At 46.8% G+C, this 251,320-nt stretch overlaps 2 protein-coding genes across 3 annotated transcripts; both read left to right on the plus strand.

The window, feature by feature from the left end:
• Positions 1–712: 712 nt before the first annotated feature.
• LOC129386967 (zinc finger BED domain-containing protein 5-like) lies at positions 713–2,289 on the plus strand. Its single transcript, XM_055075545.2, has 2 exons — positions 713–947; positions 1,029–2,289. The coding sequence occupies exons 1-2, from the start codon at positions 881–883 to the stop codon at positions 2,258–2,260; spliced, it is 1,299 nt and encodes a 432-aa protein (XP_054931520.1). The 5' UTR covers positions 713–880; the 3' UTR covers positions 2,261–2,289.
• A 2,571-nt stretch (positions 2,290–4,860) lies between these two features.
• On the plus strand, positions 4,861–233,884 carry LOC126539320 (snRNA-activating protein complex subunit 4-like). Of its 2 annotated transcripts, XM_050186115.3 has the most exons (12): positions 4,861–5,307; positions 10,018–10,135; positions 62,125–62,359; positions 78,196–78,342; positions 107,535–107,768; positions 113,939–114,106; positions 124,655–124,810; positions 147,572–147,727; positions 150,055–150,309; positions 178,210–178,420; positions 208,864–209,033; positions 225,204–233,884. In XM_050186115.3, the coding sequence occupies exons 1-12, from the start codon at positions 5,103–5,105 to the stop codon at positions 225,762–225,764; spliced, it is 2,616 nt and encodes an 871-aa protein (XP_050042072.1). In that variant the 5' UTR covers positions 4,861–5,102; the 3' UTR covers positions 225,765–233,884. The 2 variants fall into 2 exon arrangements, with proteins under 2 accessions (XP_050042072.1, XP_054931509.1); XM_055075534.2 differs by lacking the exons at positions 208,864–209,033; positions 225,204–233,884 and adding an exon at positions 184,474–189,230.
• Positions 233,885–251,320: the final 17,436 nt, after the last annotated feature.

Consider the following 251,320-nt stretch of genomic DNA (forward strand, 5'->3'; position numbering starts at 1 on the left):
TAAGCAAATTCCGCACAGCTGGAAACAGAGTAAAATGAATTTGATTTATAAAGGAAAAGGTGATAAGAAGAACATAAAATCTTTCCGACCAATTACGATAACATCAGTTATATATAGGCTGGCGATGCAGGCGGTGAAATTAAAAATGCAGTCATGGGTAGAAAGTAATATAATACTTGGAGAACTTCAGAACGGGTTCAGAAGTGGTAGGCGCTTAGATGATAGCCTGTTCGTGCTTACCCAGTGCAGGGTTGCCGTTGGTGGCTACTTTGCGCCAAATTGGCTATTTTTCGACCCCGTCTGGCGATGAAAATTTCACGTTGGCTCCTTGGCTACTTTCTGGCTACTTTGAACTTCTATTTTGGCGCATTCACTAGCCATTTTTTTTGCAATTGCATATACAATAGCAAGCAAGAACAAAGAAGAACAATTATTTTTAAAGCTTTGCTCTCCTCATGGCTGTTCCGGTCGCCTTGACGCGTGCGCGTCCTGTACGCATATATTCTCTCCGCCGGCGGTGCGCACATAGAGACCAACTAGCAGACGCGGGTGCGCAGACGCACGGACTCTGGGTGATGGGCGCACGTCGAAGCAAAGCCCGTGAGGACGTTGCGCGCCATCTGGAGAAAATAACGCTAATTCTAGCGCACGGCGAAGCAAAGGCCGCAAGGACGCTGCGCTCCATCTGGAGAAAATAACACAAATCTAGAGTACTTTCTCCGTTAGGGTCATGCATCCGAAACCATGCGTTTAGGTGCAGCCGTGTGCACGGCATGACACCAGAGAGGAACGAGCAGTACAGGTGAAATAACACTTGTGTACCCCAAGGCGACAAAGCTTCTGTTTTTGTGCCTTCGGCTTGCCGACACCGGCGTCTACCATGGGAAAAGACGCAAGAGCAAAGCGCACGTTTCGAGAAGAATGGAGAAAGGACAAGAAACTGAGCGGTAAGCAAAACGGAAACTATTCTTTAGGCGTTTAGTCGCATGCCGCTTAGTATCTAATATGCATATTACCATGCGTTACAGGATGGATTTCGTCACGTGACGGCGGAACGACTGCTCACTGCAAGTACTGCAATTGCAACATTCGACCCCACTACAGTGATCTGTTGAAGCACGCAGAAACCAAAAAGCACCGCGAGTGCGCAGTAATCCCAAGTTCGCAACAAAAACTGCCGCAGCTTCTAGCGTCTTCGAGTCGAACTTACTATGAAAAGGCTCGCCGAGAGTTAAGGATCGCCTTGTACACTGCAGTGCACACTTCCATAAATGCTGTCGACGAACTTGGTGAGATTCTGCATTCCGAATTCAATGATTTTGATCTGCACAGAACGAAGTGCACGGCTATAATTACGAATGTTCTCTTCCCGTACTTCACGGAAAACATGGACAAACAACTGAACGGCTCCAGCTATTCTCTAATGGTGGATGAATCAACCGATGTATCCACGACAAAGCAACTTTGCATGGTTGTGCGGTTTCTGAGTTTAGAAGAAAACAGGATTGCAACCACCCTTCTTGATCTCGTAGAGCTGTCTGATGGAACGGCAGAAACGCTTCACGACACGGTATTGAAGACGTTGGACAAGCACGGCCTATCGATCAAGAACTGTCTCGGACTCTGCACCGATGGTGCAAATGCCATGTGCGGCAAACACAATTCTCTGTTCAGTCGTCTTAGTGAGGACAACAAAGACTTGATTCTGATCAAATGCTCTTGCCACAGCCTGGACCTTGTGGCATCCAAGTCGATGGAGGCGATTCCTTCTGCGGTTGAGCACTTAGTGCGAGAAACCTACAACTACTTTGCACACAGCAGCTGCCGGCAAGATGCTTATAAGAGACTGTATGCCAGTATGACAGTGGAAGATGAAAGTGCAAATCCACCGCCCAAGATTCTGTCGCTTTCGCAGACGAGATGGCTTGCTATTGCAGACTCTATAGAAAGAATTTTGGCGCAGTACCAGTCTCTCGAAGAGTTTTTTGAGAAAGCAGAAGATCGCAGCTACAACGTGCGCATTTTACGAGAGATGTATCGAGACAGAAAAAATTATGTTTACCTCGTGTTTCTTGCCTCAGTTCTCCGTAACGTTAGGCGAGTGAACAAAATGTTCCAAACAAACACAACTCACCCACTGGTTGTCTTCCAAGAGCTAGAAAATTTGTATTTGGAAATTCTTAGGCGGATTTTGAATCCATCAGTTTTGAGGCACAACACAACGGCAAGTCTGCTGTCGCTAGACCTGGCAAAAATGTAGTCGATTTTCCTGCAACCAGTAGTAGTGGACCTAGGTGACGTCTTCAGAGAGAAGATTTCACTAGTCCCTATTGAAGACCAACGGGCCGTGAGGGAGCGCTGTTTCCAATTCTTGAGGCAAATGGCGATGGGACTGCAGCAGCGACTTCCAAATGCCTCCTCTGCACTTCGAAGACTGTGTGCCATAAATCCCGATGGCATAGAAAGTGCTAAGAGCCGTGAATGCATAATGAAGCTACCGCTGCATTTTTTTGGATGTTCCTCAATCGAACTGGAGTCTGAAATACGCCAGCTGCAGAGTGTTAGCGGTGCACTTGATCGCGCATCATGTTTGACTTTCTGGCACGCAGCGGCATCGTACAAGGACCCTTGCGGCGAATGCCCTTTTCAACACCTGGCGCAAGGAGCACTGAAAATTTTGACCCTTCCAATTTCTAACGCTGATGCAGAGCGCGTGTTCTCTTGCGTGAACTTGACGAAAACAGAGATCCGTAACAAAATGAAGCTGGACTTGCTCATGGCGATTCTGCGAATCAAATTTGGGCTACGACTTCAAGAAAAAACAGCATCATCGTTTGACGTTCCTGCTGAGTTGTTGAATAGAATGTGCCAAAATTACTCCGGCATGAACACTATCTACTCTAGATAAACTACGCGGACTGAACTTTTATTTATTTGCAACGTACCTGATGCTTGAAGGCCAAGCAAGAGAACCAAATTTCCTTGCTCTTTATTTACTCTGTGTTCTTGTGTTGATTCAAAATGATATTATTTATTGTTCATTAATAAAAGTTGCTTATAATAATGGTACTTTTCTACTTGGCTACAAATTTGGCGCCAAGACCAGGTGGCGTGGCTACTTTTGGCTACTTTTAGCCTCAGTTCTGGCTCTTTTTGAAAAATTCCCAACGGCAACCCTGACCCAGTGCATAGAAATAGCTAAGGCGGAAAATAGACCTCTGTATTTAGCCTTCCTGGACATAAGTGGTGCATACGACAATGTGAACAGGGAACTCCTGTGGAACATATTAAAAGCTGAAGGTATCGGTAATGAGGTAATTGATTTTCTACAGGAACTATATCGAGAAAATAATGTTGAAATAACATGGGAAGGAATCAAGAGTACGACAACTGTCGAGGTTCACAAAGGATTAAGGCAAGCTAGGTTGTCCTCTATCACCGCTGCTGTTCATGCTTTATATGATAAGCATGGAAAGAAGGTTACAACGAAGCAATCTAGGGTATAATCTGTCGTACAGATTAGGCGAAAAAGTTCTTGAGCAACGACTACCGGGTTTAATGTATGCGGACGATATTGTACTGTTCGCAGATAGCCAGGAAGATTTGCAAACTCTGGTTAATTACTGTGGGGACGAAGGAGACAGTTTAGGTTTCAGTTTTAGTGCAGCTAAGTCCGGTGGGATGTTTTTCAACGATACAACTGATCAGGAGCTTACAATACAAGGCCACGAAATACCCCGAGTGGCCGAATACAAGTATCTCGGGGTATGGATAAACAAAGGGCAGATGTATACGGAAAAGCACGAACAGTCTCTAATAGCAAAAGGGCGAAGAGATGCCGGGATAATGAAACATAAGGCATTGTGGGGTTACAACAGGTATGAGGTACTGAGAGGCATTTGGAAGGGAGTAATGGTGCCGGGGCTTACTTTCGGGAATGCGGTCCTGTGTTTAAGGGCAGAGGTTCAGTCGAGACGAGGTAAATCAGAGAGCTGTGGGAAGGTTAGCACTAGGTGCCCACGGGAAAACCACAAACGAAGCAGTACAGGGAGATATGGGCTGGGCATCATTCGAAGCACGGGAAGCTCAGAGTAAAATCCTATACGACAAACGTCTGAGGAAATTGGATGATAACAGGTGGGCAGCTAAGCTGTTTAAATACCTATACAGAAAGAGCGTTGACTCACAATGGCGGAAAAGAACTAGGAAGCTAACCAGTAAGTATGCCAGACACGAGGACAAAAAAGGACAGAGCATTAAACGACAAGTTAAAAATGCGGAAGGTAAAAATTGGATAAATTCAATGGAAAAGAAGCATAGTGTAGAACTATATCGATACTGGAAACAGCAGATCAGGAAGGAAGCGTTTTATGATAACTCAAGAGGCAGTGCCCTACTCTTTGAAGCTAGATCAGGATGTCTTAGAACGCGGAGCTATAAAAAGAAATTTAACGAAGAAGAAGACACACGTACTGTGTGTGGTAAATATGTAGAAACTACAATGGAACACCTCATACTAAAATGTGATGGTATCAACCCCGATGTCGATGCGGCCACAGTCACCCTTCCTGAGGCCCTAGGGTTCAGAGATAATGATAGTCATGTAAATAAAGGTGCGGTGGAAATTAGCAAAAGGCGATTGGAGGATTGGTGGCTCAAAAGAAGAGAGGTGACAAAAGGTTAAAAGGGTAGGAAGACGTATTTAAAGAAAATCGATAAATTCAATAACACACAACACAGATAAAAATAAAAGGCAAAATAAAAAATCTGAGCATGGTGGCAACTGCCATCGCCCCGTTTCAAAGGGGACGCTCCTACCTTCCATCCATCCATCCTACGGAGCCGGTCATGAGCCAGTCTATGAGCCAGTCATAGGTGCTCTGTGAGCCGGTCATATGAGCCGGTGTTCTGTGGGTAAGCGCCACAAAATGCCACAAATGAGTAGTAAGCAAGCAAGAGCGTGTAGACGCTAGCAAATGCATCGTTCTGTATTTTGTGGTGCAGCCACAACCGTCCAGCTGCTGTATGTCGGTGCGGAAGGAGACGGTTATTGAATGATTGAACAGCCAGTTGTGCCAGAGTAGGGCTTGTGCGAAAGCGCTATGGAAAGCGGTAGTGAACGGACGCTTACCGATCTTCTTCCGGACGATTTACGTCCTCTTGTCGTGGCCGAGGACTTCGCATCCGACGATGGCGTCTCTGATGACGACGAGGATGAAAACTGCGACTACGCGGAAGATGCCTGTAACGCCACTTCACCGGACCAATGCGGCCCTTCAGGCACTGCCGAAGAGGAGTCGCTTGTTGGTGCGTGAAAGCGTTGCAGACAGTGAGTTACGAGGAACGCCGTAGTGGAGGGCTCTGCATTAATTTTGGCCAACTCAGGCCAACGTATTTTTTAATGATTGATTTCATTACGCAATCTTTTTTTTTTTTTTTGCGTTTTCTCAGTGGCACGGCGCCGTCATCGGTGGTATCGGGCGCGTGGCGTCCGAGCAGCGTCGTAGCCATTGAGAAAACGCTGAAGTAATGGATAATGAAATTGTCAGTTTCGCCCGGAGGTGAAGCATTGAGTTTAACGTTTCGCTCGAGCTCTTCGCACAGTGTACGCTGAGGCTGCACGGAGCGACGCAGCACGCAATACAACTGTCAGCGTCACAATGACAATTAACATAGTGACATCCTATGGTTATGCACATCCGCTGCCAGTACATAGATATTCTCGGGATGTGTCGGATACGTCCTACGGACGGCCCTCACATGACCGTTGGCGGCATTTTCCGTGTCCTGCGGTCATCCCTTGCATGTCCGCGAGTGAAATCATGGGCACATACTGCGTACGTTTTACGGACGTGTCAGGGCCTTTTGCACAGTGTTCGCCATTACGTCTATTTACGGTCGCAGGACACGCTGTGTGACAGATGCAACAGGCAGAGCGCCCACGAATGAAGAGCACATACGGTCGAGCGTCTCTAAATGAACGCGTCTCCAACGAAATAACCTCTGTAACGAAGGGAATATTGTTTCCCGGTCGTATTATGAGCGGTGCGCTGCACGACCTTTATAATAAAGTGACCTGTGTATTGCGAACGATTTCGGAGGTCCCAGTCTCTTCGTTATCAAGGCGTTTGGCTCTATATAAGGCAGCGAATTCACCCTTCTTCTAGGCCTTCTGCAGAGTGCAAGTGACTTACTGAACAAACATAAGTTTTCCGAGTAAATTACTCCAGAAAATTGGCAAACTAGGATGTACACATGAGCTGCAGACATGATAGCTTCGTATTATAATTTGAACATGCGAGAAAACATTTCTCTTACTGGGAAACTCAGTCATCGCCTCTTGTAGGGCAAATATTCAGCTGTATGCCAAAAAATTATGAAGATCCCGTACACTGTGGGAATGGTGTAAGCAAGGCTTTCTGTACTGTTTGTTTTCATTGACAATATTTGGCAGCGATTTTGATGGCAGACAACAGCCATGATGTGGTGTTAATTGTTACCTTGTGTGCACCGCTTGCATTTCTCTATGTGGCACACAGAGCACATAGTGAGACGTGTTTGCTTGAGGTGTTGTGTGCCATTGTCCGTAGCCTGTGAGAATGTTAGCACTGTCATTCCCTCGCATGGCTCGTCACACCATGGCTGAGAGAGAGAAATCTCTTTATTGAGCCATAGAAAAAATAGCTGCCATGCCCCGTGCCCTGGCAGACCAGCGCCCACTGGCTACCAGGTCTTTCGTAATGCAGGATGGCCTCACAGTTTTGCAAGGTTGGGCCATCGTGGCTGAAGTGTTGATTTGTTGGACCGCCACTTGGCATAATGTCGTCTTGCTTCAACTTCGTCTTGCTTCAACTTTGCATCCGCACGCCCTGTGTTAGTTGTCGGCATGGGCAAACCTGCACATTATTTATTTTTTAGAAATGGCAGAACTCTGCCGTACCATAATTTGAATTATTATTATTATTCTTTTACTGTTTGTCCACTACTTTTGCCATGCCTAGTAGTAGCGTTTCTTTTATTGAATAGATCCCAAATGAAGCATGCTTTCTGACAGGGCCTTTCCCTTCTCCTGTGATCCTTCCATCTATGCAAGCTGCCACTAGCAAAGCACATTTACCTATTCACCCTTTCTGTCATGGCGCTGGCTTTGTTATTCCCTTGTGTCCTCTTTCTACCACTCTATCTCCCCTCTGCGCTATTGTGCATGAGTACAAAGGTATGTGCTGCAGCTTCTGCAGTGCTTTTGCTGGGGTCTTACATGTAATTAAAGGCTTTCAGAGAGCATTGTGTTAATGGCCAGGGAATTCCAGAGGGTATTGTGGAAACGGCCAGGGAGCTCCAGAGGGCATTGTTGTGAGAACCTCGGAGTTCATTGGAAAGGTCTGATTCACACCTCCCCCATGCCCCTGCCATGTACATACATTACACACGTTCTCAACCACCCCCCAACACTGTGTGCAAGACAGCAATAGCAGCAGCAGCAGTGGAAACGTTGAAGGAAGAGGAAAAGAAAGCTTCACTTCAGTAAGGTCCTTGTGCGATATCCTTAGGACATCCATGGTAGGATGTATGAAACATGTACATGTGTGATATTCTTTGGATTTAACTGTTCAGTCTGCTTTGACTAGTGTAAACACCAGGGTGTGGTGTGCATCCACTTGGCTTTGTAACTGTTGTAGCAAAACACGCTGCGCATCTCGGGAGACCACCTAAAGCCTCTTTCAAAAGGTGCGAATTTGCTTGCATTTTCACAGTTGTGGTAAATTGGCCGTTGGACCCTTCATGCATGCGATTTTTCAATGTTTGGTGTGCTGAACTCTGCAAAAACGCACACGGGCAAGGACAGGGAACCAATCGTAATGTGGATCTTGCAGACATGTCACTGCCTGCCTACTTCATTTTTGTTTTGATAAAGTAAGGCACTCAAACATAAAAAAACGTTCACGAATACAGTTTCCAAGTTTTACTTTGTTTTCACTAAAGCCAACTGATGTCAAGAATAATTCAGTCCTCTGCTAGGTGCTCGCATATGCAAAAATAGCAGCTGCTACACTTGGTGCATGTGAAACTGCAATGTGCAGTTCGCATTTGCGAAAATCATTGCTTTGAGAAATGCAGTGTAAAATCGCACCATATTAAACAGTTCATAGTAAATATTGTTTGCACATCACTTGAAACAAGGACGAGAAAATGACAGACACAAGTGCAAACTTTGAACTGGCCTTAATTGTAGGGAGTCGAGTGGTTTTATACCATAATTTCTGGTCTGCAAGTCGAATTTTTTTTCTGTATTTGTTGCCGGTGCGGCTTATACACCAGTGCGACTTATGCAAGTCATGTTTTTTTTTTTCCGAGAAAACTGCCATCAAAATCGGATCGGATGCTATGGTCATGCGAAGCATGCTGGGTTGACCTCCTCTGGCAGTTGCTACGGGTTGTGTGCGTGTTATAGAGGTGCCGGGTTCTCCTCATGATCGAGTTGCCGAGCGCTGTGTGACAAGGACGATGCAGTAACGCAAGTTACGGCAGGTCGACCGCGAGTCGACGGACTCCAAAGTCATCGCATGTGCAGATGGCTTTCAAGATATGGCATGCGCCGATGCAAAAACTATGCAGTTGCTACCTTAATGCAAGCACCCACCCCCCCTTCCTCTCCTCAATCCCGCTCTGCCTTCCCGCTTTCCTCCCTTGTGCGTGATTTGGCTCACCGTTGCACGCTTTCACTTGCACATACCGCACACAGCACGCGGAGACAATGTTATCACCCTTGGATTTTATATAGAATATTGTGGCGACCACGACAGCAGAAATGTGCCTGGAGTGTCCATATTATTGCTTGCGTGTGACTCGCATTCACGAAGTGAAAAGTCACTTTATATTCTTAAATCGCGTACTGAATGAACAGATGCGTCATATACAATGGCGCAACTTATGTACGTTTTTTTTTCAGGAAAGACTGCCGTTTTGAGGGGGGTGTGACTCATACAAAGGTGCAAATTATAGACTGGAAAATATGGTACATACAGAAGTGTGACAAAAAAGAAGTTTGACCATTAAAACCAGTTGAAAGTTCGCGCTTGTGTCTATTGTTTCCTAGTCCTCACTTCAAGTGGTGTGCTAATAACATTTATCATTTCCTAGGTATACTTGATTGTGGCGTGAAATAAGCACCAACTGCCTTCTTTATTCTGTCCCTTTTCATAAGATGTATTTCGCGCCACAATCAAGTATACCTAGAAAAGCTAAGCACCAACTTGCCCAAGAAGCCCTTTTGGAACATTTATCATAAATTCTTACCAGCTAGCCCAAACCAGTAGCCTTCTAAGATATGAAACAAGCTTACCCTCCAAGCGCTGGTGACTGCTGTATATTTGCCATCACAATAAGATGCATCGCTAGACAATAATGCACGTGTGGCAAGGATGCATGTTGAAGAACCCCTCAGGTTCTTTAATGTGCATACATATCACAGTAACCCACTGTGGTTGCTTAGTGGCTCTGGTGTTGGGCTGCTAAGCACGAGGTCGCGGGACCGAATCCCGTCCACAGCGGCCGCATCTCGATGGGGGTGAAATGCAAAGACACCCGCATACTTAGATTTAGGTGCACAGTAAAGAACCCCAGGTAGTCCAAATTTGCGGGGAGTCCCCTTTACAGCATGCCTCATAATCAGATTGTGGTTTTGGCACGTAAAACCCCATAATTTTTAAAAATCACAGTACACCAACATTTTTGCACTATGCCCTCTATTGGGGTACGACTGTTGTGGCCTACAGAGGTTTTGAGTCATCGTTAGTGATAGAATAAGCACTAGTCAGCACATCATTGTAACAATTCTTTGTAAATTGTAGCTTAGGTGCTTTGCTGACACAGTCATGGATGCTTGAGTGCAGGAATGAGCAGTATGGTCGACACAAGAGGCAAGCAAGATAATGCTAGTGATGTTTTTGTGGAGACGCTGCTGGGCCAGCTCTGCTTGTGTTCCTCACCAGCAGCATACCTTTCTGCTTTTCCTAGGATCGAGCCTTGCTGAGATGCCAACTGACCTGGAAAACTGCTTGGCCCTTAATCGTGCCTACCGGGCATTGCTGGAGAGTGCCATCGGCGAGTTGGCAGAAAGGCTTGAGAAGAACAGGTACAGTTTGGGCACCAGTCTGGTCATAGTGGAGAGCTGTATGCTTAGTTGTGTGTGTAAGCCACAACATAGTGCATAACGTCTTAATGCTTTGCACCGACGTCATCGTATCCGCTGTGTTTAGGTACTAGCACGAGAAAAATGTGGGTCTGTGACTGCATCTGAAACAGTCACTAAAGCTCTACTGAGCCTTTATATGTTCCCGATATGTATATTGCATGGCTGAAGAAAAAAAAAAAAAGCCACTGTATCATGGTTTGACAAAGCTCCCTAAAGTATATTGGGCAGTGGCATACATATGGATAATTAACAAGTATATCGCAAACTGTACTTTCAGCCAATATGACTACATGAATTCCCAAAATAAACATAAAATTAAGAAAATACTGAACTTGTGGTGCTGTAAAAAGGCATCACTAAAATTTTTCTTGAAGGTTTTTAATGAACGAGTTATAATGATTTTTTAGAGTTGAAGAAAGAGTGTATTTCAATGCCCATAATTAGTATGCAGCCATGGGACATACCAGAATTCATGATGTGATATGTAATTGGCTGGATTTCTATGGAATACCCCTGTCGCACAGCAAATGTACTGTCATTTACAATGAATTACGTTCACTCATAATGCCATTTGTTTGCTGTCACACGGTAAAACGTAATGAGATTAGTTGAACACAGCATTTCCAAGCTAATAAGTTCGCCCCATCTTAGAGCGTAATTACGGAAAGCTACTCTCAATCTAGTGACCAGATGGCTGTTTCCGGCTGTGGCAGTCATGTTTGTTTACACTGGAGCATTGGTCACACCACTTCAATTGATTAAACGTAAATACACAAGTGTAATTTGCTATGGCATGCCCCGTCAATGTGGATATTAGGAGCCCACATGCACGCCAGAGCAGTGATGGCATGCAACTGCCATTCTCGTTCTTTTTCAACAAAGGTAGCAGACGTGCCTGTTATAGTGCCTAGAATATACTTGATAGTGTGGTGTAAGAGTTTGGAGGACAATCCCATCGCTGGCAACCAGTTGTAAGGTTTAGATGTTGAAGAGAGGGACTTCCCATCGCTGGCTACCAGTTGTACGGGTTGTAGTCGGGCATGAAATAAGGGTTAGCTGGCCCATGCCATCGTCCAACTCACTCACGCTTGTGACGTGGTTGTAGGGAGGAACTTGCTCTCATTGAGAACTAGGAGTACGGGATTTATTTACAATATTTGCATTAAAACATGAGATACGTTTCAACAGTCTAGCATGACTCCCAAATGGAGTGTGCAAGACGAAGCACACAGCACACGACCTCCAAGCAACAAGCACATCGCTTGTCGAGCACACAGCTGCTTAAAAACACTCTGTCCTCCCTAGATCCCTAGGTGAGGGAAAACTGCTGTCCAACCTTCGCCCAATCGGACTGTTCACAGTTGTTGGAGGCGTAGTCGACCCGCCTTTGAGGGGGAGGGCTCACACACTCACATATGCACTTTGGATTCCCAGAACCCACCAAGTTGAGTGGGTCCTCGTAGCCAGGTTGTCATGCTTGATCCCAGCTGGCGCCTCTTAATTCCAGAGCTGACTTCCCAGGTAGCCGTCACGAGTGTCAGCAGACTGTGACGAATCCTGGGGCCTGAGGTAAACTGCACCGCAAAACACCTTTTTCCGAGAAGCTCTCTTGCTGCAAATAGACCATGAAGACGACAGCAAACCAGGTAACAATACACGGTCCGCCAAACATGGCTTGACTTGCAGGCTCCGTCGACTCGACGAAGGAGGCGCATGGTTGATTAACTTTGCTGTGGTCTCCAGTTCTCCAAAGCAAGTGCATGGTCGGTTAACGTCGCTGGCGTCGCCAGTTCTCTGAAGGAGGTGCATGGTCGGTTAACCTAGCTGGCGTTGCGGGTTCTCTGAAGGACGCCACGCCCACAGAACGATCGAAACTACTGCAGCGGGCCGAGAAATGTTCGCAGGTCAGTACCCCTGCAGGCCGATCATAACATTGGCGAGCGGCGGGTTCTTCCAATAGGAGAAGGCAACCATGCTAGTGCTGCCTTCTAACTTTGGCCATCGGGGGCGCTTTGTGTCATTGTGGTATACAGGGCATTGTGAATACAGGGCCTAAGTGTGAAGGGCAGATCCCGTGGGAAGTGAGAAACCGGCAATCAACCATTGATAACTGCCTGATGACAGAAGGAATTCATGATAAGTTGAGAGAAATGGTCATTGACAAGGAAGGGTATAGCAGCATAGGGAGTGACCATAAACGCATCATTTTGTAGATGGGATATGTAGTTGAGAAAGAGAAAAAGGAATGCAATATGGCCAGTCCGAATTTGAACTCTGAACAAATAACAAATATAGTCACACGAGCCAAGGAAGAACTTTGCAAATGGCCAAGTAAAGAGTGGGAATATAGTGAGCTTTTAAGTGTAATAACGACGGAAATACGGAAAGATAAACAATATGTTCGTTGGAAAGGAAAAAATAAACCGAAAAGCTGGTGGAACAGGGAGGTGGCCAGTAAATGGGAAATATACCGGGAGAATAAGTCTATGGTTCAAATACTGGTGCAGGCAAAGATAAAAGGTGAAAGTGAACGTTGGTTGTCAGAAATACGTGAAAAAAAAGTTGGCGGCACGTAGAATATTTTGGAACCACGTAAAATTATTATGCAGGAAGTCAACAATACAACATATCCTAGACAAAGATGGAAACAAACTGGAAGAGGAAGCGACATTAAATTACATCCGAAAAGTAACGGGCGTATCTTTCCAAGGCAACGACGTGGTTGTATTTGAAGAAGAAAAGAGCATGAAAGAGAGCCAGATGGAAAAGGAGCGGGTGCTGACAAATTTCAACTGGAAGAAAGCCGAAGAGAAAATTCCTAAGCACACCGCCAAAGGGCTAGACAAGGTTCCCGTCAGGCTGATTGATGAAGTAGGACCAAAAAGTAAGGAAGCTCTGGTAAAAGCCGTGGAAAAAACCAGACATTTGGCAATAAAGTAGAATGAACTTAATTTATAAAGGTAAGGGGGAGAAAGATAGAATTCCCTAGTATAGACCGTTGACCATTACACTGGTAATATACAGGCTAGCAATGCAGGCAATCAAATTAACCCTTTGAGACGCTGTCTACACAATTGTGCACAGCAGGAGAGTGCATCAATAGCAAAAGCACTGATGAAAGTAATGATATTTAATATGTGTTTCATACATCTTGAAACACTTATTATTGGAACTGTGCTGCAATTTTGAATAACGTGCAGAATGTTTTAGCAAAATGAGTGGGAAAGTAGATGGTTGGGTGTTTTTACTCTGTGTCAGTATGTGGTATGTAGCGGGTTCACTTCTTTCATAGTTTGTTACAATGTCGTGCACCAGGCATACTTTTGAAGTGGCTGGATAGGTGCTTTTCAAGCTTTTCAAAACATGAAATAATACGTGTTCTCATATTTTGTGTTCCTGCAGTGAGTTTTCGCATGGAGTAGAAATTTCATAAACTTGATAAAACTCGCTAATCAATTGAAAATTCTTAATATATTCTGCAGCTGTACACTTTCTACGATTCTGAAGATGCAAGAGATGTGGTGAAAGCAACTTTTCAATCAACGGGATGAAGTGGCGTCTGAAAGGGTTAAAGCAGAAGCATGGGCAGAGAATAATGGCATTGTGGGAGAACTTGAGAATGGCTTCAGAATAGGTAGGTGTTTGGATGATAACTTATTTGTCCTTACTCAGTGTATTGAAATATCCAGAGTAGAAAGTAGACCATTATATCTGGCCTTATTAGACATTACAGGAGCGTATGACAACGTAGACCGCAACATCTTGTGGGATATTCTGGAAAGGGAAGTCTTGGGTGACGATTGTATACAGCTTTTGAGAGAGATTTACCTAGAAAATACCATTCGCGTTAAATGGGAAGAGAGGAGGAGCAAGGAGAAAGTTGATATCAACAAGGAACTGAGACAGGGGTGCCCTTTACCCCCACTGCTGTTTATGATGTACATGTTGAGGACAGAAATAGCGCTAGAGGAAAGTAATATTGGGTGTAGTTTCTCATACAAACAGACGGGTACATTAGTTCAGCAGCAGCTTCCAGGTTTGTTTTATGCAGATGACATTGTGTTGCTAGCTAACAAGCAAAGTGATATACGTCTGGCTAATATCTGTGGACATTAAGGCAACAATTTAGGTCTGAAATTTAGCATTTAAAAAATGAAGTGTTATGGTAATCAGTGAAAACAGTGAACAGACGGTGTCAATTCAGAGCTGGTACATACCTTAGTATATGGATAAACGAAGGCAGTAGATATATGGTAACAGAGGAAAAAATAACAGGAACGGGGAAGAGAAATGCGGCCATAATGAAACACGCATGCTATGGGGACTACCGGTCAAACTCGGAAAAAGTATCTCTGTGCAGCGTGCTGTTGGACCTTGCTCAGCTTACAGTATGGGAGGGGCTAATCAAAAGGGGGAGGGGGGGACTGAAAGTTGACTCCGACATGTGTTGTCTGCGAGAAGCACTTTAAGGAGATTTTCATTGACCAAACTTTCAGAGTTACGGTGGACGGCGTCGTCAATGAGCTCACCCAAGAGAGACTGTTTATTGTTATTGCTTTGGCTTTTTGGACAGTTCTTGTGCTGTATTGTAGATTTTGTAGATGAAAGTTCGCCATATATATGATCAGCATTTTCTTTTCGTTGATGCTTTTTTTCTTACAAAAGGAAATGCAAGGTCACAGTTTTCATAAGAAGTATTTGTATGTATAGTGAGTTGTCTTCTAAATAAATAAAATGTGAAAAGGTTGTTGCGTCAGCATCGCACTGGCAACGGGAGCCATAGAGGTTCGGTCGAGCCTGTAAAGCTGGCGATCCAGGGTGTGGCCGTCGACCTCGGCAACATTTGAGTAAGGCTCCTTGGACCTGCTGGAACCTCTCATGGCAGTGCCGGGCACTGCCATGAGAGGCAGACCAGCATGTACGATAGTCTCCGGGGCATCTCGTCAGCACTCAAAGAAGATGTAGCAGTGGAACCCGGAGTTATGCCTAACCAGTGAGGCTGGGGTGCCATGTCACCGACGGAGTTTGGGACACAGGCATCAGGGATGGACGAGTTGACTGGCCAACACCAAAGGAGCAATGTTTACGGAGTCGGCGAGAGCACCGACTATGATGAAGATCCGAGGCGCATCGGACACAGAAGTGCCACGACAAAAGTCTATAAGAACGCTCCTTTCTGATAGCGTCGCAACCATAGGCTAGGGTTGCTTGACTTTCACATAGAAAATGCCAAGGACTATCGTAGGCGGGGATAAAGACATGTTTGTGTTACATAAGGGTTACCATTATTCCTTCATTGAGTTCTTCTTTAGTCAATCGAGTTTTGAGTGAAAAAAAATCTGTTTGCTGTGCTGCCCTGCGCCTCCGAGCCTCATCTCTCGTAACATTCGCATGCCTGCGAGATTGGTGACACACGACGAGGCTTTAGTCCGGATGGTGAAAATGCGTCAAACTGCTTCGGATGTCAGCAGGCATCCACCGGTAATTTTTGCTTTCATCTTGGACCGTTTCATCGCTGTCACGCATTGATTTAAGTATATCCAGCGTGTTCTAAAGGTCAGAGTTCTATCTCCAAGGGGACGAAAATTAATGACCAGCAGCCATGTAGAGAGTGGACTTTTGTGCACAAAGATGGCCGGTAGTGGATTTTGGCATCGCGCTCCGGAATGCCGCATGGTGATTCACTAGGGCTAAAGCTTTCCTATGTATCTAAAAAAGTTTTGTATACATATATATTTGGCAGGATTATTGCATGTGGCCCTTGTATTCAAAATGTGCATTTTGAATTTTTTTTAGTTTTATTTTGTGCAAAGCAGCATTGATGTTTTTATCAACCTTTTTCATAACCTTTTTCATTTCAGTTACAATTGTTTTGTATTCAAAATTTTGTCATACTATCTTTAATAAATGTGCTGTTTGAAATTAATACCATTGGAAAGGTAATTGCTTCCTCTACACTTTGATACCATACACTTTAATATCAAGTATCTCCTGTGGCAAGAAATTTTTCCTAGACCACCCGAAAACTACCGATTTTCCCGTGGCCACGACAGTGTAAACATCCACATATCAGCATTTCAGTTAGCACAGTGTTATATCGCCAATAACATCAATGGACATTATCCAAAATATGAGACCCATATTGATATCTCCATCACTGGACTGCAGCACTGAGATCCGTTGGGGTTAATCAAGAAAGCAAACAAAGAACAAAGCTGGTGTAATTTGGAGAGGCTTGGTTAAGAAAGGAGGAGAGGAGGTCAAGAGAGGTTAAGAAATGATGGAGAATCTTCGCATGCTGCCAAGACAACCAGAAGTAGATGACACGAGTTCACGTCATGACGCAGAGCCACTGAAGGCAGAGCTTATCCCCTATCACTCGGTGAACAAGTTGAGAGGAAAAAGCATGGCTATGGTGGAGGGTAACTTGTAATCATCTGTAGCTCTCTTAACATAAGATGCTTAACTTAAATTGTGGCACGAATGTTTTACTGTAGCTGTACCTTGCGCATCTACAAAATTTGGCCGAAACGTTTCAGGGACCTTTTAACTTCAACAAATGTCATTCCTTTGAAATGGCATTAGATTTGCTGTCTGACAGGGGAATAGATTAGCAGTTTCATCTAAAAAGGTAATTTTTTGTTGATTGGCAACTTATAAAAGCAAAGAATAACAGATTTGACACACAGATTTGAGTATAGCAGTACTGAGGGAGTAAAAGAAGGTACTACATTGCCAGTAGCCCTTAGCACACGTTGTTGCAACATTATTAATTTGAGAATATCGTTTCCCAGACCAAGTGACAATGTGTTATGTGCGATTTGAACAGAGGAAAATTAATCGGCAGCTTAGTCTTCTGAGGCGGTGTGTTTTTAAACCTTAAATTACCTACAGACTTTCTTAAAGTTTGAGAGGACGACAGGATGCATTCTTAGTGAGGCAACAACATTGAGAGGCCTCTAGCGCACACACTTGTGGTGTTCCCACCATGTCTTTTATCGCACTGAATGCATGACACTTTATATTTTTCACACAGTTTGTCAACTACAGCACTTCACCTGGTCAGAACAGCCTCTCCTGGTTGGAATGTGGCCACATTTTTAATTCTGAAGGGCATGATATTGCCATGGGGATGAGAGTAGCCGAAAGGGATAGGAAATTATATTTACAAAATTTATATAGAAAGAGATGGCTGCAGACTAGATGGCAGAACAACAACACGAGCGCTACTCGGATCATCGTCTTCACTGTCTTTCTGGCGCATTCTTCCATGCTCGGCAGTATGCGTGCTTCAGTGCACGAGGTGCAGCGGTGGTGTAGAGGTGAACACCCGCCTCGCGTGCAAGAGGTCCGTGGTTCGAATCCCGGTGCCGGCAATTTTCCACTGGAATAAAATAAAAAAAAAGAACCGCGTGTTGATAAAATTGCACAAACAGGCCTGGAGTGTGGCCTGATCCCGGTGACCAGAACCGGTAACGCACTCCCTCACCAGAGCAGGATTGGCCACCCTGGTGCAGTACTTGGCCACAACCTCCTATATGAACACAACAATCAAACCCCGGCCCTCAGTCCCCAGCAGCTGCGAAGCAACTGACCACGGCGGCGGTCAGACCTGCGACGCTGCAGAGGGTGCTAAAATCACTGGCTCCGGACAGGCCGCCATTGGAATATGAACCTGGCAACGTTTAACGCTAGAACGTTATCTAGTGAGGCAAGTCTAGCAGTGCTATTAGAGGAATTAGAGGGCAGTAAATGGGATATAATAGGGCTCAGTGAACTTAGGAGGCCAAAAGAAGCATATACAGTGCTAAAAAGCGGGCACGTCTTGTGCTACCGGGGCTTAGCAGAGAGAAGAGAACTAGGAGTCGGATTCCTGATTAATAAGAACATAGCTGGTAACATACAGGAATTCTATAGCATTAACGAGAGGGTGGCAGGTCTTGTTGTTAAACTTAATAAGAGGTACAAAATGAAGATTGTACAGGTCTACGCCCCTACATCCAGTCATGATGACCAGGAAGTCGAAAGCTTCTATGAAGACGTGGAATCGGCGATGGGCAGAGTGAAAACGAAATACACTATACTAATGGGCGACTTTAATGCCAAGGTAGGCAAGAAGCAGGCTGGAGAAAAGGCAGTGGGGGAATATGGCATAGGCACTAGGAATAGCAGGGGGGAGTTAATAGAGTTTGCGGAACAGAATAATATGAGGATAATGAATACTTTCTTCCGCAAGCGGGATAGCCGAAAGTGGACATGGAGGAGCCCGAACGGCGAGACTAGAAATGAAATAGACTTCATACTCTGCGCTAACCCTGGCATCATACAATATGTGGACGTGCTCGGCAAGGTGTGCTGCAGTGACCACAGGATGGTAAGAACTCGAATTAGCCTAGACCTGAGGAGGGAATGGAAGAAACTGGTACATAAGAAGCCGATCAATGAGTTAGCGGTAAGAGGGAAAATAGAGGAATTCTAGATCAAGCTACAGAACGGGTATTTGGCTTTAACTCAGGAAGAGGACCTTAGTGTTGAAGCAACGAACGACAATCTTGTGGGCATCATTAAGGAGTGCGCAATGGAAGTCGGTGGTAACTCCGTTAGGCAGGATATTAGTAAACTATCGCAGGAGACGAAAGATCTGATCAAGAAACGCCAATGTATGAAAGCCTCTAACCCTACAGCTAGAATAGAACTGGCAGAACTTTCTAAGTTAATCAACAAGCGTAAGACAGCTGACATAAGGAAGTATAATATGGATAGAATTGAACATGCTCTCAGGAACGGCGGAAGCCTAAAAACAGTGAAGAAGAAACTAGGAATTGGCAAGAATCAGATGTATGCGTTAAGAGACAAAGCCGGCAATATCATTACTAATATGGATGAGATAGTTCAAGTGGCTGAGGAGTTCTATAGAGTTTTATACAGTACCAGTGGCGCCCACGACGATAATGGAAGAGAAAATAGTCTAGGGGAATTCGAAGTCCCAAAGGTAACGCCGGAAGAAGTAAAGAAAGCCTTGAGAGATATGCAAAGGGGGAAGGCAGCTGGGGAGGATCAGGTAACAGCAGATTTGTTGATGGATGGTGGGCAGATTGTTCTAGAGAAACTGGCCACCCTGTATACGCAAGGCCTCATGACCTCGAGCGTACCGGAATCTTGGAAGAACGCTAACATAATCCTAATAGATAAGAAAGGGGACGCCAATGACTTGAAAAATTATAGACCGATCAGCTTACTGTCCGTTGCCTACACAATATTTACTAAGGTAATGGCACATAGAATCAGGAACACCTTAGACTTCTCTCAAGCAAAGGACCAGGCAGGATTCCGTAAAGGCTACTAAACAATAGATCATATTCACACTATCAATCAGGTGATAGAGAAATGTGCTAAATATAACCAACCCTTATATATAGCTTTCATTGATTACGAGAAAGCGTTTGATTCTGTCGAAACCTCAGCAGTCATGGAGGCATTACGGAATCAGGGTGTAGACGAGCCGTATGTAAAAATACTGAAAGATATATATAGTGGCTCCACAACCACCGTAGTCCTCCATAAAGAAAGCAACAAAATCCCAATAAAGAAAGGTGTCAGGCAGGGAGATACGATCTCTCCAATGCTATTCACAGCGTGTTTACAGGAGGTATTCAGAGACCTGGATTGGGAAGAAATTGGGGATAAAAATTAATGGAGAATACCTTAGTAACTTGCGATTCGCTGATGATATTGCCTTGCTTAGTAACTCGGGGGACCAATTGCAATGCATGCTCACTGACCTGGAGAGGCAAAGCAGAAGAGTGGGTCTAAAAATTATTCTGCAGAAAACTAAAGTAATGTTTAACAGTCTCGGAAGAGAACAGCAATTTACAATAGGCAGCGAGGCACTGGAAGTCGTAAGGGAATACATCTACTTAGGGCAGGTAGTGACGGCGGATCCGGATCATGAGACGGAAATAATCAGAAGAATAAGAATGGGCTGGGGTGCGTTTGGCAGGCATTCTCAGATCATGAACAGCAGGTTGCCATTATCCCTCAAGAGAAAAATGTATAATAGCTGTGTCTTACCAGTACTCACCTACGGGGCAGAAACCTGGAGGCTTTACGAATGGCAGTCGTAGATACAAAGGGAACGATCCGAGTCACGGCATCAGCGAGGCTGCTGTCGGCCGATGCAGCGGAAGAGATGGTCATAGCCCTCGCGGTACTCCACGGAGGTGCGGAGGATAACTTATTATCAGCGACTCCAAATCAGCGATTCGGAATTACATCAAAGGTTGGGTGTCCGCGGATGTGGCGCGCATGCTCAACGCCCGGGCCGGGGACTTCGGATCCGGCACCATTACAAACAAGTTCCTCAAGTGGTTCCCCGCGCACGTCGAGGAGCTTGGCAGTAACAGCAACAACAGCCACGACAATAATGACACCAATATTGCTAACGGCCGAAGACGCAACGTCACTCCACCCAACCACAACGAGCGCGTCCACCTCGTCGCGAGGCAGCTTACCTGCCGCGACGTGGTCGCCCAGAGGGCAGCCGCTGCCGTTGTTATGCGGAACCCCAGCGGAGGAGTGACGGCGACGGCGGCTGCCACCCCGTCTGACGCGGCCGCCGTCGTTACCAATACAACACAAATCGCGGCGGTCGGAGCTGGGGATCACGTGAACGCCGACTGCGATGTCAAGGAGTTTCCGGCAACGTACAGAGAGGTGCTTGGTCATTATAGAAAACAACGAAGAAAATATCCACAACCCCACGGGCGTCTAGACAGGTCCCAGGCATTCGACCTTAGACGGTTGCAGACGGGCACTTTCACAAACCTCTACCACCTGCACCGCCTGTGGCCCGCGCTGCACCCGTCGCCCGGCTGCCCGTGGTGCGAGCACGAACAGGCCGATATGGCCCATGTGCTTTGGGAATGCCAACGCCACGTGGAACAAGGACAAAGAGGAAGGAGGAATACAACAGCAGAACCCTCTGAAGCGGGGCGCCTCGCTGAGAGATGGCAAGCCGCCCTCCTCAGCGAGGCACCCGAAGACGAGGAGTGGGCCGTCCAGCGGGCCAGGGCCGTTGCCGAGGATCTCGAAAGATCTTCCTCGGGCGATGGACCCCTGGCAGCCTGGCCCCGGGCACCTACATCAACAACCGTTGGACAAATAAAGTTTATTCCTATCCTATCCTACGAAAAGGGTTCTATTCAAATTGAGGACGACGCAACGAGCTATGGAAAGAAGAATGATAGGTGTAACATTAAGGGATAAGAAAAGAGCAGATTGGGTGAGAGAACAAACGCGAGTTAATGACATCTTAGTTGAAATCAAGAAAAAGAAATGGGCATGGGCAGGACATGTAATGAGGAGGGAAGATAACCGATGGTCATTAAGGGTTATGGACTGGATTCCAAAAGAAGGGAAGCGTAGCAGGGGCCGGCAGAAAGTTAGGTGGGCGGGTGAGATTAAGAAGTTTGCAGGGACAACATGGCCGCAATTAGTACATGACCGGGGTTGTTGGAGAAGTATGGGAGAGGCCTTTCTCTGCAGTGGGCGTAACCAGGCTGATGATGATGATGAGTGCGTGAGAATATTGCGTAACATTGAACCCCGCCGGCAAGAGTGCTGTCCCAGCGCTTAAGGAGCAGCAGGATCGTGTCCGGCAACATAAGGCTTAAGCCGGGAGATGTGCACGAAATCTGTCGTGGACGCGGCAGATGATCGACTGTCCAATGGAGCGATCTCGTACGTGATGTCAGTGATCTGGGTAGGACCTTGTAAGGCGCATAGTAGCGGGAAAGAAGCTTAGACGACAAGCCAACATGGCAGCACGGCTTCAGAGGAGGACCAAAGAGCCAGGAGAGTAATTGACTCTGTGATGGCGATCGTAGCGGGCCTTCTGGGACAGTTTGGAGGCACAAAGACGATTCCTTGCAATCTGGCGAGCCGTTGTAGCCCGAGAACCTGCATCGTGGGCGTAGTCTGTAACAGGGTGCACAGGTGATAATAAAAGAGTCTCGAAGGGCAATGTTTGGATGGCGGACATACAAGAGATAAAAGGGGGAAAAGCCAGCGGTGTCATGGCGCCACGAGTTGTAGGCAAATGTCACATAAGATAAGGTGCCGTCCTAGTCACGCTGGTCTGAGGAAATGTACATGGAGACCATTGTGGTCAGCGTGCGGTTGAGACGCTTGGTAAGCCCATTGGTTTGCTGATTGTAGGCAGTAGTTAGCTTGTGACGTATGGAACACTAACGAAGAATGTCGTTGACGACTTGGGACAGAAATGAGCGACCACGGTTGGTCAGCAGCTGTCGAGGAGCGCCGTGGTGAAGAGTAACGTCATAAAGTAGAAATTCTGCAATGTCAGTGGCACAACTTGTCAGCAGTGTTTGCGTGATAGCGTATTTTGTCGCGTAGTCCATAGCTACGGCAATCCACCTGTTTTCAGTCAGAGATGTTGGAAATGACCCGATGAGAACAAGGCCGACGTGGTAGAACAGGACACTGGGAATGTCTATGGGCTGAAGATGACTGACTGGCGACAAGGATGGATGCTTGTGGCGCTGGCAGGACTCGCAAGCAGCGACATATCGGTGCACAGAGCGCTGGAGGCCTGGCCAGAAAAACCGATGCCGAACGCGATCATACGTGCGAGTTGCTCCGATATGTGCAGTGGTTGGGGTGCCATGGAGCTGTTTGAGAACAGTGGAACGGAGTGTTTCGGGAACAACCAGTAGAAGCTCTGGGCCATCGGAGCTGGCATTGCATCTGTATAAGATTCCGTCACGAAGCACGAATAATTGCAGGGACGACACAGAGTGATGAGAGCGTAGACGGTGGATAATTGACCGCAAATTGGCATCGCGGAATTGTTCGCTGCGTATGTCGGTTAAATTGGATATCGCGAAGACACAGGCGTCCGAATCGTGCGCTGACAAGTGTGGAGGATCTACGGAATGACGGGATAGGCAGTCCGCATCCTGATGCAGTCTGCCAGACTTGTAAGTGACGCCAAAGCTGTATTCTTGCACTTTCATTCCCAGCGTCCAAGTCCAGTGGGATCTTTCAGGGAAGACAACCAGCAAAGTCCATGGTGGTCTGTGATGACCAAAAACATGCGGTTGAACAAGTATGGTCGAAACTTGCCGACAGCCCAAACTAGTGCGAGGCACTCGCACTCACTGATAGAAAATTTGCACTCTGAAGAGGAAAGAAGGTGAATGGCATAGGCGATGACGTGGTCTCGTCCTTGTTGCTGCTGCGCGAGAACAGCGCTGATGCCATGTCCACTGGCATAGGTGCGAAGTTCAGTGGGGGCTGATGGGTCAAAATGGGCCAAGATGGGTGGTGACGTAAGTAAAGTCGTGAGCGTGTGAAACGCAGTGGCCTGTTCAGGACCCCAAGAAAAAGACATTTCGTTCTTCAAAAGTTGCATGAGTGGACGGGCAACGTCGGCGAAGTTCTTGACAAAATGTCGAAAATAGGAGCACAAGCCAACAAAGCTCCGTATGTCTTTAGTGGAATGTGGCATAGGGAAGTCTTTTGACAACGCACATTTTTTCTGGGTCAGGTTGCACGCCTTTAGCACTCACAAGGAGGCAAAGCACAGTGATTTCACGGCAGCCAACACGGCATTTGGCAGAGTTGAAGTGAAGGCCTGCTTGCCGGAAAACTTCAAGAACTGCCGACAAGCAGCTAAGGTGGCTTTCAAATGTCGGTGAGAAGACGATGACATCGTCAAGATAACCAAGACATTTTGATCATTTGTATCCACGAAGGAGGGAGTCCATCATCCTTTCAAATGTGACTGGGGTCTGACACAGTCCAAAGGGCATTACCTTAAACTGGTAAAGCCCATTGGGCATAACAAGTGCCATCTTTTCTTGGTCTTGATCATCGACTGATATCTGCCAGTATCCTGACCTCAGGTCGATAGAACTAGGCAAAGCTGTGTAGACAGTCGAGAGTGTCATCGATCCGCGGCAGGGGGCAGACGTCCTTGCGCGTTAATTTGTTTAAGTGGCGGTATTCTACACAGAAGTGCCAGCTGCCATCTTCTTGACTAGGACAACCGATGATGCCCATGGTCTGCATAAAGGTTCAATGACGTCTTTGGTGAGCATCTTGTCGACTTCACGCTGTATCACTTCTCGCTTGGCATAGGACACTCAATAAGGACGTTGTCTGATTGGGATGACGTCGCCCAGCATTGATCTTATGAGTGACCACAGATGTCTGTCCCAAGGGACGGTCATTAAAGTCAAAGAAGTCACGGTAGGACTTCAATATGCATCGCATATCGGCTGTCTGAGCAGGAAGGAGGTCAAGCGCTATCATCTTGTCAATATTGCTGTCGACAAGATTATGCGAGGAAGTGGAAGGGGCAGAGGACAAAGAAGCGTTGGTGACGAATGCAGGAACGGCACACTCACCGATAGAAGAGATGTGGGCTAGATTCATGCCACCTGGGATAAGTTGCATGCACCAGCTAAAGCTCAATATGGTTTGAGACGTTCGATTATCCATAACTCTAATAAAGGTGTAAGGAAGAGCTACGTTTTTGGTGAACTAGATGTCAACGATCGGGGTCAAGATGTAATTGCCATTGGGAATGGGAGAAAAAGACTGTAACTTCACATATATAACGGCTTGAGGAGGTAAACGAACGTAATCCACGGAGCAGAATCGTGGTTGGCGTGCAATAGGAGTGTCATGGTAGCACCGTAGGTCTAGCTGAAGCAAGCCGGTTCCACAATAAATAAGGGCAGAATGGGCTGACAGAAAATCCATACCGAGGGTGAGTTCAATGGAGCATTTCTCGAGCATGGCAAGTAGTATGCCTGTGGATCGGTCAGCAACACTTATTCGAGCAGAGCACATCCCTAGTTCAGGAAACGTTCCGCCAACGGTGACGCGAATGAACGGTACTGTGGGTGGTGTTAGAACCTTGTTCAGGCGGCGACGAAGCTTCGAATTCATCACTTATATCTGAGCCCCTGTATCCACTAGAGCAACAACATTTGTGTCATCCAGTTTAACATCTGTCAGGTTCCTTCTGGTTTGTAGTGTGGTTTGAGAATTTGGCAGGTGAGTTGTCGATGCAGCATCACCTCTGGGAGCTGCATCGTCTAGTTTTCCCGAGGGAGTCGTTCAATCGGCGACGTAGGGCAGTGGAATTGGGGCGAGTGAGATGATTGGCGACGAGACAACGGCGAACGGGACTGGTGACCATGTGGGGATGGTGAACGATGATACAGCATGGAGGGAGCGTCGTCGCCACTGGTTTGAGGAGGTCCGCGGTAGGGCTGAAATCGGCCATGATCCATGTCGGGGTGGCGGTTGTATCCATAGGGCGCCTGATACCAATACCACCAGCTTTGACAATGGCGGGCCACGTGTCCAATATGACTGCAGTTGAAGCAAATGGGACGGTCATCAGCAGTCCTCCACTCCGCTGGATTGTGAGTACGGAATGGCAGCCTTTGACCTTGGGCGTGCGAAAGTTAAGGACGGCGGTCGATTCACTGGTAAGAAGCTGCAGCGCACGCAGAGTCCACGCCAGCATTGGAGAGCTCCTGATGAATGACAGCTTGGGCTAGTGGCACCATCTGGGAGCTATGGTCACAGGTACGGCCGCACGTAGACGCAGGAGACACAGAATCAAGTTCATGTCGGATGATCTTCTTGACGTGTTCTATGGTGAGCAGCTCCGATGGCTCAGGTACGTCTTCGCACGACCACGTTGCTGCCGTGTTCGGAAGTCGAGCGAAATGATGGGCAATGCGTTGACTTTTCGCGGCCTCAAAGCGCTTGCACTCTTGGATGATAGCAGTGACGGTGTCGCAGTCCTTGCAAATTAGCAGATAGAAGGCATCATCTGCTATGCCCTGTAATACGTGGCCCACTTTCTCAGACTCCGTGATCGGGGTAGTTGGAGAAGTATGGGAGAGGCCTTTGTCCTGAGTGGGCGTAACCAGGCTGCTGATGATGATGATGACGACGACGACAGGGGTAGCTAGTCCTCGATTGTCAGTCCCACAGAATGTGCCTGGGTCTTCTAGCTGAACCAGGACGACCGTTATCATTGCAGTCGCCTCGGTGGGCACCGACCCCTCTTCCGCATCGTGGAGAAAGCCAAGCGTCGGCCATTGCGGAGTTCCGTTGTTCCGTGTGGGTACCCCGCACCTTCCACCAAAATGCCTCGGGGATGAGAGTAGCCGAAAGGGATAGGAAATTATATTTACAATATATATAGAGGGAGAGACGGCTGCAGGCTAGATGGCAGAACAGCAACACGAGCGCTACTCTGATCATCGTCTTGACCGTCTTTCTGGCGCATTCTTCCATGCTCGGCAGGATGCTTGCTTCAGTGCGCGGGAATAGCGCATAACAATATACCTTCAAAGCTAGCAGTTACACACTGCTTCTGACGTGCACTGCCAAGAGTTCACACCATATCCTTGCATGCCATATGAGGTGGAACTAACCCGTCTTGATCGAGCCAGAAGGAGAGCATTTTAGTGGAGTACATGTGCCTGGTCCGGCAATCTGTAGATGATGCAAGTACATACAGCCTGAGCAGATGGAGAAAGCAAAGAATAAGACAGAGTGGCACACTGACTAACAGCTGATAATTTATGGCTGAATGCGGAGAGAGAGAGAGAGAGAGAGAGAGCATTTATTTCTCATGAGATTGGGTGACTTCCTCATAGGGTGGAGCCCTTAGTTCAGGGCCCCATTGGCTTGCGCCACTTCACGTGCCCGCCGGATCAGCCGTCGCTGCTCTGGTCAGCGGTCAGCGCAGTCTCCCAGGAGGAAGGTGAAGGTGAAGGAATAGGGGAGTAATCAGGAGGGTGTGGGCACTCCCAGGTGCAATGATATACTGTGGGCTTTGCTCCAGAATAGGGACAGTATGAGGGATATTGTGTGGGTGGAAAAGGGGAAGATAAAAGAGGCAGGGAAATTAATTAGTTTGAAGCTGTCGCCACGCGATGGCATCTTCTCGGTTAAGGGAATTATGTGGCGGAGGGAAGTGTCTCCTGGTATCTCCGTAATATTGTAGAGTTTCAGTGTAGTTCAGTGGTTGTGTCGGTGTGTCGTCTGGGTTGGACAGCTCTTGCAATGGCGCTCGGTTAGTGAACTCTAGGCTTACCACATTACGCATTCATTACCATGGAGAGAGGCGTGCCCAGGTATCCAGCCGATACGCACCCTGTGTAGCACTGTGGGGTGTAATGATGTAATGATGCGGTGTGTGTAGAGTGTCACGCTCCCTTGTGCCAAAGTCCTGCAGGCGGTCTGTGAATCAGTGACCACTGTGATGGGTCCATCCGGTGCCGGCATGGTTGAAGCGTGTACGATGGCTAGGGTGATAGCAGCCTCTTCCGCCGTGCCATTGTCCACAGTGTTGAGCGTGGCCGAAGCCCTCAGAATGTCTGCACTATCTAGTACAACTAGACATAGGGCACGTTTCTGTGGGTAGCGGAGCTCCGAGAAGCAGGAGCTCCGACTTCTCAGCTGCGCAGATGAGCCCTCCGGCTCTTGCATACTCTTGTACTATATTTACTGCTTCCTGCAGTGCGTCTTGAATGGCGCCATCTGACCCTGTGGTCACCCAGATTCTAACATCATCGGCGTATGGGGTGTGCTGCACGTTCGGAAGTTTGTCGAGGAGCGGTGGTAGCTTTGTCATCGCCACGTTGTACAGGGTGGGTGAGAGAACTGAATCCTGGGGAGTCCCTTTGCCGGAAAGTTTTATGATATCCGACTGAATATCACCTAGGCAGATGGTGGCGGTGCGGTCAGATAAAAAGGCTCGGACATAATCACAGATACGTTTTCCACATCGGGAGAATGCAAGATTGTTTCGAATGAGGTCATGTGAGACGTTATTTGAAGGCCCCCTTGAGGTCCAATACCAGAATGGCTCTTGTTTGAGCTTTACTTGGACTATCCACAACATCCTCCTTAAGTTGTAGGAGTATGTCCTGCGTAGACAGACCTGGAGGGACAGCGGTTTCCGGGGTTTTGGAATTAAGGTAATATCGGTGTGTCGCCATTCCTGTGGAAGTGTTCCGTTTTTCCAATTGTTGTTTTAGCATGCAGTGAGTTGCTGTATGGGGGGGGGGGGGTACTGATCGTCGAGGTTGCATAGCAGTGCATAGTGAATGCCATCTGCTCCGGGCGCCATGTTACGTTTTATGCCATGTAGGGCTGCCCTCACTTCAGTCTCTGTAATATTGCCGTCCAATTGGGTTTCTTTGTACTCTGGTCGGTGACCTGTAGCAATGTATCTCTGTTGCAGTGTTTGGAGGAGAGCGTCATCATCCATTTGTTCTTTGTGGATGATAGTGCAGACGGTGTTGGTTGTGTGCGTTTTTGTGTGCATTGGGTTGAGTAGTGCTCTGAGGAGGGACCACGTTTTGGAAGTACTTAGTGTGCCATTAAGGAGGTCGCAGAGGTTGTGCCAATTGCTATTAGTGAGGCTGGTGGCGTATTCTTCAGCTTCTGCTGTGATCCGGGCGATTCTTTGCTTCAGCCTATGGTTGTGCCGCTGCCTCTTCCATCGTTTGGTCAGGCCTCTTCAAGCATCCCAGAGATGGAGCAGATGTCTGTCCACATCTGGTGTCTCCGTTGTTGCAGTAAGTTGCTTAGTCGTCGTAGTCGTCGTCATCATCATCATCATCAGCCTGGCTACACCCGCTGCAGGGCAAAGGCCTCTCCCATACTTCTCCAACTACCCCGGTCATGTGCTAATTGTGGCCATGTTGTCCCTGCAAACTTCTTTATCTTATCCGCCTACCTAACTTTCTGCCACCCCCTGCTACACTTCCCTTCTCTTGGAATCCAGTCCGTAACCCTTAATGACCATCGGTTATCTTCTCTCTTCATTACATGTCCTACCCATGCCCATTTCTATTTCTTTTTTTTCTTTTTTTGATTTCAACTAAGATGTCATTAACTCGCGTTTGTTCCCACCCCAATCTGTTCTTTTCTTATTTCTTAATGTTACACCCATCATTCTTCTTTCCATAGCTCGTTGCGTCGTCCTCAATTTAAGTAGAACTCTTCGCCCTACAAATCATCGAAAAGCGCCAGTGGGATGCGTAGAAGCTGTTGTATATGAGCTTCCGCTGTCCTGTGGGAAAAAATACATCGGACAGACGGAGATGTCTTAATGACCGATTACGGGAACATAGCCTAAATGTGAAAAATAAGCAATACGGTCATCTGTCAACCCACTGTCAGGAATGCGGCTGTGCGTTGGTGTATGGATCCTGCCGGGTTCTTGCAAAACATAAAGATAAAAGACGTGCGAGAGATTATTGAGGCTCGGGCTATCTGGCGGAATAGTGATACGTGTGTTAGTGCCCCTTCAGTCGACTTTTTAGATAAGGAGACGGCTTTTTTGGATGGGTAAGATTTGGATGAGGTGGCGCCACTGTGGATGGGTTATACTGTATAGGTGTATTTCCTGAAAATCAAGTTGTTGAAGTTAGTGCATTGTGGTGTTGTTTCCCTTCCATCCTTGTTTGCTGGTGCTAAATATGCTTTCAGTTTACCAACACGCCCAACAAATGGCAATGCAGAGAGAATCACGGTTTGCACGAGAAGTTAGCTCCGGCGCGTTATCCATGTCTGCAATGCTGCCACTGGGATAGCGGTTCCCCTAGATCGAGCTAAGCACAACGCGTGAGCTCGGGGGCAAGGTGCAGGAAGGCATCTCGATCTCTACAAGGCCATATTTATGATGTACTGCTATTACTGTCTTAAAAGGACAAAGGCTCAAATGCATTGTGAGACGACAATGGAAATGAAATGACTATGATTTATGATGATTGGGGTTGGGGGGAATCCAGCACACTGATCGTGATTTATAGGGCCCCTCACTAGGCCACATAGAAAATTTTGGTTACATGTTGGAAGTTGTTATGTGCCCTCTAGGGAGCGTTCTACCGCAAGAAATTTTCAAATTGCTTCATTAAATATAAATGTTTCGTAGATAGAAATATTTCAATGCCGCAAACCCATGATTTCAGGAGGTGAGCGTCACCGCCAACATAACACTTTCTACAGTTGCCCCGTGTAGCCTCCGCTAGCGAAATTCTTCCCTGTGTTCTGCAATGCCAGAGCTCAAGGATCGCATGATGCATATGTCACGTCTTTTCTCTCTGTCCTTTTTTGCTGTGCGGCGCATTTCCACTGACAGTGTCCTGCGTGAGGTGTTGCGTTTGTTTTGTGCAGTGCACTGCACAATTTTGCGTGCTGTGCATGAGAACACCTCACTAGTGGTATAAGTCAATGCTACACGAACACTGAGGCAGACATAAGCGGATTGCAGAATATGAACGTGCACTGGAGCAATGTAGAAAATGACGTGGATTTGTTGTCTGCGCGTGTGACTGAACAACGCGGAAACAAGCAGACAAAACAGAAGTACATCTCTCTTGCTACGGCACGAAGTAAAACAAACAAGCAGACATTCGGTTTGTAGGTTGTATTATTTCTCTAAACATTAATTTGTCTTTTTAAGCAACAGATCAAACAAATAACTGCTGATTGTCGAAGTCACTTGTCACTATGAGCAACGTCACTGCACAACCATGTATGTAGGCACACTTGCATGATGCATGTTGACTCTCCGGCTGGGAGCATGGCGCCTGCGAGGAGAAGGGAAAACAGCATTTGTTTTGAAGTTTAAGCTCTTTCTGAGACGCATAGGGATGTAGTACTTAGCAGACACGATCATTAGCATGCATTGTATGCACCGTGCTTGTTAGCTCGAAATGACCAGACCTGGTGAGGGGCCCCTTAAGGAGGAATTATGATTTTAGATTGGCAAAGAAAACCTCAAAATCCAGTAAATGGTGCAGTCTGTTGGTGAAGCCTTGATACTTCGGATGTAGTATACAAGAATACTGTTCATAAGTCAATAAAACTTCGGTTGGGTCTAGTTGGTACATAGTACAGTCGATTCTCGTTACAACAGACCCTGATAAAGAAATGTCCGTTTCATCCGAAGTCTATAAAATCCGAGAAGCCTCAATTCTTAAATTTTTGTCGCGATGCCTAACAACTTTATTGTAAACAGTGAGTGACGAACGTCCAAAGTAAAAAACGAATAAAAAGAAAGATCGGTTTTGCCCAAAAGGCGAAGCATTGATTGCGATAGCAAATTAAGCAAGATAAGCGCGGTAGCAGCAGCGAGCGAATGGACCCTCGTTCTGTCTCTCGCTTCAACGTGAACTAAACGTCAAAAGCACAGCACATACGAAGGTACCGCCACTGGGCACCCTTTGTCTACATTGCAGACCGCTTTGCAGATGTGGCCCGCGTGGGCGCGCACTTTGTCTACATCATAGATCGCTTTTAAGATACTGACACAAGGTAAGCTGCCCACTACGAGTCCCGATCGCCAGAAGTCAGCTGCCCACTACAGGCACCGATCGCCAGAGAGAAGACGACGAAGAGCGCAGTTGTGCCCCGGGGATTTTGGGTGTTGGCCATCATTAAAAGAAGGCTGTTCTGTTTTGGCGAGCCCGTCTTAGTTATCTTCGTGACATTTTACTGGTGGAGGTGCGGGGTATATGCTACCATTGTTGGAGACTCAGTGTACCCCCTGACACGTCTCCTGTGAGTATTCTGGGAGAGGCTACCCCTGTGCACGCATGTACCAGCCGCCGTCTGCAAGGGCTCCAACCTGAGCACGGTCTTTTGCCCGAGCATATTCGGACGATGAACCCGAGCACACCACCTTGTGCTGTGGCTGTTGTGCCGGCGCAGTTCATCATCAACCAGCCGCAGGCGCTGATTGTATTCCGTGGAGATGCTACTGAAGACGTGTAAGATTGGCTAGACCATTTAGAGTGGGTCGCCGAATGGAACGGATGGAACGAAGACCGTAAGCTGTGTAATGTGCGCGACGTGTGTCTGATAAAGATCGAGGCAACTACACAATGGCAGGAACAAGAAGCAGCAAAGAGTTTATTGGCATGCTCTTAAATAGTCAAACGCACGCGTGATATCAGTGCTGTCCTGATAAGGTAGCGCAGACAGTGCATGCCCGATACATCCTCTGATGGGTAACGAAGAAGCACAACAGTTCAGGTTACTTGAATAAAGGCCGCGTCGTACCAAAGCTGCTGCGGTGGCCTGCTGGTACAACCCGACCTTCTTGGGACTAGCGTCGGCCTAGGAGGAGATAGCACGTGGTGCGCTACAGCGCTCGGCACCAACTACAGTTGGTGCCGAGCCATCGGCGGACGACGCTTGAGGATGCGGGTGTGTAGGCTGGCACGGTGTTACATCAACGGAGCTACTTGCACTAGAGTCAGAGCACAAGCTGTAAGACGAACCGCAGTCATCATCATCACTCTTGTCTGCTGTCCACTGTTCGCGAGTCTGAAGGAGATGCCGTCTGTTACGTCTAAATACCCGACCACCTTCTGTTTCCATGTTGTAGGACCTCGGAGACGTTCTACCCATCACAATACCTTTTGAGGACCATGTTGTGTCCCTGAGCCTTATGATGGACCCTTTGTCCAAGGGTGATAAATGCTTTCCGCTGTTGTTCTGACGATGTTTTTTGACTGGCGTAGGCTGCACGTCGCCAAAATCGGGTACATTCAACCTGAGACGCCTGCCTTGAAAAAGTTCTCCAGGTAATCGGCCGTCCACAAGTGGTGTAGAGTGGTAGGCCAACAAGCCTTGCCAAAAGTCTTCGCGTGAGTCTTCACTTTTCTTCAAGAGGCGTTTCGCTATCTGTACCCCTTTCTCTGCCAGACCGTTGGACGGTGGGAAGCACGGACTGGATGTGACATGAGCGAAGTCATATTTTCTTGCGAATTCTGCAAATTCATAACTCGAAAACTGCGGCCCGTTGTCGGTGGACACCTCCAAAGGTACACCATACTTGGCAAACATTGCACTAAGTGCGGAAATTGTTGCTCTTGCAGTAGTGTCCTGGAGCTTCTGGACTTCTGGGAAGTTTGAAAGCGCATCGAACGCTATGACGTACAAACTTCCTAGTCCCGTGTTTCCTCGAGATGCTCGTAGGCGTCGTTCGCCCAGCCCTACAAACCTGGAAAACAGTGAAGCGACCTCCGGAGGTGAAGCCGCTGATGCTGAGCGCATCAAATATCCCCCATCATGACGACAACGACGGCAATGAAATGATGTTCAAGCGCATTCCGGTGATCAACGACAAGTTGTAATGTTGGACAAACTGGTTACTATAAATGACGAAGAAGTCGTCGCTTTAATTGACACTGGTGCTGACAGCTTGGTTATGAGCAGAGAACATGCGTCAAAGTTAAAGAAAGTTTTTGCACAGTGGACGTGGTCACAGATCCGTACTGCTGGAATACATATAATAATTCCCGTTGGCAGATGCACTGCTCGAGTAAATATTCACGGATTTACGTATGTCGAGGTCGTCATTATTCTGCCCAGTTGCTCGAGGGACTTGATACTCGGCATGGACTTTTTACAGGTGAATGGAGCCATAATCAACCTGAAAAAATCGAATGTAATGTTCTCTACGGCGAAACCCATAGCAAGTGATGCTGGCAATGAGAACCACACCGAAAACGCCTTGCGCATCATCGATGACAGCATAACGGTACCACCAAGAAGCAGCCTACTGACCTTGGTAACATGCGACGCATTCGACGGTTGTGAGGGCATCGCCGAGGCAAACATTCCGTTAATGCTTGAGTGGAACGTCTGCATTGCATGGGGCCTCCTCCAGCTTCAGAACAGACACTCATTAGTCCTGCTGACCAACTTCAGCAGCGAATATCAGCACTTACTGCAAGGCACAGCTGTCGCTTTCCTCCATGAAATTGCTGCCTTCGCGGATGTTGCCTCGCTCGGAACTGCTTCGTCTAATTAATTGGAATCGGTCAACCTGAGTGATTACATTCAGATTAACTTTGGCTTATTGGACCGACAGAAACAACAACTACTCGACCTTGTCAATGACTTCTCCGCCTGCTTCTCTACTGAGTCTAAAGTATGGCGCACCTCCGTTGCGAAATATCGTATTTCTATGGATGAGTCAGCACGCCCTGTTCGTCAACATCCGTATCGCATTTCGTCTACTGAAAGGGAGGTGATAAAGTGCCAGGTTCAAGAGATGATCAATGATGACATGATTCAGCCGTCCATAAGTCCATGGGCATCCCCCATTATGTTGCTTAAAAAGAAGGGCAATACACTACGCTTCTCTGTAGACTACTGATGTCTTAACCGTGTCACCAAACGAGATGTTTATCCCCTGCCATGGATCGATGACGCTCTGGATTGTCTACGCCACGCTCAATTTTTCACCTCCTTGGATCTTAAGTCAGGGTACTGGCAGATAGAAGTAGATGAGCAATACTGTGGAAAAACAGAATTTGTGATGCCTGATGGGCTATATTAATTTAAAGTCCTCCCATTCGGCCTGTGTTCCACACCTGCCACTTGGCAGACATGCTTAGTCTACTTAGACGACGTTGTGGTGTTTTTGAGGACATTTTATGAACATCTAGAAAGATTTAAGGACGTACTCATAGCCATTAGCAAAACAAATCTGACTATCAAGCCTGAGAAACGTAATTTTGGCTTTCAGGAGCTCAAGTTTCTCGGACACATAGTCAGCCCCCGTGGTGTTTGGTCAGACCCTGAGAAGCTAGCTGCCATCGCAGAGTTCCCACATCCAACTGACAAGAAGGCAGTTCAACACTTATTAGGTCTCTGTGCTTACTATCATTTTGTCAAAGGATTTTCAAGGATCGCTGAACCATTAACGAGATTAACACGCCAAGATGTACACTTCGAGTGGATCGACAAGCAACAAGCAGCATTTACAGAATTGCAGAAGCGACTGCAAACAGTCCCCGTACTTGCGCATATCGATGACAAGGCTGACATAGAAATTCAAACAGACGCCAGCAGGGTGGGACTCAGTGCCATACTCGTCCAGTGGCAAGACGGCGCTGAACGAGTACTAGCCTACGTGAGCCGTAGTCTGACAAAGGCGGAGGTCAACTATTCCACGACTGAAAAGAGTGTCTCGCCGTCATTTGGGCCATCGGCAAGTTCCGACCCTACCTGTATGGCCAACCTTTTAAAGTAGTAAGTGACCACCACTCACTGTGCTGGCTTGCGAGTCGGGGACTCTTCAGGCCGCCTCGCTCTTTGGAGCCTCTGTTTTCAGGAGTACGATGTCACAGTGGTTTATTGATCCGGACAAAAGCACCGCGACGTCGACAGCCTCTCAGGTGCACCTATACCTTTGAAGCCAAGTGATTTAGAGCAAGACTTCCTGTTGGTGTAGTAGACACTGTCAAGATGGCTAACCTCCAACGAGCAGACAGCACAATGCTTCCCCTCATCCTATACCTCCAGGGAGCCGACATTGTCCCCGACTTGTTACTGCCTCCGCAACAACATTCTCTACAAAAAGAATTTCGAAAACAGCCAATAAACGTTCTTTCTCATCATCCAGTTTCACTGCGCGAAGAAGTGTTGCAAGCGTGTCATGACGACCCGTGTGCCGGACACTTAGGCGTCGCCAAGACGTTAGCGCACATATGCCAGTAGTATTACTGGCTGCGGCTGTTCTCGTCCGTTCAGCGCTACGTGAGGAGCTGCCATGATTGTCAGCGGTGCTTGGTTCCACCTTTGAAACCTGCTGGTCTTCTATAACTCCTGGACCCTCCTCCAGTACCGTTTCAACAGGGTGGAGTAGATCTTCTCTGTCCATTTCTTACGTCGTCTGTAGGCAACAAATAGATAGTCGTCGCAATAAACTACCGAACACGGTACGCAGAAACAAAAGCTATATCCTGCGGAACATCTACAGAAGTGCGCCATGTTCTTTGTCCATGACATCGTATTACATCATGGAGCCCTTTCCCTCTTAATAACCGATCGAGGGAGTGCATTTACTGCTGACTTAATACAGGAGATCATCACACTGACTCGCACCAATCATGGGAAAAGGACTGCCTATCACACACAAATAAATGGATTTACGGAGCGCGTCAATAGAACTATTGTCGATATGATCTCGATGTACGTTGACATAGAGCACAACTTATGGGAGCAAATTCTCCTGTACGTGACATTCACATACAATACGGCTGTTCGGGAAACCACCCGATTCACACCATTTGAACTATTTATGGGCGCTGTATAACAACTCCTTTAGACGCCACGCTCCCGGTCGAGAACGAAAAAGGAAGCAGCAATGCTGACGACAGCGTCCAGATGGCCAAAGAAGTTCGACAGCTTGCTCGCAACTGCGTCTGCCTCGAGCAGAGTACTGACGCTCGCCATTACAACAGTGGCCGAAGGAACATCCAGTACAAACCCAGCGACTATGTTTTGGTCTGGGCACCCATTTGTCATCAGGGGCTGTCGGAAAAATTACTACGTGGATGCTTTGGCCCGTACAAGATTGTCATGCTATTCAGCGATGTGAACTACAAAGTAGTCCCTCAGAGTACTGCTATGAGCTTCAGCCGAGATTGTCCACGTAGTGAAGATCAAATCGTACTACACCTGCAAAGACGTGTCCGTCTCATAGACTTTCTCCCATGCCCTCTGTCGCCCTCCTGTCAGCGATCGGGACGGTCGCTTTTCATGTGGGGAGCAATGACGCGAAGTAAGCTGCCCACTACGACTCCCGATCACCGGAAGTCACCTGCCCACTACAGGCACCAATCGCCAGAGAGAAGACGACAAAGGGCGCAGTGGTGCCCCAGGTTTTTTTTGGGTGTCGGCCATCATTAAAAGAAGGCTGTTCTGTTTCGGTGAGCCCGTCTTAGTTATCTTTGTGACAATACGGTGCCTACGCCGTTAACAGCAGCCACCGGTGTATAACCTACCCCCTCTTCCGGCATAGGTTCAAGCACCTCTTAATTGTAAAAATATTACAGTGCATCATTAAACATGAGCCACGGGAACATCATTTTGATAAACAAAATATTACTTTCGTTCAGCTAAAGCTGTGCTTGTCTACTTTCTATCGATGCCCTTTATAATCACTATTGCACTCTCCTATGACTGTTTCCAGCATGTTTCTTCAGCGTGACTACATATCCACTGCACATCGGAGAATTCCGATAAAATGTGTTCCACGGCATTTTCTGCATTACCACTGTATGATTGAGCACTCAGACTAGTAAGCTTGCCGTTGCACTAAAGAAAAAAAAGAAAAAAAGAAAAACGGGCTCCATAGAAATTACTTGTCAGCCCCTTTAAGTTTCTGCCACATGTGCCATTGCTGGTAGCATTCTGCTATCTTGTTTATCTGTCATGTTTTCTGGTGGAAGGCACCGCGCAAGAACCTTTAAATTATGAGAAGCCTTTATGTGGGAACAGGGTTCAAGGTATTATATAGAAAAACGCAAACATGCTATAAGTTACAGGCTACAGACGTTTTAAACTGCAAGGTAAAAATAATAGAAAGAACAAGAAAGTGCTGTGGTATTTACTACAAGTTCATTGACGCCGTAGTGCTAAGCGGGTGCTGTTGATTTCGATGTCGCATTGCATGGCTTGACTTTGTGGCTTGATGTTCCTGCCCACAACAGCTGGGGAGGAACATCCTCTGACAGCTCCAAGCTACAAGGCTGGCATGTACAGCAGCCCAACTGCTGCTCCCGCCATCCCAGACTGTAGCTGGATTACGGATGCAAAATTTCAAAAAATTTTGACAAAAATTGAAATTGCAGTAAAAATAGCTTATGTTTATTATTGCAGCAATACAAAATAATTGTTGTTAAATACATGTAATAATTATGCATAGAACACGAAGACAGTGGAATGAACACCTTTTTCAAATCTGATAACTGTCCAAGTTTGCTGGACAGACTTGCATTACAATTGATTGTGGCTGCATCCACATTCAAATTTGATTGTATGTAGACTAGCTTTTGAGCCTGTTGCAAAGCTTGTTATTTCCAGACAAAGTCCAATTTCGTTCACAACTGGCAAATGGCGAAAGTATCTGCAGCAGCCTAGTAGCTCTTAAGTGTCAGCGGCTGATTAATTCAAAGGCCTTGATGACAACCAGGTAGGCAGTGCCACTTGCTTCAGCGGAGTCGCAGACGCTGCAGCAAAACTCAGAGGGCATCCTGTATTCTGCTATGTTTGAAAGCTTTGCTATGTTTTCAAAATGAAACTTAAAAGCACGAAATGAAAGCACCTAAAAACTTAGTTGCACTTTTCTTATCATCATCACTTCTAGAATCATATGCTGCACAGCAGAAAATGTAAAGTATAACTGTGTGTGGAAATTTTAATGCTTTTCTTTCACTTTCACTGTGCAGCAAAAAAACATTTTTCAATATGGCTTCTTTCCTCAATATTTCAGATTTTTTTCCCAGCCCTTTTATCTCCAAGGTGGTCCCCCTTATTTTGTTTGCTACATGTCTGTCTCTCCTACTCCACGTGATGAGCAAAATGAGAACAAGGTGAAAGCAGGATAAACTATTTCGACAAGTGGACTTGTCTTCTTCAAGGCGACGTATGCTTTCCTTGCCACAGTATATATAGGTGGGGTTCTTCTAAAGGGGAGAGGGTGTAATGCGGGTGGGTGTGGCAACGAGGGAAGGTGTGTTAGCGGCAAGGGTGTCGAATTGAGAATACATAAAGGAGTGCTGTGCACAAGGCCAGGGACACGGCCATCTGTCAATCGCATGTCAACGGTTGTGTATCAGCCGGCGTGTCAATGGTGTGCACAGCAGCCCTTTATTACCTATTTCGCTGGCGGTCGTGGGCTATCGTGTCTCTGAAAGAGATAATAGAAGGAGCGGCAGAAAATGGTGCTCGTGCAAATATTAATAATAAAAGAAAATACTGAAATGGAATAAATAAATAAATATAAGGAAAAAAAATTGAAAGAAGAAAAAGAAAGAAAAAAGGAAAATGCTAAGAAACCAAGCTAAGTGTTGTTGCCTATGGCTTGAAATTTAGCATAGCGAATAGATTCTAAAGCTCCCTTTGAAATGTTTATGCCTAGTGGTTGCAATGTCTTGAACTTATGGATAAGGTATGATTCTCTATATTTTCTTTCTCGTTCAGAATGGAAATTTTACTGTAAGATGTAGAGTTTAAGTTTATCAAAGTTATGACCTGCTTGGTTGAAATGCTCGGCGACGGCATTGGGAAGATTTTTAGCTGTGTCCACGCAATGTCTGTTTAATCTGGCGTTCATTGATTGTCCCGTTTAACTGATATATTGTTTCTTACAGAAGGAACACTCAAGCATATATATCGCATCTGAACTTGTACAAGTGAAGCTAGATTTGAGTTCGTGTGTATAACTATTTGCGGTGCTTTTAATTTTAATGTCACTTTAAGGTGCCTGCAGGTCTTGCACCTGGGGCGACAACATGCTTTTATTATGGGGGAATGATGTTGGCTGACTTTTGCATGTGCTAACATGTCTTTAAAGTTCTGTTGCGACAATAGGCAACCCTTAATACATCCAGGAATGCTTTTCTCAGACGCTCGTTACTTGATAATACTGGGTGATATTTTCGTAGGATGTTGTTTATATTTGGGAGTGCATTAGAATAATTTGTTATAAAGACTGACGGTCTGTCGGATTCTGGTGTAGGCTGTTTCTTCGCTGAATCTTGACATGCCATCATAAGCTCTATTGAGAGCAACTTGTGGATAGTTTCTTTCTGTTAGTGTTGTTTTAAGGTCATTTAGGTGGTGGATATAACCGTGGTATTCGCTGCAGATTCCTCTAATTCGTTTCGCTTGTCTGATAAAAATTCCTTGCTTGCAGTGTCGCAGGTGATGACTATTGTAGGCTAAATATTGCTGGCTATCTGTAGGCTTCCAGTGAAGTGTTGTTCTCAGTTTTCCGTTTTCTATGTAGACCGTCATGTCGAAGAAGTTGATCTGACTAGGAGAGTGGTGAGCAGGAAATTTAATACCTGGGTGAAAGTGATTGAAATGGCTAATTAAGTCGGTTAACATGCTTGTGCCATGTTCATATGTTATAAATATGTCGTCAATGTAATGAAGATAGGTGTGGAGTTTTAAAGGGTAGGATTTCAATAGGTCTACTTCAAGCTGTCCCATGAAAAGGGACGCATAGGAGGGAGCGAATGGTGTTCCCATGCTAGTGTCGAAAGTTTGCAGGTAGTGAATAGAATAGAATTCGAAATAGTTGAGCGTGAGAACTAACCTAAAGAGCGACAGGTAAACTTCAAGATTGTGCGCTTGGGGATTTATTGTGAGGGATTTCGAAACGGCTTCAATTCCTTCACTCATCGGTATATTAGTGTAAAGGGCAGAAACATCCAAACTGACTAGAATAGCATGGTCAGAAAGGATTTGGTTGGCATTGATGCTGTCGATAATTCGAAGGAAGTGCGGTGTGCCTTGAACAAAAGGTGGAAGGGTGGTGGGGATGTTTGACAGGTGGTGATTTAAGAACTTAGATAGTGACTCGGTAGGTGTATTGTTGTTAGACACAATAGGCCAACCTGGGATTTCTGCTTTAAATATTTCGACGGGAAGTTTATGTATTTTAGGAAGAAGATAAAAGCAGCCTGCTTTTTTGTTCTTGGGCATCATGAAGCGATATTCAGATTGCGTGATTAGTTCCCTGGAGAGGAGCTCCGCTGTTGTGTTTTTCACAGTATTGCTGTAGTCTTAAGTTGGGTTAGAGTCGAGTTTTCTGTAATGGGTGTGGTTGCTCAGTTGTTTGGAGGCATCACGCTTCTACTTTTCTATAGGTGAGATTACGATACTGCCGCCTTTGTCTGCTGGTTTATTACAATATCATTCCTTTCTGTGAGTTCTTTAAGGATTTGGTGCTGAGCAGGGGACAAATTTTTTAGTTTCTGGCAATGCCGCGCTGGCTCTAGAATTTCCTTTGAAATAAGCTTTATGTATAAATCCAGGTCTGGGCACTGTTTAGTTTCCGGTGTCGACGTTTTAGGTGGTCTAAGAGAGTCTCTATCTTGTTTTCCTAAGTCTGGCCTATAGAAAAAGAACTCCTTGATGCACATGTGTCTTGAAAACTGTTATATCTTTGTGGCGTTCGTATTCATTTACTGCATTGTTCGTGGGACAAAACGTTAGACCACGTTTCAGGAGATCAACTTCCTCAGGGCTTAGACTCTGGGATATGTCTACTACGTTGCTGCAGTGCTCTGGGGTGCGAACGGAGATGGTTGTTAGGCGCGTTTGTTCGGTTACCGGCGCGCGCGATTGGCCTACTCCGCGCCGACGTCGCCAGCCGCGGGGCGCCGCCCCGTTTTTGGTGACGTCAAAATGACGACACGCTCCTGTCAATCATCCGCCCACCGAGCATTTCGTCCGAACGCGACGGGAGTTGAGAAGTTTGGAGCGATCATACGGCTTCGCATGGCGCGTCTGGTGGATTGGATTGGATCCAACAGGCGGCCTTTTTGGCTGCGGAATAGCACGTTTGAATCCAATCCATAGTTTAATTCGAGAAAATGGCACTTCCGTTGGGAACTTAGGTTGTTGCGCTGGCGTTTCTAGAGGAAGGAGGAGAGCGGGTGGCGGTGCGAAACGCGTTTGAAGAAATGGCAGAAAGTGAATTCCGGCGTCGTTTTTGTTTCTCGAAACAAATAATTCGTTGGTTGTACAGATAAATCGGCAACATCATTGGTGCCAGCGAGCCACTGGAATGTTGTCGCTGCCCCTTGAAAAGTGCGCCACTCCTCCCGTCGTTTTCTTTTTTCTTCTCGCTGTGCGCGACACCACCTAGGGACGACGCAAAGAACCTAATAGTTATAAATTGCAGTAGTCACACGTACTACTATTTGAAAACGTGTTTGGGCTTGAGAAGATAAAATACGTTTTTTTAGGTAACAATTTCATTCATTTGGAAGATGAGAAACATTTCGTTTTGTAGTATACTGTCTGCAAGCAGACGACAAACGACGGAAGTAAACTTCCGGGGAGGTCACCGCTTCCTGATTGGCTGCTCTCTCCACCCCGCTGTCACAAATTTTGCATACTGCAACTTTGTGACGTTGCAGCAACTGAACAGAACGCGTATCGAACAAAATATCTCCGATCGCGCCCCTGGATGCTTGCCTGTAGGACTATCAGTGGAGCTATGTGCTGTAGGGGTTACATTAGTTTTCTTGGGTGGATCTGCAGCTATAATGCCTTTTTGCTAGTATTTGTCTAGTAATTTTTTTTCCCTAGTTTGGATGAATTGATTCAAGTTCTTATTCCGGTTCAGATAAATTTATGCTGTTGAGTTGATTAGTAATTATCGTAAGTTCCTTGCAGTGTTCTTTGAGAATATCAATTAAAGAGGGCAAGGCGTTTTCTAGGATAGCATTCCACTTCAATAATAACCTGGAGGGTGAGGAGCTTAGGGCACATCGTAACCTTAATTCTGAGACCTTTTGGGATTTTCCTCTGTTTAATGCAGCTAGTGTAAGTTTTTAGGTGAAATCTGTAATTTGTTTGTTGAGCGGCGAGTTTGCGGGACTGGAGGAGAGGGCGAGATTTGTTGTTGCGTGTGTTATCCATAGTGCGTGGTAGTCATTTCTGTTTGGTTCGGGCAGTCACATGGTATTGTTACGGGGATGTTGCGAGTATAGAAAGACTATATTTACAAGATATGTACAGGCTGAGTCAGAGCAATGCAAAGCTCACCGTTGGTAGTGTTTATACCTGCAGTGGTTACTTCCAAAAGCGCTTGGATATTATGTAAACAGAATTTTTTGATTTCGTCAGCCTCCAAAAAAAGTAAGAGTTCCTCCTCTAGCAGCACTGAGAAGTGAGAGTCACGTCGATAGCCTGCCTCGCAAATTGTGAAAGCCACCCATCATTCTGTTTTCCCAGGAGTGAGTGTAACTGTGGTTAACCACGTACATTTTTACCTTTTCAACTACTTTTGAAAATAAGCTGGCACAATAAGTTTGCATTGTTTTGCAGACCCTTTTTTTTCTTTTTCTTCTTTTCTTTCTTTCATTATTTTATTCAAAGCAAATTCGGTACAAAATTGCCTTGGGAAACATGGCTAAAGGCTGAGGAAATGCCTGACTTGGCCGTGCCACCCTGGCAGCAGAGCAGCTACAGGATACTGTATGTTTGGCGGGAAAAAAAAATACAAGAAGCACATACTTGTGCTGCACAGGTCAAAACAGAAAAGAGAGTTGATTGTACATATATGTAATTGGTGTCCACATGACGGTAGAGTCAGTACTAAGCAAAATTGTGAAAAGCACGTTTGGGACTATTACACGGTGATAAAGGTACATCATGTCAAAGAAAAAAAATGTATGTCAAGAATTTTAGGCATTGTGAGAGCTTTGTACTCTTTAGCTAGCAGTTCTCTTGTTACTTTTTTCATTGCTTTAGGTGAAGCTCCAGACTCCAGTAAATTTAGTATGGTTGGGTATTGATTTAGCATGTCTGGCATTTGTGAAGTTAATTGTTGGTCTTTGTAGTTGCTGCGTGATCGACATTCGTATATTAATCTCCTGCATAGTTCGTATTGGGTTTGTTTTACTTAATATGTATCCAATATAAGTGATGTTATCTGCCCGATACTGGCATAGTATCTCCAAACATAGTTTGTGTCTGTATAACTGCTTGATAGGCAATATTTTGTAGCTTTTAAAATATGGTTGTGTGCTTTCGTAGAGAGAACTGTTAGAAATTGCACATATTGCACGCTTTTGAAGAATTAGGAGGGAATTAAGGTTTGTGTCCGTCATTGTTAGCCGCACTAAGGAACAGTATGTTAGAAGTAAATGCACTAAAACATAGTAAATTTGAAGGTTAACATTTGATGGAATGTAATACCTTAGTCTATTTAAAATGCCTATTATTCTGGAAATATTTTTTTTTATCGTGTCAGTGTGGGGTAACCAAGAAAGATGTTTGTGAAAATGGACTCCCAAGAATTTTATTGTTGTCGATTGCTGAATCTCACTGTCCTGAAAGTAAATTTGTCTGTATGGAATGTTTGTTAACCCTGTAGGTTTGAAAAGCAGGTACTTCATTTGAGTGATGTTTACCTGAAGTTTGTTTGCGTTTACCCACATATTTAACTTACTCATCCACATGTTAGCTTCTTTATACAGTTCACAGATTTTTGAACCTGAGAGAAATATGTTTGTGTCATCAGCATACAATATTATTTTCTTATGTCCCTCAGTATTTACAATATCATTAATGAACAGCAGGAATAAAACAGGTACAAGGAGGGATCCCTGGGGCACACCATACTTAATGAATTCATCTTGAAATTGTATACTGTTTACTGTGGTGTATTGCTTTCTGAAAGCTAGATAACTTTGTATCAGTTGCAACAGGGTACTGCGAATACCGTAGTACGGAAGTCTCTGTAAAAGCCGGACGTGTTGTATGCTGTCAAATGCCTTCCTGAAATCTAGAAATATCCCTAGTGTATATATTTCATTTTCAATGTTGTCTAGAACGTTTTCTTTAATGATAAGTAAAGCGGTCTCTGTAGATTTGTTTTTGCATAATCCATGCTGCTCTTTTGCAATTATGCTGTTTGTCGTTAAAAAAACCTGTAGTCCTCTCATTTATAAAGTGTTTGGCTATTTTTGCAAATACAGAAAGGGCAGATATTGGTCAGTAGTTGCCCGCAGGGGCGTCTGCGTCAGCAGGCGTTTGGTGCATAGCGACACCACATACCCGAGCACACGAGGGTTGGACCCTCCCGCGTCTAACCGTGTGTGGCTTAGCCGTGTCCGGGGAAAGGGGGATCCTGGGGATTGAGCCAATGCTGCGTGTTCGGACCTTTAAGGCCCCCTGGCGGAGGCAACACACCTCTTTGGCATCTGCTTCACGTAGACGGCACCCCCGGACTGACCCACCCGGGGGAAATCGGTAGTTGCCTTTTCCTGCTTCTCTCTCTCTCCCTCCAATCTTCGTCTTTCGCTTACTTTTCATCTTTCCTGTCTTCTCCTAGCTTCCGCTTACTTCCAATTTTTCCAGGCAGCAAGAGTTAACATTGTGTGAATAACCAGCCTAGGTTATCTCATATTTGGTTATGGTGATAACGTACAGCTGGCGTTTGCAGGACCTGTTTTTACAGTCCCTAACGTCCCCTTGTAGGGCTCCACGGTGGGTGGCTGGCGCTATTGCCGAAAATTCGATTCCTTTATGGCAACCTCCTTCCCTCCGCTTCCTGATCGCCCTCAGAAAAGAGGGTGCATCGATAAGTATTTCAGTTTTTTGGTCAGCTAAAAAAATCTTTCCTTCGTTTTCACGTGATCCACTCTGAAAAACCAGCTAAACCAGTGCGAACAATCTCACCATTCCTTGTTTCTAAGACACTGACCGAAGTCATTGGCCCAGGTTATAAGGCATCGAGGATGGCAAGCGGTGATCTCCTCTTGGAGCTCCGCGATCAGAAACATTATGAGAAATTGACAAAACTAGTGTGATTTGGGGAAACCCAAGTAATTGTAACCCCGCACCGTACGATGAACACAAGCCGCGGTGTTGTCTCGGATGACTTGCTGGAGGTCACTGAGGATGAACTCTTGGAGGGCTTCAGTGACCAGAATGTTATCAATGCTATAGAAATAAAGCTCAGGCGTGACAGCAAAGAAATCAAGACCAAACACCTTATACTGACTTTCGGCTCAAGTATTCTGCCCGAGTCTGTAGAAGCCGGGTACATCAAGCTCCGTGTTAGGCCATATGTGCCAAATCCCCTCAGATGTTTCAAATGCCAACGTTTCGGCCACAGTTCGCAGAGCTGCCGAGGCCGTCAAACCTGTGCGAAGTGCAGTGCCCACGAACATACTTCTGAAGCTTGCGAGAACACTCTCCATTGTGTAAACTGTGAAGGGGAGCACACCGCATACTTGCGGCCATGCCCATCCTGGATAAAAGAGAAAGAAATTGTAACGATCAAAGTAAAGGAAAACATAACTTTCAAGGAGGCATGCAGTTGGGTGTCCTACCTGCCCAAAAACACATTTGCCGAAGTGGCACGTCAGGGGGCAGTGCCACAACGCTCTTCGGCGGCTGTCCGACCCACACCCAGTGAGGCGGCAGTGACGCCATCCGCCCCCCCGGCGGCTGCAGCTAGTGCTGCTACGCCAACCCAACGGAAGGGGCCATCTACCTCCGGGCAGGTGACCTCAAAGGCCTCGTCCAACGTGCCGAGGCCTTCACGCCAAACAAACGCTCGGAAGAGCGCGTGTCCAGTGCCTCGCAAAAGGCGATGGACACAACCACCAGCAAGACGGCGCCACCAGTGCCTAAGGAGCAGCGAGGCACTCTCGATCGCTCCAAAAGAGACAAAACTCCCGTCACGGGGCCTGCAAAGGGCCCATGAGCTAATCCTTGTCTTTTAAAAACACAGCACACAACACATTTTTATAATGGAGACACAAATACTACAATGGAATGTGCGAGGACTTCTACATAACCTCAATGACATTAAAGAGCTCCTACATGAATATAGACCAAATGTGCTGTGTGTTCAAGAAACGCACCTCAAACATGCGCAAACTAATTTTCTACGACAGTACGCTATTTTTCTTAAAGAACGTGATGACAATGTCGTGTCGTCCGGGGGTGTGGCTATTATAGTTGCCGAAAGTGTTGCTTGCCCGGAATTAAGACTTCGTACGCCCCTAGAGGCAGTTGCTGTCTGTGGAGTGTCGCTTAACAAACTAGTCACGTTTAGTTCCATATACATTCCTCCGAATTACCAACTTCAAAAAACAGAATTTCAAAACTATGTAGGTGAACTCCCGGCACCTTACATAGTTGTCGGCGACTTAAACGCACATAACACTCTGTGGGGAGACTCTCGTTGCGATGAAAGAGGTCGCCTAATTGAAAACTTTCTCTCCTCCTCAGGAGCATGTATAATTAACAAGAAAGAGCCGACGTACTACAGTATGGCACATAACACGTACTCATCAATAGACTTAAGTATAGTATAGAGTACACTAATTCCGTATATTGAGTGGAGTGTTCTGAAGAACTGCTGTGGGAGCGACAACTTTCAAATTATTCTAAACCTAACCAAACAGGATGGATGCTCGCCACATTTTCCGCAATGGAACATGAACTCAGCCAACTGGAAACTGTTCCAAGAGTTGACGTATTTAGGCGATGATAACATTGCTGGTTTTAATGTAGACGACGCTGTGGCATATCTAACGGGTTTTATTATTGACGCTGCAACTAAATGTATCAAGCAAACTAACGGTTTGGCAAGTAAACGACGCATCCCATAATGGAACGACGAATGTCGGAAAGCACGACAAAATCAAAATAAGGCCTGGAGATTGCTTCGAAATTGTCCAACCGCCGAAAACGTTGTTAATTTCAAACAAGTCAAGTCACAAGGTCGGAGAACACGTCGACGAGCAAAGAGAGAAAGCTGGGATAGGTACATCTATAGTATAAATTCATACACTGATGAAACAAGAGTATGGAATAGGGTAAATAAGTTAATAGGCCGGGAGTCACGTACCCTACCGTTAGTAAGTAGCCAAGGTGATAGCCTGGAAAATCAGGCGAATTCTCTAGGCGACCACTTTCAATATATCTCGAGTGCATCGCACTATACAGAAACATTTCAAAGACCCAAAGAACGCGAGGAGCGGCATCCCCTAAACCGCAAAGCCTCATTGAGTGACGCTTACAATTGTCCATTTACTTTGGCGGAACTTAAGGCGTCTCTGGCTTCTTGCAACCACTCGGCGCCAGGTGGCGATCGTATCATGTACGAAATGATTAGGCACCTACACCCTGAAGCACTGAAAACACTTCTATCTCTTTTCAATACCATGTGGGCGGCAGGGTATATTCCATCGTCCTGGAAAGAAGCTATAGTTATTCCCATACTTACACAAGGGAAAGATCCGGCCTTAACCAGCAGCTACAGGCCAATAGCGCTAACAAGCTGTCTGTGCAAAGCTTTTGAAAAAATGGTAAACCGGCGCTTAATCAGCTTCCTAGAAAGCAACAATAAACTAGACCCCCTTCAATGCAGTTTCCGAGAGGGAAGGTCGACAATAGACCACCTTGTCCACATTGAGGCAAACATTAGAGACGCGTTCATTCATAAGCAGTTTTTACTTTCAGTGTTTCTAGACCTAGAGAAAGCGCACGACACGATGTGGCGATACGGGATCCTCCGCGATCTTTCCGCGATGGGCGTCCGTGGGAACATGTTAAACACAATTGAAAGCTATGTCTAACCGCACTTTTCGCGTAAATGTTGGTAATGTCTTATCTAAATCATTCACCCAAGAAACTGATGTTCCGCAAGGGGGCGTACTTAGTTGCACACTGCTTATTGTAAAAATGAACAGCCTACATACAGTTGTTCCACGGGCAATGTTTTATTCTGTTTATGTTGATGATGTACAAGTAAGTTTCAAATCTTGCAATATTGCTGTCTGCGAACGACAAGTGCAGCTTGGGATAAACAAATTGTCTAAATGGGCGGATGAGAACGGCTTCAAAATAAACACCCAAAAAAGTACCTACATGCTCTTCTCAAACAAGAGAGGGGTAGCACCACTGCCTAGTATTACGATCAAGGGAGACCACCTCTCTGTGAGCAGCCAACATAAATTCCTGGGAATCACTTTAGATTCAAAGCTCACGTTTATTCCCCATATTCAATATCTGAAAATAAAATGTTTGAGAACAATGAACCTTCTGAAGCTATTGTCACACACTACATGGGGTAGTGATCGAAAGTGTCTTTTGAACTTATATAACAGTCTTGTCCGCTCCCACCTTGATTATGGAGCAATAATTTATAATTCTGCAACACCAAGTACATTAAAAATCCTAGACCCCGTCCACCATCTAGGTATTTGTCTCACGACCGGTGCTTTCAGGACAAGTCCAATCCAGAGCCTCTACATTGAGTCAAATCAGTGGTCACTTCATCTGCAACGGTCATATAGCAGTTTCACATACAGAAAAAGAGTACAAGCGAACATTGAACATCCTTGTTATTCAACCACAAATGATATCGCCGCTGCTACGCTCTTCCATAACCGGCCTGCAATGAGAAAGCTGTTTGCTTTGCGTGTGAGGAACCTAATTGAGGAAATGGGTGTTCCCCTCCTTGAACATTGTCCTATGACTCAAGCGAAACTGTTACCGCCATGGCAGTGGCAGATCATAGACTGTGATATGTCGTTTGTAGATGTCGGGAAACATGCACCAGAGGCACATATTAAAATGCATTTTTTAGAACTCCAGTATAAGTACTCTTGCACTGAGTTTTACACGGACGCTTCCAAGTCGGATGCAGGGGTTTCTTACGCAACCACCAACCCATCTTTTTCAGAATCCGGTGCACTGCACCTGGAAACTAGTATATTTACGGCAGAAGCCCATGCACTATTGTCGACAGTGAAGCATATAATGAAATCAAAACTTCGAAAAACAGTCATATATACGGACTCTCTAAGTGCGGAAAAGCCCTGAATTCACTCTCTAAACACAAGAACCCTGTACTTGTTGAGCTCTACTCTGTTCTGTGTAGAGCATACATACCTAACCAGCATATCATTATATGCTGGGTACCTGGCCATAGAGGCATTGAGGGAAATGTTCTAGCAGACCAAATGGCCAGATCAATTACATCGCAAGCTACTCTTATTGCTGTAGTCCCTGCTACTGATCTGAAGCCTCTCTTACGAAGAAATCTACGGACCCACTGGCAACGCCTGTGAGACGCGCAAACAAATAATAAACTGCACGTGATAACGCCACAGTTAGGATTCTGGCCCTCTGTAACAAAATCACGCCGAACAGATGTCCAATTCTGTCGTCTCAGAATAGGACACACATTTGGCACCCATAATTTTCTACTCGCCGGAAGTGACCCTCCAACCTGTGGTAGATGCGGGGAGAGGCTTACTGTCCCCCACGTCCTCCAGTGCTGGAAAGCCGAAGTGGAGAGAAAGAAACATTTTCCTCTTGCATACTGTTATTACATTCCTCTTCACCCGGCTATGTTTCTTGGCAGAGAACCGCTCTTTAACATCAAGGCAGTTCTCAATTTCTTAAATGGTGTTGTCCTACATGTTATAAGCCCATTAAACTCGTAGAGCATCCTTGTTCCAGAGGATGCTGCTGCAATAATTGTGTTGCATAGCACATGCCTCCAGACCCTTGTGTTTCAAGGGCTCTAAGGAGGCTCTAGCCAATCTTATAACCTGATATATTTTGCACATCGTATCATCCTTTTTAAATGCATCTTAATGTTCATAGTGCACGTCATACGCCATCGCCTTAATCTTATGATACAGATTTTACGTACTTTAGAGCGACTATTTTTTAAGGCACTTTACAGCCACATCACTCTAACTCACAGAACTCATTAAGTATACTGCGAACTCATTACCATGGACATGGCGCTCTCTGGCCATACTTGGCCCTTGCGCCATTAAAAATCAAACATTCATTCATTCATTGGTCAGTAGTTGCTGAGTTCGTCAAACGACTCACTTTTATGAATTGCAGACACTCTAGCAAGTTTTAGTTGATTGGGAAAGGTGCCTAAAATTAATATCAAATTATAAATGGGCATCAGAGGTACAGTGATAATGACTAATAGCTTATAACTGTGTCAGCTTGATGTTATCAGGGCCGCATGCACAGTCATCCTTTAATGACAAAATTATATTTTACACTTCATGCTGGTCAATAGGAAACAGGAAAACACTGCATGGACAGTATGTGACTATATATTTCTCGCTATGTGTTTTCACGTTGTCACTTGTAAACCCACCTACAGTTAGAAAGTGTTTATTGAAAGTGCCGGCGATTTCTACATCCCTCATACCTGGTTTTCGAAACTTGATTCTTGTCACTGCCTTTTTTGTTGATTAGTTCAATAATTGTGTCCCACAATAGGCATTCATCTGCTGAATGAGCAAAAAATTTGCTGATATAGTATTGAATTTGCTATTTTCAGGTTTCTTTCACTTCATTATGGAATTTCTTGTAGTTATGTAGATCATATTCATCTTAATTTAATTCTATTGTATTGTTCAGCTGTTATTCACGGCTTGCGGCCTTTTCTGTTTTTTGCGGGGCTTAAAAGTGGAACACTTTTCATAGATGGTTGCAAAGTAGTCTAAGACTACTTTAGACTACGTTCTCCTCCTGCTTGTGTTCGAGTTTGTATTTTATTTTTATACCATGCCAACTAATGCTGAACTCAAAAAAAAATATCGAGGATCTAGAGGCTAAAATTAACAGTTTAGCTAAAGACACCTCTGATAAGGTGTTCGGCAGATTCTTGCTAAAAATGAAAGATTCCGGCATTGATGTTGCGAAGTTAAAGAAGGAAGTTGAGTCCCTTCAATCAAGTGCACAACACTTGAATCAACTTGTCGAGGACTTACGTGGCCAAAATACCTCATTGGTAAATGAGAATAAAGAACTAAAATCTCAAAACTCTTCACTCACTCGCAAGGTAGAAGAACTTGAGCAATATTCACGCCTCAGCAATGTTGAGATCAAGGGCGTTCCCTGTTCCCAAGGAGAGGACTGCGTCGCAATCATGGAAATGCTAGGGGAGAAGGCTGGATGTTCCATATCGCCTCATGATCTAGACATTGTTCATCGCGTGCCCACACGGTCCACTGACAAAAAAACATCATTGCTCGTTTCTGCTCTCGAACTAAAAAATCTGACTTCATCAGTGGAGCACGTAAGGCCAAGCTTTGTGTCAGTGATCTGGGCTTCTCTAGCATTTCTAACGCACCTATCTTCGTAAACGATCATCTGACCCCATGTAACAAGACCCTGTTTTCCAAAGCCCTAACATTGAAGAAAGAAAAGAAGTGGATGTTTCTTTGGACTGACAACTGTCAAATCAAGGCTAGAAAGACTACTAACAGCAGAGTTCTGCGAATCCGTGATCATTCCGACTTGACTAGAATAGACTAATACTATAGCAACCTGTGTTCATTGTCTCACAGCTTATCATGGCCTCTTTCCTGGAACCTAGTCAAGTTAACTCTTTCATAAGTGGATTTCATTCCGTCATTCATTTTAATGCTAGAAGTCTTCGCAAACACTTTGAGGAGATTAATCATTTCCTTTTTTCATCTTCTAGCTCATTCTCATTAATTGCCTTGACTGAAACTTGGTTGTCAGACGATGACAAAAATCTTTATTGCTTCCTTAAATACAATTCAGAATATTGTAACAGATTAACTAGCAGTCATGGTGGTGCGGCAATATATATCTCTCCTGATCTTACTTATCGCAGACGACATGATCTACATTTACCCATCACTAATTGTGAATCTGTCTGGATTGAAATAGTTAATTGTTCTCCCTCTAATGATAACAGAGATTTCATATTTGGATGCATTTATCGTTCGCCTTCATCATCAGTCGACGACTTTTTTTATAATCTTGATCATACTTTACATACCCTTTCACTAGAAAATAAAAATGTCATTATAATGGGTGATATCAACATTAACCTACTCAATGACACATCACCAACAGTTATTTCTTACACCAGTCTACTACAAAGCTATGGATATGAATGCTTAATTGATGTTCCTACACGACAGGTTTCTAGTGGCACAGGGACGCTAATTGATCATGTCCTATCTAACTTAATAACTTCACCAGAGGCAAAAGTTCTTGATATGGACATAACAGATCATTACCCAGTGCTTCTACGTTTTAAACATAACTCGAGTCCTTGCCCACTTCCACACTTCAAATATGTTCTGGACAAAGAGAGCTTCATAACTGCCATTGCTAATATAGACTGGTCTGAAACAAAAACTTTTAATGATCCTCAGAAAGCATTTTCTAAATTTCTTACTATAATTATATCACTTATTCATAAATTCACTTGTAAAAGGAAATGTAAAAAAACCATTGCATTCTCTCACAATCCATGGATGTCTAAAAAGTTATTAGCAGCTTTGCGTAAACGCGATAACCTGTACAAAAAAACTAAAAACCAGCCTTTTAATACCAAAAAAATTGCCCGATATAAAAGGTTACGTAACTCTATAAACAACCAGTTAAAAGTGGCAAAACGATTATATCTTGAACAAGAAATCTTACAAGCCGGCAATAACAGCAAATTGAAATGGAACATCGTCAACTCCTTTCTAAACAGGAATTCTAAACCAGAACAGCTATCAAAAAATTATATACAATAACTCAGAGTATAACTCCCCTAACCAAATAGCCAACGCCTTCAGCTCCTATTTTTTTGATAATGACACACCCTCTCCTTCACAAGTAACTCAACTTAATCGTCTCCCTCACACATTTTTTCTTTTCCCCACAACGCCAGAAGAAATATATAACGTTATATGTCACCTAAAACCCACCAGTGCTGGAATAGATGAAGTTCTACCTACTACCATTAAAATGATTGCCCACCTAATTTCTGATATCATGTCTCATATTACTAATTCGATATTCAAGACTGGTGTGTTTCCTAACGAGCTTAAGCGCGGTAAAGTCATTCCAGTTCTAAAAAAAGGTGACAGTACATTAATACATAACTACCGCCCTATTTGTATTTTACTCTTTTTCGGCAAAGTTCTAGAGAAATTAATCGCATCGCGTCTAACCAAATATCTCACTAAATTTAATATTCTCTCTTCATGCCAATTTGGCTTTCGTAATGGATACTCCACAGATTTGGCACTCATACATCTAACTGACCAATTAAAAAAAATAGTTGACGATGGTCTATTTGCAGGTTCAGTTTTCATTGATCTAACAAAAGCATTCGACTGCTTAAACCATATTATCCTTTTTGCTAAGCTTGAGGCTATCGGTGTTGGTGGTCCTGTGCTCTCATTATTCAAAAGTTACTTATCAAACAGGGTTTAAATAGTGTCTGTGTCTAATGTCTACTCCAGAGAACAAACCACTAACATTGGCGTCCCTCAAGGATCCATCTTAGGACCACTACTGTTTTTGATTTATATCAATGACCTACCTACTGTTTGTCCTCTACTAAGTGCATTCTGTACGCTGATGATACTACCATATTTTCCTCTGATAAACACATGTCACTTCTTAATAACAAGCTAAATACTGATCTACAAAATGTTTTAAGTTGGTGTAATGCCAACCTGTTATCTATTATTCCACCAAGACTAAATTTGTTGTATTTTCCTCACATCAACAACATTCGGCATTCTCCCCTTTAACTTTCGGCTCACACTCCATCTCTCCCAGTCCATGCTCATCTTTTCTTGGGATTTCTCTTGACTGCAGCTTGAAATATAAAGATCACATTTCTCACATCAAAAAGAAAATAGCATACGGTATTCGCGTTCTAATTAAAACTCGTCCCTTCTTTACACATAATACATTAATCTCGCTATACCACTCATTCATTCACTCATATTAACTACGGCATACTATGCTGGGGTAACACTTATAACACCCATTTGGCATCCCTCCAGGTAATCCAGAGCCAATCCATAAGAATAATTACAAGGAGTTCACGCTTTGCTAATGGAAAATCCCTACTACATGAAAACAACATCCTAACCATTTCAGAACTCACCAAATATAATCTAGGAATTTTATTCTACAAATATATGACCAGCCCTTTCGCTGTCACGGACGTACCGGTACGTCATCGCGCTTCCCCCCCACAGTGTCACTGACGTACCGGTACGTTCTCTATGGCGCGTTCAAAATTTCGCGCCTGAGCGCAAAGCTGGCGCTCCCGGACTTGGCCACGCCGTCTGTTGACTTTTCCTACAAGTTCATATTTTCGCTCCGACCTGTGTTAGTACATGTATTGAAGAGTACGGTGCGACTGCCACGCCCCCCTCTCTTTTTGCTGAGTGGCGCGGTGGCTCCGCGTTTGCTGGATCATGCGTCGCGCGCGTGTGGTTATGGGTACAAGGGTTGTTCTGCCATCTCCGCCGGTTTGAAGGTTTTTATTTTTCTTGTGTTGGTGCGTCTGCTACGGCGCGTCAAGTTCAGGCGCACGCGTCGCTGTTGCCTCTCCGAAAAGGGTGACTCGATTGCTGCTTTAGCTCTCTCGCCACACCCTCGCTTCCGACTTGCAGCAGTAAATGTAAAGCCCTTCGAACTTTGTTTTAGCCTTTTTCCATCTCCCTCTTCTTGATCACACAACGTCCAATTTATCTCCGTTGCGCGGGCGACTGAAAGCGCATCCTCCCTGCGCGCGGTTACTTTCGGATAGCTGAGCGGCGCGAGACCTTCGCCTGTTCATTGGAGCGGTGGCTCTTACGATTCAGAATACGAGCCGAGCTCGGATTTGGACTCGGACAGCGTCTAACGCGACGAAGAGATGAGTTCCGCATCGTCAGATTCGGATGTTGAACGGATGTTATAGTCAGGCTAATGATGATGATGATGTTTACTAATAGCTGCAGAACATTGAAATGTGCATATTGCATTGACTATGTTATTTGTATACCAATCATAGTCAAAAATAAATTGCTATGTTCATTCCCTGTTATGCTCGTTCCCTGAAACCAAGCCGACACTGGGGGTGCGTCACGGCCAGAATGGTCCGACAGCGAAAGGGCTAAGGAACTACCATCAATCTGCTTCTCACCTTGTGACCTAATAGTTCATAGTCACACTAGATTTGCACTCAATAATAATTTTCTTCTACCTAAAGTGCGAACTAACTATGGTAAACAGACTGCGGAATTTTCCGCAATATCGCTTTGGAATACTCTACCACCTATCATCAAAAATGCAAAAAATTTATACCAATTTAAAAGTGAACTAAAATCATTCATAATAAATACTTACTGAAACTCTCCTTGTTTTTTTTTTCTTTTAGTTTTTTTTTAATTTTTTAATTTTATTCCGTTTTTTTATACTGTCTTGCTGTTAACAAGTGTTCTTATTACTCATATGCTATAAACATGTTTTGATATTACTCTTAGCTCTCATCTGTACTACTGTTGCTTTAAACATTGTATAACATCATAAGTGTCTTTAGCAGGAGGTCCCGATACAGTCTGACTATGGGACCTCCTTATGTATGCTACGCACATGCAATTATCTGTATTTTTACTAAGAAATAAATTATGAAATTATGAAAATATGTTGTAGGACTTATTGGGATCGGTTTCTTTGATAATAGTGCTCCAACTAACACCAGTGATAAGGTTCTTGAAAAGTACTTTATTATGCTCCGAGTAACTCCTAAATAATACTTCATCATTATTTTTGGTGACACGATTGCCTGGTAGGAAGTAATATATTTGGAAGTGGTCACTAATATGACAAAATGATGCCTTTATTCAGATCATCAGGATGGAAGCTTGTGATACACAAGTCTAACATTGTTTCAGATGTAGCTGTTACTCTTTTTGGTGTGTTAATTACATTTATACAGCCATATGCTTCAATTAGTTCATTTAGACGTACATAGCAGGAGTTGTCTAGTGACACATTGATATTAAAATCATCAACTGAGACAGTTTGCAAGCGAGATCCTACAATACTTTGCGGCAGTTTCTCAGTGAAGTTTTTGTACTATATTTACTATGATATGTACCACATTGCATACCATATTGTACTATGAAATATTTGTACCACGTTTTCCCCAAATACACACCTACATCATGTCTGTCTGGTCCTTGTCGTCATCCTGTCGATTGACGAGCCAAGCCAACTCATTGAAAACAAAGGCAGCGCCACTTTTCTATTTACAACAAGTGAAGGCCATCTGCTTATTGTAAGTTATAAAAATCTTATAACAGAAAAAAGTGTACTGCATTTCAATTATAATAAAACGGCCAGGAACCGCCTACACTAATTGTTGTACTGACACAAATATTTCACGAAATTTCATTTATGCTTACTTTAGGGCAAAAGCAGCAAAATAAAAGACAAATACAGTTGCTGAGTGACTTCATTATGGCCCAATTTTTTAGAGTGCAGTTCTTAGGCGCCCGCTCCTACGGCGAGTGTCGGCAACGTAACCGAGCGAATGAGCACAGTGAAAGATGAAAGAGTGAATGCGGAGCGGGAGATAAAAAATGCGAGCTGCGAACGGCAGACATGAATGAAAATGGCCCCTTCAGTGACATGCCTGCGGGAAACTGGTGTAATGTGGACCTGTGCGACTGCTCAATGCACACTCGTATGTCGTCTCAGCTGGTTTGCCCATTTCGTATTATCATCTGCTCATGTCAGCTCTCGCTCACGCTTGTTTGGTTAGCTTGGTTTGGTCTCGTTCACTCTTGTTTCGATTGTCATGGTTTTCGATTGTTTTCTATTCTGATTGCATGTGCGACATGAATTGTGTAGTACTTTCTGGAAGCCACGTGGCACCAGCGCTTACACTTAAACCTTTGATGAGTCGCATAAAAGTAGACGCACTTGACCCACAGATCAGATTTTCAATGCTTGCCGACTCTGCCACATGTCTCTCTCAAATTATTTGCCTCAATTTATCCTGAAATGAAAACACGTATAGTATTGTGCTCAAATTTCGCATTATGGAGTATCGTAATTGTCGGTGAATTTTTGACCCATTGATTATACATTTGAACCCAATTATAACAATATGTCGGTTATAATATTTTAACAATATGTCGGTTATAAACGTGAGAAACTGCTGCACCGTCAACTTTTGTATGTTTTTCATGGTGAAATAACCTGCTTACTACATTCCCCCAATGCCACATTATCGTTTATAACGATGAAGTCTGGCTTCTAGGTGTCCGAGCCAAGAGGTAGTGAAATGCGAAATCCTGGAAAAAAAAATAGAAAACAAGAAATTCGAGCTGCTGCACGATGGGCTGCTGCTTCAACAGCTGCCACGCGTTCATTTTCCAGCCATCTCCACGCACCGCTCTCCCGTCACCCTTCCACCCCTCCGAACACGAATGGGCTGTGCCCATAGCTCTAAGCTGCCCCACCCTCCGAAACACGAATGGACTGGGCCAACTGTTCTGCTCGCAGATTGCTTACATGTTGCTTGCTGGCTTTTCATTCAGCGCAGTTCTGCTAACAGCTTATTCGTTTGCATTCGTCTTTGTTGGTTGCGTTGAAATCATTCCAGGCTACACGGTTTCTCAGCCTCATTTGACCAACAGTTGGTTTGACTCGCCACCGAAGTGGGATATGGTTGATGCGCCCGCTGATCATCGGCAATGATCGATGTCGCCTGTGAAAAGAAAGAATACAGCTATAGATTTGGAAACTAAGGGCTTCTAACCGATGAGGCGATCGTCGCAAACATGCTTGCGTCGGATAGCAACAGCGACGATGGCAGCGATGACATGGTAGGGCAAGCTGCCTCAACATTGTCCTCACAGGAGGCCCGGCAGATGATTCAGTTCCTCCGGGGTTTCCTTTTCACGAGAAACCCTCCGCTGCACTACGTGGAGCACCTAGATGCCTTGGAGAAGGATTTCGGCAAGCATTGCATAAAGCATGCAAAGCTGATGGACATAGGGGTTTGCTCATGCAAGCCAGTCAGAACTACATGGCGAGATGCTTGTGGCAATCTCGCCTCAGCGTTTCTTCTGGATTTCTCATGCTGACAGGCTGCCGCAGCAGCCTTCTCGCAATTTTGAAAAGGCCCTTTTAGGGCCACCAAAGCGATGCCTTGGCGGTGCTCGTATATCGCTTGCCACCTGTGACCCCTCTTTGCAGTTGTTTTAGTAGTGCCATTCTTTAACGCCGACAGCCACGGCTTGTTACACGCGATCGGAGTGCCCAGGAAGCAGTTAAATGAGTGAACACAATCAGCAGCTGGGCGGAGGAAGGTGGTGGGGAGGGGCACTGGCCTCCCTGCCTATATAATTTCTCATATCAGGTCTGTCATCCCCCTATTTTGATTTTTTCATGCCAACCTGGTAATAAAGATTATCTGTTGTAACAATGGAATTTTCATGGCACTTGAATATTGTTATAAGTGGGTTTGACTATGGGTGTACAGTAGAACTCACTTATAACAACATTCAAGTGTCACGAAAATTCCATTGTTACGACCGATAATTGTTATAGCCAGGTTGAATGACAAAAAAAATCAAAATGGGGGATGGTGTAGCTGTTACGAGAAAACTATAATGGCGGGGAGGTCAGTTCTCTCCACTACCTTCCTCCATCCGGCTTCTGATTATGTTGACTTGTCTAACTGTCTAACTCTGTTTCATGCGCGCTCCAATTGCATGTTGTTAACAAGCCGCGGCTGTTGGCGTTCAAGAATGGCACTGCTATCACTGCAAAGAAGGGTCACGGGTGGCAAGTGACATACGAGCTCTGCCCAGGCATTGCTTTGGTGGCCCCAAAAGGCGCCTTTTAAAAAATGCAAAAAGGTTGTTGCAGCAGCATCTCAGCTTGAGAAATCCAGAAGAAACACTGGGACGAGATTGCCACAAGCATCTTGCCACGTGCTTTTCACTGGCTTGCATGAAAAACCGCATGTCCCTCAGCTTTGCTTGCTTTATGCGAAGCTTGCCGCTATCCTTCTCCAAGGCATCCAGGTGCTCCACGTAGTAAAGCGGAAGTTCCTTTGCGAAAACAAGCCCATGAGGGTCTGAATCATCTACAGGACCTCCCGCAGGGACAATGTTGAGGCAGCCTGCCCTACCGTGTCAGCGCTACAGTCATGACTCTTACTGTTGCTATCCGATGTAAGCGCGTTTACGACAGTCGCCTCATCGGTTAGAAGCCCTTCGTTTCCAAATCTATAGCACTGCGCTTTCATTTCACTGGCAACGTCGTGGATTGCCGATGATCAGTGGGCGGATCAGCCATGTTCCGTTTCGGCGGCTAGTCGAACGAGGCTGAGAAACGATGTGGCCAGGAACGATTTCGACGCAACGAATAAAGACAAGCACGAGAGAATTGTGCAGAATATGGGGCAGAGAATAAAGAATCAACTATTAGGGTTGAGCATGGCCAAGCAAGCAATCTGGGAGCAGCGCCGGCAGCGTTGTCAGCGCATTTGGCGCTGTCTATTCGTGTTTCGGAGAGTGGCGCGGCGCAGAGCTATGGGCGCAGCCCATTCATGTTCGGAGGGGTGGAAGGGCGACGAGAGAGATGCGCGCGAGGCTGGCGTTCATCCCTCATAGAGAGAAGCACACGGCAGCAATTGAGGTGGCAGGTGATCGTGCAGTGGCTTACATTTCACTTCTTTTTTTCTTTTCAAGGAGTTCGCATTCCATTACTTTTTGGCACGGACACCCAGCAGCCAGACTTCATCCTTATAATCGATAACGTGACATGGAGACATTATATTAAGCGGCTTATTACCCCATAGAAAACATACAAAACTTGACGGTGCAGCAGCTTGTCATTGTTGTAACCGATATATTGTTAAAACTGGTATCATTATAAGTGGGTTCGACTGTATATATGTCATGAGTCAATAAAGAAAGAAAGAAGAAGAAGAAGAAAAAGCAGAAGATAATAAGAGCACAAGAAAGCACGAGGAGTCGGTGGAAAATAAAAGAAGTTAGAAAATAAAAGCGTCCGAATAAAAAGTATACAATATATGAAAGAAGTGCAAAAGTGCACGCGGAGCTACCGGGCCAATGGGAAAAAACGTAGCCGAAGAGAGCAGCCCAGCTATGCTATGAAATGATGAGGGGCAGAAGGAGCTGGAGGCCGGACAGGGCAGGCGGAGCGCGGAGACAGTGGCAACCCAGTGGAAGCTGCTGTTCAGCTGCGACGGCCACGACTCGCGAGCTGAGCAGGCGCTCCACCAGAGACCGCACAGCTACAGGCTGATGGAGCCGTTTCCTGGACTACCTGTGGCTACAATCCGCAGGCTAAGAGGAGTCGACCGGGTGATCCAGGCGCATTGGTCGCCCTACTGCCCTGACTCCTACACCCAGTCAACTGTGGACTGAACGTCAGACGCAGTGACGTCGAGTCCACGACGCACCGGTGGGCCCAACGATGTGTCGTCGGAAGCAGCGACAACTAAGCAATGCGGCTATGTCGATGGACTTGATGTAAATAATTTAACTTCATAACATGTCCTGTGTAAAGACATTAGACAACATTCTCAATTAACTCACGTTGTGGATAGTTTGTCATGTGTTAGATTTTTTGCTATTGAGTTTGTAACACGTGATTTCTTGATATATCTATTTTTCTTATGTACACGCCCCATAAAGGGTTTTCTAAACTCAAATGTTCCTTGCGTTGTGTTTCGCAACATGAACTGATAGAACGAACATATAATGGAGACCGAATCTTCTATAGCCATTACATGATTATTGCCTTAATAAACTTCACAAACATTTCTGCTTGTCTGCGGCACAGATCATCGTTGCTGCGACTATATAGAACAGAATGCCTTTTCACAGCATCCCTACAGAACAAAGTCTGCATATCATTAAGAAACAGTAAACACATTGAAGAATCAGTAATTTCTAGTATTTTTCAACAAATGTTTTTTGCCTTACACTGCAGTGTTTTTTCAAATTTTAAGGTTGGCAAGTATGGAAAAGTGTTATCAGTTGGGCACTTCAGTGGCATGTCTTCATGATGTGTTGCCTGATCTTGGATCACGGTGCCACGGTGTTATTATTTGGTGCAGTCGTATCGGTCAGTGCCACTGCCATGTGTGGATCGCTTTCTTTTATTCTATGGATGCAATATCTGGTTCTGATGTTTAAACTAAATTGGTCGATGGCCACGTGTTAAATGCATGAAAAGTGGTGAAGGTTTTTCTTTCAACAAAACTGGAGGGTCTTTGCTGGTGTGTCTGATAGTGCAGGAATAATGTTTGGCCCAGAATTTCATGGTAGCATTGTCTAAGCAGTTTTGTTGAATTTGCTTAAAAAGTGTTATACGAACCTTTTAAAGATTCTATTGATATTATTTAGCTGTATGCATGTACATATACCAGTGTTAAGCAAATAAGTTTTTAGCTTGTCATCAGCACCAAGGTTGTTACTGAATGCATGCTTGTGTGTAAAATGCAGGCAGCTGCAGAGGGAGCTTCCAGCACAGCTTTCTCAGCGTGCGCAGCGACCCCCAAAGCCACGAGTTCGTAAGAACTGGTACCACTCGCTAGTGTTTCACCACCCATACTTCAGGGACATTAATGGCATGCGGGCTCCCATGAATGAGGACGAACGTGCTAAGCGGGCCAACAAGGAGATGGACCCGTACCTGGCCCCATCTATGCCTTGGACCACTGACGAGAATCGCATGCTGGTAGGTGCTCACTTGCAGTATCTGTGGAAGACTGGTTGTAAGTATGATATGGTGCTTCCTGAACTCGCATCACAGCAGTGGCATTAAGCATTTAATTCTTCAAGCAGGAATAGTTCTGAGGAAGAAAATAAAAGTTAAAGGCACATCAAAAACAAAAGACAATACACTCTTTTAGCTGATTAGCGATTTACTTTTAGGACAGGCAAACCTAACTTGCTTGAAAAATTTGCCAAACCCTTTTTTAAAAACACACAGGGCAGTTGGTTACACATCATTAGCTTGCACTACATTTGAAGTACTGTTTGATTTTCCAAGCTGTCAAACATCTCTCTGTGATTACTGGCTGTGTTGTGTTTATGCAAACGCAGCGTTTCCTTCTCTACTTAAGTATTGACTCACGGGAGCGGTTGTCTTGATTACACTTGATCTGAAGAGTGTTGCCTAATCTATTCAGCAATCAGTTGAATCATTGCCAGATATCAGACTTTAATAAAGTAAATAGTATAACCTTTTTGTAATATAACTTTCAGCGAAGATTGACTGCTTCAGCTGGCAGGCCTTTCAATAGCGTTTATTTCCAGCATGCCTATGATCTTGAATCATGTATAGTCTGCACTTATGGGTAGTCCACACTATGTGAAATTTCAACTTCTAAACATGTACAGCCACAGGCTGTAGTCCAGAGTATACAGTCGAACCCACTTATAACAATATTCAAGCACACACTATGTGAAATTTCAACTTCTAAACATGTGCAGCCACAGGCTGTAGTCCAGAGTATACAGTCGAACCCACTTATAACAATATTCAAGTGTCACGAAAATTCCGTCATTATAACTGATAATTGCTGTAACCGGATTGCATGAAAAAATCAAAACAGGGGGATGGCAGAGCTGATGTGAAAAAACTATAATGGCTGGGAGGCCATAGCCCCTCCCCACCACCTTTCTCCATCTGGCTGCTGATTGTGTTCACTTGTTTAACTGCTTTCTAGCCGCTCCGATCGCGTGTAACAAGCCGTGGCTGTTGGCGTTAAAGAATGGCACTGCTGTAACAACTGTAAAGAGGGGTCACAGGCGGCAAGCAATATGTGAGCTCTGCCAAGGCATCACTCCAGTGAGCCCAACAAGGGCCTTTTAAAAAAATGCGAGAAGGTCTCCGCAGCAGCCTGTCGTCTTGAGAAATCCGGAAGAAACGCTGAGGCGAGACCGCCTCAAGCATGTCGCCACCTTCTTCTCACTGGCTTGAACAAGAAAACCCGATGTCCGTTAACCTTGCATGCTTTACGTGAAGCTTGCCGACATCCACCTCCAGGGCATCCAGGTGCTTCACATAATGCAGCAGAAGGTTCCTCGCAAAAACGAAGCCCCGAGGGGCCTGAATCATATGCCAGACCTTGTGTAAAGACAACGTTGAGGCAGCCTGCCCTACCGTGTCATCGCTGCCGTCATCGCCATCGTTGTCTGATGCAAGCATATTCGCGACGATTGCCTCATCAGTTAGAAGCACTTAGTTTCCAAATCTATAGCCGTGCGCTTTCTTTTCACCGGCAACGTCATCCATTGCCAATGATAGCGGACAGATCAGCTATCTTCTGTTTCAGCGGGAGTCAAACGAGACTAAGGTACCATGTGGCCAGGAACGATTTCGACGCAACCAACAAAGACAAATGCAAGCAATTAAACTGTTTGCAGAACTGTGCTGAATGAGGAGCCAGTGAGCAATCTGGGTGCACCGCAGTTGGTATGGTCCATTCGTCTTTCGGAAGGTGGCACGGCGTAGAGCTATGGGCGCAGCTCATTTATGTTGGGAGGGGTGGAATGACGACAGGAGAGAGGCGTGTAGAGAAGGCTGTAAAATGAGTGTGTGGCGGCTGTTGGGGCATCGGGCCACCATGCAGTGGCTCGAATTTCTTGTTTTCTTTTCTTTTCAAGGATTTTGCATTTCACTACCTTTCGGCATGGACAACCAGCAGTTAGACTTCATCATGATAACCGATAATGTGGCATGGGGGCATTGTAGTAAGCGGGTTATTTCGCCATGGAAAACATACAAAAGTTGACGGTGCAGCAGCTTCTCATTGTTTTAACCAATATATATTGTTAAAACCGGTATCGTTATAAGTGGGTTCAACTGTATAGTTATGGCTCCAATTGCTCTTTAGGTGTTGTGGGTATAGTATCCCGCAGAAGAACTGACCACTGTAGGTTTGGGCTTCGAGCCAGAGGGCCGTCTCGCCTAATCGAGCATGGTAAAAAAGTATAGTATTGCCCTAAGTTAATGGAAACAGGATTATTTGTCTCTCGCGACAACCAACACTGCACAACACCCAGTGGGAAGCAACAATGCTCCTGTGCCAGGAGTGAAAATACAAAAAATTGACCGCCCTTACACTACTGTGAAGAGGAATGCAATCGAAGCTCGGGATCCACAGCTCTTCGTCGTTGTAACACCTCGGCTTAGTGCTCCCTCAGAGTGAGGTCAGTACGTTGACGACGAGCCCCGTCTTGAATGAGTTCCTGACAGCGTTCATGAAACGCTGCCTGTTCTTCAGCCAGACGCACTACACACGGCCCACTCCTGCTGCTGTTCCTTCAATGCAGCTTGCTCTTTGGCACAACAAACCAAACGCGGCTTCCCCATCTGACTGCTTGGCCTAGACTGGCAGGAAATGGCGGGCGCAAGGTGAGCCAATGGGATCACACCCTTTCCCTCCTCTGGAGGGAGGGGATGCCTGTGATTGGCTCGCGCCTTGCGTTGCGTCTGCTTCTTAATTCATATAAATCACCACTTTAAAGGGCGTGCGTGCATGATGAACCGACAGTGGCTAAATCGGTTGGCGTGGTGGTCTCACAACCTGGAAGTCGGTGGTTCGAATCCGCAGCCTAACAAGCAATTTTTATTGTCTCGTGGCTTGAGTTTTTTCATATAGGAACACCAACGCCAACACGAGTGAGGCAATACAAGCTTCACTTGAAAAAGGGGTGCTGCTAGCACGTCGCTGAGAGAGGATCGCTCTCCATGGCTATGCTGCATACTTTCACAATGATCAATAGGCCTGCTTGTGAGAGCTAGGGCAATCTCCATCGGCATGGGCCTCTTATAAGTGCGTCTAGGCGTAATACGACCATGCTCTAGCACTAGGCACCGCTCCTTAGCTTAGCTCTTGGAAAAAAGAAACACAAGGTATGCATTCACCATAGGCATGAGATACCGCAGATGAATCGGGAGCTGGCGGATGAAAGGAAAAATGTGTATTTACTTTGTGCTGTGCCGTAGAGGTCTCCCCTGTGCTCGCTCTGCCGATTGCGTTGGTTGCGCCACTGCAACAAACCAATCTGTGGAAAAGGCTACCCCAGACGATTGTTGCAAGTGGAAATAGAGACGTTGGGGGGGGCAACAGAATAGGCAGATGCCTGCGCAGAGGCGCGAGAGCACACCTCACTCCCCACAAGGTAGGTATGGCTTTGTGCTCGGATTGTGCATATACTATTCAAATCAGAATGAACATTGCAGCTTTATTTATTCTGGAATACCTGTAGTCCACCCTGTAGTCACAATTTTTAATAGATTGGGTTTACAGCAGTAAATGAGGCTTTTCAGGCATCAAATTCTGCGTATAAAAATGATACGATTGGCTTTGTGGGGTTAATAATTGCATGTATACAATAATTATCTTGCATGCCACTTTGTGGCCAAGATTATTGAATGGCGACTATTTGATATTCGATTCGAAAATATTCGGCCAAAATCACTATTCGCTTCAAATTCACTTAGAAATCGAAATGTACTATTCGCACAATCCTAATATTCTTCAATACTTTAATAATTTCAAATGTGAAAAATGCCTATTTGAAGCTTACCTGAGAACTCCACATGTTTTGTGGACAGTCTCCCAAGAACGTGAAAAGCAGGAATTTTCCAAACCTATGTCCAGAGCCATTCAGTGAAAACATCGAGGGCCATTCACTTATTGTGGACCGTGTCTATTCTAGTGGACTGGGAGGCCTTTTTGCATTCTTGTAGCAGAATGGCAATTTTCATTTCGATAACCAACGCCCACGGCTAGTATGCTTCATTGCACTATGGTTAGTTCTTTCCACTATTAGTATGCTTCACTGCATTACATGGTTATGATGCTTCAGCATTATGGAGCACAAGTAAGACCCTTGGTGCATGAGTCCTTCGTATATTGAAACACATACCTTGCTCATTTTTCTTTTGCGATCAGAACTTTGTCTTTTTGTCAGCATGAATAGGTGTTACCTATGATGCAAGAAGTGATCGCAGTCTCACTAGAAAAAGTGCACTTGCATGGGCACAGTGTGGTGGGGGCAGCATTTGATAAATCGAATTTGGCGGTGAGCAGGAGTTCGATATATGAAATATATGAAAATATATTGTTACGGGGAGGAAAAGACTTATAATACATTTACAGGTTATATACAGAAGGACACTTCGAATGCCATTCAAAATGGCTACTGAACCACACGAACATCATCGAGCGTCGTAGTTTCCTTTCTCTTCATCTTCATCGCTGACAGCGCCTTGTAGCATGACCCCCGACGACGAAGGTACCGTCCCGGTGCCTGGTGGGTCCAAGTGATATGAATTTAGTCTTGTGACGTTGACGATGTCAGAGGCAGACCGCGCCATGGTGACATCGAGAAGCCCAATTTCATATGTCACGTCAGTTATTTTGTGCAAAACACAACACAGGCCAGAATATGGCAAAATCAACTTCTCACAAAGACCAACATGTTGTGATAGTGCCCGGAGCAGGACCATGCCACCAGGGTTGAAATGGGCATCGTTGTGGTGGGCGTCATAGACACATCGTTGCTTTTCCTGCGAAGTGTTGAGACGCCAGCAGGCAATTTCACGTGTCTCTGCAGCTCTAGAGATGACATCATGGGCGTATTCTGACGTTGTGTGAAGAGCAGTGGGAAGGAGCGTGTTGAAAGGAGGTGCAGGGTCTCGACCGTATAAAAGAAAAAGGGAGAGTAACCTGTGGAATCATGCCGGGATGTGTTGTAGGCAAATGTTACAAAAGGGAGGGTGGCGTCCTCGTCCCTATGGTCAGCGGACACGCACAGTCAACCGCAAATGTTTACGGGACGCAGGATCTGCCATGAAGCTGAATTCTGTCGAAGCGTGGTCACACATCCCCGAATTAAATGTTTAAGCTGCCATTAAATACGAAGTGTCATGCCTTAAAGTGCAGGAATTCACATTTGAAGGGGAAACCACATCCCGTTAACTTTTGCTGTTGACTGTACATGGCGAGCATGTCTGTGATAATACTATTGAGATGCTCTATCAGCCCGTTCGTCTGGGGGTGATACATCGTTGTAAACTTGTGCTATGTAGCGCAGGAGTGCAAGATGTCCTCAACAACTTGCGATAGAAAGTACCGTCCTCTATCAATAAGCACTTGTCAAGGAGGGCCGTGGTGAAGTATTACATCTTTGAGGAGGAAGTCGGCCACGTCGGTTGCACAGCTTCTAGGAGAGTGCATGTAATTTTATAACGGGTGGTGTAGCCTATAGCAACTGCAATCGATTTCTTTCTACTGACCGAGAAAGGAAAGGGCAGTATATATATGATATATGATAAATATATCATATATAAATATAAATGTATGATATATGAAAAATATGGTACTACAGTATCATATTTTTGAGTGTATACCCCACACCAAAAATTAAAGAAGTATCTAACTGTAAAGTCTGGGTGCGGGTTATATGCGAATTTTGCCTTGAGGTCTGGCTTTGCAGCAGTGCACTGCCGCGAAGCCCCACCAATGTTACCCACTATTGAAAGTTTTGTTATCTCCTAGGGAACCCCACCCTTGCTGTATCTCTCCATGTTGAAGTTCTCTTATCCCCACCTCTCTCCGCCTACTTACGGGTCAAAATTTTGCACTTGGGTAATGAATAGTGCACATGGTGCAGTCATACTCGTACTTGAAATGGTTATGATTTGGGCTAGTTGGTATTCTATGAGGCTGTGTGGTGCAGTGCAAAGGGGCACAAGGGACAAAGAAAAAATTGAGGGCAAACATTACTGCCAACTGAAATTTTATTGTCTGATACAAGGTTTTAAATAGAATACAACGGAGGGAAAAAAACAACATAAAAAACAAAGATGCCATCACCGCTCACTGGTCGCGTTGGTGTTCTCTAAGAATGCCAACTCCCTTCGTGATAAGGCCAGAGATGGCTTACCTATGCATGGGCATCCTTCACGTGCCATGCTAGCTGATTCAACAATGATGCGCGTGCAATTCTCCATGTGCATAATGATTACTTTTGTTTTCCTGAACAATGGGGTACATCTGCATGCTCTGCAATGCAGGATTAAGAAAACCTTCCTTTCCGTTCTTAACGTTTGCATGTTCATGCAGACAATCATTCAAACACCTGCCTGCCTGGCCCATGTAGCATGCGCCGCATTTCAAGGGGATTCCGTTTACAAACCCCTGCGCACAATCCACAGTATGCTTGCGGTGCTCAATTTTATACTGGGCTTTTTCTTTCCTAATGGGGGTGCATCTCTTTGATATTGTTCTTTACATTGTTTTTTTCTTGTTTTCTTTTAAATTTAAAATCTTGTATCAGACAAAATTTCAGTTGGCAGTAAGTGCTTGTCCTCGTTTCTCTGTGTCCCTCGTCCTGCTTCGCGCTGCACCACACAGCAAACTCATATGTCACCTGTATCTGCGGTGCTCCTTAGGTTGTGACATGGCTGAGAGCCAAATCATTATTGGGATTTTCAAGTCGGCCGCGTTTGCTCCGTCACCCTTCCCTATGCGAGGGCTGCTTCATCCATGCTGTCATCCTCTGTCGTGTGAATGCTCGCTACAAAGTGTCACACAATATGTGACTGATTCATCTGTGATCACGCTGTCTTGTGAATCCAGCTTTATCAGCATCGGCACAGAGGCGGGAACAGAACCGCTGGCCAAAGATACAACGCAGATGAGTTATGCATCTGCGAATGGAGACTGTTTTTGTAAAGATTTGAGCTTTGGATGCAATTATTTTTCCACATTATATGTCTGATTATTTTTTTCTTTCCGAACTGTTCTAATTGAGGGTGTAGGTTGTATGCGGTGGCGGGTTATAGGCAGAAAAATACGGTACGCTTAGTACAGTGCTATAGACCGTTTTATTGGTGAGGAGGAATGTAGCCTAGAACCACTGCCCTGTGCCGCTCTCCCCCTCACACTGGTATGTGCAGATTCCGTTTTCGCCCAGCGTCAGCTTGGAAAAGTAGCAGTTTAATTGCGAATTAGTGCGATTTTAACGTGTTCTGACTAGCATTTCTGCGATGTCGGATGACTCAAAGTCGGCGGACTACCACTCTGCTGTATTCAGCTGCAAAAGTAACTTTCGGAAGCAAGCGTGAAATGCATCTTCAGCCACGGCAACTTTGTGGACACCGCCACTGCGATAGCGGAGAAGTGCCCGCTTTGTATTGCCAGCATAAACAGAAAGGACTTGATGGCATCGCGTGTATGTATGGAAGGTTTTGTTCCCAGTGAGCGCTCAGCGACGAACTTGGAACTCGGCACCCATAATCAAACTGGCATATGAAAGAAAGGTGTGTATTTGAGTCGGTCAACCATGTGAATGTTATAAAAACTATTTCTTCGTGCATGCACATTAAACTCATTCTGTACAAACGTGTTCTAAGATTATCATGATTGGCAAGCAACATTCTGGCAGAAGCTGTCCGAGGATGTATTATAAAACAGTACGTGCCGACTAAGAAATGAAGGTGTGTTCTTTTCCATTCTATAACCAAAGCCATGCCTTGTGTGTGCCGGTTGGCTCTAGTTCACATGGGCTCTCCCTTGCTTCCAAATCTCACCGGCAATCTGTCGACGCCGCTCATCGCGCGCTGTATTACTGCAGAAAATAAAGTTGCTGTTGCAAAGAGTAGTTGTTCATTTTTCATCTCTCTTGAGTAAGCGAGGTGCCCTTGCACACACAGGCACCATTCGAGACCTAAGATTTCACATAATCTTTCAGTGCATTGCGTGCCTCTGGTTGATCGTGGCATATTCACGGCCACTATCATAAGCTCATTTATTCATGTTAGCCGGCTGTTAACATGGATAAAATGAGCTTATCGAAAGGGCCCTTTCGATCGAGTTATTTTACAGTTCTTTATTTTGTAAAGCTTGATGCCCGGGTGCCAGATAAACAATGTTTAGAAAATCGTACCGAAAAAAATTTTAGGAGCAGGAAAGCTAACAAAACGTGTTTCCTCGCAGCCTCGCGGTTACCTGGATTGGGATGTATGCTGGTGTGGCACACCACATGACACATAGACACACCTCTGATTGTTGTCGCCTAAGGGATACCTTGATAGAGCTCAAGACTACACATACAGCAATAACAGGTTACATGTAAATGTTACATGTCGACAATATTCAGACTTGACTCGCCTCCTATTTCAATTGTGGGCAGAGCTGCGGGAGCGCCTCTAGGCCTATCGTCATTCGATATTGCAGCTATATCGAAGCTAAAAGCTTAGTGAAGACATGCTAAGAAGTTTACCAATCCAAACAACTTGTGGACACCTCTCGGGAAAGCTCGAAAACTTGTCACTCATCATCAACAGCACATTCGCAGTGCACCTTCCAGTGCGATCCTACATAGCTGCATGGCACCAAACGATAGACGGCGCTGTCGTCGCAAAATGGCGGCGCCCTCATTAAAACGGTGTATACTTTTGCACGAGATTTCAAAGGGGATGTAACAACTGTTCGACATAGACAGTATAATTATATATGAGCCCGGGTTCGATATATTTGAGTTCAGCTGTATGCGAAGCCTAAAGTTGCCCCCCCCCCCCCCCCCCCCCCCCCGCTAAATTCTTTTAGTGGATGAGGTAATTTTGACCTGAAGGTCTCCTTATGTTTGCATATTTTCATTTAACCGAAGGGAACGTAATTGAGAGAAGTGGGGTTGAAGGATGAGCTTGTTATTTCTGCTTTCATGTTGTCTTTTTTTGTGTTGGAACTTGTTCTTTGTGTTGGAACTTGTTCACATAGCCTGCACCTCCATACTGAGCGATCACTATTGCACAGTCATTATGCCAATAGGCATGTTTTTGAAGTTTATTTCAAGTTATCTTTACTTATTGTAGGAAAACAGGGAACTGAAACAGAAGCATCACTACAAACTGGCCTAGTTGGAATTGATTCATGAAACTTTGCGCTACACAAACGGGGACAAAGATGCACATGGACGAGCGCTTTCTAACAAGTGCTTATATTATTTGGAAAGATCAGATTTTAGAGCTTATTCATATACATGTAAAATGTAGAAATGCTTTTCTGAGATAATCCCTGGGTTGATTTTAATGACATTTGCGGCATTTGAGAGAAAAAGTGAACTTCTAATGACTGTTGGTAGCGAAATTTTAATTTATGGCCTGAAATTTTTTACAAGGATATTTATATAACTGTCTGCTGTTGCGTACCCCAGGGTAGCATATCGTACTGCTGCCGAGTTGTAGCGACGCCTGCCTATTGAAGCTCGACCGACGTTACTATTGGGTAACGTGGCGTTGTCGGCGGGCTGCAGGCATCCGATAGACCATGGTGACCAAGCACGGACGAGACGATTTCTGGTGCTTAACTTGCACGGTTTATTCAAAGGTTGGTGAAAAATGAAGAGAAGAGAATGAAGTGTTCAAAAAAGGTACATTTCGGAGCCCCTTAAGTAGGCTCTCTACAATCGTGGGAGGGATCTTGCTTCCATCGACGTCACATGACTAGCACAGAGTCTGATTCCCTCTGGTTATACATCCTCCAGATTCCCTCCTCCGATTATACCAAGCCTCCGGTTATACCGAGTCTCTGGTTATACCGAGCCTCCAGGAATTGTAGACGCTTCTCCTTCTCTTTTGTGCATTGCTAGTTCGTGGAAGTTCTCCTGTAGAGTTTGACAGTTCGAGGAAAGGGTCCCTCTAAAGTAGCACACACACACACAAAAGAGGCCCGTAAACACTGCGGGGCTTCCGCCAGACCGGCAGACACTCGAGATGTCCATGGTGAATTAGGAAGTCATGCTTCGTTTTGACGAGGCATGGTGGGTGAAAGTCCTTTCTGCACGAGGTGCTAGACGCCAACCGTAACAGGAGAAGTCACGCTCGTTTCGACGAGGCATGGTGGGTGAAAGTCCTGTCTGCACGAGGTGCTAGAGGCCAACCGTAACACTGCTTTAAAAAAAATGCAAGGCCAAAGTTTACAAATGCTTCCCTCAGCATCAAAAGCAGATACAAACGAACCTCGATATATCGAACAGTGTCGTCATTGCGAAATAACTCGATATAGCCAAAATTCGATACATAAAATCACATAAAACATGCGTAAGGACCTTGTACAAATCAATCAATGAACCCATCATGGCGCAATAAATACTTGATGTTTCACACAAAGTACTTATTTCTTTGGCTAGCACTGCAGCAGTGTAGCCTGCTTCTTATTGGCAGCCACGTGCTTAACCATGCTGTCCTTTACGTAGTCCAAACGATCCACAAGCATTAGGCTAGTGCTTTCTATTGCGGCGCAGAAGGGCGAAAGCAGCTACAGCCTCAGTTGAAGTTGGGAGTAAGGCAAAATCAGCACTTGCGGGATCAACCTCAGCAGTGTCTTCGTTTGGCAGCTACTTCCACTGCCATCTCCATGTCCCGAATGACGAGCCCCCTCTACACCGCGCGACATCCTCAAACAACAAAGAGAGCAGCGGAGGCCATATGGACGCCCACACCCAAATTTAAACAGTCAACTGGCAAGGAGTTGGCAAGGATTTAAAACACACACGTACCCAAACCTACATTCACTTAGCCATATTCACTGCACATGATACACTAACGAATGCCCGTGGTGCGGTGACATCCCAATGTTGCTGCATATCACGTGGATGTGCCCAAACAGACCAACAAATATTAACTCTACAGAACTAAAAACACAAGATTTTAATAGGCAGTGGGAGGTGCGGCTAACAGACGAAGATCAGGATAGCCAACTGGCTCTCCTAGACTAAGCCCAGCGAGCCACTCGCGCCAGTGGTGCCCTGTACTTGGGGCCCCAACCACGGGACCTAAAATTTTGTTTTATTCTATAAGTTTTCTCTCTCCTCTCTCCATGTCCGTCAACCAAACATTTTGAAACACTGTCAAACACTATTGAGTGCTGTCTGCCATGCGGTCTATGACTTAGGCAAGTGAACGTGCGCTGTCTCGTGTCTTTCTGGACGCAAACTGCCATTCTTCATGAGGCACGGCAGGCGCAGAGCGCGATACCCATGAGTAGTCAGTGCAGCAAATGCAATGCGTCATTGATGTTGTCGAACTAGCCAAGCTGCCACTTGCGTATGCCGCTACGTTCAAATAGCGCCCGTGGCGCCATCGAAACGCCCATCACGCCACCGCTATCTTCAAGGGTGTTGCGGGAAAGCTTGCCGCCTGTCAACAGAGCACATGTGGTCTGGTGTGGCAGAGTTCAATATATCCATTTTACGTGTGACCCCGTTCTAAATAAAAAAATTTTAAATACAAGCGCTTTTCCAAGTGATATAGAAAGCAATAATAAGCCATAATTCGATATGTTCGTGTTCTATATATTGAGGTTGGACATTACCGCCATTCTTAAATTGTGTCCATCAGAACATCCAAAGCGTAGAAATTTGATCTATTAATTTATACCTTTGTGAATTGTTACAATGTTTACAGAGGTTTTGCAAAAGTGCCACTCACATATTAGTGGTGGATGTGAGAACCATGTACAATGCATCAAATGTGTCTTCTTTAGATGTGCTATTAGATCAAATTTACAGAATTATGATATCGTTTTTCATTGCCGAGTTCGAGTTGTAAACTTGATAGCTCCGTATTCTGAAAATTTTTGATTTCCAGCAACCTTTACTAAAAAAACAACGGCTACATAAAAAATCCACTTCCAACAGTCACCAGATTTAAAATATTTCTTTTAAATGCAATAAATGTAATCAAATTTGGTGCAGTGGTTGCTGAGGAAAACGATTTCTCTTTTTCTGTGTATTCAATAGGAGCCCCTGAGCTAAGTCATCCTTCTTAACCCTTTCGCTGTCACGGACGTACCGGTACATCTTCACGCTTCCCCCCCACAGTGTCACTGACGTACTGCTACGTTCTCTAGTGTGCATTCAAAATTTCGCGCCTGAGCGCAAAGCTGGCACTCCTAGACTGGCTGCACCATCTGTTGAATCTTTCTACAAGTTCGTATTTTCGCCCTGCACTGTGTTGTACATGTATTGAAGAGTATGGTGCGACTGCCACTCCCCCTTCTCTCTTTGCTGAGTGGCGCGGTCACTCCACGTTCGCTGGATCATGAGTCGTGCGCGTGTGGTTATGTGTTCAAGGGTTGTTCTGCCATCTCCGCTGGTTTGAAGGTTTTTATTATTCTTCTGTTGGTGTGTCTGCTATGGTGCGTCAAGTTCAGGAGCACGCGCCTTTGCCTCTCCCAAAAGAGACAGACACATGACTTGATTGCTGCTTTTGCTCTCTTGCCGCACCCTCGCTTCCAGCTTGCAGCATAAACTTAAAGCCCCTCGAACTTTGCTTTATCCTTTTCCCATCTCCCTCTGTCTTCTTGATCACACAACGTCCCATTTCTCTCCGTTGTGCGGGCGACTGAAAGTGCATTATCCCTGCGCGCGGTTACTTTCGGATGGCTGAGCACGCGGGACCTTCATCGGCTCATAGGAGCGGTGGTTCTTCCGATTCAGAATAAGAGCCGAGCTCGGATTTGGACTCAGACAGCGTCTCATGCGAGGAAGAGGTGAGTTTCGCATCGTCAGATTCGGATGTTGAACGGATATTATAGTCTGGCTGATGATGATGATGTTTCCTAACAAAATCTGCAGAACACTGAAATGTGCATATTCCATTGACTGTGTTATTTGTGTACCAATCATAATCAAAAATAAATTGCTACGTTCATTCCCTGTTATGCTCATTCCCTGAATCCAAGCCGACACTGGGGGTGCGTCACAGCCAGAAAGGTCCGACAGTGAAAGGGTTAAAGGGCCCCTCACCAGGCCCCATAGCAAATTTCGGTTACACGCTGGAAGTTGGTACATGAACTCTAAGGAGCGTTCAGCTGCAAGAATTTTTCAAATTGGTTCCTTAATAGCCGAGATAAATATATTTCAGTGCCTCGAACCCATGATTTCAGGAGGCAAGCGCCACTGCCAAGAGGGACACTCTCTCTGCTGTGGGGATCGAGGTGCCCTCCCATGCCTCGTCCCCCAGCTTTCGCGTTGTGCTTAGCTCGATCTCCGGGAACCACCACCATAACGGCAACATGGCGGACACGGCTAGCGCGCTGGAGCTGATTTTCCACGCAAACCGTGCTTCTCTCTCCCCGGCTCGAATCACTGCATGAGCAAGTGTAACGGTGACGCATCCTGGTTGGCCTCTTCAGTGGCGGCCCCCGGGCGCCCTCTCCACCTTAGCTTTCTTCCGCTGAGCGCTTTGTCACCACGGCAGATGCTCACAGGCCCGCAATGAGTGTGTTACATGGGACCTTTGCTCCCCCGACTTCTCGTTCTCGCACTTGGTGAACCGCTTCCCAGTTAGCCCTAACGCAGCGGGCGAGCATACTCGATTGGTCTTGCGGTGAGCCTTTGCCTGTAAGCGCTGTGACTGTTGCACTGTGCTGTATCTTAGGTGAATCAACCTGTGTTTGTTGGCGATCGGACTCTGGAGCCTTCTCTGCACCATATAGGAGAGTCGATGAACCCTACCATAGTGCTTTTGTGCGTGGCGGATTGTAGGAGCGCCGTGCCCTTTCCTAACCACCACTTATAGGGTGTGCCTTGGGCAAACCCATCTCCGCACTGCTTGCTCTCTCTAGCCTATGCAAGTGAAATTTCTTCCCTGCGTTCTCCCATACCGGACCTTAAGGATCGCGTGACGCATGTGTCATGGGCCCCGCCTTAATTTTTTTTCCTCGCTTTTTTGCCTGCGAGGCGCGCTGCCGCAGTGCACTTCTATCCACGAGCTGTTGCATTTGTCTCGTTTCGTGCAGCACACGATTGTGTGCACTGTGCACGAGAACACCTGACTAGTGGTATAAGTCAGTGCTACACCAACACTGAGGCAGCAATACACACGTCTATTGTGGACCGAATAAAGTTGTTTCACTCACTCACTCACTGAGGCAGACACAAGCGGATCACAGAGCATGATCGCGCACTGGGACATGGTCGAAAATGGCACAGTTTTGGTGTCAGCACATGCGACTACATGATGTGGGAACAAGCAGACAAAATGGAAGTACATCTCTTGCTGCGGTGTGAAAAAGACAAACAAATACGCACAGACATTCGGTTTATGTGTTTTATTATTTCTCTAAACCTCAATTCATCTAGCGATGCAACAGGTTACACAAATAAACAGCTGTTACCTTCAGTAATTCTTGAAGTTATGAGTCACTAAGAGCAATGTCACAGCAGACACATGTACATAGGTGCAGTAGCACGTATACGTCATCCTTCTGGCTTGGAGTGCTGCACCCGTGAGGAGAAGCGCAAATGGCATTCGGTTTGAAATTTCAGCTGTTTGCGGGATGTGTAGCGATGTAATACCTAGCAGACACGATTGTTAGCGTGCATTGTATGCGCATAGCTTGTCAGCTCAAAATGGCTAGACCTGGTGAGGGGCCCTTTAAGTACCTTACAGATCTGCGCAAAACATCTCAAGATTCCATATGGGGCACACATTGCAATCATATAGATTTTCTGGAAATTTATAGATACGAGGAAAGTAGCAACATTTCTTTACCTAACTTAGCAATGGACGGGTGACTCACAATCTTCTTTTTGCACTGAAATGTTAAAAGCTTCCACGATTTCGCTTGACATTTTATTATAATGCTTTACTGAAATGGCAGTGTTGTGAAAGCAGGGTTTACATGCACACTTGTTGCAAAGCAAGGCCAAATATGTGCTACGGCATCCTTTTAAAATAGACTAGTGTTTGCTTAATCTTGTGTTCACACATCTTGTGATTTGTCCGATGTTACCTGTGTCCGCACTTCACAGGGATCCTATAAACCACATTCTTTATGCATTCAACAAACTGATACTTGTGCCTTATAGTACAATCATTCTTAACATCATTCTTGCCTTCAAAGTAAGTATCATGTACTGTTGTAACTAAATTGACTCTAATGTGAGCATTTGATTGAATTTGTCGTGCTTCATCAGTAAGGGTGACATAATGCGCTGGTCTCCCTTCCTAAACTCGACACTGGCTGCTCCCTTCCCAGAAATGCTGCTGCTACAGAAGTCTGCATAGTACTATGTTACACAGGCTGCCATCCATCTTGCATCAATTAATAGTTCAAAATTCTCTTTGGCTTGCGCCTAATTTTCATCATATTTGAGTCACTGGCAGTTGTCATGGCATAAGAGCAGTGATCACTCGCAGAATGTATAACCAGATTTTACTGTATGGCTAAAGAGTTGTGGTAGGGCTGAATGCAAAAGAGGGAGCGCAAGACAGATTTTCCCGAGTTGAGTCTTTAACATTGGGGGCCTTTTGCCCACCTCTGGCCAGGGTGGGGCAGCAGGGCTGCTCTTCTTTTCTTTAACCTAGGGGAAGCAACTGGCAGGCACCCTGCTGTGCCAGCAGTAGAATACAGGGTGCATGTCACATCTAGCCACTGAGGACAGCATTTTTTGCATCAGTTACATCATTGGGTCATTTGTATCATATATGGTGTATAAGTGGCACCCCATATCCATTCTTCGCGATGGTTGTGCCTCCCCCAGGTTGATGCAGTGAAGACTAACCTGCTGCAGCAGAGCCTCGAGTCCCTGATGGACCGCAAGGAGGCCCTGGCCCAGAGGCTCCTGCTGACCGAGGACTCCGAGCAGAGTGCAGAGCTTACGGAGCGCATAGACCAGCTGGACAAGCAGGTGGGAACTATAGCTTGTTTGCGGAAAACATCACGAAAAGATGAGCTTTAAACATGAAGGCCACCACCCAGTATGTTGTTTGCACAAGGTCAAGACTGTGGGGACCCCTTTTGGGACCCCTGTCTCCTGTTCACGCGCGACTTGGGCCATTCGGCCGCGCGATCGCTGGGGACGCGCAGTTCCAAGCCTTATTTTGGATAGCGTACATTCCCCGCGGCCGCTGGCGCCGGCGCGACGCGGAGCCTGCTGCTTGCGCGCGCGGCTCACGTTACACCGTGCGCCGCGCGTAAGAACAGTGCCTGAGGAGCGGGCCCCTCTCGCCCTCTCTTCGGTTTCTCTCTCCTTCAGCATCGGAGGTGCGCGGGCGCTTTCGCCCGGACAGATTGACTTTCGGTGCTCATGGCTGTCGGACGTGCGGACCCCCTTGGTCCCGCGCCCCTCTGAGCAAGGCGGCCCCCTTTTGTGTGGCGAACCTGCTCGGAAGAGCCAGCGTGGCGGAGCAGACTTCCCGGGAGCTTTCACCCGTAGTCTGCGACTGCCACCCCAGTGCCGTATTCCTGTATTGTACTCGCATTTTGTACATAGCAGGAAATAAACCCCCATTCGTTGGTGCCACGGCTGGAGTCGTCTCTACGCCTTGCCGGTGAGTCAGCGAACCCGCCGCGGCGCCCCTTTGCGTGCGCTGCGGAGTGGGGACGAGCTACGTGTCTCCTTAGACCTTAGCTATCCGGGTCCGGGCACGTTAGCCCGAAGCCCCACAAGACATAGCACATGGTGTCAGTCAAAAGGGAGCAGATTGATTGGTGTAGGCAGAGATGTTGGCTGTGCTCCTACAGCCAGCTATTCTGCTTTGGAATAGAAGGGGGAAAACAAAATCGATATGCATACATTAGACTTCCATAGCCTTCTCTCAGTGCCGCAGCAGCAGCTAGCTGGTTTTCCCAAAGTATTATCTGTTGTCTTCTTCTTTTCATTGCCAATCGAAAGTAACCTTTCTTGTATCCTTGTTCTGAGAGTCCATTACAGCATGTCATATGATATCATAATCTTCCATTAGGTAGCATGAATGCGGGGGGAGTCTGGCATCTCACAAGTCTACCGACCACTGCTAGTGACCCTCAGAGCAGCGTCTGTCGTCACCTCACGTTAATCTAATGCACTGCTGTGCGCATGTTCAGGCTGCAAAAGGTGGAGCACTGAGCACTGCACACACAAGAAAACACAGTAGTACCCCAAGTTAAAGGAAAAGTTTGCCTCCAACAACACCCAGCACTGCACAACCGCCTAAGGCCTAAGGCAACACAGGAATCAAAGGGGCTCCTGGGCCAATGGGGGGGGGGGGGGGGAGGCATCGCTAGCAAGTCGCTGTGGGAGGATGTCCCCCTGTGACATGCAGCTAGGGAAAAGTGTTCCTGTGGCTATGCATCGTGCCCTCACGATAACCAATGAGCCCACTCACAAAAGCTAGGGTAACCTCCTTTGGCTTGGGTCTCCGATAAATGTGACTCAGTGTAGCATGTTTACGTGCTAGCACTACGCACCATGCTTTGGCTTAGCGTATTGAAAAGGCGGAACGCAGTGTATGCGCTTTTTGTAGGGGCAAGACACTGCGCATAAACTCAAGTCTGAACGATGCCCAAACAAAGGGGCCGGCGGACGAGAGGAAAAAATATGTGGATCCCACACACTGTGGGAATCGATGCAAGCAAAGCTTTCTGTGCTGTTTGCTTTGATTGACGACAATGAGTGGTGGTGTTTGTTGTACATGCTGCCATCGTGTGGAAGCGGGGACACACAGTTTCCCGTGACTGCCTGTGGTCGGTAATCTGGCAGTGCGTGCTCTTCTTCTTGAGATAGAACACATCTGAGGGGCCATTAAACGCGTGCGTATGTGACTCCTCGTCTGGCCCTCTTACTCTTCCTTCCTGGCTACTACGTGGTGTCAGAAGAACAGGTTCTACCAGCGGACATCGGCTCCTAGTCCTCCTCCGTGGAAAGGATGATGCCGGCAATGTAACGCTGGTGAGCTGCTCATTATACGCTCGAGGCCATGGCGTCATTCGTAATTAAACCGCTGGATGCCTTCAACTTTTCGTCGCTGAACGAGTGGCCGAACGAGTGGCCAAAGTGGGAACAAAGATTTGAACATTTCCGAACCTCTTCAGGGTTGTGCGTTGTGGGGTTGCGCGACACTCATGTGTCCCCTGATATGTTGTTTACCCGCATAGCTCCTGTCTCCTGTAATCAGGCTTCACCACGTGGCTCGGTGCCAACGGCAGTTCGACTGGTTGAAGCGCATTGCGAGAGATGGCGTGAGTGTGGCTCTGCTAAAGCCACCTAACGGCAGGGTTACTTGGGTGCAAAAAGGAGAAGGCTCTTCCTCTTTGGCTCGGGGTCGGCAAGCGATGCAGACATTCTGCGCGTGCACCGATCCATGCTTCTGTGAGACCGTCTCCTGAGGCCTACTCCGGAATGGACGAACACGATCATTCGAATGTGCCACCGTTCGCGTGACCGTACGCGCGAACGACCAGGCGTTGGTGTCCAGCATGGGATGAACATATTTGCTCGTTATCCAGTCGCGGTGAGTCAGACTTCCGCGATTTGTCATGCGCCCATCGGTATGTTTTGTGGATAGCAACTCGGCTAATAGGCATTGATCTATGAAAAGTGCAATAAATCCCCTTGTGATTGTTTCTCCTACTCTGTTGTCCTTCCTTTGTCCCAAGATCACGGGTGAGAACGCCACATCTGACGCCCAGTGTGGGGCCTCTTGGGGCATCGGACGATATTTTTAAGTTTTGCTTCCTTCTAGACTTTTGTTTGAACTGGAGCATAAGGCTAGCGTGAATTTTGATCACTAGCATCAGTGGCGTGGTTTCTCAAGCGAGGTGATGGTGACTGTAGTGTGTTTGAACTTTTCAACATGCTAAGCCTTTTCGCAAATGATTTTTTAAAACGACATTCGTCGGGACGAGAGCCACATGGCCTACATCCTGGTAGAGCAAGGCTTAGCGCCTGCGGAGCATTGCCAAGCCTGAAGCGAGTGAGCACGGAAGCCTCGTGGGTGGTCCGAATTTCTTATGTAAATAGCTTCTTCTACCTCATCTGACTCTGATGACGTCGCGGCTCTGGGAGCCGGGTGGCCGCGGGCCACGGGTGCCGCTACGGGCTGACTGGTATTGCGGCACCAGGCACTCCGACACGTCTGGGACGGTGGGCGCCGTCAACTCGGATGCTGTGTGCACCAAGTGGGGTAGGACCACCTAACAGAGTTGACGTCTCCTTGCGGCTGCCTGTATTGCGCTCATTTTGGGTGTTTCTTTTTTTTTTTGGATGCCGGTTGTTGTCAGGGTAGCGACGCTTTAGGCCGAAGGCTTTATGACGCTGCCTGTCGCACATGGAGGGACACAACCTAGTGGACCATGGTGTTGGGGTGTTGTACGTTGCTTCCCTCATTTTAGTTAGCCTCGCACGAACTGAAATTACTCATTCGACTCAAGGAAGTGAGCTTCGTTCACGTGAACTTAGCATCTGAGTAGCTGTCCGATCTTTTGCGAGCCGAGTTGAACATCGTACCACGTGGGCGATGCGCATGCAGAATTCCTCTCCCTTGCACTACTATAGTGTTTGCCGAGTGTGTTGAGTGTACGCAGCGTGAGCGGAGTCACCCCTGGTTTGCTGTCACCTGCACATCGTCTGCGCTGCTGCCCTGGACTATGGTCGAGCCACCCCGGGCAGTGGTGACGCTGTGGCCAGTTCGGCGCAGCGACTTTGGCGGCCGCCTGTATCCAGCTCGCAACCCTCGGCGGCAGAGGAAAGAGCCGGTGGTCACCAACAGCTACTGCGGCTCTCACCAGCAGGGAGCGTCGACACGAGCAACGCTTGCTCGTACTGACAACTGCAGCGCCATTTCCTGAGTCCTGGCCTGGAATCGTGCAGTCGAGTCTGCAGAGCTGCTGCTGTGACCAGTGGACGCTAGTGGTGTACCCAAGGACAATGTCGACTTGCATGTTATGGACAGCGTGTGGATATTACCTCGGTGCTGCCACTGTTGCATGTGCTACCTTGTTCGTGAAGCACGTGTTGATGTTATACCGTGTGACAATGTTTTGCCCTAATATGTAGAGATATAAGGTTGGGGGGATGTGGGGATGCGTGACTCTCATGCGTGCCCTGATATGTTGTTTTCCCGCATAGCTCCTGTCTCCTGTGATCAGGCTTCACCGCGTGGCTCGGTGCCAGCGGCAGTTCGTCTGGTTGAAGTGCATTGCGAGAGATGGCGCGAGTGTGGCTCTGCTAACGCCACCTAGCGGTGGGGTTACTTGGACACAAAAAGGAGAAGGCTCTTCCTCTTTGGCTCGGGGTCGACAAGCGGCGCGGACATTCTGCGCATGCTCCGATCCATGCTTCCGCGAGACCGTCTCGTGAGGCCTACTCCAGAATGGACAGACACGATCGTTCGAACGCGCCACCATTCACGTGACCGTATGCACAAATGACCAGGCGTTGGTGTCCAGCATGGGGCAAACATATTCGCTTGTTATCCGGTCGCGGTGAGTCGGACTTCCACAATTTGTCGCGCGCCCATCGGCATGTTTCGTGGATAGCAACTCGGCTAGCAGGCATTGATCTATGAATGGTGCAATAAGTGCCCTTGCGATTGTTTACCCTACTGTGTTGTCGTTCCTTTGTCCCAAGAGCACGGGTGAGAACCCCACAGCGTTCAGCCCGAGAAGCATCAAATAGACGCGCTACTCTACATCATAGGCGAGCGAGCTGAGGAAATATACGCCACTTTTGCTCTCTCTGAGGAGAACTCCACGAAATTCGACGCTGTCATAGAGCAGTTCGACAAATACGTTGTCCCACGAGGCAAGGTAATCTTTGAACGAGCCAGATTCAACACCAGAGTGCAACAAGATGGTGAGTCGGCCGAAGATTTCGTTACTGTGCTTCACACACTTTCGAAAGACTGCGAGTTCGGCACTCTTCGAGAAGAGTTCGTGTGCGACCGCCTCACAGTTGGGATAAAAGATAAGCAGCTATCTGCCAGGCTACAGCTCGACGCGGACCTCACTCTTCAGAAGGCTCTTGAGTCCGTCCGCCAGATCGAGAGCGTCCGTCAGCAACAAGTCGAGCTCAGCCAGGAAGTGCCATGTGTGAACAAAGTTGCATCCGCTCCCCAATCCACTTGGGGTACTTCAAAACAGGACAAAAGCGGCAGCTATTCACGTGGGGCAAACAAGACATCTTCATCCTCTGGTAAAAACAGCATGCAGAAACCATGTCGTTGGTACGGTAAAGAGTGTCACCCTCATACTCTGTGCCTAGCACACTTGGAAGTCTGCAGGAATTGCCGGAAAAAGGGTCATTACGCCTCCGTATACATGTTGCGGTGCCTCGATTGTGTCGAAACACAACAAGTCCGTTTAAAAGCAGGATTCCTTGGAGTAATCAAGACGTCGGATGCTGGAACGTGGGAGGCGACAGTCTTGGTTCAAGGTCAGCCAGTAGATTTCAAGATTGACACTGGCGCCGACGAAACAGTCCTCCCGAAGCAAGTATTCCAGATGCTCAAGGGCAGACCTTTTCTCTCAACTCCTCCTCGCCAGCTACATGGTCCAGACGGAAAGCTTCTTTCAGCCGCAGGAGTGGCACAACTCGAACTGATCTACCGCGACCGTACGACTACTCAGGATGTCTACGTCTTAGATGAGGTCTGCACTCCATTGTTAGGCAAACCGGTGATCACAGAACTCCGGATGTTGTAAATGCCATTGCTGAGAAACTGAATCCGAAAGAAGAATTTCCAGCCGCAGGAGTGGCAGAACTCGAGCTCATCTACCGTGACCGTATGACTACTCAGGATGTCTACATCTTAAATGAGGTCCGCACTCCATTGCTAGGCAAGCCAGTGATCAAAGAACTCCATATGTTGACATTTGTAAACACCATGGCTATCGTATCCCTTCCGAGGAGTACACTCTTGGACTTCTTCATGGAGCTAAAGTGTTCTCCAAACTGGACGCCAACTCTGGATATTGGCAAATTCCACTTTGTGAAAGTTCTAAAAAGCTCACCACGTTCATCTCACCTTTTGGATACTTCTATTTCAACCGGTTACCGTTTGGAATTGCGTCTGCTCCTGAACACTTCCAGAAACAGATGTCATGCATATTACAAGGCGTCAGTAGGGTTGTCTCACATTGACGACATCCTTATCTGGGGTTCGAATGAACATGAGCACAACGAAACACTCAGAAATGTGCTGCAGCTACTCGTCAAGGCTGGACTGACATTGAATGAAACCAAATGCTTGTTTAATGTCCAGCGCCTCACGCTCCTTAGAAAATGGCTAGACCAAGACAGAATATGACCCAACGAAAAGAAAGTTGAAGCCATTATGAAGATGGAGAGCCCAAGAAACAGGACCGAGTTGGAGAGAATTCTCGGAATGGCAACGTACCTCGCCAGATTCGTTCCCAATCTCTCTGAAGTCCTGCAACCACTTACTCTTTTGCTGTCAAAGAAGCAATAGTTTGCTTGGGATGCTCCACAACAGCAGGCGTTCAACAGATGGAAGTCGGGGCTCTCGTCTCGCTCTGTCCTCGGAGTGTGCGATCCATCGAGAGAAACGATAGTCACTGCAGATGCATCGTCCTTCGGACTTGGTGCATTAATCCGGCAGAAGCAAACAAATGACAAGTTTTCCATCATCGCTGATGCTTCACGATTACTCTCAGAGACTGAGAAGCGTTACGCTCAAATCGAGAAAGAGGCTCTTCCTTTTGTCTGGGCATGTGACAAGTTCGGCAAGCTGTTCAAGCTGGAGACGGACTATAAGCCGTTGGTTCCCATCTTCACTTCGAAGAGCCTTGACGACCTGGCACCCAGATTACAGAGGCTAAAGATGAGACTGATGCGATACCAGTACGAGATTGCATACATTGCAGGCAAGGACCTTCTAGCCGCAGACACCCTTTCCAGAACGCCTCTCCAAAAAATAGAAGACTCTGAGCTCGAAGAAAACGTGGAAGCTTTGATATGCTCTTTGAAAACCTCTTTACCCATAAAGGAGCACTGCCTTCAATGGTTAAAGGCATCCCAACGAACAGACCCTGTTTGTGCACAACTTCGCCGGTGTAGCAAGAAAAAAGAGTAGCTCTCCAGGCGAGATTTAGCAGTGGACCTAAAACCCTTCTATGAGCATCGACACCAGCTCACTCTGGAGAATGATTTATTCCTTTATGCTGCTCGAGTTGTCGTCCCTGCGTCTTGCCAAACAAAGTCCTACGACTCTTACGTGGGCACTTCGGCCTAACAAAGACACTTGCTCGAGCCAGAGATTGTGTCTGGTGGCCCACTATAGGAGCTGATGTCACGTCCCTGGTGAAGCAATGTCAGCAATGCATTGAAACAACAAGTAACAGGAAAATGCCACTAAAAAGTTCTGAATTTCCAGAAAGATCCTGGCAATGCATTGCAATGGACTTGTTTCACTATAAGAGCCAGTGGTGGTTGATAGCAACAGATTATTATTCAAGATACCCTGAACTGGCTCGGCTCGAGAAGCTTACGTCCACAGCTGTAGTCAACCACTGCAAGTCATTTTTTGCACGCCACAGGATTCTTGAGAAAGTGGTTTTCGACAACGGTCCGCAGTTTTCATCGACTGAGTTTTCATTCTTCGCTCAGGACTACGCCTTCAAGCACACTACCTCTAGCCCTCACTATCCTCAGAGCAATGGACTTGCTGAGGCTGCAGTAAAAATCATCAAGACTTCCATGACAAAGACGAAAAACCGTTACTTGATGCTTGCAGCTTACAGGTTGACTCCTTTGAAGAATGGGTATAGCCCTGCGGAACTACTGCTGGGGCATTGGCTAAGAACCAAGCTTCCTCTTAGTTCCACCAAGCTGACATCCCAACTGCCGGATCAAGAGAGCCTTTGGAAGTTTGAGGAACAGTATCGGAAATGTCAAAGGAAAGACTTCAACAGACGTCACGGAGTTTGCGACCTGCTGAAGCCATTCTACAGAGACGACGTCTGGTTGACAGACCTCAAGTGCAAAACGACAGTACAAGCCCCAGCCGATGAGCCTCGGTCCTACTGGGTTAACACCAACACTGGTGCTGTATGCAGGAACAGGACCCAGCTAGTTCGCTATTCCCCTGCTAAAACCAACGCAGAAAGTGTTGTGTAGCAGTGACAGTGTAGCAGATGCCTGCTTATGTTGCCAAGACACTTCCCACATGTATACTAGAAGTGGGAGGTACATGAAGCTGCCTGCTGCAGTGAACTTCGCTTGCTCTGTTGGGGAGATGTTGTACATGCTGCCATCTAGTGAAAGCGGGGAGACATAGTTCCCCGTGACTGCGCGTGATCGGTGATCTGGCAGCGCGTGCTCTCCTTCTCGAGATGGAACACATCTGAAAGACCATTAAATGTGTGCATATGTGACTCCTCGTCTGGCCATCCCGCTCTTCCTTCCTGGCTACAACAGTGTTGATTGCGAATGTTTAATTTCTACAGCCTTTAGTGCAATACGAGAGTAGTGAGTTGTTGGTAAATGTTACCGAGCGTTGTGGGGATCGAGGTGCCTTCCCGCGCCTCGTCTCCCAGCTTGCGCATTTTGCTTAGCTTGATCTCCGGGTACTGCCACCGTAACGGCAACATGGCGAACACAGCTAGCATGCCAGAGCTAATTTCCTGTGCAGACCGTGCTTCTCCCTCCTGGGGTCAAATCACAGCACGAGCAAGTGTCATCGGGACACGCCCTGATTGGCCTCCTAAGGGGTGGCCCCCGGGTGCCTTCTCCACCCGAGCTCTCTTCAGCTGAGCGCTTCATCGTAACTGCAGATGCTCACAGTCCTGCAACGAGTTGGTTACATGGGACCTTTGCTCTCACAACTACTCGTTCTCGCGCTTGGTGGACCGCTTCCTGGTTAGTCCTAGTGCAGCGGGTGCGTGTGCTTGATCGGTCTTGCTGTGAGCCTTTGCCCGTAAGTACCGTGACTGTCGCACTCTGCTGTATCTTTTGGGATTAAACCCGTATTTGTTGAAGATCTGACTTTAAAGCCTTCTCTGTGCCGTGTCAGAGAGTTGAGGAACCCTGCCGTAGCACCTTTGTGCGTTGTGGAGTGGAGGAGTGTCTTGTCCTTTCCTGACCGTCGCTTGTAGATGAGCCTTGTGCAAACCCATCTCCACAGCATGCACCACTGCTGCTTGCGCAGTACACAGAACACCCAAGGAGACGTGTTTGCTTTAACTGTTGTTGTGCGCTATTTATAATCTATGAGAAGGTTGAGCATTGTCACTGCCTCACATGGCACATCGCATCGCGGCAGAAATGTTGGCAGAATGTTGGGTCTGTACGTGCTAAAACCACAATTGGATTGTGGGGCATGCCGTAGTGGGAGACTTGGGATTAATTTTGATGCCCTGGTGTTCCTTAACGTGCATATAGATCTAAGTTAATGGCCGTTTTCCTATTTCGTTCCCATCTAAATCCGACTGCTGTCATGGATATCGAACCTGCATCATCAAGCAGTGCTATAGCTGCATAACTACCGCAGCGGGCACAAAAGTGTTGGTTTGACACCCAACCACTTCTGTAGTGTTGCCTAGACCCTACAGTGATTTAAAACGGCTTTGCGTTTGCACGCTCTGCATCAGTTCTCCACTTGACAAATTTGCACGGTGTTTATTTTTCAGAAATAGCAGAAGCGTACAGTACCATAGCATCACTTTTTCCACAACAGTTGTCATGGCTATAGTAGTAGTGTTCCCTTATCTTATCATGTCGCATTTTCTCAGTCCTGCCGTTCCCTTCTGTATGGGAACTGCGAGCGATGAGTGGCAGGGCTGTTATTCACCCGTTTTGCGACTGCGCCGGTTCTACCCATTCATTGCCTCCTTCTTCCTGCCTATTCTCCATCATTCTATCCATCTCTCCTCAGGACTTGCACATTAGTAGAAGTGTAAGCGCTGTAGTTTCTGCAATGCTTTTGCGGGGTGTCATGCATAATCACAGCTGTCAAGATGCTAATGTGATGACACCCAGGGAGCTCCAGAGGGCATTGTGCGCATGCAACGCGATGGGAAGGTTCAAATGAGTTTCTCACGTTGCCATTTCTCTCAGTTATGCTCCTTCCATGTATATGCATGGACTAAACGTGGTGTGCAAGACAGCAGCAGCAGCAGCAGTGGAAATGTTGAAGGAAGAGGCAAAAAGAGCTTTGCTTTAAAACGTGTACATATGCAGAGATGTCTTGAAGAGGCCTCCCTCGTTCCTACTCTGCTGGTCACGTCGTTGGGCTGGCAGCGTGAGTCGCACTGCCACAAATCGGTCTCTCGTAAGGTCACCCCCAACAACTTTTGCGAGGGGAAAGGGAGAAGTGCAGGGACGACAAAATACTTTATTTAAACAATTGTAAGTCGACTCGCACGTAAGATGACCCCCCTCCCCCTCCCCATATCACCTGTGTCAGAGAATAAAAGGGCATATCTGTGGGTGCATTCCGTAATGAAAATTTATTATTAGCTGGTCTCATCACTGGGCTACTTGCCTTCACTTGTGCCATCATCCGCACTAGTGGTGCGATCGTCATCGCTGCTGCTGTCCCACAGCCAGTCATCGTCCAGCGAAGTTCCGCACTTCGCATACAACTGCATCATGCACCCAACCACACACAGTCGTCAGGGAGAGGCTCTTTTCCCACTGATGGTTGGCGTAAGTTTGCGGTCTTTTGCCACCAGCCACTCATACTCACTGTGGGGCAGGTCGTTAAAAGGCTTGTTCATGTCAGCATCGAGTGGCTGCAGCTGCTTTATCAAGCTGCCGGGAACCATGAGCATTTCTGTATATTATTTCCGCAGCTGCACTTTTAACTTTGGTAGGTGGTGGCCTCGAGAGGAATTCAACACAAGAAAGTTGGGAACGTGACATTCGAAGGACATCCCTGGCCTCAGGAGCCACGCCAGGTGGTACCATTCGTCCACCATGTCATCCATCATTTAGCCCTTCTCGTTGACTCTCACAAAAACACTTTTGGGGAACACTTTTGATGGCATCTTTTTTTTCGCTTGAAGACAATGTAGGGGCAGGGTTTGCTACGCATGGCAGTAAAAGCATGGAAGTAAACCTAATCTTTTCATTTCTGGTTGTAAATTTCACCTCTCGAGCTTGAGGAAGTCTGATCGGCCGAGCAAATACTGCCACGAGTCACACAGCCTGAGAAAGTACCTATAGAACGCGAGGAATTTCTCCTTGTATGCAGCAGGCATCTTCTGGCACACGCTGATACACCGCCGCAGAGAGAAACCAGCCCTCTTCATAAACTTCTGTACCCAAGCAATGCTGGCTTGGGTATCGAAGTTTGCCCTGTTCTTTATTCCTGCTTCCGAAGCAAAGACCTGGGCTTGTTTCATGACCATGTCGCATATGGCTGGCAGGGACCGATCACATATTTCAGTGACGCATGCTGTAAGGTGGTCCCACAGCTTCTAGGTGGTCTTAATGATGCCCTGATCCATCGGTTGCAGTACTGCGATTGTGTTTGCAGGCGAAAATTCCACAGTTATCGCCTTGATGTTGCCGATCTTCCCGTGGCTCGGACAATTGTCAATTATGAAAAGAAGTTGCCGATTCCTTGCGTAGAATCGTCTATCCAGAAAGCGCATGTAGTCTTCAAAAATAGCAGCAGTCATCTGTGCTCGCTTGTTACTTTTGTAGATGCATTCCTTGGGAATAGTTTCATTTCTGAAGCACCATGGCTTCTCCGCCTTCCCGAGTATCAATAAGGGAAGCTTGTCTTTGCTTGTTGCGTTGGCACCAAACAGCACCGTGACATGCTGTTTGCTCTGTTTTCTTCGGGATGAGAATCCGCAGTGGTATTAAATGTGCGATTTGGTGGCATCTTGTAGAAAAATGCAGCCTCATCCAGGTTGTAGATGTCTTAGTCTTCATACTTTTCACATAGAGCTTGGAGCCAACGTTGGCACCATACGTCTAAAGTGTCACTGTTCATGGCTACGCTTTCGCCAATAATCGACTTCGAGGTCATGGCATGTCGTTTCTTGAACCGCTCAAGCCAGCCATTGCTGCGCTTGAAATCTTTATGGCCCATTCGGAGGGCGAGAGCTTTAGCTTTTGCAGTAAGCGCAGGTCCATGTATGGGGAGATTTGCACTCTTTGCGTTCTTCAGCCACTGTAGAAGTACACCTTCCACTTTGGGGTATTTCGAATCGCAATTCCTCTTCTCTTCGCCAAGAGGCTCATTTTAAAGCCATCCAGCACAGCTTCGTTGTTTTTCAACACAATTGATAAAGTAGACGGCAGTATGCCTAATTCCTTCGCAATGTCAGTTTCCTGCCAGCCGTCTTTTTCCACTTCTTTTATCAGCAGAACTTTCTGCTCCAAAGTCAGACACTTTTGCCTGGAGACTGACAGAACCATTTATCACTGTAGACTACAAAAGCACATGCGAAGCATTCCTAACGAAGCACTCCGAATAACGCACAATCACATGGCCTGCAGCACAGATCCAAATGCACAGGTGGTCGGTGTCAAAGTGACTGAACACGGTGGGTGACGCAGAAGGCACAAGCTGCAATATGTCATCAGGGCATCTTGCTCTTCTCATCAGTGTGCGCTGGTGATGGCGACAGTTGCAATGGCGGGCTTGGCATCTGCTTAACGTGTAGCGGAGGGAAGGCGATTGAAGTTGTGGAGACCAAGAAGCAGGAACAGTGGAAGCGCACCCTTTGGTGGAAGATTGTGCTCGGAAGCGCAGGCCGGAAGAGGGCAGCTTTGGAGGAGCAGTAACATCGAAGCTGGCAAAGAGGAAGCGAGGAGTTGACATGAAGATGAGTGAGAGGAGTCATTGGCATCCAAACGGCTTGCAGACTGGAGAGCGAATGAGGAGGGGAAGGCAGTGGCCACTTTTATAGGGTGGATGCAGAGGTCATGGAAAAATACGAGAGTATCACACTGGAAAACGCTGCAGATGCCGTGGCTCGAGTCTGTGGTTGTGTTTGTTGTGCCTTAAGAATGATTACCTGCTCATTGCAGGTGCGCAGCGCGATCGTGAAAACTGAACAGTTTTGCAGTAGGGGCATTGCATGATCGCTGGGTAATTTTGTCTCAAGGTGTGCAGCTGTGAAGTCGCCATAGGCATCAGCTGAAATCATACGTGAATGACAGAATGACTTTGTGCCTTTATAGTCTTTATTCTTGTGTTAGACACAGGCAGCCACCCACCAGTTAGATGCAAGCTGCGCCTGGTTAACAGCCAAAAAAGAGAAGTTCTTTATGGGTGTATCCAAGATTTGCTGGACCAAGAACTCATTGAGCCCTGCTCCAGTTCCTAGGCCAATGCCCCTGTATTCATCACCATCATCAGCCTGGTTATGCCCACTGCAGGGCAAAGGCCTCTCCCATACTTCTCCAACTACCTCGGTCATGTACTAATTGTGGCCATGTTGTCCCTGCAAACTTCTTAATCTCCTCCGCCCACCTAACTTTGTGCCGCCTCCTGCTACGCTTCCCTTCCCTTGGAATCCAGTCCGTAACCCTTAATGACCATCGGTTATCTTCCCTCCTCATTACATGTCCTGCCCATGCCCATTTCTTTTTCTTGATTTCAACTAAGATGTCATTAACTCGCGTTTGTTCCCTCACCCAATATCCTCTTTTCTTATCCCTTAATGTTACACCTATCATTCTTCTTTCCATAGGTCGTTGCGTTGTCCTCAATTTAAGTAGAACCCTTTGCGTAACCCTCCAGGTTTCTGCCCCGTAGGTGAGTACTGGTAAGACACAGCTGTTATACACTTTTCTCTTGAGGGTAACGGCAACCTGCTGTTCATGATCTGAGAATGCATGCCAAACGCACCCCAGCCCATTATTCTTCTGATTATTTCAGTCTCGTGATCCGGATCCACAGTCACTACCTGTCCTAAGTAGATGTATTCCCTTACCACTTCCAGTGCCTCGCTACCAATTGTAAATTGCTGTTCTCTTCCGAGACTGTTAAACATTACTTTAGTTTTCTGCAGAATAATTTTTAGACCCACCCTTCTGCTTTGCCTCTCCAGGTCAGTAAGCATGCATTGAAATTGGTCCCCTGAGTTACTAAGCAAGGCAATATCATCAGCGAATCGCAAGTTACTAAGGTATTCTCAATTAACTTTTATCCCCAATTCTTCCCAATCCAGGTCTTTGAATACCTGCTGTAAACACGCTGTGAATAGCATTGGAGAGATCGTATCTCCCTGCCTGACGCCTTTCTTTATTGGGATTTTGTTGCTCTCTTTATGGAAGACTACGTTGGCTGTGGAGTCGCAATAGATATCTTTCAGTGTTTTTACATATGGCTCATCTACACCCTGATTCCGTAATGCCTCCATGACTGCTGAGGTTTCGACTGAATCAAATGCTTTCTCATAATCAATGAAAGCTATATATAAGGGTTGGTTATATTCCGGACATTTCTCTATCACCTGATTGATAATGTGAATATGGTCTATTGTTGAGTAGCCTTTACAAAATCCTGCCTGGTCCTTTGGTTTACATAAGTCCAAAGTGTTCCTGATTCTATTTGCGATTACCTTAGTAAATACTTTGTAGTGTTACGTTTCGCCTACAACGCGCGGTAATGCCGGCGCGGATGCAACGGACGCCGGGGCTTCGCTCAAAGCGGCGGACATTTTGGCCCGTTCGACGCCGCCGCAACGCCTCCCCGCCAAGCGTGTCCAGGCGTGTTTCAGTGCCACGTGTCTTCGTGTGTGCGTGTGTGTGTGTGTGCCCACGCTTGTCAAAGCGCGGCAGCCGGGGAGCGGAGCTCCCCAAGTGAGGAGCCAAGAGGTCTGTCCGTCGGCGGGTTGGCGATGCGTCACTACACTCGTCTCAACATGTCTCTCGGCTCGACCGTGCTCCGCCGTCGCGTGGGCTCCGTGCTCCGCCGTCGCGTGGGCTCCATGCTCCGCCGTCGCGTGGGCTCCGTGCTCCGCCGTCGCGTGGGCTCCGTGCTCCGCCGTCGCGTGGGCTCATCCCGTGACCTTCCTTCTTGCCCACGACGCCGAGAGTATAAGAGCAGCTGCCCCCGGACGCCGAGAGAGAGGCTCCGATTTGTACTGTTGAGTTACGTGCTCTCCCGTCTCTCCACTTCGGTCGACCTGACCGGCCGCTCTTTTGCTATGTTAGAATAAACAAGTTGTTCTGTTACCAGTCTACTCTTGCTTTGCCGGGACCTTCGGATGCTTCCAGTGCCCCTGGCCGCCAGGCCAACGCTACCCTTGGGGCTTGCGACCCATTCGCAATAACGGGCGCCAGCACCGAGACCCCAACAGCTGGTTGCCAGCGGTGAGATCGCGACAACGGAGGCCAGCAGCGAAGAGATGCGGTTGACTGTATGCTGAGCAGCACAACGACCATCCGGGAGCAGTGCAACGAGCCCTGTGTGATGACTGGTTGCCTGCAGCGGAACGACTGCGCTGAATTCTTGGCTGCGAGGTTTGGTGAGTGCGGGACTTTCTTCTTCTGAGTTTTGCCAGGCTTTTGTTAGTGTCAGAAACAGAGCTGGTAATTGTGGTTGTCGTTGCTGCCGGGTTAGTTTGCGGCAAGACAATAGTAGGCAGTAGAGAAAGCAGAATTCAGAGCAGCCATGGATTTGAAGGCGTTGCGCAAACCGAAATTGCTGGAGCTTGCAAGAGAGTTGGGTCTGGATGTCTCAGACAAACTCAGAAAACCAGAACTGCTAAGGGCTATTCTTGAGTTAGAAGCTGAGGATGACGAGCTGTCTGAATGCCTTGAGACCATTGAGGAGAGGGAGACGGCAAAAAGACAGGAGCGCGAACTTAAAGAACAGAAAGAGAGACAGGAGCGTGAACTTAAAGAACAGAAAGAAAAAGAAGAGCGCGAACACGCTTTGGAAATGAAGCGTCTCGAGTTAGAGATGGAACGCGCTCGTAATGGAAGTCAGGCACACGGTGCAGGAGAACGAGTATTGTTCAAAATGACTGACCTGATGCGGCCGTTTAAGCTTGGAGAGGACATTGGTTTGTTCCTGGTTAACTTTGAGCGAACGTGCGAGAAGCAGGGGTTCTCTCGGGAAACGTGGCCACAGCGCTTGCTCACTTTGTTACCCGGCGAGGCGGCCGACGTAGTCGCTCGCTTGGAGAGAGAGGAGGCAGAGGATTTCGACAAAGTGAAATCGAGTCTGCTAAAAAAGTACAGGCTGTCGGCGGAGGCGTTCCGTCGGAAGTTTCGGGAAAATGAGATAGGCAGAAGTGAGTCGTATACAGAGTTTGCCTACAGGCTAATGTCAAACATGCAGGAGTGGCTCAAAGAAGAGAAAGCGTTTGGTGACCACGAGAAAGTTCTGCAGTGTTTCGGGCTAGAACAGTTTTATAGTCGGTTACCTGAGAACGTGCGGTACTGGGTCTTGGATAGGCCAGACGTTAGTACGGTGGCTCGAGCCGCTGAGCTAGCCGAGGAGTTTGTGACGCGTCGGGCTCGTGGAGCTAAGGACGGTCAAAAGGGTGAATTTGGCTCCAAGTTTGAGAGGCCAAAGTTCACACCCATGAGAAAGCGGTTCGAGACGAGGCGAGCGCGCGTGTGTTATACGTGCCAGAAGCCGGGTCACTTTTCGGCGCAGTGTCCGACCGAACGTGAGGAGACGGCGGCAGCCGAAGCCGAACGCAGAAAGCGGTTCGAGATGAGGCAAGTGCGCGTGTGTTATACGTGTCAGAAGCCGGGTCACTTTTCGGCGCAGTGTCCAGAAACAAAACCAAAAGTCGTGTTTTTGTCATTATGCAGCACTGACGAGAACATCAAGCTTCTCGAGCCTTCCATGCGAGACCTCCTCGTGAACGGGAAAGAGTGCCGAGTGCTTCGCGATTCCGCAGCTACAATGGATGTAGTTCACCCCTCTTACGTAGAACCCGATATGTTCACGGGCGAGTGCGCCTGGATCAAGCAAGCAGTGGAAGCTCATAGCGTGTGTCTGCCGGTAGCAAAAGTGCTTATTGAAGGACCTTTCGGAGCACTTGAGACGGAGGCCGCAGTGTCATCTATGCTGCCCCCCCAGTACCCGTACCTATTTTCGAACAGGTCCGATCACCTCCTGCGCGAGAAGGGGCTTTTGTTTGGTGAGGCTAGCGTTCAGGCCTTAACCAGATCGAAGGTTCGGGAGCTCGCTGCAAAGGCGGTAGTTGCGGGGCCGACGTTGTTGAACGATGAAAAAGGGTCAGAGGCGCGGCAAGCTGATATTCAGAGCACGCCTGAACTGAATAAAATTGAGCCTGTAGCGTTAAAGGCACCAGATACTGGAGAGGAAAATCCCGACACGGGAAGGTTAGAAGAGCTGTCTCCAGATTTGCTCATCGCGCCTACGTCAGACGGACTTAACAGGTTGCTAAAAGTCAGCCGGTCGGCTTTGATAGCCGAGCAAAAGAAGGATGGCAGCCTAGAAAACATACGCTGCATTGTCAAGGAAGGTATCGCCAAGAAAAATGCTCGCTTTGTGGAACGAGGTGGGGTCCTGTACCGGAAGTATCTAGACCGCAGGGGAGTGGAGTTCGATCAGCTGATCGTGCCTCAATGCTATCGTCAGGATCTGTTGCGCTTGTCGCATGGGGGTTCGTGGTCCGGACACCTAGGAGTTAAGAAAACTAAGGACCGTCTCTTGCAAGAGTACTATTGGCCAGGGTGTTTTCGGGACGCAGACCACTTTGTGAAGACATGCGACACCTGTCAGCGGGTGGGCAAGCCAGGGGACAAATCGAGGGCGCCGTTGAAGTTGGTACCTATCATTACGGAGCCTTTTAGACGGCTCGTTATTGATACAGTGGGACCTCTGCCGGTAACAGCCACGGGGTACCGACACATTTTGACTGTGATCTGCCCAGCGACAAAGTTCCCTGAAGCAGTGCCGCTTAAAGAACTCAGCTCAGTTGAGATAGTCAATGCACTACTGTCCATATTTGCGCGAGTTGGTTTTCCTGCAGAAATCCAGTCAGATCAGGGCACAGTGTTTACTAGCGCTTTGACGACAGCCTTTCTCGAAAGGTGCGGGGTAAAACTGTTACACAGCTCAGTGCACCACCCCCAGTCGAATTCCGTTGAGAAGCTCCACTCCGTCATGAAGCGCGTGTTGAGAGCATTGTGTTTTGAACATCAAACTGACTGGGAGCTGTGTCTGCCTGGAGTGATGTTTGCATTAAGGACCGCGCCGCATGCGGCTACGGGGTTTTCGCCAGCTGAGCTGGTGTACGGTCGCTCGCTGCGATCTCCGCTTCGCATGCTTCGAGAATCATGGGAAGGCAGGGGCGACGACCCAGTCGTGGTAGAGTATGTGCTTAAGCTCCTCGAACGCTTAAGAAGGGCACAGGAGTTGTCAGGTGAAGCAATGGCAAAGGCCCAACAGAGGGCCAAGGTTTATTATGATCGGACAGCCAGGGCCCGTCGTTTTGAGGTGGGCGATGAGGTCATGATATTGCGCACATCGCTAAAGAACAAACTCGACGTGCAGTGGGAGGGCCCAGCACGGATTGTTCAAAAACTGTCGGACGTTAACTACGTGGTGAGTCTGCCAGGAAAGCGGAAAGCACAGCAAGTTTACCACTGTAATCTGCTCAAACCCTATAAGCAACGGGAAGCAGTGGTGTGCATGATGGTAAACGTTCCCGAAGAGCTTCCGGTCGAGCTTCCGGGACTAGGCTCAGTGACGAACAGGAAAGAGCTTTTAGCGCCCTAAAGAGCGCCCTAACAAGCCAGCCTGTGCTACGATCGCCCGACTACACAAAAGGGTTCGTTGTTCAGTGCGATGCTAGTGAGCGAGGCATGGGCGTTGTACTGTGCCAACGGGAAAATGGAGAAGTAGAACACCCCGTCCTGTATGCTAGTCGTAAGCTGACGAGTCGTGAGCAGGCGTATAGCGCCACCGAGAAAGAGTGTGCGTGTATCGTGTGGGCCGTTCAGAAATTGTCATGTTACCTAGCTGGCTCGAGGTTTATCATTGAGACGGATCACTGCCCTCTCCAATGGCTGCAGACCATCTCTCCCAAAAATGGCCGCCTCCTGCGCTGGAGCCTCGCTTTGCAACAATATTCCTTTGAGGTGCGTTACAAAAAGGGGAGTCTCAACGGTAACGCCGATGGCTTAAGTTGAAGCGCCTAACGTGGGAATCAGCCTCAAAATTGCTTGTTACGGATGTTTTTTTTCCTGAGGCAGGATTTTTAACCTATTGCTTTTGTGTAGTGTTTCAAAGTGATGATGTGCTTTCTAGTGCAATTTTCCGATTTGTGGACGCGTTCTGAGTGCTGCTAAACTACTGTAAGGAACTAGGCAGCAGTATAAAAGGGGGAAGAGCCTGGCAGGGCTTAGTGAGGGTTGTGCCGTGCTTGCTGACTGAGCGGCTGACTTTCGGCGTAGTTCTAACGCTTGCCGGAAACGAGAACAAAAATGTCAACTCTCCCGAAGTCACTTTGCAGTGTCCTGTGTGAACCTGAACGTGAGAACGAGGCCTTCTCTGTGCGCTGCGCTCAAGAAACGCCAAAGGACGCCCGACTTCGGTTATGAGCATCATCGAGCGACATCCCTCCGGACAGCGGATGCAGTCCCCTGACCATCGGGATCTCCTTCCCCCGGCGGGGCGGTCTGTTACGTTTCGCCTACAACGCGCGGTAATGCCGGCGCGGATGCAACGGACGCCGGGGCTTCGCTCAAAGCGGCGGACATTTTGGCCCGTTCGACGCCGCCGCAACGCCTCCCCGCCAAGCGTGTCCAGGCGTGTTTCAGTGCCACGTGTCTTCGTGTGTGCGTGTGTGTGTGTGTGCCCACGCTTGTCAAAGCGCGGCAGCCGGGGAGCGGAGCTCCCCAAGTGAGGAGCCAAGAGGTCTGTCCGTCGGCGGGTTGGCGATGCGTCACTACACTCGTCTCAACATGTCTCTCGGCTCGACCGTGCTCCGCCGTCGCGTGGGCTCATCCCGTGACCTTCCTTCTTGCTCACGACGCCGAGAGTATAAGAGCAGCTGCCCCCGGACGCCGAGAGAGAGGCTCCGATTTGTACTGTTGAGTTACGTGCTCTCCCGTCTCTCCACTTCGGTCGACCTGACCGGCCGCTCTTTTGCTATGTTAGAATAAACAAGTTGTTCTGTTACCAGTCTACTCTTGCTTTGCCGGGACCTTCGGATGCTTCCAGTGCCCCAGGCCGCCAGGCCAACGCTACCCTTGGGGCTTGCGACCCATTCGCAATAACGGGTGCCAGCACCGAGACCCCAACAGTAGCCAACGGATAGTAAGCTGATCGGTCTATAATTTTTCAAGTCTTTGGCATCCCCTTTCTTATGGATTAGGATTATGTTAGCATTCTTCCAGGATTCCGGTATGCTCAATGTCATGAGGCATTGCATATACAGGGTGGTCAGTTCTTCTAGAACAATCTGCCCACCATCCTTCAACAAATCTGCTGTTCCTGATCCTCCCCAGCTGCCTTCCCCCTTTGCACAGCTCCCAAGGCTTTCTTTACTTCTTCTGGCGTTACTTGTGGGATTTCAAATTCCTCTAGGCTATTCTCTCTTCCATTATCGTCGTGGGTGCCACTAGTACTGTATAAATCTCTATAGAACTCCTCAGCCACTTGAACTATCTCATCCATATTAGTAATGATATTGCTGGCTTTGTCTCTTAACGAATACATCTGATTCTTTTCTATTCCTAGTTTCTTCATCACTGCCTTTAGGCTTCCTCCATTCGTGAGAGCATGTTCAATTCTATCCATATTATACTTCCTTATGTCAGCTGTCTTATGCTTGTTGATTAACTTGGAAAGTTCTGCCAGTTCTACTTTAGCTGTAGGGTTAGAGGCTTTCATACATTGGCGTTTCTTGATCAGATCTTTCGTCTCCTGCGGTAGCTTACTGGCATCCTATCTAATGGCGTTACCACCGACTTCTATTGCACATTCCTTAATAATGCCCATAAGATTGTCGTTCATATCTTCAACACTAAAGTCCTCTTCCTGAGTTAAGGCCGAACACGTGTTCTGTAGCTAGGTCCCGAATTTCTCAATTTTCCCTCTTACCACTAACTCATTGATTGGCTTCTTATGTACCAGTTTCTTCCGTTGCCTCCTCAAGTCTTGGCTAATTCGAGTTCTTACCATCCTATGGTCACTGCAGGGCACCTTGCCGAGCACGTCCACATCTTGTATGATGCCAGGGTTAGCGCAGAGTATAAAGTCTATTTCATTTCTAGTCTCGCCATTCGGGCTCCTCCACGTCCACTTTCGGTTATCCCGCTTGCGGAACAAGGTATTCATTATCCGCATATTATTCTGTGCTGCAAACTCTACTAATAACTCTCCCCTGCTATTCCTAGAGCCTATGCCATATTCCCCCACTGACTTGTCTCCAGCCTGCTTCTTGCCTACCCTGGCATTGAAGTCGCCCATCAGCATAGTGTATTTTGTTTTGACTTTACCCATCACCGATTCCACGTCTTCATAGAAGCTTTCGACTTTCTAGTCATCATGACTGGATGTAGGGGGCTTAGACCTGTACGACCTTCAATTGGTACCTCTTATTAAGTTTCACAACAAGACCTGCCACCCTCTTGTTAATGCTATAGGATTCCTGTATGTTACCAGCTATATCCTTATTAATCAGGAATCCAACTCTTAGTTCTCGTCTCTCCGCTAAGCCCCAGTAACACAGGACGTCCCCGCTTTTCAGCACTGTATATGCTTCTTTCATCCTCCGAACTTCACTGAGCCCTATTATATCCCATTTACTGCCCTCTAATTCCTCCAATAGCACTGCTAGACTCACCTCACTAGATAACGTTCTAACGTTAAACGTTACCAGGTTCAGATGCCAGGTTCAGCCCCTGTATTAGTAAAGAAGAAAACTGGAGGATATCACCTTGTAGTTGACTACAGACCCTTAAATGCAATCACAACTGTGCCAGTATATCCCATGCCTGGCAGAGACTGGGTACTGGCTCAGCTAGGCCGCGCTAGGTGGTTCACGAGCCTCGACCTTTGTCAGGGCTTCTTTCAAGTGTCGATTGCTCCTGAAGATGTACCGTAGACTGCATTCCTGTACCATAGAGGAGTGTTTCAATTTATGCGAATGGCCATTTGGGGTAGTTGGTGGGCTGTCAACATTTCAGTCTCTCATGGAAAAAATGTTAGAAGGCATAAAACACAACTACTGCATGGCATTTCTTGATGATGTGCTCATTTATTCAGAAACTTTTGAGGACCACCTACAACATATTGATGAGGTATTGCAAAGAATTGGCTCTGCAGGTCTGACAATCAATCCCAGCAAAGTTATATGCTGTGAACAGGCATTAAAGTTCCTTGGACATGTAATCTCTCCAGGTAAATGTCAACCTGACCCGGACAAGGTGCAAACAGTTGCAGAGTTCCCATGCCCTAAAACAGTCAAGGAGCTCCATATGTTTTTGTACCTTGTGGGATACTACAGAAATTTTATCCCCTTGGTTTTCTGACAAAGCCAGACCCCTGACAGCTCTCTTCAAAAAAGGAGCCCATTGAGTTTGGAGTGCTTAGCAACAGACAGTATTCGGGACTCTGAGGCTAACACTGGCAGGAGAGGTGGCTGTGGTATTGCCTAACCTGAACAGGCCCTTTGTGATTGAAACAGATGCCAGTAGCATTGGCATATTGGAAGTATTGTTGCAGGAAGTCGAAGGTGAACTCAGGCCTTTATCATTTATAAGCAAGACCCTCAGCACTGCTGAAAAGAACTATACTGTCCAAGATTGGGAATGCCTCGTTATGGTGGAAGCTGTCGATAGATTCTAATCGTATGTAGAATTCGCATCATTGGCTTGGATGTTTACAACTGAGCAGACATCGCGTAAAGTACGACATTGGGTGTTGAGATTACAAGGGTTTAAGTATACCATAAGGCATTGTAAAGGACGGGCCAACATCCCTGTGGATGCACTTAGCAGGTGCCCCATCCCAGATTCTGAATCTGCTCAGCTCTGTTTGGCGGAGGCCTGCCTTCCAATCGAAATGCAAGGGCCACAACAAAGCATTTTTTTTTTGAACTAGCAACCCCTATTGACGTGACTGATGTGTCCCCACTCACTGACACTGCAAAGTTCCAGTTGGAATAATGCAAGGATCCACTGCTGCTACAACTGCTGCAATACTTAAAGTCTGGCCTGCCACCTGGTGACACTAAAGAGTCCAAGAGGGTACAGGACCTCGCTGATGACAACGAAATCTCGGAACAGTTGTATCCTTATGTACATGATCGGTAAATGTAAAGTCGCCTGGCCTCCCCAACACTTACGAGACATGGCACTGAAAGTGAAGCATGACCACCCACTAAATGGACATTTAGGCTTTTTTTTAAACTTAGAAACGTGTGACGAGCCAGTTCACATGGCTCGGTATCCGCTCCGATATCTGCTCCACAAGTACATCCTGGTGGTGCTGGACAAGTTCACGAAGTTTGTGGAGCTTTTCCCATTACGTGCGCCTACCTCTAAATTGATCATCGATAAAATGATTAATGTTTTTTGCTGGCATGGTGTGCCTAGCTCCATCTCTAGCGACAATGCAGACCATTCCTAAGCAAACTGTGGAAAGGCGTTCTCCAGCACTGGGAAATCAAGGAGAGCCACACAGTCCCATACAGACCAGCAGGACAAACTGTGGAACGCCATAACACAACGGTTAAACAATGCCTGGTGGGCTACTGCACTTCCCACAGGGACTGGGACAAAAGGCTGCCCGAAGTGGCGTTTGCAATGCATACGTCTTAAAGTGTAGTTACTGGCTTTATGCCTGCCTTCTTGTGCTATCGGTGGGAACTACGGAACCCGTGGAGCCATCACAATCAGGCAGCTGGCACCGAGGTGCCCTCTTCTGCGCCTCATGCCCTAGCTGCTGAACTGGATATGTACCTTCGAGATGCCTGGGCCTTTGCACAGGACTACCAAACTTTGGCAAAAGCCAGCCAGGCAAGTACTACAACAAAAGGCGCACTCCATCTTCCCTCCAGGTTGGAGACTTGGTTCTCTGGGACGCGCACTCACTAAGTAAGGCAGCCATTGGATTCACAACCAAGTTTGCCCATCGACGCACAGGGCCAGTTAGAATGACTGCACACATTGGACGCAATACCTACAGACTCGAACACCCGGCTACAGGGAAACAGAAAGGCCTCACTAATGCAGCTGAGCCCTTATCATGTGCCTTGGAAGCCCTCTTCACCGGATAAAGGGGGGGGGATCTGTGAGGGTACCGGGCCGACATCAGGTGGTGTAGAGTCGCAGGCACGAGATGGTAGGCAACTATGTGAAGTAGCAGGCACGGGACGGCAGACCGGTGTATGGCGGGGAGGGAGAACATGGAAGGTGTGTGTGCACGGTTACCATGCGGGGAGCGTGCGACAACGAACTGAGTCAGTGAAGTAATCAGCGGAGCAAGCCGCATGCAGTGCGGCAGGACGGAACGCAGACTGCGTTTGTGTGCGTGCACCGAGGATGTTCCAAAATAAAGAACGTGCTTGACAACTGCGAGGGTTTATTTAAGGCCATGCTGGCGCCATGTTAATCAGAACCGCTCGAGACTCGGATAAGTGTCACATCCATGTACCGATGAAGTGAATGCAATTTTTTCTACTTTTTTCCATCATCACGATGCCTGACTTCGTCGTCTTTTCCTGATTCTTGCGGTGAAGGCCCACCTCACCTGGTCGAGATCATATCAAGGCTCATGAGGCACGGCCTCATTATGTCACAAGCGTCAATCTGTCCTCATGATGTGCTCTGGATTGACTTCATGATGCCGTACAGAAGCCAGCCATGTGACTTACTTATCTGGCAGACTGGACATGAACGAGCATAGCGTAGTACGTCTTGCAGACAAGCGTACCTTGACTCTTGCGTGTCATCTGTTCATGTGGAGCTAGAACAACTTCTAGCAGCACTGTATTTTGGAAGTCAGTAGAATAGCGCATTTAAATTTACATTTCCGGCAATTTTATTAGCTTAATTTTTAGCATTGTGCGTTCCCTCAATAGGTCTGGCCACATTGAGCTGACAAGCGCAAAGCATACGTTGCGCGATAATGATTGTGTCTGCAAATTATTACATTGCTACGTGCTGCAGAAAGATCTGAAATTTCAAACCGAATGCCGTTTTCCCTTCTCCTCGCGGCCACCATGTTCCAGGCCGGAGGATGATGTACACATGCTAGTGCGCCTACATACACGTTTGCACTGTGATGTCGCTCGTGCCGACACGTGACTTCGAGAATTATTCAAGGCAACATCTGTTATTTGTGTAATATGTTGCCTGAATAGACAAATTAAAGCTTAGGGAAATAATAAAACACAAACTGAACGTCTGCATGTTTTTGTTTTACTTTGAACTGCAGCAAGAAATTTCATTTTGTCTGCTTGTTCCCGTGTCATGCAGTTGCACGTGCAGACACCGAAACTATGTCATTTTCTACCATGTTCTAGTGTGGGATCATGGTCTGTGATCCGCTTGTGTCTGCCTCAGTATTCGTGTAGCAATGGCTTATACTGCTGGTCAGGTGTTTCCATGCACAGCACGCAAAATCGTGCACTGTGTGAAACGAGACGTTCACAATAGCTTGCGCGCGACGCCCTTAGTGGAAGTGCGTTGTGCCGCAATAAAGCGAAGAGAGAAAAAAAAAAGAAAGCGAGGCCCGTGATGTGCGCATCACGCGGTCTTCGAGGTCTGGTATGGGAGAACACAGTGAAGGAATTTCGCTTGCGGAGGCTAGACAGGGCAAGTAGAAAGAGTGTCTCGCTTGGCAGTGGAGCTCACCTCCTGAAGTCATGAGTTTGCGGCATTAAAATATTTCTATCTCGGCTATTATTGAGCCGAATTGAAAAATTTCATGGCAGAACACTCCCCAGAGGACACATAACAACTTCCAGCATATGACCAACATTTGCTATGGGGTTTCGTGAAAGGCCCTCTAAGATTGAAGACGAAGATGAAATGGATAGTGGTGCACACAAGACTAGTCGCATTTTTTTTTCACTGTACCGGTTGAACCTACTTATAACAACACTGACTTTAAAGGGACACTGAAACAATTGTGACTATTTCGTAAAAACATACCGAGTCGTTAGGGTAGGTCCTTCTGATGCATTTAAGTGCATTTAAGCGCAGTTATGCATTTAAGCGGTCCACATGCATTTAAGCGCTCCACATAAAGCGTGTAATTTATTATAAAGTCTTAAATATTTCATTGCTACTAATTGTGGGCCTCTTTGTCATGCCCCCCTTCATGCCCCCCTTCATGCCATGCCCACTCACCTCTCCGTGCTTGTGCCCATTGCCTTAAAAAAATATTTTAAAAATACAGGTGCTGCTTTGACCACACCCTTCTTTGTGTGTCTCTCGCCCTGCACCACATGCCTTTGTCGCACCCCTCTCCAGTCTCTCTTCCACGCCTTTCGCCAGCGCCCTAGAGGTGGAAAACCAGAGAGGGGCGACTAAAGCGTGCCGCGTGGGGCGCATGACAAAGGTGGGAGTGGCAAATTGGCATGTTTTGTTTCTTCCTTTTCCTGTATTTCGCATTTCTTTTCTTTGCGGCGCAGACACTCAGTAGTCAAATTTATTTGTTATTGCCAATTATGTGGGATGGAAACATTTTAGTAAGCAGTTTATCTTACCAAACAATGCACACAAAAGTTCAGGTGAGCAGCTCGTAATTGTTACATTCGAGTATTGTTAAAACCAGTAATGCTATAAGTGGTTTCTTTCAGTCTGTGCTTCTTTCTGTCTAAGTAAAATGTTTAAATGTTTGTCCCTTCAGCTTTTTTCATGCAGCCCAGTCATAACAATGAAATTTCCTTGGCACTAGAATATTGTTATAAGTGAATCCGACTGTATACTGCTGCACAACTATTTCTCAAATGTAGTATGGGTGTTCTGATTGATATCTTACAGTGTAATGCACTAGGATAATAAACAAAGTGGTGTAGCTTATTTCTTTTTTGTTAACTTATTAATTCCCAGTAAGTTATTTAGTGGAAACCTGATACAATCAAATCTGCCACTAGCAAAGAATCTCTGTGCAGCTGGTGTCTTTAATATAACCGAGAACTGAACCATGCTGCGTTTAGGCTTAAGGGCTAATTGGCCAAGCCATGTACAGGCCAGGTTTGAAGTCATGGGGCCCCGCTTGGGCAGGCCAGCGCGTGGAACTTGCAGGTTCTGGCCAAGCCCAGGCCAGACAATCATTTACCACTGAGCACATCCTCACTGCTGGTAAAATGTTACCTGGTCAGCATTGCACAGTGGTCGTATGTGCCCAAGTTATAGTGACAGCGCTGGTTCATAAGTCGTTTGTCACCCTTTGATGTATCATTGTTAATAAAGCTTGCCGCGTTTTATTGCGATATCAATTATATGGACACTCTAGTTACATTTCTGTGGCCGGCGTCACTGTGAAGTTGGCGTGGGTGATAAAATCGTCCCTGCATGCCGTATGCTGTGTGTGCAAGGGATAGCATGCGAGGGTGAGCCAGTGATCATGGCTCAATCTTGCGCATGCAGTGGCAGAATGTGGGGAGGGCACCGCCTTCCGTTGTGTGCAAAGCTTCTGGATGAGGGAAGGGAGGGGAGGTGCATTCTAGTCTGGGCAGCTCGGGTGCCCGCACACGCCGGGCCGGGCCGTTGTATCTTGAAAGCCATCTGCAATGGGTAGAGAGTCGATGCTGTGCTGTGTTTTCAAGGCGTAGTTTGCGTTTTTGCGAGTGCCTGCACAAAGGTCAATTTGCTCGCTTCTGCTGCCACATTTCTTCACTGCAGCATTTTGACAGCTGGTTTCTGTGATCATCGAGTGAGATGTGTTCATGTTGGCTTGTGGGCGCATGACACCCTGCTTGTTAATTTAGTTATACTCGCGGACAGCTTTCTTTGGCTGTGAAGGAAAAAGCTACGGAGGCAAAGCGCGCACAAGTTAGAGCACTTCTGAAGATAGTACTGTGTTTTAATCCAGGTTAGTTTAGGCTGGGGAAGAGAAAACATAGACACCTTATTAGGAACAGTTAAATAAGACAGGACACGCCGCTGAGTTAAAGGATTACTTATTTTGCGGCTTTTCCATTCCACATCTGGGGAAACGCAAAACCGTTGCAAGTGGAAGCTGCGTTGATTCAGCGTCTGTTCCGAGCAACCGAAAGCATTGTCAAATGCTGCCAAACTACTTGGCGCGCTAACACATGTGCAGCAGCTGCACGAATTGTCTGCAACTATAGTATGCCTTTGTTTACAAGTACAGCTGATAAAATTACTATCCTTATCGTAATCGATGCTTTGCCTTTCAGGTGAAACTGATACTTTCTTTTGCCATTATGATTCTGGAGCCTTCTGTGTGCTGTGTCAGAGAGCTGTCAAACTCTGCTGCAGTGCATCTTACCATGGCAGTTGCTAGTTGCAAGCTTAGTGTGCCTTGTGCTAAGCCGATCTACTCAAAACTGAGTTATGACCTGGGACACAGTGAAAGCAGGCGTCTTTTTCAGACATTGAACATCAAATAAAAATTGAATGAAGCTTGAATGCACTAAGAAAGAAACTGAAACTTTTTCTTTTTCCCAGTAAGAGCATAACTCAATGTGCTAGCTGTGGCTCATGCAACCCAGCCAACTTTGTCACTTGATGTTAATGGTGGTGCAGCACAGTCTGTTCGACTGCAGTGCAATAGGCCTATACAGATGTATTCTTGGATTGAATGTCCTTTGTCATTCCTGAGCTGCTGCTTCTCTAGCTCCCTCATATGCCCCACCATTCTTTTCACTTCACTGCGATATAAACACTGAGTCCTAGGTATAGAAGCAGCAACACCTCCAGAAGGCTTCCTCTAACACAACCGGCAGAGACACAGGACATTCGACATTTCAGTTGACTCTCTTTTAAGGGAAAGGCCCTGGAAGCCTGTCTTATCAGAAGCTCGTCTTAGTAGGTGTGGACTGCTTCTATGAGAAACTTTGCAGATTCCCAAAGTGTTCAGCTGCTCAGGAGATTAAATTTAATGGGATTAATGTCAAGGGGAAGCCACTTTGATATCATGGTCAGAATTACAAGCTTTCCTTGTGCACAGAAAAGTTATGGCTAAAAGAGGCAGCCAAATTAGCTTAATCTGCTGACTGCAGGTGGCTGAGACACGCAACCTGAGCCTGGAGCAGCTGCTGGAGCAGTCGTCACGGCCCATCGACTGGCTACGCATTGCCGCTGTGGACATGCGCTCACATCGGACCGCATTTGGTTGTGAGATGAGGTGGCGCCACCTGCTTGATGTGCGCTTAAACCAGGGCCCCTGGACCAACGCGGAGGACGAGCGCCTGCGAGCCCTGGCCACTAAGTGGGGAGAGCGCAATTGGGACCAGGTGGGTCTTCACATTTTGAAAGTATTGTGTCCATGCCAGAGCAATGAGTGTGCCACCACTTGCAAGCATGTTGCTGTGATTTCCTGAATGTTGGGCACAAGGGCCACTACTGGAAGCGCTGGTGCTGCAACCATCGAGTCACACTACATTGCTTCGCTGTGACATGGCATCGCCTCCTCTATTTTTTCAATACCAGCGGAATTACTCGCTCCCCAATGGCAGTTATTGGTGCACCTTAGTTCATTGAGTTGCCGCAATGCGACGCTACCCAAATGGTATGACTGCTTGTGTCATGCATGCGCCTGAGCGCGCACCGCTGCCGTTCTGTTGGCGAAGCGGTAGACACTCCATCCCTGCGTCTGTCAGTTTTCCTCCAATTTTTCTCCCCCACGACTGTAAAGCAGGCGTGAACTCCAGCAGACGGGAGAGAGTAACAAAGGACGATATGAGAGGGTAGTGAATGGTTGGATCTGCTGCATCTGGCTGGCATTGAAAAAAAAATAGAGGCAATGGGCTTGGTCATGGTGCATAGTGGAAGCATGCACTGATTTTATCCTACAATATAGTAAGTTTATTTTATTTTATTTTTATTTTTATTCGTAATACTGTATTTACTCGAATGTAGGCCATCCCCGATTCTAAGCCAACCCCCAAATGTCTGAAGTTGGGGGGGGGGGGGGAATCTGAGGACACTGTTCACAAATGAAAACAGCATTTATTAAATGTGGACATGCCAAGCTCACTCTACTTATCATCGTAGCTAGCTGTGTCGCTGTCTTTCTTATCGCTGTCATCTCCTCATTGCGGCACACGCAAAAAGCATCTCCTGTTGCCCCCTCCAACAACGGATGTTTTTCTCATCGATGCTGAAGTCCCGCTCGGCTTGAATGTTTGACGATGCCTCTGCGGCTAGCACAACTTCTTGTTTGAAAAAGGCACTACAGTTGAACCCACTTACAACAATATTCAAGTGCCACGAAAATTCCATTGTTATAACCGATAATTGTTGGAACCGGGTTGCATGAAAAAATCAAAATATGGGGATGGCAGAGCTGATATGAGAAAGCTATAGACCACCTTCCTCCACATGGCTACTGATTGTGTACGCTCATTTAACTACTTCCTGGGCGCTCCGATCGCATGTAACAAGCCGCGGCTGTTGGTGTTAAAGAATGGCTCTGCTATATCAACTGCAAAGAGGTGTCACGGGTGGCAAGCGATATATGAGCACCGCTGAGGCATCACTTTAGTGGTCCCAAAAGGGGCCTTTTAAAAATTTTGAGAATGCTGCCACGACAGCCTGTCAGCTTGAGAAATCCAGAAGAAACGCTGAGGAGAGATCGCCACAAGCATCTCGCCACGTACTTCATGTCTTGCACGAGAAAAGCCTATATCCCTCAGCCATGCATGCTTTATGCGAAGCTTGCCGACATCCTTCTCCAAGGCATCCAAGCGCTCCACCCAGTGCAGCGGAAGGTTCCTCGTGAAAACGAAGCCGGGAGGGACTGAATCATCTGCAGGGCCTCCTGTAAGGACAACATACGTTCCGCGTCATCGCTGCCGTCGTTGCCGTTGCTATCCAAAGCAACCACATTCGCGACAATCGTCTCATCGGTTAGAAGCACTTAATTTCCAAATCTATAGCCATGCACTTTCTTTTCACCAGCAACGGCGTGCCTTGCCGATGATCAGCGGGCGGATCAACCATCTTCCATTTCGACGGTGAGTCAAACGAAGTTGAGAAATGGGGGAAAGGGGGGCCAGGAACATCTTCGACATAACCAACAAAAACGAACGTGAGCGATTAAGCTGATTGCAGAAGTGTGCTGATTGAGAAGCCAGCGCACAACATGCGAGCAATCTGCTTGCGGCGCAGTTGATGCGGTCCACTTGTGTTTCGGAGAGTGGGGCGGTGTAGAGCTATGGGCACAGCCCATTCGTGTTTGCAGGGGTGGAAGGTCGATGGAAGAGAGCCGTACGAAGATGGCTGGAAAATGAGTGCACGGCGGCTGTTGGAGCAGTGGCCCATCGTGCAGCAACTCTAATTTCTTGTTTTGTTTTTTTCTTTTCAAGGATTTCGCATTTCACTACCTTTCGGCTCGGACACCCAGCAGCCAGACTTCATAGTTATAAATGATAATGCGGCATCAGGGCATTGTAGTAAAGGGGGCTATTTCACTATGGAAAACATACAAAAGTCAACGGTGCAGCAGCTTCTCATTGTTATAAGCAATATAAGTTAAAACTGGTATCGTTATAAGTGGTTTCGACTATATAGTGGCATTGTATGTTTGGTGCCATTGAGATAACGCCACACTGCACGCCGACACGACACAAGTCAAAATGGCAACGTCACTTGTCTACTTCAGTTGGCTACTGGTGTGACTAGTAACAGCTGTGAAACTGACTTTTCTAGATGGTGGTATCTATGCACCATATTGTTACTATGGGATGCGTTTATTTAAAGATGAATTGATGAAAGGGGCCATGCCGACACCGACCCGCTGCAAAGACAAGCGCACTTCGTTCTCCTCTTCCTGCGTTCTTCCTGTAGCTTTAGCATAACACTCCTCTATTCACAGACGAAGCTCGCTGGGCGAGTAACTGTTACGTCCACTCGGAGTCACGGGGATGACAGCGTCTTCCCCATGACTCCGAAGTGCAACAAGGTGCATCTTCTTAGACCGGTAGTCATTAGAAACGAGACGAGCAATCGAGTAGGTCACATCACTTAGGCGATTGGTGATGACGAAAGGCCCAGTGTAACGAGCTAGAAACTTCTGGCACAGGCCGCGCTTGTGGAGTGGTGTCCAAAGCCATACTGTGTCCCCTTTGTCATACAACACATTCTTGTAGTGTGAATTGTAGCTGATCTTGGAGCGGTCCTGGGATGCCAACATACGGAGCTGAGCTATCGGGTGTGCTACCTCAGTACAGCAGAGAGTCTGGGTAATAGAAGAGCCCGCATGAAGAGTAAAAGGTAGAATGGTGTCAAGGAAGCTGCGGGGTGTTCTGACATAAAGAAGATAGAAAGGACAGTAGCCGGTAGTTTCATGCTTTGCAGTGTTGTAGGCGTGTGTGATAAAAGGCAAGATATTGTTACTCGAACGAAGGGTCTGTAAGACGAGCAACTATTTACAGGTTATATTTACAACAGCTGTTCCAGCCCTGACTCGTTGGATTCTTAGCACGAGCCCACTTCATTCTTCCTCCTCTTTTCTCAAGTGACGGCGCCCACATGCCTCGTTTAAACAATCAAATACCACATACTTTTTGCATAATCCCCCAGCGGCAGAAGCGACGTCCCAGAGCATCTAAATGTCATCACTGGGAGGGTGATACTGCTTCAGTCGTGTAACGTGCACAATAGCACTGAACTGGGAAGCACATGGGGCATCAGGGGCGATCTTGTAGGTGACGAGAGTCGCAGCACGAAGCACTTGGTATGGGCCTGTGTAACGAGACAGCAGTTTTTCTGACAGGTCGACCTGACGCGACGGAGATCATGGAAGCACCAAAGAACCAGGCAGGAAGCGCACGTCTCGATGTCGCTATTCGTACAAATGCCTTTGACACTCTTGGAGTTTCAGAAGGCAGTCACGGGCAATTTTCCTTGCATGGGCACAGCGGGCAATGGCGTCAAGTGCATATTCACTGGTCGGTGCTGCGTGAACAGGGAGGGTTGTGTCGAGGGGCAGTGCTGGTTCTTGGCCAAACAGAAGGAAAAATGGGGAATAACTGGCTGTGTTGTGGCACGAGGAATAATAAGCAAATGTGACAAATGGTAGAGCGAGGTCCCAGTCGATGTGGTCTGAAGAGATATATTTCGCGAGCATGTCTGTGAGAGTGCGATTGAAATGCTCCGTGAGGCCATTTGTTTGCTGATGGTATGACATGAATACCTTGTGCCTCGTGGCACAGGACTGGAGGATGTCCGCGATAACTTTTGATAAGAATGTCCAGCCATGGTCTGTAAGAAGTTGTCGTGGAGCTCCATGTAATAAAACCACGTCGCGTAGAAGAAAATCGGCGACATCTGGGGCGTAGCTTGTAGGCGACATCTGTGGCCACAGCCCAGCGGTAGAAAGAGGAAAAGTGCCAAGTAAGTCCAAACCAACCCGAAAGAATGGTTCCGCTGGAATGTTGAGTGGTTGAAGGTGCGCAGGGAGCGTCGATGGTGTCTTGCATCGCTGGCATTTCTCACACGCAGCTACGTATCTTCGAACGGAGCGAGCAAGCCCTGGCCAAAAGAAGCGTCAATGGATCCGGTCGTAGGTACGTGACGCACCCAGGTGGACCAGCAGTGGGGAGATCGTGAAGTTCGTGGAGAACAGCTGAGCTAGGTGTTTAGGGATCACAAGGAGTAGTGCAGGGCCGTCGGGGTGAACGTTGTGGCGGTAGAGTACGCCATCTTGAAGTGTGAACAAGCAAAGAGAACTGTCAGCAAGTGACGATTCCAGGCGGTCAATGATAATACACAAGGACGGGTCACGGTTCTGCTCGTCAGCAACATCAAGCAGTGGAAAAACAGAGAGAACACAGGTGTCGGTGTCAGTATCAGACGTAAAGGTCGCATCTTCGACTGGGTAGTGAGAGAGGCAATCTGCGTCCTGGTGTTGGCGTCCCGACTTGTAAGTCAATGTGTAGGGATATTCTTGTAGTTGGAGGGCCCAACGACCGAGCCGGCCAATAGAATCCTTGAGCAACGAAATCCAACAGAGCACATTATGGTCTGGGATTTCTGAGAAGGGCTTGCCATATAAATATGGGCAGAACTTTGAAACAGCCCAGACGAGAGCAAGACATTCGCGCTCGGTAATCGAATAGATGCGCTCTGCAGTTGTCAGGAGCCGGCTAGCGTAGGCTATAACGCAGTCGTGTCCGTGTTGGCGTTACGATAAGATAGCGTCGATCCCATAATCACTGGCATCGGTTCGGACCTCTGTAGGTGCAGATAGGTCAAAGTGGGCCAAGACCAGTGGATTGGTGAGAATTGTGATAAGGCATGAAAATGTGGCAGCCTGAGGGGAATCCCACGTAAAAGGACCGTCTTTCTTGAGAAGTTCAGTGTGTGGTCGAGCGATTGCTGCGAAATCTTTCACGAACCGTCGGAAATAAGAACAGAGCCCCACAAAACTCCAAACGTCTTTGACAGACCGAGGTACAGGAAAAGCTGTTACTGCTTGAACCTTCTCCGGGTCGGGTTGTACTCCGGTAGCATCGACGAGATGGCCTAGCACTCTAATCTGTCGGAGCAAGAGGATGTGGCGGGGGTGTTTGGGAGCCGGGAAAACTGTCGGACGACACAGCGGCTTTTGGCTACCTCGAAGCTGCGGCATTCTTTGATGTTGTCATCGACGGTAGAAACATCATTAAAGACGAGCAAATTGAAGGTGTCGCCCCCGATGCCTTTTAGGATATGGCCCACCTTGTCAACCTCGGTCATGTGCTCGTCGACTTTCCGGCAAAGCGCAAGCACTTCCTGTATGTAGGAGACATACGATTTGGTCGACGACTGGACACGGGTGGCAAGATCTTTTTACGCATTGCCAGAAGGGTCGTGAAGTCGCTCTTTGAAAATGTCCCAGCTGAAGAGCTCAATCTCATGGGTGCGAAACCAGACACTCGTTGTACTGTCCAGATAAAAGATTGCATTGGCAAGCATGATGGTGAGGTTACAGTGGTGGCTTTGGCTAACGTGCTCATACACGCTGAGCCAGTCATTGATGTCAACGTCATTTTGGGCGGAGAAAGTCCCAGGATCACGGAGACTACGAACTGTAACGTACATTGGGGTTGACGCTGCCGGTCGACGCAGACTACTTTGGACACATAGAAAGCGGGTGTGCATTTCATTCGAAAATGTGTTAAAATTGGGCATATACTGCCAAAAGAATCAGCGGTGTGTTTTGCCCTTTTTTTGCATCTTGTTTAATTCGACCTCCCCACCCCACACCCCCCCACCCTGAGATAATTTAATCAATTTTGTTAGTCTCGTCAGTGTCAAATTAACGGAAGTCAACTGTATTGAAGTTCATTATATTGAGGTTTAACTGTATCCCTATTTAATTTTATGTGCCATATTCCTAGAATTTAAGTCTTCACTTCAATTGTCAAGCCAACTAGTTAGTCATTTGCTGTGGTCTGTTAGTGAGGCCCTGTGTGTGCAGGTGGCACAGGAGCTGAAGACTGGCCGCAGTGCGTTTCAATGTGCAACACGCTACTCGACCCGACTCGTCACGCGCCACAACATGGGCGCATTTTCAGAGGAAGAAAACCACCGACTGCAACAGCTCATCGCCGTGTGCACTGAGGGAGACGACATCTCCTGGTCACAGGTGTGTCTCATAGAATGCATGAGTGTGCCTTGGCCTAAAAATGCCCTGCAGCCTCTACAGATGTAGTTTCTAGGTCATGTATACATTGTGGCTCAAGGAGCAAATTGGCAAAAGTTTCAAACCATGCCTTTTTAAAGTACTTAATTCACAAGGCACTTATGTCTAGTGCCATAGCTGGTGGGATGTCTCAAAGTTCGAACTATCTCTCTAAATTTGGTTAAATTCAGTGAGAAGGAGAAACAGGTTTCAAGCAGGCAGTAAACTTCCCCTGAAATTAGGTCCTTACTAAGGTGTGGTGGGACTTGGTTATAAATTCATTTCAGGTGGACTGCTCACGGGGGTTGGCAGGAGAGCAATTGCTGGCGTCACAGGAGAGCAAGTATATGACCCTGATACCTGAGAGGCAAATTTCCTGCTTGGAGCACTCTCCTATGGTTGCACTGTGGCCTGACTTTTATGAGAGGGTGCCTTTAGTCCCCTGAGTCCCTATAGGTCCTTGCTGGACCTATAGAAATCAATCAATTTGATACACAGTTTCCTACTTGTTAAACATATTCGTTGGAATTTTACTGCTAGAAATGCAAAGCCACATCTGAATTGACAACTGAACTTGAACTATTGGTCAGCTTTGACAATTTTTGGCAGGTTGGCGAGTCTGGAAAAGTAAAGCTTTGACTGGTGGTATCGTTGAAACTAGCCTCCAGTGCTCCTAACACTTCTCAGGGGAAAAAAATATGCAAAATAGAGCTTTGGTCTACTCAGCAACACAGGTTTTAAGTGATGGCAGCACTGAAGACACAGAAGTTTCTTTCGGGCTGGCTGATTTTCCTATCCAACGTCTAGGCTGTTTTAACAATGTCTCAAACAATGGTAGAGGCTCATGAGTGTTTGCTATTTTCATAATCGTGTTTGTCTAATGTCAAATGCAACTTTATTTTTCCCACCGTGGGTTGGTTTTATCCATCAGCGTTTCAGCACCATATGTACAATTTAGTATGAACAATCATTCCTGTTGAGTAGGATTTTCACTCGCACAAGAACATGCATTCAATTTCAGACGCTCCTTCATTCTAATATTTTACATATTGAACAGCGCCTGTTCAAGTACCATTATTTATTACTGAAAAATAGTGTGCAACACTCCACATTACTGTACAGCACTGTACAGGAACTGAACAAAGCATGTGTATGACTCCAGCACCAGTTGAATGCACACTAGACTAGCTTAAATGATATTGCGCGACATAAAAACGACACGGACGTGAAAGAAGACGACACACCAACGTCCGTGTCGTTTTTATGTCGCGCAATATCATTTAAGCAATGGATTGCCAACTTGCCCGGAATGCTGCTCTCATTAGACTAGCTTGCCTGCACAGGAAAGCTGGTTCAGTGCAATAATAAAGTACGAGGATGCATGCTCCCTGATCTGACGACTATTGCTTTCGAGCTTAAAGTGTGCTGTAAAAAGTTCACCAGCTGCATGCGGCAATCATTAAAAACACATGCTTTCTGCACAATAGGAACTTACCTGTTTTCCATATTTGCGAAGCTACTGCTTTCTTGCATTGCATGTTCATCGCTGTGGCTTGCATTGATGCCAACAAATTTCCATAATAATTTTTTTGTGTGGTCTGACTAAAATTTGGGAAGTATGAGGCAGGCGCATATTTTGTATATATTGAGTTATATATATTTTTTTTACTCCCAGTACTTATACTAAAAATAGCAAATTATTATTTTCATTCATGTTCTTTGAGGGGCTTTTTGAAGGTTCACATAAGAATTTAGGGGTGTGCGAATAGTCTAAGTTTTCGAATATTACTCAAATATTACATTCCTAATATTTGTATTCACTTTGAAAACTGTGTATTCAAATATTTCGGATATTCAAAAGGTTTTGAATATTCTAAGGTATTCGATTATGCGATTATGTGAAACTTACTGAATAAGCCGACAATCAAATTTTTTTTTTCCTGGACAGCGAACGACCTGCACTTGAGCGTGCACACTGTACTTGCTTTCGTTGCTGTATGGCGGCCACCATGGTGTATGTGAGGCCTGCAGGAGACACCTGGGTAGGGTGCAACAGAAAGGGGAAAGACCGCAGAGGAGGAGGCCTTGAGGCGCTAGTGAAGGGACAGGACTGGGAAAGGGTAAGGGAGAGCTGCAGTGAGCACATGTGGCTCAAGGGCACCATAGGGAGTGTAGAGACAATCCTGGGAGTTGTGTATCTGAAAACGGGGAATGAGTCGAAAGAGGAGAATGCAAAACATTTCAAATGTATGGCCAAGGACATCAGGGAGTTAGCTATGAAACAAGAGATACTCATCCTAGGGGACATGAATGCACATTTGGAATACTTTGACGGGGCGACAGATGCAACAGGGCAGATGTTAGTAGATTTTTGTGAGGCTCATGATTTTGTGATAGTTAATACTGAAATTAAATGCAACGGGAAAATAACATGGGAAAGAAATAACACCCACTCGACAATCGACTACTGCCTAATGTCCCACAAGCTGTATGAACGGTTGGGATGGATGGAAATCGATGAGAAAGGTACAAAAAGCCTGGGGAGTGATCACAAACGAATCAAAATCAGTTTTGGAAGGACAGTACCACTGGTAGAAACTAAAGAAAGGAAAGGTATGAGAAAATTGAATGACAGGCAGCTACAAGTGGCGAAAAACATTGAAAGCATGGTATCCAAGCAACCGCAAAGGGCATGGACATACGACGAGTTAATAGGTATTTTTAAACGAGAGCTAGAGAAGGGACAGATTAGGAAACTAGGAAGTAAGCAGGGAAAATATAAACTGAAAAGCTGGTGGGACCGAGAAGTTAAGGAGGCCATAGAGCAACGCAAAGAAGCGTGCAGAAAACACAGAACAGCGAAGAAAAGGGGAGCCACACCAGAAGAGGTGGAGACAAAATGGGAGGATTACCTTGCAATGAAAAGAGAAGCATTGGCATTAATTCAAGCCAAGATAGCAAAAGTTGGGGTACAGTGGATGTTAGAGATACGAAAAAAAGACAGAAATGCCTCTAAGAAATTTTGGGAACACATAAGGCAACAGAGTAAGAAGACAGAGGTGGTTCAGCACTCACTGACCACCTCAGAAGGAACAAAGGTAGAGGGAGAGGAAGCTCAGGAATATGTTAGGTTAACAATAGAGACAGCATTTGCAGAGCCAGTGGGTAGCGAAATGGAGAACAATGACAACAGCAGGACAGAATTAGAGGAGCAGTACAGAAGGATGACAAGTAAGGAATGGGACAGAATTGAACACAAGGTCCCAGTGGGAACAGCGACAGGACCTGATAGCATACCTATGAAATTGATAAGCATATTAGGCCAGAAAAGTAAATTAAAATTACGACAACTTATTGAACAAATAGTAGTAGGGGGAGGTGTTCCACAGGACTGGAAATCAAGCAGAATGATATTAGTTTACAAAGGTAAGGGAAGCAAGGACAACATTAAATCCTACAGGCCAATAACTATCACATCAGTCATATACAGAGTAGCAATGCAGATGGTGAAAAAGAGAATGGAGGAATGGGCAGAACGTGAAGAGATCTTGGGAGAACTGCAGAATGGATTTAGAAGGAACAGAAGGCTAGATGATAATTTATTTGTTATAACACAGTGCATAGAGATAGCGACAGCCAGGCAGAAACCGCTATGGATAGCTTTTTTAGACATTAGAGGAGCTTATGATAATGTAAACCGAGAAAAGTTATGGAGCCAGTTGAGGGAATATGGTCTAGATAGAAAGATGATTGAGTTCCTACAACAAGCTTATACAGATAATGAGGTAGAGATAACATGGGAGGGGGAAACTACAAAGCCAGCTAAAATAAGAAGAGGTCTCAGGCAGGGCTGTCCATTGTCACCTCTGCTTTTTATGATTTACATGAGCCAAATGGAAAAGAGACTAGAACAGAGCACAATAGGAACTTACATAAGCTATATGCTGGAAGGGCAGAAGGTAGCTCAAGTACTAGCCGGACTGATGTATGCAGATGATATTGTACTGCTTGCTGACACCCGAGTAGGGCTACAGGAACTAATGAGCATATGTGGAGAGGAGGGAGAAAAATTGGGACTGCAATTCAGTAGAGAGAAGTCTGGGATAATAATATACAATGAAGAAAGGGGGGAACCATTGGAAATACAAGGCACTAAGATTGATCATGTTGAAAAATACATTTGGGCATATGGCTAAACGAGGGCAAAAAGTACTTGGAAGAACATGAAAAACAGCTCGGACAACCTGTCCGATGGAGGAGGAACCTGGATTGGAGGAGCTCGGTACCTGGCCTCACATTCGGAAATTCAGTACTGTGCATGAAATCGGAAGTTCAGGCATCCATGGAAACAAGACAAAGAAGTGTAGGCAGGTTGGCCTTAGGAGCGCACGGGAACACCCCTAATGAGGGAGTGCAGGGGGACATGGGATGGACGTCATTCGAAGGTAGAGAGGCAATGAGTAAGCTAAAATATGAACAGAGACTCGCAGCACTGGGGGAAGAAAGGTGGGCGGGAAAAGTGTACAAATACCTATACATGAAAAGTTTGAACACAAAGTGGACACTCAGAACTAGGAAGCTGAGGATTAGATACCTACAGCCGAGGGAGGGGGTCCAACGTGGTTCTAGTGTGGGAAAGGAGGTGAAGGAGATGGAAAGAAAAAGGTGGAAAGAAAGAATGCTCGAAAAGCCAACGCTAGCTATGTATAGGACACAAAAACAGGAGATAAAGAGAGAACTCTTATTTGATAACTCGCGGGGCAGCTCACTATTATTCGAAGCTAGGACAAAGGTTTTGAGAACGAAAACATACAGGGCTAAATTTGAAGACGTGGACCTTTTATGCACAGCTTGCAGAGCCGAAACTGAGATCACAGAGCATATAATGCTGAGATGTACAGACCTTCGCCCGACTCTGGCTGAGGGAACAGTGACAGACATGGAAGGAGCATTAGGTTTGCCCGGGGAACGAGGGCAAATAGACGGGAAAAGAGTGGCAGTGACGAAGGGGAGGCTAGAGCATTGGTGGAGAAAGTCAAGGGAGAGATAATACCATAAATCGGGGAGCTCATGTTTTCTATACTATTTTAGATATTTATTTTGGGGGGAGGAGCGGAGTGAAAACTAGTTTAAGGAGAAGGGGATATAAAGAAGAAAAAAATAGGAGGGGGAGCAAAAGGCTAGGTGGCGCCAGCCGCCGCCCGTTACAAAAGGGTGTAGCTGCCATCCAACCATCCATCCATCCATCCATCCATCCATCCATGGTAAGGCTCATCGACATTCACATAGCCGTATGGCGGCGGCATAGGCTTCTTTGCGTGTTGCGTCCATAGAGGAAGGAAAATATTTGGAGGGAGCGTCACGTGACAATTTTGAAGCCTAGTCATAAAAATTTAAAGGAAGGGGATGATGAGAAATAGGCCCTCACGTGATAGGTAAGCAGTAACTTTAGTCGGCTCACTTTGGTTGCGTCTGCTGCGGGGGCTTTGGAATACATGCACATAGTCGGTGTGGCAAACGCATGCAGAGGTTAACTGAAGGAATTCAAGTGTGTGAAGCTGTCGAATCTCTGTTAAGAACGTACTTGACAAGGTAAAGCACCAAACCACCACGCGGGTCGCTGCTTTTAAGCAAGCAGCAGACAGGTGCCAATGCAGTAGCGAACAAAGGTGTCAGCATTATGCCCAACAACCCGCAACGACCACCTCAAGAATGGCTGGTCGCATTTTGGGGTGGTTTCAAGTAAACGAGGAAACCTTTCGCTCTGCAAACGTGTGAAGGCAGCCAAGCTGCTCTTCTGACAGCGATTCGGCGCAGTTGGGGGCATCTACTGGGAAACAATATGATAGCTTTTGCCCCTGCAAACAGATGCAGGTGCTCAAGCAAGCATCCATGGTCTGCAGCGACGGCTTTTTCATGTGAAAAAAAAAAAATTCATCCCATCTTGTGCCCAACAATGGACTGGTGAGCCAGGGACACCGACCATATTTGAGGCCATGCCAGCCCACTTTTGGGGTAGACGGTCCCAGTCGATGCTGCTGTTCTGCTCAATGCCTTCTGCCTCTCAACAGACTGGCGAGAACTCAATAGGAACATCTCAACAGCATAAGGATGTTGCACCACACCATCTTACAAAATTGTGCACGTAAATCTCAAGGAAAGGTGATGACTTCGGTGTTTAGAGTGCAGGGTAATGCTATTTATTTATTTCACAATGAAAGATGCACAGCAGAACCTTTTACTAAGCAAACACACAACAAATAACCATCCCACAAAAGATCTTGTCTCACGCTATATGTGTGCTAGACAGCAGAACAAAAATTAGCAAGAAAATACGCACTGGAGTTTAATGTACATGACAGCTGATTTGACGAAACAATAGACCATGCTCGAACATACTCTGGACGCGTTTCAAGGTGAGAGCACCGACTAACTGTGGTGGTAAGCACAAGTGATGCTTTGAAAATTATGTCGCCATAGGTTTGGCTCCCCAGTCTTTCTCCATGTTTCAAGGCAACGCATTTGAAGCGAAGAACTATGCTCATGGTAGCAGATACCCACTCGTTGTACTTTCTATGTGCCTCCGTGCCTTTGATGGCAGGCACCACTAAGCCACTAATCGTTACCTTGACCAAACAAACATGAATGGTCTAGCAACAATGTGGGCCCATTCCTACCCAAAAGGCACCATGCACAAGGCCCCGGTGTGTGGGAGGAGTGGCTTCAGAGGAGGTTGGTTTGCTGAGGCTAGCAGGATCACGTGATGCTCCCTCCCCATTTTTCCTTCCTTCATGGTTGTGCCAAATAGACGCGATCGTATGACACGCGATCGTTTAACTTTCTTTGTGACTAGCTTATGATACGAGGACCTGATTTTTTGCACTTTTGCTGACGCATGCCATTGCAGAAGAAGGGGATTATGGCAAGCCATCCGTAAAACAGAGGAAGAATCTGGAGACTACGCTGAAACAGAGAAAAAAAGTGATAATTTGGAAATACTTCATGAAGACACCATCGACGGCACAGTGCAAGACATGCAGCGCAAATCTTCAAACACCGACAGGCATAGCAACTACGCTTGCCAACCATCTGAAGCAGCATCCTGCCACTGTTAAAGAGTACCGGAAGATTGCTGCGAGTGCGCCTGGGAAACATCAGTCAATGATAAATGACTGTGTGCCGCACTGAGCCAGTGTCAGAAAAGAAGACTCAAGCTCTACATAATAAGGTGCCTGCCATGGTAGCGCTTGATTTACAGCCTTACAGTGTTGTTGAAGACTGCATGTTCAAAGAACTTACGGCTGAGGTTGTTTCGAACTATTGCTTACCATCACGCACGCTTGTTCCGTGCTTGTATGACGACATACGGAAAAAGGTGAAGGCCGAGCTCAGCAGTGCTTTTGGAGGAAGAACAACAGCTGTTGCCTTTACCAGCGACATGTGGACATCACATGCCAACGAAAGCTGTGGGAGCTTCACTTGCCACCTTTTGACACCAATTTTTCAAATGCAACGATTCACACTCAACGCTGTCACATGGCTGCCAGTCATAGTACTGGGAACATAGCAAAATTTCTTGACGAGATGTGCACTGAATGGGAGATAACCAATGACTGCCAAAAGTACACCGTGACAGATAATGGACGTAACATCCATGCCGCAGTCAGGAGGCTTTGAGCGTTTGTGCCTCGCTCACGCCCTGCAGCTTGCTATCAATGACGTAATATTCTGTATTCCGTCTATTGATCATTTGTGCAAGAAGGCTAGGCACATTGTTGGTCATAATAAGCGGAGTTCATTGGCACAAAGGCGGCTAGAGGAATACCAAAAAAGAATAGGGAAGGATCTGCTTTGTCTGGTGCAAGATGTGGAAACCAGATAGAACAGCCAATACTTGATGCTGTCCTGCCTCTTAGACTTGAAGGAAGCAGTCACTGTTGAGCTAGCCATATCGAACAACAACATTGAGCCACATCGAACAACAGCATTAAGCTACACCAAACAACAGCATTGGTGGCCTAAGCTCACTAGAATGGAAGGAGGCTTCTGAATACATCAAAGTACTGAAGCCGTTCTATGGTACTACTGTGATTGCTAGTGCAGATACATGTGCGTCACTTTCGGCTCAACTTCAGTGGCATAGCTGAATTCCCTAGAGAACTAGCTAGTTCCATCAAAGCAAGCAGAAGACAAGCAAGCATGCTTCGATATGTTTTTGGACGCATGTTTCAAGTCCACAATATTCAAAACCAACAAACAGAAGATGGTGTGTGTGATGTGTTAAAAGATCTGGTGCTTCAAGATCTGGCTTTATGTCCTACTGGGGATACGACTAACCCAGAAGCTATAGAGCAAGAACCAAAACAGTCTGCACAGCCCTCCTGTGATGTTTGGAATGCTTTTGATGATCTTGCAAGTAGCCAAGCTGGAAATAGAAAACTTTCTTCGTTAGAATAGGAAATTGCTCCATATTCCGAGAAGGCATTACTAAGAAAAGACAGTGGCAGACTGTGGACTTCTTCAGGTACCCCAGTCTAGCCAAGCTTTGCCTTAAATACCTGGCAATACCAGCCACTTTAGTCCCAAGTGAAAGAGTTTTCTGTGGCAGGGGATGTTGTGTCTGCTGAAAGGGAGCACCTGCTTCTTAACCACATAGAACAACTCATCTTTCTACATGACAACTTTTAATGTTTGTTGCCACTTGTACTAAACTGCAAAATTTTGTGTGCAATACCATTGTGATTTGAAAAGCTAGTCTCAGTAGTTTGTCATAACAGTAACTGTTTTGCAGATATTGATATATTTGTGCAATCACACATTTTGTTCTAATAATACATTGTTCTCAACATAAATATATGGTGAAATAAAAGTTTATTAGTGAAAAAAGCTTCTGTCTTTGATTATTCGATATTCAATTCGATATCCGAATTTTGATATTCGTATATTAAAAATTTGATATTCGCACACCTCTAATAAGAATTTATGAAAGCTGTCTGAGGAATTATTACTGCTTGACATCCATTTAAAACATCACTGATCGGGGTATAATCTTATGTATCATGGTACCCGCTGCGACTATTACATTGTGAAATAGAACAGAACATGAAATCACCGAAAATGGGCATTTTGCTAACACTTAGGCAAGAGTTAACTGCCACGACAAATTTCTAAAAAAGAAAATTTAAAGTGCAGAATTGTTTTTAGACCTGCAAATATTGCACCAGTCTTTTCTAAAATATATATACCCGGAATGCCTATTGCATTTTTACAAGTTACGAATGATGACAGGCCGACACGTTCATAGCAGACATTCCCTTTATTACTGTGCTCTGCGACTTTTCTTCATGCTGTCCATGTGTTGTTCCACCACGTACACCGCACACAACAGACACTGTGCGCCACCTGGTTCTTCCCCTGGAAGCTACAGTCAAATGCGTGCGCGGCCTCCGAGCACCGCCCCTGGCCTCACCTCACCTGGACCTCTCGATCTGCTTTCACCACCACTTTCTCCTCACATGATATTGTTGAAAAAAATAGCAAAAGTCATTGTGTATTATTTATTCATCAAAATTATAAGAAACTGCACATGGTCACATGTTCAAAAATTGCTGAAAGTTCACGACAAAGTAACTCGTTATTCGCACCAAAAAACGCTCATTGTGATGACAAGTTACCTTCTCATTGGCAGATAAGGGGTTAAGAAAATACACATGGCATTTGCACATCGCCTTTTAATAACCACTGTTTATATACAAAACACAAATGGTATTTTGCATTTGCATGTAGTACACTACTTTTCAGATATAGTGTGACCACTTACTTTATTGTCAGCAATCATGGCAGTGCCCATCGAAGGGGTTGCTCTCACAGTGAACCACACGCAGTGAGATTCCTAAGGAACTCGTAATGCTTGTAAGTCTTGAATGTGGATTTAGGCTACTGCTTTCTGTTATCCTGCATAAAGCACTAAAACTAAATGATAAATCTTGCTTTTGAGATTGTACATCAATTTTGAAAGCTGATAAGCCTGAAATTACAGTTTGCTTTGGAGTGAATGCAATTGGCCGTTCCTGCTTTGAAAGTACAGTAGGAGAGACGTGCATTAGAACAAGAGGTAATGTTGTTGCTCTGTGTGTTTTTGTAGCTTTGGCTTTTAGTTGCAGTAGCACTATAAGCACCAGCGCAACTCTCTGTTCCAAAAGTTTTGCTTCCCTGTTCTGGCATGCAGAAAGGTCACTGAGATCCCAAACTTTCTGTTGTATGCCCACAAAGCCAAGTGCATGTCAGCAAACCTGCTTTGGGTAACGCACATGAAAACTTGTCTTCTTTCCATTGTTGCTATGTGTATTAGTGATGCTTGCTTACTTTCGTGTATTGCATTACTCGCCATCTGCCACGTTTGATTATGTTCGACTGCTCTTGGATCCAGCTTTGTCAGTGGCATCTTTTCTCTGTTGGGCAAGCCTTCATAGTGGATATTTCCCCACATATATCTTGTTTTTTTATTTGCAGGTGTCGCACTTTATGGGCAGCCGGTCCAAGAAACAGGTGATGAACCGCTACAACCGGTCCCTGCACCCTAGCATGCAACATGGGCGCTGGACAGCACAGGAAGATGTCATGCTGCTCATTGCTGTGAAACTCTATGGAGATTGCAGCTGGACAAAGGTAAGTTACACTGAAAGGGTAATGCTGCATCCTTTGCTGTGTGTCACCAGGGGTTTGCTGCAGCTTGGTATGCACTGTCTCCCAGTCGCACAGCAATGCTGTGCTCAATAACTTCTTCCAGGCGGCTCCATGTGAAATTACCATTGCTCGGTGTTTGTCCCGCCAGAGATGCTATTTTACAGGTAAAGGTACAGAAGCAGAAAACGCGTTTCCTGCAGTAGCCAACAAATTTTTTGGGCTTCAATTTTTCGGATTCAGTTGTTAGGACATTCCTGCATACACTGCAGGGCCAGTGTGTTTTGGACAAGGTCTGCACGTCTCATTCTGCAAATATAGCTGTTTTAATGCAATAGCGTTCAAGGGCCCCTCACCAGGCCTGGCCATTTTGAGCTGACAAATGCAGAGCACACAGTGCGCGATAACGATCGTGTTCGCAAAGTATTACATCGCTATGCACCGCAGAAAGATCTGAAAATTCAAACTGAACGCCATTTTTCCTTCTCCTCGCGACGGCGCGCTCCAAGCCGGACGGTGATGTAGTTGTGCCCCTGCGCCTACGTAGGCTTGTCCGCAGTGTGATGTCACTCGTGGTGACACGTGACTTCAAGAATTATTCAAAACAACATCTGTTATCTGTGCGATCTGTTGCTTGAATTGACAAATTGAAGTTTAGAGAAATAATCAAACACACAAATGGAATGTCTGCGTGTTTTTTGTTTTACTTTGCACCGAAGCAAGAGAGATGGTACTTCCGCTTCGTCTGGTTGTTCCCATGGTTGTGCGGTCACGTGCGCAGGTACTGAAGCTATGCCGTTTTCTACCATGCTCTAGCACCTCATCATGCTCTGCAATCTGCTTGTTCTGCCTCAGTATTCGCGTATCACTAAATTATACCACTAGTCATGTTTCCTTGTCCACAGCAAGCAAAATCGTTCGCTGCACGAACGGGACAACAGCTCGCGCGCAACGCCGTCGGCGAGGAGGAAAAAGAAAAAGTGAGGAGAAAAGAAAATGAAGGCAGGGCCTGTGACGTATGAGCCACGCGGTCCTCGAGGTCTGGTATGGGAGAACGCAGGGAAGGAATTTCGCTTGCGTAGGCTAGACGGGACGAGCGGAGAGAGTGTCTTGCTTGGCAGTGGAGCTCGCCTGCTGAAATCATAGGTTTGCTGCACTGAAATATTTCTGTCTCGGCTATTAACCCTTTGAAGGTTTTTGCCGTGTATGTACGGCGGCAGTTTTCTGTCCTGCAAGGTCTTTGCTGTACAGGTATGGTTTCGACCCTCCGTTTGAAATTTCACGCCATGATGACGATGCGTGCTCACTGGGAGGTGCTGCCATCTCTTAGGACTTACAAGAAGCGTTTGAAATTTGCGCTACCTACTTGCGGAGATAAACAGAACTTATTTCTAGCTTCAGTGCGTCGCGCAGACCCCTTTTGCGATTTCGGTTTCGCTGCATGATCGCAACGGAGGCCTGCGAAACATGACCTTTCTCTTTGTCGGCACTCTCTTGCAGGGGTTGCGGAAGTTGATATCTATCTTGATTGGCGCTGCTCTTAGCTTGTTTATCATCACCGCACGCGAGGTATTCTCGCTCTAAGCGGCAGTGCGGTTTCGGTTACGCCGCGTGATCGCAACGGAGGCGCGCGAAACGTGATTTTTCTCTCTGTCAGTACTCTCTTGCAGGGGCGATGGAAGTTGATTTCTATCTTGATTGGTGCTGCTCTTAGCTTGTGTATCACTACCGTTCACGAGGTATTCTCGCTCTCTGTGGCAACACGCTTACGTGAGAGGGTGCCTCGGACCTCTGCCCAAGACAGCCGCACTCAGAGAAGATGTCATGTGCGTGCCAACACAACTCGTCGCTCCAAGAGGAGAACAGACATGCATTTTAGGTGTGCAGACTGCGATAAGGCGCTGTGCGTAGACCCGTGTTTGAAGGAGTACCACACTCTGAAATACTATTGAACATTTTGCTGTTCTGAGTGATGCCGACACCAAAATACTGTTCCTAATTTTTTTTACTATTTATTCCCGGCTTTATACATTTTATACATTCAAGATCCGCAATAAAGTAATTTGACCGCCTGGGAAAGCTTTTTTTCAAAATAATTCGACCCTCAAAGGCTTAATGAGCCGTTTTGAAAATGTTTTGTGGCAGAAAGCTCCCTAGAGGACACGTAACAACTTCCAGCGTATAACCAAAATTTTCTATGAGGTACGGTGAGGGGCCCTTTAAGGGCCCCGTGTCACCGAAAATCTGGTGTCTGTATCCAGCATCAACCGTCTTTTCACGAAAAGTCATTCCGAACCACGCATACCCAACCACTATTCTATCACCAAAGTTGCTAATACGTTGTCTTTTATTCTTTACAAAGTTATTCCTCGGAATTTTGAGAATGACAGCCCACAAACAAATCTTATGAAAGGAAATATCACTGATTGCAGATACCTTTAACGTTAGATCTTCTCAGACTGAAACATAAAAGTGCGAAAGAATAACAGAAGATTGGCCCACGAGAGAGGCCGCATTTCTACCAGAAAGCTTCCCTTTGTACATAGCATTTGCCGCCAGCGTTTTCCGGTAAACATTATGGTTACATAAGCTGTATTTGCCAAGAAGCATGAAAAGCAGTCAAGGATCTTTGAACATTATCATGTTCCACTCTTAAAGGCGAAGCTTAAGCGTCCTCCAAACTTTTACTCAGTGAGGGCAGCCACGTTTTTAAAGGTTGAATGATTGTTTAGCTTTCAAAGGGCCGTAAATTTTAAAGGGCCTTCTTGGGCCAAAGGGCCCAAGAAGAGCTCCCTGGACGTCACTGTATCTAATCGAGTCAAGAAAAATGTTCAATATCAAATCAAAAGTCAGAAATTTAAATACCAAGCTTTATGCTTCATTTTGAGCAAGAAAGATACATAGGCCTGATCATGCTCAGGGGTCTACTTATATTTTCACGCATGCAGCAGCGTACATAAACATGACACAATGAAGCAGAATAAATGGGTAGGACAACAGCTGTGACGCAAATTGACAGGGGCTCACTAGAAAAAAGGGGGAAAAAAGAAAGCAGCTGTTATTCTGTTCATTTAGTCTTCTGCTTCTTTATGTCGTGTTTTTGTGCACTGCTTCATATGTCACAGTGATTGGTCACCAACTTGCCCTATTCTCAATGTTGCTGAAATTCATTTCTACTTACATTATGCAACAAGAATGTTGCTAGCTATGAGTAACTTAGGTGCCTAGGATTCGAGATGTATAGCATGGTCTACTCTTCTAGCCTTTTAATGATGGCACATGTAAATACCTGGAAATTTTTTAAAATTTTCTTTCTAAATGTGCAAAACACATCAAGAATATTATATTAGGTTCGCGTTGGAATATGCATGTACTGTATGGGACCTGCCGACAAAGACCGACAGACAAAAATGAGAAAGAATCCAGAACTTAGTGGCCCGCTATGTTTCTGGGAATTATAGTAGATACATTAGTGTGTATGGCATAAAAGAGGAATTAGAATGGGAACCCCTTGAAGTAAGAAGAAGAAAGCTAAGGCTTAAAATTTTTCATAACATATATTACGCTAAGATTGCTATTCCTAGGGAGAAGTACATTTTTCATCCACACTACAGATCCGAGCGGGTTGATCATAACCATAAAGTGCGTGAATTCACGTCAAGAACCGGTATGTTCAAGATGTCGGTTTTTTTTTTTCACACTGTTTGAGAATGGAATGCTTTATCTTCATTTCTTGTTAATATTACTGACAGTGAAGTGCTTGCATTGTCATTGTGACTGCCCATGTAATGTTTTTTTTTGTAAACCCCCTGGGCCCACTGTAATGCCACTGTGGCGCTGTGGGTAAATAAATAAATAAATAAATAAGCATAAGCAACAAAAAGAAAGAAAAATATTTTGTTTACATTTTTTCACCAATAGAGGACAAACACCAAGCAGAAAACTGGAATTAGGCTTCATCTCAAACCACCTATAGCTTCGTTTGGAATTTGTACAGACAACTATCACCGCGTGTGTAATGCCACTGCAGCTAGAGATCTTGCATCATTGGTCTGTCTCCTCCTCTGACCGTGTTTTCAAAAGAAAACGTGTCACGTCCCACACTATGTTCCTGCTCTATGCACTATGTTCCTGCTCTATGCACTATGTTCCTGCTCTAAAAAACAAGTGACGCTTTCTGCTTGTCATTCAATGTTGGCCAAAGACATTTACCTAGGAGCTCTGTAATCAGCAGCAAACTCTGCAAGAAAAAAAAAATTTTTTCTGGTGTGTTGCTGTATGCAACAGTCATCAATAAATAGTTAAGAGGAACACCATATTATTATGCCAGCACGGATAGCTCAGTATGTATATGAAGGTCCAGAAGATATTTTTTTATCGATAAAGTGTCTGTTGAATAGAACCAAGTGCTTTTTTCCCTCTGAAGCTGAAGAAATAGTGAAGTTATGTTGCCCTGGATACTGTGGGGAGCACACGCGCCCATCTTCCCCCGCGCCGTCGCGTCGAGAGCCGGCATAGACGGGGGAGAGGCACACTATGCCCTCTCCCGATTCTCCCTCGCTCTCGCGACGCGCACGCGCCCTTCCTCCGCGACTCGCGGGCAGGCAGCTGACGGGCGAGGAGGACATTCCCCTCGCCCAGCTAAAAAGGGACAAAACAGCGCGACCGGGGGAGACGCTCTCTCTCTTGGGACGCGACCCCTTGGACTGCCGGACTGGAGTACCTGCTGCTACCCGTGAGTGACCACGTTGCCTGACTATCCCGGGCAACGAGGCGAGACTATTTATTACTATTACGGAGAGGACGTCCCTCTGCGAGTGTTCGCGATTGCTAATAGCAATAAACGTTGTTACCGTTGACACCGCTGGTTGCCTTATTCGTCCGAACCCGGCGTAGCCGCGATTTCCGCGCTACGGGTTGGGAGTACCACGAAGCGACTGCGTGGGGCTAGATCCGGAGCTCGCCTTCAGCCCTAGCCGCACGCAGAGTGGAACCCCCACATTTGGCGCTACCAACGTGGATCGAATTCGGCAACACGGCGAGTCTTCTGGTGTGTGTTGGCGCTAGGACTACCCACGTTTCAGCGAACAATGGCGGCTGGCTTGTCTGACCTCTCAGATTTGTTCATGCTGTCAAATGTAGCGACGCAAAGTCAGCAGCCTATTGCTAACGCGGCGGCAGCTGCTGAACAAACCAGCAGCTTTGGTTTTGAGTGTTTCACGCGGAACAGTCAGACTGGCGCAAATGCCACGTGGGCCGAGGTTAACCCCAATACGAGGCGTACCCCGTCGGGCCCCTCGCCGCATCGCGACGCGGACACAGAGGCACACATGCCACTAAATAACTCAACCCCGACGGCGGAGGCATCCGGCTCTTTGGGCGAGAGTTTACCGTCTAGCGAGGCAATGCTGCAAAATGCGTTGCAAATCATGCAGAGCTTAGCCGGCGCCCTGCAAGGCACAATGCAGGCCTCGTCGCAGAGCGAGCGACCACGGATTAAGGTAGACATGCCTACCTACAGTGGGTACCACGATCGCACGAGCGCGAGTGAGTACCTCGACCGTCTACTGTATTACCAGCAGGCAACCGGGCTTTCAGACGCCGAACTAGTCGCGCGCGTGATCCCGGTTTCACTGACCGACCAGGCGGCTCGATGGTTCCGACTGACCGGACACCGATGCCGCACAGTAGAGGAGTTCCGCGCGAACTTCCGCGAAGAATTTCTTCCGGCCAATTACGAGTGGCGTTTGAGGAGAGAGCTGGAGCTTCGTACCCAGCATCCGGACGAGTCCCTGCTGGAATATGTTCGAGCGATGGACGAACTGCATCGTCTCGCGAACCCTCTCGCCACCGATGAAGAGAAAGTTGAGCGCGTCACACGGCAAGCGCACCCCACTTTCGCGGCCTATTTCAGAGGGCGCAAATTTAGAGACCTAGACGAACTCGCCGCCGAGGCGAAGCGCATCCAGGGAGACATTCTCGCGGCGCGAGCATACCGCCCGCCTCCACCCGCGGCGCTGTCACTCGAGCCTCGCTGCGCGTGGAACGGCGGCGCGATCACTTCCCACTCGTCTAGAGTCGGCTCGTCGGCATCGTTCGCAGAGGAGCAGGTCCAGCGTAGTTGGGAGTTATCAGACCGCGCTTTGGACCCGTACGCCTACGCGCTGAGAACAGCACCGACTAATGCCGCACTCAGCGCGCCGCGACAGGAACAAGAGGCCGATGCGAGACTGGAGGAGCGGCACACGCCGAACGCAGTTCAAGGAAGCTACGGCGGGCCGGAGTGGAGCGACGGCCGCCCAGGCCACCGAGGCTTCAGCGGCCGCTGCTACCAATGCGGCCGACCAGGGCACATCGCCCGTGACTGCGGCCGCACGCCGGGCCGAGGCCGAGCACGTGGCTCGGGAAACGGGCGAGGCCGCCGGTGATCCACCTTGGGTCCCGTGCGGCGATATCGAACATAGCCGGTGGTATCGAATTACTTGCGCCTTCGGCTTGTCGCGTAGGAGGTGTTGCGGACTCGCAGGCGCCGTTCATCGAGCTAACGATAGCCCGAAAGAAATTCGCTGCATTATTGGATACCGGAGCAAGCGCTTCATTATTTGGTGACGAGGTGTTGCATCATCTCCGCGAGAACAACATCCGCTTGAGAGATAATGGCACCACCTTCCGACTTGCTTCCGGCACAGCGCAATCTAGCGGTGCAGCTAGGCTAGTGATCCGTTGGGAGAAACGCGTGAGGCGACAACGCCTCGTACATCTCCCGGGTTTATCAGTGCCTGTTATTTTGGGTCGAGACTTTCTCGTCAAGTCGGGCATTGTAATAGACATCGGCAACGGAGGTTACCGAGAGAACGGAACGGGTGCTTTAAAGCTTTTCGCAAAAGCGCCCGTGGCAGCGGAGACACGCCAGTCTCCGGGCGCGGCGCGAGCGGGCCACACCCGGCCACAGCCAAGCGAGCGAACAGTAATCGGCGCAGGCGAGGAGAGCGACACGGTGGCACAACAGTGCGCCACTGTTCTGCGAGGAGTTACGCACCCGCTTTTGTCAGAGGTCAATATGCCGGAGAGAGAACGGGCACGACTGTCGTCGCTGTTGTACGAATACGACGCGATTTTCACTGACCGTCCGGGCCGCACTACGCTAGTCAGACACAGGATATACACGGGTGACGCGGCACCATGGAAATGTAATCCTCGGCCGATTAGCTTGACTAAGCGGAAAGCACTTGATAGCGCCTTAGACGAACTCATCGACACAGGCGTGGTGGAAAGGTCGAACAGCCCATGGGGATTCCCGGTAGTTCTAGTCCCGAAGAAGGACGATACCTATCGCCTTTGTGTAGACTACCGCAGGCTGAATGAGGTTACGAAGAAGGATGCGTACCCTCTACCCTCCATTTCCTCATTAGTGTCTAACCTAGGCGGGGCGAAGTACTTTACGACGCTCGACGCTAGTCGTGGATACTTTCAGGTCGAAATGGACGAGCGTGACAAAGAGAAAACGGCTTTCACTTGTCACCGGGGGCTCTTTCAATTTAAGAGAATGTCTTTTGGTTTGGTCGGAGCTCCCGCTACATATCAAAGGTTGATGGACCGAGTGCTAGGAGACGCGAAGTGGCAACATGCCCTCGCATATCTGGACGACATAGTGGTTTATTCGAAAACATTCGAGGAGCACTTGCGCCACTTGAGAGACGTCCTAGACAGGCTGAGGTCCGCGGGTATCACGTTGAACCCGAACAAAGCTCAGATAGCTGCGAGTAGAATAGCGCTGTTGGGATTCACGCTGGACAACGGCCGCATCCTGCCGAGTGAGGATAAGCTCGAGGCTATACTGAGGTACCCGTCGCCGAAAGATATCGGCGAACTAAGGCGCTTTCTGGGATTGGTGAACTTTTATCGCCAATTCATTCCAGACTGCGCGGCAGTGCAAGCGCCTTTGACGAAGCTCTTGAGGAAAGACGAACGGTGGACTTGGGGCCAAGAGCAGGAGGCGGCACTGCGTGGCCTCACGAAGGTGCTCGCTGACACGGCCGAATTGCAGCTGCCCGATTTGAATAGGGAGTTTGTGATTCAAACAGACGCAAGCGACCTAGGCTTAGGGGCAATTTTGCTTCAGGAGCACGGAGGCACTCACCGACCGGTTGCGTTCGCGAGTCGTTCGTTGACGCCGGCCGAAAGGAACTATTCGGTGACAGAGAAGGAGTGCCTCGCGATAGTTTTCGCTCTGCGAAAGTTCGACTATTACGTCGATGGAGTGGCATTCAAGATTGAGACTGACCACATGGCTCTCACTTGGTTGAGGCGCTTGAGCGAGCCGAGTGGCCGCCTGGCGCGTTGGGCACTGCTGCTGCAGCGTTACGACTTCACCGTGCGCTACCGCAAAGGAAAAAGCAATGCCGCAGCTGACGCACTTTCGCGAGCGCCAGTCCGAGGCGATGGAGAGGCCCAAGTAAGGGACGCGGAACAACCGTCGATCCTGGGCGAGAGCGTGAACCACGTAGATGTTGTCGGTTCCGCAGGAGTCGTCTTCAGCAGAGAGGAGCTGTTCGAGGCTCAGCAGAAGGACCCGTTTTGTCGAAAAGTGCTCGACGAGCTCCGGGAGCAGGGTGGCGCGGCCGCCGCACACATGGAGGCAGCTGGTATTGCTGTCGGTGCTAAGCGCTCGGGATCAGCTGGTAATGCTGTGAGTGCGCTGGATTCTTATCTGCTAAATTCCGACGGCCTCCTGCTGAGGTATATTCCCACCGAGGACGACACAAGTGAGCCGTTTAAGGTGGTGATACCGCGCGCGTTGCGAGGAGCACTGCTACGCTACTTTCACGACTCGTGTATCGCTGGGCACGCGAGCGGCCCCAAGACTTACGTTAAGTTGTGTCGCCTCGCTACCTGGCCAGGCATGAAACGGGACGTGATGCGCTACGCCCGCTCATGTCATGTGTGCCAAAGCGTGAAGCCCCGAGGTGGACGACCGCCCGGCCTCATGCAGCCTATCGACAGCCAGACTCCCTGGCAAATCGCGGCGTGTGACGTCATGGGACCGTATCCCACCACACCGAGCAGGAACAAATTCTTGCTTGTAGTCACAGATCACTTCAGTAAATGGGTCGAACTTTTCCCCTTGCGAAAACTGACGGCACGAGTGATCATGGATAAGTTGATAGAGGTTTTCACTAGATTTGGCTTTCCGGAGCAGTTGATAACGGACAATGCGTCCTACTTCACCGCGAAGGTTTTCGTCGACTCGTGCGCTGCACTTGGCATTAAGCACAAGAAAACGACAACTTACCATGCTCAGTCGAACCCCACTGAACGGGTCAATCGCAACATTAAGCACATGCTTGTCGCGTTCTCTGAAAGACATAAGGACTGGGATACCTACCTTCCAGAGATCGGGTTTGCATTGCGATCGACAGTGAACCGCTCGACTGGGTACGCGCCTTCTTCTCTCAACCTGGGGAGAGAGCTGCCGAATCCGATGGATAGAGTTCTCGCGGATCGCAGCGGAATGTCGGTCGCGCCGGCAGCACGAGCTGAATACGCGACGCACCTACGTGACAAGCTGACGGAAGCTTTACACAAAGCACGCCGTAATCTTCGCACTGCTAGGGCGCAACAGAAGGCGCAGTACGACCGCTCGCATCGGAACGTCCGCTACGAAGTGGGCGATCTGGTGCTTCGACGCCAGCACGTTCTCAGCGATTCTAGCAAACAGTTCGCTGGCGCCGAAGTGGACCGGGCCGTATCAAGTGCGAGAGAAGGTTTCCTCGCTTGTTTACCGGCTCGAGAGCATGAAAGGGAAGCCGATCGGCGGGCCGGTACACGTATGCGACCTGAAACGCTACGTGCCGCGTGATGAGCAGTGGGATGAAGATCAGACCCTCCCTCAACCGCGGTCGGTGAGTGAGAGCAGCCAGAATCGAACGGCGAGCCCACAGCCGCGCTACAACTTGCGTAGCAGGCGGAAGTGATCCGACGGCTATATTTGCGTAGCCCGATGACTGCGAGGACTATTCGTAAGTCCGGGCCGTGCTGGCACCTTGTTAGTTCCTGCCGGGAAGCGAACGTCTAGCGACAGCAGAGCGCAGAGTATTGACGACGAGCCGTCGTTCCAGTCTTCAAGCAACCACACAGACTACGACGGGGATGTGGCGTGAACGATTCAACGTGTTTGCATGCGGTGTGTGCATTGACTAAAGACTTGCGAGGGCCAGTGCGGTGTGCTGTGAGCCGATGATGCGGACGACCATTCCCTTTGTAACGGGCGTTGACGGTGTTCCCGGAACCGGCCAGTCATGCTGCTTATCACAATTTCGTTCCGTGCAGTGGACTAATCCAATTTTCTGAAGCAGGAAACAAGACACGGCCGTGCGAACTGCCTGCAGTACTCGCGGGTACAACTGACGCACCGGCAGCGCTACGCTGTCCTTGCAGCCGCATGAACCACTACCCGGCGCCCAGCAAGCGACCGCCCGGCTTGTGCAGCCGACACCTGGGGCGCGGCACGGAGAGTCGCCTTCGAGCCGGGACTACGATCCGCCTCGCAAGCCCGAGCAGTGCCGCTGACTGGACACCTTCGAGTCGGCATCAAGTATCTGCCACCTGAGGGCTACAGCAACGCAAGCCCGACGCTCAAAGCCGGCGTGTGCAACGCTGCCTTGATCGTCAACCTTGGCGGGAACTTTAGCAAACGGGCGCCCGAACCCTTCGGGCGTACCTAGGTGCCAGCATCAACGTACGGGGGGCTTCTTAAGGGGAGGAGGATGTGGGGAGCACACGCGCCCATCTTCCCCCGCGCCGTCGCGTCGAGAGCCGGCATAGACGGGGGAGAGGCACACTATGCCCTCTCCCGATTCTCCCTCGCTCTCGCGACGCGCACGCGCCCTTCCTCCGCGACTCGCGGGCAGGCAGCTGACGGGCGAGGAGGACATTCCCCTCGCCCAGCTAAAAAGGGACAAAACAGCGCGACCGGGGGAGACGCTCTCTCTCTTGGGACGCGACCCCTTGGACTGCCGGACTGGAGTACCTGCTGCTACCCGTGAGTGACCACGTTGCCTGACTATCCCGGGCAACGAGGCGAGACTATTTATTACTATTACGGAGAGGACGTCCCTCTGCGAGTGTTCGCGATTGCTAATAGCAATAAACGTTGTTACCGTTGACACCGCTGGTTGCCTTATTCGTCCGAACCCGGCGTAGCCGCGATTTCCGCGCTACGGGTTGGGAGTACCACGAAGCGACTGCGTGGGGCTAGATCCGGAGCTCGCCTTCAGCCCTAGCCGCACGCAGAGTGGAACCCCCACAATACCAATTAAGGTTGTAGTTTAACAGTGGGCCATAGTGTGCTTAATGACGTTCTTCTATTGTGAGCCATGACAATGCAGTGCACATCAAGGCACCCACCATGGCTAGCTCTTTCACCAGATATATCAAATTTTCAAAAAAACTGAACCATAGATAATGATTAGCAAATTGAATTATTCGAGTACTATTTGCGTACCCTACTGAAAGTTGTTATGCTGCCCAGTGTCTGGAAACTGAAACTGAGGGTGCCGATTTAATCTGTAACAAAAATTTTCGAATTGTGTAGTATTCCTTATTTTAAAAGCTAATATTTGTTTTAACATGATATTAAGTAATAACAGCTTAAAGTGGATTTGCAACATGTTTTTGTCAGTGATAAACATGAGCTCTCACATGGGGGATGCACTATGCATAAAACATGTTTGCAATCCCCAGGCTTCTTGCTCATTAAATAAATGAGAAAACTACAGAGTACAAGTAAAACAACAAAAAGCAGTCAAAGGTAAACATTCAACAGATATCTGCTTGGTTAGGGATACACAGTAATCCATGACCTTGGGATGAACGTTTATACAAGGGCATTTATTCACTGAGCACTCCGCCGACGAAACTACAATGAAAGGAAGACGGTGGCTGTCTAACCACCCCAGCAATGTTGCCATGCCTCAATACCATGCATTCAAGGCACCAGCGAGACATTAGCCCGCATGCTGCAAGGGGCAGTGGTTGACATTGCTCACAAGCCTCTCTCTACAGTCGATAGCCTCCTCCCTTACCCAAAAGACCGTGTTTCTGTTGAGAAGATGCAGGGCATTTTGTGCAACATTACCTGCACTGAGTGCCTCATGTTGCATATTGCCAAAACTAAAAACTTCCTGGAAAGAGTTCGTCAACACTAGAATGACTTTCGCCGCCTAAACTGAGAATGCAGTGCTGTGGCAGAACACTGCGAGCTTTTTCGTCACCAGATTAGCCCCAACGGCGCTGTTGTCTTGGAGAGAGAGAATACAACCACCAGCGGTGGCGCCTTTGGTAAGCCTGGCACATCCAGAATATGCCAGGTAACGTCAATTGTTCATCAGGAACACTTCCCACTGTTTACTCTCAAGGTCTACGAAAAGTGTCTGTGTACCTGTCAAAGTGCCAAAAATGCATATAAGCACTGCTAAGCCTCAAGCCAAGAAGGAGCCGATCGGACTCCAAAACATCCAGCTTTTAAAATAAATCTTGGTTGGAGTTTTTCTTCTCATTAATTCAGTTGTCCCCAATCAAGCAGATATCGGTGGTATGTTTACCTTTGACTGCTTTTTGTTGTTTTGCTTATACACTGTAGTTGTCTCATTTCTACTAGTGGCTACAGTAAAGTGTAGTTCAGAATGCAAAGAAGTAACGAAAGTTTGCCAGGAATCAATACACTGTGGCGATGACCGACCACGTAGACTGGTGATGTCTCGGGCTCTCGTGGGAGAGGAAAAACCGACACTCCTTCTCTTAGCGTAGCATTCTTTTTTTAATCCCTTTCAGAACGCTAGCCCGTGCCGGAGCGTGCCAGCCGCTCGTGCCTCGTGTAGACGCGAGCGTCTGCGTAATTCTCATGCGACGCCGATGCTGCTAACACTACAGAGGGCTCCCCCCCCCCTAGAGAGGAGGAAAATTCGATGAAAAGTCCACGTGACGTGGCGTGTCTTGGCGTTGGTCTTGGGTGTCATGTACAGAGGCGTCGTCGAAGGATGCAGCAGGGTTGCGTTGCACATTGATGGGGCCGATGGCGTAGGTGCTTTGATGTAGGCGGGTTTGAAACGTTCCAGGGCAATTGTGTCTGATCGGCCGTTGACATTCACGACAAAAGTCGTTGGACGATGCTCAAGAACACAATATGGCCCAGAGTAGTGTGGCTGCAAAGACTTCTGCATGGCACAGTTATGCACGAAAACGTGGGTAGCTGGGGTGAGTGCTGGAGAAACGTACGGAGACCTTGCTTCTTGCGAACATGTAGGCATGGGGTGTATCTGGCTGCCGAAAGCTTGCAGTTTGGCAAGGTAGTCGGCAATTGATGGCATAGGCATTTTAGTGCTGGTGACAAAAAAAATGCACGGAAGGCCTAGCTGAGTGTCATAGACTAGCTCAGCACAGGAGCAACCCAGGTCGCTCTTGAGTGCTGCTCTGATGCCAAGTAAGACGAGGGGCAAATGCAGGACCCACTTCTGCGGCGATTCATGCACCATAAGGGAGGCCTTGAGATGCTGGTGAAAACGTTCAACTAGTCCATAGGACTGCAGGTGGTAAGCAGACGTGCGAAAATATGTCGTTCCGAGTAGTTTGAGTAGCTAGTTGAAGAGCGCTGATTCAAACTGCCAACCGCGATCAGTGATTATTGTGGATGGGCAGCCGAACCCTGCGATCCATGTAGACACGAAAGCTGCTGCAGCAGTGGGCACTGAGATGTCAGATATATGTGTAGCTTCTGGTCACCGTGTATAGCGGTCGATGCATGTCAGTATGTAGCTGTAACCTTTCGAAGGGGGGAGTGGGCCAACGAGGTCCAGCTGTACGGTATCAAAACGAGCATCCGGTGGAAGAAAAGACTTGGCAGGCGGAATGTGGTGACGCTGGATCTTAGAGCATTGACACGACAAATAGCAGCAAACCCAATCGCGAACTTGCGCGTTTAGCCGAGGCCAAACGAAACGACTGGAAAGAAGCTTCTGTGTTGCGCGTATGCCTGGATGTGACGGGTTGTGCACGGTTTCGAATAGATGGCTGCAAAGGGATGCTGGAATGTACGGTCTAGGTGTGTCGGTAGAAGTGTCGCAGACAACGGACGTACCATCTGCGGTCACAACGACATCCTCCAATTTCAGGGACGTTGACAAATTCCGGAGCGTATGAAGTTCAGTGTCGTCACACTGTTGACTGGCAAGTAAGTCGACCTCGATGATGAAAGGTTCCGACGTCAATGTGGAAACGGCATTGACGCGACTCAGAACGTCGGCTGTAACGTTGTCGGTGCCCTTGATGTGGTAGAACGTTGTTGTAAACTTGGAGATGTAGGGGTGCCGAATCTCGTGGGGCGAGTAACAGGATGCCAAACGATTCATTACATGCACAAGGGGCTTGTGGTCAGTCAAGACGGTGAATGCACGGCCTTCTAGGAAATGGTGAAAATGTTTGATAGCCAGGTAAACAGCGAGTAATTCATGGCTGAATACGCTGTAGCGGGACTGCGCAGGCTTCAGTTTCTTGGAGAAAAAGGCGATTGGATGCCACGCATTGTTGATAAATTGCGGCAGAATGGCACCAACGGCGGTGTTTGAAGCGTCGGTCATGATGGCAGTGGGCGCATCTGGCTTTGGGTGTCTAAGCAGCATGGCGTTGGTGAGGGCAGACTTGACTCTTGTGAAAGCGTCGGTAGCCTCTTCTGTCCACTGAAGCACTTGTTTAGGTTTGTTTACCAGTAGAGCGTCTAGCGAAGCCATAAGTCGTGCGTAATCGGGCATGAATCGGCGGTAGAAATCGACGAATCTGAGAAATCGGCGAAGCTTGGTGTGTGTGGTCAATCAGGGAAGGTTTTTGATGACGCGAATCTTGGACGGCAGTGGTCGAATGCCGTTAGCGTCGACGATATGACCGAGGAACTCTAGTTCGGGTTGACCGAATTCGCTGTTGGCAGTGTTGATGACAATTCCTTTACTGGCAAGGTGTGAAAGCAACAACCGCAAGTGGTGAGGATGTTCTTCTGCGGAAGAGCTTGCGACGAGAAGGTCGTCAATGGATACAAAAACCAAAGGAAAGCCTCAGGTGACGGAATCAATGAAACGCTGAAAGGATTGGCCCGCGTTCCGTAAACGGAAAGGCATACGGAGAAATTCAAAAAGACCGAAGGGTGTGGTGATAGTGGTCTTGGCGCTGCTGAAGAGCAGGGAAGTGTCTGCAAAGCGGGTGTATTTTCACCCGGAGACAATGCCATGGCTGCGATGGTTGGGATGGCTATTTCCATGACTTTGTCGGCCAAAGTGGCAAGTCCAGTAAGGTACATGGTAGAAGCTGTCGCCAGGACCATCTGCATGTTAGCCAGGAGTCGTTGCAAAAACAATTCGCGCAACAGCGCGTCATCGATGGATCTCACATTGTTTCCGAGCAGCTGGCTCATTCGGCGAAGTTGACTAGGGCGTCGGTCACCGAGTTCTTCAGCGGATAGAAGCTGCTGGATGCGAGAACGCTGTGAAGCTGTAGGAGGGCTGCCTTGAGATCGTCATAGGCAATGGTAGACAATGGGGAGTTCAACAAATTTGCTACGTCGTCGGTGACGGCAGGCGAGAGCGCTGCGACGGCGTAATGAAACTTTGAGACTTGAGAGCGGATACCAGTGACTTGAAATTGTTGTTTGGCCTGAATAAACCACGCTGAAGATTGCTGGTCCCAGTACTGTGGAAGGTGGACAGCGACAGCCGAACAGGAGGGCTCACCGCGTTCCTCGGAAGGGTTCTGGCCTTGAGCTCTCGTGGCTTTGGTCTGGTCCATGGTTGTCTCTACCACAGGAGCATATGGCAGTATCACGTCTGAGTCACCAAACTGTGGCGACGAGCGACCACGTAGACCTGTGATGTCTCGGGCTCTCGCAGGAGAGGAAAAACCGACACTCGTTCTCTTAGTGTAGCATTCTTTTTTTAGTCCCTTTCAGAATGCTAGCCCGTGCTGGAGCGTGCCAGCCGCTCATGCCTCGTGTAGACGTGAGCGTCTGCGTAATTCTCATGCAACGCCGATGATGCTGGCGCTACAACACAAAAGTCTTAGTGTGTGAAGGACCTGGTGAGAGGAGGGCTTCAGGGAGTATGTTGAAACTTAGTAATTACTGCGGAGAATTACTGCACTATTCTGGAGTCAAGCTTTGCACTGAAAGAAAACTATCATAAACCTTGGCATTCTATAAAATAATGTTTTGTCCTGATTGAGGGATTCAGTGATATGAATTGGCAAAGAGACACCTATGTGAGCCTTCTGACTATCAAGTTTGCTGTATCTGATGTTCTCTTTCAATTCAGCATTGTCAACAGAGGCACACTTGATATGCTCAAATTAGAATAGAACCTTGCCTTTACACATTCAAAACTTGTCTCACAATTCACTGTTCACTGGCCACTCAATGTGAAGGACTCTCATTACAGTACTGATGCTGCAAAGTTAGCCAGAAAAAAAACAAAAAAAAACACGAGGTGTCTCATAAGCAAGATTTAAAATATCAAATTTTCAATTTCAAAGCAAGATCAAATAATGAAAACCAATTGTGAATCGAGTTGAATATCTTTGGATATGATCAGTCTCCTTCCGTGAATTCTGCCCTGACGGGACCGGCGAAATTGATCTAAGTATCTGGCGGGTCGACTTAAACAAGGTGCAGAAAAGACGTCGCAACAAATAGCTGATTCAATTGGCACTATTTGCTCGGTTCTAACGTGCCCCCAAATCAAACGCGCACCCGCTTTCTGTGTCCAGAGTAGAAAGCTAATGTAGAGATAACATTAAAGCTCTGAAATAAAGTAGAAATCTAATGTGCACCTGATTTTTTAGCATGAAAAATCGACGAGGCTCTAATATGCGTTACACTTAGGCGACCGGGTTTCTAATGTCAGCTTCGCCGCAACACAGACCTGTCATGCGGCAAAGCATACGAACGTTGAGAAGGCGGTTTTTGGTTCAACATTATTTGTGGGGAAAAGAAAGGCGCACTTTGGAATCGGGTAAATACCGTGATCATACAGTGTGACCTACCATTATTGCTTAACAATATACCTAGGACAGGCCAAGAATAGGCGTTTGCGATGGGAGATGGTGTGTGTTCAACACATTAACTGCCCTCCTGAGCTCTGCCGGGATGCATGCTCTTTATGGGGCTGCTATTGGTATCGTCATAGGGGTGAGGTGCTTGCAAGCTGGCTGGTCACGTTCTAATTATCTGGCAAAAGTTAGTTTCAGGATCGAAATAATGAATGTTTCGGATTCCTGATTAAAAAGGATACAGCTGGTAACATACAGGAATTCTGTAGCATTAACGAGAGGGTGGCAGGTCTTGTTGGGAAAATTAATAAGAAGTACAAATTGAAGGTCGTACAGGTCTACGCCGTTACATCCAGTCATGATGACCAGGAAGTCGAAAGCTACTATGAAGACGTGGCATCGGTGATGGGTAAAGTCAAAACAAAATACACTTTACTGATGGGCGACTTCAGTGCCAGGGTAGGCAAGAAGCTGGCTGGAGACAAGTCAGTGGGGGAATATGGCATAGGCTCTAGGAATAGTGGGGGAGAGTTATTAGTAGAGTTTACAGAGCAGAATAATATGCGGATAATTAATACCTTCTTCCGCAAGCGGGATAGCCGAAAGTGGACATGGAGGAGCCCGAATGGCGAGACTAGAAATGAAATAGACTTTATACTCTGCGCTAACCCTGGCATCATACAAGATGTGGACGTGCTCGGCAAGGTGCCCTGCAGTGACCATAGGATGGTAAGAACTCGAATTAGCCAAGACTTGAGGAGGGAACGGAAGAAACTGGTACATAAGAAGCTGATCAATGAGTTAGCGGTAAGAGGGAAAATAGAGGAATTCCAGATCAAGCTACAGAACAGGTATTTGGCTTTAACTCAGGAAGAGGACCTTAGTGTTGAAGCAACGAACGACAATCTTATGGGCATTATTAAGGAATGTGCAATAGAAGTCGGTGGTAACGCCATTAGACAGGATGCCAGTAAGCTACCGCAGGAGACGAAAGATCTGATCAAGAAACGCCAATGTATGAAAGCCTCTAACCCTACAGCTAGAATAGAACTGGCAGAACTTTCGAAGTTAATCAACAAGCGTAAGACAGCTGACATAAGGAGGTATAATATGGATAGAATTGAACATGCTCTCAGTAACGGCGGAAGCTCAAAGCAGTGAAGAAGAAACTAGGAATTGGCAAAAATCAGATGTATGCGTTAAGACACAAAGCCGGCAATATCATTACTAATACGGATGAGATAGTTCAAGTGGCTGAGGAGTTCTATAGAGATGTATATAGTACCGGTGGTACCCACGACGATAATGGAAGAGAGAATAGTCTAGAGGAATTCGAAATCCCACAGGTAACGCCGGAAGAAGTAAAGAAAGCCTTGGGAGCTATGCAAGGGGGGAAAGCAGCTGGGGAGGATCAGGTAACAGCAGATTTGTTGAAGGATGGTGGGCAGATTGTTCTAGAGAAACTGGCCACCCTGTATACACAATGCCTCATGACCTCGAGCGTACCGGAATCTTGGAAGAAGGCTAACATAATCCTAATCCATAAGAAAGGGGACGCCAAAGACTTGAAAAATTATAGACCGATCAGCTTACTGTCAGTTGCCTACAAAGTATTTACTAAGGTAATTGCAAATAAAATCAGAAACACCTTAGACTTCTGTCAACCAAAGGACCAGGCAGGATTCCGTAAAGGCTACTCAACAATAGACCACATTCACACTATCAATCAGGTGGTAGAGAAATGTGCGGAATATAACCAACCCTTATATATAGCTTTCATTGATTACGAAAAAGGGTTTGATTCAGTCGAAACCTCAGCAGTCATGGAGGCATTAGGGAATCGGGGTGTAGACGAGCCGTATGTAAAAATGCTGAAAGATATCTATAGCGGCTCCACAGCCACCGTAGTCCTCCATAAAAAAAGCAACAAAATTCCAATAAAGAAAGGCGTCAGGCAGGGAGATACGATCTCTCCAATGCTATTCCCAGCGTGTTTACAGGAGGTATTCAGAGACCTGGATTGGGAAGAATTGGGGATAAAAGTTAATGTAGAATATCTTAGTAACTTGCGATTCGCTGATGATATTGCCTTGCTTAGTAACTCTGGCGACCAATTGCAATGCATGCTCACTGACCTGGACAGGCAAAGCAGAAGGGTGGGTCTAGAAATTAACCTGCAGGAAACTATAGTAAAGTTTAACAGCCTCGAAAGAGAACAGCAGTTTACGATAGGTAGCGAGGCACTGGAAGTGGTAAGTGAATACATCTACTTGGGGCAGGTAGTGACCGCGGATCCGGATCATGAGACTGAAATAATCAGAAGAATAATGGGCTGGGGTTTGTTTGGCATGCATTCTCATATCATGAACAGCAGGTTGCCATTATCCCTCAAGAGAAAAGTGTAGGAGGTCTGTTAGAGAAGTATCCGACCGTTTTTTTTTTTTTTTTGTGTGTGTGTGTGTGTGAACACCTGATGGATAGGAAACAAGTACGCTTGCATCACCCACCCTTGAACCTTCGTGCGCATGCATGAATTTTCTCTCGCCAGCCGATAGCGTCAGTCGCTGGGATGCAGCGTTTGAGTGAGGTAGTGTGCAGTGGTCTCGTCGGTCTTTTATTGCAAGGAAAATGGCGGAGCGACTGGAGCAGCGCTAGTGCATCAAATTTTGCCAGAAACTGGGCGGCAGCCAAGTGGAAACCATTCAGAGAGAGAGAGAAAAAACATTTATTCGAACCATCGAGGTGGTTGCTATGAGGTCGAGTGGGTGGGAAGATTCAGACGGTTTTCGGTGACGATGCTCTGAGCAGCATACAGATTAAGGAGTGTTACAACCGGTTTAAAGACGGCCGCACATCAGTGGAGAGCGAGCCACGCTTCGGTCAGCGATCAACATGCCGAAATGACCAGGTCATTGCTAAAGTGAACGCTGTGGTGATGTGGGACCGTCATGGGACTATCTGAGAAATTGCGGAGGAGGTGGGCATCAGCAGTTTTTCTGCACATTCCATTATGACCGAAGATTTGGCTATGAAGAGAGTTGCGGCGAAATTGGTGCCAAAGCTGCTCACGATGGAGCAAAAGCAACTTGTGTAGAAGTCTCACGGGACATAATGGATTCCACAAACAGTGACCCCGACTTCATGAACACCATAATCACTGATGATGAGTCTTCGGTGTACGGATACGACCCAGAAACCAAATCCCAGTTGTCACAGTGGAAGCATTCCACGTTACCAAGACCAGAGAAGGCCCGCCAAGTGCGCAGGAACATCAAAGTGATGCTGACTGCTTTTGTTGACTCCCACGGTGTGGTACACCACGAGTACACACCACAGTGTCAAACAATCACCAAAGAGTACTACAGGGATGTCCTCCATCGCCTATGTGATGCTGTGCAGCGCAAGAGACCGGAGTTGTGGTCAACAGGAAATTGGCACATCCATCATGACAATGCACCTGCACATTCCTCGCACTTCATTCAGACTTTTTTGGCGAAGAACCAGACTCCTGCAGTTCAACAGGCTCCTTACTGCCCTGATATGGCCCCCTGCGACATCTGGCTTTTTCCCAAAATCAAGAGGCCATTGAAAGGAAAGCGATTTCAGCCAAGAGAGGACATTATGGCTGCAACGACAGCTGAGCTAAACTCCATTCCGAAAGAGGCCTTCTTGTAATGCTTCCAACAATGGCAGCACCGCTGGGAGAAGTGTGTGGAGTCCCAAGGAGACTACTTTGAGAGTGATTAGGTTTGCAACGCTCCAGTTATACCAGTTTTCTTTCTTTGGCCAAAGGTGGGATACTTTTCTAACAGACCTCGTATAACAGCTGTGTCTTACCAGTACTCACCTACGGTGCAGAAACCTTGAGGCTTACGAAAAGGGTTCTACTTAAATTGAGGACAACTTGACGAGCTATGGAAAGAAGAATGATGGGTGTAACCTTAAGGGATAAGAAGAGAGCAGATTGGGTGAGAGAACAAACGCGAGTTAATGACATCTTAGTTGAAATCAAGAAAAAGAAATTGGCATGGGCAGGGCATGTGATGAGGAGGGAAGATAACCGATGGTCATTGAGGGTTACGGACTGGATTCCAAGAGAAGGGAAGCATAACAGGGGGCGGCAGAAAGTTAGGTGGGCGGATGAGATTGAGAAGTTTGCAGGGACAACATGACCACAACGAAGCCACTAGTGTCACGATCCTCCCAAGTTCGTGAACTAGGGGGCGCTCGAGGCACTCGCTGTCAGAGGGACGCTCCACAATGGGGTGCTGGTGAACGATAACTGACCGCCAAGCAGCTGTGCTCGTCAGTGTTTATTTAGTGCGGTGACCAATGTTGCCCACTGAGTCTGGCGGGCGAATGAAGATTATGCCCGAGGGGGCGTCACGGGGTCGTCACATGCATGTTTTCATTTCCCATTTCATGGTTTGTGCATTCACAGATGAGCCTTAGTGAAAGCCCACAGCAATGTTTAGGGAATTTATATACAAGAATAATTGGAGAAACTATGCAGAGTTCTTCCTGAAGAGCAAGCATTACCTTAGGAACTTCTATTACAACTGTTGGAATGGAGAAATGGTTTGGTCCGGCATCCATTGAATCACTTCTGAAGTTTGTTGCATTTAAAAGACTAAGCTTTAATATGCAATCCAATAGGATATGGTTTTTCATATAGGTCATCACTTACTTTCTTTTTCAAGAATAATCAGGAAATTAAAATATTAGATGAAAAATGAAATGTCACGTTTCCAATCTAGCAGTAAAAAACAATATCATAATTCTGGAAACTATGAAATTAAATCAACAAAATTGATTCCTTATACAGGCAAATGCTTCTACCACAAAGTGTCCATTGTAGTGAATGCATAATTCTGTCCCGGTTCCTTTGTGAGTGGTGCAGTGCGCGCAATCTTTATAACGAAGTGACTTGTACAGAGAATGATTTTGGAGGCCCCACACACTTGTTATAAAGGTGGTCAACTGTACACTATTTTGATTTGTACCAGTAAGTACTGAATTGGACTTTTCTAAAAGTTGCTTGAACAATATAATGATTTTAGGTGAGCTGTAAACAAATAGTATTGTATTTCTCTGCTTTGGACTAAATTTAACAGGTGTAGATTTTCAGACTTGCAAGATATATCCATTTTTGGTGCATGGTTCAGGAGTTGTACAGATTGTGCTAGAATTTTATTTATTTATTACCACATCTGGGCAGTTGTATTTGAATGTATTTGTATGTACTTGAATTTGTATGTATTTGAACATGAATATGTATTTGAACATGTATTTGAATGGTGCTGATTTGACAACTGTAACAGCGCTAACACATGCAACCACAAAGGAACAAGGACGAGACACAAGTGCTGTGACACGCGTTGTGTGAGCTTGTCATCAGCAGTCTGTCTTCTGCTGCAACCTGCTGTGGCACTATTTTGTTTTGGTGGCATACAGGAAAGCTGCCTACCCACAAAAAAGTAATGAATGAGACACAGCACTTGTGTCTCATCCTTGTTCCTTATGGTTGCATGTGTTAGCGCTGTTACATTTGTCAAATCAAGTATGCACCAACTCGCCGAGAAGGAAGGTTTATTGAATGGTGTTGTAAAGCTCGATGTTTGAGTGTACTTTCCCAGTGGCTGACCAGCATGGCCATGCCTGCAGGTGGCAAGCATGCTGCCTGGCCGCACAGGTGGCCAGTGCAGGGATCGCTACAAGGATAATTTTGCCCAAAGGTTTGTCTCGGGGCCCTATACTCCGGACGAGGACTACAGCCTCTTGGAGCTGGTGCAGAAGCATGGACCTGGCCACTGGTCCAAGGTGAGCGGGCTAGGGAGTACAGCAGGAATGGGAAACGACCACCCCTGACTTCACTATACCTTCATGTCCATTTCTTGTCATCAGCAGTCTGTCTTTGGCTGCAACCTGCTGCAGCACTAGTTTGTTTTGATTGCAGAAAGGAAAGCTGCCTACCCACAAGAAAGTACCTACTAACTCAGGTACAAGCTCCTGTGTTAAGCATCTGCAGCTGCTGCTTTAGTGTGCTGTGCTGAAGTGGTTTCAAGTTAATGATGACTGCCACATGCTGTGTGGATCAAGAGGTAGCCTGCAGCACTTCTTAGAAGAAATAGTTTCTTTTTTAAAGTAAATGCAAGCGGCGTAACTAAATTCTAATTGCCTTGAAAGCATGACAGCTGAAAGAAAAGGTTTCGGGATGAATACAATAAAAAAAAAAGGAGCGCATGCTTCAATAAACAAATAGTCATATGCACTAGAAGAACCTCTATACATTTCATGCAGAAAGCACATTCACAGCACTAAACTGTCGCCCTACCCTAGTTGCTCCACATAGCAAAGGCAGTTGACTTCTTGAGGTAAACAGCTGAATTCGTAGCTTGTTCTTAAATTATTTCCTGGCCTGTCCTTTATTTCTAAATGGTGCAGGTTGATTGTAGGCAATGTGCAAGGTGCATATATTTCAGTTTTCAGACACTGCTTATGTCCACTTTGAATGGTTTGCAGTGTAGTTGGGCACAACATTCTTTTTGTTTGGCTTGTGGTAGCCTCTTCTTCACTGGGCATCTTCGATTTTCGGAGCTCTGGCAGCCAGCTAGTTCTGCCCTGATAGGAAGTCATGTGGGTTGGCATTCCAAGACAACCCAAAGGTGCCCAACGTTTGCAGAATCGAAAACCAGGACTGCTGGCCACAACTGCAAGGCTATCCATAAATCTGCATTGTCGAAGCGGTCTGAGACTAAGCAAAATCCGTTGACGCAGTCATTTGTTATGAACGAAGTGAATTATACAAAAGCAACGCCAAATTCAGTGTGAAGTGGGTGGCTGGGACTGCCATCATATTTTACATAAACTACGGAAACAACGAAATGACAGTAACGTTGTGGGTCATTTAGCATTCTGTGCATGCACATTTCAATTCCGTTATTACGCTAAACACGCAGAACTAAAGCTGTTTAGTGGTGCTAACAGTGAGACGACGTTATCAGCAGACCGATCTCCACACTGTCCTACCATTACAGCATCAAAACTCACCAGATGCCGAAAAGAACAGTTAACTTTAATATCGCATGAAGGCGATGCAATAGGTGGCAACTCAATTTTCATGACTGCCATGTTTGTTGTAAATTTGGTACATTGCATGCATGTGTCATGCCTGAGAAATCAAGCAAAATCCACTGTCGTGATTGAAATTTCGCTAGCCGTTATGCTTTGTTTATATTATTAATTCTCTGAGTAAAAAAGTCACAGATGCACCCAAAATGCAAATCATTTATAACGATAGTACTGTTGGACAACTAACTAAGTTTCGTATTTTTATCGACCGTATAAGTTACTGTAAACATTTGCTTACTAATTACACAAACTACCATGGTGGCACACGCATTCAGGCAAACATGAACAGACCTCACTGGATCATCGTGAGCCCTTGCTACCAGAATGCTGGCGTGATGAAGAGCGCAGGCCAAGGGGCGCGGACGTTCCGTCTGCCTCTCATTTCAGCATATCTCCGAACTTTGACATTACGCAATCTCCAGTACTAAATATGTTAGAAGACATCGCATTACCTTCACAATAGGACGCACAGTCTGCGCCAGCTCAAAGATTTCATTATGACAAACACTAAAAATTAAAAAATAGAAGCCTGGCATTTGAAGTGTTTTCTCTCGAAAGTTTCGTTTGAACTAGTTCCTAGAGTATATGCTCTGGAGAAGTGGAGCCCCATTGGTGGCTGAAACAAATCGAATAGTCGCCATTCGAAAATGACGATATTTTTTCTTACTATTTATTGTGATACCAATTATATAAACACTCCAAGCAAATCTTTGCTGTCGTTGTCATCGCTATGAGCAGGTTTCGTATATATTTAGGTACATGTATGCTATATATGCCATGCCTTGCTATGTGACATGCGGTATATGCTAGTTATATTGCTCCATTTAAAAACTATTTGGTATTCAATTTGCTTCTGGTACTCTCCGATTTGTATTCAATTTGGTCTTAAAAGAGAGAGAGAGAGATTAAAGGAAAGACAGAGAGTTGGTCTCAAGAACTGCTACTAACTCGCCCTTATTGGTGGCCGCCATCCTTTGTTTCATTGCTTCTCTACAGAGTGCATGGCTCTTTCACAGGTGGCACAGGAGATGCCTTGGCGGACAGCCAACTCAGCACTGATGCGTTACCGACGGCTGACTGAGACCCTCGGCAACCAGCAACCAACCGTGGCTGATCTGATGGAGCGCTTCCTGCCAGCACCTGCAGCTCCCGTGAATGCAGCGCGACGCGCACGCCTGACGGGCCTTGACAAGCGCCTGGACCTGTACCGGCGCGTCTGCCGCCAGCTCACCACCCAAAGGCTGAAGCGTGCTGCCCTGCTACTGGTCAAGGTAGCCACAGCACTTTTGACCATTGCCACACAGAGACTGACCAAGATGGAGCATTCTTGCGACTGTCTGAAAGGAGCTGTTTGTGATCACTTACTGATAAAATACTGCTCACAGTGTCCTTGTGGTCTTAAAATGCAAGCCAGAAACCACATATAGTACTATTGACCACCTGCTCCAGTTTCCTCAGCTTCCAGTTGCTGGCATCACAGTGCTGCTGCCACTGCTTTTGAAGCCACTAGTCAGAAGAAACTGGCTGGCAGTTGTAGCCAAGGCCTTTGTCTGGCCATGTATAAGAGGACAAAAATACATGCCATTCGTATCTCCATAAAGGCCTGCATAGGCTTGGTATGAGTGAAAGCATAAAGGGGACAGCATGGAGCAATATTTTGCTGTTTTTAATGTCTGCAGCCCTCTCAGGAAAATGTGCCCTCTGGCCAGTGGGTGAACAGGGAATGCAGTAGAACCTCATTCATACGTTTAGGGAAAGAATGCAAGAAAGAACACACTAACCAGGAAAACTTACGATCCAAAATGTCTAAACAATTTGAGACCCAAATGTACTGGACATCTACATAATGAAAAGTGTTGCGCGAATCATTGCAGCACGAGACACCAACATGGGCCAAGCTGGTGGAGCCCAAACGGCCCAAAACATGCGTTGTTGTTTTTGCTATTTCTGCAAGCTTACGTTTGCACCCCTCGAATTCGGCCTTGGTCGGCAGCTTCTTCGAGCAGGGCATCTTCACATGCCCACTCGGCGTGAATCGGTGCAGCATTAGTCAAGCTGGTGGAGTCCAAGCGACCCGAGACACATTTTGTTCTTTTCCTATTGCGTAGTGTTTTAAGATAGCCGCATGAAACTGAAAGAAAATTGAGCTGGTTGGTGACACTGAAATACAATACCACCAGAGCGAAACGTGGAGCTCACTTCGTGCCGCCTGCAGCAGGAAATAATGGTGCATTTGGGTTATCGCGTATTAAAAGCTTGCAGTACACTTCCAACACTATTACGCTACACACATGGTGAAGCAGATAAGTGAAGATGCATATCTAGATTTGCTGGTACCGGAATAGGAAACTGAGTGCCCGTCGGCGTTTTCACATGAGATGGGCAGGTGAGCATTGCGGGGAATGCTGCTGTGGCGGGCGGCTACTGTTCTCGTTGCAAGGCTGGCGCCCTATTCTTGTTTACATGGGATATAACGGCTGGAAAAGTTATCATCTGATCGCAGTTTGGTGATATTATGTACGTTGGTGTCAAAAGATTGTGTTTTCTAGGAACATACGAACCAGTAAATAAAAGCAGAAGAACCCATTTCACAATGACTATCAATGGTAATGCATTAGCGTTGTATCAATATCGCCACACAATGCATTGCCACCGCGAAATGAGTTATGTACGAGATGTCTACTGCAGTGGGACTCCTCTTTCGCGCTTCCATAAGAGAACTCAGAGCCATCTAGTACCACCGTCATAAAGCCTGGGGTGGCATCCAAAATGCATGGCACACCGGTGCATTCGAATGCTGAGAAACGCATCTTGCAGCTTTCGGGCTTCCCTCTCGCGCTTCTTTCTGGACATGCTGCACCATCTAGTGCCTCTGCCAAGAAACTCACATGTGGCCTCTGACGTGAGAAGCGTTGCGCACCAGTTCCTATGAACGTTGATAATTGGTCCCCTGCTTGCCGCACACTCAGTAGCACATAATCAGTGGTCCAAGTTCGCAAGACGTTCGTTCATAGGCCAGCTCGGTAAAGCCTTCGCAGAAAAGGCATTTGTAGTGGCGCGACTATCGCCTCGAGAGCCGGTGGAGAAGTTTGCTCACGTGCATGTAGTGCGAGATTAGAACACGCAGGCGCTCTCAACCTGAGTGGCTATGGTAGCAGCCTCTCCAGAGATCCGGCGGCACCATTGCTGGCTGACCTAAATAAACAGTGGCTACAGCAGCTACCTCTTCAAGCTGCCTCCCACACATCATTTGAAAAGTAGCACCTACCTTGTGCATTTGTGGCACAACCTGCTAATGCTTCAGGTTGCTGTCGTTGATGAACCTTTGCGACTTTAGTTCATTTCCTCTCAGCATCGAAGAAATTCAGGGAGCTTTCTCGTCATTGTAGAGCGGCACATTCTGGAGATGCAAATGGCTGGTTACCTAAATTGACATCAAAGACGTTCATTGAAGAGTAGTAGCACACACCTCCTGGCACAAACTCGGTGAGACAAGTTGGCATCAAAGAGTTTCTTCGAACAGCACTGTCCCGCATCTACTGTAACCCATGTGAGCGTGAAAGAGCTTTGTAGAAAAAGGGGTGTCACAGTAGAGCGCCCAACCAAGACGCCTTGCTTGCGCATCAAGCACGTGCCGGCCAACTTTATTTTCGTCGTCTTTCACAGCGAGCACCAAGGCGCAGGCCAAGAGCGCCGACCTTAGTGTCCCAATGTTGCTGTGACGCTGTGCGCTACAGGGCCGCCCCGCCCAGACAGAACGGCAGAATGGCCAATTAGTATGAGTGTGTTACAAAAGTGTCCATCGTCAGTCTGAGTCGTCAGCGTGAAGGGCATAGAGCCATTGCCACAGAGCTCAGCCGGGCAGAACTGGGCATTAGGTAATGGGCGAGGGACTCGAGGGACAGATGCTGTTGGGAGGAACGTACCAACTTGACAAGATGACGGTCGGCACATGTGTCTTGAGGACAGAGAAACTGCAAACCTTGTGAGGCGTATGATGTGTCACCGGTGCTTCTGCAAGCATTGTCGGTGGTGCATCACTTACGCACCTTTGCATGGCATTCAGGGTACGCACATGAGCAATTCAGTTGCACCGCTGGATGTGCCATAACACGTGCATAGCAGGTGAACATGGTGCATCCTGTTCGGAGGCGAAAACCATAGAGTTTCACACTATAACACCTAGAGGGAAATCTGGCGCCACCGTCTATGGCAGTTTCTTAAGGGGCGCCAGGCCATCTGTGGGGTTCTCACCTGTACTCTTGGGACAAAGGAACGACAACACAGTAGTGCAAACAATCACAAGAGCATTTATTGCACCTTTCATAGATCAATGCCTGCTAGCCGAGTTGCTATCCACAAAACATGCCGATGGGCGCGCGGCAAATCTAGAAGTCCGACTCACCGCGACCAGATAACGAGGGAATATGTTCGCCCCATGCTGGATCCCAACGCCTGGTCGTTCGCGCGTACGGTCACACGAACGGTGGCGCGTTCGAACGAGGCCACGCGAGACGGTCTCGCAGAAGCATGGATCGGTGCGCGTGCGGGACGTCCGCGCTGTTCGCCGATCCGCCGGGAAAGAGCGATAGCTTTCTCCTTTTCGCTCCCAAGTAACCCCACCAGAGGCGGCGTTAGCAGCGCAACACTTGCGCCATCTCTCGTACTGCGCCTCAACCAGACCGACTGCCGCGGGCAATACGCAGGCCACGCGGCGAAGCCGGATTGGAGGAAAAGGGAGCTATGCGGGAAAAACATATCAGGGGACATGTGAGTGTCGCGCATCCCCACACACCATGGGAATGACGGTATATGTGTCTGCGAGGCTCGTGTTGGCTGGTGTTGTAGGCGGCTTCGTCTAAAACGTGGATATGGCTATGCAAATAACGTGTTCCTCAAATAAAATCTTCATAAAATGTTTTCATTCACGTATATTACATCTTCCAGTGAAGTTTACTCACCTACAATGCATGACGAAGGGAAGAAAAGCAAGAACAGACGACAAACTGTTCTAATGTGAGCACGAATCTTGTCGTCTGCCCTCCAACTTTAGCAGCCTGCTGATACTTTTTACGTTTCATATTATTGTACATGCAATAACAAGCTCATAGCACTCAAACAAGTTTTTGTATAATAATATAGCTAAAACAGCTTTTTATATGCTGTTTTAGTGGAAAATTAATCATTGTGACAGACGGAACGGTGCTTGCGAGGCCCTCCGAGAACGATGCCAATCCGAAGTCACAGTTTACCAGCATTCCCATGCATACCACAGTGCAGCAGCGCCAGATTTCCCTCTAGGTAATGTAGTGAGAAACTATGGCGAAAACAATCCAGCACAGCTGGCAACAGGATGCATCATGAGTGAGCTGTGGGCTGGCCAGGCAGAGTGGGGCTAGGGCTCGTAGGAATGTGTGGTCATTCGATGGCTACGATTGACGCAGGATGCAGCGTAGCTGGCACTCTGGAGATATGGCTTATTTGATGTCGGGGGTCAAGAAGAATATGGCTTGTGTGTGCGGTGACAACAGCTGGCATGGTCAGTGGCAGCGCAGTCGACCAGGAGCGGAGCTAGGGCACTGACTCATTGACTGGCTCAGCAGACAGCTGGCAGACAGCGTCGACGCCTTCGATGGAGGGTTGGTCGAGTGCCGAGTGGCAGGTGCTATGTTGTTTGAGACAGGCCCAATGTTGTGCGGTATGGGAGCCAGCATTGGGTCAGCAATGTCACTACTGTTACGTGCCATCATTGGAAGCGAGAAAAAGCGATGATGTTGCCAGTATCAATGTCGTGCCAATACCTTTGACGCGGACATTGTGCCGCATACTTGCATGAAAGATACCTTTGGTGAAATCTTGAGGCCAAGGGCTGTGCGGAAATACACATGTTGGTCGACGTGACAGTATCGTGGGAGGTCGAGGGAAGAAGGTTGTCCTGATTACAATGGCTTACAGGCGCCGTAAGAGACGCGCTTAGTGCTGGCCATGAGGGGGTTGGCATTGATGAGTCCCGTACCGTGCAGTCAACCTGTGGAAGAGGGCAGTACAGAGGGCCATAGAAGTTTAGGACGAACTGTCGCTTCTGTCGAACTGTCGAACAGGCCGAGCGTTGGAACGCTGAGGCAGAGTTGGAGATCAAGTGGCAAGACATCGAGGAGTACCTCGTACTTGAACTCCTGGATCATTGTTGTTCACCTTCAGAGCCGCCTCATACTGCACGAACAATGTCCCGATCTAGCAGGACCAGAACAGCAGTAGTCGTGGGCTGAACTGTGGTTCCAGCCACTTAGCCATGGCAGCATGTCACTCTGTGAAAGGCACATTCTTCAGGGTCATCACTGTAGGGAGTCGTGACGGCGGCCCAAGAGCCGTGCCATCATCCCTCCATTTCTTTCGGTAGAAGGGTGAAGGTGTCGAGCGAAGCGATGGCTGTGGCGACCAAGACAACTAGTGTAGCAGGCTTCTAGAACAACCCTATGTGTGCCATGTTTGCGCATCAAGCAGACGCCGCCCAATTATATTTTCATCTTTCGCAGCCAGCACCAAGACACCGGCCAAGAGTGCCAACCTTAGCATCTCCCCACGTTGCGGTATCAGTGGTCCAATGGTTGATTTTGAACCCTGTTACCTCAGCACAGCAGCCCTGTTCACTAATCATTTGACCACGGGCTGCCTAGTGACCCAGGTAGGTGGGAAAATGGTTAGATACAAACACAGATAGATATAGATGGACGGACGGAAGGATGGACAGACTTTGCTGGCCCCTGAAATGTGCATGAAGTAGGGGCGTGAACTGAGATTTTAGAATCTTCAACAGATAGCAAATCACACCAAACCTGCCAATAGAAAGCTTTGGCGTGTCCGCTATTCGGGTAAATGCAAGCTGACCTGACATTTTACCGGATGAGTGGAGGCACAAACATGAACGACCTGCACAGTGCAACCACCTGGTGGCGCAGAGCTCAATCAGACAAACCGAGAGCTAATATTGGAGTAATCATGTGTATTCTACCTCGATGCTGGCGTAAATTTTTGGCACTCGCGTAATTGTGTTGCTGCCGAAAATTTACACCAGCAGTAAAGTAAAATACGCTTGGTTGCTGTCTGTCTATCAATCTATGTTTCTAGCTGTTCTCGTGCCGACTTGGGTCACTGGGTAGTTCAGTCTTGTAGAGCGCATGAGAGAGTGACAACGAGACGTTATTCCAGCACCGGAGCTCAAACTCAACTGATCTTTTACTTCTTCGGTTCCCTGCCAATACAGCTCCTGCGCCGCTCGTGGCATTGCCTGACCTCGTCTTCTTTCCTGGGGCGATGACGTCAATGTCGCTGGCTCTACAGTCTAATGGGTAGAATATCGGGTTCCTCTAATGAGCTCAAAACCAACTGCCAAACCAACTTCAGTCACTGGGTATGTGTGACTGGTGTGTGCCTCTCTTCAGTGAGCCTCTTTCATGCCATCTTCGGTCTATGGGTATGTGCCATTGACTGTGTTCCACTGGTATGTGTCGGTCTTCAGTGGACCTTTTGCACCAGCTATGGTTGCTGGTTATGTGCCACTGGGTATGTGCTGCTCATCAATGAACCTCTTTGACAGAAACTTGTGTCACCGGGTATGTGCGGTGCTTCATCGACAAAAAAATCCTTTAAAACTTATCTGGCGCTGGGCGGAATCGAATCTACGTCATATATGCGTAGACAATCTTGTTTTAATATATATTCATACACACGCCAGGTCCGTACTTCGCGGCTGCTTTGCTAGATGGCTCAGTGTGTCCAGAGGCAGGAGCCAGGCGGCATACACGGCTGATGCAAGATATGTTTCAGCGGTGGCAATACAGTGTGTCACTGCATTGCTTCAATGCTAATCACATTAACGTTGATAATCATTGTGAGATGGGTGGTGCAAAATTTTTTTTTTTTACAGCGAAGTTTGCAGCCTCTAGTTCGTCGCTTGTGTCCGTTGCTCGGGCTTTCTCGTTGCTTGCTCCCAAAAAACGACGGCTAGTAAAGGGGTTTGTGTTCGAGTTGCCGGGTAACAGAATTATGTTTTCTCATATTTTCTAATTACAATCCGATGCTATCATGCCAGCAGGTTGTGTGTAAGTTGTACTTTATGAATTTTCTGATTTATTTTACTTTGAAAAATTCAATTACAGTCGAACCCGGCTATATTGATCTCGCAAAAAAAGCCTATCAGTTCGGTATAGAGCATAATTCGATATAAGCCTGCTAAATAATTGGATGTCATAAAAGCACATACCCTTTATAAAATCACTTTATTGGTCAAACTAGCTTAGTTTTGCACGAAGTAGTCCTGAATTTTCTTCTGCTTGGGCAATTTCGCTGCCTGCGACGCACGCACTTTTCCACATTGTCTAAAGTGTCGAAGCAGCTGAGGCCGCAACCTTCCGCATTCGCACAGAAGCACCGACTAGTGTGAGCGCACCAATCACTTCGGAGGACGTGGGCCAAGGACCGTCGTTGCTTTCCTCATTGTGCCCACTTTCACTTGTGCTCGGTACGATGTAGGTAATGTAGTCTTCGTTTTCGGGCTCTCCTGTGGTCGCGACACCATCATTTGCGCTCCCAAATTCGTCCACCGTTGATTCGTCAACAGCTTCCGAAAATTCTGACAACTCGCTCCGAACTTCGGCAACATCGGCAACGGCTTCGTCGCATTCATCAGAATTTAGTCATCACCGAGCACGTGAAAGTCGGCACGGCTGAAGCAATTTCGGATGAACCACTCGCACACGGCCGTGCGTACGCGTCGGACGCCACGGGCACCGGGTCACGAGTTGGGCCGCTTTAGCCGTAATCTCCCCCTTCAAGATCGTGCTGACAGTGCTCCTCGGAATCTTGTACGCTGCGGGGACATCCAACTTTTCACCGCGTAAGATCCTATTTGTGATTACGACGAAAGGCGAATTCTGCCGCTTCATCACGGCAACACTGCGGGAGAAGGCCCACAAGGCGCACACACAATGAACCAGAAAACCAGGGAGACAACTCGCACTTCCACCACCTTGCATGGCGAGTGCACAAGAGCTGTCTGAGCAAGCGCTGCGGGCGGGCCAGGATCATTTTTTGCAAAGGGGTGTTGATGGCTCGTCCGAGGCAAGGCGGTCATGGTAGGGAGAGCGGTTGGATAGAGCCGCGCCGCCGGGTTTTCCCGCCACCGCGAGGTAAAGCCAACTTCCGGGGGCACTTTCTGCCGCTTTACGTTTGATATATCGGGAGTCGCTGCTTTTTTTGTTCGATGTAAGCGTAATTTTTGTTATGTATACTCATTGTAACTATACCATATCCAGAAATTGTTCGATATGTAGAATAATACGATGTAAACGGGTTCGATATAGTCGGGTTCGACTGTAGTTCAATAACACACTTGTGCTAGGTGGAGGGCCTACAGGAATGAGGATGTACGCTGTGCTAATGGTACTGCTCTTAGCGGCCACAGCCCCTCAGACAGACCTCATAACGGCAGCTGGAAAAGGGATTTGCCTTTCAGTTTCCATGTAGCAGATTTGTTTTCTCGTATATTCGAAATGCAATATATTTGCTATCACATGTGCAGATTGTGTCTAAGTCGTACTTTACACATTTTCTGACGTAATTTATTTTTAAACATTAGTTCAAAAAGGCACTTGCGCTTTGCGAACGGCTTTGAAAAATGAGGATTATGCTGCGCTTGCGCACACGTGCGTGCGTGATGTACGTCACTTTTGGCGGCGGTGCTTGTGTAACATTGTCCAACGTCAGTGGTACTTGTTTAACATCTGCACCAGCTTCGCCGTACATTCACTTTCACGGGGTGGAATGGAGGTGGATTTTTTTAGTTGCCGAGTGCATACTGCCATTTCTGCCCCCTACCCCCCCCTCCACTTTTGGAAGTGCGCATTGAATGTTGGCAAACCCAACAACACAGTTGAGGCCAAGTTTTCTTTCAGAATTGCAGCTACTTACCGTAATATTCTGAGCACAATTCTGTTTAGTACCGCCAAAGAAGACTTCTTCCGGCTTTCTTTTCTTGCTTGCTCGGTGGCTCATGATCTGCAGTTGATGCCATTCTTGGAGAACACGCTTGAGCGAGCGCTGTATCAGCACGGAAATAGTTGTAAATAGTGCAGCGACAAATTTAGCGTGGTTTGCGTTTGCCTCCCAAGCAGCAGCGCAGCACGTAGCGAAGAGCCGGCAACCACCTTCGAAAAGCGGAAACACAAGGTGGGAGTTGTCGATGGCGATGCAATGTTCTCCTTGGACATATATTTTTTCTTTTTAATTTCCAAACATCTAAAAATTGTCCAGGTAACATTTTCGAGATACATATTTTATTGCGTATACATACAAAGTCCGAAAGTACATTATATTGCCACATCCTATATGGTCGCCGCGGGTATGTGCCAGGCGATGAGAACGACGCTGAAGTAGTGCGCGAGTAGAAAAACAGAGACGACAACGACGTCACGTTGACTGCTCTCATAAAGTGCTTTTACACGTCCTCGACACCGGCTTTCCCGTCTCCTACTAGGCTGTGACACTGGTGGAGGTGCTGGGTAGGATTGCCTCATGATCGGCACCCCTTCGCGGAGCCATACATCGAATGCGGAATCACCTGCGTTCGTCGAAACTCCTGTTCACCGATACAGTCGCCGCCTGCTAGGCCTAACGCCCAAGTTCAACCCTTTGCAGGACCCTGCAAGAATGCGTCTACCGATTTATGCCATGGCTACTGCAACTCCATCGCAGGTGACGCTGCAGAATCCTAAGATACCAGAAAGTTTCCACGGCGACGCTTTTGAGGATGTCCAAGATTGGCTTGACCAATTTGAGCGTGTCGCCAGTTATAATGACTGGGGCTCCCAGCAAAAGCTGTCTAATGTCTATTTTGCGCTTCAAGACAGTGCGCGTATGTGGTTTGTGAACCGGGAGAGAAATTTGACCACGTGGGATGCCTTCCGCACCCAGCTGCTAGACACATTCACTAGTAGCGACAGAAGAGACAACGTGCAGCGCCTTCTCGAATCTCGTATTCAAAAACCAAACGAGAGCGTTGCCATGTTTGCAGAAGCTATGGCCCGCCTTTTCCGCAGAGCAGACCCTGAGATGGCCGAAGAAAAGAAGTTGTGCTATCTCTTGCACGGAGTGAAGGAGGAACTGTTTGCCAAGCTCGTGAGGAACCCACCCACGACAGTGGCCGAATTCACCGCAAGGGCTCACCGGTGAATGCTTCAATTCTACCTGAGAGCTGCAGCACGTCTCTGCGTGAAGTCATCCGAGAGATTGTGCGAGAGGAGATCCGGCAGCTCGGGATCTTTCCCATGGCACCAGCGGTGGCTTCTGTCGCCGATATTGTTCGGGAGGAAGTTCGAGAGGCCATTTCATCGCCCGACTGGCAGGCGGTGCTGCGACGATTAACCTACGCGGAACCTGTCTTTCGTCCACCTCCTGCCACTTCGATGCTGCTGAAACCGTCGACCACTACGACACAGGCATCACCACCACCCCCGACGCCCTACTTTCAACAGTCACAGCCGCCGCCAGCTATGCCATATCGCTGCGCCTGGGTCTTACGGCAAATCCCCTTCTGGCTACCCGCTTCGAAAGACCGATCTGTGGCGCACCGCTGACCGCCGGCCCCTATGCTTTCATTGCGGCGAAGCAGGACATGTTTACCGCGCGTGCCACTACCGCGCAGCTGGGTATTCAAGATTTCCCAACAGCAATTACCCTGTGACTGATGCTGCACGTAGCCACGACGGAAATTCTACAAACGTTCGGCCAGAACGTTCAACGACGCCTCGATCGCGTTCCCCTTCTTCGGCTCGTTACACCCCACCGACCCGTTGCGATTTTTCTGACGCCTTTAGGGGCAGGTCCCCTAGCCCGCGCCGAGGAAACTAGATGCAGCGACCTCCAGGGGTGAGGTTGCAAACAGGCTAGATATCCACGAGCCCCCATCTCCGACGATCGACGACTCTACAACTCCGACGACTCCAACCACACCCCCTGCAACCGACGCCGTCAGTGCCGATCTTGTCGTTTGCATTGACGGCCACCAAGTGGCCGCTCTCATCAATACTGGTTCGCATTTTTCGATAATAAGTAAAAAGCTGGCCGACAGGCTGCGAAAAGTGAAGACGCCGTGGACCGGGCCCAACATCAGAACTGCCGGTGGCCAGTTGATGACGCCGATTGGAAAATGCACAGCCAGAATAGTAATTGCCGGCGCAACCTTCGTCGCCACCCTCGTCATTCTCTTTGAGTGTTGTAAGGAACTTATATTGGGGATGGATTTCTTGAGAGAGTACGGTGCAGTGATTAACGTCCATCACCTCGTCGTCACATTTTCTACGAGCTCAGACAACGTTGACCCCGCGGAACACCAGCGACCCCGCTTACGTATCGTCGACGATGACGTCACGCTTCCGCTGCGAAGCTGTTCCCTCATACCTGCAATCTGCGACAACTTGAACATCAGGACTGGCGTCGCTGAACACATCGACGCACTGGTACTGAGTCAAGGGGTTTCCATCGCCAGGGCCATAATTAACGTACACGACGGACATGCTGAACTCCTGCTGACGAATTTTACCAGGGAACGTTGACACATTGTTAAAGGCACGGCTGTTGCTTATTTCGACGAATTTACTTCAATACAGGACTGCCTCTCAGTGGAGCACGCGACGTCCACCGTGGTTATGCCTGCCCCTGTGGTTGACATCAGTCCCACCTTATCGCCCGTGGAACGCAACAGCCTTCTTGAGCTCATCGATGAGTTTAAGAGCTGCTTCTCATCCACGTCACGAGTTAGCCAGACGCCGTTCACTAAGCACCGTATTGTCACCAAAGCCGACGCCAGACCAATGTGGCAGAATCCTTATCGTGTAGCACTTAAAGAGCGTGAGGCAATACAAACACAAGTGAAGACCATGCTTGAGGACGGAGTTATTCGGCCCTCTAAGAGTCCTTGGGCATCGCCTGTCGTATTGGGGAAAAAGAAGGACGGCAGCCTGCGCTTCTGCGTGGACTATCGAAAACTCAACCAGATCCCACAGAAAGACGTTAATCCGCTACCGCGTATCGACGATTCACTGGACAGGCTACGAAACGCACATTACTTTTCGTCGATGGACTTGAAAAGCGGCTACTGGCAAATAGAAGTTGATGAGAGAGACCGTGAGAAGACTGCTTTTGTGACGCCCGACGAACTTTATGAATTTCAGGTGCTCCCCTTCGGTTTGTGTTCTGCGCCGGCAACGTTTGAACGACTAATGGACACGGTACTCTCAGGCCTCAAATGGCAAACCTGTCTGGTGTACCTCGACGACGTGATTGTTTTCTCCGTCACATTCGAGGAACACTTACAGAGACTAAAGACGGTCTTTGAAGCAATACGCTCAGCTGGTCTAACTTTGAAACCTGAAAAGTGCCATTTTGGTTTTGAAGAACTTCAATTTCTCGGTCACGTTGTTAGTCGTAAAGGCATCCGACCTGACCCTGATAAAATCTCTGCCGTCGCTAATTTCCCAACGCCATCAGATAAAAAGGCAGTGCGACGTTTTCTGGCCCTTTGCGCCTACTACCGACGGTTTATCACGGAATTTTCGTGTATCGCATGGCCATTAACACATCTTACCAGAGAAGATGTCCCCTTTGTGTGGGGTGAAGACCAGCAACGGGCTTTTGATGACCTACGGCAACGGCTGCAGACGCCCCGTGCTCGCACACTTTGATGAAGACGCCCCTACGATTCTTCATACCGACACTAGTAATGTCGGCCTTGGCGCAGTGCTTGTACAGCGGCAGGACGGCGCCGAAAGAGTGATTGCTTACGCCAGCAGGACGCTATCAGGAATGGAGGCCAACTACTCTACTACTGAAAAAGAATGTCTCGCACTGGTGTGGGCCGTCCTGAAATTTCGGCCATATTTGTATGGTCGTTGTTTCACCGTTGTCAGTGATCATCATGCACTGTGCTGGCTGACTAATTTAAAAGATCCAGCTGGTCGGCTTGCGCGTTGGAGTCTTCGGCTCCAGGAGTTCGACTTCACTGTTGTATACAAATCGGGGAAACGACACACCGACGCCAACTGCCTTTCACGGTCTCCTGTTGAGACTGCAGTGCACGACGATGATGACGCGGCTTTTCTAGGCGTGCTAGATACTGTGGCTGTTTCACGCCAGCAACGCGAGGACGCAGGACTTGTTCCTTTTTTCGATTACTTAGAGGGAAGAACAAGCAACGTGCCGAGGTTATTCGCCAGAGGGCTGCCTTCATTGTGCTTACACCACGATGTTCTCTATAAAAAACTTAGTGGCAGCAGCTACCTACTCGTCATTCCCGCATCTCTTCGCGACGAAGTCCTACATGCCTGTCAAACGAGCCGACCGCTGGTCACTTAGGCTACACTCGGACATTGGCAAGAATTAGGCTAAAGTACTATTGGCCGAGACTTGCGTCGATCGTGAAACGTTACATACAGACATGCCTGGATTGCGAGCGCCGCAAAGCCCTAACCGGCAAGTCAGCTGGACTGCTGCATCCTGTTCAGATACCGCAAGCACCGTTCGAGCAAATTGGCATGTACCTTTTAGGTCCGTTTCCACTGTCTACTGCCGGAAATAAATGGATAATCGTCGTCACAGATTACCTTACTCGATACGCCGAAACAGGTGCTATCCAACGTGGAACAGCAGCCGAAGCAGCGCGATTTTTCATCGAAACCATCGTCCTAAGGCATGGCGCTCCCGCAGTGGTCATAACAGACAGAGGAGCTGCGTTCACGTCTGCGCTTCTGGATACCGTTTTGCGACTAAGTGGTACCACTCACCGAAAGACCACGGCTTATCATCCCCAAACCAATGGGCTGACCGAACGTTTGAATAAGACTCTGGCAGACATGATGAGTATGTACAGTGCTCACGGAATGAAATAGGACACGGAGCATTTAGTAGAACCCTACATATGTGCAAAGTACGCGAGAGCACCATGTCATTTCGCTAGGAATTTGGTCACCAAAGGTGAAGAGGACTCCGATGTAAGTGTACGCGCCACAATTACGTCGATGTGACACGAACTGCAGCCGGTTGAAACGAAAGTATGCGCATTACTTAGCCCTAAATTGACGCGTTTCATTCCGTGAGCACTGTACATCGGCGTCGACCACAGGAACTGGGACGAAATTTTACCATATGTTACATTTGTGTATAACACGGCTCGCCAAGAGACAACATGCGTGGCACCTTTCAACCTCGTTTACAGCCGGGAAGTGACAACAATGTTGGGCGCAATGCTGCCACACGAGTGCGGTGACGACGAGACTGGTGCCGAGGAATTTACGCAACGTGCAGAGGAATCCAGGCAGCTTGCGTGTTTGCAAATCAAAGAACAACAGGAATACGATGCCCGACCCTACAATCTTCAACACGGACCCGTCACATATAACGTCGGTGACCAGGTGTGGGTCTGGACTCCTATTCGTCGGTGGGGGCTGTCTGAGAAGCTCCTGCGAAGATACTTCGGCCCGTACACAGTTCTGCGCCGCATCAGCGATGTGAATTATGAAGTTGTCCCCGACAGTCATAACTGCTCCAAACGCCGGCAGCATCTGTCCGAGGTTGTGCACGTGCTTCGTATGAAGCCATACTTTTCCTCATGACCTCAACTTTGCATCGTCTGTGCACCGCCTTTGGAGATCGGTGCATCGGGACGATGCCTTTTTTTCCAAAGGAGGGGTAAATGCCACATCCTATATTGTTGCCGCGGGTATGTGCCAGGCGATGAGAACGACGCTGAAGTAGCGCGCGAGTAGAAAAACAGAGACGACAACGACGTCGCGTTGACTGCTCTCATAAAGTGCTTTTACACTTCCTCGACACCGGCTTTCCCGTCTCCTACTAGACTGTGACATATCGATATTTGACATATCGATATGAAAGAGCCCTGGAATAAAGCTTGGTAAAAAAAAGAAACCGAAACTGATCATTTCTCACGGGCGGGAAGCAGATAGACTGAAACAGAGCATACAGATAATGAGCGGATCATGCGAAGTTCTCAGTGAGTAAACATGTTTTTAGGAGGATGCGAAGCAGGCATATAATTTGTTAATTGCTCAATTATGCACAGTCTGTCCGAATATTCGCCGTTTCTACCGTTATTCAGCCGTCCTTGAATATTCTGGAATTTCCGAATATGCATTTCTCGAATCGAATATGCTTCGAATAAGGAAAATATTCTATTCATATTCGAAATTTCGAATATTCGCAGACCTCTAGCAAAGATGTATTATCTCTAGTAACTCGCTTACTCTTGCAGACCATCACAAAACATTCAGCTTCAACCATTCGTGCACTATCAGTGTAGTCCGTCATTTCTTGTGCGTATATGGTGCACATATATTCAAGTGTGTGCCCATTCACTCATTGAAACGTTGGCGATAGAGTAGGTGTAAGTTTTTATGCCAGTTGGGGTAGATATGTGTTGGTAATGTTCTCGAAACTGACTATGACAGGATGCGGAGCTGCTCCCATTGTCATTGTTTAATGAGAAGTACTCACTTGTGCCGATGCTCCGGTGCTGAAGCACTTTCTTTGAAGGTTAGCGATACAACTCTGGCGGATGAGCAAATTTCTGTATCCTCGAGGAAAGACGTACATCTTGAAGTGCCAGTAACACGTATGGACAGTTGCAGCAGTGGTCCGCAAACTTGGCCACACAGATTCATTCCATTCCTTAACATGCCAGTCACTATTGTTGCAACCAACTACTGCACACTTCTTCAATCCACATGAGTTAGTCCAGCATGATTGAAGCACGGTGCATTAGCGAAAACTCAGTTTCATTTCCGACAGCTGATCGCAGTAAGGTGGAAGTGGTAGTGGTTTTGTATTTATGCACTGTCGCTGAGGCTACATGCGGCGCGCCGCCAGAAGCGCCATCTCGTTTTTGTAGAACAAACTGCTCCATGAAAAGGGTCAATACCGTCTCACAGCAATCACAGGCTCGCCTGGCTTGCTCATTCGCTTCCGTCGTTGGCAAAATCAAATGTATTGCAATTTCAGCGCGACATAATTGTGTACACGTTGTGCTGACCAACATAGGCGCTTCGTTATGAGCTGCAGGCGGTCGTGTGCCAATGCCACCCGTCTCTTAGTTCGATGGCCCAGCGTGTTAGGCCGGCCGGCTCCTAGCCATCAGTGGCCATCAACGGAGCTGACACCGTGGACGCACCCTTGCAGAAACACGTCTACACTGCCTGCATAGTCGTGTTTGTATTGGAATCTTGTTTATGAGAGAGCTGTGCAAACACGTTTATTTTCACTTTATTTGCGAAGCCATTCCAAGCGTCCATGCAGTGGTGCCGGTTCTGGGTGGAGTTACGTGTCGCTCGCTCATACCATGTGTCCCGAATTGTCGCATGCAGAAGTTGGATTCTGACGCGTCGTATGACAGCTTGCATGCAAAATCGCACCTTGGTGTCTCGCACTTAATTCGCAGGTGACACTTTGCATGTTTGACCAAAATGACGACTGCAGATACCTGGTTATGGGGAACTACTGCCACAGCGGAAGTGTGGCTAAACAATAAATTTCTTTCTCACTAAAATGTGTCATGTTATGTAATTTAATATGCTATTTTATAAAAGAAATGCAAAAAGAAACAACTACCTAGGCGGTTCAGTGAAAATGCATGAATCGGTGAACAGGGTGAAGAAAGGGAGGGGACACTTGCTCGGTAGTTGGCGCCGATTGCAGATCACTCGAAAGTAGAGGCGGCGCTTGCTGAGAATTTACGTATATTTTTTTTCTGTTTTTATTACATATCTCCTGCTTGGGCAGCTATGATTGTCTTTAGGGCCGCAGTGCACTGTAAAAGATGCTGCGCAATTGACCGAACTATGCAGTTAAGGGGTTACAGATCTCCGCGATGCGAGCTACCCGTGGGACACACTTTGCAGACTTGCATTGCAGAGGAGGCTGTAGCCGTGCAGTACAAATCAAGTTTCACCTTCCACATCCTCCCATATCTTTTGGGACCATCTAACCTAACCATTCTTGAAAACAAAGTCAGCATATAGCCAAGACGGCTACATAAGTGCACAAATACAAAACCACTACTGCTTCCACCTTACTTCTGTGCGATCAGCTGTCGGAAATGAAACTGAGTTTTCGCTAACGCACTGTGCTTCAATCATGCTGGAGTGACTCATGTGGATTGAAGACGTGTGCAGTAGTTCGTTGCAAAAATAGTGACTGGCATGTTAAAGAATGGAATTAATAACCTTGTTACAGGACAGAGGGATCTTATAAACCACTCCCTCTGTACAAGTGGCATAGGGCTTTCGTTTTTTTTTTTTTTTTTTTTCGCAGTTGCAAAAAATTGATTGTCAGGCTTGTGCAAAAAGGTGAATGGTGCAAAAAAGGTGCACTCGCATGGCTACTTGCCATGTGAGCTCCTCGTTAGCTTGGAGGAGATGCGCATAGCTGTTGCCAACGGCTACACTGTGGGACAAATGGTCAGGAGGGCAATGAACTGTGGCCACAGAGGGAAAACTGACATCCATAATCTTGTCAGCCAACTGGACCATAGACTCCAACATCGAGAATGAAGGCGCGGTCAGAATCATGCTCACCTGCGGTGGAAGGCGCTGCAGGAAAAGTTCCCAGCGAAGTGTGCTGTCAGATGAAGGAGCCAGGTCTCCAGCCAAGGCTTGCATTCGACACAATAAGTCAGTAGGTTTGCAGTCACCGAGCCCCTCCAATGTAAGATGTTGCAGTAGTCGATGTTGCTCCGTTTCAGTGGTGCGCTAGATGAGCATTGCCTTAAGGTGGTCATGGGGCATTCGACAGGTGGGGAGCATAGAAAAAAACACTCACAGCAGTAGTTGGAAGCGCTCCAATGACGTGGTCAAACATGGTCAACTGCGAACTGAGGCGGTGGCAACGGAACAAGGATTCAAAGGTGATGAACCAAAGTTTCGAGTCTGACAACCGGAACTCCGGGAGCTTCAGAGTGGAGACCTCCGGATTGCGCGGTAGTGGCGCTGACTGCAGCACTTGATCAGGAGAATTCGAGGCCGTGGCTGACTGGATAGAAGGCGAGCTGCGAAGACACCGGGGCTCGAGCTCCTTGCAGCGGCAGACCTTGCGAAGTGGCTGAGGCAACCGGAGCTGAGAGCGATGACGCAAAGTCCAAGTCGCCTAAATACGGGTGAAGAAAAACCAGACAGACACTGATGCATGGTGTCCACAAATTATATTTTAGTTGAGTCCGCTCAATCAGGCAGAAGATTGATTCCGCAGACTCCACTGCTTGCGCACCGTCAGCGGGCTGGGCATGTCATTGTCGTCTTTTGTGAGCGGGCCATTGTGGCACGTAGTAGTGCGCTACACCAAGTACTTTAGAGTCAGTATTTCTGCCTGAAATCACATACAAAGACCTCCTAAACATTGTGTCGACTATCCCAGATAGTTAACCAGCACATCATGATTATATAAGGTCTTGTGACCTGCAGGCTAATATTGAAAAACTAGGGCCCATACTCTTTTGCATCATAAATGGCATATTTGCCTCCGGAAAAATTCTGCCATGAATAAAAGTATCTATTATACGTCCAATACACAAGATGAGAAAAAAGAGTGATATAAACAATCATAGACCAATAGCAATTTTATCAGTTCTCACAGACATAATGGAAAAACACATAACATATGTTATGATGAACTTCTGTGATAAACACTTCCTGCTCTTTAACTCACAGTTTGGATATAGAAAAGATAAAAGCCCTACAACTCTTCTAGAAACATTCAGTGATGTCGTAAGCAGAGCTATTGATAATAATGAAGTTGCTTTAGCACTATTCTTGGATATGTCTAGGGCTTTTGACACAGTTGACCAGAGAATGCTTATGGAAAAATTCAGAACAATGGGATTTTGAGGAACATTTGCAGCCTTGTTTCAAGACTATTTTACAGATAGGCATCAAAGAGTAAAGATTGGAAACGCAATAAGTGATGCAATGCCAGTTAAATATGGAGTGCCGCAAGGTTCCACTATTGCTCCACTTCTCTTTACAATTTTTGCAAATGACCTAAGCTCAGTTTCTTTCCCATCATGCCTGCTTCAGTATGCTGATGACACTCTGTTAGTTATTACGGAAAAAGCATGTATATGGTGCTTCAGAAAAAATGCGAACAGACTTGAGTAACTTCGTATCCTGGATGGCTAAAAATTACATTTTTATAAACCAAAATAAAACCAAAGTTATGTGCATTAGAAGTCCATATGAACAGGTTGTACTTGACTGCTATCTCTACCCTCACAACATGCAAAGACAAGTACTTATGCCCTCCTCTTGAGTACATTTCAACAGCCAAGTATTTAGGTTTTGTTACGATAGACCAGCAGGGGTAGTGACCTTCTAGCCTCTCCCACACCACTGCAACGAATCACTTCATGAAGCTAGCAGTGTGTTTTTTTGGTTCACCATCACTGACGATGGGAGCAAGAAACTCCTGGAAAAGGGTGTTCTACAGCGTTTCCTCCTGGACTCCGATAACCACCACGGTCGTTTGACAGATGCTCCAGCTAATTGACAATTTTGGACAATTCGGAGTGTCCAAATTTGACAATTTGGACACTCCGATTGGACAAAGGTGGGACGGCAGATTTCCCTGGCCTACGGATCTAGGGAGGAACTGCAGCAGAACTGATAGTTAGGCAAGTTGGTACGAATTGATAGTAAAATATTTAGCGCGCACAATTGACAAGGACACATTGAAGGGGGACACAAAGCGCTCATGTGTCCCCCTTCACTGTGTCCTTGTCAATTGTGTGCGCTAAATATTTTACTATGAATCTAGGGAGGACAAAGGGGATTTTCACGGACTTTCTCAGCTCCTCAATGTCCTTCAATTCAGTCATGCTAGACCGATGAGATGTAACGGTATCCACTACACATGTAGATATTTTAAATAAGCCTAGTACTCCTCGTTCTTGATGAGAACACGTTCCTCCCTTCAACAACTTTCTTAACGTGGATGAATCGGACGACGGCATGGGGCAGCTACCCCTTTTGACATGCCCCACACCAACCCTTACATTTTATATGTAGACAAATTCCTGAGTGGGGAAGAGCATGCTAAGCATATATGTAAAAAGTTGAGAACTGTAGCTGCATATATTTATAAGTTGCTGGTGGGTGAAAATATTCAATCTCAATATAACATCTACAAATCTCTAGGAGAGAGCATTCTTCGTTATGGTATAACTGTTTATGAGAATTGTTCACTTAGTTGACAAACAAAATTTAACGAACTCTTCTACAGAATATGTAAGAATGTAGTATACAGAATGAACCTTCACAAAGCACATAAAGATGAAATAACGAAAGAAATCTCCATATTAAACTTCTATCAAATATAGGTTTACACTGTACTGACCTCTCGATACTACAACTATGGTAAAGAAGTCCGACACGGTTGTGGACGACACGAAGGACGCGGACAAGAAGACGCAACAGCGTAGGCTTAGCCAGTCAAAAACCAGGAACAGCGTCTAGCCCGAGCCCCACTTCAGTAGCGCTGGCGATCCGGCTGCGGAGCTCGGCACGGCGCACTTCTTCTTCCTTACAACTTCCCCCCTCGCTGAAGACGGAGACGCACAGGAGGCCTAAGGCGTCGTGAGGACGAAGGGCTCGTGATACAGCTTGAGCCGATCTATGTGCACAATTTCCCGGCCTCGGCGGCGCAGGTCCGTAGGGGGCGTCAGAAGTTCGATAACGTAGTTCACCGGAGAAGTTTGGCGTAGAACCCGGTAAGGTCTATGATATCGGGATACAAACTTGGAGGAGACACCTTGTGTCGAAGTAGGAGGCACCCACAACCAAACAAGAGCGTCAGGCGAAAACTGGTGGTGGGGGCGGCCGTCGTCATGACGAAATTTCTGTAGCGCTTGTTCTTGCGTTGTAAGGGCGCGAGCTAGTTGCCGACATTCCTCTGCATACCGGGCGGCTTCGGAAGCCGGTGTACCCTCTGATAAGTCGGGACGGTAAGGGAGAATAGTGTCAATGGGAAATGATGGTTCGCGGCCATATAGAAGAAAGAAGAGAGAAAAGCCCGTCGTTGAATGGAGTGCCGTGTTGTAGGCGTACGTGACATAGGGAAGGATGAGGTCCCAGTTGGTGTGGTTGGAGGCGACATACATCGAAAGCATGTCGCCAAGAGTTCGGTTAAAGCGCTCTGTCAATCCGTTTGTTTGCGGGTGATATGCGGTGGTACAGTGATGAATGACGCGGCATTCAGCGAGAAGTTCTTGAATCACGTCGGCAAGAAAGACGCGACCTCGGTCGCTCAGGAGTTCGCGGGGAGTGCCGTGACGTAGAACGAAGCGGTGAAGCAGGAAGGAAGCAACGTCACGAGCCGTCGCGGCTGGTAGAGCGGCCGTTTCTGCATACCTCGTGAGGTGGTCTACAGCTACAATGACCCAGCGATTACCAGCAGCTGTGTATGGCAGAGGTCCGTATAAGTCTATCCCAACCCGGTCAAAGGGCCGCGAAGGGCATGGCAGAGGTTGCATTGGTCCAGAAGGGCGGCAAGGATCAGGCTTGCGGCGTTGACATTCTGTGCAAGAGCGAATATACTTTTGCACAAATGTGTACATACCACGGCAATAAAACCTGTGGTGAGTCTGGTGTAGGTCTTGAAGAGACCAGCGTGTGCGCACTGAGGGTCGGCGTGGAAAGCGGCGCATACATCAATGCGGAGCTGCCGAGGTATTACAAGCAGCCATTTGCGGCCGTCGGAACCGTAGTTACAGCGATAGACAATTCCGTCGCGGATGGCGAAGTGCGAAGCTTGTCGGCGCAACGCTCGGGATGGTGGGCGTGCAGGTGAATTAGAGATGGAATCTATCAAAGATGAAATCCAGGAGTCCTTGCGCTGCTCCAAAGCCATGTCGATAGAAGCGAATGGGAGAAGTGGGTCGTCTAGGACAGACACACTGACAATGTCGGCGTGGACAGGCGAGCGCGAAAGAGCATCGGCATCGGCGTGCTTCTTGCCTGAGCGGTAGACAACCCGGATATCGTACTCTTGGAGCCTCAGTGCCCACCGGGCTAGGCGGCCGCAGGGATCCTTGAGAGACGACAACCAGCAAAGTGCGTGGTGATCGGTAACGACATCGAAGGACCGGCCGTACAGGTATGGGCGAAATTTTGTGATGGCCCAGATGATCGCGAGACATTCTTTTTCCGTGATGGAATAGTTCGCTTCAGCTTTCGTCAGAGTACGGCTTGCGTAAGCAACAACATATTCTTGGCAGCCGGGCTTGCGCTGCGCGAGCACAGCGCCAAGACCAACACCGCTAGCATCCGTATGGATTTCCGTGGGAGCAGTTGGATTGAAATGGCGCAGTATCGGTGGTGTTGTGAGCAGGCGACGTAGCGTCGCGAAGGCATCATCGCAAGTCGGGGACCACGCGGAAAGATTGGGGTCTCCCCGAAGAAGCTCTGTCAGAGGTGCCATAATCGAAGCGAAATTGCAAATAAAGCAGCGGAAGTACGAGCAGAGGCCAATGAAACTGCGCAAGTCTTTTAGAGACGTTGGCTTCGGGAATTCTTTAACACCACGGAGCTTAGCGGCATCAGGGAGAACGCCGTCCTTCGACACGACATGTCCGAGAATTGTCAGCTTGCGTGCCCCAAAGTGACATTTTTTCAGATTTAGTTGGAGGCCAGCGTCACTGAGGCAGCGTAAAACCTGCTCCAAGCGATGAAGGTGAGTAGGAAAATCTGGTGCGAACACTACTACATCATCCAAATAACACAAGCACGTGTTCCATTTGAGACCTCGAAGAATAGTGTCCATCATCCACTCAAAAGTCGCGGGCGCGTTGCAAAGTCCGAATGGCATCACACGAAATTCGTATAAGCCATCTGGTGTGATGAAAGCAGTTTTAGGCTTATCTTCTGCAGCCATAGGCACCTGCCAATAACCAGAGCGTAGATCAAGGGAGGAAAAGAACTCTGCACCTTGTAAGCTGTCGAGGGCGTCGTCGATCCGCGGCAATGGATAAACATCCTTTCTGGTTATTTTGTTTAGGCGACGGTAATCCACGCAAAAATTGGATCGAGCCATCCTTCTTTTTAACTAAAACAACTGGCGATGCCCATGGGCTGTCGGACGGTTCAATGACACCACGCTTTAGCATGTCACCTACTTGCTCATCAATGACGCGTCGTTCTGTCGACGAGACACGGTAGGGTCGCTGCCGTAGCGGTGGGTGAGAACCGGTGTCAATACGGTGACATACAGTCGTCGTTCGGCCCAGAGAAGTGCTATGGCTGTCAAAAGCAGGGCGAAATTTCTCGAGGAGACGGAGAAGGTGATGGCGTTGCGTGGGGCTTAAGGCGTTGTCGATGACGTGGCTGAAAACGTCTTCAGGCGATGTGGCAGGAACGGGACTACAGTAGAGGGTGTTGACCTCTGACGATCCAACAGAAAGTTCCGACTTGGTAATGGTGTCGTAAGGCTCCACAGAGCCGAGAGATTCGCCGCGAAGCAACGCAATCGGGAATGGGAAGTGGTTGTGTATAGGAAGGTGAGTAGCACCAGCTTGAAGGCTAAGCAACGCAGTTGGGAGTGGTGAGAGATGGCGGAGAACAAAAGCAGTGGAAGGCGTGAAGAGTACGGTAGAGTTGGAGGCAACGGAACAGGATACAGGTGCCAGAACGGATGCATGCGGAGGTATATGGATGTCGTCAGTGAGGGACAACTTGGTGCCGGAAAGCGAAACGTCATCAGATATGGCATTGCCAAGCGAAGAGAAGGCGACTTCTGCACGGGAGCAATCAATAATAGCTTGGTGACGGGAGGGAAAGTCCCAACCTAAAATAATATCGTGGGAACAGTGGGGAAGAACGACGAACTCGACTGTGTAGAGCACTCCTTGAATTTCAAGTCTGGCGGTGCACGCAGCCACCGGCTGGACGTGCTCTGCTGTGGCCGTGTGGAGTAAAGGACCGAAGAAAGGCGTCATGACTTTTCGTAATGAGCGGCATAGTTTTTCGGCAATTACAGATATGGCGGCACCTGTGTCAATAAGGGCAAGCACAGGGACTCCTTCAAAAGCGACATCAATAACGTTCGGCGGCGAAAGAAGAGGGCTTGAGCGTTGTGACGATGACGCAGTTCTTGCCTCTGGAACTGCGCCACTTAGTTTTCCGTGTCAGCGGTAGAGGGACGTCGACGCATCGGGGAGAGCGAGCGACGACGAGGAGAAGGAGAACGGCGGTCGGAAACTGGGTGAAGGCTTGGGCGGGGAAGGGGTAAATCGCGGTCTGGAGCGTAAGACAACGGATGATCATACGTGGCTGTGCGTGGGTCGTCACGTGGATGAAGTGGACGGCGGCGGCACAGGCGTGCGACGTGTCCGGGAATACCGCACGAATAGCAGATGGGCCGATTGTCCGGTGTGCGCCAGGGATTAATTACTCGATGGGCTGGAGGTCGTGGTGGCGTGGGGGTAAAAACAGGGCTAGGCATCGGAGGCGAAGCCCGGAAGGTCGGTGGTCGTGGTCGTGCGACGGCGTCGGCGTAAGTCAATGGGGCGGTGAGTTGAGGCGCCCGTTCCAGAGGAAGGACCTCGGACACTTGTTCTTCTATAACGTGTCGTAGGGTCGGACTAAGAGACGAACTGGACTCCGGTGGGTTGGAGATCAGGGAGAGCTGGCGAGCAACTTCTTCCCGGACGAAAGCCTTGATTTGCGAGAGGAGGGTGGCATCTGGAAAAGGAGAGGTCAAGCCGGACAACGATTCCTGATGGGGAAAAGGACGGCGAGTGAGGAGGCGTTGACGGCGGAGCTCGTCATAGCTTTGGCACAGTTCAATAACTTGGGCAACAGTAGAGGGGCTCTAGGAAATGAGCATCTGAAACGCGTCCTCGTCAATACCCTTCATGATATGCTTGATTTTATTGCCCTCAGTCATGGATGCATCGACGCGTTTACAGAGATCGATGACATCTTCGATGTAGCTGGTAAAGTTCTCACCAGGCTGCTGAGAGCGCGACTGCAGACGCTGCTCGGCACGAAGCTTTTGTACAGCAGGGCGGCCGAAGACCTCGCTGAACTTTGTCTTGAACACGGTCCAGCTTGGGACTTCGCTTTCGTGGTTCCGAAACCACAAGTGGGCAATTCCGGTGAGGTAGAAAGGGACGGTGGTCAATTTCGTGATGTCATCCCATTTGTTGTTCCGACTGACGCGTTCGTATGAGGAGAGCCAGTCATCAGCGTCGTGGTCGTCAGTGCCGCTAAAGATAGGAGGGTCCCGCTGGCGGAATGTGCCGGGGCAGACGGTAGACTGGGGAGCAGGTGGTGGGAAGCTCGTGGCGCTTTCGGTGGTCATGATGGCAGGGAGAGTCCGGCTGCGCAATTCCAGGTTTGCAGAAGACCCAGCAAACCTCCACCAATTATGGTAAAAAAGTCCGACACGGTTGTGGACGACACGAAGGACGCGGACAAGAAGACGCAACAGCGTAGGCTTAGCCAGTCAAAAACCAGGAACAGCGTCTAGCCCGAGCCCCACTTCAGTAGCGCTGGCGATCCGGCTGCGGAGCTCGGCACGGCGCACTTCTTCTTCCTTACACAACAAATACAGAACACTGGTCAAGAAAGAAAGAACATTAAGAGAAACAGAAAGATATCATATTCCACGAGTGTACACCAACTATGGAAAAAGAATGAGAAACTACTGTATGTGCGACATCTTTTTAACAAATTACGACGGGAATACATGCATGCATGCAATGTAGCAACAACAAAGAAAGTGAAAAAGATGTTAAAGTATTGGTGCCTTCTTTTTTCATAAAGTATATTTTCTGTGTATTTTGTGTAGTCTGTGTATTTTCACTCATAATGGTCACTGCTGATTTGCTTAGGTGAAGTAGAAAATGTATCAAGAAAAAAGAAGAGAAGGGCAATAAAGAATATTATTATTACATATTTAATCACTGCTGCCATTGTAGCAATTTTATTGATAGATTTAGCAACTTTCTTGTTTAGCGACAAATTTCTTTTGCTTAGCAACTGCCACCTTGAATTAACAATTGGCGACATTTTAGCGGCTTCAGTGTTAGTAATGTGGCTTGAAAAATGGCCTTCTAGAATGCAGCCTGTTACACAAAAGCTGCTTCTAAGTGGCCGAAGCTCACTGTACCACGATAGGCTTCGTGACCATGATGAAAAGTGGTTGTTTTCACATCGATAGCAGTGTTCACATTGTTCTCTAAAAATTGATGATTCATTTATTCTTTACGAAATCACTTTGAACAGGCTTATATACTTGCAGGTTCTGCAGTATCGTTAAATGCATTCAATTGGCGGACATTCACAAGCATAGCAGCAGATTAATTTACCAAAACCAATTAGAATAAGATTAATAGGACAGATTGACTCTATATAGAGGTGTCGATATTAGAGCGACTTGAGTGGTTTGTTCAAGTAAATTTGAACAAGCCGCTTTATTTTTCACGGCCTCTGGACCAATCAGTACTCCGCCGCAGCTTTCATGTAGACAAGGGCAGATGCGTAGTGCTTGTATCAAGCTTGGGTAATTGTCATCGCTGTGTTAAGAACATGTGGCCTAGCGTGTTCCACACAATTTAGTTCTCCTATCACAATCATTGAAAACCAGAAAAAATTAAGGGGTAATGTAGACTAAAGGCCTCTAGGAAAACTAGGTTATTTCAGTTATATTGAATCAAGCTGTATGTATTTGTAACCTTACAATCTGAAGGTAAATGTAGAATTTAAACTGTTATCATCCGTTATGTGAACATATCTGTAAAATGAGAGCCCTCTACACTCTGCTAGAAGATTCACGATTTATCCATCACCTGCACACTACAAGTCTGATGCTTTTGTGCTGAAAACATCAAAAGGAGGCACACGCTTGCGCCACCTTGGAACCGCCAGATTCTTTGTCCTTTTTTCCCATGAAAGTTTCGACGGGAGTTTAGAATGTAGGCTCTTTTCCCAAGTGTGTCACCTCTGAAGAAAGCAGAATACCAAGGTCAGCGTACGCCTGTGCCCATATGAACCAGTGGGTGCCCAGTAGCTGTCGGAAACGAATTCACAACCTCCTGCATTCAAGGCAGGCGCTCTACAACTAGGCTTCCACTGTCGTTGACGCCGGAGAGCACATAATGGAGAAGCGCTCGCAGAAACAAAGTCTTTGATGACCTGTCTGTGGAGCGCTTCTTTTGCACCGAAAACATCAAAGTGAAGCACTCGCTTGCGCAACATCGAGCATGAGGCTCGGCTGCCTGAGACGCTGCATGGGTTTCTACACCGAACAATTTTTAAAAATCAAATAGTGGATAGAAGCGAATTATTCGAGTGTTCACTATTTGGTTCGGTGATATTTGAGCATTCACACATCTCTACAAAACCTTGTTTGAGTGCCTAGTGCTTGTACAGTGGAGCTCTGAGATGTAGTATTTTGTGAGGCTTGATTAGATGTTGGAACAAATGTGGCAGTTTGAAATGCATTGGGCTGGCACAGTTGAACCTCAATATAACGAATATGCATAGAATGAAAGAACAGGTGTAACAAAGTAGTAAATTTAAAATGTATCTTCCAATGTCAGCATGTAACCAAAATTTGCTTATAACAAAGATATATCTGTGTTGAATGCAACTTCATTATAACGAGGTTCGACTGTAGTTTTAATAGTAATATTCAGTGAGGGCATCACAGATGCACTCCAACAATGGAATCATCCATTAGGCAGGGTTTGGGTACGGGCTAGTTGGTATTCCATTGTTTCAAACGTCATTTACAGCACTTAAATAGACAGGGATGCTCGTGTGTTGATTACGCGCGGATGCTGATGCGCTGAAGCACTGATGCTGACCATCAGCACTTGTCTTCGTCATTCTTTTGGTCCCTGTCTATGTACGCGCTGTAAATGATGTTTGAAACATTTATTAGGAACAAGTCTTCTGTGCCAGGTGCTTCAGAGCATGGGAGAAAGGTCTTTGTGGCATCCTCTGCAAATGCTAGTGTATTTGGATGGGGTTCTGTCTGTCGATCCCTCATGCGAACCTCGATCCCTCATGCTAGTGTATGCTCGTGTAATTTGTGAGACAGCAGTGTGCTCTTGGCAGGGTCGGGACGAGAGCCTAGATCGAGAGACGTGCCTGAAGCTGTACCAGAAGATGCTGCGGCAGCACCAGACAGGCCGCACGCTGAGCAACCCGCTGGTGCAGGGCCATGCACTGAACAAGGCCATCGCCCAGTACGCACAGCCTCTGCATCGACCCATGCTGCCCAGCCTGGCTGCATACGAGCACCAGGAGTGGCATGCTGTGGCCAATGGTATGCATATGCCTTATCTACTCGTGTGATGAACCCAGCCTCCACTTTTGTCATTGTCAACTTTGTTTTGTTCTTTCCTTTTTCCTTTCCTTCTTTTTCTTTTTCTTCCCCCTGGCCTTCTCTTGCCTTTCTTGCTCGACCTTCGGGGCCGGTGCTCAGCATGTTTGCTTTGTCTTGGCGCATTTCACCGGCACCGTCTACTATCACAAGATCTTCACATTGTGCCATGATACAGCAAACACCATTTGAAGCGAACAATGTTAAGCACCAGCAATAGGAACATGGGTGACATGGGGACACAATTTGTTGACTGCATGCTTTGATTGATGCTGATACATGCTGCTTTATTACCACAAACACTCTTGCTTATAGTACCATGCAAGCACAGCACCAGCAGAACAAAATGCACTTGGTCATCACTGTCACTTGGCATTTTGTTACGACTTTTTGTTGTTGTTGTTGTTGATTGGGTGCTGCGTCATGTGATTGCCCCTCATGCTAATTACACGGCCGCTTTCAAATGCATCGTCGTAGAGCATGCCATAGAGCACGGGAACTGCGCTGTTGGATAGCATTTCAGCGTCGACTCAGTGCATGTGCAGTACTAGAGAAAACAAGGGAACAATCTTAGAGTTACAACGAAGAATCACCGTGCATTTCAAGGACCATAGCAAGGCAAGTTTCATCGTGTGGAGGAAGAAGTTGTTGGCTATGTGAAGAGGTTCCACAGTGAAGGCTGTGCAGTGTCCCCTGAGCTGATTCAGAACCATGCATAGGCCACTGCAAGAAATCACAGGATGCCCTCAAGTGATTTTAAGGCCAGTATCAGTTGCACAACCTGGTTCATGCGCCAGAACAGGCTGTGCCTCAGAAGGTGCACGACATTATGCCAACAGTTACTGGCCGACTGTGAGGACAAAATCTGTGATTTTCATTGCATTCTCATTCAGATCTGAGAAGACAAGGTCCTGCTTTCGCAAATTGGCAGCACAGAAAAAGCTTATCTGAGCTTTGACATGTGAAGAAGCCACTCTGTGGAGATGTGCACATGGTGTTGGCGATAACAGCGGATGGCAGGAAGTGGCCACCATTTGTCTTATTCGAGGGCACTCTTCCCGCTGGTATCCACATTCATGCCTATGAGAAAGGGTGGATATCGGTGGAACCAATGGCCGACTTGCTCAAGACAGTCTGGAGACAGTGACTGGGGACTCTTCTGCTATCACTGCTCATTGTAGACAGTTTCTGCAGCCATCTCGAGGAGGCAGCCATAAACGTGTACAGACCTTGCTGCAATTCCAGCTGCCCTGATGCTAGTGCCACAGTCCCTTGATGTGTCAATCAACAAGCCCTTCAAGGACAGTGCAGCAGCTCTACACAGAGTGGTTGGCAGAGGGGAACCAAAACCTGACTCTGGCAGGCAGGATAGAGAGGCCGACCATCGACATGCCTTGCCTGTGGATTCTGGAGGCCTGGAGCACTATTCCATGGTGACACAGTTGTCTGCAGATTGAAGAAGATGGGCATCTTGGATGGCCTGGACGGCACTGAAGACAATGCATTGTGGGCCAATGACAACCAAGAAGTGGCCAGCAACATCACTGACAGAGCTTGAAAAACGACAGAACCCAGTTTTCGAAGACGTGTACACAAGAGGAGAGAAATTGCACAACCACACATGCTGGGAGCATGTATGGTTGTGCGATACATACTTGTTTATGTATGGCGCATGCGTGCTTTGGTTTCCTTTCGACCCACGTGTTTAATCACTGAACTCTGCTCTAAGTCTCAGTGTTATGCAATTCCTCTCCACCTGCGTAAGCTTCTTCTAAGGCTGAGTTTTGTCATTCTTCAAGCTATGTGCCAACAGGCCCAGCATAAGACTCTCCTACCTCATATCACTAACAGTTGTGATTTGGATAGTAAGACCAACAAGTAAGTGGCCAGCAGCATGGTGTGAATAAAAAACAATTTTTGGTTCATTTACTATTTACTTAGTGCTGCGTACATTTACTATTAATGAATAAAAGGAAACTTTTAGTTCACATCACACAAGTGTTTTACTATATGCTAATGTTGTGATTGCAATTTTCTTGTTCTCTACATTAGTGATACCAAATTTTGACTCTTACTAGAAGATCTGTTAAAACATTTTTTGTTGTTGCTGTTGTTTTCCGTGTAATGATCCCCCTAAATTGGTGTCAACTTTCCTGGAAAAGAAGTGTTCATTATGCAAGTAAATGTAGTAATATGTTGAGCTTTACAGCACTTCTATTATTTGAACTTCAGCTCAATAACATTTTGAGTGCATTATCAGTCGCCGGCCAACTTTTTTTCTTTTTTTGATGGAAAAAGGGCTGCAAAACAGTCCAAATAATCGGGCAGTCCAAAAAAACTAATTTCACCGGCTAAATCAATTTCCTTTTTTATTTATTTATTTCATGCTGCAGATTATGTTACAGATCCAAGCAGATCAAATACAGAAATTGATAACATAAGGCAAAGCTAGCAAGTAAAAAAAAAATGCAGCATTACAATGCGTTGTCAGTTGTTGGGTTGACAATTGCCACTCTCTAATGCTACATGGGAAAAAGGGAAATTTGAATGTGTCAGTGCGAGCAAAGTAAGGAGTTAGTGAACCGGGTTGATGGTGACGCATGCGGTGTGTGGTTAGAAATTATACATAGGGTGCAGGATCAAGCGCCATATTTTTTTTATTAGCAAGGAAAGAAATTCTTGACGCAAATTTTTTCTTCTTGTTTGAAGTAGTTGGATACTGTTATTTTTCACTAGTTCAGATGGTGGATCAAACGGTGAAAATTTTGAATAAATAAATCTTACGACTTTCCTTTAAATTCTTTCAAGTTTTTTAATATTGGTTATTGTATATGGATCCCGCACCACGCATGCACACTCGAGCTTAGGCCTGATTAATGAATTATAAGCCAGTAGTTTAACCTGAGTGGGGGCTTTCGAAAGTTTTTTTTCATAAAAGACGTAGTTTGTGAAAGGCAGATGAGCAGGTATTTTCAACATGTGAATTCCAGGAGAAATTGGGAGTTATTGTTACACCTAGGTATTTAAAACTGGAGACTCCATGTAAGGGTGATTGTCCAAGGTGATACCGGTGATCGAAAATAACTTTTTTGCCTGACACGTGAAGGAAGTTCATTTTGTCTTTGTTTAGAACCATACCCCATTCCTGGCACCATGCTAGCATGTTAGTTGTACCTGTGTCACACGGGCACATTTGGAAGGCCTTCCAGTCAACGGCCTTTGAAACGCCAAAACTCTATCGACTCAAAGGAGTTGTCGTGCTGCTACCGTTGAGTGGTTCAGGCGTTTCTCGCAAAATTGTGTGGCGCTGTGGATCTTTATTTTCGTTTTCATGTCACGAAAAGGTAAACATTGAAACAATTTAAATATACTATAATTTATTTTATGTTTGTTTATACATTGCCATACATATATGTTTAGTTTTTAAGTTGTTGAGTAGCGAAACTGCGGCAACGTTTGCACCGCTCGATGCGGCTGCCGTTTTGGGGTGTGTTCACACATGTCAAGTGGCAGAAACACTTTATTGAATAATGAATGACACTCATATATAGTATTTTTAGAGCATTTGGTTTGATTTGTTCTTTCTAACCGTGAGTACGAGCACACTGTGAACGAGAGGGCATGTTCGCGCTGTTTCCGCTTCCGTTGCTCAAAGGCCATCGAGATTTCGATAGAGTTGCAGGGTGCTCCGTTGACTCGATAGACTATTGACTCGGCGGCCTTCGAAACCGCCCGTGTAGCAGCTCGAACTTGACCTTTGAGTCAACTGACTATCGGTTGGAAGGCTTTCCAAACGCCCGTGTGACACGGTATTAAAGAGTTATCTAGGTCATTCTGATGATTAGAACATGTAATGTCACGATACAGCACGCAATCATCCGCAAACAAACGAGTCTCTACACCAGGAACAACTGCGTCAACGACGTTGTTAATATAAACAAGAAATAATGAAGGGCCTAGTACACTTCCTTGAGGCACACCAGAAGTGACTGCAAGACCATCCGACTCTTTTCCATCGATTGAAACTTACTGCTTACGGTTAGCTAAATAGTCAGGGTGTCTACCAACCGGGAATTCTCAGGGATTTTGAGTAGTCTGGAAAAACTCAGGGAGAACTCGCGGAATTTGTGCTTCTATCAGGGAAAATTAGCTGTAATTTTATTGAAAGGGTCGAAAGTCGAGGTAATGCTGGCTCGAGTAACAGACAGGAATCGTAATGAATCGTCTTTGACGCCCTGTCATCGGCTTGAGGAGTTACCAATGTACAGTGAACGACCGACTTTCCGGATTCCCAATAATTTGGACGGCTTCGCGGCACCACCACGTACCCCATAGAATCAATGTATCAGAATGTCTGAAATTTCGGATGTAAGAACTCTTCGCCGTCCGATTTTGCGGAGGTTTTGCCGTGACCGCAGGTCCGAAACGGCATTAATCAAAGCCACCACCGCTGCCATTTTGATTACCTTGCTGCCTCGAACCAGCGCTTTCGCACGCAGATCCGCTGGCAGCCGTAGCCACCATGGTGGCAACGCTAGGCCTAGCTGCTTCGACATTCGCTGTGAAGCTTCTTGCCGTTGGATGCCATGTTATTTATTTAAAGAATTCGCTTCTGTCAACAATGGCATGGACTCTGCCTTTGTGGTCCTCGCGACTGGCTTAGAAGCTTGGAAAGCACGGTGCGTTGCATAATGCCAGTTCCCGAAAGTCAGCTTCGCCTCCGTACACAAATGTTACTTGGTGAAGCATATGCAAAAGTATTGCAGTGAAGCATAGCAAGCATGGGAAGGGGCTATTGCCATGGGACACGGTATGTATTCCTTAATTATACACGCGTGCACCCTGTATTTCCTGTCGCAGTACGAGCACCGATATGCCTAATACGTGTACTGGCAGGCCTTTAGAGTGTTTCCGAATGTGCCTGTAGTGGTTTTGAGCCCTTAAGGGCAGTAAATGACATGCATTTATTTTTTCCAACTGGCCGATTTTTCTGACGCATTTGCGGCCCCTAGGGAGTTCGAAAAATCGGACGTGGACTGTGCAACTGACCAAGAAGATGCTTCAAGTGGTCTGTGCGGCGAACGAGTGGCGGAAGGAGGACAAGAACAGAAAGGGTGTACACATTGAGGAATGAACGGGAAAGGAAGAGTGCTGCCACTGATTTGAAGAAGCTTAAGTTGAAAAAACAGTGTTGGCTGATGCTGAGATGCAGGTGTCCCTCATACAAACCAAAATAAACTTTTGAAAGCGGTGAAACACAACACTGAGGTGTGCGCAGGCTGAGAGTATGTCAGGACAGTTGAGGTTGACTTATGAGCTGTTGAGAGAGAATCTCAATTGTGACAAAGTTTGGGCCTCATACCAATGAGCTTGCTATCAGTTGATAGAAATAGCTCATATTCGAAAATATTTGCTTCTGTATGCATCTCCTTTTTATTCGTATTTGAGAATGTCTGACTCGATTTGCAATTTTTTTCGAAGACATTTTATTTGCTGTGCCTTTTACTAACCCCTCCCTTCTATTCTCTTTTTGAATAACATAAACACTACTCCTTAGTATTCAAATTGGACTAAGTCGTTTTTCTTTAAGTTTGTCGAATGCTTACTAGAGAGTGACAGCATCGGGCGATATGGTTTCAGCCCGTCTTGACATAAAACAGTTCTGCATCACTCAGGGAATTTTGCAAAGTCACTCAGGGAAAACCTGGAAAACTCAGGGAATTTGTAAATGTCAATTTGGTAGACACCCTGATAGTCCGATATCCAGGTAACTAATATCTCAGCAAGGCCAGTAGTTTTTAGCTTCAAAATTAATTTTTATATTTCTGAGTTTATTTAGGATATCAACACTAGGGTCATTAATGTTTTTTTTAGCATGTCAATAAACTGGGATTAAGGAGTTGCTAACTTTTTACTAAATATTGATGTAATGTGACTAAATTTGTTGCTAAAACTGTCAAGTGAATTTTGAATAATGTAGACTGTTGTGTCGGCAGCGGCAGGCAAGCGGGGGCCCGCGACCAGCGAACGCGCGGCGACCACCCGACGCAGAGAGGGAGACGCGGAGCCAACTGCTCCTGATGAAAACCGGACAAGGACTGGGCCGGCTCGCGGCCGTTTATTACCAAAAAAGGACTTCACACGCCAGATGACACCTCCCGGTTGGTCCAAGCTCATCACATGACAGAAGGGGGGTGCGCCATCTAGTTAGACTACTACGAAACATAAATGTATGATAACACAGAGATCTGGCTGGGGGCGACACTATACTACATCATCCCCCCCTGGAAACAAAGTAAGCATACAGAGAAACATGCACACAAGACGCACACTTAAGTCCAAGGACAAACTCAGTTAGTTCCCCCCCACGTTCACACACACGCGCACCAGTCGCACACAAGGCACGCACTTAAGTCCCCAAGAAATTCAGTTCGTTCCCGCCCAAGTCCACACGCGCACCAAACTTGGGGCACCAAAACACAGGCAGTCACTCAAAACAAAATCTGACAAGGAACACGGCACAAGACTCACTGCACCGCAACAAGGAACACATTTTATACCTGTGTTAACGAAACATGTGAACTGTCTCCTAAATGTCACAGCGAGGCCCCTAGCCATGGCGTTTCGAAGACGGCAATACGCTCTACATTCAAGAAACATAATCATCGAGCCACGGAGGCCGTTTTCTGTCACGATGAGAACGCGTGCGTACCTCGGAAGAACTTTGGGGGTTGCGACGCGTATCGGTCGACTTCAAAGACCCAGTCGTCCCACTACTATTTCCCTCCCCCTGGTTAGACAATTGAATGTGGGTGTCACTCAAAGCTGGAGAGGGTTGCCCAGGAAGCTCCTCTCGACGTCCCAACAAATCCTGGGAGGCTACCGATTCCGCCACGAAATCGGAGACGACTGCTGACTGTGTAGATTCGGAAGTGATACAGTCAGGCGAACTACTTAGCTGATGCTTATAACTATGAGAAGACGATGTCACTACAGACGAGTCATCAGAATGACTATCCAAGTTTGAATATGAGTACAAAAAGTCTCTATCACTTGTACACAATGTACTATCTGCTGAATCCTTTATCACTAGGGTTAACTTAGACACATGCCACGTCTTCCCATCACTGAGTAGAAAAATAGATGGTCCTATCTGGGCCTTAACTGTACGAGGTTTATTGTACTTAAAAAATTCTTTCCTGTTAAATCTTGTTCTGACAGTGTCTCCCACCTTGATACGAGTTGCCTGAGCACCTCTACGTTTGTCTACGTACTATTTAGTCTGCCACTGTTTCTGCAAGACCCTTTCTTGAACTTGAGGCACCAAGACTGTCCTGTTCCCGTAGATCTACACAGAGCCGCATGGTTCCATCCTTCTTGCGCACCACCACGAGTGGAGACACCCACTCAGAAGCCTCGACGCGCTCGATGACGTCGCAGTCCTCGAGACGTCGCAATTCATTTGTGACCTGGTCACGGAGAGCCAGGGGTAGCCAGCGCAACTTTGAAGATACTGGTTTCGCATCTTGCTGCCGATGAATTCGGTGCACAAAGTTGTTGACGAGACCCAACTCGTCACTGAAGAGGTGATCAAAACCCGGAGGCACACCTGTGGGGCTCTGTACTGAAGGAAGCGATGGTAGACATGTCAGCGACGTACCGTCGATCTGTATGCCCAAGCGTTGGATGGCGTCTAAACCCAGCAGTGATGTTCCTGTAGTCGTTACGTGGAACGTGACGGAGTATGACCTTTGGAAAAACTGGACAGTGGCTTGAAACAGGCCTTGAATGTTGATGCGTTGCTTGGAGAAATTTCTCAAGTCCACTGTTGTTTGTGACAGCCTGTGCTGTCGACTAAAGTGATTTCTAAAATCTTCGGCCGTCATGAATGACACAGACGCTCCCGTATCCACCAGCAGTCGCATGGAGACGCCGTTAACTACGACCGGAACTTCCAAATCTTTTTTAGTTTCAAAAGCGCTTACCGTCAAGACAGACACGGACGGCTGCCCTGCGGAATTTGACGAAGACAGCGTCTCTGCGGAAGAGACGTGTTGCACCGCTGTTCGGGTCTTTCGACATACCGAAGCGAAATGGCCCAACGTGTGGCAGGCATTGCATCGCCGATTTCTTGCTGGACAATTCCTGTAAGACGCGATATGGTTCCTGCTGCCACACCGATCGCATGCACCACGGTTCCCGGAGGAGCCATGTGTGAACTGTCGGCCCTCTTCTCGGAAGAAGTCGGCTCTCTTGGCGGCTTCTCGGAAGAAGTCTGTTATCTTGGCGGCTTCTCAGAAGAAGTCGGCCATCTTCATGGCCTGCCGGACTAAATCGGCCATCTTGGCAGCTTCTCGGAAGAACTCTGTCATCTTGGCCCGTAGACGGAACGCCAAGTTGAGTTTCCTCGATTCTTTGTACATTTTCGGAGCCGAACGCGCGGTTCGCTCGATGCAAGGCTTCTAAAGAGCGTCCAATTTCTTCTGCCTTGTCCAGGGACAGGGTTTCGCCATGAGCTAATAACTTTTCGCGAACGCTGGCGTTCGCTACCCCATGTATTATTTGGTCTCGGACGCGCTCATTGTAGGTTGTGCCGAAGTTGCACTGTACCGCCTTCTCCTTCAGTGCAGTCACGAATTCCAGGAATCCTTCTCCCTCAAACTGCCTTCGACTGGTGAATTCGTGCCTCTCCACCAGAACATTTGTTGACGCGGCGAACAGCCGGTCAAGCCGCTGCAAGAGTTCCTGGAACTCTGACGCTGGCGTGACCGTATCGCTTGACGTTGATGCTGCGCCGGTCGACTGCCTTGCTGCTTCGCTTGACGCTGACGCTGCGCCGGTTAACTGCCTTGCTGCTTCCTGCTTCCTGCTCCTCGTCTGCAAAGTACTTTCGTTGTCCCTCACGCCCGAGAGCGCTGACGAGCGCGGACGCTCGTCGAGCGTCCGTCCAGTCGCCACTGCCAGCCGCTTCGAGGTGGGCCTGAAAAATTTTTTTCCATCGATACCATGGAATTAACGGTGGCCCGGGCACTTCAAGAAAAACGGGAAGGTTCGCCGAAAAGGAAGCCATGCCCGGTAGCATGCAGGAGACAGTGCAGAAAACAAGCCGGAGCCTTCAGCAGGAATGGAGCAAGGAAGAACAAGGGGGGCGAGAAGGCCTAGGCTCGGAAGCCTCGCGACGCCAAGTGCGTCGGCGGCGTTTGCTTGCCGTGCAGACACAGGAAGGGACACTTCACTTACGAAGCTCGTTGGTTTCCCGGGGCTTCGGTCGGAACCGCAGCGGGAATCCCATCCTCGTCGCAGAGAGGGAGACGTGGAGCCAACTGCACCTGATTGAAAACCGGACAAGGCACAAGGACTGGGCCGGCTCGCGGCCGTTTATTACCAAAAAAGGACTTCACACGCCCGATGACACCTCCCGATTGGTCCAAGCGCGTCACATGATAGAAGGGGGTGCGCCATCTAGTTAGACTACTACGAAACATAAATGTATGATAACACAGAGATCTGGCAGGGGGCGACACTATACTACATAGACATTGTGGAAACCATAATATTAAGCTAACATAACATAACACTTCTACCAAAACGCTTCATGCTCATCTGGTGTGCATGCAAGGGATTGACAGTGAATTTACCAGCAGGGTGCAATGGGAAGTTTTGGCTTTGTTAATGTATTTACAAAACAGTAGATGATTACAGTTGAAATACTTCATCTACCTGCAGATGATAACGTTACAGAACCAGCACAGGTAGAAAAAAAAATGGTTAGCCTGTATTCTTCTAGCAGAAAAATTCACTTAGTCCACATTATGTCTCCAGATTTTCATAGCTTATAGTGCTCACAGAAAGAAAACTAAATTGCTCGTTAACGCAGCAAGGTCAAATACTACATTGCCATTTCTTGATCCACCTGAAAGCTCTGTGCTATCAATTTGTCCGAAAGCTGTCAGATTTGCGTGAACCAGCCCAGCCACTCCAATGTGCGTGCGATTCTGCAGTTGATCTAAATCTTGCCATGAAATTTATTGCTGTAAGTGTTGGATCATTTACTTTCTTATGTCGTTTTGGCCATCTCATGTGCCTGGTGTTGTCCTTTATCTGTGTATAAAAGTCAAGGTGTGTAAATTAATGCATACGGTTGTTAGTCTGCACTCTGTCTGTGGACTCCTTGTCTCTTCCCAAGTAGTAGTGCTGTTTTCATCTGATCTTGAACCAATTAGCCCGATAGTCAATCCTCACAGAGTGGCTGTTTCCACACAGAGACATTGAAAAGTTTTACCGTGATACACGGACAGCTAGCATACATTGCAATAAACAGATGTCTTCTGTCACTCTTAGCATAGAAGGTAGAAGGTAGCCATAGCTCTTTCCCATTGAGACAAAAAAGCAGCAGGGGAATGTTCTTAAAGGGACACTAAAAGTAAATATTACGTCAAGCTAAAGTGATGGATTAGTGCTTTAGAATTTCTAAGGGATCAATATTATCACGAACAGAGCCTTAATAATTGAGAAATTGAGGTAAATTCAGGACATGATGAGAGACTCCACCGAGACATTCAAATACTTGCCCGATGACGAAAGCACTCCTCAGTTAAATTATGTCACTAATTGCACAAAACGCGTTGCACAACATCCTTGCATTGCCAACACAACATCCTTGCATATACCACTCGTTGCACAAAACATCCTTGCATTGTATTATAAGATGAAATAAAATGCAACTTGTCCAGTTCTATTTCATTTTTAGAAAAAATAACTGACTGAAATTATTCATCACAATGATACGGGCGGTCGAAAGGTTTCGTTTTCGCTCGACTCCGAGGCCACCCATGCTTTCACGTTTAAGTAGTCATCGCGTCGTGCTGCGCTGGTTTTGCTGGCTCACGAAACTCACACAAACTGCAAGTAGCAGAGAATTCAACTTCCATGTCATGTCGCGGGATTCCCGAATGGTCTACGCCAGTTGACCAAAAAGCAGATGCAGAGGCGAATCCACCACTCTGACTTGACTCAGTACCGCCGTCTGTTGGGCGCCATTTTACTCACCGATGGCAGCAAAGGGTGGTGACAGCGTATGCAACGTCACCACTCCTGTGGTTGGGTGGTGGGAGATTTGAATGTCTTAAAAGGTATTCGCACTCTTCAGATGCAATTTTCTTGGCACGAAACAAGCGTTGCAAGGTTTCTGGCAGGGTACTTAAACAGTCCATGTCAACTTAGAATTTGCCTTTAGTGTCCCTTTAATGTGCTACAACTGAACACAGCTAGGCAAGGTACCAGTGCAGTGACTCCAGAAGCATGTTCTGAACACAGACAGTGTAGGGGAAAAAAACAGTAGCATTTTTGTATTGTTTTAAAGAAAACATTCTGTTTCTATATAGTATATGTAAAATATTCATACCTGCATCCCTCTGGTGACCACGGCATCGCCCAGCGCGATCACCGCTGTATGAGATGTTATGCTCACACTATGCGCCATGCGCAGTGCCTGTAGAGGCAACACTGAAAGCTGCGTGGCGGCGGCCGTTCGAAGCGTACGCGGGCCTCGTGCCAGAGGTGCCTGCTTGCACAGCAGGCATGACTGAAGTGTGTGCGTGTGGTTTACCGCTTGTGCGCGTCCCAAGTAGTTACTTCTGCGGTGTCAATGTGTGCAAGGAAATCGCACTGTACAATAGTGGACTTGTGTCGACTTCACGGCTGTCTAGGACGACATTGTCTCCTTACGTGCCAAGTGTTTGCCGCAGATGAGCATCAACAAGTTTGCCTACGATTTGGAGCTCATGGCCAATATGCTGCTTTCATTACAATGCCCCCTGCCGCTGATGGCTTCATTTGTTGACCCATGAACCAACGTTCTTTGTGCACACACTTGCTTCTTTTACATGCCATGTATTTTTATAGTAGGTTGAGGGAGCGCTGTCGTGCCTGCGAATGCATGGTTCATACAGGCGCTGCCATGTGAGAAGCCAGCAATAGTAAAATTTGCAAACCAGCACGATGAGCTTGAGCAAAATAGCACATATAGGACTCCGGCAATAATTAAGGGTTGATTCTTTTTGTGCTTTCGTCATCTGCACTGCATGGATTTCAAATGTTCCATCGTTAAACAAGCAGAGCGCTTCGATGATTTCACGGGAGCACGCAAGTGAGATATCAGAAGACACCATAGCTGAAAATTTGCCTGCCTGGTCAGCCAAGAGCATATTACTTTTCTATTTTATGTTATTTTTTAGTGTCTCCATCATTTTTACTAGTATCACCCTCGCACCCAAATACTGAATTAAACCGCATGTTGTATCGCCTGTTGTAGTGCACCGAGTCTCAATAGCCAATGCGGCGCTTTTTATTTAGTCAAGAGATTACGTTGACACATGATTAACAGTGTGAAAGCAATTACTGTGAAAGCAAATACTAATTAACAGTGTGAAAGCAAATCATTTTCAAAGCAGAGACAACTACAATGAAGCAACATGAACATATATTGACCCATTTCATACGATGCAGAAAAAAAGAACAAGCACTCACTAGCGGCGCTTGCAAGTAAAGAAAGCAAAAAAAGAAACATGGAGGTTTCAGAATTGACCACAATGCATGACACAGCTGGAGTAAAGTGAATCTGCTTTAGTTGCAGACATCAGGGCTTCGAAGTTCAGGTGTTTCCCATTACCACGAAATGATATTAAGAGGAATTCAAAACGAGGTTGAATGCCCTGTCAAAAGCCTTTAATTCTCACAGACACCACGTTGTACAGTCAACAAATAGATAGCTGAGGCAAGCATACACTGAACGTTCTATGCCACAAGTCGCATTTCATTGGCATCGATAGCTAGAGCAACAGTTGATTCCGTGCAACGCATAGGAGACTGCGTGATGCTTTTTTTGAAGACGCCGTCACCAGGGGGGGGGTATTCTGTAAGAGTCCACCTAGCGGACCGTCCATTTCGGCCGCTGCTGATTGGCTAGGGCTGCTCATCTCCTCCACGCTCGTACAGCTACATCCAATCAGCAGCGGCCGAGAATGGACAGTCCGCTAGGTGGACTCTTACAGAACCCCCCCCCCCCCACCTTCTTGCTTTTTAATACAGAACCCTTTGTTCAAAGCATCTACACACAATGAGCACTTCGCAGCTTTGCCGTGTTTTCCATTCATCATGTTCTATGCCAGTGCCCACAGTACAGTATGTAGAAACAATCGTTCTCCGTCGTGCTAAACCAGTTCGATGACCAGCTGCTGTCGGAAGAAAGAATTTTACGACATCTATGCGACTTAACATCGCATCAAAAGGCTATGCAAGCGCTCTTTTTCAGATCGACCGGCCTGTGTGAACGCCTATGATTGGAACGCCTTTTCTGCTATCTGCTTTTTTTTAAAGTGAAGCTTTCTTAGCCTTTTCCTTCGGCTTTACCACTGCTGCTGCTGCTGTGGCTGCTGTATTCAAGCACACCGCGTCCAAGGGGGGGTTGGGCGGGGTTCAGAGTGTGTGTATACATTTCAGTGTGTTTCATTTCATTTCAGTATACTCTGTGTGTATACAGAGTGTGTGTATACATTTCAGGGGCGAGTTAGAGAGGAATGGCAATGCTAGAAACTCGTTTTCACCCCACCGCGTCGAATGTGCACAATGCCGTCTGGAGTTCCCTGGCTGTCGCCACATTAGCGTCTTGACAGCTGCAATTATCTGTGACTCCCCTCAGAAGCATTGCAGAAACTGCAATGCTACTGCAATGCTTCTGAGGCTTCCCTTTCTACTAACGTGAGTAGATAGAACTGCAGGAAAGAGGGAGGAAAAGAGGCAGTTCCCATAGAAGGGAGGGGCGGGGGGGGGGGGGGGGGGTGACGTGAGAAGGCAAGCAAACCCTACTACTATACGATGGCGGTTGTGGGGAAACTGGATAAGCTTAAGTTCAAGGTGCGGAACAATACGTTGCTTCTATTTCTAAAAAATAAACGCCATGCAAATATGTCAAGTGGAGAAACTATGCAGGACGTGCAGAAGCAGAGCCGCATTAATTAAAGCGCACCGCAGGGTCCAGGCGACACCACGGAAGCGGTTGACCGTCAAATCAACACTTATGTGCCCGCCGCGGTAGCTTTGCGGCTATGGCATTGCTAGAGGTCCGGACTTGATCCCGTTCGCGGCAGCCGCATTTCGATGGGGGCGAAATAGAAAACGCACGTGCACTTAGATTTTGGGACACATTAAAAAGCATCACGGTGTGAAAATTAATCCGGAGTCCGCCACTATGGCGTGCCTCATAATACGATTGCGGTCTTGGCACATACAGCCCCATAATCCAATTCACTTTTAATACTTCTGCCACAATGCGATGTGCCCTGTAAGGCATATGCTCAGTCCTGAGCATATGAAATATGGTGCACAACGCCTCAAGCAAACACTTCTCCCTCCGTGCTCTGTGTACTACGCAGACAAACAGCACTGGTGCCCGCAAGGTAACGTTTAACATCAACTCACCACTCTCGTGTTAGACTAAATGTTGAAGAAATTAAGCTTAACCATAAAAATCACCGCTAACTATCATCAATCAAAGCATCCAGCACAGAATACTTCGTTTAAATCAATTCCCACAGTGCATTTTTTTTTCTTCGTTTTCTTTACTTTTTTTTTTCTTTCTCCTCTCGCTCTTTGTCGTCTTTACGTACTCTATATGCCCCACCCCAGTGCAGGGCATAAATCCAGAAACTCGCTTCTGGTTAACTTTCCTGCCTTTCCTTTCTCTCTCTCTCTCTCTCGACAGCTTCACTTCGCATTCTCTGCATGTTTTCTTTCTTCAAAGGGGAGCATCTCATCTCATCAGTAACAACAACCTAATATTTATTGTTTCTTCTGGACTGTAAACGAGGCGACGAAGTTTAAACAACCCGCCGTGGTTGCTTTATGGCTACGGTGTTGGGCTACTAAGCACAAGGTCACGGGATCAAATCCTGGCCAAGGCGGCCACGTTTTGATGGGGGGAAAATGCGAAAACACCCAAGTACTTATATTTAGGTGCACCTTAAACATCTCTGGGGGTCCAAATTTTCAGAGTCCCCCACTACGGCATGCCTCATAAGCAGATCATGGTTTTGGCACGTAAAACCCCATAATCTAATAACCTAATCTAAGCTTAAACATGGAAGCGTTCACTAAAGGTGCAAAGACATCAAGAAAAAAATAAAAACATAGTGATCACTCTAAAACTGCACTAAACAAAGCGCGATTGCTTATCTTCTGTGTCGAACAGCCGCGATCCACAGCCATCATCGCTCTTGATCGTGAAACCGCATCGGCAACTAAGTGGGTGCCTGGCAATGTTTTATATGTTTTAAAGCACCCAACTACGCAAAGTTGTTTCAAGACATCGCTAAAGGCTGACAAAATCTTTAAATCCTGATCAAGAATGCAAACATGACAGCACGCGCATAGGCGCGGACGGGAACAGTGCTCGTCCGAGCCCGTCTACGCTTCGTAGCCTTGACGACAGGCAGCATTGTCGGCGTTTTGCATCATATAATATTTTTTGCCATGCATCTCTTTTACTGTAGGGCATTTAGCCTACACGTCTTCTATAAGAGCTTATATAAACACTAATTATGTGTGCTTCATCAGGTATATTAGAAAATATCCACATACACAAGGAAAACAAGAAACACTTGAAGCTGAATTTTCAGCAAATAACATTTATTACTCCTCCCCGGAAACTTTAGTTTTTCAAAAAAATAATATTTTATATGGACTCTATGAATATCGTGAAAGAAAAAAACAATATCCAGATTTGATAAATCAGCGCCTTGTAGTAGTTGAAGGTTATATGGATGTGGTTGGTTTTCCTTGAATTGCCAATACCCCGACTTTTTGTGCCATTATTACCAACCTCCTTGTGAAAATTTCTCAAAATCACTTCACCAACATTATGGCGTGTATCTTGATATTCTTTGCCTATATTACCTAGGCCAACAATCATTTTTATTTTAGGCATTTTTTGTAGTATTATTTAGTTGTAGTCTGTCTAGGAGTATTTTAGTTAAACTATTTAGCGTTGATTATGCTAATGTCCAACCACACTCAGGTTCTCAAGCAAATGCTGCTATTTATAATGCTGTCTTAAAACCAGGTGATACTATTCTTGGTATGGATTTAGGTGCTGGTGGGCACCTATGGTCAGCCAAGAGCAAGAAAAGGTGAGGATATAAATATATCATTACGTCTAAATGTTGAAGATGCAATCAAGGGCGGTAAGAGAACAGTTTCATATAGTTATCATCCAGATTTTCACATTTTTATTCACAAAGGTATCCATGCTGCAAGTTCTCTTTATAAGCGCGTGCAATCAAAAAACTGTGATTAGAATATAGAATAAAACACAAACAAAGCAAAAGCACATATGTTCCTTCCATCTTTTTACCCTCAGCTGCAGATTCAGTGTAGAAGAAAGAGGGAAAGCAATCTAACAGGAATCGCACAAACATAAGCACAGGAAATGCATACGCACTCAAAGTCCCCAGCTCCTGGGGTGTGCTTTTACTGCAGTGTACTAATGTAAAAACTGAGCACTTTCATCAGGCCGGTGGACACGGAATTAAAATAGTTAATACATACTTATTATTTTATGTTACACACTTGCACAAAAAACATGCATCAGTACAGTTCTATATCTTTAATTGCGAAAGCTGCAAGGATTAGTGCTCTGCTGGTGCAATTACATCATTTGCAATATATACAAGTAATGATGAAGCAGTGCATCGGTTTACAAGTGAAAACTATGGGTTATCAGTCCTCATTGTCATCGTGCAAAGCTCAATGAAATACCCCGTCTTTTTGGAGGAATTGAGGTCATACCGCTGAACTGGCATGGACAAGAAAGACAACAGGACGTACACTAACTATCAACTGATTTTATTTCAGAAGGGCATGGTACTGTACTTATATGGAAAAACCAAATAGAAAGTAGAAATCATCACACATTCAAACCAGCATTTTCCAGATAGGCAATTTCTCTTCCGCTCAGAGGAATTGATAAGGCGTTAATGCAGTCGGCACTCTCTTTTGCAATCAAGCTTGCTTCGAGAATGTATCGTTATCCCTATTTCTATACATGTTGGAGCAATCCTTAAACAGTGGTTCACACACATAATCATCAAAATGCACTGAAACATGCCCATCTCGATAACAATTCAATTTAGCCTATTAATTAATCTGTCGTTGAGGCATCTACCTACCTTTTTATTTTCTGCTTGAGAGTATGTTTACAACCCCCGTTCCGATCTGCTCTGTGTCTGAAAACAAACAGTGCTTGAAGGGGGCCGAGGAAGAACTGTGCGCAGAACACTGTGGTATGCATTGCTCGCAGCAGAATGATTCTTTATGCGCACGAGCTCATTCAAGGCAGTGCCACTTCATCATACGGCTCTAGACGGCCCACTTATGGACTCGGGTCCAAAACTTCAAGGTAGAGGTAATGAGCAGACAAAGAGAAAAGGAGAGAGATGGATAGCAGCACATACTTAACGTACACAGTTTGTTTCAGATATCAAAGGTATGATAACATATAGACACCTTACTGATCACCTCAAAGACCAAAAGTGGCTGTTTGCTCAACAGTCCTGGTGACAAATTCTTTGACCATGTCTACTAAATTGAGCATGGCAGTCCTTTCCTGGTGAACATGCAGAGTTAGAAGATGTATTAGCCTCGTCTGCATCACCCGCTGCAGTGGCGTAGCGGCTATGGTGTTGCGCTGCTAAGCACAAGGTCGCGAGACTAGAAATGTTTGTGCCTAGCAATGCCTTCTTCAGCTGTTACATGTAATTTAGCTAGGCTGACGTCATTCTTTTGCTCGGCTGCCAGTGACTCACTGTCCACATGTAAGAGCCAATCAAAGTTCTTTAAGGCCGGTGATAGTAACGACCCTGTCTCCCTTGTGAGTGCGTCAGCTGGCTCCCTGCAGGCGTGAACTTTGACACATGCCTGATCATTGTGCTGATCAGCTGGCAGGATTTCCTCACCCACTCTTTCATGCCTTGAGCCTAGCTCGGTTTCTGTTGCCGAGGCTGCCTCTTTTGTTACTTCTGCTGGAGCGGCCTTTGCATTTTCAGACAAGCTTTGGATAGTGTCGACACCTGTACTACACCCCCTCAAAGTTTCAGCCCCTTCTCACGCAGTAACTGATCCGACCGGCTTGAAAAATTGTTAGGATACTCCAGTGCCAAGAATGTGGAAACTGCAGCCTCAGTCACAAGCTCCCCAAACGGCCCACTGATTTTGTCTTTTGCCATCGGCAGACACACACTCTGTTTAACCTGTTTAATCCAGGCTACATCTCCAATGAAGGCATCTACCGTCAGGTAAGACAGACGAACAATGTCCATGGGGGCGGCACTGTCTCAGCATCTGGCATGGTTTTCCATTAATATGCAGGTCGTGAAGACATGGGCTTAAAAAAGTTCCATGTTCTTGTCTCTTTCATCCACGTAAGAGAAAACTACGCTAGGCTTCCCGCAGTTTGCAGCAATATGTCCGAGTTTGCGGCACTTATAGCAGCGGATCGGTCTAAAAGATTTGAAAAGATTCAAATTCCTTTTTCGGCTATTTTTGTATGGTTTCGCCATTTTACTTCTCCTCACTGTTTTCTCACGTCCTTTTCTCCATGTCTACATGCTTCAGTCATTTCATATGCGATCACTTTTTCAACAGAAATTGTTTCCGCGCTCCATTTCGATCATCCCCATTTCCTTCCTCGACGTTCAGCTTTCTAAGTGTTGCGTACTCTTTGGCTAATTTGGCCGTCCATTCCACAATGCTTATGTTTCCTGTGTGTTTTTCTTGCACCCACAGCTTCCCACAAGCATCCCACAGATTATGGGATGCTTTTGTAAAACTGCTATAGACACATGCATTCAATAATCTTGTCTCTGCTCTTGTATGCTTCCTCACTTTTCAACCACTCGACTAGGTTTGCCTTTAAGCCATATGCGAACTCCAGATATCCCGTGCTTCGAAACCTTTGCCGAAAAGCTTCGGCTAAAAGGCGGTACTTCTTCAAAAGGCTACCTTTAACCTTCGCATAAACATATGCATCTTGCACACTAAATCTGGCGATTGCTTCAGCAGCCTCACATGGCAACATAGACAGGAACCGCTGTGGCCATGTACTCGGAGCAAAGTTCATCTTCTCACAACTCCTTTCAAAATTTCCTAGGAACAAACCTATGCCTTTCCCGACTTCAAATGGCTTTAACAGCCTATCCAGGGGTATGATTCTTGCTCACTTGTTCGTTCCAGAACCCCTTCACTCGCTTGAGACGACTCCAAACGTTTACTTTCATGGTCAGGTTGCACTTACTCGCAATCTTTCTTGTGCTCCCCTCGGTCCCGTTCTCTCTCTCTCTATCCCGTTTGTCTCTTTTCCTAAAAAGTTCTAACCCAATTCCAATGTCCTCCTCACTGGCCTGTTCAAAAATCAGCTTTAATATTTCTGATTTCATAATTTCCTTGTGTACCTCTAGGCCCAGTTCCTCACCGACAACCAACAATTCGTCTCTCAGCAGTGTCCTCAAATCCATGATTGCTGCTTTACTGCCTTGGTGCTGCTCGCTAAATATAACTAGGTAAACACAACCTAGCTTACAATGAACGATTCAGCTTCCCTACTCTTCTAAACTGAACAACCACAATATGCAGCCTAGAGAGTCTAAGCAAAAAGCAAGCACTCACCGCGGACATAGCACCACATCGCAAAGTCCGTCTCACCGCTGCCTGCCAGTTGTAAGAGTTGGGGTCAGGCATGTAAAAAGGGGTAGCTAGCCCATGCCGTCATCCGACTCAACCACGCTAAGGACGTTGTTGAAGGGAGGAAGAGGTTCTCATCGAGAACAAGGAGTACTCGATTTATTTACAATATCTACATGAAGAGCAAAGAATGTTATATCTCATCAGTCTAGCATGGCTGAAGTGAAGCATACCAAGGAGCCGAAAACGTCTCCTGTAAGAGTTGGGGTTGGGCATTAAATAGATGGTAGCTGGCCCATGCCGTTGTCCGACTCATCCACGCTATGGACGTTGTTGAAGGGAGGCACTTGTTCTCATCGAGAACGAGGAATATGGGATTTATTTACAGTATCTACATGAGGGTGGAGAACGTTACAATTCATCAGTCCAGCATGACTGAAAGAAAAAGCACACCAAGCAGCCGTAAACGGCTGCTTAAAAACACTCTGTCCTCCCTAGATCCCTAAGTTAGGGAAAACGGCCATTCAACCTTCGACCAATGGGAGCGTCCAAAGTCATCGTCATCGACCCTCCTTTGAGGGGGAGGGTTCACACACTCACTTCCGCACTTTGGTTTCACTGAACACACCGACGTGAGAGGGTTCTTGTAGACAGGGATCTTGACCCAAGCAGGCGCCTCTTGATCCCAGAGGAGCTGACCCCGCCGTCAGTAGCCGCTGCATCTGTCCATTGACTGTGACAACTTCTGACTTCTGGGCCCCGTGGGAAAGCATCACAAAACATCCTTTTTCAGGAGTTCTCTTGCTCTAAGCGAACCATGAAGGCGGCAGCGAATTGACTAACAATACTCGGTTTGCCGACCGTGGCTATACATGCCGGCGTCGGCGGGCTGTTGACGAGGTGCATTGTTGTCTTTACAAAGCGAGTTGTCGCAGTGGTCTGGGAAGGGTTCGGAGGTCACTTCTCTGAATATCGCCAGCCCCTGCAGGCCGATCATAACACTCCTTACCCCTTCTGTCCTCCTTAGATCCCTAGGCCAGGGAAATCTGCCGTCTCACCTTCGTCCACTCGGAGCGTCCAAAGTCGTCAAAGGACCCGCATTGAGGACGGTGGTTCACACAATCACTCCCACGCCTTTGTTCACTGAACAGACAGAAAGGAGGGGAGCTTTGCAGACAGGGGTTGTCACACTTGACTCAAGCTAGCGCGTCTTGGTTCCTGGGATGGCCCAGCAGTTTACTGGGGTGTCTGTCAAATGACTTTTCCCTTGGAAAATGAACTGTAGAATAGCCATGCAGATTTTTCAAACCAATCCTGCTGCCAAGACATGTTACTCATGTTTCTTGGAAATGTGTAGCTTTGGGAAGGAAGCGAGCGAAGGCTGGATGTAACCGATTCGTACTCTCTCTTTGCTCCACGATGAACTCCGACCACCAAGCAAGTGCGTGCCGCCTGCCTAATTCGAGTCCACTCTTCTTCTGGTTTAAGGGGGGACGCCGCTTTCGTATCGCGTAATATGACCAAAAAATCTATTCTTTCGAAAAGCACATATTCAGTTTCTATAACTCTATTTTTTATCTGATTCCGAAATATGAACGCTGAAAACAGCATAGAAATGCACGAAAAAATTTTTGTAGCAGCCAACGTAACGAAAAAATTCCCCGGAAATCGCGAAAGAATGGCGTTTTTCAAGCCACAATATCTGCGCAACAGCGCAACCGAGTGCCCCCATTTTGCCCGTGTTGGAAAGCACATTTCTCCGTCTTTAAATAGAATAAGAACAACACTGGACTTTAGTCAACCAAGGAAGCAGGCTGTCTTCAGGAAAGATTACTCTACAATGGATCACATCCATGTCATTAACCAGGTTATCGAAAAATCCGCAGAGTACAATAAGCCTCTTTATATGGCTTTCATAGATTACAAAAAAGCATTTGATTCAGTAGAGATATCAGCAGTCATAGAGGCATTGCGTAATCAAGGAGTACAGACCGCTTACATAAATACCGTGGAAAATATCTAGAGATTCCACAGCCACCTTAATTCTACACAAGAAAAGTAGGAAGATACCTATCAAGAAAGGGGTCAGACAAAGAGACACAATCTCTCCAATGCTATTCACTGCGTGCTTAGAAGAAGTATTCAAGCTATTAAACTGGGAAGGCTTAGGAGTAAAGATCGACGGCAAATACCTCAACAACCTTCAATTTGCCGATGACATTGTTCTATTCAGCAACAATGCAGACGAGTTACAACAAATGATTCAGGAGCTTATCAGGGAGAGTGTAAGATTGGGGCTGAAGATTAATATGCAGAAGACAAAGATAATGATAAATAACCTGGCAAGGGAACAAGAGTTCAAGATCGCAAGTCTGCCTATAGAGTCTGTGGACGAGTACGTTTACCTAGGTCAACTAATCGCAGGGAACCGTGGCCATGAGAAGGAAATTCACAGAAGAATAAAAATGGGTTGGATCGCATACGGCAGACATCGTGAGCTCCTGACTGGGAGCTTACCGTTATCATTGAAAAGGAAAGTATACAATCAGTGCATTTTACTGGTCCTGACACGCAGTGCTGAGAATCTTGAGAACAAGTTAAGGACCACGCAAAGAGCGATGCAACGAAGAATGCTAGGCATAACTTTAAGAGACAGAAAGGGAGCGGTTTGGATCAGAGAGCAAACGGGTATAGACGATATTCTAATAGACATTAAGAGAAAAGAATGGTGCTGGGCAGGTCATTTAATGTGCAGACTAGATAACCGTTGGACGATTAGGGTGACAGAATAGATACCAAGAGAAGGGAAGTGCAGTAGAGGGCGGCAGAAGACTAGATGGTGCGACGAAATTAGGAAATTTGCGTGTGCTGGTTGGAATCAGTTGGTGCAGGACAGCGGTAATTGGAGATCGCAGGGAAAGGCCTTCGTCCTGCAGTGGACATGAATAGGCTGATGATGATGAGGATGAAATTTGCCGCGCCAGCCACCTCCTCCATTCAGAAGCAAACGCACAAAAAGCAAATGATTCAAGGCCGCTCCGAGGCCTCCGATTGGCCATGCCCGTCACGTGGCCGATTGGAGCTCCTCCATTGATCTCGTTGGCGGTGCGCGTCTTCTGCTATCGTGCCGCCGCGCAGGCCATGCCTCTCGGCGCGCTCTGTTCGTTTGTATGTGCAGTGTATAGTTTCAGAAGCTTACATCTGATATCGCCCGTGACTCACGCGTCTGACAATCGCCTCACATTGGTCGTGAGCACGTACAAAGCATAGTTTCGGCAGCGGACTCCACAAGTGATAAGCGCCTCCTCGCATCTCGGCTCGCCAGGATCACCAGTACTTGCGGAATGTAGCTGACCTGTGTTGTGATATGCGCCTTTGGCCATATTGGCTTGCTGTCAGTGCGTGGGGAGCATAGTTTCGGCTGGTTTGTGTCGTGATATGCTACTCTGGACATATCAGCTCGACGCATTCATCAGTGCTTGCGAGGTGTAGTTTCGGAAGTTTACTGGTGACCATGGGTCGGCGACCGCTGAAGTACAAGACGGCTCATGCTTACGGCAATTGTAAGCGAAAATCACCGACGGTGAAAAAGACTGTTTCAAGGTCGCGTGGCAGTACTGTGCAGCATAGCGCAGCTGAGGACTCCCCATGTGGGCAGGATGCGTATGCATGCCGATGATGCCGTTCAGGAGCCACCGCCAAGCACTTCACATGCGGGCGGAATGCCTACTTGTGTCGACAATGTTGAGGAGTCGCTCTCTAGCACACTTCTTATGCAGGCGAAACATCTCGTGCGAGCTGCAGTGGCACCATTGAGCTTGTCGTGCCGCGTTCCACATCGTCGGATGCATCCAGCGATCGTGCCTCGGATGTGTCGGATTATCGTCTCGGCACTTCGCACGATGTTGCTACGCCGTCTACAAGTACGGGCGGCACCATTCAGGCGTGCCTGGAGCTGCGTTTTGTATCTGGCAAAGCATCCCAGGAGGTAGCCGCGAAAGGGCAAGCAAAAACTAAGTTCAGTGTCGACGACCTCACGGAAGATGTAACTGACGGGTGAAGGCGAGGTGCTTGCCGGTACAGAACAAGCGGAGGAGTTTCTCATCATTCAGATGACTGCCCTGAACGCACTTCTCGGTAAATCTAAGGGCCAGCAGTGCTCCCAACCAGGACTTTCAGTTCAGCTGGGAACAAGACATGGATTAGCAGTGCAAATGATACTGACGTGTGCGTTTTGCAGCGCTGTCCTGAAGGGGTGGTCATCGCTGCGAAAGGAAGGTCGCAAAATTTTTTATGTGAATATGAGAGCTGTACAGGCTGTTAAAGTATTGGCAAAGGGGCAACAGCTTTGACCGATTTCTGGGCAATAATGAATGTCTCCCATAGAGGGTTGCATCATAAAACATTTCAGAAACATCTCGAGGCTGAGTTCAGACCTGCCAGTGAGACAGCTGCTGCCAATATTTTTTCTGATGCTGTGGTGGCAGTGCACAATGTTTACAGGGACATGGACCCTACCTTTAATAACAACATAACAGTGGTTTATGATGGGACATGGTTAACACGGGACCATACATCCCACATAGGTGTCGGCACTGTACAGTCGAACCCGGCTATATCGAACTTGCAAAAAAAATGCCCATCAGTTCGATATAGGGCATAATTCGATATAAGCCTGCTAAGGAATTGGATGTCATAAAAGCACATAACATTTATAAAATCGCTTTATGTGAAACTAGCTTAGCTTTGCATAAAATAGCCCTGTATTTTCTTTTGCATGGGCAATCTCGCTGCCTGTGACGCATGCACTCTGCTACATTGTCTAAAGAGTCGGAGCAGCCGAGGCCGTAACCTTCCACATTCGCGCAGAAGCACCAGGCTTGTGCGTGTGCACCAATAACCTCGGAGGATGTGGGCAAAGGACTATCGTAGCTTTCCTCATTGCGCCCACTTTCACTTGTGCTCGGTACGATGTCGGCAAGGTAGTCTTCGTCTTTGGGCTCTCCTGTGGTCGCAACACCATCATCTACACTCACAAACCCGTCGACTGTTGACCCCTCGATGACTTCCAGAAATACTGACAGCTCGCTCCAAACTTCGGCAACAGCGGGAACGGCTTCGTCGCACTCATCAGAATTTTCAGTCATCACCGGCACGCGGAAGCCGGCACATCTGAAGCAATTTCGGATGAAGCACTTGTACACGGCTGTGCGTACGCGTCGGGCACCACGGGCACCGGGTCGCGAGTTTGTCTGCTTTAGCCCTAATCTCCCCCTTATTCTTCATAATTGTGCTGAGAGTGCTCCTCGGAATCTTGCACACTGCGGAGTCATCTGACTTCTGACCCCGTTCGACCCAATTTATGATTTCAAGCTTCACGGCAAAAGGCCAATTCTGCCGCTTCATCATGGCAACACTGCGAGAGAAGGCCAACAAGGCGCAACCACAATGAACCAGAAAAGCAGCGAGACAACTGACAGTTGTGCTATCTTGCACGATGAGGGCACAAGAGCCTCTGAGTGTCTGTCTGAGCAAGCGCTGCAGGTGGGCCAGGATCATTTATTCAGGGGGGTGTCAATGGCTTGCTCGACGCAGCGCAGTCACAGTAGGGAGAGTGGTTGGATGGAGTCGTGCCACCAGGTTTCCTCGCCGCTGCGAGGGAAAGCCAACATCTGGAGGCACTTTTGCGCCACTTGTCATTCGATATATCGGGAGCCACTGCTATTTTTGTTCGATGTAAGCGTAATTTTTGCTATATATACTCATTGTTACTATACCGTGCTCAGAAATTGTTATACAGAATATTTCGATGTAAACGGGTTCGATGTAGTCGGGTTCAACTGTAATAGATTTTTTCACAGGACGGGTGCTCGACTGTGTGGTCCTATCAAATCGATGCCATGGTTGCACGCTCGGCCCCAAAAAAGGGGATAAAGGCTATGATGATTGGAAAGCATCACATGTCTGCCAAAAAAACACAGATGTGAACTCTGGCAGAATGGAGGTTGAAGCAGCACTGACTCTATTCAGGAGGTCCCTTAGCAAACATGGTTTGCGATATACAAACATTGTTTGTGATCGTGACAGTAGATCCTTTGTAGCACTCTTTCAGGACAAGACTTATGGATTTATTCCATTTACAAAGGAGGACTACATTAATCATGTCAAGAAAAGGATGGGGACGGCTCTGCATGCTCTGATCACAAAAGGCAAGAAAGGGCAACCTCTTGGAGGGAAAGGTGGCCTCACTCAAGATTTAATAAAGAAACTGACAAATTTTATGGCATGGCTCTGCGTGACGACAATGTTCAAGACATGCAAAAGGCCGTGATGGCAACATATTGTCATATAACATCTACCGATGAAGACCCCCTTCGTGACCTTTGACCGCAGGGGCCCCAAAATTGGTGCCAACATCAGGCTGCAGAAGCAGAGACGAAGCCTCCACCTCCTCACAAGTACCGGCTTGGAAAGCGTGTTGCCGATGCATTGCTGCCCGTTTGCCAATGCCTTTCTGACATGCAGCTCCTCAGCTGTTGCCTAGGGAAAAAAACCCCAAAATGCTGCCGAAAGCCTTCATTCGGTCATATGGTCACTGCTGCCAAAAGATAAAAATGCATCATTGGTTGCGACAGAGACAGCTATCCATGAAGCAGTCTGCAAATACAATGCTGGGGCCCGCCATGCATATGTTGAGTATTGTGCAACACTTGGACTGCAACCGGGACAACATGCTCTTCGCAGAGCAGTGGAAAACGATCTCTGGTGGAAAAAAAAGTCAAGCAAGGCACATCAAACCAAAGGCAGGGCACTCAAAAAGCCGCGCACTGAAAAGGACACAAAAGACTACAACCCCGGTGCCTTTTGATAATGTAAAATTTAAGGTACAACTTTGAAAGCCTTTTTCTCAATATGACTTTTCTTGCTTCCTGCTTTGCTTGTACCACTGATTTCTTCGTAACCACTAGGTCTATTTCAGTTCAGTTTCTTTCCCTGTATTCCTGGGTGTACTGTCCAGGGCATTACACTCTTGCTTTTGCAGTTTGACTTTACTACAATTAACAATTCGGCTACTTGCTCACAGCCTAAACGCCTGTGGTACAGTCACCTCATAAAAAATGAGAACTAAAAAAAAATTGCATTGCAAATAAAACAATCTAAGAATGTCACAACCTCAACCATTCATCTTAGAATGGTTGAGGTCATATTTCATATTCATATTTCATGAATATGAATTTAAGTGATTCACGCTTGGAACAAGGCCAGAAGGAGAAAAATATTATACATAAAAAAGTTCTAAAGATATCTTTATGAATTTTATACAGTAGTATCACAGAAACGTTGCTGATAAGTCTGCCATTTTTCATAAATATCCACGAAGAAATAAGAAAGTTGTTATTGAACGCCACGTTCCCCCCCTAATTAACTGGTCTCAACGTCACAGTCATTTCTGCAAAGAGAAGAAAATAAATTTTTTACTTTGGCCTGTGTCGCCATCTCGGCAGATTTGTAGTGGCTCTAAGCACATACTGAGAGTCTACCCTCCTTCTAAAGTTGTGGGGCACACATTGTAGCCTCAACACTGGAGACAATTTACCTGCAGGACATTCTGTGAATGATGGCAATGACTGGGAAAACTGAATGCAATCAGGCTGTAGTCATCTGTCCGCTATATCTATTGCGGTCTAGTTCCGAGGAATTCCTGCGAAAGTCAAGAGACTTAAGTTGCTGCAATTGACTGCAGTTTAAAACACAGTTTTATTCAACAAACCTTACCGTCAAAGCATGTTTCTTGTGTAATATGGCTGCATTGCTGATACGGAGACATAGAACAGGCACTTACCACTAACAATGCAAGATGACTAAAACAATAAAATTTACATGTGCGCTCAAGATTTATAAAGAAACGTACAGGCGCGAGACCTTATCTGTTTTTGCACATAAGCATTTTGGTGCTGGCAGAAAGAAACTGCCTATTTTCTGTTGAGAAGACACACCATGGTGGACATACGACTTGTGTATGCCACAATTCATTCGAGCTTGAGGCAGAGAATTGCAGATTGATATGAACTAGGTGCTAGAAAACCTCACAGGACTCTGTACAGTTGTCACTGCCAGTAAATTATGTAAAGATGATTGGTTAATAAAAGTTTGTAGCCTTCATGAGCCTCGCGCGTCAAAATTTTATTGTGTTTTTTATTCTAGCGCGAGGCGGAGTGTGTGAAGGTGGCATGTCCAGGCAGGCGGCGCCGAATCCGCTGGCTGCAAGTGGCTGGGTGACGCAAGATTGCACAAGACTCTTTTAACCAGCGTATCTTAACCTTTTGGTTGGCCTTTAGGCATGCGACAAATGTGCTGGTCAAGCTGTTGACATATTCGTGACACAATTGGCGTGTGTATATGCATGGTGCTTCACAGAGCACACGATGCGCATATATGTATAGTATGCATTCACAATCATGAAAGAGTGCGAATAAAATAAAAGGAGGAAGATAATTGTTGTGGCATCACAATTTTTTTGCAGTAATTGAGCTTGCTCGTTGCAGTGGAGGTTTGACCAAGTATACGGTCGTTTCAACGCCCTAGTCTGGTGTTAGATACTGCGCCAAGCAAACAACTACAGGGTCCATTATAAAAGTAATGCTCATGATTTTATTATGACGCGACTATCCATGGCAGCACGGTAAAACCGACCGGGAAATGTGGCAAGGGTTCTGCCCTGCCAATGCAGCCGGTCGCCAGTTTCCTCCGAGCAGTGTGAGCGGATAACACAGTGCAATGGAGCGTTCGCTTGAACAGCGATACACTATCAAGTTTTGCGCAAAGCTTGGAAAGAATGCAACCAGAACATTCCAGATACTTCAAGAAGCCTTCAAGGATGACTGCATTTCAAGTTCACAGTCCGGGAGGTGGCACAAGGGGTTCAAGGAGGGCTGGGGGGAGGTCGCCGATGAACCCCATTCAGGATGCCCAACAATGACCAGAACCGACGAAAGCATGAATCGTGCATTCCGACCACCGATTGAGCATCGAGCAAATTGCTGACATCCTACACATGTCCACATTTGCGGTACATGGGATAGTGGCTGAGGATCTGCAAATGCGCAAGGTCTGCATGAAGCTTGTGCCAAAAGTGTTGTCAGAAGATCAGAAAGAACTTCGAGTTTTGCGTTGTCAAGAATTGTTGGATTTGATTCAAAATTAGCCAGACTTCCTTGTCGTAACCGGAGACGAATTCTGGATGTTCAAGTACGACGCAGAATCGAAACGGCAGAGCAGCGAGTGGCACACGAGAACATCTCGCCGCCTCAAGAAAGTGCGAATGAGCAAGTCTCTCAACAAAACGATGCTCATTGTCTTCTTTGGCGTCCGAGGAATCTTCCGTATTGAGTTTGTACCGCAGGGAGGAACTGTCAACTCAGTCTTTTGCCTGGAGGTGCTCACTAGATTGAAATGCTGGGTCGCGCGCGTGAGGACTGACATCAAAGACACGGTCAAGCTCCACCATGACTCCCCCAGCCACACGTCCTTCACCATTACCAACTTCCTGGCTTGGAGCAACACCCCGGTGTTCCCCCGTCCCCCTTACGGTCCCGACTTGGCTTCGTGCGGCTTTTTTTTGTTTTGCCAACTGAAGAGAGCGCTGAAAGGAAAGCATTGGGAGACCGTGGAAAACATTCAAAAGCATGTTAAGCATTCCTGAGAGACATTCCCGTCGAGGACTTTCAGGGTGCTTTCCAGGCGTGGCAGAGATTTAACCATTTGTACAGGTCTGGTCAGTAAATCTATTTTTCCTAGAAAATGCGCATTACTTTCATAATGGACCCTGTACTTTCATTCTACATGTCTACTTTAGTTATTTGCACACATTGTCGGTGGTGCATGCCAAATGCGGACCTCAAGACACTTTGCATGCCAGTATTATACTCAAGTGAACTTTGCAGAGTTGGGTGCGGTGGTTGCACAATACTCAGCTCGTTACTTGTTTGCATCTCAATTTAGCGCTACCATACAACCATGTTGCACATGTTCTCGGCAACCCAGACACAGTGAGAAGAAAGTTGTTTGAAGAAAAATTTAAGGAACTGACAGGTGCTGCTCACTGAAAACTTGGGCTTCAAGTTGGACAGCTCCACATGTGGGATCCTGGCCAAATTTTGTCCCCAGCATATCTGAGATTAGATCAAACACCATTTTTTACCCATTTGACCCACCAGCATCATCAGAGAGAAGGGGCAAATAACTCTAGAGATATGGGGAGAGATGCGTTGATGGCCAACTTTTTGTTTGTTTGGCAAACCGGCAACAAGCAGTAGGTGGGGCCATGACAGGCAAGAGGGAGGGGGGATGAAAGATGGAGGGAGTAGGGGGCTCTAAGCATCGTAAAGGAAAACTTTGGGGGGCAATGGGGGGCTCGAGCCCCCCCTGCCACTCTGGTCCAGAGTCCCTGCACAAGTGGCTCTTTTTCCATCTGTATGCCCCATTATATGTCGTGTTAAAACACTGATGCTAGCACTTCTTGAAAATTATTTCATTTAATAGATATTTAACTGAATGCACTATTAAAACGTGCTCTTTTAGAGAACTGGAATGATCACTTCGTGAAGTCATATTTGACACCACCGGCACATTCTGTGGCTCTTCCTTCCTGGCAGTGCTACATGATCTGCATGGCTTGCTGAGGCCATCTGTGAATCCCGACATTGAGGAAGTGGGTACCCTGCCCACCTTTGAAGAGTTCTTCTGCAAGGAGGTGCTTGGCGTGCCGGACGGATTCCAGCCCAATGTAGGAAGCCTCGTGCTGCCCCTGCTGCCACCCAATGAGGTACGTTTGTTGAGCCCTCATTGCTTGCTTGAAACGATAGGTAGCAGAAGAAAGACTGATTGAGAAGAAATGCTTTTTTGAATTGAAAAAATTTTTACAACACTCCTAAAGATAAAACCCCCACATGTCTGTATCTCATCAGTACACATGTCAAGGAACAAGCCACTAGGTTTTGTTGCCCATGTTTATCAATTGAGCCGCAGTTAGCCTGGGAATAACTTCCCAAATTTCCTGTGCAAGAACAAATGTTGGATTATATGTTCATGACCGCACTGCATGACTGCATGCTGTTTAGAAAATATCACTCGGCCCCTTTACTGTCTCCTTTCAGGTTGTGCGCTTAGCATTTTCAAGACACAAATCAAGATAAGATTTGCAATGTCTAGGTTTGGACACACAGAGAAAGCTATCACTCTGTCCAATAATTTTGAAGAGAATAGATGGTACGGTGTGCAGAGAAGCAGAACACAGTGAAGCTTGTTGATCTTTAAAGAAGAGCAAGAATAAGACAGAACCCTCACATTTAAAGGTGTTCCCTCTCGTATAGCTTCTTATTTGCAAGTTTTTGCCAGTATTGAATGGCAAGCAAATATTTCCACATGCTAAACCTCCACTAAAACGAAGTGATTATGGCAGCAAGTGGACATTGTTGTGAGTGGTGTTTTGTGAAAAGTTGGGAGATGTTAAAGGAATCGTAATTTATGACGTGCACTAAAACAGTACAAAAGCTTGCGAAACTTAACACAGTAGACTTCTATTATTTGACCCCGAATAATTCTGTGTTTTGGTTAACCCAATCCTGACCGAAGGTCCTGGCCAAAACTAGCCTTTGTCAAATAATTCAAACTTGGCTGGTCATCATGATCGTGCCCGACTGCAATGGTGATTACAATAGTGGCAAGCATCTCTAATGGTGAACTTTGGGGTACAGTCAATGCATCAAACACACGTCCTCTTCTGTCAAAAATGTTTAGTTTCGGCTTACCCCAAGATATTAAAGTGAAAATGGTAATTAACAATTCATTATTACAGTAATTATTTGTTTTAACACACACCTTTCTTTCCAAGAAAATTCATCCACAAATCGCTTGAGTGTTGCAGTCCGATATGAATCCAAAACCACATTTTCAACAGCCTACCGTCAGAACCAGCCTAGCTAATGATACCGCTTTTGCCATCGTAAGATAGCGACCATGGATGGTAGCACAACCGATGTGGACCACATGCTATTTGCGATTGTTGCAGAGTTGTTTGATAAATGCTTAATATCAAATGTGGTACTGTGAAACCTCGTTAAACCGTAGTTGACCAGAGCTCGGAAAAAGTACGTACTGTAAGATTTGGCAGTTGTAGTCGTAGGGATGAACTTGACTCTTCGTCGGGACTTCGGCGAGCAGGATTTATTTGCAGTATTTGCATATTAAGCAAGATACATTGTCAGTCTAGCGTGACTCCCAAATGGAGCACGCGAGACGACGCATACAGCAAACAGCTTACGAGCACACAGCTCACGAGTACATTTCTAGCATGGCAACGAGCACACAGCTCACTACGACGAGCACACAACGAGCACCGTCTAGCAGCCGACAATCGCTGCTCATAAGCTCTCGTCCCCCCCTTGATTCCAAGCGAACGGAAACGTTCCTCCAGTCATCGTTCGACATCACCGAAGATGACCCGCCCTTTTGGAGGAGGCGGGCTCACATACTCGTGTTGCACACACACACACACAGGTGTAAAGGTCCGGAGCCGACGTCAGAGGGCTTTGTAGAACTCTGCTCCGTCAAGGGTGGCGCTGGCGGGTAGCACATTCCTGAGCTGACCCCGCGCCACGTGGCTGCCGGTTATTCGCAGTTCTCTGAAGTGCGCCCCGTCCGGTTGGTTGGGAACACGTGCAGCGGGCTGAAATAGCTGGCACGTTGCCACCCCGTTCGGCCATTCCTAACAGTACTAAACGGTAGTACCGCTTAACCGAAATAGCACGAGATCGGCCACTTACCTGTCAAAAACGAAACTCGGAGAGGGTACGATGAAAGGGGGAAAAAATGCAGTATTTATTCACTTTGCGTGACAAAAGTGTTATTATCGTTTGATGCCGTGGCGACCTAGCAGCGACAACAGCGGCCTCAAACTTACTGAGCCAGCTTTTCAGCCAGCCCCTCGGCAAACACTCGCATGGCAGATTCCTTGTTGGCATTATGTATTCTCCATACACGCGTGCAGTAGTGCTGCAGAAGTAGTGGGGTGCCTTTTTCATTGCTGGGTGCTGTTCTCGTCGCAACGATTGCATTGATGGCTGGCGAAATGCGCAGCTTCTGCCACTGTCAGGCCTGAATCGCCCGTGCTGTCGCTTTCTGTGTTGTCCTCATCACTGTCGCTAGTCGACACTTCGGCAACAACAGAGGCAGTGATGGCAAAAAGTCAAACCTCGTAGCCGACATCTTCTCGCGGCCGCAGCAGCGCTGCCAAGCAACTTCTTCGCATTCCTAACGCCACGCATCATAGTCAACAGCAGATCCCCGTCGCGTGCCAGCGTCGACTTCTTCGTGTCACATTCGATAGCACGAACGATGTCTAATTTTTCTTCTATGCTGAGCACCCGGGGTCTTTTTGATCCGAGCTTCGGTATGACGCGAGTCCTTGGTTGCACAACGCCACAACGCTCTTTGGCACGGCGCCGAAATGATGTTGATGTGGCTTCATGCGCAAACGCACAGGGCGCTTGGAGGCTGTTGTTGCTATCTCTGAAGATTGTTGTTCTGCCGGGCCGCCGTGTTTGCATGACGACGCACTGCCGCGTTTACGCGGCGAAAAGCGGAAACACTACGTGTTAACTTATACATACGCAATAAGCTGGTATTGTTTATGCGGATACAAAACACATTATGTTCAATGGCTGCTGAGTCCGGGATTTGACTTTGCTACTTCTAAAACGAAACTACTGTTTAAGCGGGTACGGTTTAACGAGGTGTTACTGTATTCACCGTACGAAGGACAATATGTTGTGTGTCTTCTTAGAATGCAATAAAGTGCTGTCTGAGAGTGATGACAATGGACATTAAGTACAGTCAAACCTCAGTATAATGAACATGGATATACGAATTGTCTGATACAAAGAAGTAAACTAAATATTTGGTTGGCCATGCTTTATTTCAATGGACTAACCTACAGCTGTAATGAAACCGAAAGTACAAGATCCCGTGCAATACAGTACAACCTTGTCGATGCAATTCCATTTCGTATGATTTCCCAGCGCCAACATTCATGACCACGAACACAAAAATTGGCCCAATACAGTTACGCTTCCTTTTTTTACAGGTTAATGTGTTCTCGTAAAACACAATCTTTTGGCAGCAACGTTCAGTACATCACCAAACTGCAGTTGTTTGGTACGTTTTTGCAGCTGCTAAATACCATGTGAACGGAAAAAGCGCCAGCAGTGGTGGAGCAGCTGCGCCAATTGTGCCAAAATCTGCCGAGAGGGAAACCTTTGCACCATCCTACGCCAAAATGGCATTCTAGCGGAAAATTGTGCCGAGCCTGTGCCAAATCTGTGCCTGTGCCAAAATCTGAGCCTGTGCCAAAATAGGCTATTTGCGATAGCCCTGGCACGCTCTGGCGGCCCCAATCCACAAACTGCCTTACTTACAGTTTTGACCCCCCACTGCCCCTTGGGTGCCATAGAAATCCTGCGCCGCCTGCTTTATTATAATCTCAGGTGCTCTCCTGGAGCACCTGAGATAAGTGTTGGTTACACGTGCCCTCCTTGAGCAGTACTCGTAAAAAAATTTGGAGGACCCTTAAGCTTCTCCTTTCAGAGTGGAATGCGATAGCATTCAAAGATCCGTAACTGCTTCTCACACTTCCTGGCAACTGCGGCTTATGTAAGCGTAATGTTTATCGGGAAATGCTGTCAGTGAACGCTATGCACGAAGGCGACCTTTCTGGTAGAAATGTGGCCTCCTGCGTGGGCCGCGATGCGGTGGAAGCAAGTGCCATCTGAAGGTGTTGCAAAGAACCTGGCACACCGTTTATGGCTTTCGAGATTTGCACGCAGCGGCGCATGCTCTATTAATGGTAGAAACACTGGAAAAGGGGTTTATGTTTTGAGTTTCTGCGTAACAGAATTATGTTTCCTCATAGAGTGAAATCATGATACAATGAACTTTAGGGGACCGCAGTTCCTTATTCCAAAAGATTGTTGTTATAGTCAAAGCCCCAAATTAACCATTCCACCCATCAACTCATCATTTCATAAGTTGTCACGTATGAGCTATCCACAAAATCGTCGCTGTTTGCTCTCGGCACGTGCTGTTGCTATTTTCCATGGATTCTACTGCCATGCACACCGAAGAACCGTATAATAAGTGTGACGCACGCTATACAGACGCTGACGCCAAGAAAATTACCGCTAAAAACATAGCTCCATGTTGCCTCCAAAGCGCAGTGTTTCTTGCTTTTTGCTTGTTTTTCACATTTCTTGCCGTAGACACAGCAACTGTCTCCTGAATATGTCAAAGCGCAAGAGCGTAAACAACACCACATGGAAAGTGCAAAATGTGACGATGTGGTATCCCCGCAAGTAATCAGGTTACATTTCACCACACACGTAGCTAGTATGGCTGCAGAAAGAAGTGCAAAAGAAAGGGGCATGCACAGAAAGAAGGAAATGACGTGCCTTCATTGCTAGGCAACACTTTTCTGGGTGGAACATATGCTTGCAAAGCCTGATGCATTGTCGCTTCCGCTTGCCCGCATTTTTTTCTCGGATGTCGTCTCAAGTTTTTCGAACCCATGCACCGCGACGTCCGCTATTTGCACCTTGTCGTCCGCTAGCTTACTGTTTCGGCTGCCATGAAGGGTACACGAAAATCTAAGAATCCGCAAATTTTTGAATATTATTTATGTTACTGAGGCGTTGCTAACATCATGGAGCATGTGTTGGTGGTCTAGTCGGTTAAGCATGATTACAGAGACGGCGCCTAATAAAACAACACACGAAGTGTTAGTGAACCTACGTGCTGTCTCGTGGCCCCCTTCTTCGTGTGTTGTTTTATTCGGCGCCGTCTTTGTAACATCATGGGAAAACTGAATAACGATCATTATTCTGAAAAGTTCGGTATTCTGAAGTTCATAGTACTGAAATATTTTTACATTGAAACTATAAAAAGTCAGCAGGGGCTTTGTGCAAAGCTCATTAATATGGTGTTCGTAGTAACGTTTCACTGTATATTCAAATTACAATCCGACGCTATCATGCCTGTAGGTTGTGTGTAAGTCACACTTTACTATTTTTCTGGCATATTTTACCTTGAGAAATTCAGTTAGTTCAGGAACTCCTTGGTCTGCATGGAGGGCCTGCGTGGTTTATAATGATTTTTACCAAAATGACAGTTGACGTGGGACGTGGGACGCCGGCGCCAAATTTTCTGCAACACGAGGCCGTTAATGCTATCACGTTAAAATGAAATCTATCGTCGTGATGAGAAATGCATCTCGTGACTTCTGCAGCGCTACCACACCTGTGTGACGAGAATTATGCAACGCCAACGAGGAATCTGCCTGACTAGAGTATATTGCATGAGGTCATGTTCAGTGCAGGCACGCATACTTACCTAATTGGTCTTGCGGTGAGCCTTTCTTTGCCCACAAGCTGTGACTTTCGCACTGTGTTGCATACTGGGTTAATAAACAGGCATTAGTTGACTATCTGTCTGTGGTGTCTTCTCTGCACCGTATCAACGAACTCGGCCATAACGCCCTTAGTACATTGCGGTGTGGAGGAGTGTCGAATCCTTTCCTGGCTGCGTTTGCAGGGTAAGCCTTGCACAAACCCGTCTCCACAATTTATTGATATATCAGCAAAATTTGCATGGTATATGTTAAGCACACGTGCGTTGGACCCAGCGCCCAATGGTGAAATGTCTGTTCCACCACTACGAAAGGCATGGGCATTCGAGAGCAGTAGGTGCCTCCTTAAGCAGCTTCCCCACAGTACTTGCTTGGCCTTGTCACTGGAAATGCTGGCAAGCAATCACTTTGCTCTCCTGGCACCTGCAAATCTCTTCTCGAACTGTCGCATGCAGCTGTCACCGCCAACCCTGTTGTAATAAGCATCTTCATCTATCTGTTTTACAGCACGTGCGGCGTAGTGTGTTGGAAGTGTATATTGCACGCTTTTAATAGGCAATAACCAAAATGTGCCACCGTTCAGCCTTCCCCTGCTACAGGTGGTGCAAAGCGAGTGTCATATTTCACCCTTGCGGCATCGTATTCCAGCGTCCCTCACCTGTTCGATGTCATCTTGGTTTCCCATCGCTGTTTTAAAACACTATGCCAATGATTCTTGCTTAGTGCGCACGTTAAATCTTCCCGCCAACATAAGCCGTTCGAAGAGGCTGCTGACCCAGGCCGACTTTGAGGAGCACACATGTAAGCTTGCACATGTTGGAAAAACAACAGTGCACATCTCGGGCCCCACCAGCTCTACGCGTGTTGGTGTTTCATGCTGTGTGCCCTTTGGAGAACTTTAGGACACTTAGATGACAAGCCTTCCGCAGAGGAGAATATATTTGGGCTCGTGCGCCTGCTACGAAATCATCAGCATCATCAGCCTATTTTATGTCCACTGCAGGACGAAGGCCTCTCCCTCTAATATTCAATTACCCCTGTGCTGCGCCAACCAATTGCAACTTGCACCTGCGAATTTCTTAATTTCATCACCCCACCTAGTCTTTTACCATCCTCGACTGCATTTCCCTTCTCTTGGCACCCATTCTGTAACCCTCATGGTCCACCGGTTATCTAACCTACACATTACATGACCTGCCCAGCTCCATTTCTTTCTCTTAATGTCAATTAGAATATCGGCTATATTCGTTTGCTATCTGATCCACACCACTCTCTTCCTGTCTTTTAACGTTATGCCTATCATTCTTCATTTAATCACTCTTTGTGCGGTCCTTAACTTCTTTTCAAGCTTCTTTTTCAGTCTCCAAGTTTTGCCTCATATCTTAGCACCGGTAGAATGCTCTGATTGTACACCTTTCGTTTTAGTGATAATTGTAAGCTTCCAGTCAGGAGCTGACAATGTCTGCTGTATGTGCTCCAACCCAATTTTATTCTTCTGTAAATTTCCTTCTCACAATCAGGGTCCCCTGTGAGTAATTGACCTAGGTAAACATACTCCTTCGCAGACTCTAGAGGCTGACTGGTGATTCTCAACTCTTGTTCCCTTGCCCTGCTATTCATCATTATCTTTGTTTTCTGCTTATTAATCTTCAACCCCATTCTCAACGCTTGTTCCCTTGCCCTGCTATTCATCATTATCTTTGTTTTCTGCTTATTAATCTTCAACCCCATTCTTATGCTCTCTCTGTTAAAGTACTCAATTATTTGTTGTAACTCGTCCCCAGTGTTGCTCAACAGGACAATGTCATCTACAAAGCGAAGGTTGTTGAGATATTCACCGTTGATCCTTGCTCCTAAGCCTTCCCAGTTTAATTGCTTGAATACTTCTTCCAAGCACTCAGTGAATAGCATTGGAGACATTGTGTCTCCTTGTGTGATCCCCTTCTTTATAGGTATCTTCCTGCTTTTCTTGTGTAGAATTAAGGTAGCTGTAGAACCTCTGTAGATATTTTGCAAGGTATTTGCGTAAGCGTTCTGTACTCCTTGATTGCATAATGCCTTTATGACTGCTGGTATATCTACTGAATCAAATGCCTTACCGTAATGCATGAACGCCACATAGAGAGGCTTATTCTACTCTGCAGATTTCTCGATAACCTGATGAATGACATGTGATCCATTGTAGAGTATCCCTTCCTGAAGCCAGCCTGTTCCCTTGGTTGACTAAAGTCCAGTGTTGCCCTTATTCTATAGGAGATTACTTTGGTAAATATTTTATATAATACTGGGAGTAAGCTAATGGGCCTATAATTTTACAGTTCTTTAAGGTCTCCCTTTTTGTGGATTAGTATAATGTTTGCATTTTTCCAGTTTTCTGAAACCCTTGCAGTCGATAGACATTTAGAATAAAGAGTCGCCAGTTTTTCAAGCATGATGTCTTCTACACCTTTGAATAAATCGACTGTTATGCCATCTTCTTCAACCGCTTTTCCCTGTTTCATGTCTTGCAAGGCCCTTCTAACTTCATTGCTAGTTATAGAAGAAGTATCTGTAACCTGTTCATTACTACTTCGAATGGAGGTATCCTGGCTGCTCTGGGTATTGTACAGATCAGTATATAATTCTTCCATTGCTTTTAATATATCTTGGAAATTGCTGATGATATTACCCTGCTTATCTTTCAGTGCATACATCTTGGCTTGTCCTATGCCAAGTTTTCTTCTCACTGATTTCATGCTGTGTCCATTTATTACTACTTCCTCAGTCTCTTACGTTATAATTTCGAATATCCTTTATCTTCTCCTTATTGATCAGTTTTGACAATTCTGCGAATTCTATTTGATCTCTTGAGTTGGACTGTTTCATTGTTTGTCATTTCTTTATTAGGTCCTTCGTTACTTGGGAGAGCTTACTTACTGGCTGCCTTAGTGCGTTGCCTCCCACTTCAATTGCTGCTTCTGAAGCCAGCCTAGTTACAAGAAACTGCTCAAAGACGGCCCCGCTTACGTAGTACCTTCCTACAGCTGATAATTGTTCCATCTTACTTAGGTCCTTGGTTTCATCGACAATAAGTGCAAAGCATTTGGAGCTTTTCACCTTTTCCTTTATACTTGTTAAAGTGATGTGGCAGAGAATTTCGAGGATGTTGTCTTGTATCGAATGATGAATGACTTCACATTCGCCGCTCCACCATTCAGTTTCTTACCGACAATATTGTCATATTTGCCAAACAAATTCAAGAGCTCAATAAAGTTTCCCTTGTTTTCACTTGTGGCACCTTCATCGTGGCCCCTCTGAGTGATTCCCTGAATAGAAATAAATTGCAATATATCTGCCACTCTTGCTATATAGAGGCAATTTTTCTGCATCTCCCTAGAGTACGCGTTGCTGAAATGGGTTGCAACTGACTTGCTCTGTCCTCCCGACTTTCTTTTCTAGGGCTTTTTTCTAGTTGCTGTATCCACTGTTGGCAAATGCAGATTTCTCACTGGCACCATTAAAAAACATTTTGCAAGGGTAACAGAAAGCTGCACCAGCCTGTGCGTTGCACTCCAACCAAGGAAATACGTGGTACCAGTCCGAGTGGAAGCTTCTGCGCAATTTGCTGTACTTCTTATATGGAAATGGGTTCGGTATTGGCTGTGTGAGTGACTCTGTCTTAAATTTCCAAATGTCCAACTGGCCTGCATGGTCAACATCCACATCCGAGGCGGTGAATTCGGTTGCTGTATCAGGTTCATGCCTTGCTGCACACAATGCAGAAAGCTCGTCGCACTCACTGTCCATTTGCACTGACGAGGACAGACCAGCACCATCAGAGGTGATGTTGTACACAGTCTCTTCAAGGGGAATCAAAACAGAGCGCTGAGAAGGATATTCTTGTTCATGGAGCGTCTCGGAATCTCCCATTGTTGAAGCAGAAAGCTCGGTGTGGATGCATTTTTGCTTGGCCCGTTTGCTTGCAGTCGAAAAAAAGTCGGCAGTGGACCTTTTCTGCAACATCTTGAGGCAATCCAAAGGGTCTGTGGCGGCAAGACAGGCTGGCGTTTCCTCCCATGACATGAGCACTACTTGCGAGCAAGCAAACAAAGTGGCTGAAGTGGTTGGTGCCACCACTACAGGGAACTAGGCAGCTATAAGGGGTCAGTGCAATGAGCGGAACGGCTGCGCCGTGTCGCGAATGGTGCGCCCATGGGCGATCGTAGCTGTGGCACTGTCATCGCTCGCTGCTGAAGTTCCTGTTACGTCTCAATACAGCGAATAGCATTTCTTAGAAGTTTACACGAGGCAAGAAAAGACCCTCTAGCTGAAAATGACAAGCTGAGCTAATGGATGAAAGCGGCCCAAGTCGACAGCTACTAAAGAACAGCACCGACCTTGAATTTTCAGGTTGCTCTATGGTCACATATTTCGTACCATCGGAGGCGGAGTTTCGTGGAACAATGTCAAATCCTGCTCAGGATATTGCTACCGATACAACATTTGTGATTGGCCTTTATACAGTCATCAAATACCCTAGTCTAGTCGTCTAAGGAAGACGAGGGGATAAATAGCGGAAACCTTTAATTCAGAGAGGATGATGTGTCCAGATGAGAACTCAGACGTTTAATATGTTCCTACATGGAGTGGGCTTCCGTACCTAGAGCCAGCGTACATAATGTAAATAAACCCTTTTAAAGTGAATCTTTCTTTGCCTCTTCCTTTGAGTTTCCCACTGCTCCTTCTGCTGCCTGGCACACCATGTCGAGGGGTGGCTCAGAGTGTTTGTATACATGACAGAAGCGCGACAGAGAAGAAAGGCAACACGAAAAACTCACTTGGACCTTTGCACTGCATTGAATGTGCACAATACCCTCTGGAGCTCCCTGGGCATTGCCACATTAGCCTCTTGACAGCTGTAATTATCCGTAACCCTCCACAGAAGCGTTGCAGAAAATGCAGTGCTTACCTTTCTACTGACTTGCAAGTCCAGAGGGTAGCTAGATAGAATGGTAGAGAGGAGGTGGAGAAGAAGCAGAGATAGGGTAGAACAGATGCAGTCACTAAACGAGTGAATAACATCCTTGCCACTCTTCGTTCACAGTTCCCATTCAACGGGAAGGGATGGGGGGGGGGGGGATCGGGTAAAGGTGACGTGAGAAGGCAACGCAACACTACTGCTATAGACACAATGTAGTATAGTGTCGCCCCCTGCCAGATCTCTGTGTTATCATACATTTATGTTTCATGGTAGTTTGTCTAGATGGCGCACCTCCCTTCTGTCATGTGACGAGCTGGGACCAATCAGGAGGTGTCATCTGGCGTGTGAAGTCCTTTTTAGTAATAAACGGCCGCGAGCCGGCTCAGTCTTCGTTCCGGTTTTCATCAGGAGCAGTTAGCTCCGTGTCATCCTTCTCTGCGTCGGCACTCGCCACGCGTTCGCTGGGCGTGTGCCTTCACTTGCCTGCCGCTGCCGACACAACACACAACAGTTATTGCAGGGAAGCAGGATAAACTTAAGTTCAAGGCATGGTACGGTATGTTTATGCTGTTTCTGAAAAATAAATACCATGCAATTATGTCAAGCAGACAACTTAGGGCTTACAGAAAAAGGGCCGCATTAATTAAAGCACACGTCAGGCTCTAGGCAACACCACGGAAGCTATCACACATCAAATCAACACTTCTGTGCCCGCCACGGTAGCTTTGTGGCTGTGTCATTCAAGGTCACGGATTTGATCCTGTCCACTGCAACCACATTTCCGTGGGGGTGAAATGAAACAATGCTCATGCACTTAGATTTAGAGGCACGGTAAAGGACATCTTGGTGTCAAAATTAATCTAGAGTTCGCCACTGCGGCATGCCTCACAATCCAATTGTGCTTTTGGCACCTACAGCCCCATAATTCAATTAAAGTTTAATACTTCTGCAACGATGCGATGTGCCATGTGAGGCAATGACAATACTAAACCTTCTCAGAAGTTATAAAATATGGCGCACAACAATGCCTCAAGCAAACACCTCTGCCTGTGTGTTCTGTCTACTACGCAGACAAACAGCAGGGGTGCGCACAGGGTAACGTTTAATGTCAACTCGGCACTCTTGCGTTGGACTGAACATTGAAGAAATGAAACATTTGGCGTAAACATCACCACTAATTATCATCGATCACACAGAAAGCTTCACTTACATCGATTCCCCACAGACCGTGGAATCTGCATAATTTTTCGTTCATTCCTACTACCAGACATACTCGTCCATGGGCTTGGTGGATTCCTGGTCCAAACGCCATTTCGATCCGCAACACTCCCGAGTGTGGAATTCGGTGTATATGTTTTTACCGACAGGCAATTAGGTTCGCGGAGCGGATGACTGACTAAGTGGTAGCATCCTACAAGGGTGGCTGGCTCGGTGCACATGTTTTTACCGACAGGCAATTAGTTTCGCGGAGCGGATGACTGACTGTAAGTGGTGGCGTCCTACAAGGGTGGCTGGCCTGGTGCACATGTTTTTATCGACAGGCAATTATTTTCGCGGAGCGGATGACTGACTGTAAGTGGTGGTGTCCTACAAGGGTGGCTGGCCTGGTGCACATGTTTTTATCGACAGGCAATTAGGTTCGCGGAGCGGATGACTGACTTTAAGTGGTGGCGTCCTACAAGGGTGGCTGGCTTGGTGCACATGTTTTTACCGACAGTCAATTAGGTTCGCGGAGCGGATGACTGACTGTAAGTGGTAGCGTCCTACAAGGGTGGCTGGCTCGGTGCACATGTTTTTACCGACAGCCAATTAGGTTCGCGGAGCGGATGACTGACTGTAAGTGGTGGCGTCCTACAAGGGTGGCTGGCTCGGTGCACATGTTTTTACCGACAGCCAATTAGGTTCGCGGAGCGGATGACTGACTGTAAGTGGTGGCGTCCTACAAGGGTGGCTGGCTCGGTGCACATGTTTTTACCGACAGGCAATTAGGTTCGCGGAGTGGATGACTGACTGTAAGTGGTGGCGTCCTACCAGGGTGGCTGGCTTGGTGCACATGTTTTTACCGACAGTCAATTAGGTTCGCGGAGCTGATGACTGACTATGAGTGGTGGCGTCCTACAAGGGTGGGTGGCTTGGTGCACATGTTTTTATCGACAGGCAATTAGGTTCGTGGAGCGGATGACTGACTGTAAGTGGTGGCGTCCTACAAGGGTGGCTGGCCTGGTGCACATGTTTTTATCGACAGGCAATTATTTTCATGACTGACTAAGTGGTGGCGTCCTACAAGGGTGGCTGGCCTGGTGCACATGTTTTTATCGACAGGCAATTAGGTTCGCGGAGCGGATGACTGACTTTAAGTGGTGGCGTCCTACAAGGGAGGCTGGCTTGGTGCACATGTTTTTACCGACAGTCAATTAGGTTCGCGGAGCGGATGACTGACTGTAAGTGGTAGCGTCCTACAAGGGGGGCTGGCTCGGTGCACATGTTTTACCGACAGCCAATTAGGTTCGCGGAGCGGATGACTGACTGTAAGTGGTGGCGTCCTACAAGGGTGGCTGGCTCGGTGCACATGTTTTTACCGACAGGCAATTAGGTTTGCGGAGCGGATGACTGACTGTAAGTGGTGGCGTCCTACCAGGGTGGCTGGCTCGGTGCACATGTTTTTACCGACCGGCAATTAGGTTCGCGGAGCGGATGACTGACTATGAGTGGTGGCGTCCTACAAGGGCGGGTGGCTTACCGAGTATTTTTGAGAGTAGGCAGTGTTGTCCCAACAGTTTTATGTGAGGAAAGCTGCAGCTTAGAAGAGTCATGGCCTCTCAATTCGTTTGACCCCACTTGCAATTTTGTGGCCAAGTCTATTACATCTGAGGCACGAACTTGCCATTTCACACAAGCAGACTTAACAACAAAGTGTAGCACATTTTTAAATCTATTTAGAACTGTTGGCACCATTTTTACCTTATTGTGGCAGTTCGCACTGTATTTGAAGCACCTATTCTATCACAAGCGCGAGGGTAATTGCTTGTGATCAGAAATTTTCCATAATAAATTGCTATCCTTAAACAAGGCCATCCTTTGTAAGTGGCGCTGCTCTCGTGCATCTGCTTCCAAATTATAAGACATTAAAATTGACATTTTGCTTTATACTGCCTACCTTGGGTCAGCTTTTCGGTGCTCTTGGAGTGGGGGGGGGGGGCAAAAAGGGGCAGGCAGAAATTTGGGGTGGGGGCACCCCCTGCCCCCTTCCTCTGGCGCCACCCCAGTATCTGTCCTTGATGCGGGGGCACTCTACCTGATGCATCTGTCATGTACCGCATGTGCTGTGACCGTAATTGACATTATGGCAAGCACTGGCCAACAACAGTATTGCCACGGCAGCTGGAAAAGGGGTTTGTGTTTGAGTTTCTGTGTAACAGAATTATGTTTTCTCGTAAATTCATATTACAATCCGAAGCTATCATGTCTACAGCTTGTGTGTAAGTTGTACTTTACGCATTTTCTGATGCAGTTTACATTTGAACAACAATTTAGTTCAATAAGACACTTGTGCTTGGCGGACGGCCTAGAAGGATAAGGATGTATGCTGCACTTCCGCACACATGCGTACGTGCATGACATATATTGCTGGTGGTGGTACTTGTCTAACGTCCGTACCAGCTTCGCTGTACATCCACTTTTGCAGGTTGGAATTGAGGCAGTTCTTCTTTCTCTTTTATTCAAATTTCATTGCAAGCGCAGCCATGTAGGATTTCCGTGGACCGCAAGGCCATCTTCTTATCTCTATGTTTACAAATGTGCACCACATTGAGCATAAGCACATTGAGCCTTGTGCTCCCACACGGGAGCCTTGTGCTCCCACACGGGAGCCTTGTGCTCCCGTGTGGGAGCCGAAACGTCTTCTTTTCTTTTAAATCTTTATTTGGTCGGCGAAGTGCCCCGGGTTTTTGTTTACCTTTTAACCATAAATTGCAGTAAATGGCAATAATGGATATAACAGAGTAATTTCAGCTCCCCCTTCAACTTCGTTATAACGAGGTTCAAGTGTAAATTTTCTACCTAAATTATTGTGATGGTCGTGTCCACCAAGACTCTTTGCGTTTGCCCGTCGCTGGCCCATCAAGCAGCGTGATGGGCTTCGTGCATTGTTCAAAGAATCAGAGCAGATGCAAAAAATGGGATCAGCGACGAGCATATTGCAATAGGATGATACTCCAGCTAGTTAGGTGAGATACACTTTCTTACGCATAAGCATAACTGGCCAGCTCTACAAATCTGCACTGTTTGTCTGAGGCCATGAACCAAGCGAACGAGGAAGGTGCCTGGAGGTGAAGAAAGTTGTGCGCCGGGGACAGTACGAAGGAGCGCACTCAGCACGCAGCAAGGTACCGCCACCTAGAGGAATGTGTAGGCAACATTGAGTGAAGTGGAGGAGGAAGGTAGGCAGATGCGCGCTGGGTTGACTTCGTCTGGCAGTTGCTACTGGTTCTCTTTGCGATGCAAACGTAGTGGATTCTCGCACGCTCTATTCTGTGGGTACATGTGAAAGTGTGCGATGGTGAACTGACGATGGTGGCTAAATCTCGCATGCACAAGGGGAGGAAGCGCACTGTATTCCGTCGCACGCGTTGCACCATGGCACCAGTTGCTATTTCATCTATTTCTGCGAAGACAAAAACTAATAATAGTAATGTTTTCATTTTTTTATTACATCCCGATTTGCACTGCTTAGTAGTTCTTTTGATCAGCTACCAACTCACTCAGCTAGTAATTTCAGTTGTACTGTATAGTGTTGATATAGTGCAGCTGCCCACTTCTTTAATAATATCACACAAGCGCCGACCAGAGAGTGCGTAAACACCTTGCAGCAGCGCAGACATGTCACTGTGAATAGAACAGCCTAACAGACCATATACTGTGATTTCTTGCATGCATTTCTTTTTATTTTTTTGAAAATCAGAGTCCCACTACATTTTTCTTGCTAAAAAATCCAGTGCACATTCAATTTCTACTTTGTTCAGGAGCTCTAACATGATTTCCACATTAGTTTTCTACTTTGAATCCAGAAAAAGAGAGTGGCTATTCGATTCAGGCATGTGTTAGGATAGAGGCATCACTCTTGCCTCTTGTTTAATTCGACTTGTTCGATAATTAGAAACGTTTATATATTTCTATGTATATTTAGATAGGAGCTCACTAAGTAATGCATCCTCATAACACAGAAACTTGATGTGTACAAATGCAAGTATAAAATGATGTTAACAGTTGGCTCAGCTTGGCTTCTCAATGTTCAACTTAGCTAGAATTTTAAGAATAATTTTGACTGGAGTTTTAAGCGATTGACTTGAATTTTAGTCTCACATCCATATTGAAGATTTGCAAAGTAATACTAACTCTTTTTTTGCTGTAGAAAGCTAATTTGTGGGAAATCTATTTTTGTGGGACTTAAGTCCAACCTTTGAAGTACTGTGAAATGGTTCGTTTCTGCGTGAGATCATCTGGCTGTGCCAGGTATGCCTATTGCAGATGTAAAGAAGCATTGAGAAAGCTGTTTTCCACCTTTTCTTTTTTTGTTGCAGACCACAGTGGCTACCTTTGGGCGACTTTCAGATCGTTTTGCCAATGGCGACCTCGCTGATTCCTTGCCAATGCTGCAGGATAGTGCCTCGTTTCCTGAGCTCTCGGCAGCTCTTGATGCAGACAGCATTGAGGACATCCGCTGCACTGAGTGCACGTCCAGGAGCCTTCTGGAAGATGACCTCTCGTCTGTCAGCAGCAGGGCTTTGCAGCAGTCATGCAGTCGGTGTGAGGAGCTGCGAGCCACCCGAAGGAACTATGAAGTGCTACAGGCACGCTTCATTTCATACTTTTTCTGGCCTGCGCTGATGGACACTTTGAATGTTCCCGACACAGTGGAGCTCTCGTCAGACAAGCACAAGAAACGTAGCAAGGGCTACCGCAAGAAGTGCAAGCTGAAAAAGCCGTGGGTGAAGGAGAAGTGGAAGGAGCGCAAGCGACTGGCTGCAGCAGCAGCTGTATCTGGTGCCATGTTGGAGCACAATGATGGCACTGCAGGTGCTCCAAGGGAGGACAGCACTGTGTTGTCCTCTTGTGCACCCCACTCTGCCATGGATGCATAAGCTCACTGGCATGCACCTGGTGCTCCAGCCTATTTCATGCCCACAGTTCATGCCTCTTTGTATTTCAGGCACAGAAATGTTGCCATGCGATTTCAAGTAATGAATTTTGCTTGCGATTGTAGTATTACAGACTTTCATGAAACCTGCCGTGGTTGCTTAGTGGCTGGGGTGTTGGGCTGCTAAGTGCAAGGTTGCGGGATCGAATTCCGACCGCTTATCATTATAACTATTATTGGCATGTTGTGTAGCTTCGCAATGCACAAAACTTCATAATATTCAAACTGCAATGCGAAAGAATGAATTCGCAATACTCGACATTTCAAAGTGTTTGCAGGCTGTAACAAAGATGTTCAAACAATTGCTGCTCTATACAGCTCAATATTATGCTTCACAACTCACTTAACAGGATTTATTCATATCCCAATGCTCTGACCCAAAACAAGCAAGAAGTTTGTGAACAGGCACATCAATAGCCACAAACAATAAATGCAAGATATTACGTAGCTTTAGAACAGGGACAACCAAGCTGAAGTCGCACCAAACAGTGACCACATTGTGTTTCTGGTTTACCAAGAACTAAACCCATTCAGACCGAACTCCTTGTTTCAGAATTGTGTCAGTGTTGAACACTTGCAATGCCTTTATGGTTTCTGAAATAACTTTTAAAAGCAGTGCTTGATAAATAAAACCATTAATAATTACAATTTAGTACATGCAATTGCCACAGGTTTAGCACTAAAGGTGAAAGGTGAGAACTTGTTGATTCATATTTAATGCAATAAAGGTAACATTAACTTATAGACTCAGGAAAAGTGATAGGACAAATGCTGATTGCATTAGTCCTAACACAGTCTTGTGTTCATCCTGTCACCTTTCTGGTGTCCGCCGTGATAACTTTATGGTTATTGCTTTATGGTGTGGTAAAATATTTGGTAAAACATTGTCAAGGAGGCAGACCTTGGCTAAACTCTTTACTTTTTTATGTCTGCCTCCAAGGGCAGTCTTATTTTCTCTGTCCAAAGCAACGCAAAGGAGCTGCCATCATCAGCCTAGGCAATCCAAATGCAAACGCCTGCCAAAAACATCCTGCTTTAGGTGCACAAGCTCTCAACTGACACATAATCTCAAAATCTGTGGCAATTTGTCGTTCAATGTTCCTCATCTACATGAGATACATGAAAGCAATGGTGTTTATCAGCATTTGTCATGCACATTAGCAGTTACTGAGATATTAGGTCAGATCTGGTGCCTCCCAGGAGCCATCACATTAATGGGTGATAAGTGTAGGGGCACTATGGGGGCACTTGAGTGCCAACTTTAACCATGAAATAGTTTGTGTTGAGCGCATGCACAGAGGCGAGATGCTATTCGTTAGAGGCACCCTAGACTTGGGTGCCCCAATTCTAATGCTGTGATGACTGCTGGCAATCGCTTAAAAACGGAGCTTGGTGTTGGAAAAAAAAATCGCACTACCGATATACTAGCTCATATTTGTGTAATTTTGTAATAAAATATTCAACTGTCCCAGATAAAGCGGGTAGACTGTGGGGGTAGCGTAGATTGACCCAGTTGTCTAGACCACATTCATTCTTGCACTCATGGGCACCCTCCTGAGGGCACACCCTTACGAGGGCGTCCTTACCATCTGCCCTCACCTGTCAGGGTGAGCGCAGGTGAGGTAGGTGAGGTGGGGATTCTAGTCTGAAAATCTGTGAGGGTGGTAGTTAGGGAAGGTGAGAGAGGAGCATCAATCTTTGTTCATTTACTATTGTAAATGTTTGTACATCACAGAAATGCCCACAAGCTACTCTACGCATAAATGACAACATTATTGTAATTGCCAAATCGCACAAGTATGCAGATTCTTTCAGTTTTGCTGCATGCATAACGTAAAATATTTTGTCATTGTATGAACTCGGCTATTGTTTGGTGCTTGTACACTGTTATTAAAGTGCAAGAAATTTAGTGTCGGGGCAGATAAAGCGTTCTTGCTGGCTGGGAGTGAGAGGATGAGGGAGGGCACAAGGAAAATCGCGCAGCGAGGATGAGGTGAAGAGAGAGAGAGTGAAATGCACATTTATTTCTGAACTAGCGATAGAAAGATCTCTCTTCGCCCTCAGGTGGGTTGTGGTGAATGACAATGAATAAATTTTAGAAGTTTAGGGGAGGAAGAAGTTCGTTTGTTGAAGGCAATGGAGGAAAATAGAATTGCCCACCTCTGTTTATGTTGTGACAAGCTTGGTTCTTGAAAATGTAGCATGTAGCTTTCCCTCACAGCCTCAGTTAATTTCGCATTCTAGATTCTTGGTGGACCTCTTTGCATAACTTTCTTCTTTTTTTTTCCCTTACTTCACAGCTCATTTGTATCACTCGCTGGTTGCATTTATTCCATGTCTTCTTGTGCAGCATTTGCCTTTAGCAATATTTTCATCACTAATCGGGCCAGGTGACCCAGAGGCCTCAACTGGCACTTGCGACAACACAATATTTATGGGATTGCATTATTTATTGACAGCATCTAAGCAACTATAAGTAAAATTAAGGTGCTCATTGCAGGTGGCACTTCGCAGCTTTCATTACATGGCTTGTAAGCCTGTAGATTTCGCTGCAATACAACGGTGGTGTCATTTGTATCCATTGTAGCAAGGACAGCTGTGCCATTTTACAGCTAAATTATAATTTTCATTGCCATAGATGACATATATTTCAGCTTTATTGTCAGCTAAACACACAAGGAATGCGTGCATGAATACGTGGTACAGGGTTACAAGCAGTAAACAGTGCCAAACAACAGGACGAAGAGAGGGACACAGACCACAGCGCTGACTAACAACCAAGTGTCTTTATCCTTTCAGTCAGCATATATGTACTCTGCTGCAATATCAAAGCACAGAATCAACAGAATTCAGCATGCACAGTGGCAATAAGTTGCAATCAATGCGATAGGAAGGCAATCTCCATTGGAAGGAGAAAAATAGATGGAAGGCTTACACATGCTTCGCCGGTTTTATGAATGTTTAAAGCTTCGGAAATAAGATGTGCGCGGTGATTGCGATATTTTGACAGACAGGTAACATCTGTAAAAGATGGCTTGCAGCCACATTCATTGCAGTGCAGTGATAATTGACTATCTCTAGCTCGTTTTTGAACTTTGTTTGAGTGTTTACACATGTGGTCGTTGATGCACCACCCCGTTTGACCGATATAAAAACGCTTCCATGAAAGAGGAATCTTTTAAACAACACAGTCACAACAGCCAACAAGAAACCTCTGCCTGTGCTGCTTTTTACAACTACTTTTGTTGTTCTCGATCACCCAATTGACTCGATGGCACAGGCTCCCTAACTTATTTCTGGCAGTGAACAGCAACCTAACGCCTGCCTTGCTGACAACCTTTTTGAGATTATGCGCAACCATGTGCACATGTGGGATAACCACAACCATTTGCCGTGAGCGATTCTCAGATTGAGCAGCTGCCGATTGCTTTCTTTTAAGGCTTGTTGCGAGGCTTTCAGCAATGCTAGTTAAAAGCGGTAACAGGAGCACCTGCGAACTTCAGCCTGGCTACTTGCAATTCGAAGCTTGCATCTGCTTGGTGGTCACAAGACCTGATGAGGGCTGCCTTCATGCAAGATCTTGAAATACTGCACTTAACTATCTTTGAGTGCGCGGAGGAAAAGGGAAGAAGGCTCTTATGAGACCAAGGAGCATAACCCAAACATACATAATTGCTTGAGAACGATAGCTCCAAGTCTAAGAAACGCAGCTTGTTGTCTGACGGGTGCTCCGTGGTCAATTCAAAGGAATCTAAAACTATGCGGAACACGTCAAATATTATAGCAGTAGCAGGCTGCGCGTCAGGAGTGTTAGTATTGTAAAAAATTTAATATCAGCAACATATCGCATTACTTTTACAGTGCTCGTCTGGTTGAGTTTAGTTTTAAGATTGCGGTCATAGCTGGCCAATAAAATGTCTCTAAGAACAGGAGCTATACATGAACCAATGCACACACCTTTCTTTTGTATGAAAGTCTTATCGTTCATGGAGAGGAAAGTGGAAAGCATGTAAAGCCTTAAGAGCTCTAAAAACCTGTTGACGTTGATACCACATGCATTCTGAAACTTAAGAGCACTGTATTTGTCAATACAATGGCCAACTTCAATGCATACATTTTCTTGAGGCAAAGAGTGACATAAGTTCTTGATGTCCAAGGAAAAGGCTCAGACAGCCTTTGGACATTCCTCAAGGAGAAATGTGGAGACAGTATCTGGCATCTTAAGATGTGACCTATTCAATGCATACATTTTCTTGAGGCAAAGAGTGACATAAGTTCTTGATGTCCAAGGAAAAGGCTCAGACAGCCTTTGGACATTCCTCAAGGAGAAATGTGGAGACAATATCTGGCATCTTAAGATGTGACCTATCTGTCAAAATACCGTGATGACCGCACGTCTTACTCCCAAAGCTTTTCACATTCATAATAGCGGCAAAGCATTTCTCTCCTTCCGAAGGAGATTGCCTTCCTACCGCATTAATTGCAATTTATTGCCCCTGCACATGCTGAATTCTGTTGATTCTGTGCTTTGAGATAGCAGTAGAGTATATATACGCTCACTGAAAGAATAAAGACACTTGGTTATTAGTCAGCGCTGTGGTCTGTCTCCCTCTCTTCATCCTGTTGTTTAGCGCTGTTTACTGCTCCTAATCATGAACCAACCAGCCCAAATGCATACTCTTCTGTGGTATAGGGTATTAAACCCACTGTAACATGCCACCTCCTTGTGAAATTGCCAGCAGTTTAGCTGGAAGAGTCTTGCATATTTGGCGATTTTATTCATGCAACACTCTAAGAGCGTGAGCAAGTTTTGTCGGGTACCCGCCGTCTTTGCTCAGTGGCTATGGTGTTAGGCTGCTGAGCACAAGGTCACGGGATCGAATCCCAGCCATGGCGGCTGCATTTCGATGGGGGCAAAATGCGAAAACACCCTTGTACTTAGATTTAGGTGCACGTTAAAAGAACCCCAGGTGGTCGAAATTTCCGGAGTCCTCCACTACGGCGTGCCTCATAATCAGAAAGTGGTTTTGGCACGTAAAACTCCATAATTTTTTTAAGTTTTGTCGGGTGTGGCAGATAGCATCCACTCCCACATGGAGTTCCTATAACCAACTATAGAAGAAAAGCTCCCCAAATTGTCCATGCATTGAAACAGCTGGCCGCGTGGGCACTTCCATGATAAAATGATGTTTAAATTAAAAACTGGGAGAGCTGATTGTACAGAGGTGAGACAATACAGATTCATCGTATTGAACAAAGATGTGTTTGTCACTTATTGTATGGGTAAAGTTGAGTTCTCAGTACGAGAACAGCAAACATAGACAAGGCGAGATGTGATTCAGGCGTAACACACGGTTGGACATGATCCAGAGAGAGAGGAGAGAGAATAAAACATTTATTGAGTCTTTAAATGAGAAGGTCGGCGAATGGGATCCTTAGTTCGGGATCCCGTTGGCATGGGCCATGGTCTTTGCCCGTTTCACGAGGGCCTCTTGGGTCTTCGGATCCGAGCTGGATGTAGCTGCCACCCTCCCTTCTCAGTTACGTTGTGTCCCGTGTTGTCTGGATGGATTGTGTTGACATTCCCATACCATGTGATACAGGGTGGCTGTTTGATTGTCGCATAACCTGCACTATGGTGTGTGCGTGCGTGCGTGCGTGCGCGTGTGTGTGTATGTGCGTGCGTGTGTGTGTGTGTGTGTGTGTGTGTGTGTGTGTGTGTGTGTGTGTGTGTGTGTGTGTGTGTTGTGTGTGTGTGTGTGTGTGTCAGGCCTTATCTTAGATAGTATATATGGGTTGGGGTAGGAGCATGTCTGTAGGCAATGCCACGCTACCTGAGATTCTTTGCCGAGTTTGGGTCCCGGGCACAGAAGTTTGCGTCTTTCGAGTCTTTTGTTTTGAAGAATTTTGGTGTATGTGAGGAGTGGGTCGATATGCATAGCAGCAGGAGGGTGCGATATGACGGTGTTGGAGGTCCGGAAATGTAATTCTCAGGCCGAGGTGTGAGCAAGCTCTTTGCCTCCAACTCCGCTGTGGTCGGGTATCCATATCAGTTCTTTCCATTCTCCCTCTGAGCGTTGGGAGAGTAGCTGTGTGAAAATTCTGTGCGCAATGGGGCCAATCTGGCCTTTGCAGAAGTTGCAGAAGGCTGCTGGTGAGTCTGTAAGGACGAAAGTAGATCCGGGGCTTCATAGGGCAAGAGCAATTCCTGCCTCTTCCATGATGATTGTGTCTGTGTCTTGGTACAATATACAATCAATCTGTTTTCTTTGGTGAATGGTGAAAATGGTAGCCCTGTATTTGCCGTAGACTGGTCCAGCCGCATCAACAAACAAGGCACTTCTCGGTGTCTAAGTATTTGTCGTGAGCCCTGGCCCAGGCCCGGCATTTGTGTTCATGAAAATGTGGGTGCATGTTGCATGGTAGTGGTTTGATGATGACATCCCATCTCCATTTGGGTGGGATGCATTGTTTCCCTCTCGTCTGGATGGGGGCTTCAATGCCAAGTTCCAATAGTGTTTTTCGTCCCGTTTTAGTGATGGCCAGGGGTATAGCTTGATTTGTGTGGTGGACTTGGAATAATTCGGATGCTGTATTTTGGAGCCCCATTTGAAGGACGTGTTCCGTGAGTGCCGACGGAGGATGGTTCAGAGCCTTCTTGAGGGTAACACACATGATTCTGTCTATTTGGTGCTTGTCTGCTTTCAGGATCCTCGGATAAGGAAACCTATAGGTTATGCGACTGATGACAAATGCCTGGATGAGTCACAGTACGTGCTGTTCTTGCATCCCTCATTGCGGGTTGGCCGCGCCCAGCTAATCATGCGTGAGATTTGAAAACAGGACATTCTTAGTTTCTGGATAGCAAATAAGTTGTTGCCCCGATTGTTGAAGTGGGCCCCAAAAATTCGGATGGTTCCTACCTCTGGAATTGGGGTTCCGTTGAGTTGTTCGTTGAGGGGTGCATTATCGGGCGCCTTATTTCAGTATAGGAGGAGTTCGGATTTGGTGAGGGAGCATTCCAGACCAATCTTGCGCCCGATCTGTTTTATGATGGTCGCAGCTCATTGGAGGGCATCTTCTATCTGGCCCAGGTTGCTGGAGCAGGTCCAGATCGTGATGTCATCTGCATAGTTGGCATGGCGTACTCCCATAATTTGATTGAGGGCCTTGGGGAGTTGCTTTAGGGTGATATTGAAGAGGCGAGGGGAGAGGACGGCCCCTTGGGGCATGCCGAAATCACCAATGGTGATGGGTTGAAATTTAAGGTCCCCTATACGGATTGTAATCTGTCTGTCTGTAAGGAAGTCCCACACGTGTGTGTATAGTTTGGGACCACAGTTGAGTTCGCAAAGATTTTCTAAGACATGATCCAGAGCCTCGCTGGATACAGTGGCATCTAGTTGAAGCAGCTGCAAATGCACTCTTTCATGCACAGTAAATCTTATAAATAACCATTGCATCTTTCTCAAGAAATACTAAACTTTGCGCATGAATGAACTTTACGCAAGATTCTTACGTACATGCTAGTTGCAAATACTTATTTTGGCATTATATATATTTAGAGTATTTTTATCCTTATATAAAATTTTAGCCAATCTGGGAAATCGCACTGGTGACAATGAGGAGTATTCATGTGGCAGCACCTGTGCAGTGCCACTTGTTTGCCCAGCTTTACGAGTTAATGTACTAACTCTGTGCATTCCCATGCTTCCGCACAAATTTGCTTAGAATATACATTAGGGCTTGTATGGCTTTATTAGTTGACTTGTCCATTTGGAGCAGACTGCACTTTGTCTTCTTAGTTAGCAAATGAAAAGCAGCTAACTTCACACCCACTGAGGGTGCAAGGACATACGAAGGCACCATCTTCCAAGAGTTCTCTGATGATGTGTTATGAGGGATGACACGACGAGCTTCTCATAGTTTGGATGCCAGCGCTGAAATGAATCACTACATGTGCGCCCTCCAGGAAATTTCTGTAAGTGCCTTCAAAACAAAGGGAAGATTGTAAGTACCGACCCAATAAAAACACTTTGTCCATAGGACATTCAAATATTCAAATCGTGCTCATATGTCTATGCACCATTTCAGGTACAAATAGGACGTCCATGGACGTCCAGTTACGAACAACCTGCTACGGATGTCCCAAGGATATCGCACATGGATCTGTTTTTGATGTTCTACCATGGATGTCCCTGGGTTATCCCACATGGACGTTTTTTGACATGTGAATATTTGTCCTCCAATTCGAGTTTCCTCGTAACACAACAACATTTTCTTGCACGTTTGAATTACAGACCAAAGCTGTCATGTCTGCAGTTCATGTACACATGTACATCATACTTCAGGAATTTTACTTTGAAAACTTCAATAAGCCACTTGCACATGGCAGAAGGCCTAGAAGAAAGGAGTATGCAGCCCTTACACACGTTCGTGCACAAAATATATGTTTTTGAAGCGTAGGTGCTGTGCCTGTCGCATCTGCCACACAGCGTGCACCGCAACTGTAATTGACATTATGGAAAACATTGCAAAAGGCCCTGGCATATATCCGTAAAATGTGTGCCACATGTCACGGAAGGTGTGGCCAAACGTTCATGAGCGGAACGTCCGCAGGCCGTATTCGGCACCCCAGTGAACCATTTATGTCCCATGGATGTCCATAGAACATAATGTTTTAGACATTGCACGCATCCCATAGATATCTATATTTCTTCAAACATTATTACAAATGCTTACTAAGGATAATCTAAGTCCTATCCAGATCACATTGCTGGAACGTTGAAAGGATGTTGCAGCTGGACATAAGGGACCACTAATGGATGTTCCTTTTAGGTATGCAGGAAGTTCATAGAACATCGAGTGGATCTTTCCTGTTCACGTTATAATGAGCTGCATACGTGCAAGTGCCACAGCAGATTTACTATCGAATACAAATGAAATGTGAACAGCAGAGCGGGTGGCTGAAGCATAACTGAAGACACAGTGTGTGATTTCGGCCAGCCATCATCGTACACATGCATGCATGCGCATATGGTTTGAATGCGGAATGCTGGGCTGCTTGTCCTACTGTGATTTCGTCACCTGTATTTTGTTTGAAAGTTGCATTCTCACCCCACCATTGCAGTGCCATTCCTATCTGCGATTACTGTTAAGTGGCTAGCACTGTTGTTGCTCCACCAGTGCAATACATTTTTGCTGCTATTCAAATTATGATTAGGCACTGGCAGCTTTTATGGTGGTAACAAAAGCAACGCAACAGAGATTAGGAAACCAGGTGCATGCCAGCTATTTCATGCCTCAGATGCAGCGATGGTGCTAGCTACCATAAGTGTCTTGGCAGATGGGAATGGCACTGCTGCAGAGAGATGAGAAATCAATTTTCAGACAAATACAGGTGATGTTTTTCGCAGTAGGGTGAGCAGCGCTGCACTCTGAGCGAGAATACAAGCTCACGCATGTGCACAATGACTGGCCGACAACGTGCACTGTACCTTTAGTTATGCTTTGGCTACACGCTCCGCTGTTCGCATTTCATTTGTCCTCAATGGTACATCTGCTGAGGCACAATAATGTCACAGTTGCCACCATTGTAGCTGGTGACCTTGTTTGAAATGTTTTGTTAATGTGTAAAGATGTAAACAACAAAATATAAATTGCAACATTCGTGAAGTATCTTTCTTATTAGGGAGAAATCCTTAGATGACTCATGGATAGAAAAATACGATATCCAGGGTTATGGCACCAAAATTCAATGGCACCTGATTGGGGGTCGACCCATTGACCTTTGTTGTTAAATTGGGTGAAGCGAATTAATGCACATTTCATTAAGATAGACTTAATTAAGGCACTCTAACCCACAACCTATGGTGGGAGTCGAGCTCACTTGGTGATATGGGCGAACGAGCCATATCTCCAAGTAAAATTCCAATTGACATCGGAAAGGTCATGAAAGGAACCCACGACCTTTAATAAGATTCGAAACCATGACATTTGGCGTTAAGGCTAAGTTGATGAATGCACTGCTAATTAAAATATAGTTAATTGTGGCACTTGAACTCTCGACCTTTGGTAGAAGTAGTTCAGTAAGCCACTTGCACTTGGCAGAATATGTAATATGTCGAACCCACGACCATTAATTAGGGCAATGTTAATTGAGGCATACTTAATTAAGGTCAATTTAATTACTACATTCGAACCCATGACCTTTCTTGGGAGAAAACAATAGCAAATGCATTCAAATGAGAATGGCAAGTAATTTAATTAATGTCTTGTGAGCATCCAGGCTTTCGACTTCATCCTCTTTAGCATATGCTAAAGTGACTGTCAACTTTTTATATATAGTCCTAGAGCTCATCAAAATATGAAAACTGGTCTTACAAAATCGTAGCTCTGTATTTTCATCTTTGTGAATTAATACAAATCCTGCAATGGCTACTACATGAATAAAGTGAGTTCAGTAAGCACTAGGTAAAACACACAAGTGAGACTCACAATGTCATATCAATGTTACTTTTTATTTATACAATTGATAAACTTTATTGCAAAAAATGATTGGCGTCTAGCCAGGCACATGTATGAAAATATTCATTGTAAATTCTAGCTGTGTACAAACAGGTTAAACGTGGATCTAAAAAAAAAACTTCTATAAAAAATACTTGAAAATTCAGCTTGACTCAGACAAAAGTAATGAGAAAAGGGTGTTAACACTCAGAAAATGACTAGCAGTCACAATGCCACAGTTATATTTAAAAGATTAAAACTGATTAGTTGGAAGTAATATCACATGCTAATGAAGGACCAAAAAGGTGTGGCCTGCACGCAAGCACCTGCTTCTGGGGCCAGAAGCAGGTGCTGGTCCTTTCAAGACAGAAAGTACTTTCTAGCTAGCTTTAAAAGCATATACTAAAATAATGTCAGCACAAGCAAAATCCCGACTTCGAATATTCATCTTGACAAGCAACTTGCTCAGGCAACATCTCGCACCACGAAAGTGCCGAGAACATAATGCTGCTAGAGGCTTCGAGATAAGCATTCCAAATGAGAAATATCTCTGACACTTAAAGAAGTGCGCTAGAAACCAAGTGATGCAAACATGTCTGAATATGAGCTTCCAAAATGTAGCCCTCAGGACATTTCTACAAGCACTTCGCAAGGTGAACAAATGAACAAACAAATAGCAGTCAGAAGCACAGCTCTAAATTTCATAATGCAACTGTACAGTTCTGTGTAGTACACTCTTGTTCTGTCTCGTATATACGTACTTTGGCCATGATCAACCAAACGAAAGTCGAGAAGAAACGCTAGTGAAGCACACTTCATGCTGCTTGCTCACAATAAATTACCCTGCACCGCGGTGTAAGAAGAAAAGGTGGTCCAATGATGCGGGGGCCACTGGGGAGAAACGCGTCTCACTAAAAGATGTTTCACGTCTGCACCGCAACACGGCGGTACACGTAAGGAGGTTGAAAAAGTGGGAAATTTGAAAGGGTAAATAGTTATTGTGCACATAAAACGCATTATAAAAGCTAATTTATTTAGTGTGCCTTCTATTCACTATAATCATCCAAGTTCCTCAGGTGCCGTAGCAGGCGATAATGTCTCCAACATTGCGGTCGCGGCACTTGTTCTAGCAGATGGCGTTTGACAATGCCTGGAAGCAGTCGTGGAAAAGCGGTGCAGGCAGACAAGCTATCATTATCTTTTTTTTTTTTTTTTTGCAACGTTTGCTTTACCATTCAGCAATCAGTCATCCTTGTTCTCAGTAGACTCTTTACAATGGAAATAATGAAAAATGACAAATAAGCAGAATCGCAAAAGAGGGAAGAAGAGAGATTTGTTGTTCGAACGGCGATGTCGCCTGGTGGAGATGGATCGAACTAGACTATGGGCAAAAAGTGTTTCGTTCCAAACCGCAAGAGTGGATATGGCTCGTGCAAAGACAAAGTATCAATGTTCAATGTCCCTAAAGAGAAGAGTCGACTGCAAGCATAGCGGTATGCCATACAGCATGAAGAACGAGTCCTGCAACCAGGAGACTACGTGTGTAAGAAGCACTTTGACCCAGTGTATGTGACAAAAACATGGATGGCAGGCAAAACGAAGTTGTTTTAGCCAGCACAATCTGAAGAGCGTCTCTAGCGAGAGATGCTGTCCTGCATAGGCTTATCTACAGGGGGGGCAGGCCCCCCCACACACACACACACTTTTGAAATCCGGGAATATGGTGCCTGGAGTCTCAACCAAGATCGCCTGAGTCTACTTAAAGCTGCTTGAAGCCCTAATAAAAGGGGTCTGGCCTCACCACCATCTGCATTCGTAGTATCAGCCACATTAGTTCTTCAGTGCACTCATCACCTGTATGTATATAGCACACAGGGTACACTCGGTTCTAGCTGGTAAATTTCTCTACCTCTACAAATCTGCTGTTTTCTTTTGAGACTTAATCTAGGCATTGATTCTGACTACTTGGTCTGTCTTACTAGGTACCTCAACAGCGCGATTAAGGTTCCCACTACTTTCAAGACTGCTTTCATTTATTTGGCCGTGAAAGGTGTTCTCACGGTGAAACTAAAGCCAGCACGAAGCGTTCGCGTCTCGCTGCCAGTTCTCTTCAACACGCCAGTGTTGTGACGGCAAGTGCTCTTGGTCATTGAGTGAGATGTGTTTATATTTACCTGCGCGTGCATGACACCATGCTTGTCATAGCCGTATCTACTGGTTTGTGTGGAGGCAAATTCCTGCCCCCCCCCCCCCACTGTCAGAAAGTGAATAGGAAAATTATTTCATTTGCCCCCTTCCACCCACCTCACAAACACTTCTGAAAGCGGGCACTGTTGGCTGAACACTGACAAATCCTACAAAAGAGAAGCTGATGCCAAATTTTCTCTCATAATTGCGCCCACATAGATACGATTTCTTTATTAGGTATCCCCTGCTTTGGCAGCTACGATTGTTTTTCTGGCGTTGCCGCCACATGCTATAGCATACGACGCTCACCCGGCCACACTAAACAGTTGGGGTTAGCATAACTTGTAGGGCGAGACTCCTGCGGGACGTGCCTTGCAAGCCTGCATTGCTGAGAAAGCTGTCGCTGAGCGGTCCAAAACAAGTTTATTCTACCATCCCTTGCATCATCCTGTGTTTTTTGAGGCCATCTAACCTAGCCATCTTTATTTTTGTTTATTTATTTACACAATGCTGCAGGCAGCAATGCTGCCCAAGCAGGAGAGGGTTTACATAAGATGCTTTATCAACATATTTTCAAATGAAACATAAGAAGTGCATTCAACAACGCATTCCGGTAAATGATTCCATTCTTCGCTCGTAAGTGGAAAAAATGATTTCTGAAAGATTTTTGTTCGAGCAAAGTATGACTGAACTACTTTAAAATGAAAAATATGCGACGACCTTTGAGGAGCATGGGTAATATATGTGGCATTTGCTAAACCTGTTTGATTATGAAATAACGAGTAAACAAATTTCAACCTGGCGATTTTACGGCGCACGTGGAGCGGATTCAGTCCAAGTTGGCCTAACATGCCAGAAACTGATGAAGATATTTTGTAATCAGAGCAAATAAACCGTGCAGCCAGGCGCTGACTTCGTTCAAGTTTGTCAATTTCCTTTTTAATGAACAGGTCCCACACTATGGAAGCATACTCTAGGACTGGGCGTACGTGGGAACGATCAAGACAAAACAAGATCAAGAATTGATTGGGTGAGTTCTGTGACACGTGTGGGATGTAGTACAACCTGTTTAAGATCATGAAAGAACATAGAATCAAGGAGAACGTGTGCACTGTCAACATCATGAGAGCCAGAGATTGATAACTGTTCCCAATCAACGCTAGGCAGATTGAAGTCACCGGCCATCAGAAATTTATGATTAGGTCGGAGCGTGCGCTCTAGGTGGACGGCAAGGGATTCCACGAATGACATTGGGCTTTTGGGAGGCCTGTACACGACACCGACTAAAATAGAAAAATCTCGATATTTAACATCACACCAAATGCTTTCATGCTGTGGTATGTTTGGAAGCTGGACACAACTTACCTCCCTTTTTGCGATGAAGGCAACGCTCCCTCCTCGCCCAGTGCAGTCATGTCTAATTATTTTGTGGGATGGGGGAATTATTTCGGAGTCATTTATCTCCGGTGTCAACCAAGTTTCTGTGACTGCCAAAATGTGTGGGTCATAGAGGATGAGGATATCTTCTAATTCAGTTGACTTGTTGGCAAGACTTCTTGCGTTAAGCAAGATAAAACAGAACGTCTCTGTTTGCAATCAAGGACCAGTTCTAGGGAAATTAGTCTGAGGTAGCATGACTGTCTGCGAGGTGGCCTCATCCTAAACGTAAACGCTATCGTCTACCCGAAGTCGCTCATAGTCCAGAGAAACGTTATGGCCTTTAGCTTTAAACTGTTTGCCATGTTGCCACAGTTTAGAACGTTTCTTTAAAGTAGCCACACAAAAGTCGTGGCTAACAGAAAAAGTTGAGCCTTTCAGTTTGAATGAATTGTGTAGGACGCGCAATTTCTCATTGTAATCAACGAAGTTCATTATGACTGGTCTATGTCTATCAGGCCGTTTTTTTCCTATTCTATGCACCCTTTCTACAGTACTGACCAATAATCCCAGCTTTACGCGGATTAGGTCTTCAGTAATTGCGTGCTTTAAAGTGCTCGGACTCTCATGATCAGATTCAGGAAGACCAAAAACAACTAAATTGCGGCGCCGACTTCTGTCTTCAAAATCGTCCAATTTCTTTTGTTGCGAATTGATCACCCTCTTAAGAGACGCAACTTCAGATTGCAATTGGCTGATTGCTTCGGTATGCTGAGCGAGTGCTTTAACATATCATTTAATTCAATGAAACGGGCGCTCATAGATTTTTCGGGATCGGAATGCGACATAGCTAGGTTATTAATAGATGCTTGTAAGGATGAGGACATATCGGAAAGAAGAAGCTTAATCTCATCCATAGAAGGTCCGGGATTTTGCTCAATATCACCAGCAAGCAACAGCAAAAGCACACTCCATGCATCATCAAGTAAAGAAAGGCACTGTTGAGGGCACGGCAGGAGGATAATACACCTATCATCACTACGAAAGCAACGACAGGAATAATAAGGACGAACCCGTACAAAGAACATAAGGTGGTTCATGGCTGCATCTGCTATGGTCTCGCCGTGCCCTCTGAAGTTGTGCTTGAGTTGCCCGGGTATTTGTACTGTCAGTGGTGGCGCTGAAGGTCAGGGCTGATGAGCAGATTGCGTGACCAAGCCTCGGTTGATATCAGCAGCCACGTGGTCGACGAGAATTCCGTCATCAAGACTGCAAGATGAGTTGACTGATGGTGCGCACAGGATTGAAGTGGTCAGCGTGACCTGTACAAAGAACATAAGGTGGTTCATGGCTGCATCTGCGATGGTCTCGCCGTGCCCTCTGAAGGTGTGCTTGAGTTGCCCGGGTATTTGTACTGTCAGTGGTGGCGCTGAAGGTCAGGGCTGATGAGCAGATTGCGTGACCAAGCCTCGGTTGATATCAGCAGCCACGTGGTCGACGAGAATTCCGTCATCAAGACTGCAAGATGAGTTGACTGATGGTGCGCACAGGATTGAAGTGGTCAGCGTGACCTGTACAAAGAACATAAGGTGGTTCATGGCTGCATCTGCGATGGTCTCGCCGTGCCCTCTGAAGTTGTGCTTGAGTTGCCCGGGTATTTGTACTGTCAGTGGTGGCGCTGAAGGTCAGGGCTGATGAGCAGATTGCGTGACCAAGCCTCGGTTGATATCAGCAGCCACGTGGTCGACGAGAATTCCGTCATCAAGACTGCAAGATGAGTTGACTGATGGTGCGCACAGGATTGAAGTGGTCAGCGTGACCTGTACAAAGAACATAAGGTGGTTCATGGCTGCATCTGCGATGGTCTCGCCGTGCCCTCTGAAGGTGTGCTTGAGTTGCCCGGGTATTTGTACTGTCAGTGGTGGCGCTGAAGGTCAGGGTTGATGAGCAGATTGCGTGACCAAGCCTCGGTTGATATCAGCAGCCACGTGGTCGACGAGAATTCCGTCATCAAGACTGCAAGATGAGTTGACTGATGGTGCGCACAGGATTGAAGTGGTCAGCGTGACCTGTACAAAGAACATAAGGTGGTTCATGGCTGCATCTGCGATGGTCTCGCCGTGCCCTCTGAAGGTGTGCTTGAGTTGCCCGGGTATTTGTACTGTCAGTGGTGGCGCTGAAGGTCAGGGCTGATGAGCAGATTGCGTGACCAAGCCTCGGTTGATATCAGCAGCCACGTGGTCGACGAGAATTCCGTCATCAAGACTGCAAGATGAGTTGACTGATGGTGCGCACAGGATTGAAGTGGTCAGCGTGACCTGTACAAAGAACATAAGGTGGTTCATGGCTGCATCTGCGATGGTCTCGCCGTGCCCTCTGAAGTTGTGCTTGAGTTGCCCGGGTATTTGTACTGTCAGTGGTGGCGCTGAAGGTCAGGGCTGATGAGCAGATTGCGTGACCAAGCCTCGGTTGATATCAGCAGCCACGTGGTCGACGAGAATTCCGTCATCAAGACTGCAAGATGAGTTGACTGATGGTGCGCACAGGATTGAAGTGGTCAGCGTGACCTGTACAAAGAACATAAGGTGGTTCATGGCTGCATCTGCGATGGTCTCGCCGTGCCCTCTGAAGGTGTGCTTGAGTTGCCCGGGTATTTGTACTGTCAGTGGTGGCGCTGAAGGTCAGGGTTGATGAGCAGATTGCGTGACCAAGCCTCGGTTGATATCAGCAGCCACGTGGTTGACAAGAATTCCGTCATCAAGACTGCAAGATGAGTTGACTGATGGTGCGCACAGGATTGAAGTGGTCAGCGTGACCTGTACAAAGAACATAAGGTGGTTCATGGCTGCATCTGCGATGGTCTCGCCGTGCCCTCTGAAGGTGTGCTTGAGTTGCCCGGGTATTTGTACTGTCAGTGGTGGCGCTGAAGGTCAGGGTTGATGAGCAGATTGCGTGACCAAGCCTCGGTTGATATCAGCAGCCACGTGGTCGACGAGAATTCCGTCATCAAGACTGCAAGATGAGTTGACTGATGGTGCGCACAGGATTGAAGTGGTCAGCGTGACCTGTACAAAGAACATAAGGTGGTTCATGGCTGCATCTGCGATGGTCTCGCCGTGCCCTCTGAAGGTGTGCTTGAGTTGCCCGGGTATTTGTACTGTCAGTGGTGGCGCTGAAGGTCAGGGCTGATGAGCAGATTGCGTGACCAAGCCTCGGTTGATATCAGCAGCCACGTGGTCGACGAGAATTCCGTCATCAAGACTGCAAGATGAGTTGACTGATGGTGAGGATTGAAGTGGTCAGCGTGACCTGTACAAAGAACATAAGGTGGTTCATGGCTGCATCTGCTATGGTCTCGCCGTGCCCTCTGAAGTTGTGCTTGAGTTGCCCGGGTATTTGTACTGTCAGTGGTGGCGCTGAAGGTCAGGGCTGATGAGCAGATTGCGTGACCAAGCCTCGGTTGATATCAGCAGCCACGTGGTCGACGAGAATTCCGTCATCAAGACTGCAAGATGAGTTGACTGATGGTGCGCACAGGATTGAAGTGGTCAGCGTGACCTGTACAAAGAACATAAGGTGGTTCATGGCTGCATCTGCGATGGTCTCGCCGTGCCCTCTGAAGGTGTGCTTGAGTTGCCCGGGTATTTGTACTGTCAGTGGTGGCACTGAAGGTCAGGGTTGATGAGCAGATTGCGTGACCAAGCCTCGGTTGATATCAGCAGCCACGTGGTTGACGAGAATTCCGTCATCAAGACTGCAAGATGAGTTGACTGATGGTGCGCACAGGATTGAAGTGGTCAGCGTGACCTGTACAAAGAACATAAGGTGGTTCATGGCTGCATCTGCGATGGTCTCGCCGTGCCCTCTGAAGGTGTGCTTGAGTTGCCTGGGTATTTGTACTGTCAGTGGTGGCGCTGAAGGTCAGGGTTGATGAGCAGATTGCGTGACCAAGCCTCGGTTGATATCAGCAGCCACGTGGTCGACGAGAATTCCGTCATCAAGACTGCAAGATGAGTTGACTGATGGTGCGCACAGGATTGAAGTGGTCAGCGTGACCTGTACAAAGAACATAAGGTGGTTCATGGCTGCATCTGCGATGGTCTCGCCGTGCCCTCTGAAGGTGTGCTTGAGTTGCCCGGGTATTTGTACTGTCAGTGGTGGCGCTGAAGGTCAGGGTTGATGAGCAGATTGCGTGACCAAGCCTCGGTTGATATTAGCAGCCACGTGGTTGACGAGAATTCCGTCATCAAGACTGCAAGATGAGTTGACTGATGGTGCGCACAGGATTGAAGTGGTCAGCGTGACCTGTACAAAGAACATAAGGCGGTTCATGGCTGCATCTGCGATGGTCTCGCCGTGCCCTCTGAAGGTGTGCTTGAGTTGCCTGGGTATTTGTACTGTTAGTGGTGGCGCTGAAGGTCGGGGCTGATGAGCAGATTGCGTGACCAAGCCTCGGTTGATATCAGCAGCCACGTGGTCGACGAGAATTCCGTCATCAAGACTGCAAGATGAGTTGACTGATGGTGCGCACAGGATTGAAGTGGTCAGCGTGACCTGTACAAAGAACATAAGGCGGTTCATAGCTGCATCTGCGAAGGTCTCGCCGTGCCCTCTGAAGGTGTGCTTGAGTTGCCCGGGTATTTGTACTGTCAGTGGTGGCGCTGAAGGTCGGGGCTGATGAGCAGATTGCGTGACCAAGCATCGGTTGATATCAGCAGCCACGTGGTTGACGACAATTCCGTCATCAAGACTGCAAGATGAGTTGACTGATGGTGCGCACAGGATTGAAGTGGTCAGCGTGATCTGTACAAAGAACATAAGGCGGTTCATGGCTGCATCTGCGAAGGTCTCGCCGTGCCCTCACCAAACACAAAATCACATTTGCTTTTTATAATTTACCAGTTTTTGATTAGTGTTGCTATTTTAGCAATTTTGTCACTAGCTTTAGTGAATGTTTTGTCTGTTTACAGCAAAGTCTTCTATTTAGCAATCAGCAACTTCATTTAGTGACTTAAATGAACAATTGGCCATATTTTAACAACTTATAAGTTAGAAAGATTGCTTGAAAAAATGACTTTCTAGAATGCAGTTTAATGTTCAAAAGGTACATGTGAGCATCTGAAACTCACTGTACAATGTATAGGTTCCATGACCATGATGAACCAGCCTTCACATTGGCAGCCTTCACGTTGTGATAGTGCTTCAAAGCACTGCGGATTCAGGATCCAAAGAACAAGAAGTGCGAATCGAACGTCCTTGTTCCGTGGTTCTTCGAAGTTGTGCGACTTCTAGCTATCGGGAGCTTCACCAAAGACGACGTCCTTCGGGATGGGGTACGGAGAACCTCCACGCCCTCCTGACAAGGCAAGCCCTCTGGTGGTAGCCTAGCCCTCGGCAAACTGCGACATCACTGATTATAGGCTTCCTGACTCATCTGACAGCTCAACAGCAGCAGAGATGGACTCGGACAGTGATTACATGCTATTCCAATCACGCCACTTGAAGCGCAAGCTTCGCAGGACGTCAACAGACAGTGATTCCACTCATAAAAGTAAATGTGACAAGCAGGTCTTCTCTGTTGGCTACACACCAACTACAGCAGGAGTAAATATGAATTCATTGAACAGGCAGTTGCTGACCGAACATTTCAATCGGATAGCTTCAGGACATGTGAGAGAGGTCCGCATTAATGCTCAGAACAACATTCTGATGGTGGATGTGAGCTCTCAAGCAGTATTGCAGGCTTTGAAAGCTATTCAAGCGGTTGGCAGCATTCCAGTTTGCTCGTTCCTAGGGTACAGGAAGGACACCTGCACTGGTGTTGTATCAGACATGGACACTGACATTAAGGATGAAGACCTGCGGTCTCTACTATCATTGACAGTGCGAATCCTTGACATCCACTGATTCAGCCGCTCACGGTGCATCAATGGTCTTCGAGTCAGACTCTCTGCCAGCACCGATCAAAGTAGGGTATGTGAGGCACTCAGTACGACCATATGTGCCACGACCATTACAGTGTCACAAGTGTTTCAAGCTGGGCCACGTGAGTGCTGTGTGTAGGAATCCTGCATCATGCCAAAGATGTGGTGGTACCCATCAGATAGAATCCTGTGCGGCTGAAAGCACGAAATGCGCAAATTGCTCCAGAGCTCATGAAGCGTCGTCCAAGGACTGCCCCAAAGTGGCAGAGGAGAGACAAATACTGAGAAAAAGGGTAAGAGAGAACTCCACGCACACGGAGGCTGCCAATTCCTTCCGCAAGAAAAGGCGCCGGTTGCGGCAATGCAGTTGCCACTCTCAGAGTAAGCCCCGGTTGAAAGAGGCACTTCCTTTGGGTCTTTGGCTGCAAAACATGCCACAGAGAGAGCAAGGTCCGCACACACAAGGTGCACCTCCCCCAGTACCTCCGCACCCACCAAGAAATGAGATGTCCTTCAAAGTGCGTCCAACCTCTTCAGCTGCTGAGTGGCCTTCGCTACCTCAAAGGTCACCAGGTGAAGATACTTCTTCGGCGTTCCCCAAGAGCCAAGAAGGTAATGAAAGGCTTGGAAATGAAAAGTTGATAGGCATGCTTAAACAGCTAGTGAACACTACGTGAATATTGCACTTTGGATTGGAAATGCCAACTGCAGTACCTGTCGTGAAGGCGTTAGATGTTATGGACCCGCTATTAGCGGCTCTAAAATAAGGATGGCATTAATGGCTCCCACATTAAAACACTGGACGTTGCAACAGAAGATGCATCATTCTGTTATAATGCAATGGAACACTCGAGGACTAAGTGGTCACATGGCTGACTTTAGGCAATGGGTTTTCAAATGCCACTTCCCAGTGACTGTGATATGCGAGCCAAATCTCGCATCACCATTTCGCCTTTCCAGATACGTACATCCAGCTATGGTCTCATGAACATGAACATAAGAGCAAAGTGTTAATGTGTATACGCAACGACATGACATTTGTTAGGCATACAGTCACTCCACATGACAGCAATGAGTACGTGTGTGTGACATTAATACTTAAGCTACAGGCATTTTCGATCATCGCGCCTATATACCTCCTGGACAAAGACTTGACTTTTCCTACCTATCAACTGTGGTACAAGGTTCTCCAGGCCCTCAGGCTGCCGCAATAAACTGTCATGGTAGGAACTTGATGGATTTTATAGACACTGAACGTCTGACTGTGATCAACGATGGGCCTCCCACGTACATCCGCGGCACTTCCTAGAGCAGTTGCTTAGACCTCAATATTGTGTCTCGGAGCATCCTGCCCTCTGTCAGTTGGTGATTGGATATAGAAATGCACGGGAGCGATCATATACCAACATATGTGCAGATGAAGTGGTTTGTGCAATCAGCTGCATCTGCTGTGCGCTGCAGCACTGATTGGTCCACATTCTCTACATGTGTGGAAGAGTATTGCAGAGATATCACCTCACTATCTGATATAGAGGACATTACTGTATCATCAGTGCAGAAACAACATATCAGTGCACCTACATCAAGAATGACAATTGATATTGAGTGAATGGCCCTGCGCGATCCGTCGTCAAGCGGAAAGGAAGTGTAAGTGAACTAAATCTTCGTTAGACCTTGTCTTAGGTCGACAAGCTCACCGAAAAATACAGCCACACCTTCAAAAAATGGGAAAGTAACAATGGAGGACATTCTGTTTGTCAATGGATCCTCGAAAGTCACTTTCTAGGATCTGGCAGATAGCACAAAGTGTTCGTGTTCCTCCTCGGCAAAAACATCCTTTTCATGCTCTAGCACTTCACCTATCTGTGACAGAAGTGCAGGTCGTTAAGGGCTTCTATAAGAGAATTACGAGTACAGATATGTCAACATGTATCTCATAAGATACCCAAATGACTCACTCAATTACCCAATCGCCCTCAGTCCCCAACAGCTGCGGAGCACCTGACCAAGGCGGCAGTCAGACCTGTAACACAGCAGAGGGTGCTAAGAATCTCTGGGTCCGGACAGGCTGCCAATGGAAACTGACCCTTGCAACGTTTAACATCCTAACCCTCTCCAGTGAGGCTAGTTTAGCAGGACTCTTCGCAGGAACTACCAGACATTGTTTGGGATATCATCGGCCTTAGTGAGATTAGAAGAACTGGTGAGCCTTATGCATTGCTGAATAACGGCTATGTCCTCTGCTATAGAGGTCTACCAGATAAGAAGCAATACGGGATAGGATTCCTAATGCATAAGGATATAGCGGGCAACATTGACTAATTCTACAGCATTAATGAGAGGGTAGCTGTAGTCGCAATGAAACTTAATAAGAGGTATAGATTAAAGGTAGTACAAGGTTACACTCCAACATCCAGTCACGATGATGAGGAAGTAGATCAGTTTTATGAAGATGTTGAATTAGCGACGAGAAAAGTGCAAACTCGGTATACTGTAGTAATGGGCGACTTCAATGCAAAAGTAGGGAAAAAGCAGGCTCGTGAAAAACAATTGGCAACTACAGCGTCAATGCTAGGAACACTAGAGGAGAGATGCTGGTAGAATTCGCAGAAAGGAATAAGCTTCGAATAATGAACACATTTTTCAGGAAGCGTAGCAACAGAAAGTGGACCTGGAAAAGCCCTAATGGTGAAACAAGAAATGAAATTAACTTCATACTTTCTGCTGATCCCAGCATAGTGCAGGACGTAGAAGTGATAGCTAGGGTAAAGTGCAGTGATCATAGGTTAGTGATGGCTAGGATTCAACTCGGTTTGAAGAGAGAAAGCAAAATTCGTCAAGAAGGAACAGGTCAACCTAGAGGCTGTAAGGGTAAAAGCAGACAAATTCAGGCTGGTACTTGCAAACAAATATGCAGCCTTAGAACAGAGAGATGACAATGACATAGAGCTAATGAATGAAACTATTACTAGGTTGGCTTCAGAGGCAGCAATTGAAGTTGCAGGCAAGGCACCAAGGCAACCAGTAGGCAAGCTCTCCCAGATAACAAAAGACCTAATAAAGAAATGACAAAAAATGAAAGCTTCCAAATCAAGAGAGATAATTTGTGGAACTGTGAAAACTCCTCAACAAGGCGAAAATAAGTGATCTTCAAAACTATAACTTGAGAAAGACTAAAGAAGCCGTAAAAAATGGACGCAGCCTGAAATCGGTGAGAAAGAAACTTGGCATAGGACAAACCAAGATGTATGCACTGAAAGATAAGCAGGGTAATATAATCAGCAATCTCAAAGATATAGTAAAAGAAGCAGAAGAATTCTATACTGACCTGTACAGTACCCAGATTAGTCTGCATACCTCCATTAGAAACAGTAATGAACATGATACAGAAACTCCTCCTATAACTAGCGATGAGGTCAGAAGGGCCTTGCAAGACATGAAACGAGGAAGAGCGGCAGGAGAAGATGGAATAACATTAGATTTAATCAAAGATGGAGGAGACATAATGCTTGGAAAACTGGCAGCTCTTTATTTGAAATGTCTATCAACTGCAAGGGTCGCAGAAAACTGGAAAAATGCAAACATCATACTAATCCACAAAAAGGGAGACTGTAAAGAACTGAAAAATTATAGGCCCATTAGCTTACTCCCAGTATTATATAAAATATTTACCAATATAATCTCCAATAGAATAAGGGCAACACTGGACTTTACTCAACCAAGGGAACAGGCTGGCTTCAGGAAGGGATACTCACAATGGATCACATCCATGTCATTAATCAGGTTATCCATAAATCCGCAGAGTATAATAAGCCTCTCTATATGGCTTTCATAGATTACAAAAAGGCATTTGATTCAGTAGATATATCAGCAGCATATAACAGCAGCAATTGCCAGCCTAACTGCTTGGGTTTACAGTGCCTTATTTGTATTGTATACCTTTTAAGTGCCGAGCTATTGGAAGATTGATTAAGGTGACCAACATGTTGAACCAGTAGTTTACTGAGTAAGATACATGGAGAAGGGTGGAAAGATAGGACAGAGCACAGGGGGTGTATTCCGTGTCCACCTAGTGGAAATGTCCATTTCATCTGCTGCTGAAGTTCTGATTGGCTGGGCTGGGGTATGCATGAGAAGGAGACGGGCTCCCCCAGCTAATTTGCACTTCAGCAGAAGAGGATATGGACATGTCCACTAGCTGAATACTTGCAGAGCTATTTAATAAAGTACTTCTGTAACCAACATGCCTGCTATGCCATCCTTGCTTTCAATGTCTGTCTTAGTAAAAGTGTGAAAGAATCAGGTTTGGTGCATGAAAAGTTATCCTGAGGGTGTGGGCCTTGAAGCTCGTAGTGGTAATCGCAAGAAACTGGGGTGGATACAGAGTAGCACCAAAGGGCAAGCCTTCATCGAAACAAATATGGAGGGAAGTGACTGCATGCTCAAACTTGTCAGCTCACAAATTTGCCAAGACCAAGTGATGTCAGAAGTTTATGAAGCCTACATGGTTAATGTATAACCGCATAGGCCAAAATTATTTAGATACCTTTTATGAGGACTACATATTTACTGGAAATCTCAAAGTAATTATGTTAGCGCACAATACCTTCCACTAGTTGTGACGTCCTTGAAAGAATGAAAATGTTTGAGTTGTACTTGTGTGGTGCATGAAGTTACTTTTTAAAAAAACTCGGCAATGGAAACAAAATGCAAAGAGTGGTACTCCAAATATTGCCACCTCTTTAGGGCTAGATGAATTCAAATAATAGTAGTAAGCAAATGAAGATTGGACAAAAAAAATATGAGATGTTTCGGCTCCCACATGAAAGCCTTGTTCACGATGATTGTGAACAAAGCCCAATTGAACCAGCTCTTATTTTTCATTTTTATGGTTGGCATCTAACTTTAAACTACTTACCGTGCCTTTTTTGACCAAACCAGACAGGCTGTCATCAAACTCTTCACTACTTCAATGCAAATAATTGGAGGTTGGCAAATATCACATTTTTCTAATAGGAATAGCAGGTATCGAATAGTTGAACACTGATGCATACAGTTACAGCAGGCATATTTATCTTGGAAATAAGCACCATGCTTGTAAAAAAAGACAGCTATCAAGGAAGATTAGGATTATTTTTAAGCACAAGTTTACTATTTGTCATATAAAAACTGCACAAACAGTCTCTCAAAAACTTTAGAGCCTGGCGGCAAACAAGATTTCTAAGAATGAACAGCTGCTGTATGAGTAGCTGTAAAAAAGTCCTAAATAAATGGTTGCCAAAAAAAATCAGAAGTGGTGAAAATAGAAAACAAAAGCTGCTGAAGGACTTGTTTGCTGTAAAGACATGTAAAAGGACGTGTTGCATGAAAAAAAAAACACTGGTTATAAAAAAATTTACATGACTAGAGTGACAATAAATTTAAATGATACACAAAAATCAGGGGTTGTCGTGTAGCCTTCCACCATGAAACCAAAAATGAAGCTTGCATAACCCATTTTGTTTCT

Source organism: Dermacentor andersoni, chromosome 11, assembly GCF_023375885.2.
Source record: "Dermacentor andersoni chromosome 11, qqDerAnde1_hic_scaffold, whole genome shotgun sequence".
NCBI classification, from domain to species: domain Eukaryota; kingdom Metazoa; phylum Arthropoda; class Arachnida; order Ixodida; family Ixodidae; genus Dermacentor; species Dermacentor andersoni.

Coding starts and splice junctions, on each gene's coding strand:
- LOC129386967 (XM_055075545.2), top strand. CDS start 881: ATGGGAAAAGACGCAAGAGCAAAGCGCACGTTTCGAGAAGAATGGAGA. Junction 948..1,028: donor AAAGGACAAGAAACTGAGCG/GTAAGCAAAACG, acceptor CATGCGTTACAG/GATGGATTTCGTCACGTGAC.
- LOC126539320 (XM_050186115.3), top strand. CDS start 5,103: ATGGAAAGCGGTAGTGAACGGACGCTTACCGATCTTCTTCCGGACGAT. Junction 62,360..78,195: donor CTGACGAGAATCGCATGCTG/GTAGGTGCTCAC, acceptor TGCCTCCCCCAG/GTTGATGCAGTGAAGACTAA. Junction 150,310..178,209: donor CTGCCCTGCTACTGGTCAAG/GTAGCCACAGCA, acceptor TGCTCTTGGCAG/GGTCGGGACGAGAGCCTAGA.